General features: G+C 46.6%; 2 long non-coding RNA genes across 2 annotated transcripts; both read right to left on the reverse strand.

Annotated features, from left to right (window-relative positions):
• Positions 1-187,837: 187,837 nt before the first annotated feature.
• On the reverse strand, positions 187,838-193,555 carry LOC128938372 (uncharacterized). Its single transcript, XR_008483142.1, has 3 exons — positions 193,500-193,555; positions 189,722-189,834; positions 187,838-187,893 (listed from the first exon to the last, which is right to left on the reverse strand). It is a non-coding gene; the product is annotated as an uncharacterized LOC128938372 (long non-coding RNA).
• Positions 193,551-198,066, reverse strand: LOC128938374 (uncharacterized). Its single transcript, XR_008483143.1, has 3 exons — positions 197,974-198,066; positions 196,146-196,286; positions 193,551-193,597 (listed from the first exon to the last, which is right to left on the reverse strand). It is a non-coding gene; the product is annotated as an uncharacterized LOC128938374 (long non-coding RNA).
• Between the last annotated feature and the right edge of the window lie 90,292 nt (positions 198,067-288,358).

Here is a 288,358-nt window from a genome sequence, read left to right on the forward strand (position 1 = left end):
AGCTTTTTGCTAAGATGTAGACGAGAAGAGAGGCTAAAGACGAAGGTACGGTGCTCTGCAGAGCTAAGCACCGCTCCCGGGCCTCTTTCGGCAGAAGACGCACACCGCAGAGCACTGTGAGCGGCAGAATCGTCTTTGCGCGAAGAAGCAGCTTCTTCGTCTCCGGGAGCCGGAGAGAGCGGCAACTTCGCAAAGGTGATGAAACAAGCTGTACAACACTGCGATTGTGTGCGCAGCTTGCCAACTGAGAGAAAACAGTACCTGACCACTCTCCTGCCTTTTCTATTCACATGAACATTCGATTGCAAGCTGTTTTGGACAACTTTCTTTCTCTTCTTGCAAAACACTCGGCAGACCTCCGTGCAGCCTCTAGAACACGATGGGAGATGTTTTCTGTGCTGGCACAGTTTCTCCTTGCCAGACAGAGTGGAAAAGCTTTTTGCTAAGATGTAGACGAGAAGAGAGGCTAAAGACGAAGGTACGGTGCTCTGCAGAGCTAAGCACCGCTCCCGGATGTCTTTCGGCAGAAGGCGCACACCGCAGAGCACTGTGAGCGGCAGAATCGTCTTTGCGCGAAGAAGCAGCTTCTTCGTCTCCGGGAGCCGGAGAGAGCGGCAACTTCGCAAAGGTGATGAAACAAGCTGTACAACACTGTGATTGTGTGCGCAGCTTGCCAAGTGAGAGAAAACAGTACCTGACCACTCTCCTGCCTTTTCTATTCACATGAACATTCGATTGCAAGCTGTTTTGGACAACTTTATTTCTCTTCTTGCAAAACACTCGGCAGACCCCCGTGCAGCCTCTAGAACACGATGGGAGAGGTTTTCTGTGCTGGCACAGTTTCTCCTTGCCAGACAGAGTGGAAAAGCTTTTTGCTAAGATGTAGACGAGAAGAGAGGCTAAAGACGAAGGTACGGTGCTCTGCAGAGCTAAGCACCGCTCCCGGACCTCTTTCGGCATAAGGCGCACACCGCAGAGCACAGTGAGCGGCAGAATCGTCTTTGCGCGAAGAAGCAGCTTCTTCGTCTCCGGGAGGCGGAGAGAGCGGCAACTTCGCAAAGGTGATGAAACAAGCTGTACAACACTGTGATTGTGTGCGCAGCTTGCCAAGTGAGAGAAAACAGTACCTGACCACTCTCCTGCCTTTTCTGATCACATGAAAATTCGATTGCAAGCTGTTTTGGACAACTTTCCTTCTGTTCTTGCAAAACACTCGGCAGACCTCCGTGCAGCCTCTAGAACACGATGGGAGATGTTTTTTGTGCTGGCACAGTTTCTCCTTGCCAGACAGAGTGGAAAAGCTTTTTGCTAAGATGTAGACGAGAAGAGAGGCTAAAGACGAAGGTACGGTGCTCTGCAGAGCTAAGCACCGCTCCCGGGCCACTTTCGGTAGAAGGCGCACACCGCAGAGCACTGTGAGCGGCAGAATCGTCTTTGCGCGAAGAAGCAGCTTCTTCGTCTCCGGGAGCCGGAGAGAGCGGCAACTTGGCAAAGGTGATGAAACAAGCTGTACAAAACTGCGATTGTGTGCGCAGCTTGCCAACTGGGAGAAAACAGTACCTGACAACTCTCCTGCATTTGTAATCACATGAACATTCGATTGCAAGCTGTTTTGGACAACTTTCTTTCTCTTCTTGCAAAACACTCGGCAGACCTCCGTGCAGCCTCTAGAACACGATGGGAGATGTTTTCTGTGCTGGCACAGTTTCTCCTTGCCAGACAGAGTGGAAAAGGTTTTTGCTACGATGTAGACGAGAAGCGTGGCTAAAGAAGCATGTATGGTACTCTGCAGAGCTAAGCATCGCTCCCGGACTTCTTTCGGCAGAAGGCGCACACCGCAGAGCACAGTGAGCGGCAGATTCGTCTTTGCGCTAAGAAGCAGCTTCTTCGTCTCCGGGAGCCGGAGAGAGCGGCAATTTTGCAAAGGTGATGAAACAAGCTGTACAACACTGCGATTGTGTGAGCAGCTTGCCAAGTGAGAGAAAACAGTACCTGACCACTCTCCTGCCTTTTCTATTCACATGAACATTCGATTGCAAGCTGTTTTGGACAGCTTTCTTTCTCTTCTTGCAAAACACTCGGCAGACCTCCGTGCAGCCTCTAGAACACGATGGGAGATGTTTTCTGTGCTGGCAGAGTTTCTCCTTGCCAGACAGAGTGGAAAAGCTTTTTGCTAAGATGTAGACGAGAAGAGAGGCTAAAGAAGCAGGTATGGTGCTCTGCAGAGCTAAGCACCGCTCCCGGACGTCTTTCGGCAGAAGGCGCACACCGCAGAGCACTGTGAGCGGCAGAATCGTCTTTGCGCGAAGAAGCAGCTTCTTCGTCTCCGGGAGCCGGAGAGAGCGGCAGCTTCGCAAAGGTGATGAAACAAGCTGTACAACACTGCGATTGTGTGCGCAGCTTGCCAACTGAGAGAAAACAGTACCTGACCACTCTCCTGCTTTTTCTATTCACTTGAACATTCGATTGGAAGCTGTTTTGGACAACTTTCTTTCTCTTCTTGCAAAACACTCGGCAGACCTCCGTGCAGCCTCTAGAACACGATGGGAGATGTTTTTTGTGCTGGCACAGTTTCTCCTTGCCAGACAGAGTGGAAAAGCTTTTTGCTAAGATGTAGACGAGAAGCGAGGCTAAAGACGAAGGTACGGTGCTCTGCAGAGCTAAGCACCGCTCCCGTGCCTCTTTCGGCAGAAGGCGGACACCGCAGAGCACTGTGAGCGGCAGAATCGTCTTTGCGCGAAGAAGCAGCTTCTTCGTCTCCGGGAGCCGGAGAGAGCGGCAGCTTCGCAAACGTGATGGAACAAGTTGTACAACACTGCGATTGTGTGCGCAGCTTGCCAACTGAGAGAAAACAGTACCTGACCACTCTCCTGCCTTTTCTATTCACATGAACATTCGATTGCAAGCTGTTTTGGACAACTTTCTTTCTCTTCTTGCAAAACACTCGGCAGACCTCCGTGCAGCCTCTAGAACACGATGGGAGATGTTTTCTGTGCTGGCACAGTTTCTCCTTGCCAGACAGAGTGGAAAAGCTTTTTGCTGAGATGTAGACGAGAAGAGAGGCTAAAGACGAAGGTACGGTGCTCTGCAGAGCTAAGCACCGCTCCCGGACCTCTTTCGGCAGAAGGCGCACACCGCAGAGCACTGTGAGCGGCAGAATCGTCTTTGCGCGAAGAAGCAGCTTCTTCGTCTCCGGGAGCCGGAGAGAGCGGCAACTTCGCAAAGGTGATGAAACAAGCTGTACAACACTGCGATTGTGTGAGCAGCTTGCCAAGTGAGAGAAAACAGTACCTGACCACTCTCCTGCCTTTTCTATTCACATGAACATTCGATTGCAAGCTGTTTTGGACAACTTTCTTTCTCTTCTTGCAAAACACTCGGCAGACCTCCGTGCAGCCTCTAGAACACGATGGGAGATGTTTTCTGTGCTGGCACAGTTTCTCCTTGCCAGACAGAGTGGAAAAGCTTTTTGCTAAGATGTAGACGAGAAGAGAGGCTAAAGAAGCAGGTATGGTGCTCTGCAGAGCTAAGCACCGCTCCCGGACGTCTTTCGGCAGAAGGCGCACACCGCAGAGCACTGTGAGCGGCAGAATCGTCTTTGCGCGAAGAAGCAGCTTCTTCGTCTCCGGGAGCCGGAGAGAGCGGCAGCTTCGCAAAGGTGATGAAATAAGCTGTACAACACTGCGATTGTGTGCGCAGCTTGCCAACTGAGAGAAAACAGTACCTGACCACTCTCCTGCTTTTTCTATTCACTTGAACATTCGATTGCAAGCTGTTTTGGACAACTTTCTTTCTCTTCTTGCAAAACACTCGGCAGACCTCCGTGCAGCCTCTAGAACACGATGGGAGATGTTTTTTGTGCTGCCACAGTTTCTCCTTGCCAGACAGAGTGGAAAAGCTTTTTGCTAAGATGTAGACGAGAAGAGAGGCTAAAGACGAAGGTACGGTGCTCTGCAGAGCTAAGCACCGCTCCCGTGCCTCTTTCGGCAGAAGGCGCACACCGCAGAGCACTGTGAGCGGCAGAATCGTCTTTGCGCGAAGAAGCAGCTTCTTCGTCTCCGGCAGCCGGAGAGAGCGGCAGCTTCGCAAACGTGATGAAACAAGCTGTACAACACTGCGATTGTGTGCGCAGCTTGCCAACTGAGAGAAAACAGTACCTGACCACTCTCCTGCCTTTTCTATTCACATGAACATTCGATTGGAAGCTGTTTTGGACAACTTTCTTTCTCTTCTTGCAAAACACTCGGCAGACCTCCGTGCAGCCTCTAGAACACGATGGGAGATGTTTTCTGTGCTGGCACAGTTTCTCCTTGCCAGACAGAGTGGAAAAGGTTTTTGCTAAGATGTAGACGAGAAGCGTGGCTAAAGAAGCATGTATGGTACTCTGCAGAGCTAAGCATCGCTCCCGGACTTCCTTCGGCAGAAGGCGCACACCGCAGAGCACAGTGAGCGGCAGAATCGTCTTTGCGCGAAGAAGCAGCTTCTTCGTCTCCGGGAGCCGGAGAGAGCGGCAATTTTGCAAAGGTGATGAAACAAGCTGTACAACACTGCGATTGTGTGAGCAGCTTGCCAAGTGAGAGAAAACAGTACCTGACCACTCTCCTGCCTTTTCTATTCACATGAACATTCGATTGCAAGCTGTTTTGGACAGCTTTCTTTCTCTTCTTGCAAAACACTCGGCAGACCTCCGTGCAGCCTCTAGAACACGATGGGAGATGTTTTCTGTGCTGGCACAGTTTCTCCTTGCCAGACAGAGTGGAAAAGCTTTTTGCTAAGATGTAGACGAGAAGAGAGGCTAAAGAAGCAGGTATGGTGCTCTGCAGAGCTAAGCACCGCTCCCGGACGTCTTTCGGCAGAAGGCGCACACCGCAGAGCACTGTGAGCGGCAGAATCGTCTTTGCGCGAAGAAGCAGCTTCTTCGTCTCCGGGAGCCGGAGAGAGCGGCAGCTTCGCAAAGGTGATGAAACAAGCTGTACAACACTGCGATTGTGTGCGCAGCTTGCCAACTGAGAGAAAACAGTACCTGACCACTCTCCTGCTTTTTCTATTCACTTTAACATTCGATTGGAAGCTGTTTTGGACAACTTTCTTTCTCTTCTTGCAAAACACTCGGCAGACCTCCGTGCAGCCTCTAGAAGACGATGGGAGATGTTTTTTGTGCTGGCACAGTTTCTCCTTGCCAGACAGAGTGGAAAAGCTTTTTGCTAAGATGTAGACGAGAAGCGAGGCTAAAGACGAAGGTACGGTGCTCTGCAGAGCTAAGCACCGCTCCCGTGCCTCTTTCGGCAGAAGGCGGACACCGCAGAGCACTGTGAGCGGCAGAATCGTCTTTGCGCGAAGAAGCAGCTTCTTCGTCTCCGGCAGCCGGAGAGAGCGGCAGCTTCGCAAACGTGATGAAACAAGCTGTACAACACTGCGATTGTGTGCGCAGCTTGCCAAGTGAGAGAAAACAGTACCTGACCACTCTCCTGCCTTTTCTATTCACATGAACATTCGATTGCAAGCTGTTTTGGACAACTTTCTTTCTCTTCTTGCAAAACACTCGGCAGACCTCCGTGCAGCCTCTAGAACACGATGGGAGATGTTTTCTGTGCTGGCACAGTTTCTCCTTGCCAGACAGAGTGGAAAAGCTTTTTGCTGAGATGTAGACGAGAAGAGAGGCTAAAGACGAAGGTACGGTGCTCTGCAGAGCTAAGCACCGCTCCCGGGCCTCTTTCGGCAGAAGGCGCACACCGCAGAGCACTGTGAGCGGCAGAATCGTCTTTGCGCGAAGAAGCAGCTTCTTCGTCTCCGGGAGCCGGAGAGAGCGGCAATTTTGCAAAGGTGATGAAACAAGCTGTACAACACTGCGATTGTGTGAGCAGCTTGCCAAGTGAGAGAAAACAGTACCTGACCACTCTCCTGCCTTTTCTATTCACATGAACATTCGATTGCAAGCTGTTTTGGACAGCTTTCTTTCTCTTCTTGCAAAACACTCGGCAGACCTCCGTGCAGCCTCTAGAACACGATGGGAGATGTTTTCTGTGCTGGCACAGTTTCTCCTTGCCAGACAGAGTGGAAAAGCTTTTTGCTAAGATGTAGACGAGAAGAGAGGCTAAAGAAGCAGGTATGGTGCTCTGCAGAGCTAAGCACCGCTCCCGGACGTCTTTCGGCAGAAGGCGCACACCGCAGAGCACTGTGAGCGGCAGAATCGTCTTTGCGCGAAGAAGCAGCTTCTTCGTCTCCGGGAGCCGGAGAGAGCGGCAGCTTCGCAAAGGTGATGAAACAAGCTGTACAACACTGCGATTGTGTGCGCAGCTTGCCAACTGAGAGAAAACAGTACCTGACCACTCTCCTGCTTTTTCTATTCACTTGAACATTCGATTGGAAGCTGTTTTGGACAACTTTCTTTCTCTTCTTGCAAAACACTCGGCAGACCTCCGTGCAGCCTCTAGAAGACGATGGGAGATGTTTTTTGTGCTGGCACAGTTTCTCCTTGCCAGACAGAGTGGAAAAGATTTTTGCTAAGATGTAGACGAGAAGCGAGGCTAAAGACGAAGGTACGGTGCTCTGCAGAGCTAAGCACCGCTCCCGTGCCTCTTTCGGCAGAAGGCGGACACCGCAGAGCACTGTGAGCGGCAGAATCGTCTTTGCGCGAAGAAGCAGCTTCTTCGTCTCCGGCAGCCGGAGAGAGCGGCAGCTTCGCAAACGTGATGAAACAAGCTGTACAACACTGCGATTGTGTGCGCAGCTTGCCAAGTGAGAGAAAACAGTACCTGACCACTCTCCTGCCTTTTCTATTCACATGAACATTCGATTGCAAGCTGTTTTGGACAACTTTCTTTCTCTTCTTGCAAAACACTCGGCAGACCTCCGTGCAGCCTCTAGAACACGATGGGAGATGTTTTCTGTGCTGGCACAGTTTCTCCTTGCCAGACAGAGTGGAAAAGCTTTTTGCTAAGATGTAGACGAGAAGAGAGGCTAAAGACGAAGGTACGGTGCTCTGCAGAGCTAAGCACCGCTCCCGGGCCTCTTTCGGCAGAAGGCGCACACCGCAGAGCACTGTGAGCGGCAGAATCGTCTTTGCGCGAAGAAGCAGCTTCTTCGTCTCCGGGAGCCGGAGAGAGCGGCAATTTTGCAAAGGTGATGAAACAAGCTGTACAACACTGCGATTGTGTGAGCAGCTTGCCAAGTGAGAGAAAACAGTACCTGACCACTCTCCTGCCTTTTCTATTCACATGAACATTCGATTGCAAGCTGTTTTGGACAGCTTTCTTTCTCTTCTTGCAAAACACTCGGCAGACCTCCGTGCAGCCTCTAGAACACGATGGGAGATGTTTTCTGTGCTGGCACAGTTTCTCCTTGCCAGACAGAGTGGAAAAGCTTTTTGCTAAGATGTAGACGAGAAGAGAGGCTAAAGAAGCAGGTATGGTGCTCTGCAGAGCTAAGCACCGCTCCCGGACGTCTTTCGGCAGAAGGCGCACACCGCAGAGCACTGTGAGCGGCAGAATCGTCTTTGCGCGAAGAAGCAGCTTCTTCGTCTCCGGGAGCCGGAGAGAGCGGCAGCTTCGCAAAGGTGATGAAACAAGCTGTACAACACTGCGATTGTGTGCGCAGCTTGCCAACTGAGAGAAAACAGTACCTGACCACTCTCCTGCTTTTTCTATTCACTTGAACATTCGATTGCAAGCTGTTTTGGACAACTTTCTTTCTCTTCTTGCAAAACACTCGGCAGACCTCCGTGCAGCCTCTAGAACACGATGGGAGATGTTTTTTGTGCTGCCACAGTTTCTCCTTGCCAGACAGAGTGGAAAAGCTTTTTGCTAAGATGTAGACGAGAAGAGAGGCTAAAGACGAAGGTACGGTGCTCTGCAGAGCTAAGCACCGCTCCCGTGCCTCTTTCGGCAGAAGGCGCACACCGCAGAGCACTGTGAGCGGCAGAATCGTCTTTGCGCGAAGAAGCAGCTTCTTCGTCTCCGGCAGCCGGAGAGAGCGGCAGCTTCGCAAAGGTGATGAAACAAGCTGTACAACACTGCGATTGTGTGCGCAGCTTGCCAACTGAGAGAAAACAGTACCTGACCACTCTCCTGCCTTTTCTATTCACATGAACATTCGATTGGAAGCTGTTTTGGACAACTTTCTTTCTCTTCTTGCAAAACACTCGGCAGACCTCCGTGCAGCCTCTAGAACACGATGGGAGATGTTTTCTGTGCTGGCACAGTTTCTCCTTGCCAGACAGAGTGGAAAAGCTTTTTGCTGAGATGTAGACGAGAAGAGAGGCTAAAGACGAAGGTACGGTGCTCTGCAGAGCTAAGCACCGCTCCCGGACGTCTTTCGGCAGAAGGCGCACACCGCAGAGCACTGTGAGCGGCAGAATCGTCTTTGCGCGAAGAAGCAGCTTCTTCGTCTCCGGGAGCCGGAGAGAGCGGCAACTTCGCAAAGGTGATGAAACAAGCTGTACAACACTGCGATTGTGTGCGCAGCTTGCCAACTGAGAGAAAACAGTACCTGACCACTCTCCTGCCTTTTCTATTCACATGAATATTCGATTGCAAGCTGTTTTGGACAACTTTCTTTCTCTTCTTGCAAAACACTCGGCAGACCTCCGTGCAGCTTCTAGAACACGATGGGAGATGTTTTCTGTGCTGGCACAGTTTCTCCTTGCCAGACAGAGTGGAAAAGCTTTTTGCTAAGATGTAGACGAGAAGAGAGGCTAAAGAAGCAGGTACGGTGCTCTGCAGAGCTAAGCACCGCTCCCGGACGTCTTTCGGCAGAAGGCGCACACCGCAGAGCACTGTGAGCGGCAGAATCGTCTTTGCGCGAAGAAGCAGCTTCTTCGTCTCCGGGAGCCGGAGAGAGCGGCAACTTCGCAAAGGTGATGAAACAAGCTGTACAACACTGCGATTGTGTGCGCAGCTTGCCAACTGAGAGAAAACAGGACCTGACCACTCTCCTGCCTTTTCTATTCACATGAACATTCGATTGGAAGCTGTTTTGGACAACTTTCTTTCTCTTCTTGCAAAACACTCGGCAGACCTCCGTGCAGCCTCTAGAACACGATGGGAGATGTTTTTTGTGCTGGCACAGTTTCTCCTTGCCAGACAGAGTGGAAAAGCTTTTTGCTAAGATGTAGACGAGAAGAGAGGCTAAAGACGAAGGTACGGTGCTCTGCAGAGCTAAGCACCGCTCCCGGACCTCTTTCGGCAGAAGGCGCACACCGCAGAGCACTGTGAGCGGCAGAATCGTCTTTGCGCGAAGAAGCAGCTTCTTCGTCTCCGGGAGCCGGAGAGAGCGGCAACTTCGCAAAGGTGATAAAACAAGCTGTACAACACTGCGATTGTGTGCGCAGCTTGCCAACTGAGAGAAAACAGTACCTGACCACTCTCCTGCCTTTTCTATTCACATGAACATTCGATTGCAAGCTGTTTTTGACAACTTTCTTTCTCTTCTTGCAAAACACTCGGCAGACCTCCGTGCAGCCTCTAGAACACGATGGGAGATGTTTTCTGTGCTGGCAGAGTTTCTCCTTGCCAGACAGAGTGGAAAAGCTTTTTGCTAAGATGTAGACGAGAAGCGTGGCTAAAGAAGCACGTATGGTACTCTGCAGAGCTAAGCATCGCTCCCGGACTTCTTTCGGCAGAAGGCGCACACTGCAGAGCACAGTGAGCGGCAGAATCGTCTTTGCGCGAAGAAGCAGCTTCTTCGTCTCCGGGAGCCGGAGAGAGCGGCAACTTTGCAAAGGTGATGAAACAAGCTGTACAACACTGCGATTGTGTGAGCAGCTTGCCAAGTGAGAGAAAACAGTACCTGACCACTCTCCTGCCTTTTCTATTCACATGAACATTCGATTGCAAGCTGTTTTGGACAACTTTCCTTCTCTTCTTGCAAAACACTCGGCAGACCTCCGTGCAGCCTCTAGAACACGATGGGAGATGTTTTCTGTGCTGGCACAGTTTCTCCTTGCCAGACAGAGTGGAAAAGCTTTTTGCTAAGATGTAGACGAGAAGAGAGGCTAAAGAAGCAGGTATGGTGCTCTGCAGTGCACCGCACAGCTCCCGGACCTCTTTCGGCAGAAGGCGCACACCGCAGAGCACTGTGAGCGGCAGAATCGTCTTTGCGCGAAGAAGCAGCTTCTTCGTCTCCGGGAGCCGGAGAGAGCGGCAACTTCGCAAAGGTGATGAAACAAGCTGTACAACACTGCGATTGTGTGCGCAGCTTCCCAACTGAGAGAAAACAGTACCTGATCACTCTCCTGCCTTTTCTATTCACATGAACATTCGATTGCAAGCTGTTTTGGACAACTTTTTTCTCTTCTTGCAAAACACTCGGCAGACCTCCGTGCAGCCTCTAGAACACGATGGGAGATGTTTTCTGTGCTGGCACAGTTTCTCCTTGCCAGACAGAGTGGAAAAGCTTTTTGCTAAGATGTAGACGAGAAGAGAGGCTAAAGAAGCAGGTACGGTGCTCTGCAGAGCTAAGCACAGCTCCCGTGCCTCTTTCGGCAGAAGGCGCACACCGCAGAGCACTGTGAGCGGCAGAATCGTCTTTGCGCGAAGAAGCAGCTTCTTCGTCTCCGGGAGCCGGAGAGAGCGGCAACTTTGCAAAGGTGATGAAACAAGCTGTACAACACTGCGATTGTGTGCGCAGCTTGCCAACTGAGAGAAAACAGTACCTGACCACTCTCCTGCCTTTTCTATTCACATGAACATTCGATTGCAAGCTGTTTTGGACAACTTTCCTTCTCTTCTTGCAAAACACTCGGCAGACCTCCGTGCAGCCTCTAGAACACGATGGGAGATGTTTTCTGTGCTGGCACAGTTTCTCCTTGCCAGACAGAGTGGAAAAGCTTTTTGCTAAGATGTAGACGAGAAGAGAGGCTAAAGACGAAGGTACGGTGCTCTGCAGAGCTAAGCACCGCTCCCGGTCGTCTTTCGGCAGAAGGCGCACACCGCAGAGCACTGTGAGCGGCAGAATCGTCTTTGCGCGAAGAAGCAGCTTCTTCGTCTCCGGCAGCCGGAGAGAGCGGCAACTTCGCAAAGGTGATGAAACAAGCTGTACAACACTGCGATTGTGTGCGCAGCTTGCCAACTGAGAGAAAACAGTACCTGACCACTCTCCTGCCTTTTCTATTCACATGAACATTCGATTGCAAGCTGTTTTGGACAACTTTCTTTCTCTTCTTGCAAAACACTCGGCAGACCTCCGTGCAGCCTCTAGAACACGATGGGAGATGTTTTTTGTGCTGGCACAGTTTCTCCTTGCCAGACAGAGTGGAAAAGCTTTTTGCTAAGATGTAGACGAGAAGAGAGGCTAAAGACGAAGGTACGGTGCTCTGCAGAGCTAAGCACCGCTCCCGGGCCTCTTTCGGCAGAAGGCGCACACCGCAGAGCACTGTGAGCGGCAGAATCGTCTTTGCGCGAAGAATCAGCTTCTTCGTCTCCGGGAGCCGGAGAGAGCGGCAACTTCGCAAAGGTGATGAAACAAGCTGTACAACACTGCGATTGTGTGAGCAGCTTGCCAACTGACAGAAAACAGTACCTGACCACTCTCCTGCCTTTTCTATTCACATGAACATTCGATTGCAAGCTGTTTTGGACAACTTTCCTTCTGTTCTTGCAAAACACTCGGCAGACCTCCGTGCAGCCTCTAGAACACGATGGGAGATGTTTTTTGTGCTGGCACAGTTTCTCCTTGCCAGACAGAGTGGAAAAGCTTTTTGCTAAGATGTAGACGAGAAGAGAGGCTAAAGAAGCAGGTATGGTGCTCTGCAGAGCTAAGCACAGCTCCCAGACCTCTTTCGGCACAAGGCGCACACCGCAGAGCACAGTGATCGGCAGAATCGTCTTTGCGCGAAGAAGCAGCTTCTTCGTCTCCGGGAGCCGGAGAGAGCGGCAACTTCGCAAAGGTGATGAAACAAGCTGTACAACACTGCGATTGTGTGCGCAGCTTGCCAACTGAGAGAAAACAGTACCTGACCACTCTCCTGCCTTTTCTATTCACATGAACATTCGATTGGAAGCTGTTTTGGACAACTTTCTTTCTCTTCTTGCAAAACACTCGGCAGACCTCCGTGCAGCTTCTAGAACACGATGGGAGATGTTTTCTGTGCTGGCAAAGTTTCTCCTTGCCAGACAGAGTGGAAAAGCTTTTAGCTAAGATGTAGACGAGAAGAGAGGCTAAAGACGAAGGTACGGTGCTCTGCAGAGCTAAGCACAGCTCCCGGACCTCTTTCGGCAGAAGACGCACACCGCAGAGCACTGTGAGCGGCAGAATCGTCTTTGCGCGAAGAAGCAGCTTCTTCGTCTCCGGGAGCCGGAGAGAGCGGCAGCTTCGCAAAGGTGATGAAACAAGCTGTACAACACTGCGATTGTGTGCGCAGCTTGCCAAGTGAGAGAAAAGAGTACCTGACCACTCGCCTGCCTTTTCTATTCACTTGAACATTCGATTGCAAGCTGTTTTGGACAACTTTCTTTCTCTTCTTGCAAAACACTCGGCAGACCCCCGTGCAGCCTCTAGAACACGATGGGAGATGTTTTCTGTGCTGGCACAGTTTCTCCTTGCCAGACAGAGTGGAAAAGCTTTTTGCTAAGATGTAGACGAGAAGAGAGGCTAAAGACGAAGGTACGGTGCTCTGCAGAGCTAAGCACCCCTCCCGGACGTCTTTCGGCAGAAGGCGCACACCGCAGAGCACTGTGAGCGGCAGAATCGTCTTTGCGCGAAGAAGCAGCTTCTTCGTCTCCGGGAGCCGGAGAGAGCGGCAACTTCGCAAAGGTGATGAAACAAGCTGTACAACACTGCGATTGTGTGCGCAGCATGCCAACTGAGAGAAAACAGTACTTGACCACTCTCCTGCCTTTTCTATACACTTGAACATTCGATTGCAAGCTGTTTTGGACAACTTTCTTTCTCTTCTTGCAAAACACTCGGCAGACCTCCGTGCAGCCTCTAGAACACGATGGGAGATGTTTTTTGTGCTGGCACAGTTTCTCCTTGCCAGACAGAGTGGAAAAGATTTTGCTAAGATGTAGACGAGAAGAGAGGCTAAAGACGAAGGTACGGTGCTCTGCAGAGCTAAGCACCGCTCCCGGACGTCTTTCGGCAGAAGGCGCACACCGCAGAGCACTGTGAGCGGCAGAATCGTCTTTGCGCGAAGAAGCAGCTTCTTCGTCTCCGGGAGCCGGAGAGAGCGGCAACTTCGCAAAGGTGATGAAACAAGTTGTACAACACTGCGATTGTGTGCGCAGCTTGCCAACTGAGAGAAAACAGTACCTGACCACTCTCCTGCCTTTTGTAATCACATGAACATTCGATTGCAAGCTGTTTTGGACAACTTTCTTTCTCTTCTTGCAAAACACTCGGCAGACCTCCGTGCAGCCTCTAGAACACGATGGGAGATGTTTTCTGTGCTGGCACAGTTTCTCCTTGCCAGACAGAGTGGAAAAGCTTTTTGCTAAGATGTAGACGAGAAGCGAGGCTAAAGAAGCACGTATGGTACTCTGCAGAGCTAAGCATCGCTCCCGGACCTCTTTCGGCAGAAGGCGCACACCGCAGAGCACTGTGAGCGGCAGAATCGTCTTTGCGCGAAGAAGCAGCTTCTTCGTCTCCGGGAGCCGGAGAGAGCGGCAACTTCGCAAAGGTGATGAAACAAGCTGTACAACACTGCGATTGTGTGCGCAGCTTGCCAAGTGAGAGAAAACAGTACCTGACCACTCTCCTGCCTTTTCTATTCACTTGAACATTCGATTGGAAGCTGTTTTGGACAACTTTCTTTCTCTTCTTGCAAAACACTCGGCAGACCCCCGTGCAGCCTCTAGAAAACGATGGGAGATGTTTTCTGTGCTGGCACAGTTTCTCCTTGCCAGACAGAGTGGAAAAGCTTTTTGCTAAGATGTAGACGAGAAGAGAGGCTAAAGACGAAGGTACGGTGCTCTGCAGAGCTAAGCACCGCTCCCGGATGTCTTTCGGCAGAAGGCGCACACCGCAGAGCACTGTGAGCGGCAGAATCGTCTTTGCGCGAAGAAGCAGCTTCTTCGTCTCCGGGAGCCGGAGAGAGCGGCAACTTCGCAAAGGTGATGAAACAAGCTGTACAACACTGCGATTGTGTGCGCAGAATGCCAACTGAGAGAAAACAGTACTTGACCACTCTCCTGCCTTTTCTATACACTTGAACATTCGATTGCAAGCTGTTTTGGACAACTTTCTTTCTCTTCTTGCAAAACACTCGGCAGACCTCCGTGCAGCCTCTAGAACATGATGGGAGATGTTTTTTGTGCTGGCACAGTTTCTCCTTGCCAGACAGAGTGGAAAAGGTTTTGATAAGATGTAGACGAGAAGAGAGGCTAAAGACGAAGGTACGGTGCTCTGCAGAGCTAAGCACCGCTCCCGGACGTCTTTCGGCAGAAGGCGCACACCGCAGAGCACTGTGAGCGGCAGAATCGTCTTTGCGCGAAGAAGCAGCTTCTTCGTCTCCGGGAGCCGGAGAGAGCGGCAACTTCGCAAAGGTGATGAAACAAGTTGTACAACACTGCGATTGTGTGCGCAGCTTGCCAAGTGAGAGAAAACAGTACCTGACCACTCTCCTGCCTTTTGTAATCACATGAACATTCGATTGCAAGCTGTTTTGGACAACTTTCTTTCTCTTCTTGCAAAACACTCGGCAGACCTCCGTGCAGCCTCTAGAACACGATGGGAGATGTTTTCTGTGCTGGCACAGTTTCTCCTTGCCAGACAGAGTGGAAAAGTTTTTGCTAAGATGTAGACGAGAAGCGAGGCTAAAGAAGCACGTATGGTACTCTGCAGAGCTAAGCATCGCTCCCGGACTTCTTTCGGCAGAAGGCGCACACCGCAGAGCACTGTGAGCGGCAGAATCGTCTTTGCGCGAAGAAGCAGCTTCTTCGTCTCCGGGAGCCGGAGAGAGCGGCAACTTCGCAAAGGTGATGAAACAAGCTGTACAACACTGCGATTGTGTGCGCAGCTTGCCAACTGAGAGAAAACAGGACCTGACCACTCTCCTGCCTTTTCTATTCACATGAACATTCGATTGCAAGCTGTTTTGGACAACTTTCTTTCTCTTCTTGCAAAACACTCAGCAGACCTCCGTGCAGCCTCTAGAACACGATGGGAGATGTTTTCTGTGCTGGCACAGTTTCTCCTTGCCAGAAAGAGTGGAGAAGATTTTTGCTAAGATGTAGACGAGAAGCGAGGGTAAAGACGAAGGTACGGTGCTATGCAGAGCTAAGCACCGCTCCCGGACCTCTTTCGGCAGAAGGCGCACACCGCAGAGCACTGTGAGCGGCAGAATCGTCTTTGCGCGAAGAAGCAGCTTCCTCGTCTCCGGCAGCCGGAGAGAGCGGCAACTTCGCAAAGGTGATGAAACAAGCTGTACAACACTGCGATTGTGTGCGCAGCTTGCCAAGTGAGAGAAAACAGTACCTGACCACTCTCCTGCCTTTTCTATTCACATGAATATTCGATTGCAAGCTGTTTTGGACAACTTTCCTTCTCTTCTTGCAAAACACTCGGCAGACCTCCGTGCAGCCTCTAGAACACGATGGGAGATGTTTTCTGTGCTGGCACAGTTTCTCCTTGCCAGACAGAGTGGAAAAGCTTTTTGCTAAGATGTAGACGAGAAGAGAGGCTAAAGACGAAGGTACGGTGCTCTGCAGAGCACCGCACAGCTCCCGGGCCTCTTTCGGCAGAAGGCGCACACCGCAGAGCACTGTGAGCGGCAGAATCGTCTTTGCGCGAAGAAGCAGCTTCTTCGTCTCCGGGAGCCGGAGAGAGCGGCAACTTCGCAAAGGTGATGAAACAAGCTGTACAACACTGCGATTGTGTGAGCAGCCTGCCAAGTGAGAGAAAACAGTACCTGACTACTCTCCTGCCTTTTCTATTCACTTGAACATTCGATTGCAAGCTGTTTTGGACAACTTTCTTTCTCTTCTTGCAAAACACTCGGCAGACCTCCGTGCAGCCTCTAGAACACGATGGGAGATGTTTTTTGTGCTGGCACAGTTTCTCCTTGCAAGACAGAGTGGAAAAGCTTTTTGCTAATATGTAGACGAGAAGAGAGGCTAAAGAAGCACGTATGGTACTCTGCAGAGCTAAGCATCGCTCCCGGACCTCTTTCGGCAGAAGGCGCACACCGCAGAGCACTGTGAGCGGCAGAATCGTCTTTGCGCGAAGAAGCAGCTTCTTCGTCTCCGGGAGCCGGAGAGAGCGGCAACTTCGCAAAGGTGATGAAACAAGCTGTACAACACTGCGATTGTGTGCGCAGCTTGCCAACTGAGAGAAAACAGTACCTGACCACTCTCCTGCTTTTTCTATTCACTTGAACATTCGATTGGAAGCTGTTTTGGACAACTTTCTTTCTCTTCTTGCAAAACACTCGGCAGACCTCCGTGCAGCCTCTAGAACACGATGGGAGATGTTTTTTGTGCTGGCACAGTTTCTCCTTGCCAGACAGAGTGGAAAAGCTTTTTGCTAAGATGCAGACGAGAAGAGAGGCTAAAGACGAAGGTACGGTGCTCTGCAGAGCAAAGCACAGCTCCCGGACCTCTTTCGGCAGAAGGCGCACACCCAAGAGCACAGTGAGCGGCAGAATCGTCTTTGCGCGAAGAAGCAGCTTCTTCGTCTCCGGGAGCCGGAGAGAGCGGCAACTTTGCAAAGGTGATGAAACAAGCTGTACAACACTGCGATTGTGTGAGCAGCTTGCCAACTGAGAGAAAACAGTACCTGACCACTCTCCTACCTTTTCTATTCACATGAACATTCGATTGCAAGCTGTTTTGGACAACTTTCCTTCTCTTCTTGCAAAACACTCGGCAGACCTCCGTGCAGCCTCTAGAACACGATGGGAGATGTTTTTTGTGCTGGCACAGTTTCTCCTTGCCAGACAGAGTGGAAAAGCTTTTTGCTAAGATGTAGACGAGAAGAGAGGCTAAAGACGAAGGTACGGTGCTCTGCAGAACTAAGCACAGCTCCCGGACCTCTTTCGGCAGAAGGCGCACACCGCAGAGCACTGTGAGCGGCAGAATCGTCTTTGCGCGAAGAAGCAGCTTCTTCGTCTCCGGGAGCCGGAGAGAGCGGCAACTTCGCAAAGGTGATGAAACAAGCTGTACAACACTGCGATTGTGTGCGCAGCTTGCCAACTGAGAGAAAACAGTACCTGACCACTCTCCTGCCTTTTGTAATCACATGAACATTCGATTGCAAGCTGTTTTGGACAACTTTCTTTCTCTTCTTGCAAAACACTCGGCAGACCTCCGTGCAGCCTCTAGAACACGATGGGAGATGTTTTCTGTGCTGGCACAGTTTCTCCTTGCCAGACAGAGTGGAAAAGCTTTTTGCTAAGATGTAGACGAGAAGAGAGGCTAAAGACGAAGGTACGGTGCTCTGCAGAGCACCGCACAGCTCCCGGGGCTCTTTCGGCAGAAGGCGCACACCGCAGAGCACTGTGAGCGGCAGAATCGTCTTTGCGCGAAGAAGCAGCTTCTTCGTCTCCGGGAGCCGGAGAGAGCGGCAACTTGGCAAAGGTGATGAAACAAGCTGTACAACACTGCGATTGTGTGAGCAGCTTGCCAACTGAGAGAAAACAGTACTTGACCACTCTCCAGCCTTTTCTATACACTTGAACATTCGATTGCAAGCTGTTTTGGACAACTTTCTTTCTCTTCTTGCAAAACAATCGGCAGACCCCCGTGCAGCCTCTAGAACACGATGGGAGATGTTTTTTGTGCTGGCACAGTTTCTCCTTGCCAGACAGAGTGGAAAAGCTTTTTGCAAAGATGTAGACGAGAAGAGAGGCTAAAGACGAAGGTACGGTGCTCTGCAGAGCTAAGCACAGCTCCCGGACCTCTTTCGGCAGAAGGCGCACACCGCAGAGCACTGTGAGCGGCAGAATCGTCTTTGCACGAAGAAGCAGCTTCTTCGTCTCCGGGAGCCGGAGAGAGCGGCAACTTCGCAAAGGTGATGAAACAAGCTGTACAACACTGCGATTGTGTGCGCAGCTTGCCAAGTGAGAGAAAACAGTACCTGACCACTCTCCTGCCTTTTCTATTCACATGAACATTCGATTGCAAGCTGTTTTGGACAACTTTCTTTCTCTTCTTGCAAAACACTCGGCAGACCCCCGTGCAGCCTCTAGAACACGATGGGAGATGTTTTTTGTGCTGGCACAGTTTCTCCTTGCCAGACAGAGTGGAAAAGCTTTTTGCTAAGATGTAGACGAGAAGAGAGGCTAAAGACGAAGGTACGGTGCTCTGCAGAGCTAAGCACCCCTCCCGGACCTCTTTCGGCAGAAGGCGCACACCGCAGAGCACTGTGAGCGGCAGAATCGTCTTTGCACGAAGAAGCAGCTTCTTCGTCTCCGGGAGCCGGAGAGAGCGGCAACTTCGCAAAGGTGATGAAACAAGCTGTACAACACTGCGATTGTGTGCGCAGCTTGCCAACTGAGAGAAAACAGTACCTGACCACTCTCCTGCCTTTTCTATTCACATGAACATTCGATTGCAAGCTGTTTTGGACAACTTTCTTTCTCTTCTTGCAAAACACTCGGCAGACCCCCGTGCAGCCTCTAGAACACGATGGGAGATGTTTTCTGTGCTGGCACAGTTTCTCCTTGCCACACAGAGTTAAAAAGCTTTTTGCTAAGGTGTAGATGAGAAGAGAGGCTAAAGACGAAGGTACGGTGCTCTGCAGAGCTAAGCACCGCTCCCGGACCTCTTTCGGCAGAAGGCGCACACTGCAGAGCACTGTGAGCGGCAGAATCGTCTTTGCGCGAAGAAGCAGCTTCTTCGTCTCCGGGAGCCGGAGAGAGCGGCAACTTCGCAAAGGTGATGAAACAAGCTGTACAACACTGCGATTGTGTGCGCAGCTTGCCAACTGAGAGAAAACAGTTCCTGACCACTCTCCTGCCTTTTCTATTCACATGAACATTCGATTGCAAGCTGTTTTGGACAACTTTCCTTCTCTTCTTGCAAAACACTCGGCAGACCTCCGTGCAGCCTCTAGAACACGATGGGAGATGTTTTGTGTGCTTGCACAGTTTGTCCTTGCCAGACAGAGTGGAAAAGCTTTTTGCTAAGATGTAGACGAGAAGAGAGGCTAAAGACGAAGGTACGGTGCTCTGCAGAGCACCGCACAGCTCCCGGGCCTTTTCCGGCAGAAGGCGCACACCGCAGAGCACTGTGAGCGGCAGAATCGTCTTTGCGCGAAGAAGCAGCTTCTTCGTCTCCGGGAGCCGGAGAGAGCGGCAACTTTGCAAAGGTGATGAAACAAGCTGTACAACACTGCGATTGTGTGAGCAGCTTGCCAACTGAGAGAAAACAGTACCTGACCACTCTCCTGCCTTTTCTATTCACATGAACATTCGATTGCAAGCTGTTTTGGACAACTTTCCTTCTGTTCTTGCAAAACACTCGGCAGACCTCCGTGCAGCATCTAGAACACGATGGGAGATGTTTTTTGTGCTGGCACAGTTTCTCCTTGCCAGACAGAGTGGAAAAGCTTTTTGCTAAGATGTAGACGAGAAGAGAGGCTGAAGAAGCAGGTATGGTGCTCTGCAGAGCTAAGCACAGCTCCCAGACCTCTTTCGGCACAAGGCGCACACCGCAGAGCACAGTGATCGGCAGAATCGTCTTTGCGCGAAGAAGCAGCTTCTTCGTCTCCGGGAGCCGGAGAGAGCGGCAACTTCGCAAAGGTGATGAAACAAGCTGTACAACACTGCGATTGTGTGCGCAGCTTGCCAACTGAGAGAAAAGAGTACCTGACCACTCTCCTGCCTTTTCTATTCACATGAACATTCGATTGGAAGCTGTTTTGGACAACTTTCTTTCTCTTCTTGCAAAACACTCGGCAGACCTCCGTGCAGCCTCTAGAACACGATGGGAGATGTTTTTTGTGCTGGCACAGTTTCTCCTTGCCAGACAGAGTGGAAAAGCTTTTTGCTAAGATGTAGACGAGAAGAGAGGCTAAAAACGAGTGTACGGTGCTCTGCAGAGCTAAGCACAGCTCCCGGACCTCTTTCGGCAGAAGGCGCACACCGCAGAGCACTGTGAGCGGCAGAATCGTCTTTGCGCGAAGAAGCAGCTTCTTCGTCTCCGGGAGCCGGAGAGAGCGGCAACTTCGCAAAGGTGATGAAACAAGCTGTACAACACTGCGATTGTGTGCGCAGCTTGCCAACTGAGAGAAAACAGTACCTGACCACTCTCCTGCCTTTTCCATTCACATGAATATTCGATTGCAAGCTGTTTTGGATAACTTTCTTTCTCTTCTTGCAAAACACACGGCAGACCTCCGTGCAGCCTCTAGAAGACCATGGGAGATGTTTTTTGTGCTGGCAAAGTTTCTCCTTGCCAGACAGAGTGGAAAAGCTTTTTGCTAAGATGTAGACGAGAAGAGAGGCTAAAGACGAAGGTACGGTGCTCTGCAGAGCTAAGCACCGCTCCCGGACCTCTTTCGGCAGAAGGCGCACACCGCAGAGCACAGTGAGCGGCAGAATCGTCTTTGCGCGAAGAAGCAGCTTCTTCGTCTCCGGGAGCCGGAGAGAGCGGCAACTTGGCAAAGGTGATGAAACAAGCTGTACAACACTGCGATTGTGTGCGCAGCTTGCCAACTGAGAGAAAACAGTACCTGACCACTCTCCTGCCTTTTCTATTCGCATGAACATTCGATTGCAAGCTGTTTTGGACAACTTTCTTTCTCTTCTTGCAAAACACACGGCAGACCTCCGTGCAGCCTCTAGAACACCATGGGAGATGTTTTTTGTGCTGGCAAAGTTTCTCCTTGCCAGACAGAGTGGAAAAGCTTTTTGCTAAGATGTAGACGAGAAGAGAGGCTAAAGACGAAGGTACGGTGCTCTGCAGAGCTAAGCACCGCTCCCGGACCTCTTTCGGCAGAATGCGCACACCGCAGAGCACTGTGAGCGGCAGAATCGTCTTTGCGCGAAGAAGCAGCTTCTTCGTCTCCGGGAGCCGGAGAGAGCGGCAACTTGGCAAAGGTGATGAAACAAGCTGTACAACACTGCGATTGTGTGCGCAGCTTGCCAAGTGAGAGAAAACAGTACCTGACCACTCTCCTGCCTTTTCTATTCACATGAACATTCGATTGCAAGCTGTTTTGGACAACTTTCTTTCTCTTCTTGCAAAACACTCGGCAGACCTCCGTGCAGCCTCTAGAACACGATGGGAGATGTCTTTTGTGCTGGCACAGTTTCTCCTTGCCAGACAGAGTGGAAAAGCTTTTTGCTAAGATGTAGACGAGAAGAGAGGCTAAAGACGAAGGTACGGTGCTCTGCAGAGCTAAGCACCGCTCCCGGACCTCTTTCGGCAGAAGGCGCACACCGCAGAGCACTGTGAGCGGCAGAATCGTCTTTGCGCGAAGAAGCAGCTTCTTCGTCTCTGGGAGCCGGAGAGAGCGGCAACTTCGCAAAGGTGATGAAACAAGCTGTACAACACTGCGATTGTGTGCGCAGCTTGCCAACTGAGAGAAAACAGTACCTGACCACTCTCCTGCCTTTTCTATTCACATGAACATTCGATTGCAAGCTGTTTTGGACAACTTTCTTTCTCTTCTTGCAAAACACTCGGCAGACCTCCGTGCAGCCTCTAGAACACGATGGGAGATGTTTTGTGTGCTGGCACAGTTTCTCCTTGCCAGACAGAGTGGAAAAGCTTTTTGCTAAGATGTAGACGAGAAGAGAGGCTAAAGACGAAGGTACGGTGCTCTGCAGAGCTAAGCACCGCTCCCGGATGTCTTTCGGCAGAAGGCGCACACCGCAGAGCACTGTGAGCGGAAGAATCGTCTTTGCGCGAAGAAGCAGCTTCTTCGTCTCCGGGAGCCGGAGAGAGCGGCAGCTTCGCAAAGGTGATGAAACAAGCTGTACAACACTGCGATTGTGTGCGCAGCTTGCCAACTGAGAGAAAACAGTACCTGACCACTCTCCTGCCTTTTCTATTCACATGAACATTCGATTGCAAGCTGTTTTGGACAACTTTCTTTCTCTTCTTGCAAAACACTCGGCAGACCTCCGTGCAGCCTCTAGAAGACGATGGGAGATGTTTTCTGTGCTGGCACAGTTTGTCCTTGCCAGACAGAGTGGAAAAGCTTTTTGCTAAGATGTAGACGAGAAGCGTGGCTAAAGAAGCACGTATGGTACTCTGCAGAGCTAAGCATCGCTCCCGGACTTCTTTCGGCAGAAGGCGCACACCGCAGAGCACAGTGAGCGGCAGAATCGTCTTTGCGCGAAGAAGCAGCTTCTTCGTCTCCGGCAGCCGGAGAGAGCGGCAACTTCGCAAAGGTGATGAAACAAGCTGTACAACACTGCGATTGTGTGCGCAGCTTGCCAACTGAGAGAAAACAGTACCTGACCACTCTCCTGCCTTTTCTATTCACATGAACATTCGATTGCAAGCTGTTTTGGACAACTTTCTTTCTCTTCTTGCAAAACACTCGGCAGACCTCCGTGCAGCCTCTAGAACACGATGGGAGATGTTTTCTGTGCTGGCACAGTTTCTCCTTGCCAGACAGAGTGGAAAAGCTTTTTGCTAAGATGTAGACGAGAAGAGAGGCTAAAGACGAAGGTACGGTACTCTGCAGAGCTAAGGACCGCTCCCGTGCCTCTTTCGGCAGAAGGCGCACACCGCAGAGCACTGTGAGCGGAAGAATCGTCTTTGCGCGAAGAAGCAGCTTCTTCGTCTCCGGGAGCCGGAGAGAGCGGCAGCTTCGCAAAGGTGATGAAACAAGCTGTACAACACTGCGATTGTGTGCGCAGCTTGCCAACTGAGAGAAAACAGTACCTGACCACTCTCCTGCCTTTTCTATTCACATGAACATTCGATTGCAAGCTGTTTTGGACAACTTTCCTTCTCTTCTTGCAAAACACTCGGCAGACCTCCGTGCAGCCTCTAGAAGACGATGGGAGATGTTTTCTGTGCTGGCACAGTTTCTCCTTGCCAGACAGAGTGGAAAAGCTTTTTGCTAAGATGTAGACGAGAAGAGAGGCTAAAGACGAAGGTACGGTGCTCTGCAGAGCTAAGCACCGCTCCCGGACCTCTTTCGGCAGAAGGCGCACACCGCAGAGCACTGTGAGCGGCAGAATCGTCTTTGCGCGAAGAAGCAGCTTCTTCGTCTCCGGGAGCCGGAGAGAGCGGCAACTTCGCAAAGGTGATGAAACAAGCTGTACAACACTGCGATTGTGGGCGCAGCTTGCCAACTGAGAGAAAACAGTACCTGACCACTCTCCTGCCTTTTTTATTCACATGAACATTCGATTGCAAGCTGTTTTGGACAACTTTCTTTCTCTTCTTGCAAAACACTCGGCAGACCTCCGTGCAGCCTCTAGAAGACCATGGGAGATGTTTTCTGTGCTGGCAAAGTTTCTCCTTGCCAGACAGAGTGGAAAAGCTTTTTGCTAAGATGTAGACGAGAAGAGAGGCTAAAGACGAAGGTACGGTGCTCTGCAGAGCTAAGCACCGCTCCCGGACCTCTTTCGGCAGAAGGCGCACACCGCAGAGCACTGTGAGCGGCAGAATCGTCTTTGCGCGAAGAAGCAGCTTCTTCGTCTCCGGGAGCCGGAGAGAGCGGCAACTTCGCAAAGGTGATGAAACAAGCTGTACAACACTGCGATTGTGTGCGCAGCTTGCCAACTGAGAGAAAACATTACCTGACCACTCTCCTGCCTTTTCTATTCACATGAACATTCGATTGCAAGCTGTTTTGGACAACTTTCTTTCTCTTCTTGCAAAACACTCGGCAGACCTCCGTGCAGCCTCTAGAACACGATGGGAGATGTTTTCTGTGCTGGCACAGTTTCTCCTTGCCAGACAGAGTGGAAAAGCTTTTTGCTAAGATGTAGACGAGAAGAGAGGCTAAAGACGAAGGTACGGTGCTCTGCAGAGCTAAGGACCGCTCCCGTGCCTCTTTCGGCAGAAGGCGCACACCGCAGAGCACTGTGAGCGGAAGAATCGTCTTTGCGCGAAGAAGCAGCTTCTTCGTCTCCGGGAGCCGGAGAGAGCGGCAACTTCGCAAAGGTGATGAAACAAGCTGTACAACACTGCGATTGTGTGCGCAGCTTGCCAACTGAGAGAAAACAGTACCTGACCACTCTCCTGCCTTTTCTATTCACTTGAACATTCGATTGCAAGCTGTTTTGGACAACTTTCTTTCTCTTCTTGCAAAACACTCGGCAGACCTCCGTGCAGCCTCTAGAACACGATGGGAGATGTTTTCTGTGCTGGCACAGTTTCTCCTTGCCAGACAGAGTGGAAAAGCTTTTTGCTAAGATGTAGACGAGAAGCGTGGCTAAAGAAGCACGTATGGTACTCTGCAGAGCTAAGCATCGCTCCCGGACTTCTTTCGGCAGAAGGCGCACACCGCAGAGCACAGTGAGCGGCAGAATCGTCTTTGCGCGAAGAATCAGCTTCTTCGTCTCCGGGAGCCGGAGAGAGCGGCAACTTCGCAAAGGTGATGAAACAAGCTGTACAACACTGCGATTGTGTGCGCAGCTTGCCAACTGAGAGAAAACAGTACCTGACCACTCTCCTGCCTTTTCCATTAACATGAACATTCGATTGCAAGCTGTTGTGGACAACTTTCTTTCTCTTCTTGCAAAACACTCGGCAGACCTCCGTGCAGCCTCTAGAAGACGATGGGAGATGTTTTCTGTGCTGGCACAGTTTCTCCTTGCCAGACAGAGTGGAAAAGCTTTTGGCTAAGATGTAGACGAGAAGAGAGGCTAAAGACGAAGGTACGGTGCTCTGCAGAGCTAAGCACCGCTCCCGTGCGTCTTTCGGCAGATGGCGCACACCGCAGAGCACTGTGAGCGGCAGAATCGTCTTTGTGCGAAGAATCAGCTTCTTCGTCTCCGGGATCCGGAGAGAGCGGCAACTTTGCAAAGGTGATGAAACAAGCTGTACAACACTGCGATTGTGTGAGCAGATTGCCAACTGAGAGAAAACAGTACCTGACCACTCTCCTGCCTTTTCTATTCACATGAACATTCGATTGCAAGCTGTTGTGGACAACTTTCCTTCTCTTCTTGCAAAACACTCGGCAGACCTCCGTGCAGCCTCTAGAACACGATGGGAGATGTTTTCTGTGCTGGCACAGTTTCTCCTTGCCAGACAGAGTGGAAAAGCTTTTTGCTAAGATGTAGACGAGAAGAGAGGCTAAAAAAGCAGGTATGGTGCTCTGCAGAGCTAAGCACCGCTCCCGGACGTCTTTCGGCAGAAGGCGCACACCGCAGAGCACAGTGAGCGGCAGAATCGTCTTTGCGCGAAGAAGCAGCTTCTTCGTCTCCGGGAGCCGGAGAGAGCGGCAACTTGGCAAAGGTGATGAAACAAGTTGTACAAAACTGCGATTGTGTGCGCAGCTTCCCAAGTGAGAGAAAACAGTACCTGACCACTCTCCTGCCTTTTCTATTCATATGAGCATTCGATTGCAAGCTGTTTTGGACAACTTTCTTTCTCTTCTTGCAAAACACTCGGCAGACCTCCGTGCAGCCTCTAGAACACGATGGGAGATGTTTTGTGTGCTGGCAAAGTTTGTCCTTGCCAGAAAGAGTGGAAAAACTTTTTGCTAAGATGTAGACGAGAAGCGAGGCTAAAGAAGCACGTATGGTACTCTGCAGAGCTAAGCATCGCTCCCGGACCTCTTTCGGCAGAAGGCGCACACCGCAGAGCACAGTGAGCGGCAGAATCGTCTTTGCGCGAAGAAGCAGCTTCTTCGTCTCTGGGAGCCGGAGAGAGCGGCAACTTCGCAAAGGTGATGAAACAAGCTGTACAACACTGCGATTGTGTGCGCAGCTTGCCAACTGAGAGAAAACAGTACCTGACCACTCTCCTGCCTTTTCCATTCACATGAACATTCGATTGCAAGCTGTTTTGGACAACTTTCTTTCTCTTCTTGCAAAACACTCGGCAGACCTCCGTGCAGCCTCTAGAACACGATGGGAGATGTTTTCTGTGCTGGCACAGTTTGTCCTAGCCAGACAGAGTGGAAAAGCTTTTTGCTAAGATGTAGAAGAGAAGAGAGGCTAAAGACGAAGGTACGGTGCTCTGCAGAGCTAAGCACCGCTCCCGTGCCTCTTTCGGCAGAAGGCGCACACCGCAGAGCACTGTGAGCGGAAGAATCGTCTTTGCGCGAAGAAGCAGCTTCTTCGTCTCCGGGAGCCGGAGAGAGCGGCAGCTTCGCAAAGGTGATGAAACAAGCTGTACAACACTGCGATTGTGTGCGCAGCTTGCCAAGTGAGAGAAAACAGTACCTGACCACTCTCCTGCCTTTTCTATTCACTTGAACATTCGATTGCAAGCTGTTTTGGACAACTTTCTTTCTCTTCTTGCAAAACACTCGGCAGACCTCCGTGCAGCCTCTAGAAGACGATGGGAGATGTTTTCTGTGCTGGCACAGTTTCTCCTTGCCAGACAGAGTGGAAAAGCTTTTTGCTAAGATGTAGACGAGAAGCGTGGCTAAAGAAGCACGTATGGTACTCTGCAGAGCTAAGCATCGCTCCCGGACTTCTTTCGGCAGAAGGCGCACACCGCAGAGCACAGTGAGCGGCAGAATCGTCTTTGCGCGAAGAAGCAGCTTCTTCGTCTCCGGCAGCCGGAGAGAGCGGCAACTTGGCAAAGGTGATGAAACAAGCTGTACAACACTGCGATTGTGTGCGCAGCTTGCCAACTGAGAGAAAACAGTACCTGACCACTCTCCTGCCTTTTCTATTCACATGAACATTCGATTGCAAGCTGTTTTGGACAACTTTCTTTCTCTTCTTGCAAAACACTCGGCAGACCTCCGTGCAGCCTCTAGAACACGATGGGAGATGTTTTCTGTGCTGGCACAGTTTCTCCTTGCCAGACAGAGTGGAAAAGCTTTTTGCTAAGATGTAGACGAGAAGAGAGGCTAAAGACGAAGGTACGGTGCCCTGCAGAGCTAAGCACCGCTCCCGGATGTCTTTCGGCAGAAGGCGCACACCGCAGAGCATTGTGAGCGGCAGAATCGTCTTTGCGCGAAGAAGCAGCTTCTTCGTCTCCGGGAGCCGGAGAGAGCGGCAACTTCGCAAAGGTGATGAAACAAGCTGTACAACACTGCGATTGTGTGCGCAGCTTGCCAACTGAGAGAAAACAGTACCTGACCACTCTCCTGCCTTTTGTAATCACATGAACATTCGATTGCAAGCTGTTTTGGACAACTTTCTTTCTCTTCTTGCAAAACACTCGGCAGACCTCCGTGCAGCCTCTAGAACACGATGGGAGATGTTTTCTGTGCTGGCACAGTTTCTCCTTGCCAGACAGAGTGGAAAAGCTTTTTGCTAAGATGTAGATGAGAAGAGAGGCTAAAGACGAAGGTACGGTGCTCTGCAGAGCTAAGCACAGCTCCCGGACCTCTTTCGGCAGAAGGCGCACACCGCAGAGCACTGTGAGCGGCAGAATCGTCTTTGCGCGAAGAATCAGCTTCTTCGTCTCCGGGAGCCGGAGAGAGCGGCAACTTCGCAAAGGTGATAAAACAAGCTGTACAACACTGCGATTGTGTGCGCAGCTTGCCAACTGAGAGAAAACAGTACCTGACCACTCTCCTGCCTTTTCTATTCACATGAACATTCGATTGCAAGCTGTTTTGGACAACTTTCTTTCTCTTCTTGCAAAACACTCGGCAGACCTCCGTGCAGGCTCTAGAACACGATGGGAGATGTTTTCTGTGCTGGCAAAGTTTCTCCTTGCCAGACAGAGTGGAAAAGCTTTTTGCTAAGATGTAGACGAGAAGAGAGGCTAAAGACGAAGGTACGGTGCTCTGCAGAGCTAAGCACCGCTCCCGGACCTCTTTCGGCAGAAGGCGCACACCGCAGAGCACTGTGAGCGGCAGAATCGTCTTTGCGCGAAGAAGCAGCTTCTTCGTCTCCGGGAGCCGGAGAGAGCGGCAGCTTCGCAAAGGTGATGAAACAAGCTGTACAACACTGCGATTGTGTGCGCAGCTTGCCAAGTGAGAGAAAACATTACCTGACCACTCTCCTGCCTTTTCTATTCACATGAACATTCGATTGCAAGCTGTTTTGGACAACTTTCTTTCTCTTCTTGCAAAACACTCGGCAGACCTCCGTGCAGCCTCTAGAACACGATGGGAGATGTTTTCTGTGCTGGCACAGTTTCTCCTTGCCAGACAGAGTGGAAAAGCTTTTTGCTAAGATGTAGACGAGAAGAGAGGCTAAAGACGAAGGTACGGTGCTCTGCAGAGCTAAGCACCGCTCCCGGGCCTCTTTCGGCAGAAGGCGCACACCGCAGAGCACTGTGAGCGGCAGAATCGTCTTTGCGCGAAGAAGCAGCTTCTTCGTCTCCGGGAGCCGGAGAGAGCGGCAGCTTCGCAAAGGTGATGAAACAAGCTGTACAACACTGCGATTGTGTGCGCAGCTTGCCAACTGAGAGAAAACAGTACCTGACCACTCTTCTGCCTTTTCTATTCACATGAACATTCGATTGCAAGCTGTTTTGGACAACTTTCTTTCTCTTCTTGCAAAACACTCGGCAGACCTCCGTGCAGCCTCTAGAACACGATGGGAGATGTTTTCTGTGCTGGCACAGTTTCTCCTTGCCAGACAGAGTGGAAAAGCTTTTTGCTAAGATGTAGACGAGAAGAGAGGCTAAAGAAGCACGTATGGTACTCTGCAGAGCTAAGCATCGCTCCCGGACCTCTTTCGGCAGAAGGCGCACACCGCAGAGCACTATGAGCGGCAGAATCGTCTTTGCGCGAAGAAGAATCTTCTTCGTGTGCGGGAGCCGGAGAGAGCGGCAACTTCGCAAAGGTGATGAAACAAGCTGTACAACACTGCGATTGTGTGCGCAGCTTGCCAAGTGAGAGAAAACAGTACCTGACCACTCTCCTGCCTTTTCTATTCACATGAACATTCGATTGCAAGCTGTTTTGGACAACTTTCCTTCTCTTCTTGCAAAACACTCGGCAGACCTCCGTGCAGCCTCTAGAACACGATGGGAGATGTTTTCTGTGCTGGCACAGTTTCTCCTTGCCAGACAGAGTGGAAAAGCTTTTTGCTAAGATGTAGACGAGAAGAGAGGCTAAAGAAGCAGGTATGGTGCTCTGCAGAGCTAAGCACAGCTCCCGGGCCTCTTTCGGCAGTAGGCGCACACCGAAGAGCACTGTGAGCGGCAGAATCGTCTTTGCGCGAAGAAGCAGCTTCTTCGTCTCCGGGAGCCGGAGAGAGCGGCAACTTCGCAAAGGTGATGAAACAAGCTGTACAACACTGCGATTGTGTGCGCAGCTTGCCAACTGAGAGAAAACAGTACCTGACCACTCTCCTGCCTTTTCTATTTACATGAACATTCGATTGCAAGCTGTTTTGGACAACTTTCTTTCTCTTCTTGCAAAACACTCGGCAGACCTCCGTGCAGCCTCTAGAACACGATGGGAGATGTTTTTTGTGCTGGCACAGTTTCTCCTTGCCAGACAGAGTGGAAAAGCTTTTTGCTAAGATGTAGACGAGAAGAGAGGCTAAAGAAGCAGGTATGGTCCTCTGCAGAGCTAAGCACTGCTCCCGGACCTCTTTCGGCAGAAGACACACACTGCAGAGCACAGTGATCGGCAGAATCGTCTTTGCGCGAAGAAGCAGCTTCTTCGTCTCCGGGAGCCGGAGAGAGCGGCAACTTCGCAAAGGTGATGAAACAAGCTGTACAACACTGCGATTGTGTGCGCAGCTTGCCAACTGAGAGAAAACAGTACCTGACCACTCTCCTGCTTTTTCTATTCACTTGAACATTCGATTGGAAGCTGTTTTGGACAACTTTCTTTCTCTTCTTGCAAAACACTCGGCAGACCTCCGTGCAGCCTCTAGAACACGATGGGAGATGTTTTTTGTGCTGGCACAGTTTCTCCTTGCCAGACAGAGTGGAAAAGCTTTTTGCTAAGATGTAGACAAGAAGAGAGGCTAAAGACGAAGGTACGGTGCTCTGCAGAGCAAAGCACAGCTCCCGGACCTCTTTCGGCAGAAGGCGCACACCCAAGAGCACAGTGAGCGGCAGAATCGTCTTTGCGCGAAGAAGCAGCTTCTTCGTCTCCGGGAGCCGGAGAGAGCGGCAACTTTGCAAAGGTGATGAAACAAGCTGTACAACACTGCGATTGTGTGAGCAGCTTGCCAACTGAGAGAAAACAGTACCTGACCACTCTCCTACCTTTTCTATTCACATGAACATTCGATTGCAAGCTGTTTTGGACAACTTTCCTTCTCTTCTTGCAAAACACTCGGCAGACCTCCGTGCAGCCTCTAGAACACGATGGGAGATGTTTTTTGTGCTGGCACAGTTTCTCCTTGCCAGACAGAGTGGAAAAGCTTTTTGCTAAGATGTAGACGAGAAGAGAGGCTAAAGACGAAGGTACGGTGCTCTGCAGAGCTAAGCACAGCTCCCGGACCTCTTTCGGCAGAAGGCGCACACCGCAGAGCACTGTGAGCGGCAGAATCGTCTTTGCGCGAAGAAGCAGCTTCTTCGTCTCCGGGAGCCGGAGAGAGCGGCAACTTCGCAAAGGTGATGAAACAAGCTGTACAACACTGCGATTGTGTGCGCAGCTTGCCAACTGAGAGAAAACAGTACCTGACCACTCTCCTGCCTTTTTTAATCACATGAACATTCGATTGGAAGCTGTTTTGGACAACTTTCTTTCTCTTCTTGCAAAACACTCGGCAGACCTCCGTGCAGCCTCTAGAACACGATGGGAGATGTTTTCTGTGCTGGCACAGTTTCTCCTTGCCAGACAGAGTGGAAAAGCTTTTTGCTAAGATGTAGACGAGAAGCGAGGCTAAAGAAGCACGTATGGTACTCTGCAGAGCTAAGCATCGCTCCCGGACCTCTTTCGGCAGAAGGCGCACACCGCAGAGCACTGTGAGCGGCAGAATCGTCTTTGCGCGATGAAGCAGCTTCTTCGTCTCCGGGAGCCGGAGAGAGCGGCAACTTCGCAAAGGTGATGAAACAAGCTGTACAACACTGCGATTGTGTGCGCAGCTTGCCAAGTGAGAGAAAACAGTACCTGACCACTCTCCTGCCTTTTCTATTCACTTGAAAATTCGATTGCAAGCTGTTTTGGACAACTTTCTTTCTCTTCTTGCAAAACACTCGGCAGACCTCCGTGCAGCCTCTAGAACACGATGGGAGATGTTTTTTGTGCTGGCACAGTTTCTCCTTGCCAGACAGAGTGGAAAAGCTTTCTGCTAAGATGTAGACGAGAAGAGAGGCTAAAGACGAAGGTACGGTGCTCTGCAGAGCTAAGCACAGCTCCCGGACCTCTTTGGGCAGAAGGCGCACACCGCAGAGCACTGTGAGCGGCAGAATCGTCTTTGCGCGAAGAAGCAGCTTCTTCGTCTCCGGGAGCCGGAGAGAGCGGCAACTTCGCAAAGGTGATGAAACAAGCTGTACAACACTGCGATTGTGTGCGCAGCTTGCCAAGTGAGAGAAAACAGTACCTGACCACTCTCCTGCCTTTTCTATTCACATGAACATTCGATTGCAAGCTGTTTTGGACAACTTTATTTCTCTTCTTGCAAAACACACGGCAGACCTCCGTGCAGCCTCTAGAACACGATGGGAGATGTTTTCTGTGCTGGCACAGTTTCTCCTTGCCAGACAGAGTGGAAAAGCTTTTTGCGAAGATGTAGACGAGAAGAGAGGCTAAAGACGAAGGTACGGTGCTCTGCAGAGCTAAGCACCGCTCCCGGACGTCTTTCGGCAGAAGGCACACACCGCAGAGCACTGTGAGCGGCAGAATCGTCTTTGCGCGAAGAAGCAGCTTCTTCGTCTCCGGCAGCCGGAGAGAGCGGCAACTTCGCAAAGGTGATGAAACAAGCTGTACAACGCTGCGATTGTGTGCGCAGCTTGCCAACTGAGAGAAAACAGTACCTGACCACTCTCCTGCCTTTTCTATTCACTTGAACATACGATTGCAAGCTGTTTTGGACAACTTTCTTTCTCTTCTTGCAAAACACTCGGCAGACCTGCGTGCAGCCTCTAGAACACGATGGGAGATGTTTTCTGTGCTGGCAAAGTTTCTCCTTGCCAGACAGAGTGGAAAAGCTTTTTGCTAAGATGTAGACGAGAAGCGAGGCTAAAGAAGCACATATGGTACTCTGCAGAGCTAAGCATCGCTCCCGGGCCACTTTCGGCAGAAGGCGCACACCGCAGAGCACTGTGAGCGGCAGAATCGTCTTTGCGCGAAGAAGCAGCTTCTTCGTCTCCGGGAGCCGGAGAGAGCGACAACTTCGCAAAGGTGATGAAACAAGCTGTACAACACTGCGATTGTTTGCGCAGCTTGCAAACTGGGAGAAAACAGTACCTGACCACTCTCCTGCCTTTTCTATTCACTTGAACATTCGATTGCAAGCTGTTTTAGACAACTTTCCTTCTCTTCTTGCAAAACACTCGGCAGACCTCCGTGCAGCCTCTAGAACACGATGGGAGATGTTTTTTGTGCTGGCACAGTTTCTCCTTGCCAGACAGAGTGGAAAAGCTTTTTGCTAAGATGTGGACGAGAAGCGAGGCTAAAGACGAAGGTACGGTGCTCTGCAGAGCTAAGCACAGCTCCCGTGCCTCTTTCGGCAGAAGACACACCCTGCAGAGCACAGTGATCGGCAGAATCGTCTTTGCGCGAAGAAGCAGCTTCTTCGTCTCCGGGAGCCGGAGAGAGCGGCAACTTCGCAAAGGTGATGAAACAAGTTGTACAACACTGCGATTGTGTGCGCAGCTTGCCAACTGAGAGAAAACAGTACCTGACCACTCTCCTGCCTTTTCTATTCACATGAACATTCGATTGCAAGCTGTTTTGGACAACTTTCTTTCTCTTCTTGCAAAACACTCGGCAGACCCCCGTGCAGCCTCTAGAACACGATGGGAGATGTTTTCTGTGCTGGCACAGTTTCTCCTTGCCAGACAGAGTGGAAAAGCTTTTTGCTAAGATGTAGATGAGAAGAGAGGCTAAAGACGAAGGTACGGTGCTCTGCAGAGCTAAGCACCGCTCCCGGACCTCTTTCGGCAGAAGGCGCACACCGCAGAGCACTGTGAGCGGCAGAATCGTCTTTGCGCGAAGAAGCAGCTTCTTCGTCTCCGGGAGGCGGAGAGAGCGGCAACTTCGCAAAGGTGATGAAACAAGGTGTACAACACTGCGATTGTGTGCGCAGCTTGCCAAGTGAGAGAAAACAGTACCTGACCACTCTCCTGCCTTTTCTATTCACATGAACATTCGATTGCAAGCTGTTTTGGACAACTTTCTTTCTCTTCTTGCAAAACACTCGGCAGACCTCCGTGCATCCTCTAGAACACGATGGGAGATGTTTTCTGTGCTGGCACAGTTTCTCCTTGCCAGACAGAGTGGAAAAGCTTTTTGCTAAGATGTAGACGAGAAGCGAGGCTAAAGAAGCACGTATGGTACTCTGCAGAGCTAAGCATCGCTCCCGGACCTCTTTCGGCAGAAGGCGCACACCGCAGAGCACTGTGAGCGGCAGAATCGTCTTTGCGCGAAGAAGCAGCTTCTTCGTCTCCGGGAGCCGGAGAGAGCGGCAACTTCGCAAAGGTGATGAAACAAGCTGTACAACACTGCGATTGTGTGCGCAGCCTGCCAACTGAGAGAAAACAGTACCTGACCACTCTCCTGCCTTTTCTATTCACTTGAACATTCGATTGCAAGCTGTTTTGGACAACTTTCTTTCTCTTCTTGCAAAACACTCGGCAGACCTCCGTGCAGCCTCTAGAACACGATGGGAGATGTTTTTTGTGCTGGCACAGTTTCTCCTTGCCAGACAGAGTGGAAAAGCTTTCTGCTAAGATGTAGACGAGAAGAGGGGCTAAAGACGAAAGTACGGTGCTCTGCAGAGCTAAGCACAGCTCCCGGACCTCTTTGGGAAGAAGGAGCACACCGCAGAGCACTGTGAGCGGCAGAATCGTCTTTGCGCGAAGAAGCAGCTTCTTCGTCTCCGGGAGCCGGAGAGAGCGGCAACTTCGCAAAGGTGATGAAACAAGCTGTACAACACTGCGATTGTGTGCGCAGCTTGCCAAGTGAGAGAAAACAGTACCTGACCACTCTCCTGCCTTTTCTATTCACATGAACATTCGATTGCAAGCTGTTTTGGACAACTTTCTTTCTCTTCTTGCAAAAGACTCGGCAGACCTCCGTGCAGCCTCTAGAACACGATGGGAGATGTTTTCTGTGCTGGCACAGTTTCTCCTTGCCAGACAGAGTGGAAAAGCTTTTTGCTAAGATGTAGACGAGAAGAGAGGCTAAAGACGAAGGTACGGTGCTCTGCAGAGCTAAGCACCGCTCCCGGACGTCTTTCGGCAGAAGGCACACACCGCAGGGCACTGTGAGCGGCAGAATCGTCTTTGCGCGAAGAAGCAGCTTCTTCGTCTCCGGGAGCCGGAGAGAGCGGCAACTTCGCAAAGGTGATGAAACAAGCTGTACAACGCTGCGATTGTGTGCGCAGCTTGCCAACTGAGAGAAAACAGTACCTGACCACTCTCCTGCCTTTTCTATTCACATGAACATTCGATTGCAAGCTGTTTTGGACAACTTTCTTTCTCTTCTTGCAAAACACTCGGCAGACCTCCGTGCAGCCTCTAGAACACGATGGGAGATGTTTTCTGTGCTGGCACAGTTTCTCCTTGCCAGACAGAGTGGAAAAGCTTTTTGCTAAGATGTAGATGAGAAGAGAGGCTAAAGATGAAGGTACGGTGCTCTGCAGATCTAAGCACCGCTCCCGGACCTCTTTCGGCAGAAGGCGCACACCGCAGAGCACTGTGAGCGGCAGAATCGTCTTTGCGCGAAGAAGCAGCTTCTTCGTCTCCGGGAGGCGGAGAGAGCGGCAACTTCGCAAAGGTGATGAAACAAGCTGTACAACACTGCGATTGTGTGCGCAGCTTGCCAACTGAGAGAAAACAGTACCTGACCACTCTCCTGCCTTTTCTATTCACATGAACATTCGATTGGAAGCTGTTTTGGACAACTTACTTTCTCTTCTTGCAAAACACTCGGCAGACCTCCGTGCAGCCTCTAGAACACGATGGGAGATGTTTTCTGTGCTGGCACAGTTTCTCCTTGCCAGACAGAGTGGAAAAGCTTTTTGCTAAGCTGTAGACGAGAAGAGAGGCTAAAGACGAAGGTACGGTGCTCTGCAGAGCTAAGCACCGCTCCCGGACCTCTTTCGGCAGAAGGCGCACACCGCAGAGCACAGTGATCGGCAGAATCGTCTTTGCGCGAAGAAGCAGCTTCTTCGTCTCCGGGAGACGGAGAGAGCGGCAGCTTCGCAAAGGTGATGAAACAAGCTGTACAACACTGCGATTGTGTGCGCAGCTTGCCAACTGAGAGAAAACAGTACCTGACCACTCTCCTGCCTTTTCTATTCACATGAATATTCGATTGGAAGCTGTTTTGGACAACTTTCTTTCTCTTCTTGCAAAACACTCGGCAGACCTCCGTGCAGCCTCTAGAACACGATGGGAGATGTTTTCTGTGCTGGCACAGTTTCTCCTTGCCAGACAGAGTGGAAAAGTTTTTGCTAAGATGTAGACGAGAAGAGAGGCTAAAGACGAAGGTACGGTGCTCTGCAGAGCTAAGCACCGTTCCCGGACCTCTTTCGGCAGAAGGAGCACACCGCAGAGCACTGTGAGCGGCAGAATCGTCTTTGCGCGAAGAAGCAGCTTCTTTGTCTCCGGGAGCCGGAGAGAGCGGCAACTTGGCAAAGGTGATGAAACAAGCTGTACAACACTGCGATTGTGTGCGCAGCTTGCCAACTGAGAGAAAACAGTACCTGACCACTCTCCTGCCTTTTCTATTCACATGAACATTCGATTGCAAGCTGTTTTGGACAACTTTCTTTCTCTTCTTGCAAAACACTCGGCAGACCTCCGTGCAGCCTCTAGAACACGATGGGAAATGTTTTTTGTGCTGGCACAGTTTCTCCTTGCAAGACAGAGTGGAAAAGCTTTTTGCTAATATGTAGACGAGAAGAGAGGCTAAAGAAGCACGTATGGTACTCTGCAGAGCTAAGCATCGCTCCCGGACCTCTTTCGGCAGAAGGCGCACACCGCAGAGCACAGTGATCGGCAGAATCGTCTTTGCGCGAAGAAGCAGCTTCTTCGTCTCCGGGAGCCGGAGAGAGCGGCAACTTCGCAAAGGTGATGAAACAAGCTGTACAACACTGCGATTGTGTGCGCAGCTTGCCAACTGAGAGAAAACAGTACCTGACCACTCTCCTGCTTTTTCTATTCACTTGAACATTCAATTGCAAGCTGTTTTGGACAACTTTCTTTCTCTTCTTGCAAAACACTCGGCAGACCTCCGTGCAGCCTCTAGAACACGATGGGAGATGTTTTTTGTGCTGGCACAGTTTCTCCTTGCCAGACAGAGTGGAAAAGCTTTTTGCTAAGATGTAGACGAGAAGAGAGGCTAAAGACGAAGGTACGGTGCTCTGCAGAGCTAAGGACCGCTCCCGTGCCTCTTTCGGCAGAAGGCGCACACCGCAGAGCACTGTGAGCGGAAGAATCGTCTTTGCGCGAAGAAGCAGCTTCTTCGTCTCCGGGAGCCGGAGAGAGCGGCAACTTCGCAAAGGTGATGAAACAAGCTGTACAACACTGCGATTGTGTGCGCAGCTTGCCTACTGAGAGAAAACAGTACCTGACCACTCTCCTGCCTTTTCCATTCACATGAACATTCGATTGCAAGCTGTTTTGGACAACTTTCTTTCTCTTCTTGCAAAACACTCGGCAGACCTCCGTGCAGCCTCTAGAAGACGATGGGAGATGTTTTCTGTGCTGGCACAGTTTCTCCTTGCCAGACAGAGTGGAAAAGCTTTTTGCTAAGATGTAGACGAGAAGAGAGGCTAAAGACGAAGGTACGGTGCTCTGCAGAGCTAAGCACCGCTCCCGGGCCTCTTTCGGCAGAAGGCGCACACCGCAGAGCACTGTGAGCGGCAGAATCGTCTTTGCGCGAAGAAGCAGCTTCTTCGTCTCCGGGAGCCGGAGAGAGCGGCAACTTCGCAAAGGTGATGAAACAAGCTGTACAACACTGCGATTGTGGGCGCAGCTTGCCAACTGAGAGAAAACAGTACCTGACCACTCTCCTGCCTTTTTTATTCACATGAACATTCGATTGCAAGCTGTTTTGGACAACTTTCTTTCTCTTCTTGCAAAACACTCGGCAGACCTCCGTGCAGCCTCTAGAAGACCATGGGAGATGTTTTTTGTGCTGGCAAAGTTTCTCCTTGCCAGACAGAGTGGAAAAGCTTTTTGCTAAGATGTAGACGAGAAGAGAGGCTAAAGACGAAGGTACGGTGCTCTGCAGAGCTAAGCACCGCTCCCGGACCTCTTTCGGCAGAAGGCGCACACCGCAGAGCACTGTGAGCGGCAGAATCGTCTTTGCGCGAAGAAGCAGCTTCTTCGTCTCCGGGAGCCGGAGAGAGCGGCAACTTCGCAAAGGTGATGAAACAAGCTGTACAACACTGCGATTGTGTGCGCAGCTTGCCAACTGAGAGAAAACAGTACCTGACCACTCTCCTGCCTTTTCTATTCACATGAATATTCGATTGCAAGCTGTTTTGGACAACTTTCTTTCTCTTCTTGCAAAACACTCGGCAGACCTCCGTGCAGCCTCTAGAACACGATGGGAGATGTTTTCTGTGCTGGCACAGTTTCTCCTTGCCAGACAGAGTGGAAAAGCTTTTTGCTAAGATGTAGACGAGAAGAGAGGCTAAAGACGAAGGTACGGTGCTCTGCAGAGCTAAGCACCGTTCCCGGACCTCTTTCGGCAGAAGGAGCACACCGCAGAGCACTGTGAGCGGCAGAATCGTCTTTGCGCGAAGAAGCAGCTTCTTCGTCTCCGGGAGCCGGAGAGAGCGGCAACTTGGCAAAGGTGATGAAACAAGCTGTACAACACTGCGATTGTGTGCGCAGCTTGCCAACTGAGAGAAAACAGTACCTGACCACTCTCCTGCCTTTTCTATTCACATGAACATTCGATTGCAAGCTGTTTTGGACAACTTTCTTTCTCTTCTTGCAAAACACTCGGCAGACCTCCGTGCAGCCTCTAGAACACGATGGGAGATGTTTTTTGTGCTGGCACAGTTTCTCCTTGCAAGACAGAGTGGAAAAGCTTTTTGCTAATATGTAGACGAGAAGCGTGGCTAAAGAAGCACGTATGGTACTCTGCAGAGCTAAGCATCGCTCCCGGACTTCTTTCGGCAGAAGGCGCACACCGCAGAGCACAGTGAGCGGCAGAATCGTCTTTGCGCGAAGAAGCAGCTTCTTCGTCTCCGGGAGCCGGAGAGAGCGGCAACTTCGCAAAGGTGATGAAACAAGCTGTACAACACTGCGATTGTGTGCGCAGCTTGCCTACTGAGAGAAAACAGTACCTGACCACTCTCCTGCCTTTTCCATTCACATGAACATTCGATTGCAAGCTGTTTTGGACAACTTTCTTTCTCTTCTTGCAAAACACTCGGCAGACCTCCGTGCAGCCTCTAGAAGACGATGGGAGATGTTTTCTGTGCTGGCACCGTTTCTCCTTGCCAGACAGAGTGGAAAAGCTTTTTGCTAAGATGTAGACGAGAAGAGAGGCTAAAGACGAAGGTACGGTGCTCTGCAGAGCTAAGCACCGCTCCCGGGCCTCTTTCGGCAGAAGGCGCACACCGCAGAGCACTGTGAGCGGCAGAATCGTCTTTGCGCGAAGAAGCAGCTTCTTCGTCTCCGGGAGCCGGAGAGAGCGGCAACTTCGCAAAGGTGATGAAACAAGCTGTACAACACTGCGATTGTGGGCGCAGCTTGCCAACTGAGAGAAAACAGTACCTGACCACTCTCCTGCCTTTTTTATTCACATGAACATTCGATTGCAAGCTGTTTTGGACAACTTTCTTTCTCTTCTTGCAAAACACTCGGCAGACCTCCGTGCAGCCTCTAGAAGACCATGGGAGATGTTTTCTGTGCTGGCAAAGTTTCTCCTTGCCAGACAGAGTGGAAAAGCTTTTTGCTAAGATGTAGACGAGAAGAGAGGCTAAAGACGAAGGTACGGTGCTCTGCAGAGCTAAGCACCGCTCCCGGACCTCTTTCGGCAGAAGGCGCACACCGCAGAGCACAGTGAGCGGCAGAATCGTCTTTGCGTGAAGTAGCAGCTTCTTCGTCTCCGGGAGCCGGAGAGAGCGGCAACTTCGCAAAGGTGATGAAACAAGCTGTACAACACTGCGATTGTGTGCGCAGCTTGCCAACTGAGAGAAAACAGTACCTGACCACTCTCCTGCCTTTTCTATTCACATGAACATTCGATTGCAAGCTGTTTTGGACAACTTTCTTTCTCTTCTTGCAAAACACTCGGCAGACCTCCGTGCAGCCTCTAGAACACGATGGGAGATGTTTTCTGTGCTGGCACAGTTTCTCCTTGCCAGACAGAGTGGAAAAGCTTTTTGCTAAGATGTAGACGAGAAGAGAGGCTAAAGACGAAGGTACGGTGCTCTGCAGAGCTAAGGACCGCTCCCGTGCCTCTTTCGGCAGAAGGCGCACACCGCAGAGCACTGTGAGCGGCAGAATCGTCTTTGCGCGAAGAAGCAGCTTCTTCGTCTCCGGGAGCCGGAGAGAGCGGCAACTTCGCAAAGGTGATGAAACAAGCTGTACAACACTGCGATTGTGTGCGCAGCTTGCCAACTGAGAGAAAACAGTACCTGACCACTCTCCTGCCTTTTCTATTCACTTGAACATTCGATTGCAAGCTGTTTTGGACAACTTTCTTTCTCTTCTTGCAAAACACTCGGCAGACCTCCGTGCAGCCTCTAGAAGACGATGGGAGATGTTTTCTGTGCTGGCACAGTTTCTCCTTGCCAGACAGAGTGGAAAAGCTTTTTGCTAAGATGTAGACGAGAAGCGTGGCTAAAGAAGCACGTATGGTACTCTGCAGAGCTAAGCATCGCTCCCGGACTTCTTTCGGCAGAAGGCGCACACCGCAGAGCACAGTGAGCGGCAGAATCGTCTTTGCGCGAAGAATCAGCTTCTTCGTCTCCGGGAGCCGGAGAGAGCGGCAACTTCGCAAAGGTGATGAAACAAGCTGTACAACACTGCGATTGTGTGCGCAGCTTGCCAACTGAGAGAAAACAGTACCTGACCACTCTCCTGCCTTTTCCATTAACATGAACATTCGATTGCAAGCTGTTGTGGACAACTTTCTTTCTCTTCTTGCAAAACACTCGGCAGACCTCCGTGCAGCCTCTAGAAGACGATGGGAGATGTTTTCTGTGCTGGCACAGTTTCTCCTTGCCAGACAGAGTGGAAAAGCTTTTTGCTAAGATGTAGACGAGAAGAGAGGCTAAAGACGAAGGTACGGTGCTCTGCAGAGGTAAGCACCGCTCCCGTGCGTCTTTCGGCAGATGGCGCACACCGCAGAGCACTGTGAGCGGCAGAATCGTCTTTGCGCGAAGAAGCAGCTTCTTCGTCTCCGGGAGCCGGAGAGAGCGGCAACTTTGCAAAGGTGATGAAACAAGCTGTACAACACTGCGATTGTGTGAGCAGCTTGCCAACTGAGAGAAAACAGTACCTGACCACTCTCCTGCCTTTTCTATTCACATGAACATTCGATTGCAAGCTGTTGTAGACAACTTTCCTTCTCTTCTTGCAAAACACTCGGCAGACCTCCGTGCAGCCTCTAGAACACGATGGGAGATGTTTTGTGTGCTGGCACAGTTTCTCCTTGCCAGACAGAGTGGAAAAGCTTTTTGCTAAGATGTAGACGAGAAGAGAGGCTAAAGAAGCAGGTATGGTGCTCTGCAGAGCTAAGCACCGCTCCCGGACGTCTTTCGGCAGAAGGCGCACACCGCAGAGCACTGTGAGCGGCAGAATCGTCTTTGCGCGAAGAAGCAGCTTCTTCGTCTCCGGGAGCCGGAGAGAGCGGCAACTTGGCAAAGGTGATGAAACAAGTTGTACAAAACTGCGATTGTGTGCGCAGCTTCCCAAGTGAGAGAAAACAGTACCTGACCACTCTCCTGCCTTTTCTATTCATATGAACATTCGATTGCAAGCTGTTTTGGACAACTTTCTTTCTCTTCTTGCAAAACACTCGGCAGACCTCCGTGCAGCCTCTAGAACACGATGGGAGATGTTTTGTGTGCTGGCACAGTTTGTCCTTGCCAGACAGAGTGGAAAAGCTTTTTGCTAAGATGTAGACGAGAAGCGAGGCTAAAGAAGCACGTATGGTACTCTGCAGAGCTAAGCATCGCTCCCGGACCTCTTTCGGCAGAAGGCGCACACCGCAGAGCACAGTGAGCGGCAGAATCGTCTTTGCGCGAAGAAGCAGCTTCTTCGTCTCCGGGAGCCGGAGAGAGCGGCAACTTCGCAAAGGTGATGAAACAAGCTGTACAACACTGCGATTGTGTGCGCAGCTTGCCAACTGAGAGAAAACAGTACCTGACCACTCTCCTGCCTTTTCCATTCACATGAACATTCGATTGCAAGCTGTTTTGGACAACTTTCTTTCTCTTCTTGCAAAACACTCGGCAGACCTCCGTGCAGCCTCTAGAACACGATGGGAGATGTTTTTTGTGCTGGCACAGTTTCTCCTTGCAAGACAGAGTGGAAAAGCTTTTTGCTAATATGTAGACGAGAAGAGAGGCTAAAGAAGCACGTATGGTACTCTGCAGAGCTAAGCATCGCTCCCGGACCTCTTTCGGCAGAAGGCGCACACCGCAGAGCACAGTGATCGGCAGAATCGTCTTTGCGCGAAGAAGCAGCTTCTTCGTCTCCGGGAGGCGGAGAGAGCGGCAACTTCGCAAAGGTGATGAAACAAGCTGTACAACACTGCGATAGTGTGCGCAGCTTGCCAACTGAGAGAAAACAGTACCTGACCACTCTCCTGCTTTTTCTATTCACTTGAACATTCAATTGCAAGCTGTTTTGGACAACTTTCTTTCTCTTCTTGCAAAACACTCGGCAGACCTCCGTGCAGCCTCTAGAACACGATGGGAGATGTTTTTTGTGCTGGCACAGTTTCTCCTTGCCAGACAGAGTGGAAAAGCTTTTTGCTAAGATGTAGACGAGAAGAGAGGCTAAAGACGAAGGTACGGTGCTCTGCAGAGCTAAGGACCGCTCCCGTGCCTCTTTCGGCAGAAGGCGCACACCGCAGAGCACTGTGAGCGGAAGAATCGTCTTTGCGCGAAGAAGCAGCTTCTTCGTCTCCGGGAGCCGGAGAGAGCGGCAGCTTCGCAAAGGTGATGAAACAAGCTGTACAACACTGCGATTGTGTGCGCAGCTTGCCAACTGAGAGAAAACAGTACCTGACCACTCTCCTGCCTTTTCTATTCACTTGAACATTCGATTGCAAGCTGTTTTGGACAACTTTCCTTCTCTTCTTGCAAAACACTCGGCAGACCTCCGTGCAGCCTCTAGAAGACAATGGGAGATGTTTTCTGTGCTGGCACAGTTTCTCCTTGCCAGACAGAGTGGAAAAGCTTTTTGCTAAGATGTAGACGAGAAGCGTGGCTAAAGAAGCACGTATGGTACTCTGCAGAGCTAAGCATCGCTCCCGGACTTCTTTCGGCTGAAGGCGCACACCGCAGAGCACAGTGAGCGGCAGAATCGTCTTTGCGCGAAGAAGCAGCTTCTTCGTCTCCGGGAGCCGGAGAGAGCGGCAACTTCGCAAAGGTGATGAAACAAGCTGTACAACACTGCGATTGTGTGCGCAGCTTGCCTACTGAGAGAAAACAGTACCTGACCACTCTCCTGCCTTTTCTATTCACATGAACATTCGATTGCAAGCTGTTTTGGACAACTTTCTTTCTCTTCTTGCAAAACACTCGGCAGACCTCCGTGCAGCCTCTAGAAGACGATGGGAGATGTTTTCTGTGCTGGCACCGTTTCTCCTTGCCAGACAGAGTGGAAAAGCTTTTTGCTAAGATGTAGACGAGAAGAGAGGCTAAAGACGAAGGTACGGTGCTCTGCAGAGCTAAGCACCGCTCCCGGGCCTCTTTCGGCAGAAGGCGCACACCGCAGAGCACTGTGAGCGGCAGAATCGTCTTTGCGCGAAGAAGCAGCTTCTTCGTCTCCGGGAGCCGGAGAGAGCGGCAACTTCGCAAAGGTGATGAAACAAGCTGTACAACACTGCGATTGTGTGCGCAGCTTGCCAACTGAGAGAAAACAGTACCTGACCACTCTCCTGCCTTTTTTATTCACATGAACATTCGATTGCAAGCTGTTTTGGACAACTTTCTTTCTCTTCTTGCAAAACACTCGGCAGACCTCCGTGCAGCCTCTAGAAGACCATGGGAGATGTTTTCTGTGCTGGCAAAGTTTCTCCTTGCCAGACAGAGTGGAAAAGCTTTTTGCTAAGATGTAGACGAGAAGAGAGGCTAAAGACGAAGGTACGGTGCTCTGCAGAGCTAAGCACCGCTCCCGGACCTCTTTCGGCAGAAGGCGCACACCGCAGAGCACTGTGAGCGGCAGAATCGTCTTTGCGCGAAGAAGCAGCTTCTTCGTCTCCGGGAGCCGGAGAGAGCGGCAACTTCGCAAAGGTGATGAAACAAGCTGTACAACACTGCGATTGTGTGCGCAGCTTGCCAAGTGAGAGAAAACAGTACCTGACCACTCTCCTGCCTTTTCTATTCACATGAACATTCGATTGCAAGCTGTTTTGGACAACTTTCTTTCTCTTCTTGCAAAACACTCGGCAGACCTCCGTGCAGCCTCTAGAACACGATGGGAGATGTTTTCTGTGCTGGCACAGTTTCTCCTTGCCAGACAGAGTGGAAAAGCTTTTTGCTAAGATGTAGACGAGAAGAGAGGCTAAAGACGAAGGTACGGTGCTCTGCAGAGCTAAGGACCGCTCCCGTGCCTCTTTCGGCAGAAGGCGCACACCGCAGAGCACTGTGAGCGGAAGAATCGTCTTTGCGCGAAGAAGCAGCTTCTTCGTCTCCGGGAGCCGGAGAGAGCGGCAACTTCGCAAAGGTGATGAAACAAGCTGTACAACACTGCGATTGTGTGCGCAGCTTGCCAAGTGAGAGAAAACAGTACCTGACCACTCTCCTGCCTTTTCTATTCACTTGAACATTCGATTGCAAGCTGTTTTGGAAAACTTTCTTTCTCTTCTTGCAAAACACTCGGCAGACCTCCGTGCAGCCTCTAGAAGACGATGGGAGATGTTTTCTGTGCTGGCACAGTTTCTCCTTGCCAGACAGAGTGGAAAAGCTTTTTGCTAAGATGTAGACGAGAAGCGTGGCTAAAGAAGCACGTATGGTACTCTGCAGAGCTAAGCATCGCTCCCGGACTTCTTTCGGCAGAAGGCGCACACCGCAGAGCACAGTGAGCGGCAGAATCGTCTTTGCGCGAAGAATCAGCTTCTTCGTCTCCGGGAGCCGGAGAGAGCGGCAACTTCGCAAAGGTGATGAAACAAGCTGTACAACACTGCGATTGTGTGCGCAGCTTGCCAACTGAGAGAAAACAGTACCTGACCACTCTCCTGCCTTTTCCATTAACATGAACATTCGATTGCAAGCTGTTGTGGACAACTTTCTTTCTCTTCTTGCAAAACACTCGGCAGACCTCCGTGCAGCCTCTAGAAGACGATGGGAGATGTTTTCTGTGCTGGCACAGTTTCTCCTTGCCAGACAGAGTGGAAAAGCTTTTGGCTAAGATGTAGACAAGAAGAGAGGCTAAAGACGAAGGTACGGTGCTCTGCAGAGGTAAGCACCGCTCCCGTGCGTCTTTCGGCAGATGGCGCACACCGCAGAGCACTGTGAGCGGCAGAATCGTCTTTGTGCGAAGAATCAGCTTCTTCGTCTCCGGGAGCCGGAGAGAGCGGCAACTTCGCAAAGGTGATGAAACAAGCTGTACAACACTGCGATTGTGTGAGCAGCTTGCCAACTGAGAGAAAACAGTACCTGACCACTCTCCTGCCTTTTCTATTCATATGAACATTCGATTGCAAGCTGTTTTGGACAACTTTCTTTCTCTTCTTGCAAAACACTCGGCAGACCTCCGTGCAGCCTCTAGAACACGATGGGAGATGTTTTGTGTGCTGGCACAGTTTGTCCTTGCCAGACAGAGTGGAAAAGCTTTTTGCTAAGATGTAGACGAGAAGCGAGGCTAAAGAAGCACGTATGGTACTCTGCAGAGCTAAGCATCGCTCCCGGACCTCTTTCGGCAGAAGGCGCACTCCGCAGAGCACAGTGAGCGGCAGAATCATCTTTGCGCGAAGAAGCAGCTTCTTCGTCTCCGGGAGCCGGAGAGAGCGGCAACTTCGCAAAGGTGATGAAACAAGCTGTACAACACTGCGATTGTGTGCGCAGCTTGCCAACTGAGAGAAAACAGTACCTGACCACTCTCCTGCCTTTTCCATTCACATGAACATTCGATTGCAAGCTGTTTTGGACAACTTTCTTTCTCTTCTTGCAAAACACTCGGCAGACCTCCGTGCAGCCTCTAGAACACGATGGGAGATGTTTTCTGTGCTGGCACAGTTTGTCCTTGCCTGACAGAGTGGAAAAGCTTTTTGCTAAGATGTAGACGAGAAGAGAGGCTAAAGACGAAGGTACGGTGCTCTGCAGAGCTAAGCACCGCTCCCGGACCTCTTTCGGCAGAAGGCGCACACCGCAGAGCACTGTGAGCGGCAGAATCGTCTTTGCGCGAAGAAGCAGCTTCTTCGTCTCCGGCAGCCGGAGAGAGCGGCAACTTTGCAAAGGTGATGAAATAAGCTGTACAACACTGCGATTGTGTGCGCAGCTTGCCAACTGAGAGAAAATAGTACCTGACCACTCTCCTGCATTTTCTATTCACATGAACATTCGATTGCAAGCTGTTTTGGACAACTTTCTTTCTCTTCTTGCAAAACACTCGGCAGACCTCCGTGCAGCCTCTAGAACACGATGGGAGATGTTTTTTGTGCTGGCACAGTTTCTCCTTGCCAGACAGAGTGGAAAAGCTTTTTGCTAAGATGTGGACGAGAAGCGAGGCTAAAGACGAAGGTACGGTGCTCTGCAGAGCTAAGCACCGCTCCCGGACCTCTTTCGGCAGAAGGCGCACACCGCAGAGCACTGTGAGCGGCAGAATCGTCTTTGCGCGAAGAAGCAGCTTCTTCGTCTCTGGAAGCCGGAGAGAGCGGCAGCTTCGCAAAGGTGATGAAACAAGCTCTACAACACTGCGATTGTGTGCGCAGCTTGCCAAGTGAGAGAAAACAGTACCTGACCACTCTCCTGCCTTTTGTAATCACATGAACATTCGATTGCAAGCTGTTTTGGACAACTTTCTTTCTCTTCTTGCAAAACACTCGGCAGACCTCCGTGCAGCCTTTAGAACACGATGGGAGATGTTTTCTGTGCTGGCACAGTTTCTCCTTGCCAGACAGAGTGGAAAAGTTTTTGCTAAGATGTAGACGAGAAGCGTGGCTAAAGAAGCACTTATGGTACTCTGCAGAGATAAGCATCGCTACCGGACTTCTTTCAGCAGAAGGCGCACACCGCAGAGCACTGTGAGCGGCAGAATCGTCTTTGTGCGAAGAATCAGCTTCTTCGTCTCCGGGAGCCGGAGAGAGCGGCAACTTTGCAAAGGTGATGAAACAAGCTGTACAACACTGCGATTGTGTGAGCAGCTTGCCAACTGAGAGAAAACAGTACCTGACCACTCTCCTGCCTTTTCTATTCACATGAACATTCGATTGCAAGCTGTTTTGGACAACTTTCCTTCTCTTCTTGCAAAACACTCGGCAGACCTCCGTGCAGCCTCTAGAACACGATGGGAGATGTTTTCTGTGCTGGCAAAGTTTCTCCTTGCCAGACAGAGTGGAAAAGCTTTTTGCTAAGATGTAGATGAGAAGAGAGGCTAAAGACGAAGGTACGGTGCTCTGCAGAGCTAAGCACCGCTCCCGGACCTCTTTCGGCAGGAGGCGCACACCGCAGAGCACTGTGAGCGGCAGGCAGAATCGTCTTTGCGCGAAGAAGCAGCTTCTTCGTCTCCGGGAGCCGGAGAGAGCGGCAACTTCGCAAAGGTGATGAAACAAGCTGTACAACACTGCGATTGTGTGCGCAGCTTGCCAAGTGAGAGAAAACAGTACCTGACCACTCTCCTGCCTTTTCTATTCACATGAACATTCGATTGCAAGCTGTTTTGGACAACTTTCTTTCTCTTCTTGCAAAACACTCGGCAGACCTCCGTGAAGCTTCTAGAACACGATGGGAGATGTTTTCTGTGCTGGCAAAGTTTCTCCTTGCCAGACAGAGTGGAAAAGCTTTTTGCTAAGATGTAGACGAGAAGAGAGGCTAAAGACGAAGGTACGGTGCTCTGCAGAGCTAAGCACCGCTCCCGGGCCTCTTTCGGCAGAAGGCGCACACCGCAGAGCACTGTGAGCGGCAGAATCGTCTTTGCGCGAAGAAGCAGCTTCTTCGTCTCCGGGAGCCGGAGAGAGCGGCAACTTCGCAAAGGTGATGAAACAAGCTGTACAACACTGCGATTGTGGGCGCAGCTTGCCAACTGAGAGAAAACAGTACCTGACCACTCTCCTGCCTTTTTTATTCACATGAACATTCGATTGCAAGCTGTTTTGGACAACTTTCTTTCTCTTCTTGCAAAACACTCGGCAGACCTCCGTGCAGCCTCTAGAAGACCATGGGAGATGTTTTCTGTGCTGGCAAAGTTTCTCCTTGCCAGACAGAGTGGAAAAGCTTTTTGCTAAGATGTAGACGAGAAGAGAGGCTAAAGACGAAGGTACGGTGCTCTGCAGAGCTAAGCACCGCTCCCGGACCTCTTTCGGCAGAAGGCGCACACCGCAGAGCACAGTGAGCGGCAGAATCGTCTTTGCGTGAAGTAGCAGCTTCTTCGTCTCCGGGAGCCGGAGAGAGCGGCAACTTCGCAAAGGTGATGAAACAAGCTGTACAACACTGCGATTGTGTGCGCAGCTTGCCAACTGAGAGAAAACAGTACCTGACCACTCTCCTGCCTTTTCTATTCACATGAACATTCGATTGCAAGCTGTTTTGGACAACTTTCTTTCTCTTCTTGCAAAACACTCGGCAGACCTCCGTGCAGCCTCTAGAACACGATGGGAGATGTTTTCTGTGCTGGCACAGTTTCTCCTTGCCAGACAGAGTGGAAAAGCTTTTTGCTAAGATGTAGACGAGAAGAGAGGCTAAAGACGAAGGTACGGTGCTCTGCAGAGCTAAGGACCGCTCCCGTGCCTCTTTCGGCAGAAGGCGCACACCGCAGAGCACTGTGAGCGGCAGAATCGTCTTTGCGCGAAGAAGCAGCTTCTTCGTCTCCGGGAGCCGGAGAGAGCGGCAACTTCGCAAAGGTGATGAAACAAGCTGTACAACACTGCGATTGTGTGCGCAGCTTGCCAACTGAGAGAAAACAGTACCTGACCACTCTCCTGCCTTTTCTATTCACTTGAACATTCGATTGCAAGCTGTTTTGGACAACTTTCTTTCTCTTCTTGCAAAACACTCGGCAGACCTCCGTGCAGCCTCTAGAAGACGATGGGAGATGTTTTCTGTGCTGGCACAGTTTCTCCTTGCCAGACAGAGTGGAAAAGCTTTTTGCTAAGATGTAGACGAGAAGCGTGGCTAAAGAAGCACGTATGGTACTCTGCAGAGCTAAGCATCGCTCCCGGACTTCTTTCGGCAGAAGGCGCACACCGCAGAGCACAGTGAGCGGCAGAATCGTCTTTGCGCGAAGAATCAGCTTCTTCGTCTCCGGGAGCCGGAGAGAGCGGCAACTTCGCAAAGGTGATGAAACAAGCTGTACAACACTGCGATTGTGTGCGCAGCTTGCCAACTGAGAGAAAACAGTACCTGACCACTCTCCTGCCTTTTCCATTAACATGAACATTCGATTGCAAGCTGTTGTGGACAACTTTCTTTCTCTTCTTGCAAAACACTCGGCAGACCTCCGTGCAGCCTCTAGAAGACGATGGGAGATGTTTTCTGTGCTGGCACAGTTTCTCCTTGCCAGACAGAGTGGAAAAGCTTTTTGCTAAGATGTAGACGAGAAGAGAGGCTAAAGACGAAGGTACGGTGCTCTGCAGAGGTAAGCACCGCTCCCGTGCGTCTTTCGGCAGATGGCGCACACCGCAGAGCACTGTGAGCGGCAGAATCGTCTTTGCGCGAAGAAGCAGCTTCTTCGTCTCCGGGAGCCGGAGAGAGCGGCAACTTTGCAAAGGTGATGAAACAAGCTGTACAACACTGCGATTGTGTGAGCAGCTTGCCAACTGAGAGAAAACAGTACCTGACCACTCTCCTGCCTTTTCTATTCACATGAACATTCGATTGCAAGCTGTTGTAGACAACTTTCCTTCTCTTCTTGCAAAACACTCGGCAGACCTCCGTGCAGCCTCTAGAACACGATGGGAGATGTTTTGTGTGCTGGCACAGTTTCTCCTTGCCAGACAGAGTGGAAAAGCTTTTTGCTAAGATGTAGACGAGAAGAGAGGCTAAAGAAGCAGGTATGGTGCTCTGCAGAGCTAAGCACCGCTCCCGGACGTCTTTCGGCAGAAGGCGCACACCGCAGAGCACTGTGAGCGGCAGAATCGTCTTTGCGCGAAGAAGCAGCTTCTTCGTCTCCGGGAGCCGGAGAGAGCGGCAACTTGGCAAAGGTGATGAAACAAGTTGTACAAAACTGCGATTGTGTGCGCAGCTTCCCAAGTGAGAGAAAACAGTACCTGACCACTCTCCTGCCTTTTCTATTCATATGAACATTCGATTGCAAGCTGTTTTGGACAACTTTCTTTCTCTTCTTGCAAAACACTCGGCAGACCTCCGTGCAGCCTCTAGAACACGATGGGAGATGTTTTGTGTGCTGGCACAGTTTGTCCTTGCCAGACAGAGTGGAAAAGCTTTTTGCTAAGATGTAGACGAGAAGCGAGGCTAAAGAAGCACGTATGGTACTCTGCAGAGCTAAGCATCGCTCCCGGACCTCTTTCGGCAGAAGGCGCACACCGCAGAGCACAGTGAGCGGCAGAATCGTCTTTGCGCGAAGAAGCAGCTTCTTCGTCTCCGGGAGCCGGAGAGAGCGGCAACTTCGCAAAGGTGATGAAACAAGCTGTACAACACTGCGATTGTGTGCGCAGCTTGCCAACTGAGAGAAAACAGTACCTGACCACTCTCCTGCCTTTTCCATTCACATGAACATTCGATTGCAAGCTGTTTTGGACAACTTTCTTTCTCTTCTTGCAAAACACTCGGCAGACCTCCGTGCAGCCTCTAGAACACGATGGGAGATGTTTTTTGTGCTGGCACAGTTTCTCCTTGCAAGACAGAGTGGAAAAGCTTTTTGCTAATATGTAGACGAGAAGAGAGGCTAAAGAAGCACGTATGGTACTCTGCAGAGCTAAGCATCGCTCCCGGACCTCTTTCGGCAGAAGGCGCACACCGCAGAGCACAGTGATCGGCAGAATCGTCTTTGCGCGAAGAAGCAGCTTCTTCGTCTCCGGGAGGCGGAGAGAGCGGCAACTTCGCAAAGGTGATGAAACAAGCTGTACAACACTGCGATAGTGTGCGCAGCTTGCCAACTGAGAGAAAACAGTACCTGACCACTCTCCTGCTTTTTCTATTCACTTGAACATTCAATTGCAAGCTGTTTTGGACAACTTTCTTTCTCTTCTTGCAAAACACTCGGCAGACCTCCGTGCAGCCTCTAGAACACGATGGGAGATGTTTTTTGTGCTGGCACAGTTTCTCCTTGCCAGACAGAGTGGAAAAGCTTTTTGCTAAGATGTAGATGAGAAGAGAGGCTAAAGACGAAGGTACGGTGCTCTGCAGAGCTAAGGACCGCTCCCGTGCCTCTTTCGGCAGAAGGCGCACACCGCAGAGCACTGTGAGCGGAAGAATCGTCTTTGCGCGAAGAAGCAGCTTCTTCGTCTCCGGGAGCCGGAGAGAGCGGCAGCTTCGCAAAGGTGATGAAACAAGCTGTACAACACTGCGATTGTGTGCGCAGCTTGCCAACTGAGAGAAAACAGTACCTGACCACTCTCCTGCCTTTTCTATTCACTTGAACATTCGATTGCAAGCTGTTTTGGACAACTTTCCTTCTCTTCTTGCAAAACACTCGGCAGACCTCCGTGCAGCCTCTAGAAGACAATGGGAGATGTTTTCTGTGCTGGCACAGTTTCTCCTTGCCAGACAGAGTGGAAAAGCTTTTTGCTAAGATGTAGACGAGAAGCGTGGCTAAAGAAGCACGTATGGTACTCTGCAGAGCTAAGCATCGCTCCCGGACTTCTTTCGGCAGAAGGCGCACACCGCAGAGCACAGTGAGCGGCAGAATCGTCTTTGCGCGAAGAAGCAGCTTCTTCGTCTCCGGGAGCCGGAGAGAGCGGCAACTTCGCAAAGGTGATGAAACAAGCTGTACAACACTGCGATTGTGTGCGCAGCTTGCCTACTGAGAGAAAACAGTACCTGACCACTCTCCTGCCTTTTCCATTCACATGAACATTCGATTGCAAGCTGTTTTGGACAACTTTCTTTCTCTTCTTGCAAAACACTCGGCAGACCTCCGTGCAGCCTCTAGAAGACGATGGGAGATGTTTTCTGTGCTGGCACCGTTTCTCCTTGCCAGACAGAGTGGAAAAGCTTTTTGCTAAGATGTAGACGAGAAGAGAGGCTAAAGACGAAGGTACGGTGCTCTGCAGAGCTAAGCACCGCTCCCGGGCCTCTTTCGGCAGAAGGCGCACACCGCAGAGCACTGTGAGCGGCAGAATCGTCTTTGCGCGAAGAAGCAGCTTCTTCGTCTCCGGGAGCCGGAGAGAGCGGCAACTTCGCAAAGGTGATGAAACAAGCTGTACAACACTGCGATTGTGGGCGCAGCTTGCCAACTGAGAGAAAACAGTACCTGACCACTCTCCTGCCTTTTTTATTCACATGAACATTCGATTGCAAGCTGTTTTGGACAACTTTCTTTCTCTTCTTGCAAAACACTCGGCAGACCTCCGTGCAGCCTCTAGAAGACCATGGGAGATGTTTTCTGTGCTGGCACAGTTTCTCCTTGCCAGACAGAGTGGAAAAGCTTTTTGCTAAGATGTAGACGAGAAGAGAGGCTAAAGACGAAGGTACGGTGCTCTGCAGAGCTAAGCACCGCTCCCGGACCTCTTTCGGCAGAAGGCGCACACCGCAGAGCACTGTGAGCGGCAGAATCGTCTTTGCGCGAAGAAGCAGCTTCTTCGTCTCCGGGAGCCGGAGAGAGCGGCAACTTCGCAAAGGTGATGAAACAAGCTGTACAACACTGCGATTGTGTGCGCAGCTTGCCAAGTGAGAGAAAACAGTACCTGACCACTCTCCTGCCTTTTCTATTCACATGAACATTCGATTGCAAGCTGTTTTGGACAACTTTCTTTCTCTTCTTGCAAAACACTCGGCAGACCTCCGTGCAGCCTCTAGAACACGATGGGAGATGTTTTCTGTGCTGGCACAGTTTCTCCTTGCCAGACAGAGTGGAAAAGCTTTTTGCTAAGATGTAGACGAGAAGAGAGGCTAAAGACGAAGGTACGGTGCTCTGCAGAGCTAAGGACCGCTCCCGTGCCTCTTTCGGCAGAAGGCGCACACCGCAGAGCACTGTGAGCGGAAGAATCGTCTTTGCGCGAAGAAGCAGCTTCTTCGTCTCCGGGAGCCGGAGAGAGCGGCAACTTCGCAAAGGTGATGAAACAAGCTGTACAACACTGCGATTGTGTGCGCAGCTTGCCAAGTGAGAGAAAACAGTACCTGACCACTCTCCTGCCTTTTCTATTCACTTGAACATTCGATTGCAAGCTGTTTTGGAAAACTTTCTTTCTCTTCTTGCAAAACACTCGGCAGACCTCCGTGCAGCCTCTAGAAGACGATGGGAGATGTTTTCTGTGCTGGCACAGTTTCTCCTTGCCAGACAGAGTGGAAAAGCTTTTTGCTAAGATGTAGACGAGAAGCGTGGCTAAAGAAGCACGTATGGTACTCTGCAGAGCTAAGCATCGCTCCCGGACTTCTTTCGGCAGAAGGCGCACACCGCAGAGCACAGTGAGCGGCAGAATCGTCTTTGCGCGAAGAATCAGCTTCTTCGTCTCCGGGAGCCGGAGAGAGCGGCAACTTCGCAAAGGTGATGAAACAAGCTGTACAACACTGCGATTGTGTGCGCAGCTTGCCAACTGAGAGAAAACAGTACCTGACCACTCTCCTGCCTTTTCCATTAACATGAACATTCGATTGCAAGCTGTTGTGGACAACTTTCTTTCTCTTCTTGCAAAACACTCGGCAGACCTCCGTGCAGCCTCTAGAAGACGATGGGAGATGTTTTCTGTGCTGGCACAGTTTCTCCTTGCCAGACAGAGTGGAAAAGCTTTTGGCTAAGATGTAGACAAGAAGAGAGGCTAAAGACGAAGGTACGGTGCTCTGCAGAGGTAAGCACCGCTCCCGTGCGTCTTTCGGCAGATGGCGCACACCGCAGAGCACTGTGAGCGGCAGAATCGTCTTTGTGCGAAGAATCAGCTTCTTCGTCTCCGGGAGCCGGAGAGAGCGGCAACTTTGCAAAGGTGATGAAACAAGCTGTACAACACTGCGATTGTGTGAGCAGCTTGCCAACTGAGAGAAAACAGTACCTGACCACTCTCCTGCCTTTTCTATTCATATGAACATTCGATTGCAAGCTGTTTTGGACAACTTTCTTTCTCTTCTTGCAAAACACTCGGCAGACCTCCGTGCAGCCTCTAGAACACGATGGGAGATGTTTTGTGTGCTGGCACAGTTTGTCCTTGCCAGACAGAGTGGAAAAGCTTTTTGCTAAGATGTAGACGAGAAGCGAGGCTAAAGAAGCACGTATGGTACTCTGCAGAGCTAAGCATCGCTCCCGGACCTCTTTCGGCAGAAGGCGCACTCCGCAGAGCACTGTGAGCGGCAGAATCGTCTTTGTGCGAAGAATCAGCTTCTTCGTCTCCGGGAGCCGGAGAGAGCGGCAACTTTGCAAAGGTGATGAAACAAGCTGTACAACACTGCGATTGTGTGAGCAGCTTGCCAACTGAGAGAAAACAGTACCTGACCACTCTCCTGCCTTTTCTATTCACATGAACATTCGATTGCAAGCTGTTTTGGACAACTTTCCTTCTCTTCTTGCAAAACACTCGGCAGACCTCCGTGCAGCCTCTAGAACACGATGGGAGATGTTTTCTGTGCTGGCAAAGTTTCTCCTTGCCAGACAGAGTGGAAAAGCTTTTTGCTAAGATGTAGATGAGAAGAGAGGCTAAAGACGAAGGTACGGTGCTCTGCAGAGCTAAGCACCGCTCCCGGACCTCTTTCGGCAGGAGGCGCACACCGCAGAGCACTGTGAGCGGCAGGCAGAATCGTCTTTGCGCGAAGAAGCAGCTTCTTCGTCTCCGGGAGCTGGAGAGAGCGGCAACTTCGCAAAGGTGATGAAACAAGCTGTACAACACTGCGATTGTGTGCGCAGCTTGCCAAGTGAGAGAAAACAGTACCTGACCACTCTCCTGCCTTTTCTATTCACATGAACATTCGATTGCAAGCTGTTTTGGACAACTTTCTTTCTCTTCTTGCAAAACACTCGGCAGACCTCCGTGAAGCTTCTAGAACACGATGGGAGATGTTTTCTGTGCTGGCAAAGTTTCTCCTTGCCAGACAGAGTGGAAAAGCTTTTTGCTAAGATGTAGACGAGAAGAGAGGCTAAAGACGAAGGTACGGTGCTCTGCAGAGCTAAGCACCGCTCCCGGACCTCTTTCGGCAGAAGGCGCACACCGCAGAGCACTGTGAGCGGCAGAATCGTCTTTGCGCGAAGAAGCAGCTTCTTCGTCTCCGGGAGCCGGAGAGAGCGGCAGCTTCGCAAAGGTGATGAAACAAGCTGTACAACACTGCGATTGTGTGCGCAGCTTGCCAACTGAGAGAAAACAGTACCTGACCACTCTCCTGCCTTTTCTATTCACTTGAACATTCGATTGCAAGCTGTTTTGGACAACTTTCTTTCTCTTCTTGCAAAACACTCGGCAGACCTCCGTGCAGCCTCTAGAACACGATGGGAGATGTTTTCTGTGCTGGCACAGTTTCTCCTTGCCAGACAGAGTGGAAAAGCTTTTTGCTAAGATGTAGACGAGAAGAGAGGCTAAAGACGAAGGTACGGTGCCCTGCAGAGCTAAGCACCGCTCCCGGATGTCTTTCGGCAGAAGGCGCACACCGCAGAGCATTGTGAGCGGCAGAATCGTCTTTGCGCGAAGAAGCAGCTTCTTCGTCTCCGGGAGCCGGAGAGAGCGGCAACTTCGCAAAGGTGATGAAACAAGCTGTACAACACTGCGATTGTGTGCGCAGCTTGCCAACTGAGAGAAAACAGTACCTGACCACTCTCCTGCCTTTTCTATTCACATGAACATTCGATTGCAAGCTGTTTTGGACAACTTTCTTTCTCTTCTTGCAAAACACTCGGCAGACCTCCGTGCAGCCTCTAGAACACGATGGGAGATGTTTTCTGTGCTGGCACAGTTTCTCCTTGCCAGACAGAGTGGAAAAGCTTTTTGCTAAGATGTAGATGAGAAGAGAGGCTAAAGACGAAGGTACGGTGCTCTGCAGAGCTAAGCACAGCTCCCGGACCTCTTTCGGCAGAAGGCGCACACCGCAGAGCACTGTGAGCGGCAGAATCGTCTTTGCGCGAAGAAGCAGCTTCTTCGTCTCCGGGAGCCGGAGAGAGCGGCAACTTCGCAAAGGTGATGAAACAAGCTGTACAACACTGCGATTGTGTGCGCAGCTTGCCAACTGAGAGAAAACAGTACCTGACCACTCTCCTGCCTTTTCTATTCACATGAACATTCGATTGCAAGCTGTTTTGGACAACTTTCTTTCTCTTCTTGCAAAACACTCGGCAGACCTCCGTGCAGCCTCTAGAACACGATGGGAGATGTTTTCTGTGCTGGCACAGTTTCTCCTTGCCAGACAGAGTGGAAAAGCTTTTTGCTAAGATGTAGACGAGAAGAGAGGCTAAAGACGAAGGTACGGTGCTCTGCAGAGCTAAGCACCGCTCCCGGGCCTCTTTCGGCAGAAGGCGCACACCGCAGAGCACTGTGAGCGGCAGAATCGTCTTTGCGCGAAGAAGCAGCTTCTTCGTCTCCGGGAGCCGGAGAGAGCGGCAACTTCGCAAAGGTGATGAAACAAGCTGTACAACACTGCGATTGTGTGCGCAGCTTGCCAACTGAGAGAAAACAGTACCTGACCACTCTTCTGCCTTTTCTATTCACATGAACATTCGATTGCAAGCTGTTTTGGACAACTTTCTTTCTCTTCTTGCAAAACACTCGGCAGACCTCCGTGCAGCCTCTAGAACACGATGGGAGATGTTTTCTGTGCTGGCACAGTTTCTCCTTGCCAGACAGAGTGGAAAAGCTTTTTGCTAAGATGTAGACGAGAAGAGAGGCTAAAGACGAAGGTACGGTGCTCTGCAGAGCTAAGCACCGCTCCCGGATGTCTTTCGGCAGAAGGCGCACACCGCAGAGCACTGTGAGCGGCAGAATCGTCTTTGCGCGAAGAAGCAGCTTCTTCGTCTCCGGGAGCCGGAGAGAGCGGCAACTTCGCAAAGGTGATGAAACAAGCTGTACAACACTGCGATTGTGTGCGCAGCTTGCCAACTGAGAGAAAACAGTACCTGACCACTCTCCTGCCTTTTCTATTCACATGAACATTCGATTGCAAGCTGTTTTGGACAACTTTCTTTCTCTTCTTGCAAAAGAATCGGCAGACCTCCGTGCAGCCTCTAGAACACGATGGGAGATGTTTTTTGTGCTGGCACAGTTTCTCCTTGCCAGACAGAGTGGAAAAGCTTTTTGCTAAGATGTAGACGAGAAGAGAGGCTAAAGACGAAGGTACGGTGCTCTGCAGAGCTAAGCACCGCTCCCGGACCTCTTTCGGCAGAAGGCGCACACCGCAGAGCACTGTGAGCGGCAGAATCGTCTTTGCGCGAAGAAGCAGCTTCCTCGTCTCCGGGAGCCGGAGAGAGCGGCAACTTGGCAAAGGTGATGAAACAAGTTGTACAACACTGCGATTGTGTGCGCAGCTTGCCAAGTGAGAGAAAACAGTACCTGAACACTCTCCTGCCTTTTCTATTCACATGAACATTCGATTGCAAGCTGTTTTGGACAACTTTCTTTCTCTTCTTGCAAAACACTCGGCAGACCTCCGTGCAGCCTCTAGAACACGATGGGAGATGTTTTTTGTGCTGGCACAGTTTCTCCTTGCCAGACAGAGTGGAAAAGCTTTTTGCTAAGATGTGGACGAGAAGCGAGGCTAAAGAAGCACGTATGGTACTCTGCAGAGCTAAGCATCGCTCCCGGACCTCTTTCGGCAGAAGGCGCACACCGAAGAGCACTGTGAGCGGCAGAATCTTCTTTGCGCGAAGAAGCAGCTTCTTCGTCTCCGGCAGCCGGTGAGAGCGGCAACTTCGCAAAGGTGATGAAACAAGCTGTACAACACTGCGATTGTGTGCGCAGCTTGCCAACTGAGAGAAAAGAGTACCTGACCACTCTCCTGCCTTTTCTATTTACATGAACATTCGATTGCAAGCTGTTTTGGACAACTTTCTTTCTCTTCTTGCAAAACACTCGGCAGACCTCCGTGCAGCCTCTAGAACACGATGGGAGATGTTTTCTGTGCTGGCACAGTTTCTCCTTGCCAGACAGAGTGGAAAAGCTTTTTGCTAAGATGTAGACGAGAAGAGAGTCTAAAGAAGCAGGTATGGTGCTCTGCAGAGCTAAGCACTGCTCCCGGACCTCTTTCGGCAGAAGACACACACTGCAGAGCACAGTGATCGGCAGAATCGTCTTTGCGCGAAGAAGCAGCTTCTTCGTCTCCGGGAGCCGGAGAGAGCGGCAACTTCGCAAAGGTGATGAAACAAGCTGTACAACAGTGCGATTGTGTGCGCAGCTTGCCAACTGAGAGAAAACAGTACCTGACCACTCTCCTGCCTTTTCTATTCACATGAACATTCGATTGCAAGCTGTTTTGGACAACTTTCTTTCTCTTCTTGCAAAAGACTCGGCAGACCTCCGTGCAGCCTCTAGAACACGATGGGAGATGTTTTTTGTGCTGGCACAGTTTCTCCTTGCCAGACAGAGTGGAAAAGCTTTTTGCTAAGATGTAGACGAGAAGAGAGGCTAAAGACGAAGGTACGGTGCTCTGCAGAGCTAAGCACCGTTCCCGGACCTCTTTCGGCAGAAGGAGCACACCGCAGAGCACTGTGAGCGGCAGAATCGTCTTTGCGCGAAGAAGCAGCTTCTTCGTCTCCGGGAGCCGGAGAGAGCGGCAACTTGGCAAAGGTGATGAAACAAGCTGTACAACACTGCGATTGTGTGCGCAGCTTGCCAACTGAGAGAAAATAGTACCTGACCACTCTCCTGCCTTTTCTATTCACATGAACATTCGATGGCAAGCTGTTTTGGACAACTTTCTTTCTCTTCTTGCAAAACACTCGGCAGACCTCCGTGCAGCCTCTAGAACACGATGGGAGATGTTTTTTGTGCTGGCACAGTTTCTCCTTGCAAGACAGAGTGGAAAAGCTTTTTGCTAATATGTAGACGAGAAGAGAGGCTAAAGAAGCACGTATGGTACTCTGCAGAGCTAAGCATCGCTCCCGGACTCTTTCGGCAGAAGGCGCACACCGCAGAGCACTGTGAGCGGCAGAATGGTCTTTGCGCGAAGAAGCAGCTTCTTCGTCTCCGGGGGCCGGAGAGAGCGGCAGCTTCGCAAAGGTGATGAAACAAGCTGTACAACACTGCGATTGTGTGCGCAGCTTGCCAACTGAGAGAAAACAGTACCTGACCACTCTCCTGCTTTTTCTATTCACTTGAACATTCGATTGGAAGCTGTTTTGGACAACTTTCTTTCTCTTCTTGCAAAACACTCGGCAGACCTCCGTGCAGCCTCTAGAACACGATGGGAGATGTTTTTTGTGCTGGCACAGTTTCTCCTTGCCAGACAGAGTGGAAAAGCTTTTTGCTAAGATGTAGACGAGAAGAGAGGGTAAAGACGAAGGTACGGTGCTCTGCAGAGCAAAGCACAGCTCCCGGACCTCTTTCGGCAGAAGGCGCACACCGCAGAGCACAGTGAGCGGCAGAATCGTCTTTGCGCGAAGAAGCAGCTTCTTCGTCTCCGGGAGCCGCAGAGAGCGGCAACTTTGCAAAGGTGATGAAACAAGCTGTACAACACTGCGATTGTGTGAGCAGCTTGCCAACTGAGAGAAAACAGTACCTGACCACTCTCCTGCCTTTTTTAATCACATGAACATTCGATTGGAAGCTGTTTTGGACAACTTTCTTTCTCTTCTTGCAAAACACTCGGCAGACCTCCGTGCAGCCTCTAGAACACGATGGGAGATGTTTTCTGTGCTGGCACAGTTTCTCCTTGCCAGACAGAGTGGAAAAGCTTTTTGCTAATATGTAGACGAGAAGCGAGGCTAAAGAAGCACGTATGGTACTCTGCAGAGCTAAGCATCGCTCCCGGACCTCTTTCGGCAGAAGGCGCACACCGCAGAGCACTGTGAGCGGCAGAATCGTCTTTGCACGAAGAAGCAGCTTCTTCGTCTCCGGGAGCCGGAGAGAGCGGCAACTTCGCAAAGGTGATGAAACAAGCTGTACAACACTGCGATTGTGTGCGCAGCTTGCCAAGTGAGAGAAAACAGTACCTGACCACTCTCCTGCCTTTTCTATTCACTTGAACATTCGATTGCAAGCTGTTTTGGACAACTTTCTTTCTCTTCTTGCAAAACACTCGGCAGACCTCCGTGCAGCCTCTAGAACACGATGGGAGATGTTTTTTGTGCTGGCACAGTTTCTCCTTGCCAGACAGAGTGGAAAAGCTTTCTGCTAAGATGTAGACGAGAAGAGAGGCTAAAGACGAAGGTACGGTGCTCTGCAGAGCTAAGCACAGCTCCCGGACCTCTTTGGGCAGAAGGCGCACACCGCAGAGCACTGTGAGCGGCAGAATCGTCTTTGCGCGAAGAAGCAGCTTCTTCGTCTCCGGGAGCCGGAGAGAGCGGCAACTTCGCAAAGGTGATGAAACAAGCTGTACAACACTGCGATTGTGTGTGCAGCTTGCCAAGTGAGAGAAAACAGTACCTGACCACTCTCCTGCCTTTTCTATTCACATGAACATTCGATTGCAAGCTGTTTTGGACAACTTTCTTTCTCTTCTTGCAAAACACACGGCAGACCTCCGTGCAGCCTCTAGAACATGATGGGAGATGTTTTCTGTGCTGGCACAGTTTCTCCTTGCCAGACAGAGTGGAAAAGCTTTTTGCTAAGATGTAGACGAGAAGAGAGGCTAAAGACGAAGGTACGGTGCTCTGCAGAGCTAAGCACCGCTCCCGGACGTCTTTCGGCAGAAGGCACACACCGCAGAGCACTGTGAGCGGCAGAATCGTCTTTGCGCGAAGAAGCAGCTTCTTCGTCTCCGGCAGCCGGAGAGAGCGGCAACTTCGCAAAGGTGATGAAACAAGCTGTACAACGCTGCGATTGTGTGCGCAGCTTGCCAACTGAGAGAAAACAGTACCTGACCACTCTCCTGCCTTTTCTATTCACTTGAACATACGATTGCAAGCTGTTTTGGACAACTTTCTTTCTCTTCTTGCAAAACACTCGGCAGACCTCCGTGCAGCCTCTAGAACACGATGGGAGATGTTTTCTGTGCTGGCAAAGTTTCTCCTTGCCAGACAGAGTGGAAAAGCTTTTTGCTAAGATGTAGACGAGAAGCGAGGCTAAAGAAGCACATATGGTACTCTGCAGAGCTAAGCATCGCTCCCGGACCTCTTTCGGCAGAAGGCGCACACCGCAGAGCACTGTGAGCGGCAGAATCGTCTTTGCGCGAAGAAGCAGCTTCTTCGGCTCCGGCAGCCGGAGAGAGCGGCAACTTCGCAAAGGTGATGAAACAAGTTGTACAACACTGCGATTGTGTGCGCAGCTTGCCAACTGAGAGAAAACAGTACCTGACAACTCTCCTGCCTTTTGTAATCACATGAACATTCGATTGCAAGCTGTTTTGGACAACTTTCTTTCTCTTCTTGCAAAACACTCGGCAGACCTCCGTGCAGCCTCTAGAACACGATGGGAGATGTTTTCTGTGCTGGCACAGTTTCTCCTTGCCAGACAGAGTGGAAAAGCTTTTTGCTAAGATGTAGACGAGAAGCGTGGCTAAAGAAGCACGTATGGTACTCTGCAGAGCTAAGCATCGCTCCCGGACTTCTTTCGGCAGAAGGCGCACACCGCAGAGCACAGTGAGCGGCAGAATCGTCTTTGCGCGAAGAATCAGCTTCTTCGTCTCCGGGAGCCGGAGAGAGCGGCAACTTTGCAAAGGTGATGAAACAAGCTGTACAACACTGCGATTGTGTGAGCAGCTTGCCAACTGAGAGAAAACAGTACCTGACCACTCTCCTGCCTTTTCTATTCACATGAACATTCGATTGCAAGCTGTTTTGGTCAACTTTCCTTCTCTTCTTGCAAAACACTCGGCAGACCTCCGTGCAGCCTCTAGAACACGATGGGAGATGTTTTCTGTGCTGGCAAACTTTCTCCTTGCCAGACAGAGTGGAAAAGCTTTTTGCTAAGATGTAGATGAGAAGAGAGGCTAAAGACGAAGGTACGGTGCTCTGCAGAGCTAAGCACCGCTCCCGGACGTCTTTTGGCAGAAGGCGCACACCGCAGAGCACTGTGAGCGGCAGAATCGTCTTTGCGCGAAGAAGCAGCTTCTTCGTCTCCGGGAGCCGGAGAGAGCGGCAACTTCGCAAAGGTGATGAAACAAGCTGTACAACACTGCGATTGTGTGCGCAGCTTGCCAAGTGAGAGAAAAGAGTACCTGACCACTCTCCTGCCTTTTCTATTCACATGAACATTCGATTGCAAGCTGTTTTGGACAACTTTCTTTCTCTTCTTGCAAAACACTCGGCAGACCTCCGTGAAGCTTCTAGAACACGATGGGAGATGTTTTCTGTGCTGGCACAGTTTCTCCTTGCCAGACAGAGTGGAAAAGCTTTTTGCTAAGATGTAGACGAGAAGAGAGGCTAAAGACGAAGGTACGGTGCTCTGCAGAGCTAAGCACCGCTCCCGGACCTCTTTCGGCAGAAGGCGCACACCGCAGAGCACTGTGAGCGGCAGAATCGTCTTTGCGCGAAGAAGCAGCTTCTTCGTCTCCGGGAGACGGAGAGAGCGGCAGCTTCGCAAAGGTGATGAAACAAGCTGTACAACACTGCGATTGTGTGCGCAGCTTGCCAACTGAGAGAAAACAGTACCTGACCACTCTCCTGCCTTTTCTATTCACATGAACATTCGATTGCAAGCTGTTTTGGACAACTTTCTTTCTCTTCTTGCAAAACACTCGGCAGACCTCCGTGCAGCCTCTAGAACACGATGGGAGATGTTTTTTGTGCTGGCACAGTTTCTCCTTGCCAGACAGAGTGGAAAAGCTTTTTGCTAAGATGTAGACGAGAAGAGAGGCTAAAGAAGCAGGTATGGTGCTCTGCAGAGCTAAGCACTGCTCCCGGGCCTCTTTCGGCAGAAGACACACACTGCAGAGCACAGTGATCGGCAGAATCGTCTTTGCGCGAAGAAGCAGCTTCTTCGTCTCCGGGAGCCGGAGAGAGCGGCAACTTCGCAAAGGTGATGAAACAAGCTGTACAACACTGCGATTGTGTGCGCAGCTTGCCAACTGAGAGAAAACAGTACCTGACCACTCTCCTGCCTTTTCTATTCACATGAACATTCGATTGCAAGCTGTTTTGGACAACTTTCTTTCTCTTCTTGCAAAACACTCGGCAGACCTCCGTGCAGCCTCTAGAACACGATGGGAGATGTTTTCTGTGCTGGCACAGTTTCTCCTTGCCAGACAGAGTGGAAAAGCTTTTTGCTAAGATGTAGACGAGAAGCGAGGCTAAAGAAGCACGTATGGTACTCTGCAGAGCTAAGCATCGCTCCCGGACCTCTTTCGGCAGAAGGCGCACACCGCAGAGCACAGTGAGCGGCAGAATCGTCTTTGCGCGAAGAAGCAGCTTCTTCGTCTCCGGGAGCCGGAGAGAGCGGCAACTTCGCAAAGGTGATGAAACAAGCTGTACAACACTGCGATTGTGTGCGCAGCTTGCCAAGTGAGAGAAAACAGTACCTGACCACTCTCCTGCCTTTTCTATTCACTTGAACATTCGATTGCAAGCTGTTTTGGACAACTTTCTTTCTCTTCTTGCAAAACACTCGGCAGACCTCCGTGCAGCCTCTAGAACACGATGGGAGATGTTTTTTGTGCTGGCACAGTTTCTCCTTGCCAGACAGAGTGGAAAAGCTTTCTGCTAAGATGTAGACGAGAAGAGAGGCTAAAGACGAAGGTACGGTGCTCTGCAGAGCTAAGCACAGCTCCCGGACCTCTTTGGGCAGAAGGCGCACACCGCAGAGCACTGTGAGCGGCAGAATCGTCTTTGCGCGAAGAAGCAGCTTCTTCGTCTCCGGGAGCCGGAGAGAGCGGACACTTCGCAAAGGTGATGAAACAAGCTGTACAACACTGCGATTGTGTGCGCAGCTTGCCAAGTGAGAGAAAACAGTACCTGACCACTCTCCTGCCTTTTGTAATCACATGAACATTCGATTGCAAGCTGTTTTGGACAACTTTCTTTCTCTTCTTGCAAAACACTCGGCAGACCTCCGTGCAGCCTCTAGAACACGATGGGAGATGTTTTCTGTGCTGGCACAGTTTCTCCTTGCCAGACAGAGTGGAAAAGCTTTTTGCTAAGATGTAGACGAGAAGCGAGGCTAAAGAAGCACGTATGGTACTCTGCAGAGCTAAGCATCGCTCCCGGACCTCTTTCGGCAGAAGGCGCACACCGCAGAGCACTGTGAGCGGCAGAATCGTCTTTGCGCGAAGAAGCAGCTTCTTCGTCTCCGGGAGCCGGAGAGAGCGGCAACTTCGCAAAGGTGATGAAACAAGCTGTACAACACTGCGATTGTGTGCGCAGCTTGCCAAGTGAGAGAAAACAGTACCTGACCACTCTCCTGCCTTTTCTATTCACTTGAACATTCGATTGCAAGCTGTTTTGGACAACTTTCTTTCTCTTCTTGCAAAACACTCGGCAGACCTCCGTGCAGCCTCTAGAACACGATGGGAGATGTTTTTTGTGCTGGCACAGTTTCTCCTTGCCAGACAGAGTGGAAAAGCTTTTTGCTAAGATGTAGACGAGAAGAGAGGCTAAAGACGAAGGTACGGTGCTCTGCAGAGCTAAGCACCGCTCCCGGACGTCTTTCGGCAGAAGGCACACACCGCAGAGCACTGTGAGCGGCAGAATCGTCTTTGCGCGAAGAAGCAGCTTCTTCGTCTCCGGGAGCCGGAGAGAGCGGCAACTTCGCAAAGGTGATGAAACAAGCTGTACAACACTGCGATTGTGTGCGCAGCTTGCCAACTGAGAGAAAACAGTACCTGACCACTCTCCTGCCTTTTCCATTCACATGAACATTCGATTGCAAGCTGTTTTGGACAACTTTTTTCTCTTCTTGAAAAACACTCGGCAGACCTCCGTGCAGCCTCTAGAACACGATGGGAGATGTTTTCTGTGCTGGCACAGTTTCTCCTTGCCAAACAGAGTGGAAAAGCTTTTTGCTAAGATGTAGACGAGAAGCGAGGCTAAAGAAGCACGTATGGTACTCTGCAGAGCTAAGCATCGCTCCCGGACCTCTTTCGGCAGAAGGCGCACACCGCAGAGCACTGTGAGCGGAAGAATCGTCTTTGCGCGAAGAAGCAGCTTCTTCGTCTCCGGGAGCCGGAGAGAGCGGCAACTTCGCAAAGGTGATGAAACAAGCTGTACAACACTGCGATTGTTTGCGCAGCTTGCAAACTGGGAGAAAACAGTACCTGACCACTCTCCTGCCTTTTCTATTCACTTGAACACTCGATTGCAAGCTGTTTTGGACAACTTTCCTTCTCTTCTTGCAAAACACTCGGCAGACCTCCGTGCAGCCTCTAGAACATGATGGGAGATGTTTTTTGTGCTGGCACAGTTTCTCCTTGCCAGACAGAGTGGAAAAGATTTTTGCTAACATGTAGACGAGAAGAGAGGCTAAAGACGAAGGTACGGTGCTCTGCAGAGCAAAGCACAGCTCCCGTGCCTCTTTCGGCAGAAGGCGCACACCGCAGAGCACTGTGAGCGGCAGAATCGTCTTTGCACGAAGAAGCAGCTTCTTCGTCTCCGGGAGCCGGAGAGAGCGGCAACTTCGCAAAGGTGATGAAACAAGCTGTACAACACTGCGATTGTGTGCGCAGCTTGCCAAGTGAGAGAAAACAGTACCTGACCACTCTCCTGCCTTTTCTATTCACATGAACATTCGATTGCGAGCTGTTTTGGACAACTTTCTTTCTCTTCTTGCAAAACACTCGGCAGACCTCCGTGCAGCCTCTAGAACACGATGGGAGATGTTTTCTGTGCTGGCACAGTTTCTCCTTGCCAGACAGAGTGGAAAAGCTTTTTGCTAAGATGTAGACGAGAAGAGAGGCTAAAGACGAAGGTACGGTGCTCTGCAGAGCTAAGCACCGCTCCCGGACGTCTTTCGGCAGAAGGCGCACACCGCAGAGCACTGTGAGCGGCAGAATCGTCTTTGCGCGAAGAAGCAGCTTCTTCGTCTCCGGGAGCCGGAGAGAGCGGCAACTTCGCAAAGGTGATGAAACAAGCTGTACAACACTGCGATTGTGTGCGCAGCTTGCCAACTGAGAGAAAACAGTACCTGACCACTCTCCTGCCTTTTCTATTCACATGAACATTCGATTGCGAGCTGTTTTGGACAACTTTCTTTCTCTTCTTGCAAAACACACGGCAGACCTCCGTGCAGCCTCTAGAACACGATGGGAGATGTTTTCTGTGCTGGCACAGTTTCTCCTTGCCAGACAGAGTGGAAAAGCTTTTTGCTAAGATGTAGACGAGAAGAGAGGCTAAAGACGAAGGTACGGTGCTCTGCAGAGCTAAGCACAGCTCCCGTGCCTCTTTCGGCAGAAGGCACACACCGCAGAGCACTGTGAGCGGCAGAATCGTCTTTCCGCGAAGAAGCAGCTTCTTCGTCTCCGGGAGCCGGAGAGAGCGGCAACTTCGCAAAGGTGATGAAACAAGCTGTACAACACTGCGATTGTGTGCGCAGCTTGCCAACTGAGAGAAAACAGTACCTGACCACTCTCCTGCCTTTTCTATTCACATGAACATTCGATTGCAAGCTGTTTTGGACAACTTTCTTTCTCTTCTTGCAAAACACTCGGCAGACCTCCGTGCAGCCTCTAGAACACGATGGGAGATGTTTTCTGTGCTGGCAGAGTTTCTCCTTGCCAGACAGAGTGGAAAAGCTTTTTGCTAAGATGTAGACGAGAAGAGAGGCTAAAGACGAAGGTACGGTGCTCTGCAGAGCTAAGCACCGCTCCCGGATGTCTTTCGGCAGAAGGCGCACACCGCAGAGCACTGTGAGCGGCAGAATCGTCTTTGCGCGAAGAAGCAGCTTCTTCGTCTCCGGGAGCCGGAGAGAGCGGCAACTTCGCAAAGGTGATGAAACAAGCTGTACAACACTGCGATTGTGTGCGCAGCTTGCCAACTGAGAGAAAAGAGTACCTGACCACTCTCCTGCCTTTTCTATTCACATGAACATTCGATTGGAAGCTGTTTTGGACAACTTTCTTTCTCTTCTTGCAAAAGACTCGGCAGACCTCCGTGCAGCCTCTAGAACACGATGGGAGATGTTTTTTGTGCTGGCACAGTTTCTCCTTGCCAGACAGAGTGGAAAAGCTTTTTGCTAAGATGTAGACGAGAAGAGAGGCTAAAGACGAAGGTACGGTGCTCTGCAGAGCTAAGCACCGCTCCCGGACGTCTTTCGGCAGAAGGCACACACCGCAGAGCACTGTGAGCGGCAGAATCGTCTTTGCGCGAAGAAGCAGCTTCCTCGTCTCCGGGAGCCGGAGAGAGCGGCAGCTTCGCAAAGGTGATGAAACAATCTGTACAACACTGCGATTGTGTGCGCAGCTTGCCAACTGAGAGAAAACAGTACCTGACCACTGTCCTGCCTTTTCTATTCACATGAACATTCGATTGCAAGCTGTTTTGGAGAACTTTCCTTCTCTTCTTGCAAAACACTCGGCAGAACCCCGTGCAGCCTCTAGAACACGATGGGAGATGTTTTCTGTGCTGGCACAGTTTCTCCTTGCCAGACAGAGTGGAAAAGCTTTTTGCTAAGATGTAGAAGAGAAGAGAGGCTAAAGAAGCAGGTATGGTGCTCTGCAGAGCTAAGCACTGCTCCCGGACCTCTTTCGGCAGAAGACACACACTGCAGAGCACAGTGATCGGCAGAATCGTCTTTGCGCGAAGAAGCAGCTTCTTCGTCTCCGGGAGCCGGAGAGAGCGGCAACTTCGCAAAGGTGATGAAACAAGCTGTACAACACTGCGATTGTGTGCGCAGCTTGCCAACTGAGAGAAAACAGTACCTGACCACTCTCCTGCCTTTTCTATTCACATGAACATTCGATTGCAAGCTGTTTTGGACAACTTTCTTTCTCTTCTTGCAAAAGACTCGGCAGACCTCCGTGCAGCCTCTAGAACACGATGGGAGATGTTTTTTGTGCTGGCACAGTTTCTCCTTGCCAGACAGAGTGGAAAAGCTTTTTGCTAAGATGTAGACGAGAAGAGAGGCTAAAGACGAAGGTACGGTGCTCTGCAGAGCTAAGCATCGCTCCCGGACCTCTTTCGGCAGAAGGCGCACACCGCAGAGCACTGTGAGCGGCAGAATCGTCTTTGCGCGAAGAAGCAGCTTCTTCGTCTCCGGGAGCCGGAGAGAGCGGCAACTTCGCAAAGGTGATGAAACAAGCTGTACAACACTGCGATTGTGTGCGCAGCTTGCCAACTGAGAGAAAACAGTACCTGACCACTCTCCTGCTTTTTCTATTCACATGAACATTCGATTGCAAGCTGTTTTGGACAGCTTTCCTTCTCTTCTTGCAAAACACTCGGCAGACCTCCGTGCAGCCTCTAGAACACGATGGGAGATGTTTTTTGTGCTGGCACAGTTTCTCCTTGCCAGACAGAGTGGAAAAGCTTTTTGCTAAGATGTAGACGAGAAGAGAGGCTAAAGACGAAGGTACGGTGCTCTGCAGAGCTAAGCACAGCTCCCGGACCTCTTTCGACAGAAGGCGCACACCGCAGAGCACTGTGAGCGGCAGAATCGTCTTTGCGCGAAGAAGCAGCTTCTTCGTCTCCGGGAGCCGGAGAGAGCGGCAGCTTCGCAAAGGTGATGAAATAAGCTGTACAACACTGCGATTGTGTGCGCAGCTTGCCAACTGAGAGAAAACAGTACCTGACCACTCTCCTGCCTTTTGTAATCACATGAACATTCGATTGCAAGCTGTTTTGGACAACTTTCTTTCTCTTCTTGCAAAACACTCGGCAGACCTCCGTGCAGCCTCTAGAACACGATGGGAGATGTTTTCTGTGCTGGCACAGTTTCTCCTTGCCAGACAGAGTGGAAAAGCTTTTTGCTAAGATGTAGACGAGAAGAGAGGCTAAAGACGAAGGTACGGTGCTCTGCAAAGATAAGCACCGCTCCCGGGCCTCTTTCGGCAGAAGGCGCACACCGCAGAGCACTGTGAGCGGCAGAATAGTCTTTGCGCGAAGAAGCAGCTTCTTCGTCTCCGGGAGCCGGAGAGAGCGGCAACTTCGCAAAGGTGATGAAACAAGCTGTACAACAGTGCGATTGTGTGCGCAGCTTGCCAAGTGAGAGAAAACAGTACCTGACCACTCTCCTGCCTTTTCTATTCACTTGAGCATTCGATTGCAAGCTGTTTTGGACAACTTTCTTTCTCTTCTTTCAAAACACTCGGCAGACCTCCGTGCAGCCTCTAGAACACGATGGGAGATGTTTTTTGTGCTGGCACAGTTTCTCCTTGCCAGACAGATTGGAAAAGCTTTCCGCTAAGATGTAGACGAGAAGAGAGGCTAAAGACGAAGGTACGGTGCTCTGCAGAGCTAAGCACAGCTCCCGGACCTCTTTGGGCAGAAGGCGCACACCGCAGAGCACTGTGAGCGGCAGAATCGTCTTTGCGCGAAGAAGCAGCTTCTTCGTCTCCGGGAGCCGGAGAGAGCGGCAACTTCGCAAAGGTGATGAAACAAGCCGTACAACACTGCGATTGTGTGCGCAGCTTGCCAAGTGAGAGAAAACAGTACCTGACCACTCTCCTGCCTTTTCTATTCACATGAATATTCGATTGCAAGCTGTTTTGAACAACTTTCTTTCTCTTCTTGCAAAACACACGGCAGACCTCCGTGCAGCCTCTAGAACACGATGGGAGATGTTTTCTGTGCTGGCACAGTTTCTCCTTGCCAGAAAGAGGGGAAAAGCTTTTTGCTAAGATGTAGACGAGAAGAGAGGCTAAAGACGAAGGTACGGTGCTCTGCAGAGCTAAGCACCGCTCCCGTGCCTCTTTCGGCAGAAGGCACACACCGCAGAGCACTGTGAGCGGCAGAATCGTCTTTGCGCGAAGAAGCAGCTTCTTCGTCTCCGGGAGCCGGAGAGAGCGGCAACTTCGCAAAGGTGATGAAACAAGCTGTACAACGCTGCGATTGTCTGCGCAGCTTGCCAACTGAGAGAAAACAGTACTTGACCACTCTCCTGCCTTTTCTATACACTTGAACATTCGATTGCAAGCTGTTTTGGACAACTTTCTTTCTCTTCTTGCAAAAGACTCGGCAGACCTCCGTGCAGCCTCTAGAACACGATGGGAGATGTTTTCTGTGCTGGCACAGTTTCTCCTTGCCAGACAGAGTGGAAAAGCTTTTTGCTAAGATGTAGACGAGAAGAGAGGCTAAAGACGAAGGTACGGTGCTCTGCAGAGCTAAGCACCGCTCCCGGACCTCTTTCGGCAGAAGGCGCACACCGAAGAGCACTGTGAGCGGCAGAATCGTCTTTGCGCGAAGAAGCAGCTTCTTCGTCTCCGGGAGCCGGAGAGAGCGGCAGCTTCGCAAAGGTGATGAAACAAGCTGTACCACACTGCGATTGTGTGCGCAGCTTGCCAAGTGAGAGAAAACAGTACCTGACCACTCTCCTGCCTTTTCTATTCACATGAACATTCGATTGCAAGCTGTTTTGGACAACTTTCTTTCTCTTCTTGCAAAAGACTCGGCAGACCTCCGTGCAGCCTCTAGAACACGATGGGAGATGTTTTTTGTGCTGGCACAGTTTCTCCTTGCCAGACAGAGTGGAAAAGCTTTTTGCTAAGATGTAGACGAGAAGAGAGGCTAAAGACGAAGGTACGGTGCTCTGCAGAGCTAAGCACCGCTCCCGGACCGTATTCGGCAGAAGGCGCACACCGCAGAGCACTGTGAGCGGCAGAATCGTCTTTGCGCGAAGAAGCAGCTTCCTCGCCTCCGGGAGCCGGAGAGAGCGGCAACTTCGCAAAGGTGATGAAACAAGCTGTACAACACTGCGATTGTGTGCGCAGCTTGCCAAGTGAGAGAAAACAGTACCTGACCACTGTCCTGCCTTTTCTATTCACATGAACATTCGATTGCAAGCTGTTTTGGAGAACTTTCCTTCTCTTCTTGCAAAACACTCGGCAGACCTCCGTGCAGCCTCTAGAACACGATGGGAGATGTTTTCTGTGCTGGCACAGTTTCTCCTTGCCAGACAGAGTGGAAAAGCTTTTTGCTAAGATGTAGAAGAGAAGAGAGGCTAAAGAAGCAGGTATGGTGCTCTGCAGAGCTAAGCACTGCTCCCGGACCTCTTTCGGCAGAAGACACACACTGCAGAGCACAGTGATCGGCAGAATCGTCTTTGCGCGAAGAAGCAGCTTCTTCGTCTCCGGGAGCCGGAGAGAGCGGCAACTTCGCAAAGGTGATGAAACAAGCTGTACAACACTGCGATTGTGTGCGCAGCTTGCCAACTGAGAGAAAACAGTACCTGACCACTCTCCTGCCTTTTCTATTCACATGAACATTCGATTGCAAGCTGTTTTGGACAACTTTCTTTCTCTTCTTGCAAAAGACTCGGCAGACCTCCGTGCAGCCTCTAGAACACGATGGGAGATGTTTTTTGTGCTGGCACAGTTTCTCCTTGCCAGACAGAGTGGAAAAGCTTTTTGCTAAGATGTAGACGAGAAGAGAGGCTAAAGACGAAGGTACGGTGCTCTGCAGAGCTAAGCACCGTTCCCGGACCTCTTTCGGCAGAAGGCGCACACCGCAGAGCACTGTGAGCGGCAGAATCGTCTTTGCGCGAAGAAGCAGCTTCTTCGTCTCCGGGAGCCGGAGAGAGCGGCAACTTCGCAAAGGTGATGAAACAAGCTGTACAACACTGCGATTGTGTGCGCAGCTTGCCAACTGAGAGAAAATAGTACCTGACCACTCTCCTGCCTTTTCTATTCACATGAACATTCGATTGGAAGCTGTTTTGGACAACTTTCTTTCTCTTCTTGCAAAACACTCGGCAGACCTCCGTGCAGCCTCTAGAACACGATGGGAGATGTTTTTTGTGCTGGCACAGTTTCTCCTTGCCAGACAGAGTGGAAAAGCTTTTTGCTAATATGTAGACGAGAAGAGAGGCTAAAGAAGCACGTATGGTACTCTGCAGAGCTAAGCATCGCTCCCGGACCTCTTTCGGCAGAAGGCGCACACCGCAGAGCACTGTGAGCGGCAGAATCGTCTTTGCGCGAAGAAGCAGCTTCTTCGTCTCCGGGAGCCGGAGAGAGCGGCAACTTCGCAAAGGTGATGAAACAAGCTGTACAACACTGCGATTGTGTGCGCAGCTTGCCAACTGAGAGAAAACAGTACCTGACCACTCTCCTGCTTTTTCTATTCACTTGAACATTCGATTGGAAGCTGTTTTGGACAACTTTCTTTCTCTTCTTGCAAAACACTCGGCAGACCTCCGTGCAGCCTCTAGAACACGATGGGAGATGTTTTTTGTGCTGGCACAGTTTCTCTTTGCCAGACAGAGTGGAAAAGCTTTTTGCTAAGATGTAGACGAGAAGAGAGGCTAAAGACGAAGGTACGGTGCTCTGCAGAGCAAAGCACAGCTCCCGGACCTTTTTCGGCAGAAGGCGCACACCGCAGAGCACTGTGAGCGGCAGAATCGTCTTTGCGCGAAGAAGCAGCTTCTTCGTCTCCGGGAGCCGGAGAGAGCGGCAACTTTGCAAAGGTGATGAAAGAAGCTGTACAACACTGCGATTGTGTGAGCAGCTTGCCAACTGAGAGAAAACAGTACCTGACCACTCTCCTGCCTTTTCTATTCACATGAACATTCGATTGCAAGCTGTTTTGGACAACTTTCCTTCTCTTCTTGCAAAACACTCGGCAGACCACCGTGCAGCCTCTAGAACACGATGGGAGATGTTTTTTGTGCTGGCACAGTTTCTCCTTGCCAGACAGAGTGGAAAAGCTTTTTGCTAAGATGTAGACGAGAAGAGAGGCTAAAGACGAAGGTACGGTGCTCTGCAGAGCTAAGCACAGCTCCCGGACCTCTTTCGGCAGAAGGCGCACACCGCAGAGCACTGTGAGCGGCAGAATCGTCTTTGCGCGAAGAAGCAGCTTCTTCGTCTCCGGGAGCCGGAGAGAGCGGCAGCTTCGCAAAGGTGATGAAACAAGCTGTACAACACTGCGATTGTGTGCGCAGCTTGCCAACTGAGAGAAAACAGTACCTGACCACTCTCCTGCCTTTTCTATTCACATGAACATTCGATTGCAAGCTGTTTTGGACAACTTTCTTTCTCTTCTTGCAAAACACTCGGCAGACCTCCGTGCAGCCTCTAGAACACGATGGGAGATGTTTTCTGTGCTGGCACAGTTTCTCCTAGCCAGACAGAGTGGAAAAGATTTTTGCTAAGATGTAGACGAGAAGAGAGGCTAAAGACGAAGGTACGGTGCTCTGCAAAGATAAGCACCGCTCCCGGGCCTCTTTCGGCAGAAGGCGCACACCGCAGAGCACTGTGAGCGGCAGAATCGTCTTTGCGCGAAGAAGCAGCTTCTTCGTCTCCGGGAGCCGGAGAGAGCGGCACCTTCGCAAAGGTGATGAAACAAGCTGTACAACACTGCGATTGTGTGCGCAGCTTGCCAACTGAGAGAAAACAGTACCTGACCACTCTCCTGCCTTTTCTATTCACTTGAACATTCGATTGCAAGCTGTTTTGGACAACTTTCTTTCTCTTCTTGCAAAACACTCGGCAGACCTCCGTGCAGCCTCTAGAACACGATGGGAGATGTTTTTTGTGCTGGCACAGTTTCTCCTTGCCAGACAGAGTGGAAAAGCTTTCTGCTAAGATGTAGACGAGAAGAGAGGCTAAAGACGAAGGTACGGTGCTCTGCAGAGCTAAGCACAGCTCCCGGACCTCTTTGGGCAGAAGGCGCACACCGCAGAGCACTGTGAGCGGCAGAATCGTCTTTGCGCGAAGAAGCAGCTTCTTCGTCTCCGGGAGCCGGAGAGAGCGGCAACTTCGCAAAGGTGATGAAACAAGCTGTACAACACTGCGATTGTGTGCGCAGCTTGCCAACTGAGAGAAAACAGTACCTGACCACTCTCCTGCCTTTTCTATTCACATGAACATTCGATTGCAAGCTGTTTTGGACAACTTTCTTTCTCTTCTTGCAAAACACACGGCAGACCTCCGTGCAGCCTCTAGAACACGATGGGAGATGTTTTCTGTGCTGGCACAGTTTCTCCGTGCCAGAAAGAGGGGAAAAGCTTTTTGCTAAGATGTAGACGAGAAGAGAGGCTAAAGACGAAGGTACGGTGCTCTGCAGAGCTAAGCACCGCTCCCGGACGTCTTTCGGCAGAAGGCACACACCGCAGAGCACTGTGAGCGGCAGAATCGTCTTTGCGCGAAGAAGCAGCTTCTTCGTCTCCGGGAGCCGGAGAGAGCGGCAACTTCGCAAAGGTGATGAAACAAGCTGTACAACACTGCGATTGTGTGCGCAGCTTGCCAACTGAGAGAAAACAGTACCTGACCACTCTCCTGCCTTTTCTATTCACTTGAACATTCGATTGCAAGCTGTTTTGGACAACTTTCTTTCTCTTCTTGCAAAACACTCGGCAGACCTCCGTGCAGCCTCTAGAACACGATGGGAGATGTTTTCTGTGCTGGCACAGTTTCTCCTTGCCAGACAGAGTGGAAAAGCTTTTTGCTAAGATGTAGACGAGAACAGAGGCTAAAGACGAAGGTACGGTGCTCTGCAGAGCTAAGCACCGCTCCCGGGCCTCTTTCGGCAGAAGGCGCACACCGCAGAGCACTGTGAGCGGCAGAATTGTCTTTGCGCGAAGAAGCAGCTTCTTCGTCTCCGGGAGCCGGAGAGAGCGGCAACTTCGCAAAGGTGATGAAACAAGCTTTACAACACTGCGATTGTGTGCGCAGCTTGCCAAGTGAGAGAAAACAGTACCTGACCACTGTCCTGCCTTTTCTATTCACATGAACATTCGATTGCAAGCTGTTTTGGAGAACTTTCCTTCTCTTCTTGCAAAACACTCGGCAGACCTCCGTGCAGCCTCTAGAACACGATGGGAGATGTTTTCTGTGCTGGCACAGTTTCTCCTTGCCAGACAGAGTGGAAAAGCTTTTTGCTAAGATGTAGAAGAGAAGAGAGGCTAAAGAAGCAGGTATGGTGCTCTGCAGAGCTAAGCACTGCTCCCGGACCTCTTTCGGCAGAAGACACACACTGCAGAGCACAGTGATCGGCAGAATCGTCTTTGCGCGAAGAAGCAGCTTCTTCGTCTCCGGGAGCCGGAGAGAGCGGCAACTTCGCAAAGGTGATGAAACAAGCTGTACAACACTGCGATTGTGTGCGCAGCTTGCCAACTGAGAGAAAACAGTACCTGACCACTCTCCTGCCTTTTCTATTCACATGAACATTCGATTGCAAGCTGTTTTGGACAACTTTCTTTCTCTTCTTGCAAAAGACTCGGCAGACCTCCGTGCAGCCTCTAGAACACGATGGGAGATGTTTTTTGTGCTGGCACAGTTTCTCCTTGCCAGACAGAGTGGAAAAGCTTTTTGCTAAGATGTAGACGAGAAGAGAGGCTAAAGACGAAGGTACGGTGCTCTGCAGAGCTAAGCACCGTTCCCGGACCTCTTTCGGCAGAAGGCGCACACCGCAGAGCACTGTGAGCGGCAGAATCGTCTTTGCGCGAAGAAGCAGCTTCTTCGTCTCCGGGAGCCGGAGAGAGCGGCAACTTCGCAAAGGTGATGAAACAAGCTGTACAACACTGCGATTGTGTGCGCAGCTTGCCAACTGAGAGAAAATAGTACCTGACCACTCTCCTGCCTTTTCTATTCACATGAACATTCGATTGGAAGCTGTTTTGGACAACTTTCTTTCTCTTCTTGCAAAACACTCGGCAGACCTCCGTGCAGCCTCTAGAACACGATGGGAGATGTTTTTTGTGCTGGCACAGTTTCTCCTTGCCAGACAGAGTGGAAAAGCTTTTTGCTAATATGTAGACGAGAAGAGAGGCTAAAGAAGCACGTATGGTACTCTGCAGAGCTAAGCATCGCTCCCGGACCTCTTTCGGCAGAAGGCGCACACCGCAGAGCACTGTGAGCGGCAGAATCGTCTTTGCGCGAAGAAGCAGCTTCTTCGTCTCCGGGAGCCGGAGAGAGCGGCAACTTCGCAAAGGTGATGAAACAAGCTGTACAACACTGCGATTGTGTGCGCAGCTTGCCAACTGAGAGAAAACAGTACCTGACCACTCTCCTGCTTTTTCTATTCACTTGAACATTCGATTGGAAGCTGTTTTGGACAACTTTCTTTCTCTTCTTGCAAAACACTCGGCAGACCTCCGTGCAGCCTCTAGAACACGATGGGAGATGTTTTTTGTGCTGGCACAGTTTCTCTTTGCCAGACAGAGTGGAAAAGCTTTTTGCTAAGATGTAGACGAGAAGAGAGGCTAAAGACGAAGGTACGGTGCTCTGCAGAGCAAAGCACAGCTCCCGGACCTTTTTCGGCAGAAGGCGCACACCGCAGAGCACTGTGAGCGGCAGAATCGTCTTTGCGCGAAGAAGCAGCTTCTTCGTCTCCGGGAGCCGGAGAGAGCGGCAACTTTGCAAAGGTGATGAAAGAAGCTGTACAACACTGCGATTGTGTGAGCAGCTTGCCAACTGAGAGAAAACAGTACCTGACCACTCTCCTGCCTTTTCTATTCACATGAACATTCGATTGCAAGCTGTTTTGGACAACTTTCCTTCTCTTCTTGCAAAACACTCGGCAGACCACCGTGCAGCCTCTAGAACACGATGGGAGATGTTTTTTGTGCTGGCACAGTTTCTCCTTGCCAGACAGAGTGGAAAAGCTTTTTGCTAAGATGTAGACGAGAAGAGAGGCTAAAGACGAAGGTACGGTGCTCTGCAGAGCTAAGCACAGCTCCCGGACCTCTTTCGGCAGAAGGCGCACACCGCAGAGCACTGTGAGCGGCAGAATCGTCTTTGCGCGAAGAAGCAGCTTCTTCGTCTCCGGGAGCCGGAGAGAGCGGCAGCTTCGCAAAGGTGATGAAACAAGCTGTACAACACTGCGATTGTGTGCGCAGCTTGCCAACTGAGAGAAAACAGTACCTGACCACTCTCCTGCCTTTTCTATTCACATGAACATTCGATTGCAAGCTGTTTTGGACAACTTTCTTTCTCTTCTTGCAAAACACTCGGCAGACCTCCGTGCAGCCTCTAGAACACGATGGGAGATGTTTTCTGTGCTGGCACAGTTTCTCCTAGCCAGACAGAGTGGAAAAGATTTTTGCTAAGATGTAGACGAGAAGAGAGGCTAAAGACGAAGGTACGGTGCTCTGCAAAGATAAGCACCGCTCCCGGGCCTCTTTCGGCAGAAGGCGCACACCGCAGAGCACTGTGAGCGGCAGAATCGTCTTTGCGCGAAGAAGCAGCTTCTTCGTCTCCGGGAGCCGGAGAGAGCGGCACCTTCGCAAAGGTGATGAAACAAGCTGTACAACACTGCGATTGTGTGCGCAGCTTGCCAACTGAGAGAAAACAGTACCTGACCACTCTCCTGCCTTTTCTATTCACTTGAACATTCGATTGCAAGCTGTTTTGGACAACTTTCTTTCTCTTCTTGCAAAACACTCGGCAGACCTCCGTGCAGCCTCTAGAACACGATGGGAGATGTTTTTTGTGCTGGCACAGTTTCTCCTTGCCAGACAGAGTGGAAAAGCTTTCTGCTAAGATGTAGACGAGAAGAGAGGCTAAAGACGAAGGTACGGTGCTCTGCAGAGCTAAGCACAGCTCCCGGACCTCTTTGGGCAGAAGGCGCACACCGCAGAGCACTGTGAGCGGCAGAATCGTCTTTGCGCGAAGAAGCAGCTTCTTCGTCTCCGGGAGCCGGAGAGAGCGGCAACTTCGCAAAGGTGATGAAACAAGCTGTACAACACTGCGATTGTGTGCGCAGCTTGCCAAGTGAGAGAAAACAGTACCTGACCACTCTCCTGCCTTTTCTATTCACATGAACATTCGATTGCAAGCTGTTTTGGACAACTTTCTTTCTCTTCTTGCAAAACACACGGCAGACCTCCGTGCAGCCTCTAGAACACGATGGGAGATGTTTTCTGTGCTGGCACAGTTTCTCCGTGCCAGAAAGAGGGGAAAAGCTTTTTGCTAAGATGTAGACGAGAAGAGAGGCTAAAGACGAAGGTACGGTGCTCTGCAGAGCTAAGCACCGCTCCCGGACGTCTTTCGGCAGAAGGCACACACCGCAGAGCACTGTGAGCGGCAGAATCGTCTTTGCGCGAAGAAGCAGCTTCTTCGTCTCCGGGAGCCGGAGAGAGCGGCAACTTCGCAAAGGTGATGAAACAAGCTGTACAACACTGCGATTGTGTGCGCAGCTTGCCAACTGAGAGAAAACAGTACCTGACCACTCTCCTGCCTTTTCTATTCACTTGAACATTCGATTGCAAGCTGTTTTGGACAACTTTCTTTCTCTTCTTGCAAAACACTCGGCAGACCTCCGTGCAGCCTCTAGAACACGATGGGAGATGTTTTCTGTGCTGGCACAGTTTCTCCTTGCCAGACAGAGTGGAAAAGCTTTTTGCTAAGATGTAGACGAGAAGAGAGGCTAAAGACGAAGGTACGGTGCTCTGCAGAGCTAAGCACCGCTCCCGGGCCTCTTTCGGCAGAAGGCGCACACCGCAGAGCACTGTGAGCGGCAGAATTGTCTTTGCGCGAAGAAGCAGCTTCTTCGTCTCCGGGAGCCGGAGAGAGCGGCAACTTCGCAAAGGTGATGAAACAAGCTTTACAACACTGCGATTGTGTGCGCAGCTTGCCAACTGAGAGAAAACAGTACCTGACCACTCTCCTGCCTTTTCTATTCACATGAACATTCGATTGCAAGCTGTTTTGGACAACTTTCTTTCTCTTCTTGCAAAACACTCGGCAGACCTCCGTGCAGCCTCTAGAACACGATGGGAGATGTTTTCTGTGCTGGCAGAGTTTCTCCTTGCCAGACAGAGTGGAAAAGCTTTTTGCTAAGATGTAGACGAGAAGCGAGGCTAAAGAAGCACGTATGGTACTCTGCAGAGCTAAGCATCGCTCCCGGACCTCTTTCGGCAGAAGGCGCACACCGCAGAGCACTGTGAGCGGCAGAATCGTCTTTGCGCGAAGAAGCAGCTTCTTCGTCTCCGGGAGCCGGAGAGAGCGGCAACTTCGCAAAGGTGATGAAACAAGCTGTACAACACTGCGATTGTGTGCGCAGCTTGCCAAGTGAGAGAAAACAGTACCTGACCACTCTCCTGCCTTTTCTATTCACATGAACATTCGATTGCGAGCTGTTTTGGACAACTTTCTTTCTCTTCTTGCAAAACACTCGGCAGACCTCCGTGCAGCCTCTAGAACACGATGGGAGATGTTTTCTGTGCTGGCACAGTTTCTCCTTGCCAGACAGAGTGGAAAAGCTTTTTGCTAAGATGTAGACGAGAAGAGAGGCTAAAGACGAAGGTACGGTGCTCTGCAGAGCTAAGCACCGCTCCCGGACGTCTTTCGGCAGAAGGCGCACACCGCAGAGCACAGTGAGCGGCAGAATCGTCTTTGCGCGAAGAAGCAGCTTCTTCGTCTCCGGGAGCCGGAGAGAGCGGCAACTTCGCAAAGGTGATGAAACAAGCTGTACAACACTGCGATTGTATGCGCAGCTTGCCAACTGAGAGAAAACAGTACCTGACCACTCTCCTGCCTTTTCTATTCACTTGAACATTCGATTGCAAGCTGTTTTGGACAACTTTCTTTCTCTTCTTGCAAAACACTCGGCAGACCTCCGTGCAGCCTCTAGAACACGATGGGAGATGTTTTCTGTGCTGGCAAAGTTTCTCCTTGCCAGACAGAGTGGAAAAGCTTTTTGCTAAGATGTAGACGAGAAGAGAGGCTAAAGACGAAGGTACGGTGCTCTGCAGAGCTAAGCACCGTTCCCGGACCTCTTTCGGCAGAAGGCGCACACCGCAGAGCACTGTGAGCGGCAGAATCGTCTTTGCGCGAAGAAGCAGCTTCTTCGTCTCCGGGAGCCGGAGAGAGCGGCAACTTCGCAAAGGTGATGAAACAAGCTGTACAACACTGCGATTGTGTGCGCAGCTTGCCAACTGAGAGAAAATAGTACCTGACCACTCTCCTGCCTTTTCTATTCACATGAACATTCGATTGGAAGCTGTTTTGGACAACTTTCTTTCTCTTCTTGCAAAACACTCGGCAGACCTCCGTGCAGCCTCTAGAACACGATGGGAGATGTTTTTTGTGCTGGCACAGTTTCTCCTTGCCAGACAGAGTGGAAAAGCTTTTTGCTAAGATGTAGACGAGAAGAGAGGCTAAAGAAGCACGTATGGTACTCTGCAGAGCTAAGCATCGATCCCGGACCTCTTTCGGCAGAAGGCGCACACCGCAGAGCACTGTGAGCGGCAGAATCGTCTTTGCGCGAAGAAGCAGCTTCTTCGTCTCCGGGAGCCGGAGAGAGCGGCAACTTCGCAAAGGTGATGAAACAAGCTGTACAACACTGCGATTGTGTGCGCAGCTTGCCAACTGAGAGAAAACAGTACCTGACCACTCTCCTGCTTTTTCTATTCACTTGAACATTCGATTGGAAGCTGTTTTGGACAACTTTCTTTCTCTTCTTGCAAAACACTCGGCAGACCTCCGTGCAGCCTCTAGAACACGATGGGAGATGTTTTTTGTGCTGGCACAGTTTCTCTTTGCCAGACAGAGTGGAAAAGGTTTTTGCTAAGATGTAGACGAGAAGAGAGGCTAAAGACGAATGTACGGTGCTCTGCAGAGCAAAGCACAGCTCCCGGACCTTTTTCGGCAGAAGGCGCACACCGCAGAGCACTGTGAGCGGCAGAATTGTCTTTGCGCGAAGAAGCAGCTTCTTCGTCTCCGGGAGCCGGAGAGAGCGGCAACTTCGCAAAGGTGATGAAACAAGCTTTACAACACTGCGATTGTGTGCGCAGCTTGCCAACTGAGAGAAAACTGTACCTGACCACTCTCCTGCCTTTTCTATTCACATGAACATTCGATTGCAAGCTGTTTTGGACAACTTTCTTTCTCTTCTTGCAAAACACTCGGCAGACCTCCGTGCAGCCTCTAGAACACGATGGGAGATGTTTTCTGTGCTGGCACAGTTTCTCCTTGCCAGACAGAGTGGAAAAGCTTTTTGCTAAGATGTAGACGAGAAGCGAGGCTAAAGAAGCACGTATGGTACTCTGCAGAGCTAAGCATCGCTCCCGGACCTCTTTCGGCAGAAGGCGCACACCGCAGAGCACTGTGAGCGGCAGAATCGTCTTTGCGCGAAGAAGCAGCTTCTTCGTCTCCGGGAGCCGGAGAGAGCGGCAACTTCGCAAAGGTGATGAAACAAGCTGTACAACACTGCGATTGTGTGCGCAGCTTGCCAAGTGAGAGAAAACAGTACCTGACCACTCTCCTGCCTTTTCTATTCACATGAACATTCGATTGCGAGCTGTTTTGGACAACTTTCTTTCTCTTCTTGCAAAACACTCGGCAGACCTCCGTGCAGCCTCTAGAACACGATGGGAGATGTTTTCTGTGCTGGCACAGTTTCTCCTTGCCAGACAGAGTGGAAAAGCTTTTTGCTAAGATGTAGACGAGAAGAGAGGCTAAAGACGAAGGTACGGTGCTCTGCAGAGCTAAGCACCGCTCCCGGACGTCTTTCGGCAGAAGGCGCACACCGCAGGGCACTGTGAGCGGCAGAATCGTCTTTGCGCGAAGAAGCAGCTTCTTCGTGTGCGGGAGCCGGAGAGAGCGGCAACTTCGCAAAGGTGATGAAACAAGCTGTACAACACTGCGATTGTGTGCGCAGCTTGCCAACTGAGAGAAAACAGTACCTGACCACTCTCCTGCCTTTTCTATTCACATGAACATTCGATTGCAAGCTGTTTTGGACAACTTTCTTTCTCTTCTTGCAAAACACTCGGCAGACCTCCGTGCAGCCTCTAGAAGACGATGGGAGATGTTTTCTGTGCTGGCACAGTTTCTCCTTGCCAGACAGAGTGGAAAAGCTTTTTGCTAAGATGTAGACGAGAAGAGAGGCTAAAGACGAAGGTACGGTGCTCTGCAGAGCTAAGCACCGCTCCCGGATGTCTTTCGGCAGAAGGCGCACACCGCAGAGCACAGTGAGCGGCAGAATCGTCTTTGCGCGAAGAAGCAGCTTCTTCGTCTCCGGGAGCCGGAGAGAGCGGCAACTTCGCAAAGGTGATGAAACAAGCTGTACAACACTGCGATTGTATGCGCAGCTTGCCAACTGAGAGAAAACAGTACCTGACCACTCTCCTGCCTTTTCTATTCACTTGAACATTCGATTGCAAGCTGTTTTGGACAACTTTCTTTCTCTTCTTGCAAAACACTCGGCAGACCTCCGTGCAGCCTCTAGAACACGATGGGAGATGTTTTCTGTGCTGGCAAAGTTTCTCCTTGCCAGACAGAGTGGAAAAGCTTTTTGCTAAGATGTAGACGAGAAGAGAGGCTAAAGACGAAGGTACGGTGCTCTGCAGAGCTAAGCACCGTTCCCGGACCTCTTTCGGCAGAAGGCGCACACCGCAGAGCACTGTGAGCGGCAGAATCGTCTTTGCGCGAAGAAGCAGCTTCTTCGTCTCCGGGAGCCGGAGAGAGCGGCAACTTCGCAAAGGTGATGAAACAAGCTGTACAACACTGCGATTGTGTGCGCAGCTTGCCAACTGAGAGAAAATAGTACCTGACCACTCTCCTGCCTTTTCTATTCACATGAACATTCGATTGGAAGCTGTTTTGGACAACTTTCTTTCTCTTCTTGCAAAACACTCGGCAGACCTCCGTGCAGCCTCTAGAACACGATGGGAGATGTTTTTTGTGCTGGCACAGTTTCTCCTTGCCAGACAGAGTGGAAAAGCTTTTTGCTAAGATGTAGACGAGAAGAGAGGCTAAAGAAGCACGTATGGTACTCTGCAGAGCTAAGCATCGCTCCCGGACCTCTTTCGGCAGAAGGCGCACACCGCAGAGCACTGTGAGCGGCAGAATCGTCTTTGCGCGAAGAAGCAGCTTCTTCGTCTCCGGGAGCCGGAGAGAGCGGCAACTTCGCAAAGGTGATGAAACAAGCTGTACAACACTGCGATTGTGTGCGCAGCTTGCCAACTGAGAGAAAACAGTACCTGACCACTCTCCTGCTTTTTCTATTCACTTGAACATTCGATTGGAAGCTGTTTTGGACAACTTTCTTTCTCTTCTTGCAAAACACTCGGCAGACCTCCGTGCAGCCTCTAGAACACGATGGGAGATGTTTTTTGTGCTGGCACAGTTTCTCTTTGCCAGACAGAGTGGAAAAGGTTTTTGCTAAGATGTAGACGAGAAGAGAGGCTAAAGACGAAGGTACGGTGCTCTGCAGAGCAAAGCACAGCTCCCGGACCTTTTTCGGCAGAAGGCGCACACCGCAGAGCACTGTGAGCGGCAGAATCGTCTTTGCGCGAAGAAGCAGCTTCTTCGTCTCCGGGAGCCGGAGAGAGCGGCAACTTTGCAAAGGTGATGAAAGAAGCTGTACAACACTGCGATTGTGTGAGCAGCTTGCCAACTGAGAGAAAACAGTACCTGACCACTCTCCTGCCTTTTCTATTCACATGAACATTCGATTGCAAGCTGTTTTGGACAACTTTCCTTCTCTTCTTGCAAAACACTCGGCAGACCACCGTGCAGCCTCTAGAACACGATGGGAGATGTTTTTTGTGCTGGCACAGTTTCTCCTTGCCAGACAGAGTGGAAAAGCTTTTTGCTAAGATGTAGACGAGAAGAGAGGCTAAAGACGAAGGTACGGTGCTCTGCAGAGCTAAGCACAGCTCCCGGACCTCTTTCGGCAGAAGGCGCACACCGCAGAGCACTGTGAGCGGCAGAATCGTCTTTGCGCGAAGAAGCAGCTTCTTCGTCTCCGGGAGCCGGAGAGAGCGGCAGCTTCGCAAAGGTGATGAAACAAGCTGTACAACACTGCGATTGTGTGCGCAGCTTGCCAACTGAGAGAAAACAGTACCTGACCACTCTCCTGCCTTTTGTAATCACATGAACATTCGATTGCAAGCTGTTTTGGACAACTTTCTTTCTCTTCTTGCAAAACACTCGGCAGACCTCCGTGCAGCCTCTAGAACACGATGGGAGATGTTTTTTGTGCTGGCACAGTTTCTCCTTGCCAGACAGAGTGGAAAAGCTTTCTGCTAAGATGTAGACGAGAAGAGAGGCTAAAGACGAAGGTACGGTGCTCTGCAGAGCTAAGCACAGCTCCCGGACCTCTTTGGGCAGAAGGCGCACACCGCAGAGCACTGTGAGCGGCAGAATCGTCTTTGCGCGAAGAAGCAGCTTCTTCGTCTCCGGGAGCCGGAGAGAGCGGCAACTTCGCAAAGGTGATGAAACAAGCTGTACAACACTGCGATTGTGTGCGCAGCTTGCCAAGTGAGAGAAAACAGTACCTGACCACTCTCCTGACTTTTCTATTCACATGAACATTCGATTGCAAGCTGTTTTGGACAACTTTCTTTCTCTTCTTGCAAAACACACGGCAGACCTCCGTGCAGCCTCTAGAACACGATGGGAGATGTTTTCTGTGCTGGCACAGTTTCTCCGTGCCAGAAAGAGGGGAAAAGCTTTTTGCTAAGATGTAGACGAGAAGAGAGGCTAAAGACGAAGGTACGGTGCTCTGCAGAGCTAAGCACCGCTCCCGGACGTCTTTCGGCAGAAGGCACACACCGCAGAGCACTGTGAGCGGCAGAATCGTCTTTGCGCGAAGAAGCAGCTTCTTCGTCTCCGGGAGCCGGAGAGAGCGGCAACTTCGCAAAGGTGATGAAACAAGCTGTACAACGCTGCGATTGTGTGCGCAGCTTGCCAACTGAGAGAAAACAGTACCTGACCACTCTCCTGCCTTTTCTATTCACTTGAACATTCGATTGCAAGCTGTTTTGGACAACTTTCTTTCTCTTCTTGCAAAACACTCGGCAGACCTCCGTGCAGCCTCTAGAACACGATGGGAGATGTTTTCTGTGCTGGCAAAGTTTCTCCTTGCCAGACAGAGTGGAAAAGCTTTTTGCTAAGATGTAGACGAGAAGCGAGGCTAAAGAAGCACGTATGGTACTCTGCAGAGCTAAGCATCGCTCCCGGACCTCTTTCGGCAGAAGGCGCACACCGCAGAGCACTGTGAGCGGCAGAATCATCTTTGCGCGAAGAAGCAGCTTCTTCGTCTCCGGGAGCCGGAGAGAGCGGCAACTTCGCAAAGGTGATGAAACAAGCTGTACAACACTGCGATTGTGTGCGCAGCTTGCCAACTGAGAGAAAACAGTACCTGACCACTCTCCTGCCTTTTCTATTCACTTGAACATTCGATTGCAAGCTGTTTTGGACAACTTTCTTTCTCTTCTTGCAAAACACTCGGCAGACCTCCGTGCAGCCTCTAGAACACGATGGGAGATGTTTTTTGTGCTGGCACAGTTTCTCCTTGCCAGACAGAGTGGAAAAGCTTTTTGCTAAGATGTAGACGAGAAGAGAGGCTAAAGACGAAGGTACGGTGCTCTGCAGAGCTAAGCACCGCTCCCGGACCTCTTTCGGCAGAAGGCGCACACCGCAGAGCACTGTGAGCGGCAGAATCGTCTTTGCGCGAAGAAGCAGCTTCTTCGTCTCCGGGAGCCGGAGAGAGCGGCAACTTCGCAAAGGTGATGAAACAAGCTGTACAACACTGCGATTGTGTGCGCAGCTTGCCAAGTGAGAGAAAACAGTACCTGACCACTCTCCTGCCTTTTCTATTCACTTGAACATTCGATTGCAAGCTGTTTTGGACAACTTTCTTTCTCTTCTTGCAAAACACTCGGCAGACCTCCGTGCAGCCTCTAGAACACGATGGGAGATGTTTTCTGTGCTGGCACAGTTTCTCCTTGCCAGACAGAGTGGAAAAGCTTTTTGCTAAAATGTGGACGAGAAGCGAGGCTAAAGAAGCACGTATGGTACTCTGCAGAGCTAAGCATCGCTCCCGGACCTCTTTCGGAAGAAGGCGCACACCGCAGAGCACTGTGAGCGGCAGAATCGTCTTTGCGCGAAGAAGCAGCTTCTTCGTCTCTGGGAGCCGGAGAGAGCGGCAACTTGGCAAAGGAGATAAAACAAGCTGTACAACACTGCGATTGTGTGCGCAGCTTGCCAACTGAGAGAAAACAGTACCTGACCACTCTCCTGCCTTTTCCATTCACATGAACATTCGATTGCAAGCTGTTTTGGACAACTTTCTTTCTCTTCTTGCAAAACACTCGGCAGACCTCCGTGCAGCCTCTAGAACACGATGGGAGATGTTTTCTGTGCTGGCAAAGTTTCTAATTGCCAGAGAGAGGGAAAAGCTTTTTGCTAAGATGTAGACGAGAAAAGAGGCTAAAGACGAAGGTACGGTACTCTGCAGAGCTAAGCATCGCTCCCGGACATCTTTCGGCAGAAGGCGCACACCGCAGAGCACTGTGAGCGGCAGAATCGTCTTTGCGCGAAGAAGCAGCTTCTTCGTCTCCGGGAGCCGGAGAGAGCGTCAACTTGGCAAAGGAGATAAAACAAGCTGTACAACACTGCGATTGTGTGCGCAGCTTGCCAACTGAGAGAAAACAGTACCTGACCACTCTCCTGCCTTATTTATTCACATGAACATTCGGTTGCAAGCTGTTTTGGACAACTTTCTTTCTCTTCTTGCAAAACACTCGGCAGACCTCCGTGCAGCCTCTAGAACACGATGGGAGATGTTTTCTGCGCTGGCAAAGTTTCTAATTGCCAGAGAGAGGGAAAAGCTTTTTGCTAAGATGTAGACGAGAAAAGAGGCTAAAGACGAAGGTACGGTGCTCTGCAGAGCTAAGCACCGCTCCCGGATGTCTTTCGGCAGAAGGCGCACACCGCAGAGCACTGTGAGCGGCAGAATCGTCTTATCGCGAAGAAGCAGCTTCTTCGTCTCCGGGAGCCGGAGAGAGCGGCAACTTCGCAAAGGTGATGAAACAAGCTGTACAACACTGCGATTGTGTGCGCAGCTTGCCAAGTGAGAGAAAACAGTACCTGACCACTCTCCTGCCTTATTTATTCACATGAACATTCGGTTGAGAGCTGTTTTGGACAACTTTCTTTCTCTTCTTGCAAAACACTCGGCAGACCTCCGTGCAGCCTCTAGAACACGATGGGAGATGTTTTCTGTGCTGGCACAGTTTCTCCTTGCCAGACAGAGTGGAAAAGCTTTTTGCTAAGATGTAGACGAGAAGAGAGGCTAAAGACGAAGGTACGGTGCTCTGCAGAGTTAAGCACCGCTCCCGGACGTCTTTCGGCAGAAGGCGCACACCGCAGGGCACTGTGAGCGGCAGAATCGTCTTTGCGCGAAGAAGCAGCTTCTTCGTGTGCGGGAGCCGGAGAGAGCGGCAACTTCGCAAAGGTGATGAAACAAGCTGTACAACACTGCGATTGTGTGCGCAGCTTGCCAACTGAGAGAAAACAGTACCTGACCACTCTCCTGCCTTTTCTATTCACATGAACATTCGATTGCAAGCTGTTTTGGACAACTTTCTTTCTCTTCTTGCAAAACACTCGGCAGACCTCCGTGCAGCCTCTAGAACACGATGGGAGATGTTTTCTGTGCTGGCACAGTTTCTCCTTGCCAGACAGAGTGGAAAAGCTTTTTGCTAAGATGTAGACGAGAAGAGAGGCTAAAGACGAAGGTACGGTGCTCTGCAGAGCTAAGCACCGCTCCCGGATGTCTTTCGGCAGAAGGCGCACACCGCAGAGCACTGTGAGCGGCAGAATCGTCTTTGCGCGAAGAAGCAGCTTCTTCGTCTCAGGGAGCCGGAGAGAGCGGCAACTTCGCAAAGGTGATGAAACAAGCTGTACAACACTGCGATTGTATGCGCAGCTTGCCAACTGAGAGAAAACAGTACCTGACCACTCTCCTGCCTTTTCTATTCACATGAACATTCGATTGCAAGCTGTTTTGGACAACTTTCCTTCTCTTCTTGCAAAACACTCGGCAGACCACCGTGCAGCCTCTAGAACACGATGGGAGATGTTTTTTGTGCTGGCACAGTTTCTCCATGCCAGACAGAGTGGAAAAGCTTTTTGCTAAGATGTAGACGAGAAGAGAGGCTAAAGACGAAGGTACGGTGCTCTGCAGAGCTAAGCACAGCTCCCGGACCTCTTTCGGCAGAAGGCGCACACCGCAGAGCACTGTGAGCGGCAGAATCGTCTTTGCGCGAAGAAGCAGCTTCTTCGTCTCCGGGAGCCGGAGAGAGCGGCAGCTTCGCAAAGGTGATGAAACAAGCTGTACAACACTGCGATTGTGTGCGCAGCTTGCCAACTGAGAGAAAACAGTACCTGACCACTCTCCTGCCTTTTGTAATCACATGAACATTCGATTGCAAGCTGTTTTGGACAACTTTCTTTCTCTTCTTGCAAAACACTCGGCAGACCTCCGTGCAGCCTCTAGAACACGATGGGAGATGTTTTTTGTGCTGGCACAGTTTCTCCTTGCCAGACAGAGTGGAAAAGCTTTCTGCTAAGATGTAGACGAGAAGAGAGGCTAAAGACGAAGGTACGGTGCTCTGCAGAGCTAAGCACAGCTCCCGGACCTCTTTGGGCAGAAGGCGCACACCGCAGAGCACTGTGAGCGGCAGAATCGTCTTTGCGCGAAGAAGCAGCTTCTTCGTCTCCGGGAGCCGGAGAGAGCGGCAACTTCGCAAAGGTGATGAAACAAGCTGTACAACACTGCGATTGTGTGCGCAGCTTGCCAAGTGAGAGAAAACAGTACCTGACCACTCTCCTGCCTTTTCTATTCACATGAACATTCGATTGCAAGCTGTTTTGGACAACTTTCTTTCTCTTCTTGCAAAACACACGGCAGACCTCCGTGCAGCCTCTAGAACACGATGGGAGATGTTTTCTGTGCTGGCACAGTTTCTCCGTGCCAGAAAGAGGGGAAAAGCTTTTTGCTAAGATGTAGACGAGAAGAGAGGCTAAAGACGAAGGTACGGTGCTCTGCAGAGCTAAGCACCGCTCCCGGACGTCTTTCGGCAGAAGGCACACACCGCAGAGCACTGTGAGCGGCAGAATCGTCTTTGCGCGAAGAAGCAGCTTCTTCGTCTCCGGGAGCCGGAGAGAGCGGCAACTTCGCAAAGGTGATGAAACAAGCTGTACAACGCTGCGATTGTGTGCGCAGCTTGCCAACTGAGAGAAAACAGTACCTGACCACTCTCCTGCCTTTTCTATTCACTTGAACATTCGATTGCAAGCTGTTTTGGACAACTTTCTTTCTCTTCTTGCAAAACACTCGGCAGACCTCCGTGCAGCCTCTAGAACACGATGGGAGATGTTTTCTGTGCTGGCAAAGTTTCTCCTTGCCAGACAGAGTGGAAAAGCTTTTTGCTAAGATGTAGACGAGAAGCGAGGCTAAAGAAGCACGTATGGTACTCTGCAGAGCTAAGCATCGCTCCCGGACCTCTTTCGGCAGAAGGCGCACACCGCAGAGCACTGTGAGCGGCAGAATCATCTTTGCGCGAAGAAGCAGCTTCTTCGTCTCCGGGAGCCGGAGAGAGCGGCAACTTCGCAAAGGTGATGAAACAAGCTGTACAACACTGCGATTGTGTGCGCAGCTTGCCAACTGAGAGAAAACAGTACCTGACCACTCTCCTGCCTTTTCTATTCACTTGAACATTCGATTGCAAGCTGTTTTGGACAACTTTCTTTCTCTTCTTGCAAAACACTCGGCAGACCTCCGTGCAGCCTCTAGAACACGATGGGAGATGTTTTTTGTGCTGGCACAGTTTCTCCTTGCCAGACAGAGTGGAAAAGCTTTTTGCTAAGATGTAGACGAGAAGAGAGGCTAAAGACGAAGGTACGGTGCTCTGCAGAGCTAAGCACCGCTCCCGGACCTCTTTCGGCAGAAGGCGCACACCGCAGAGCACTGTGAGCGGCAGAATCGTCTTTGCGCGAAGAAGCAGCTTCTTCGTCTCCGGGAGCCGGAGAGAGCGGCAACTTCGCAAAGGTGATGAAACAAGCTGTACAACACTGCGATTGTGTGCGCAGCTTGCCAAGTGAGAGAAAACAGTACCTGACCACTCTCCTGCCTTTTCTATTCACTTGAACATTCGATTGCAAGCTGTTTTGGACAACTTTCTTTCTCTTCTTGCAAAACACTCGGCAGACCTCCGTGCAGCCTCTAGAACACGATGGGAGATGTTTTCTGTGCTGGCACAGTTTCTCCTTGCCAGACAGAGTGGAAAAGCTTTTTGCTAAAATGTGGACGAGAAGCGAGGCTAAAGAAGCACGTATGGTACTCTGCAGAGCTAAGCATCGCTCCCGGACCTCTTTCGGAAGAAGGCGCACACCGCAGAGCACTGTGAGCGGCAGAATCGTCTTTGCGCGAAGAAGCAGCTTCTTCGTCTCTGGGAGCCGGAGAGAGCGGCAACTTGGCAAAGGAGATAAAACAAGCTGTACAACACTGCGATTGTGTGCGCAGCTTGCCAACTGAGAGAAAACAGTACCTGACCACTCTCCTGCCTTTTCCATTCACATGAACATTCGATTGCAAGCTGTTTTGGACAACTTTCTTTCTCTTCTTGCAAAACACTCGGCAGACCTCCCTGCAGCCTCTAGAACACGATGGGAGATGTTTTCTGTGCTGGCAAAGTTTCTAATTGCCAGAGAGAGGGAAAAGCTTTTTGCTAAGATGTAGACGAGAAAAGAGGCTAAAGACGAAGGTACGGTACTCTGCAGAGCTAAGCATCGCTCCCGGACATCTTTCGGCAGAAGGCGCACACCGCAGAGCACTGTGAGCGGCAGAATCGTCTTTGCGCGAAGAAGCAGCTTCTTCGTCTCCGGGAGCCGGAGAGAGCGTCAACTTGGCAAAGGAGATAAAACAAGCTGTACAACACTGCGATTGTGTGCGCAGCTTGCCAACTGAGAGAAAACAGTACCTGACCACTCTCCTGCCTTATTTATTCACATGAACATTCGGTTGCAAGCTGTTTTGGACAACTTTCTTTCTCTTCTTGCAAAACACTCGGCAGACCTCCGTGCAGCCTCTAGAACACGATGGGAGATGTTTTCTGCGCTGGCAAAGTTTCTAATTGCCAGAGAGAGGGAAAAGCTTTTTGCTAAGATGTAGACGAGAAAAGAGGCTAAAGACGAAGGTACGGTGCTCTGCAGAGCTAAGCACCGCTCCCGGATGTCTTTCGGCAGAAGGCGCACACCGCAGAGCACTGTGAGCGGCAGAATCGTCTTATCGCGAAGAAGCAGCTTCTTCGTCTCCGGGAGCCGGAGAGAGCGGCAACTTCGCAAAGGTGATGAAACAAGCTGTACAACACTGCGATTGTGTGCGCAGCTTGCCAAGTGAGAGAAAACAGTACCTGACCACTCTCCTGCCTTATTTATTCACATGAACATTCGGTTGAGAGCTGTTTTGGACAACTTTCTTTCTCTTCTTGCAAAACACTCGGCAGACCTCCGTGCAGCCTCTAGAACACGATGGGAGATGTTTTCTGTGCTGGCACAGTTTCTCCTTGCCAGACAGAGTGGAAAAGCTTTTTGCTAAGATGTAGACGAGAAGAGAGGCTAAAGACGAAGGTACGGTGCTCTGCAGAGTTAAGCACCGCTCCCGGACGTCTTTCGGCAGAAGGCGCACACCGCAGGGCACTGTGAGCGGCAGAATCGTCTTTGCGCGAAGAAGCAGCTTCTTCGTGTGCGGGAGCCGGAGAGAGCGGCAACTTCGCAAAGGTGATGAAACAAGCTGTACAACACTGCGATTGTGTGCGCAGCTTGCCAACTGAGAGAAAACAGTACCTGACCACTCTCCTGCCTTTTCTATTCACATGAACATTCGATTGCAAGCTGTTTTGGACAACTTTCTTTCTCTTCTTGCAAAACACTCGGCAGACCTCCGTGCAGCCTCTAGAACACGATGGGAGATGTTTTCTGTGCTGGCACAGTTTCTCCTTGCCAGACAGAGTGGAAAAGCTTTTTGCTAAGATGTAGACGAGAAGAGAGGCTAAAGACGAAGGTACGGTGCTCTGCAGAGCTAAGCACCGCTCCCGGATGTCTTTCGGCAGAAGGCGCACACCGCAGAGCACTGTGAGCGGCAGAATCGTCTTTGCGCGAAGAAGCAGCTTCTTCGTCTCAGGGAGCCGGAGAGAGCGGCAACTTCGCAAAGGTGATGAAACAAGCTGTACAACACTGCGATTGTATGCGCAGCTTGCCAACTGAGAGAAAACAGTACCTGACCACTCTCCTGCCTTTTCTATTCACTTGAACATTCGATTGCAAGCTGTTTTGGACAACTTTCTTTCTCTTCTTGCAAAACACTCGGCAGACCTCCGTGCAGCCTCTAGAACACGATGGGAGATGTTTTCTGTGCTGGCAAAGTTTCTCCTTGCCAGACAGAGTGGAAAAGCTTTTTGCTAAGATGTAGACGAGAAGAGACGCTAAAGACGAAGGTACGGTGCTCTGCAGAGCTAAGCACCGCTCCCGGACCTCTTTCAGCAGAAGGCGCACACCGCAGAGCACTGTGAGCGGCAGAATCGTCTTTGCGCGACGAAGCAGCTTCTTCGTCTCCGGGAGGCGGAGAGAGCGGCAACTTCGCAAAGGTGATGAAACAAGCTGTACAAAACTGCGATTGTGTGCGCAGCTTGCCAAGTGAGAGAAAACAGTACCTGACCACTCTCCTGCCTTTTCTATTCACATGAACATTCGATTGCAAGCTGTTTTGGACAACTTTCTTTCTCTTCTTGCAAAACACTCGGCAGACCTCCGTGCAGCCTCTAGAACACGATGGGAGATGTTTTGTGTGCTGGCACAGTTTGTCCTTGCCAGACAGATTGGAAAAGCTTTTTGATAAGATGTAGACGAGAAGCGAGGCTAAAGAAGCACGAATGGTACTCTGCAGAGCTAAGCATCGCTCCCGGACCTCTTTCGGCAGAAGGCGCACACCGCAGAGCACAGTGAGCGGCAGAATCGTCTTTGCGCGAAGAAGCAGCTTCTTCGTCTCCGGGAGCCGGAGAGAGCGGCAACTTCGCAAAGGTGATGAAATAAGCTGTACAACACTGCGATTGTGTGCGCAGCTTGCCAAGTGAGAGAAAATAGTACCTGACCACTCTCCTGCCTTTTCTATTCACTTGAACATTCGATTGCAAGCTGTTTTGGACAACTTTCTTTCTCTTCTTGCAAAACACTCGGCAGACCTCCGTGCAGCCTGTAGAACACGATGGGAGATGTTTTCTGTGCTGGCAAAGTTTCTAATTGCCAGAGAGAGGGAAAAGCTTTTTGCTAAGATGTAGACGAGAAAAGAGGCTAAAGACGAAGGTACGGTGCTCTGCAGAGCTAAGCACCGCTCCCGGATGTCTTTCGGCAGAAGGCGCACACCGCAGAGCACTGTGAGCGGCAGAATCGTCTTTGCGCGAAGAAGCAGCTTCTTCGTCTCCGGGAGCCGGAGAGAGCGGCAACTTCGCAAAGGTGATGAAACAAGCTGTACAACACTGCGATTGTGTGCGCAGCTTGCCAACTGAGAGAAAACAGTACCTGACCACTCTCCTGCCTTTTCTATTCACATGAACATTCGATTGCAAGCTGTTTTGGACAACTTTCTTTCTCTTCTTGCAAAACACTCGGCAGACCTCCGTGCAGCCTCTAGAACACGATGGGAGATGTTTTCTGTGCTGGCACAGTTTCTCCTTGCCAGACAGAGTGGAAAAGCTTTTTGCTAAGATGTAGACGAGAAGCGAGGCTAAAGAAGCACGTATGGTACTCTGCAGAGCTAAGCATCGCTCCCGGACTTCTTTCGGCAGAAGGCGCACACCGCAGAGCACTGTGAGCGGCAGAATCGTCTTTGCGCGAAGAAGCAGCTTCTTCGTCTCCGGGAGCCGGAGAGAGCGGCAACTTCGCAAAGGTGATGAAACAAGCTGTACAACACTGCGATTGTGTGCGCAGCTTGCCAACTGAGAGAAAACAGTACCTGACCACTCTCCTGCCTTTTCTATTCACATGAACATTCGATTGCGAGCTGTTTTGGACAACTTTCTTTCTCTTCTTGCAAAACACTCGGCAGACCTCCGTGCAGCCTCTAGAACACGATGGGAGATGTTTTGTGTGCTGGCACAGTTTGTCCTTGCCAGACAGATTGGAAAAGCTTTTTGATAAGATGTAGACGAGAAGCGAGGCTAAAGAAGCACGAATGGTACTCTGCAGAGCTAAGCATCGCTCCCGGACCTCTTTCGGCAGAAGGCGCACACCGCAGAGCACAGTGAGCGGCAGAATCGTCTTTGCGCGAAGAAGCAGCTTCTTCGTCTCCGGGAGCCGGAGAGAGCGGCAACTTTGCAAAGGTGATGAAACAAGCTGTACAACACTGCGATTATGTGAGCAGCTTGCCAACTGAGAGAAAACAGTACCTGACCACTCTCCTGCCTTTTCTATTCACATGAACATTCGATTGCAAGCTGTTTTGGACAACTTTCTTTCTCTTCTTGCAAAACACTCGGCAGACCTCCGTGCAGCCTCTAGAACACGATGGGAGATGTTTTCTGTGCTGGCACAGTTTCTCCTTGCCAGACAGAGTGGAAAAGCTTTTTGCTAAGATGTAGACGAGAAGAGAGGCTAAAGACGAAGGTACGGTGCTCTGCAGAGCTAAGCACCGCTCCCGGACCTCTTTCGGCAGAAGACACACACTGCAGAGCACAGTGAGCGGCAGAATCGTCTTTGCGCGAAGAAGCAGCTTCTTCGTCTCCGGGAGCCGGAGAGAGCGGCAACTTCGCAAAGGTGATGAAACAAGTTGTACAACACTGCGATTGTGTGCGCAGCTTGCCAAGTGAGAGAAAACAGTACCTGACCACTCTCCTGCCTTTCTATTCACATGAACATTCGATTGGAAGCTGTTTTGGACAACTTTCTTTCTCTTCTTGCAAAACACTCGGCAGACCTCCGTGCAGCCTCTAGAACACGATGGGAGATGTTTTTTGTGCAGGCACAGTTTCTCCTTGCCAGACAGAGTGGAAAAGCTTTTTGCTAAGGTGTAGACGAGAAGAGAGGCTAAAGACGAAGGTACGGTGCTCTGCAAAGCTAAGCACCGCTCCCGGACCACTTTCGGCAGAAGGCGCACACCGCAGAGCACTGTGAGCGGCAGAATCGTCTTTGCGCGAAGAAGCAGCTTCTTCGTCTCCGGGAGCCGGAGAGAGCGGCAACCTCGCAAAGGTGATGAAACAAGCTGTACAACACTGCGATTGTGTGCGCAGCTTGCCAACTGAGAGAAAACAGTACCTGACCACTCTCCTGCCTTTTCTATTCACATGAACATTCGATTGCAAGCTGTTTTGGACAACTTTCCTTCTATTCTTGCAAAACACTCGGCAGACCTCCGTGCAGCCTCTAGAACACGATGGGAGATGTTTTCTGTGCTGGCACAGTTTCTCCTTGCCAGACAGAGTGGAAAAGCTTTTTGCTAAGATGTAGACGAGAAGAGAGGCTAAAGAAGCAGGTATGGTGCTCTGCAGAGCTAAGCACCGCTCCCGGACGTCTTTCGGCAGAAGGCGCACACCGCAGAGCACTGTGAGGGGCAGAATCGTCTTTGCGCGAAGAAGCAGCTTCTTCGTCTCCGGGAGCCGGAGAGAGCGGCAACTTCGCAAAGGTGATGAAACAAGCTGTACAACACTGCGATTGTGTGCGCAGCTTGCCAACTGAGAGAAAACAGTACCTGACCACTCTCCTGCCTTTTCTATTCACATGAACATTCGATTGCAAGCTGTTTTGGACAACTTTCTTTCTCTTCTTGCAAAACACTCGGCAGACCTCCGTGCAGCCTCTAGAACACGATGGGAGATGTTTTCTGTGCTGGCACAGTTTCTCCTTGCCAGACAGAGTGGAAAAGCTTTTTGCTAAGATGTAGACGAGAAGAGAGGCTAAAGACGAAGGTACGGTGCTCTGCAGAGCTAAGCACCGCTCCCAGATGTCTTTCGGCAGAAGGCGCACACCGCAGAGCACTGTGAGCGGCAGAATCGTCTTTGCGCGAAGAAGCAGCTTCTTCGTCTCCGGGAGCCGGAGAGAGCGGCAACTTCGCAAAGGTGATGAAACAAGCTGTACAAGACTGCGATTGTGTGCGCAGCTTGCCAACTGAGAGAAAACAGTACCTGACCACTCTCCTGCCTTTTCTATTCACATGAACATTCGATTGCAAGCTGTTTTGGAAAACTTTCTTTCTCTTCTTGCAAAACACTCGGCAGACCTCCGTGCAGCCTCTAGAACACGATGGGAGATGTTTTCTGTGCTGGCACAGTTTCTCCTTGCCAGACAGAGTGGAAAAGCTTTTTGCTAAGATGTAGACGAGAAGAGAGGCTAAAGAAGCAGGTACGGTGCTCTGCAGAGCTAAGCACAGCTCCCGTGCCTATTTCGGCAGAAGGCGCACACCGAAGAGCACTGTGAGCGGCAGAATCGTCTTTGCGCGAAGAAGCAGCTTCTTCGTCTCCGGGAGCCGGAGAGAGCGGCAGCTTCGCAAAGGTGATGAAACAAGCTGTACAACACTGCGATTGTGTGCGCAGCTTGCCAAGTGAGAGAAAACAGTACCTGACCACTCTCCTGCCTTTTGTAATCACATGAACATTCGATTGCAAGCTGTTTTGGACAACTTTCTTTCTCTTCTTGCAAAACACTCGGCAGACCTCCGTGCATCTTCTAGAACACGATGGGAGATGTTTTCTGTGCTGGCACAGTTTCTCCTTCCCAGACAGAGTGGAAAAGCTTTTTGCTAAGATGTAGACGAGAAGAGAGGCTAAAGACGAAGGTACGGTGCTCTGCAGAGCTAAGCACCGCTCCCGGACGTCTTTCGGCAGAAGGCGCACACCGCAGAGCACTGTGAGCGGCAGAATCGTCTTTGCGCGAAGAAGCAGCTTCTTCGTCTCCGGGAGCCGGAGAGAGCGGCAGCTTCGCATAGGTGATGAAACAATCTGTACAACACTGCGATTGTGTGCGAAGCTTGCCAAGTGAGAGAAAACAGTACCTGACCACTCTCCTGCCTTTTCTATTCACATGAACATTCGATTGCAAGCTGTTTTGGACAACTTTCCTTCTATTCTTGCAAAACACTCGGCAGACCTCCGTGCAGCCTCTAGAACACGATGGGAGATGTTTTCTGTGCTGGCACAGTTTCTCCTTGCCAGACAGAGTGGAAAAGCTTTTTGCTAAGATGTAGACGAGAAGAGAGGCTAAAGAAGCAGGTATGGTGCTCTGCAGAGCTAAGCACCGCTCCCGGACGTCTTTCGGCAGAAGGCGCACACCGCAGAGCACTGTGAGGGGCAGAATCGTCTTTGCGCGAAGAAGCAGCTTCTTCGTCTCCGGGAGCCGGAGAGAGCGGCAACTTCGCAAAGGTGATGAAACAAGCTGTACAACACTGCGATTGTGTGCGCAGCTTGCCAAGTGAGAGAAAACAGTACCTGACCACTCTCCTGCCTTTTCTATTCACATGAACATTCGATTGCAAGCTGTTTTGGACAACTTTCTTTCTCTTCTTGCAAAACACTCGGCAGACCTCCGTGCAGCCTCTAGAACACGATGGGAGATGTTTTCTGTGCTGGCACAGTTTCTCCTTGCCAGACAGAGTGGAAAAGCTTTTTGCTAAGATGTAGACGAGAAGAGAGGCTAAAGACGAAGGTACGGTGCTCTGCAGAGCTAAGCACCGCTCCCAGATGTCTTTCGGCAGAAGGCGCACACCGCAGAGCACTGTGAGCGGCAGAATCGTCTTTGCGCGAAGAAGCAGCTTCTTCGTCTCCGGGAGCCGGAGAGAGCGGCAACTTCGCAAAGGTGATGAAACAAGCTGTACAAGACTGCGATTGTGTGCGCAGCTTGCCAACTGAGAGAAAACAGTACCTGACCACTCTCCTGCCTTTTCTATTCACATGAACATTCGATTGCAAGCTGTTTTGGAAAACTTTCTTTCTCTTCTTGCAAAACACTCGGCAGACCTCCGTGCAGCCTCTAGAACACGATGGGAGATGTTTTCTGTGCTGGCACAGTTTCTCCTTGCCAGACAGAGTGGAAAAGCTTTTTGCTAAGATGTAGACGAGAAGAGAGGCTAAAGAAGCAGGTACGGTGCTCTGCAGAGCTAAGCACAGCTCCCGTGCCTATTTCGGCAGAAGGCGCACACCGAAGAGCACTGTGAGCGGCAGAATCGTCTTTGCGCGAAGAAGCAGCTTCTTCGTCTCCGGGAGCCGGAGAGAGCGGCAGCTTCGCAAAGGTGATGAAACAAGCTGTACAACACTGCGATTGTGTGCGCAGCTTGCCAAGTGAGAGAAAACAGTACCTGACCACTCTCCTGCCTTTTGTAATCACATGAACATTCGATTGCAAGCTGTTTTGGACAACTTTCTTTCTCTTCTTGCAAAACACTCGGCAGACCTCCGTGCATCTTCTAGAACACGATGGGAGATGTTTTCTGTGCTGGCACAGTTTCTCCTTGCCAGACAGAGTGGAAAAGCTTTTTGCTAAGATGTAGACGAGAAGAGAGGCTAAAGACGAAGGTACGGTGCTCTGCAGAGCTAAGCACCGCTCCCGGACGTCTTTCGGCAGAAGGCGCACACCGCAGAGCACTGTGAGCGGCAGAATCGTCTTTGCGCGAAGAAGCAGCTTCTTCGTCTCCGGGAGCCGGAGAGAGCGGCAGCTTCGCATAGGTGATGAAACAATCTGTACAACACTGCGATTGTGTGCGAAGCTTGCCAAGTGAGAGAAAACAGTACCTGACCACTCTCCTGCCTTTTCTATTCACATGAACATTCGATTGCAAGCTGTTTTGGACAACTTTCTTTCTCTTCTTGCAAAACACTCGGCAGACCTCCGTGCAGCCTCTAGAACACGATGGGAGATTTTTTTTGTGCTGGCACAGTTTCTCCTTGCCAGACAGAGTGGAAAAGCTTTTTGCTAAGATGTAGACGAGAAGAGAGGCTAAAGACGAAGGTACGGTGCTCTGCAGAGCTAAGCACCGCCTCCGGGCCACTTTCGGCAGAAGGCGCACACCGCAGAGCACTGTGAGCGGCAGAATCGTCTTTGCGCGAAGAAGCAGCTTCTTCGTCTCCGGGAGCCGGAGAGAGCGGCAACTTTGCAAAGGTGATGAAACAAGCTGTACAACACTGCGATTGTGTGCGCAGCTTGCCAACTGAGAGAAAACAGTACCTGACCACTCTCCTGCCTTTTTTATTCACATGAACATTCGGTTGCAAGCTGTTTTGGACAACTTTCTTTCTCTTCTTGCAAAACACTCGGCAGACCTCCGTGCAGCCTCTAGAACACGATGGGAGATGTTTTCTGTGCTGGCACAGTTTCTCCTTGCCAGACAGAGTGGAAAAGCTTTTTGCTAAGATGTAGACGAGAAGAGAGGCTAAAGAAGCAGGTACGGTGCTCTGCAGAGCTAAGCACAGCTCCCGTGCCTCTTTCGGCAGAAGGCGCACACCGCAGAGCACTGTGAGCGGCAGAATCGTCTTTGCGCGAAGAAGCAGCTTCTTCGTCTCCGGGAGCCGCAGAGAGCGGCAAGTTCGCAAAGGTGATGAAACAAGCTGTACAACACTGCGATTGTGTGCGCAGCTTGCCAAGTGAGAGAAAACAGTACCTGACCACTCTCCTGCCTTTTCTATTCACATGAACATTCGATTGCAAGCTGTTTTGGACAACTTTCTTTCTCTTCTTGCAAAACACTCGGCAGACCTCCGTGCAGCCTCTAGAACACGATGGGAGATATTTTTTGCGCTGGCACAGTTTCTCCTTGCCAGACAGAGTGGAAAAGCTTTTTGCTAAGATGTAGACGAGAAGAGAGGCTAATGAAGCAGGTATGGTGCTCTGCAGAGCTAAGCACCGCTCCCGGACGTCTGTCGGCAGAAGGCGCATACCGCAGAGCACTGTGAGCGGCAGAATCGTCTTTGCGCGAAGAAGCAGCTTCTTCGTCTCCGGGAGCCGGAAAGAGCGGCAAGTTCGCAAAGGTGATGAAACAAGCTGTACAACACTGCGATTGTGTGCGCAGCTTGCCAACTGAGAGAAAACAGTACCTGACCACTCTCCTGCCTTTTGTAATCACATGAACATTCGATTGCAAGCTGTTTTGGACAACTTTCTTTCTCTTCTTGCAAAACACTCGGCAGACCTCCGTGCATCTTCTAGAACACGATGGGAGATGTTTTCTGTGCTGGCACAGTTTCTCCTTGCCAGACAGAGTGGAAAAGCTTTTTGCTAAGATGTAGACGAGAAGAGAGGCTAAAGACGAAGGTACGGTGCTCTGCAGAGCTAAGCACCGCTCCCGGACGTCTTTCGGCAGAAGGCGCACACCGCAGAGCACTGTGAGCGGCAGAATCATCTTTGCGCGAAGAAGCAGCTTCTTCGTCTCCGGGAGCCGGAGAGAGCGGCAACTTCGCATAGGTGATGAAACAATCTGTACAACACTGCGATTGTGTGCGAAGCTTGCCAAGTGAGAGAAAACAGTACCTGACCACTCTCCTGACTTTTCTATTCACATGAACATTCGATTGCAAGCTGTTTTGGACAACTTTCTTTCTCTTCTTGCAAAACACTCGGCAGACCTCCGTGCAGCCTCTAGAACACGATGGGAGATGTTTTTTGTGCTGGCACAGTTTCTCCTTGCCAGACAGAGTGGAAAAGCTTTTTGCTAAGATGTAGACGAGAAGAGAGGCTAAAGACGAACGTACGGTGCTCTGCAGAGCTTAGCACAGCTCCCGGACCTCTTTCGGCAGAAGGCGCACACCGCAGAGCACTGTGAGCGGCAGAATCGTCTTTGCGCGAAGAAGCAGCTTCTTCGTCTCCGGGAGCCGGAGAGAGCGGCAACTTCGCAAAGCTGATAAAACAAGCTGTACAACACTGCGATTGTGTGCGCAGCTTGCCAACTGAGAGAAAACAGTACCTGACCACTCTCCTGCCTTTTCTATTCACATGAACATTCGATTGCAAGCTGTTTTGGACAACTTTCTTTTTCTTCTTGCAAAACACTCGGCAGACCTCCGTGCAGCCTCTAGAACACGATGGGAGATGTTTTCTGTGCTGGCAAAGTTTCTCCTTGCCAGACAGAGTGGAAAAGCTTTTTGCTAAGATGTAGACGAGAAGAGAGGCTAAAGACGAAGGTACGGTGCTCTGCAGAGCTAAGCACCGCTCCCGGACGTCTTTCGTCAGAAGGCGTACACCGCAGAGCACTGTGAGCGGCAGAATCGTCTTTGCGCGAAGAAGCAGCTTCTTCGTCTCCGGGAGCCGGAGAGAGCGGCAACTTTGCAAAGGTGATGAAACAAGCTGTACAACACTGCGATTATGTGAGCAGCTTGCCAACTGAGAGAAAACAGTACCTGACCACTCTCCTGCCTTTTCTATTCACATGAACATTCGATTGCAAGCTGTTTTGGACAACTTTCTTTCTCTTCTTGCAAAACACTCGGCAGACCTCCGTGCAGCCTCTAGAACACGATGGGAGATGTTTTCTGTGCTGGCACAGTTTCTCCTTGCCAGACAGAGTGGAAAAGCTTTTTGCTAAGATGTAGACGAGAAGAGAGGCTAAAGACGAAGGTACGGTGCTCTGCAGAGCTAAGCACCGCTCCCGGACCTCTTTCAGCAGAAGACACGCACTGCAGAGCACAGTGAGCGGCAGAATCGTCTTTGCGCGAAGAAGCAGCTTCTTCGTCTCCGGGAGCCGGAGAGAGCGGCAACTTCGCAAAGGTGATGAAACAAGTTGTACAACACTGCGATTGTGTGCGCAGCTTGCCAAGTGAGAGAAAACAGTACCTGACCACTCTCCTGCCTTTCTATTCACATGAACATTCGATTGGAAGCTGTTTTGGACAACTTTCTTTCTCTTCTTGCAAAACACTCGGCAGACCTCCGTGCAGCCTCTAGAACACGATGGGAGATTTTTTTTGTGCAGGCACAGTTTCTCCTTGCCAGACAGAGTGGAAAAGCTTTTTGCTAAGATGTAGACGAGAAGAGAGGCTAAAGACGAAGGTACGGTACTCTGCAAAGCTAAGCACCGCTCCCGGACCACTTTCGGCAGAAGGCGCACACCGCAGAGCACTGTGAGCGGCAGAATCGTCTTTGCGCGAAGAAGCAGCTTCTTCGTCTCCGGGAGCCGGAGAGAGCGGCAACCTTGCAAAGGTGATGAAACAAGCTGTACAACACTGCGATTGTGTGCGCAGCTTGCCAACTGAGAGAAAACAGTACCTGACCACTCTCCTGCCTTTTCTATTCACATGAAGATTCGATTGCAAGCTGTTTTGGACAACTTTCCTTCTCTTCTTGCAAAACACTCGGCAGACCTCCGTGCAGCCTCTAGAACACGATGGGAGATGTTTTCTGTGCTGGCACAGTTTCTCCTTGCCAGACAGAGTGGAAAAGCTTTTTGCTAAGATGTAGACGAGAAGAGAGGCTAAAGAAGCAGGTATGGTGCTCTGCAGAGCTAAGCACCGCTCCCGGACGTCTTTCGGCAGAAGGCGCACACCGCAGAGCACTGTGAGGGGCAGAATCGTCTTTGCGCGAAGAAGCAGCTTCTTCGTCTCCGGGAGCCGGAGAGAGCGGCAACTTCGCAAAGGTGATGAAACAAGCTGTACAACAATGCGATTGTGTGCGCAGCTTGCCAACTGAGAGAAAACAGTACCTGACCACTCTCCTGCCTTTTCTATTCACATGAACATTCGATTGCAAGCTGTTTTGGACAACTTTCTTTCTCTTCTTGCAAAACACTCGGCAGACCTCCGTGCAGCCTCTAGAACACGATGGGAGATGTTTTCTGTGCTGGCACAGTTTCTCCTTGCCAGACAGAGTGGAAAAGCTTTTTGCTAAGATGTAGACGAGAAGAGAGGCTAAAGACGAAGGTACGGTGCTCTGCAGAGCTAAGCACCGCTCCCGGATGTCTTTCGGCAGAAGGCGCACACCGCAGAGCACTGTGAGCGGCAGAATCGTCTTTGCGCGAAGAAGCAGCTTCTTCGTCTCCGGGAGCCGGAGAGAGCGGCAACTTCGCAAAGGTGATGAAACAAGCTGTACAAGACTGCGATTGTGTGCGCAGCTTGCCAACTGAGAGAAAACAGTACCTGACCACTCTCCTGCCTTTTCTATTCACATGAACATTCGATTGCAAGCTGTTTTGGAAAACTTTCTTTCTCTTCTTGCAAAACACTCGGCAGACCTCCGTGCAGCCTCTAGAACACGATGGGAGATGTTTTCTGTGCTGGCACAGTTTCTCCTTGCCAGACAGAGTGGAAAAGCTTTTTGCTAAGATGTAGACGAGAAGAGAGGCTAAAGAAGCAGGTACGGTGCTCTGCAGAGCTAAGCACAGCTCCCGTGCCTATTTCGGCAGAAGGCGCACACCGAAGAGAACTGTGAGCGGCAGAATCGTCTTTGCGCGAAGAAGCAGCTTCTTCGTCTCCGGGAGCCGGAGAGAGCGGCAACTTCGCAAAGGTGATGAAACAAGCTGTACAACACTGCGATTGTGTGCGCAGCTTGCCAACTGAGAGAAAACAGTACCTGACCACTCTCCTGCCTTTTGTAATCACATGAACATTCGATTGCAAGCTGTTTTGGACAACTTTCTTTCTCTTCTTGCAAAACACTCGGCAGACCTCCGTGCATCTTCTAGAACACGATGGGAGATGTTTTCTGTGCTGGCACAGTTTCTCCTTGCCAGACAGAGTGGAAAAGCTTTTTGCTAAGATGTAGACGAGAAGAGAGGCTAAAGACGAAGGTACGGTGCTCTGCAGAGCTAAGCACAGCTCCCGGACCTCTTTGGGCAGAAGGCGCACACCGCAGAGCACTGTGAGCGGCAGAATCGTCTTTGCGCGAAGAAGCAGCTTCTTCGTCTCCGGGAGCCGGAGAGAGCGGCAACTTCGCATAGGTGATGAAACAATCTGTACAACACTGCGATTGTGTGCGAAGCTTACCAAGTGAGAGAAAACAGTACCTGACCACTCTCCTGCCTTTTCTATTCACATGAACATTCGATTGCAAGCTGTTTTGGACAACTTTCTTTCTCTTCTTGCAAAAGACTCGGCAGACCTCCGTGCAGCCTCTAGAACACGATGGGAGATGTTTTTTGTGCTGGCACAGTTTCTCCTTGCCAGACAGAGTGGAAAAGCTTTTTGCTAAGATGTAGACGAGAAGAGACGCTAAAGACGAAGGTACGGTGCTCTGCAGAGCTAAGCACCGCCTCCGGGCCACTTTCGGCAGAAGGCGCACACCGCAGAGCACTGTGAGCGGCAGAATCGTCTTTGCGCGAAGAAGCAGCTTATTCGTCTCCGGGAGCCGGAGAGAGCGGCAACTTCGCAAAGGTGATGAAACAAGCTGTACAACACTGCGATTGTGTGCGCAGCTTGCCAACTGAGAGAAAACAGTACCTGACCACTCTCCTGCCTTTTTTATTCACATGAACATTCGGTTGCAAGCTGTTTTGGACAACTTTCTTTCTCTTCTTGCAAAACACTCGGCAGACCTCCGTGCAGCCTCTAGAACACGATGGGAGATGTTTTCTGTGCTGGCACAGTTTCTCCTTGCCAGACAGAGTGGAAAAGCTTTTTGCTAAGATGTAGACGAGAAGAGAGGCTAAAGAAGCAGGTACGGTGCTCTGCAGAGCTAAGCACAGCTCCCGTGCCTCTTTCGGCAGAAGGCGCACACCGCAGAGCACTGTGAGCGGCAGAATCGTCTTTGCGCGAAGAAGCAGCTTCTTCGTCTCCGGGAGCCGGAGAGAGCGGCAACTTCGCAAAGGTGATGAAACAAGCTGTACAAGACTGCGATTGTGTGCGCAGCTTGCCAAGTGAGAGAAAACAGTACCTGACCACTCTCCTGCCTTTTCTATTCACATGAACATTCGATTGCAAGCTGTTTTGGACAACTTTCTTTCTCTTCTTGCAAAACACTCGGCAGACCTCCGTGCAGCCTCTAGAACACGATGGGAGATATTTTTTGCGCTGGCACAGTTTCTCCTTGCCAGACAGAGTGGAAAAGCTTTTAGCTAAGATGTAGACGAGAAGCGTGGCTAAAGAAGCACGTATGGTACTCTGCAGAGCTAAGCATCGCTCCCGGACTTCTTTCGGCAGAAGGCGCACACCGCAGAGCACAGTGAGCGGCAGAATCGTCTTTGCGCGAAGAATCAGCTTATTCGTCTCCGGGAGCCGGAGAGAGCGGCAGCTTCGCAAAGGTGATGAAACAAGCTGTACAACACTGCGATTGTGTGAGCAGCTTGCCAAGTGAGAGAAAACAGTACCTGACCACTCTCCTGCCTTTTCTATTCACATGAACATTCGATTGCAGGCTGTTTTGGACAACTTTCCTTCTCTTCCTGCAAAACACTCGGCAGACCTCCGTGCAGCCTCTAGAACACGATGGGAGATGTTTTCTGTGCTGGCACAGTTTCTCCTTGCCAGACAGAGTGGAAAAGCTTTTTGCTAAGATGTAGACGAGAAGAGAGGCTAATGAAGCAGGTATGGTGCTCTGCAGAGCTAAGCACTGCTCCCGGACGTCTGTCGGCAGAAGGCGCATACCGCAGAGCACTGTGAGCGGCAGAATCGTCTTTGCGCGAAGAAGCAGCTTCTTCGTCTCCGGGAGCCGGAGAGAGCGGCAACTTCGCAAAGGTGATGAAACAAGCTGTACAACACTGCGATTGTGTGCGCAGCTTGCCAAGTGAGAGAAAACAGTACCTGACCACTCTCCTGCCTTTTTTATTCACATGAACATTCGATAGGAAGCTGTTTTGGACAACTTTCTTTCTCTTCTTGCAAAACACTCGGCAGACCTCCGTGCAGCCTCTAGAACACGATGGGAGATGTTTTCTGTGCTGGCACAGTTCCTCCTTGCCAGACAGAGTGGAAAAGCTTTTTGCTAAGATGTAGACGAGAAGAGAGGCTAAAGAAGCCGGTACGGTGCTCTGCAGAGCTAAGCACCGCTCCCGGATGTCTTTCGGCAGAAGGCGTACACCGCAGAGCACTGTGAGCGGCAGAATCGTCTTTGCGCGAAGAAGCAGCTTCTTCGTCTCCGGGAGCCGGAGAGAGCGGCAACTTTGCAAAGGTGATGAAACAAGCTGTACAACACTGCGATTATGTGAGCAGCTTGCCAACTGAGAGAAAACAGTACCTGACCACTCTCCTGCCTTTTCTATTCACATGAACATTCGATTGCAAGCTGTTTTGGACAACTTTCTTTCTCTTCTTGCAAAACACTCGGCAGAACTCCGTGCAGCCTCTAGAACACGATGGGAGATGTTTTCTGTGCTGGCACAGTTTCTCCTTGCCAGACAGAGTGGAAAAGCTTTTTGCTAAGATGTAGACGAGAAGAGAGGCTAAAGACGAAGGTACGGTGCTCTGCAGAGCTAAGCACCGCTCCCGGACCTCTTTGGGCAGAAGACACACACTGCAGAGCACAGTGAGCGGCAGAATCGTCTTTGCGCGAAGAAGCAGCTTCTTCGTCTCCGGGAGCCGGAGAGAGCGGCAACTTCGCAAAGGTGATGAAACAAGTTGTACAACACTGCGATTGTGTGCGCAGCTTGCCAACTGAGAGAAAACAGTACCTGACCACTCTCCTGCCTTTTCTATTCACATGAACATTCGATTGCAAGCTGTTTTGGACAGCTTTCTTTCTCTTCTTGCAAAACACTCGGCAGACCTCCGTGCAGCCTCTAGAACACAATGGGAGATGTTTTTTGTGCTGGCACAGTTTCTCTTTGCCAGACAGAGTGGAAAAGCTTTTTGCTAAGATGTAGACGAGAAGAGAGGCTAAAGACGAAGGTACGGTGCTCTGCAGAGCTAAGCACAGCTCCCGGTCGTCTTTCGGCAGAAGGCGCACACCGCAGAGCACTGTGAGTGGCAGAATCGTCTTTGCGCGAAGAAGCAGCTTATTCGTCTCCGGGAGCCGGAGAGAGCGGCAGCTTCGCAAAGGTGATGAAACAAGCTGTACAACACTGCGATTGTGTGCGCAGCTTGCCAACTGAGAGAAAACAGTACCTGACCACTCTTCTGCCTTTTCTATTCACTTGAACATTCGATTGGAAGCTGTTTTGGACAACTTTCTTTCTCTTCTTGCAAAACACTCGGCAGTCCTCCGTTCAGCCTCTAGAAGACGATGGGAGGTGTTTTCTGTGCTGGCACAGTTTCTCCTTGCCAGACAGAGTGGAAAAGCTTTTTGCTAAGATGTAGACGAGAAGCGAGGCTAAAGAAGCACGTATGGTACTCTGCAGAGCTAAGCATCGCTCCCGGACCTCTTTCGGCAGAAGGCGCACACCGCAGAGCACTGTGAGCGGCAGAATCGTCTTTGCGCGAAGAAGCAGCTTATTCGTCTCCGGGAGCCGGAGAGAGCGGCAGCTTCGCAAAGGTGATGAAACAAGCTGTACAACACTGCGATTGTGTGCGCAGCTTGCCAACTGAGAGAAAACAGTACCTGACCACTCTCCTGCCTTTTTTATTCACATGAACATTCGATAGGAAACTGTTTTGGACAACTTTCTTTCTCTTCTTGCAAAACACTCGGCAGACCTCCGTGCAGCCTCTAGAACACGATGGGAGATGTTTTCTGTGCTGGCACAGTTTCTCCTTGCCAGACAGAGTGGAAAAGCTTTTTGCTAAGATGTAGACGAGAAGAGAGGCTAAAGACGAAGGTACGGTGCTCTGCAGAGCTAAGCACCGCTCCCGGATGTCTTTCGGCAGAAGGCGCACACCGCAGAGCACTGTGAGCGGCAGAATCGTCTTTGCGCGAAGAAGCAGCTTCTTCGTCTCCGGGAGCCGGAGAGAGCGGCAACTTCGCAAAGGTGATGAAACAAGCTGTACAACACTGCGATTATGTGAGCAGCTTTCCAACTGAGAGAAAACAGTACCTGACCACTCTCCTGCCTTTTCTATTCACATGAACATTCGATTGCAGGCTGTTTTGGACAACTTTCTTTCTCTTCTTGCAAAACACACGGCAGACCTCCGTGCAGCCTCTAGAACACGATGGGAGATGTTTTCTGTGCTGGCAAAGTTTCTCCTTGCCAGACAGAGTGGAAAAGCTTTTTGCTAAGATGTAGACGAGAAGAGAGGCTAAAGACGAAGGTACGGTGCTCTGCAGAGCTAAGCACCGCTCCCGGACCTCTTTCAGCAGAAGACACACACTGCAGAGCAAAGTGAGCGGCAGAATCGTCTTTGCGCGAAGAAGCAGCTTCTTCGTCTCCGGGAGCCGGAGAGAGCGGCAACTTCGCAAAGGTGATGAAACAAGTTGTACAACACTGCGATTGTGTGCGCAGCTTGCCAAGTGAGAGAAAACAGTACCTGACCACTCTCCTGACTTTTCTATTCACATGAACATTCGATTGCAAGCTGTTTTGGACAGCTTTCTTTCTCTTCTTGCAAAACACTCGGCAGACCTCCGTGCAGCCTCTAGAACACGATGGGAGATGTTTTCTGTGCTGGCACAGTTTCTCCTTGCCAGACAGAGTGGAAAAGTTTTTGCTAAGATGTAGACGAGAAGAGAGGCTAAAGACGAAGGTACGGTGCTCTGCAGAGCTAAGCACCGCTCCCGGACGTCTTTCGGCAGAAGGCGCACACCGCAGAGCACTGTGAGCGGCAGAATCGTCTTTGCGCGAAGAAGCAGCTTATTCGTCTCCGGGAGCCGGAGAGAGCGGCAGCTTCGCAAAGGTGATGAAACAAGCTGTACAACACTGCGATTGTGTGCGCAGCTTGCCAAGTGAGAGAAAACAGTACCTGACCACTCTTCTGCCTTTTCTATTCACTTGAACATTCGATTGGAAGCTGTTTTGGACAACTTTCTTTCTCTTCTTGCAAAACACTCGGCAGTCCTCCGTTCAGCCTCTAGAAGACGATGGGAGGTGTTTTCTGTGCTGGCACAGTTTCTCCTTGCCAGACAGAGTGGAAAAGCTTTTTGCAAAGATGTAGACGAGAAGCGAGGCTAAAGAAGCACGTATGGTACTCTGCAGAGCTAAGCATCGCTCCCGGACCTTTTTCGGCAGAAGGCGCACACCGCAGAGCACTGTGAGCGGCAGAATCGTCTTTGCGCGAAGAAGCAGCTTCCTCGTCTCCGGGAGCCGGAGAGAGCGGCAACTTCGCAAAGGTGATGAAACAAGCTGTACAACACTGCGATTGTGTGCGCAGCTTGCCAAGTGAGAGAAAACAGTACCTGACCACTCTCCTGCCTTTTTTATTCACATGAACATTCGATAGGAAACTGTTTTGGACAACTTTCTTTCTCTTCTTGCAAAACACTCGGCAGACCTCCGTGCAGCCTCTAGAACACGATGGGAGATGTTTTCTGTGCTGGCACAGTTTCTCCTTTTCCAGACAGAGTGGAAAAGCTTTTTGCTAAGATGTAGACGAGAAGAGAGGCTAAAGACGAAGGTACGGTGCTCTGCAGAGCTAAGCACCGCTCCCGGATGTCTTTCGGCAGAAGGCGCACACCGCAGAGCACTGTGAGCGGCAGAATCGTCTTTGCGCGAAGAAGCAGCTTCTTCGTCTCCGGGAGCCGGAGAGAGCGGCAACTTTGCAAAGGTGATGAAACAAGCTGTACAACACTGCGATTATGTGAGCAGCTTTCCAACTGAGAGAAAACAGTACCTGACCACTCTCCTGCCTTTTCTATTCACATGAACATTCGATTGCAAGCTGTTTTGGACAACTTTCTTTCTCTTCTTGCAAAACACACGGCAGACCTCCGTGCAGCCTCTAGAACACGATGGGAGATGTTTTCTGTGCTGGCACAGTTTCTCCTTGCCAGACAGAGTGGAAAAGCTTTTTGCTAAGATGTAGACGAGAAGAGAGGCTAAAGACGAAGGTACGGTGCTCTGCAGAGCTAAGCACCGCTCCCGGACCTCTTTCAGCAGAAGACACACACTGCAGAGCACAGTGAGAGGCAGAATCGTCTTTGCGCGAAGAAGCAGCTTCTTCGTCTCCGGGAGCCGGAGAGAGCGGCAACTTCGCAAAGGTGATGAAACAAGTTGTACAACATTGCGATTGTGTGCGCAGCTTGCCAAGTGAGAGAAAACAGTACCTGACCACTCTCCTGACTTTTCTATTCACATGAACATTCGATTGCAAGCTGTTTTGGACAGCTTTCTTTCTCTTCTTGCAAAACACTCGGCAGACCTCCGTGCAGCCTCTAGAACACGATGGGAGATGTTTTCTGTGCTGGCAGAGTTTCTCCTTGCCAGACAGAGTGGAAAAGCTTTTTGCTAAGATGTAGACGAGAAGAGAGGCTAAAGACGAAGGTACGGTGCTCTGCAGAGCTAAGCACCGCTCCCGGACCTCTTTCAGCAGAAGACACACACTGCAGAGACCAGTGAGCGGCAGAATCGTCTTTGCGCGAAGAAGCAGCTTCTTCGTCTCCGGGAGCCGGAGAGAGCGGCAACTTCGCAAAGGTGATGAAACAAGTTGTACAACACTGCGATTGTGTGCGCAGCTTGCCAAGTGAGAGAAAACAGTACCTGACCACTCTCCTGCCTTTTCTATTCACATGAACATTCGATTGCAAGCTGTTTTGGACAGCTTTCTTTCTCTTCTTGCAAAACACTCGGCAGACATCCGTGCAGCCTCTAGAACACGATGGGAGATCTTTTCTGTGCTGGCACAGTTTCTCCTTGCCAGACAGAGTGGAAAAGCTTTTTGCTAAGATGTAGACGAGAAGAGAGGCTAAAGACGAAGGTACGGTGCTCTGCAGAGCTAAGCACCGCTCCCGGACCTTTTTCAGCAGAAGACACACACTGCAGAGCACTGTGATCGGCAGAATCGTCTTTGCGCGAAGAAGCAGCTTCTTCGTCTGCGGGAGCCGGAGAGAGCGGCAACTTCGCAAAGGTGATGAAACAAGTTGTACAACACTGCGATTGTGTGCGCAGCTTGCCAAGTGTGAGAAAACAGTACCTGACCACTCTCCTGCCTTTTCTATTCACATGAACATTCGATTGCAAGCTGTTTTGGACAACTTTCTTTCTCTTCTTCAAAACACTCGGCAGACCTCCGTGCAGCCTCTAGAACACGATGGGAGATGTTTTCTGTGCTGGCACAGTTTCTCCTTGCCAGACAGAGTGGAAAAGCTTTTTGCTAAGATGTAGACGAGTAGAGAGGCTAAAGACGAAGGTACGGTGCTCTGCAGAGCTAAGCACCGCTCCCGGACGTCTTTCGTCAGAAGGCGCACACCGCAGAGCACTGTGAGCGGCAGAATCGTCTTTGCGCGAAGAAGCAGCTTCTTCGTCTCCGGGAGCCGGAGAGAGCGGCAACTTTGCAAAGGTGATGAAACAAGCTGTACAACACTGCGATTATGTGAGCAGCTTGCCAAGTGAGAGAAAACAGTACCTGACCACTCTCCTGCCTTTTCTATTCACATGAACATTCGATTGCAAGCTGTTTTGGACAACTTTCCTTCTCTTCTTGCAAAACACTCGGCAGACCTCCGTGCATCTTCTAGAACACGATGGGAGATGTTTTCTGTGCTGGCACAGTTTCTCCTTGCCAGACAGAGTGGAAAAGCTTTTTGCTAAGATGTAGACGAGAAGAGAGGCTAAAGAAGCAGGTATGGTGCTCTGCAGAGCTAAGCACCGCTCCCGGACGTCTTTCGGCAGAAGGCGCACACCGCAGAGCACTGTGAGCGGCAGAATCGTCTTTGCGCGAAGAAGCAGCTTCTTCGTCTCCGGGAGCCGGAGAGAGCGGCAACTTCGCAAAGGTGATGAAACAAGCTGTACAACACTGCGATTGTGTGCGCAGCTTGCCAAGTGAGAGAAAACAGTACCTGACCACTCTCCTGCCTTTTTTATTCACATGAACATTCGATAGGATGCTGTTTTGGACAACTTTCTTTCTCTTCTTGCAAAACACTCGGCAGACCTCCGTGCAGCCTCTAGAAGACGATGGGAGATGTTTTCTGTGCTGGCACAGTTTCTCCTTGCCAGACAGAGTGGAAAAGCTTTTTGCTAAGATGTAGACGAGAAGAGAGGCTAAAGACGAAGGTACGGTGCTCTGCAGAGCTAAGCACCGCTCCCGGATGTCTTTCGGCAGAAGGCGTACACCGCAGAGCACTGTGAGCGGCAGAATCGTCTTTGCGCGAAGAAGCAGCTTCTTCGTCTCTGGGAGCCGGAGAGAGCGGCAACTTTGCAAAGGTGATGAAACAAGCTGTACAACACTGCGATTATGTGAGCAGCTTGCCAACTGAGAGAAAACAGTACCTGACCACTCTCCTGCCTTTTCTATTCACTTGAAAATTCGATTGCAAGCTGTTTTGGACAACTTTCCTTCTCTTATTGCAAAACACTTGGCAGACCTCCGTGCAGCCTCTAGAACACGATGGGAGATGTTTTCTGTGCTGGCAAAGTTTCTCCTTGCCAGACAGAGTGGAAAAGCTTTTTGCTAAGATGTAGACGAGAAGAGAGGCTAAAGACGAAGGTACGGTGCTCTGCAGAGCTAAGCACCGCTCCCGGGCCTCTTTCGGCAGAAGGCGCACACCGCAGAGCACTGTGAGCGGCAGAATCGTCTTTGCGCGAAGAAGCAGCTTCTTCGTCTCCGGGAGCCGGAGAGAGCGGCAACTTCGCAAAGGTGATGAAACAAGCTGTACAACACTGCGATTGTGTGCGCAGCTTGCCAACTGAGAGAAAACAGTACCTGACCACTCTCCTGCCTTTTTTATTCACATGAATATTCGGTTGCAAGCTGTTTTGGACAACTTTCTTTCTCTTCTTGCAAAACACTCGGCAGACCTCCGTGCAGCCTCTAGAAGACGATGGGAGATGTTTTCTGTGCTGGCACAGTTTCTCCTTGCCAGACAGAGTGGAAAAGCTTTTTGCTAAGATGTAGACGAGAAGAGAGGCTAAAGACGAAGGTACGGTGCTCTGCAGAGCTAAGCACAGCTCCCGGACGTCTTTCGGCAGAAGGCGCAAACCGCAGAGCACTGTGAGCGGCAGAATCGTCTTTGCGCGAAGAAGCAGCTTATTCATCTCCGGGAGCCGGAGAGAGCGGCAGCTTCGCAAAGGTGATGAAACAAGCTGTACAACACTGCGATTGTGTGCGCAGCTTGCCAACTGAGAGAAAACAGTACCTGACCACTCTTCTGCCTTTTCTATTCACTTGAACATTCGATTGGAAGCTGTTTTGGACAACTTTCTTTCTCTTCTTGCAAAACACTCGGCAGTCCTCCGTTCAGCCTCTAGAAGACGATGGGAGGTGTTTTCTGTGCTGGCACAGTTTCTCCTTGCCAGACAGAGTGGAAAAGCTTTTTGCTAAGATGTAGACGAGAAGCGAGGCTAAAGAAGCACGTATGGTACTCTGCAGAGCTAAGCATCGCTCCCGGACCTCTTTCGGCAGAAGGCGCACACCGCAGAGCACAGTGAGCGGCAGAATCGTCTTTGCGCGAAGAAGCAGCTTCCTCGTCTCCGGGAGCCGGAGAGAGCGGCAACTTCGCAAAGGTGATGAAACAAGCTGTACAACACTGCGATTGTGTGCGCAGCTTGCCAAGTGAGAGAAAACAGTACCTGACCACTCTCCTGCCTTTTTTATTCACATGAACATTCGATAGGAAACTGTTTTGGACAACTTTCTTTCTCTTCTTGCAAAACAATCGGCAGACCTCCGTGCAGCCTCTAGAACACGATGGGAGATGTTTTCTGTGCTGGCACAGTTTCTCCTTGCCAGACAGAGTGGAAAAGCTTTTTGCTAAGATGTAGACGAGAAGAGAGGCTAAAGACGAAGGTACGGTGCTCTGCAGAGCTAAGCACCGCTCCCGGATGTCTTTCGGCAGAAGGCGCACACCGCAGAGCACTGTGAGCGGCAGAATCGTCTTTGCGCGAAGAAGCAGCTTCTTCGTCTCCGGGAGCCGGAGAGAGCGGCAACTTTGCAAAGGTGATGAAACAAGCTGTACAACACTGCGATTATGTGAGCAGCTTGCCAAGTGAGAGAAAACAGTACCTGACCACTCTCCTGCCTTTTCTATTCACATGAACATTCGATTGCAATCTGTTTTGGACAACTTTCTTTCTCTTCTTGCAAAACACACGGCAGACCTCCGTGCAGCCTCTAGAACACGATGGGAGATGTTTTCTGTGCTGGCACAGTTTCTCCTTGCCAGACAGAGTGGAAAAGCTTTTTGCTAAGATGTAGACGAGAAGAGAGGCTAAAGACGAAGGTACGGTGCTCTGCAGAGCTAAGCACCGCTCCCGGACCTCTTTCAGCAGAAGACACACACTGCAGAGCACAGTGAGCGGCAGAATCGTCTTTGCGCGAAGAAGCAGCTTCTTCGTCTCCGGGAACCGGAGAGAGCGGCAACTTCGCAAAGGTGATGAAACAAGTTGTACAACACTGCGATTGTGTGCGCAGCTTGCCAAGTGAGAGAAAACAGTACCTGACCACTCTCCTGCCTTTTCTATTCACATGAACATTCGATTGCAAGCTGTTTTGGACAGCTTTCTTTCTCTTCTTGCAAAACACTCGGCAGACCTCCGTGCAGCCTCTAGAACACGATGGGAGATGTTTTCTGTGCTGGCACAGTTTCTCCTTGCCAGACAGAGTGGAAAAGCTTTTTGCTAAGATGTAGACGAGAAGAGAGGCTAAAGACGAAGGTACGGTGCTCTGCAGAGCTAAGCACCGCTCCCGGACCTCTTTCAGCAGAAGACACACACTGCAGAGACCAGTGAGCGGCAGAATCGTCTTTGCGCGAAGAAGCAGCTTCTTCGTCTCCGGGAGCCGGAGAGAGCGGCAACTTTGCAAAGGTGATGAAACAAGCTGTACAACACTGCGATTATGTGAGCAGCTTGCCAAGTGAGACAAAACAGTACCTGACCACTCTCCTGCCTTTTCTATTCACATGAACATTCGATTGCAAGCTGTTTTGGACAACTTTCCTTCTCTTCTTGCAAAACACTCGGCAGACCTCAGTGCAGCCTCTAGAACACGATGGGAGATGTTTTCTGTGCTGGCACAGTTTCTCCTTGCCAGACAGAGTGGAAAAGCTTTTTGCTAAGATGTAGACGAGAAGAGAGGCTAAAGAAGCAGGTATGGTGCTCTGCAGAGCTAAGCACCGCTCCCGGACGTCTTTCGGCAGAAGGCGCACACCGCAGAGCACTGTGAGCGGCAGAATCGTCTTTGCGCGAAGAAGCAGCTTCTTCGTCTCCGGGAGCCGGAGAGAGCGGCAACTTCGCAAAGGTGATGAAACAAGCTGTACAACACTGCGATTGTGTGCGCAGCTTGCCAAGTGAGAGAAAACAGTACCTGACCACTCTCCTGCCTTTTTTATTCACATGAACATTCGATAGGAAGCTGTTTTGGACAACTTTCTTTCTCTTCTTGCAAAACACTCGGCAGACCTCCGTGCAGCCTCTAGAAGACGATGGGAGATGTTTTCTGTGCTGGCACAGTTTCTCCTTGCCAGACAGAGTGGAAAAGCTTTTTGCTAAGATGTAGACGAGAAGAGAGGCTAAAGACGAAGGTACGGTGCTCTGCAGAGCTAAGCACCGCTCCCGGATGTCTTTCGGCAGAAGGCGTGCACCGCAGAGCACTGTGAGCGGCAGAATCGTCTTTGCGCGAAGAAGCAGCTTCTTCGTCTCCGGGAGCCGGAGAGAGCGGCAACTTTGCAAAGGTGATGAAACAAGCTGTACAACGCTGCGATTTTGTGAGCAGCTTGCCAACTGAGAGAAAACAGTACCTGACCACTCTCCTGCCTTTTCTATTCACATGAACATTCGATTGCAAGCTGTTTTGGACAACTTTCCTTCTCTTCTTGCAAAACACTTGGCAGACCTCCGTGCAGCCTCTAGAACACGATGGGAGGTGTTTTCTGTGCTGGCACAGTTTCTCCTTGCCAGACAGAGTGGAAAAGCTTTTTGCTAAGATGTAGACGAGAAGAGAGGCTAAAGACGAAGGTACGGTGCTCTGCAGAGCTAAGCACCGCTCCCGTGCCTCTTTCGGCAGAAGGCGCACACCGCAGAGCACTGTGAGTGGCAGAATCGTCTTTGCGCGAAGAAGCAGCTTCTTCGTCTCCGGGAGCCGGAGAGAGCGGCAACTTCGCAAAGGTGATGAAACAAGCTGTACAACACTGCGATTGTGTGCGCAGCTTGCCAACTGAGAGAAAACAGTACCTGACCACTCTCCTGCCTTTTCTATTCACATGAACATTCGATTGCAAGCTGTTTTGGACAACTTTCTTTCTCTTCTTGCAAAACACTCGGCAGACCTCCGTGCAGCCTCTAGAACACGATGGGAGATGTTTTCTGTGCTGGCACAGTTTCTCCTTGCCAGAGAGATTGGAAAAGTTTTTGCTAAGATGTAGACGAGAAGCGAGGCTAAAGACGAAGGTACGGTGCTCTGCAGAGCTAAGCACCGCTCCCGGGCCTCTTTCGGCAGAAGGCGCACACCGCAGATCACGGTGAGCGGCAGAATCGTCTTTGCGCGAAGAAGCAGCTTCTTCGTCTCCGGGAGCCGGAGAGAGCGGCAACTTTGCAAAGGTGATGAAACAAGCTGTACAACACTGCGATTATGTGAGCAGCTTGCCAAGTGAGAGAAAACAGTACCTGACCACTCTCCTGCCTTTTCTATTCACATGAACATTCGATTGCAAGCTGTTTTGGACAACTTTCCTTCTCTTCTTGCAAAACACGCGGCAGACCTCCGTGCAGCCTCTAGAACACGATGGGAGATGTTTTCTGTGCTGGCACAGTTTCTCCTTGCCAGACAGAGTGGAAAAGCTTTTTGCTAAGATGTAGACGAGAAGAGAGGCTAAAGAAGCAGGTATGGTGCTCTGCAGAGCTAAGCACCGCTCCCGGACGTCTTTCGGCAGAAGGCGCACACCGCAGAGCACTGTGAGCGGCAGAATCGTCTTTGCGCGAAGAAGCAGCTTCTTCGTCTCCGGGAGCCGGAGAGAGCGGCAACTTCGCAAAGGTGATGAAACAAGCTGTACAACACTGCGATTGTGTGCGCAGCTTGCCAACTGAGAGAAAACAGTACCTTACCACTCTCCTGCCTTTTTTATTCACATGAACATTCGATAGGAAGCTGTTTTGGACAACTTTCTTTCTCTTCTTGCAAAACACACGGCAGACCTCCGTGCAGCCTCTAGAACACGATGGGAGATGTTTTCTGTGCTGGCACAGTTTCTCCTTGCCAGACAGAGTGGAAAAGCTTTTTGCTAAGATGTAGACGAGAAGCGAGGCTAAAGACGAAGGTACGGTGCTCTGCAGAGCTAAGCACCGCTCCCGTGCCTCTTTCGGCAGAAGGCGCACACCGCAGAGCACTGTGAGTGGCAGAATCGTCTTTGCGCGAAGAAGCAGCTTCTTCGTCTCCGGGAGCCGGAGAGAGCGGCAACTTCGCAAAGGTGATGAAACAAGCTGTACAACACTGCGATTGTGTGCGCAGCTTGACAACTGAGAGAAAACAGTACCTGACCACTCTCCTGCCTTTTCTATTCACATGAACATTCGATTGCAAGCTGTTTTGGACAACTTTCTTTCTCTTCTTGCAAAACACTCGGCAGACCTCCGTGCAGCCTCTAGAACACGATGGGAGATGTTTTCTGTGCTGGCACAGTTTCTCCTTGCCAGAGAGATTGGAAAAGTTTTTGCTAAGATGTAGACGAGAAGCGAGGCTAAAGAAGCACGTATGGTACTCTGCAGAGCTAAGCATCGCTCCCGGACCTCTTTCGGCAGAAGGCGCACACCGCAGAGCACAGTGAGCGGCAGAATCGTCTTTGCGCGAAGAAGCAGCTTCCTCGTCTCCGGGAGCCGGAGAGAGCGGCAACTTCGCAAAGGTGATGAAACAAGCTGTACAACACTGCGATTGTGTGCGCAGCTTGCCAACTGAGAGAAAACAGTACCTGACCACTCTCCTGCCTTTTTTATTCACATGAACATTCGATAGGAAACTGTTTTGGACAACTTTCTTTCTCTTCTTGCAAAACACTCGGCAGACCTCCGTGCAGCCTCTAGAACACGATGGGAGATGTTTTCTGTGCTGGCACAGTTTCTCCTTGCCAGACAGAGTGGAAAAGCTTTTTGCTAAGATGTAGACGAGAAGAGAGGCTAAAGACGAAGGTACGGTGCTCTGCAGAGCTAAGCACCGCTCCCGGATGTCTTTCGGCAGAAGGCGCACACCGCAGAGCACTGTGAGCGGCAGAATCGTCTTTGCGCGAAGAAGCAGCTTCTTCGTCTCCGGGAGCCGGAGAGAGCGGCAACTTTGCAAAGGTGATGAAACAAGCTGTACAACACTGCGATTATGTGAGCAGCTTGCCAAGTGAGAGAAAACAGTACCTGACCACTCTCCTGCCTTTTCTATTCACATGAACATTCGATTGCAAGCTGTTTTGGACAACTTTCTTTCTCTTCTTGCAAAACACACGGCAGACATCCGTGCAGCCTCTAGAACACGATGGGAGATGTTTTCTGTGCTGGCACAGTTTCTCCTTGCCAGACAGAGTGGAAAAGCTTTTTGCTAAGATGTAGACGAGAAGAGAGGCTAAAGACGAAGGTACGGTGCTCTGCAGAGCTAAGCACCGCTCCCGGACCTCTTTCAGCAGAAGACACACACTGCAGAGCACAGTGAGCGGCAGAATCGTCTTTGCGCGAAGAAGCAGCTTCTTCGTCTCCGGGAGCCGGAGAGAGCGGCAACTTCGCAAAGGTGATGAAACAAGTTGTACAACACTGCGATTGTGTGCGCAGCTTGCCAAGTGAGAGAAAACAGTACCTGACCACTCTCCTGCCTTTTCTATTCACATGAACATTCGATTGCAAGCTGTTTTGGACAGCTTTCTTTCTCTTCTTGCAAAACACTCGGCAGACCTCCGTGCAGCCTCTAGAACACGATGGGAGATGTTTTCTGTGCTGGCACAGTTTCTCCTTGCCAGACAGAGTGGAAAAGCTTTTTGCTAAGATGTAGACGAGAAGAGAGGCTAAAGACGAAGGTACGGTGCTCTGCAGAGCTAAGCACCGCTCCCGGACCTCTTTCAGCAGAAGACACACACTGCAGAGACCAGTGAGCGGCAGAATCGTCTTTGCGCGAAGAAGCAGCTTCTTCGTCTCCGGGAGCCGGAGAGAGCGGCAACTTCGCAAAGGTGATGAAACAAGCTGTACAACACTGCGATTGTGTGCGCAGCTTGCCAACTGAGAGAAAACAGTACCTGACCACTCTCCTGCCTTTTCTATTCACATGAACATTCGATTGCAAGCTGTTTTGGACAACTTTCCTTCTCTTCTTGCAAAACACTCGGCAGACCTCCGTGCAGCCTCTAGAACACGATGGGAGATGTTTTCTGTGCTGGCACAGTTTCTCCTTGCCAGACAGAGTGGAAAAGCTTTTTGCTAAGATGTAGACGAGAAGAGAGGCCAAAGACGAAGGTACGGTGCTCTGCAGAGCTAAGCACAGCTCCCGGACGTCTTTCGGCAGAAGGCGCACACCGCAGAGCACTGTGAGCGGCAGAATCGTCTTTGCGCGAAGAAGCAGCTTATTCGTCTCCGGGAGCCGGAGAGAGCGGCAGCTTCGCAAAGGTGATGAAACAAGCTGTACAACACTGCGATTGTGTGCGCAGCTTGCCAAGTGAGAGAAAACAGTACCTGACCACTCTCCTGCCTTTTTTATTCACATGAACATTCGATAGGAAGCTGTTTTGGACAACTTTCTTTCTCTTCTTGCAAAACACTCGGCAGACCTCCGTGCAGCCTCTAGAACACGATGGGAGGTGTTTTCTGTGCTGGCACAGTTCCTCCTTGCCAGACAGAGTGGAAAAGCTTTTTGCTAAGATGTAGACGAGAAGAGAGGCTAAAGACGAAGTTACGGTGCTCTGCAGAGCTAAGCACCGCTCCCGGATGTCTTTCGGCAGAAGGCGCACACCGCAGAGCACTGTGAGCGGCAGAATCGTCTTTGCGCGAAGAAGCAGCTTCTTCGTCTCCGGGAGCCGGAGAGAGCGGCAACTTTGCAAAGGTGATGAAACAAGCTGTACAAGACTGCGATTGTGTGCGCAGCTTGCCAAGTGAGAGAAAACAGTACCTGACCACTCTCCTGCCTTTTCTATTCACATGAACATTCGATTGCAAGCTGTTTTGGACAACTTTCTTTCTCTTCTTGCAAAACACTCGGCAGACCTCCGTGCAGCCTCTAGAACACGATGGGAGATGTTTTCTGTGCTGGCACAGTTTCTCCTTGCCAGACAGAGTGGAAAAGCTTTTTGCTAAGATGTAGACGAGAAGAGAGGCTAAAGACGAAGGTACGGTGCTCTGCAGAGCTAAGCACCGCTCCCGGACCTCTTTCAGCAGAAGACACACACTGCAGAGCACTGTGAGCGGCAGAATCGTCTTTGCGCGAAGAAGCAGCTTCTTCGTCTCCGGGAGCCGGAGAGAGCGGCAACTTCGCAAAGGTGATGAAACAAGTTGTACAACACTGCGATTGTGTGCGCAGCTTGCCAAGTGAGAGAAAACAGTACCTGACCACTCTCCTGCCTTTTCTATTCACATGAACATTCGATTGCAAGCTGTTTTGGACAGCTTTCTTTCTCTTCTTGCAAAACACTCGGCAGACCTCCGTGCAGCCTCTAGAAGACATTGGGAGATGTTTTCTGTGCTGGCACTGTTTCTCCTTGCCAGACAGAGTGGAAAAGCTTTTTGCTAAGATGTAGACGAGAAGAGAGGCTAAAGACGAAGGTACGGTGCTCTGCAGACCTAAGCACCGCTCCCGGATGTCTTTCGGCAGAAGGCGCACACCGCAGAGCACTGTGAGCGGCAGAATCGTCTTTGCGCGAAGAAGCAGCTTCTTCGTCTCCGGGAGCCGGAGAGAGCGGCAACTTTGCAAAGGTGATGAAACAAGCTGTACAACACTGCGATTATGTGAGCAGCTTGCCAAGTGAGAGAAAACAGTACCTGACCACTCTCCTGCCTTTTCTATTCACATGAACATTCGATTGCAAGCTGTTTTGGACAACTTTCCTTCTCTTCTTGCAAAACACTCGGCAGACCTCCGTGCAGCCTCTAGAACACGATGGGAGATGTTTTCTGTGCTGGCACAGTTTCTCCTTGCCAGACAGAGTGGAAAAGCTTTTTGCTAAGATGTAGACGAGAAGAGAGGCTAAAGACGAAGGTACGGTGCTCTGCAGAGCTAAGCACCGCTCCCGGACCTCTTTCGGCAGAAGGCGCACACCGCAGAGCACTGTGAGCGGCAGAATCGTCTTTGCGCGAAGAAGCAGCTTCTTCGTCTCCGGGAGCCGGAGAGAGCGGCAACTTCGCAAAGGTGATGAAACAAGTTGTACAACACTGCGATTGTGTGCGCAGCTTGCCAACTGAGAGTAAACAGTACCTGACCACTCTCCTGCCTTTTCTATTCACATGAACATTCGATTGCAAGCTGTTTTGGACAACTTTCTTTCTCTTCTTGCAAAACACTCGGCAGACCTCCGTGTAGCCTCTAGAACACGATGGGAGATGTTTTCTGTGCTGGCACAGTTCCTCCTTGCCAGACAGAGTGGAAAAGCTTTTTGCTAAGATGTAGACGAGAAGAGAGGCTAAAGACGAAGGTACGGTGCTCTGCAGAGCTAAGCACCGCTCCCGATGTCTTTCGGCAGAAGGCGCACACTGCAGAGCACTGTGAGCGGCAGAATCGTCTTTGCGCGAAGAAGCAGCTTCTTCGTCTCCGGGAGCCGGAGAGAGCGGCAACTTTGCAAAGGTGATGAAACAAGCTGTACAACACTGCGATTGTGTGCGCAGCTTGCCAAGTGAGAGAAAACAGTACCTGACCACTCTCCTGCCTTTTCTATTCACATGAACATTCGATTGCAAGCTGTTTTGGACAGCTTTCTTTCTCTTCTTGCAAAACACTCGGCAGACCTCCGTGCAGCCTCTAGAACACGATGGGAGATGTTTTTTGTGCTGGCACAGTTTCTCCTTGCCAGACAGAGTGGAAAAGCTTTTTGCTAAGATGTAGACGAGAAGAGAGGCTAAAAACGAAGGTACGGTGCTCTGCAGAGCTAAGCACCGCTCCCGGACCTCTTTCGGCAGAAGGCGCACACCCAAGAGCACAGTGAGCGGCAGAATCGTCTTTGCGCGAAGAAGCAGCTTCTTCGTCTCCGGGAGCCGGAGAGAGCGGCAACTTTGCAAAGGTGATGAAACAAGCTGTACAAGACTTCGATTATGTGAGCAGCTTGCCAACTGAGAGAAAACAGTACCTGACCACTCTCCTGCCTTTTCTATTCACATGAACATTCGATTGCAAGCTGTTTTGGACAACTTTCTTTCTCTTCTTGCAAAACACTCGGCAGACCTCCGTGCAGCCTCTAGAACACGATGGGAGATGTTTTCTGTGCTGGCACAGTTTCTCCTTGCCAGACAGAGTGGAAAAGCTTTTTGCTAAGATGTAGACGAGAAGAGAGGCTAAAGACGAAGGTACGGTGCTCTGCAGAGCTAAGCACCGCTCCCGGACCTCTTTAAGCAGAAGACACACACTGCAGAGCACTGTGAGCGGCAGAATCGTCTTTGCGCGAAGAAGCAGCTTCTTCGTCTCCGGGAGCCGGAGAGAGCGGCAACTTCGCAAAGGTGATGAAACAAGTTGTACAACACTGCGATTGTGTGCGCAGCTTGCCAAGTGAGAGAAAACAGTACCTGACCACTCTCCTGCCTTTTCTATTCACATGAACATTCGATTGCAAGCTGTTTTGGACAGCTTTCTTTCTCTTCTTGCAAAACACTCGGCAGACCTCCGTGCAGCCTCTAGAAGACGATGGGAGATGTTTTCTGTGCTGGCACAGTTTCTCCTTGCCAGACAGAGTGGAAAAGCTTTTTGCTAAGATGTAGACGAGAAGAGAGGCTAAAGACGAAGGTACGGTGCTCTGCAGACCTAAGCACCGCTCCCGGATGTCTTTCGTCAGAAGGCGCACACCGCAGAGCACTGTGAGCGGCAGAATCGTCTTTGCGCGAAGAAGCAGCTTCTTCGTCTCCGGGAGCCGGAGAGAGCGGCAACTTCGCAAAGGTGATGAAACAAGCTGTACAACACTGCGATTATGTGAGCAGCTTGCCAAGTGAGAGAAAACAGTACCTGACCACTCTCCTGCCTTTTCTATTCACATGAACATTCGATTGCAAGCTGTTTTGGACAACTTTCCTTCTCTTCTTGCAAAACACTCGGCAGACCTCCGTGCAGCCTCTAGAACACGATGGGAGATGTTTTCTGTGCTGGCACAGTTTCTCCTTGCCAGACAGAGTGGAAAAGCTTTTTGCTAAGATGTAGACGAGAAGAGAGGCTAAAGACGAAGGTACGGTGCTCTGCAGAGCTAAGCACCGCTCCCGGACCTCTTTCAGCAGAAGACACACACTGCAGAGCACTGTGAGCGGCAGAATCGTCTTTGCGCGAAGAAGCAGCTTCTTCGTCTCCGGGAGCCGGAGAGAGCGGCAACTTCGCAAAGGTGATGAAACAAGTTGTACAACACTGCGATTGTGTGCGCAGCTTACCAAGTGAGAGAAAACAGTACCTGACCACTCTCCTGCCTTTTCCATTCACATGAACATTCGATTGCAAGCTGTTTTGGACAGCTTTCTTTCTCTTCTTGCAAAACACTCGGCAGACCTCCGTGCAGCCTCTAGAACACGATGGGAGATGTTTTCTGTGCTGGCACTGTTTCTCCTTGCCAGACAGAGTGGAAAAGATTTTTGCTAAGATGTAGACGAGAAGAGAGGCTAAAGACGAAGGTACGGTGCTCTGCAGAGCTAAGCACCGCTCCCGGACGTCTTTCGGCAGAAGGCGCACACCGCAGAGCACTGTGAGCGGCAGAATCGTCTTTGCGCGAAGAAGCAGCTTCTTCGTCTCCGGGAGCCGGAGAGAGCGGCAACTTTGCAAAGGTGATGAAACAAGCTGTACAACACTGCGATTATGTGAGCAGCTTGCCAAGTGAGAGAAAACAGTACCTGACCACTCTCCTGCCTTTTCTATTCACATGAACATTCGATTGCAAGCTGTTTTGGACAACTTTCCTTCTCTTCTTGCAAAACACTCGGCAGACCTCCGTGCAGCCTCTAGAACACGATGGGAGATGTTTTCTGTGCTGGCACAGTTTCTCCTTGCCAGACAGAGTGGAAAAGCTTTTTGCTAAGATGTAGACGAGAAGAGAGGCTAAAGACGAAGGTACGGTGCTCTGCAGAGCTAAGAACCGCTCCCGGACCTCTTTCGGCAGAAGACACACACTGCAGAGCACAGTGAGCGGCAGAATCGTCTTTGCGCGAAGAAGCAGCTTCTTCGTCTCCGGGAGCCGGAGAGAGCGGCAACTTCGCAAAGGTGATGAAACAAGTTGTACAACACTGCGATTGTGTGCGCAGCTTGCCAAGTGAGAGTAAACAGTACCTGACCACTCTCCTGCCTTTTCTATTCACATGAACATTCGATAGGAAGCTGTTTTGGACAACTTTCTTTCTCTTCTTGCAGAACACTCGGCAGACCTCCGTGTAGCCTCTAGAACACGATGGGAGATGTTTTCTGTGCTGGCACAGTTCCTCCTTGCCAGACAGAGTGGAAAAGCTTTTTGCTAAGATGTAGACGAGAAGAGAGGCTAAAGACGAAGGTACGGTGCTCTGCAGAGCTAAGCACCGCTCCCGGATGTCTTTCGGCAGAAGGCGCACACTGCAGAGCACTGTGAGCGGCAGAATCGTCTTTGCGCGAAGAAGCAGCTTCTTCGTCTCCGGGAGCCGGAGAGAGCGGCAACTTTGCAAAGGTGATGAAACAAGCTGTACAACACTGCGATTTTGTGCGCAGCTTGCCAAGTGAGAGAAAACAGTACCTGACCACTCTCCTGACTTTTCTATTCACATGAACATTCGATTGCAAGCTGTTTTGGACAGCTTTCTTTCTCTTCTTGCAAAACACTCGGCAGACCTCCGTGCAGCCTCTAGAACACGATGGGAGATGTTTTTTGTGCTGGCACAGTTTCTCTTTTCCAGACAGAGTGGAAAAGCTTTTTGCTAAGATGTAGACGAGAAGAGAGGCTAAAGACGAAGGTACGGTGCTCTGCAGAGCTAAGCACCGCTCCCGGACGTCTTTCGGCAGAAGGCGCACACCGCAGAGCACTGTGAGCGGCAGAATCGTCTTTGCGCGAAGAAGCAGCTTCTTCGTCTCCGGGAGCCGGAGAGAGCGGCAACTTCGCAAAGGTGATGAAACAAGCTGTACAACACTGCGATTGTGTGCGCAGCTTGCCAAGTGAGAGAAAACAGTACCTGACCACTCTCCTGCCTTTTCTATTCACATGAACATTCGATTGCAAGCTGTTTTGGACAACTTTCTTTCTCTTCTTGCAAAAGACTCGGCAGACCTCCGTGCAGCCTCTAGAACACGATGGGAGATGTTTTTTGTGCTGGCACAGTTTCTCCTTGCCAGACAGAGTGGAAAAGCTTTTTGCTAAGATGTAGACGAGAAGAGAGGCTAAAGACGAAGGTACGGTGCTCTGCAGAGCTAAGCACCGCTCCCGGACCTCTTTCGGCAGAAGGCGCACACCCAAGAGCACAGTGAGCGGCAGAATCGTCGTTGCGCGAAGAAGCAGCTTCTTCGTCTCCGGGAGCCGGAGAGAGCGGCAACTTCGCAAAGGTGATGAAACAAGCTGTACAACACTGCGATTGTGTGAGCAGCTTGCCAACTGAGAGAAAACAGTACCTGACCACTCTCCTGCCTTTTCTATTCACATGAACATTCGATTGCAAGCTGTTTTGGACAACTTTCTTTCTCTTCTTGCAAAACACTCGGCAGACCTCCGTGCAGCCTCTAGAACACGATGGGAGATGTTTTTTGTGCTGGCACAGTTTCTCTTTGCCAGAGAGAGTGGAAAAGCTTTTTGCTAAGATGTAGACGAGAAGAGAGGCTAAAGACGAAGGTACGGTGCTCTGCAGAGCTAAGCACCGCTCCCGGCCCTCTTTCGGCAGAAGGCGCACACCCAAGAGCACAGTGAGCGGCAGAATCGTCTTTGCGCGAAGAAGCAGCTTCTTCGTCTCCGGGAGCCGGAGAGAGCGGCAACTTCGCAAAGGTGATGAAACAAGTTGTACAACACTGCGATTGTGTGCGCAGCTTGCCAAGTGAGAGAAAACAGTACCTGACCACTCTCCTGCCTTTTCTATTCACATGAACATTCGATTGCAAGCTGTTTTGGACAACTTTCCTTCTCTTCTTGCAAAACACTCGGCAGACTTCCGTGCAGCCTCTAGAACACGATGGGAGGTGTTTTCTGTGCTGGCACAGTTCCTCCTTGCCAGACAGAGTGGAAAAGCTTTTTGCTAAGATGTAGACGAGAAGAGAGGCTAAAGACGAAGGTACGGTGCTCTGCAGAGCTAAGCACCGCTCCCGGACGTCTTTCGGCAGAAGGCGCACACCGCAGAGCACTGTGAGCGGCAGAATCGTCTTTGCGCGAAGAAGCAGCTTCTTCGTCTCCGGGAGCCGGAGAGAGCGGCAACTTCGCAAAGGTGATGAAACAAGCTGTACAACACTGCGATTGTGTGAGCAGCTTGCCAACTGAGAGAAAACAGTACCTGACCACTCTCCTGCCTTTTCTATTCACATGAACATTCGATTGCAAGCTGTTTTGGACAACTTTCTTTCTCTTCTTGCAAAACACTCGGCAGACCTCCGTGCAGCCTCTAGAACACGATGGGAGATGTTTTTTGTGATGGCAGAGTTTCTCTTTGCCAGACAGAGTGGAAAAGCTTTTTGCTAAGATGTAGACGAGAAGAGAGGCTAAAGACGAAGGTACGGTGCTCTGCAGAGCTAAGCACCGCTCCCGGACCTCTTTCGGCAGAAGGCGCACACTGCAGAGCACAGTGAGCGGCAGAATCGTCTTTGCGCGAAGAAGCAGCTTCTTCGTCTCCGGGAGCCGGAGAGAGCGGCAACTTCGCAAAGGTGATGAAACAAGTTGTACAACACTGCGATTGTGTGCGCAGCTTGCCAAGTGAGAGAAAACAGTACCTGACCACTCTCCTGCCTTTTCTATTCACATGAACATTCGATTGCAAGCTGTTTTGGACAACCTTGCTTCTCTTCTTGCAAAACACTCGGCAGACCTCCGTGCAGCCTCTAGAACACGATGGGAGGTGTTTTCTGTGCTGGCACAGTTCCTCCTTGCCAGACAGAGTGGAAAAGCTTTTTGCTAAGATGTAGACGAGAAGAGAGGCTAAAGACAAAGTTACGGTGCTCTGCAGAGCTAAGCACCGCTCCCGGATGTCTTTCGGCAGAAGGCGCACACCGCAGAGCAGTGTGAGCGGCAGAATCGTCTTTGCGCGAAGAAGCAGCTTATTCGTCTCCGGGAGCCAGAGAGAGCGGCAACTTTGCAAAGGTGATGAAACAAGCTGTACAACACTGCGATTATGTGAGCAGATTGCCAACTGAGAGAAAACAGTACCTGACCACTCTCCTGCCTTTTCTATTCACATGAACATTCGATTGCAAGCTGTTTTGGACAACTTTCTTTCTCTTCTTGCAAAACACTCGGCAGACCTCCGTGCAGCCTCTAGAACACGATGGGAGATGTTTTCTGTGCTGGCACAGTTTCTCCTTGCCAGACAGAGTGGAAAAGCTTTTTGCTAAGATGTAGACGAGAAGAGAGGCTAAAGACGAAGGTACGGTGCTCTGCAGAGCTAAGCACCGCTCCCGGACCTCTTTCAGCAGAAGACACACACTGCAGAGCACTGTGAGCGGCAGAATCGTCTTTGCGCGAAGAAGCAGCTTCTTCGTCTCCGGGAGCCGGAGAGAGCGGCAACTTCGCAAAGGTGATGAAACAAGTTGTACAACACTGCGATTGTGTGCGCAGCTTGCCAAGTGAGAGAAAACAGTACCTGACCACTCTCCTGCCTTTTCTATTCACATGAACATTCGATTGCAAGCTGTTTTGGACAGCTTTCTTTCTCTTCTTGCAAAACACTCGGCAGACCTCCGTGCAGCCTCTAGAACACGATGGGAGATGTTTTCTGTGCTGGCACAGTTTCTCCTTGCCAGACAGAGTGGAAAAGCTTTTTGCTAAGATGTAGACGAGAAGAGAGGCTAAAGACGAAGGTACGGTGCTCTGCAGACCTAAGCACCGCTCCCGGATGTCTTTCGTCAGAAGGCGCACACCGCAGAGCACTGTGAGCGGCAGAATCGTCTTTGCGCGAAGAAGCAGCTTCCTCGTCTCCGGGAGCCGGAGAGAGCGGCAACTTTGCAAAGGTGATGAAACAAGCTGTACAACACTGCGATTATGTGAGCAGCTTGCCAAGTGAGAGAAAACAGTACCTGACCACTCTCCTGCCTTTTCTATTCACATGAACATTCGATTGCAAGCTGTTTTGGACAACTTTCCTTCTCTTCTTGCAAAACACTCGGCAGACCTCCGTGCAGCCTCTAGAACACGATGGGAGATGTTTTCTGTGCTGGCACAGTTTCTCCTTGCCAGACAGAGTGAAAAAGCTTTTTGCTAAGATGTAGACGAAAAGAGAGGCTAAAGACGAAGGTACGGTGCTCTGCAGAGCTAAGCACCGCTCCCGGACCTCTTTCAGCAGAAGACACACACTGCAGAGCACTGTGAGCGGCAGAATCGTCTTTGCGCGAAGAAGCAGCTTCTTCGTCTCAGGGAGCCGGAGAGAGCGGCAACTTCGCAAAGGTGATGAAACAGGTTGTACAACACTGCGATTGTGTGCTCAGCTTGCCAAGTGAGAGAAAACAGTACCTGACCACTCTCCTGCCTTTTCTATTCACATGAACATTCGATTGCAAGCTGTTTTGGACAGCTTTCTTTCTCTTCTTGCAAAACACTCGGCAGACCTCCGTGCAGCCTCTAGAAGACGATGGGAGATGTTTTCTGTGCTGGCACTGTTTCTCCTTGCCAGACAGAGTGGAAAAGATTTTTGCTAAGATGTAGACGAGAAGAGAGGCTAAAGACGAAGGTACGGTGCTCTGCAGACCTAAGCACCGCTCCCGGATGTCTTTCGTCAGAAGGCGCACACCGCAGAGCACTGTGAGCGGCAGAATCGTCTTTGCGCGAAGAAGCAGCTTCTTCGTCTCCGGGAGCCGGAGAGAGCGGCAACTTTGCAAAGGTGATGAAACAAGCTGTACAACACTGCGATTATGTGAGCAGCTTGCCAAGTGAGAGAAAACAGTACCTGACCACTCTCCTGCCTTTTCTATTCACATGAACATTCGATTGCAAGCTGTTTTGGACAACTTTCCTTCTCTTCTTGCAAAACACTCGGCAGACCTCCGTGAAGCCTCTAGAACACGATGGGAGATGTTTTCTGTGCTGGCACAGTTTCTCCTTGCCAGACAGAGTGGAAAAGCTTTTTGCTAAGATGTAGACGAGAAGAGAGGCTAAAGACGAAGGTACGGTGCTCTGCAGAGCTAAGCACCGCTCCCGGACCTCTTTCGGCAGAAGGCGCACACCGCAGAGCACTGTGAGCGGCAGAATCGTCTTTGCGCGAAGAAGCAGCTTCTTCGTCTCCGGGAGCCGGAGAGAGCGGCAACTTTGCAAAGGTGATGAAACAAGCTGTACAACACTGCGATTATGTGAGCAGCTTGCCAAGTGAGAAAAAACAGTACCTGACCACTCTCCTGCCTTTTCTATTCACATGAACATTCGATTGCAAGCTGTTTTGGACAACTTTCCTTCTCTTCTTGCAAAACACTCGGCAGACCTCCGTGCAGCCTCTAGAACACGATGGGAGATGTTTTCTGTGCTGGCACAGTTTCTCCTTGCCAGACAGAGTGGAAAAGCTTTTTGCTAAGATGTAGACGAGAAGAGAGGCTAAAGACGAAGGTACGGTGCTCTGCAGAGCTAAGCACCGCTCCCGGACCTCTTTCGGCAGAAGGCGCACACCCAAGAGCACAGTGAGCGGCAGAATCGTCGTTGCGCGAAGAAGCAGCTTCTTCGTCTCCGGGAGCCGGAGAGAGCGGCAACTTCGCAAAGGTGATGAAACAAGCTGTACAACACTGCGATTGTGTGAGCAGCTTGCCAACTGAGAGAAAACAGTACCTGACCACTCTCCTGCCTTTTCTATTCACATGAACATTCGATTGCAAGCTGTTTTGGACAACTTTCTTTCTCTTCTTGCAAAACACTCGGCAGACCTCCGTGCAGCCTCTAGAACACGATGGGAGATGTTTTTTGTGCTGGCACAGTTTCTCTTTGCCAGACAGAGTGGAAAAGCTTTTTGCTAAGATGTAGACGAGAAGAGAGGCTAAAGACGAAGGTACGGTGCTCTGCAGAGCTAAGCACCGCTCCCGGACCTCTTTCGGCAGAAGGCGCACACTGCAGAGCACAGTGAGCGGCAGAATCGTCTTTGCGCGAAGAAGCAGCTTCTTCGTCTCCGGGAGCCGGAGAGAGCGGCAACTTCGCAAAGGTGATGAAACAAGTTGTACAACACTGCGATTGTGTGCGCAGCTTGCCAAGTGAGAGAAAACAGTACCTGACCACTCTCCTGCCTTTTCTATTCACATGAACATTCGATTGCAAGCTGTTTTGGACAACTTTCCTTCTCTTCTTGCAAAACACTCGGCAGACCTCCGTGCAGCCTCTAGAACACGATGGGAGATGTTTTCTGTGCTGGCACAGTTCCTCCTTGCCAGACAGAGTGGAAAAGCTTTTTGCTAAGATGTAGACGAGAAGAGAGGCTAAAGACGAAGGTACGGTGCTCTGCAGAGCTAAGCACCGCTCCCGGATGTCTTTCGGCAGAAGGCGCACACTGCAGAGCACTGTGAGCGGCAGAATCGTCTTTGCGCGAAGAAGCAGCTTCTTCGTCTCCGGGAGCCGGAGAGAGCGGCAACTTCGCAAAGGTGATGAAACAAGCTGTACAACACTGCGATTGTGTGCGCAGCTTGCCAAGTGAGAGAAAACAGTACCTGACCACTCTCCTGCCTTTTCTATTCACATGAACATTCGATTGCAAGCTGTTTTGGACAGCTTTCTTTCTCTTCTTGCAAAACACTCGGCAGACCTCCGTGCAGCCTCTAGAACACGATGGGAGATGTTTTTTGTGCTGGCACAGTTTCTCTTTTCCAGACAGAGTGGAAAAGCTTTTTGCTAAGATGTAGACGAGAAGAGAGGCTAAAGACGAAGGTACGGTGCTCTGCAGAGCTAAGCACCGCTCCCGGACGTCTTTCGGCAGAAGGCGCACACCGCAGAGCACTGTGAGCGGCAGAATCGTCTTTGCGCGAAGAAGCAGCTTCTTCGTCTCCGGGAGCCGGAGAGAGCGGCAACTTCGCAAAGGTGATGAAACAAGCTGTACAACACTGCGATTGTGTGCGCAGCTTGCCAAGTGAGAGAAAACAGTACCTGACCACTCTCCTGCCTTTTCTATTCACTTGAACATTCGATTGCAAGCTGTTTTGGACAACTTTCTTTCTCTTCTTGCAAAAGACTCGGCAGACCTCCGTGCAGCCTCTAGAACACGATGGGAGATGTTTTTTGTGCTGGCACAGTTTCTCCTTGCCAGACAGAGTGGAAAAGCTTTTTGCTAAGATGTAGACGAGAAGAGAGGCTAAAGACGAAGGTACGGTGCTCTGCAGAGCTAAGCACCGCTCCCGGACCTCTTTCGGCAGAAGGCGCACACCCAAGAGCACAGTGAGCGGCAGAATCGTCGTTGCGCGAAGAAGCAGCTTCTTCGTCTCCGGGAGCCGGAGAGAGCGGCAACCTCGCAAAGGTTATGAAACAAGCTGTACAACACTGCGATTGTGTGAGCAGCTTGCCAACTGAGAGAAAACAGTACCTGACCACTCTCCTGCCTTTTCTATTCACATGAACATTCGATTGCAAGCTGTTTTGGACAACTTTTTTCTCTTCTTGCAAAACACTCGGCAGACCTCCGTGCAGCCTCTAGAACACGATGGGAGATGTTTTTTGTACTGGCACAGTTTCTCTTTGCCAGACAGAGTGGAAAAGCTTTTTGCTAAGATGTAGACGAGAAGAGAGGCTAAAGACGAAGGTACGGTGCTCTGCAGAGCTAAGCACCGCTCCCGGACCTCTTTCGGCAGAAGGCGCACACTGCAGAGCACAGTGAGCGGCAGAATCGTCTTTGCGCGAAGAAGCAGCTTCTTCGTCTCCGGGAGCCGGAGAGAGCGGCAACTTCGCAAAGGTGATGAAACAAGTTGTACAACACTGCGATTGTGTGCGCAGCTTGCCAAGTGAGAGAAAACAGTACCTGACCACTCTCCTGCCTTTTCTATTCACATGAACATTCGATTGCAAGCTGTTTTGGACAACTTTCCTTCTCTTCTTGCAAAACACTCGGCAGACCTCCGTGCAGCCTCTAGAACACATTGGGAGGTGTTTTCTGTGCTGGCACAGTTCCTCCTTGCCAGACAGAGTGGAAAAGCTTTTTGCTAAGATGTAGACGAGAAGAGAGGCTAAAGACGAAGTTACGGTGCTCTGCAGAGCTAAGCACCGCTCCCGGATGTCTTTCGGCAGAAGGCGCACACCGCAGAGCACTGTGAGCGGCAGAATCGTCTTTGCGCGAAGAAGCAGCTTCTTCGTCTCCGGGAGCCGGAGAGAGCGGCAACTTTGCAAAGGTGATGAAACAAGCTGCACAAGACTGCGATTATGTGAGCAGCTTGCCAACTGAGAGAAAACAGTACCTGACCACTCTCCTGCCTTTTCTATTCACATGAACATTCGATTGCAAGCTGTTTTGGACAACTTTCTTTCTCTTCTTGCAAAACACTCGGCAGACCTCCGTGCAGCCTCTAGAACACGATGGGAGATGTTTTCTGTGCTGGCACAGTTTCTCCTTGCCAGACAGAGTGGAAAAGCTTTTTGCTAAGATGTAGACGAGAAGAGAGGCTAAAGACGAAGGTACGGTGCTCTGCAGAGCTAAGCACCGCTCCCGGACCTCTTTCAGCAGAAGACACACACTGCAGAGCACTGTGAGCGGCAGAATCGTCTTTGCGCGAAGAAGCAGCTTATTCGTCTCCGGGAGCCGGAGAGAGCGGCAACTTCGCAAAGGTGATGAAACAAGTTGTACAACACTGCGATTGTGTGCGCAGCTTGCCAAGTGAGAGAAAACAGTACCTGAACACTCTCCTGCCTTTTCTATTCACATGAACATTCGATTGCAAGCTGTTTTGGACAACTTTCCTTCTCTTCTTGCAAAACACTCGGCAGACCTCCGTGCAGCCTCTAGAACACATTGGGAGGTGTTTTCTGTGCTGGCACAGTTTCTCCTTGCCAGACAGAGTGGAAAAGCTTTTTGCTAAGATGTAGACGAGAAGAGAGGCTAAAGACGAAGGTACGGTGCTCTGCAGACCTAAGCACCGCTCCCGGATGTCTTTCGTCAGAAGGCGCACACCGCAGAGCACTGTGAGCGGCAGAATCGTCTTTGCGCGAAGAAGCAGCTTCTTCGTCTCCGGGAGCCGGAGAGAGCGGCAACTTTGCAAAGGTGATGAAACAAGCTGTACAACACTGCGATTATGTGAGCAGCTTGCCAAGTGAGAGAAAACAGTACCTGACCACTCTCCTGCCTTTTCTATTCACATGAACATTCGATTGCAAGCTGTTTTGGACAACTTTCCTTCTCTTCTTGCAAAACACTCGGCAGACCTCCGTGCAGCCTCTAGAACACGATGGGAGATGTTTTCTGTGCTGGCACAGTTTCTCCTTGCCAGACAGAGTGGAAAAGCTTTTTGCTAAGATGTAGACGAGAAGAGAGGCTAAAGACGAAGGTACGGTGCTCTGCAGAGCTAAGCACCGCTCCCGGACCTCTTTCGGCAGAAGACGCACACTGCAGAGCACAGTGAGCGGCAGAATCGTCTTTGCGCGAAGAAGCAGCTTCTTCGTGTCCGGGAGCCGGAGAGAGCGGCAACTTCGCAAAGGTGATGAAACAAGTTGTACAACACTGCGATTGTGTGCGCAGCTTGCCAAGTGAGAGAAAACAGTACCTGACCACTCTCCTGCCTTTTCTATTCACATGAACATTCGATAGGAAGCTGTTTTGGACAACTTTCTTTCTCTTCTTGCAAAACACTCGGCAGACCTCCGTGCAGCCTCTAGAACACGATGGGAGATGTTTTCTGTGCTGGCACAGTTCCTCCTTGCCAGACAGAGTGGAAAAGCTTTTTGCTAAGATGTAGACGAGAAGAGAGGCTAAAGACGAAGGTACGGTGCTCTGCAGAGCTAAGCACCGCTCCCGGATGTCTTTCGGCAGAAGGCGCACACTGCAGAGCACTGTGAGCGGCAGAATCGTCTTTGCGCGAAGAAGCAGCTTCTTCGTCTCCGGGAGCCGGAGAGAGCGGCAACTTGGCAAAGGTGATGAAACAAGCTGTACAACACTGCGATTGTGTGCGCAGCTTGCCAAGTGAGAGAAAACAGTACCTGACCACTCTCCTGCCTTTTCTATTCACATGAACATTCGATTGCAAGCTGTTTTGGACAGCTTTCTTTCTCTTCTTGCAAAACACTCGGCAGACCTCCGTGCAGCCTCTAGAACACGATGGGAGATGTTTTTTGTACTGGCACAGTTTCTCTTTGCCAGACAGAGTGGAAAAGCTTTTTGCTAAGATGTAGACGAGAAGAGAGGCTAAAGACGAAGGTACGGTGCTCTGCAGAGCTAAGCACCGCTCCCGGACGTCTTTCGGCAGAAGGCGCACACCGCAGAGCACTGTGAGCGGCAGAATCGTCTTTGCGCGAAGAAGCAGCTTCTTCGTCTCCGGGAGCCGGAGAGAGCGGCAACTTCGCAAAGGTGATGAAACAAGCTGTACAACACTGCGATTGTGTGCGCAGCTTGCCAAGTGAGAGAAAACAGTACCTGACCACTCTCCTGCCTTTTCTATTCACTTGAACATTCGATTGCAAGCTGTTTTGGACAACTTTCTTTCTCTTCTTGCAAAAGACTCGGCAGACCTCCGTGCAGCCTCTAGAACACGATGGGAGATGTTTTTTGTGCTGGCACAGTTTCTCCTTGCCAGACAGAGTGGAAAAGCTTTTTGCTAAGATGTAGACGAGAAGAGAGGCTAAAGACGAAGGTACGGTGCTCTGCAGAGCTAAGCACCGCTCCCGGACCTCTTTCGGCAGAAGGCGCACACCCAAGAGCACAGTGAGCGGCAGAATCGTCGTTGCGCGAAGAAGCAGCTTCTTCGTCTCCGGGAGCCGGAGAGAGCGGCAACTTCGCAAAGGTGATGAAACAAGCTGTACAACACTGCGATTGTGTGAGCAGCTTGCCAACTGAGAGAAAACAGTACCTGACCACTCTCCTGCCTTTTCTATTCACATGAACATTCGATTGCAAGCTGCTTTGGACAACTTTCTTTCTCTTCTTGCAAAAAACTCGGCAGACCTCCGTGCAGCCTCTAGAACACGATGGGAGATGTATTTTGTGCTGGCACAGTTTCTCTTTGCCAGACAGAGTGGAAAAGCTTTTTGCTAAGATGTAGACGAGAAGAGAGGCTAAAGACGAAGGTACGGTGCTCTGCAGAGCTAAGCACCGCTCCCGGACCTCTTTCGGCAGAAGGCGCACACTGCAGAGCACAGTGAGCGGCAGAATCGTCTTTGCGCGAAGAAGCAGCTTCTTCGTCTCCGGGAGCCGGAGAGAGCGGCAACTTCGCAAAGGTGATGAAACAAGTTGTACAACACTGCGATTGTGTGCGCAGCTTGCCAAGTGAGAGAAAACAGTACCTGACCACTCTCCTGCCTTTTCTATTCACATGAACATTCGATTGCAAGCTGTTTTGGACAGCTTTCTTTCTCTTCTTGCAAAACACTCGGCAGACCTCCGTGCAGCCTCTAGAACACGATGGGAGGTGTTTTCTGTGCTGGCAAAGTTTCTCCTTGCCAGACAGAGTGGAAAAGCTTTTTGCTAAGATGTAGACGAGAAGCGAGGCTAAAGAAGCACGTATGGTACTCTGCAGAGCTAAGCATCGCTCCCGGACTTCTTTCGGCAGAAGGCGCACACCGAAGAGCACTGTGAGCGGCAGAATCGTCTTTGCGCGAAGAAGCAGCTTCTTCGTCTCCGGGAGCCGGAAAGAGCGGCAACTTCGCAAAGGTGATGAAACAAGCTGTACAACACTGCGATTGTGTGCGCAGCTTGCCAAGTGAGAGAAAACAGTACCTGACCACTCTCCTGCCTTTTCTATTCACTTGAACATTCGATTGCAAGCTGTTTTGGACAACTTTCTTTCTCTTCTTCGAAAACACTCGGCAGACCTCCGTGCAGCGTCTAGAACACGATGGGAGATGTTTTTTGTGCTGGCACAGTTTCTCCTTGCCAGACAGAGTGGAAATGATTTTTGCTAAGATGTAGACGAGAAGAGAGGCTAAAGACGAAGGTACGGTGCTCTGCAGAGCTAAGCACCGCTCCCGGACCTCTTTCGGCAGAAGGCGCACACCGCAGAGCACTGTGAGCGGCAGAATCGTCTTTGCGTGAAGAATCAGCTTCTTCGTCTCCGGGAGCCGGAGAGAGCGGCAGCTTCGCAAAGGTGATGAAACAAGCTGTACAACACTGCGATTGTGTGCGCAGCTTGCCAACTGAGAGAAAACAGTACCTGACCACTCTCCTGCCTTTTCTATACACTTGAACATTCGATTGCAAGCTGTTTTGGACAACTTTCTTTCTCTTCTTGCAAAACACTCGGCAGACCTCCGTGCAGCCTCTAGAACACGATGGGAGATGTTTTCTGTGCTGGCACAGTTCCTCCTTGCCAGACAGAGTTGAAAAGCTTTTTGCTAAGATGTAGACGAGAAGAGAGGCTAAAGACGAAGGTACGGTGCTCTGCAGAGCTAAGCACCGCTCCCGGATGTCTTTCGGCAGAAGGCGCACACTGCAGAGCACTGTGAGCGGCAGAATCGTCTTTGCGCGAAGAAGCAGCTTCTTCGTCTCCGGGAGCCGGAGAGAGCGGCAACTTCGCAAAGGTGATGAAACAAGCTGTACAACACTGCGATTGTGTGCGCAGCTTGCCAACTGAGAGAAAACAGTACCTGACCACTCTCCTGCCTTTTCTATTCACATGAACATTCGATTGCAAGCTGTTTTGGACAGCTTTCTTTCTCTTCTTGCAAAACACTCGGCAGACCTCCGTGCAGCCTCTAGAACACGATGGGAGATGTTTTTTGTGCTGGCACAGTTTCTCTTTGCCAGACAGAGTGGAAAAGCTTTTTGCTAAGATGTAGACGAGAAGAGAGGCTAAAGACGAAGGTACGGTGCTCTGCAGAGCTAAGCACCGCTCCCGGACCTCTTTCGGCAGAAGGCGCACACTGCAGAGCACAGTGATCGGCAGAATCGTCTTTGCGCGAAGAAGCAGCTTCTTCGTCTCCGGGAGCCGGAGAGAGCGGCAACTTCGCAAAGGTGATGAAACAAGCTGTACAACACTGCGATTGTGTGCGCAGCTTGCCAAGTGAGAGAAAACAGTACCTGACCACTCTCCTGCCTTTTCTATTCACATGAACATTCGATTGCAAGCTGTTTTGGACAGCTTTCTTTCTCTTCTTGGAAAACACTCGGCAGACCTCCGTGCAGCCTCTAGAACACGATGGGAGGTGTTTTCTGTGCTGGCACAGTTTCTCCTTGCCAGACAGAGTGGAAAAGCTTTTTGCTAAGATGTAGACGAGAAGCGAGGCTAAAGAAGCACGCATGGTACTCTGCAGAGCTAAGCATCGCTCCCGGACCTCTTTCGGCAGAATGCGCACACCGCAGAGCACAGTGAGCGGCAGAATCGTCTTTGCGCGAAGAAGCAGCTTCCTCGTCTCCGGGAGCCGGAGAGAGCGGCAACTTCGCAAAGGTGATGAAACAAGCTGTACAACACTGCGATTGTGTGCGCAGCTTGCCAAGTGAGAGAAAACAGTACCTGACCACTCTCCTGCCTTTTCTATTCACATGAACATTCAATTGCAAGCTGTTTTGGACAGCTTTCTTTCTCTTCTTGCAAAACACTCGGCAGACCTCCGTGCAGCCTCTAGAACACGATGGGAGATGTTTTTTGTGCTGGCACAGTTTCTCCTTGCCAGACAGAGTGGAAAAGCTTTTTGCTAAGATGTAGACGAGAAGAGAGGCTAAAGACGAAGGTACGGTGCTCTGCAGAGTTAAGCACAGCTCCCGTGCCTCTTTCGGCAGAAGGCGCACACCGCAGAGCACTGTGAGCGGCAGAATCGTCTTTGCGCGAAGAAGCAGCTTCTTCGTCTCCGGGAGCCGGAGAGAGCGGCAACTTCGCAAAGGTGATGAAACAAGCTGTACAACACTGCGATTGTGTGCGCAGCTTGCCAAGTGAGAGAAAACAGTACCTGACCACTCTCCTGCCTTTTCTATTCACATGAACATTCGATTGCAAGCTGTTTTGGACAACTTTCTTTCTCTTCTTGCAAAACACTCGGCAGACCTCCGTGCAGCCTCTAGAACACGATGGGAGATGTTTTCTGTGCTGGCACAGTTTCTCCTTGCCAGACAGAGTGGAAAAGCTTTTTGCTAAGATGTAGACGAGAAGAGAGGCTAAAGACGAAGGTACGGTGCTCTGCAGAGCTAAGCACCGCTCCCGGACGTCTTTCGGCAGAAGGCGCACACCGCAGAGCACTGTGAGCGGCAGAATCGTCTTTTCGCGAAGAAGCAGCTTCTTCGTCTCCGGGAGCCGGAGAGAGCGGCAACTTGGCAAAGGTGATGAAACAAGCTGTACAACACTGCGATTGTGTGCGCAGCTTGCCAACTGAGAGAAAACAGTACCTGACCACTCTCCTGCCTTTTCTATTCACATGAACATTCGATTGCAAGCTGTTTTGGACAACTTTCTTTCTCTTCTTGCAAAACACTCGGCAGACCTCCGTGCAGCTTCTAGAACACGATGGGAGATGTTTTCTGTGCTGGCACAGTTTCTCCTTGCCAGACAGAGTGGAAAAGCTTTTTACTAAGATGTAGACGAGAAGAGAGGCTAAAGACGAAGGTACGGTGCTCTGCAGAGCTAAGCACCGCTCCCGGACCTCTTTCGGCAGAAGGCGCACACCGCAGAGCACTGTGAGCGGCAGAATCGTCTTTGCGCGAAGAAGCAGCTTCTTCGTCTCCGGGAGCCGGAGAGATCGGCAGCTTCGCAAAGGTGATGAAACAAGCTGTACAACACTGCGATTGTGTGCGCAGCTTGCCAACTGAGAGAAAACAGTACCTGACCACTCTCCTGCCTTTTCTATACACTTGAACATTCGATTGCAAGCTGTTTTGGACAACTTTCTTTCTCTTCTTGCAAAACACTCGGCAGACCTCCGTGCAGCCTCTAGAACACGATGGGAGATGTTTTTTGTGCTGGCACAGTTTCTCCTTGCCAGACAGAGTGAAAAAGCTTTTTGCTAAGATGTAGACGAGAAGAGAGGCTAAAGACGAAGTTACGGTGCTCTGCAGAGCTAAGCACCGCTCCCGGACCTCTTTCGGCAGAAGGCGCACACCGCAGAGCACAGTGAGCGGCAGAATCGTCTTTGCGCGAAGAAGCAGCTTCTTCGTCTCCGGGAGCCGGAGAGAGCGGCAACTTCGCAAAGGTGATGAAACAAGCTGTACAACACTGCGATTGTGTGCGCAGCTTGCCAACTGAGAGAAAACAGTACCTGACCACTCTCCTGCCTTTTCTATTCACATGAACATCCGATTGCAAGCTGTTTTGGACAACTTTCTTTCTCTTCTTGCAAAACACTCGGCAGACCTCCGTGCAGCCTCTAGAACACGATGGGAGATGTTTTCTGTGCTGGCACAGTTTCTCCTTGCCAGACAGAGTGGAAAAGTTTTTGCTAAGATGTAGACGAGAAGCGAGGCTAAAGAAGCACGTATGGTACTCTGCAGAGCTAAGCATCGCTCCCGGACCTCTTTCGGCAGAAGGCGCACACCGCAGAGCACTGTGAGCGGCAGAATCGTCTTTGCGCGAAGAAGCAGCTTCCTCGTCTCCGGGAGCCGGAGAGAGCGGCAACTTCGCAAAGGTGATGAAACAAGCTGTACAACACTGCGATTATGTGAGCAGCTTGCCAACTGAGAGAAAACAGTACCTGACCACTCTCCTGCCTTTTCTATTCACATGAACATTCGATTGCAAGCTGTTTTGGACAACTTTCCTTCTCTTCTTGCAAAACACTCGGCAGACCTCCGTGCAGCCTCTAGAACACGATGGGAGATGTTTTCTGTGCTGGCACAGTTTCTCCTTGCCAGACAGAGTGGAAAAGCTTTTTGCTAAGATGTAGACGAGAAGAGAGGCTAAATACGAAGGTACGGTGCTCTGCAGAGCTAAGCACCGCTCCCGGACCTCTTTCAGCAGAGGACACACACTGCAGAGCACAGTGAGCGGCAGAATCGTCTTTGCGCGAAGAAGCAGCTTCTTCGTCTCCGGGAGCCGGAGAGAGCGGCAACTTCGCAAAGGTGATGAAACAAGTTGTACAACACTGCGATTGTGTGCGCAGCTTGCCAACTGAGAGAAAACAGTACCTGACCACTCTCCTGCCTTTTCTATTCACATGAACATTCGATTGCAAGCTGTTTTGGACAGCTTTCTTTCTCTTCTTGCAAAACACTCGGGAGTCCTCCGTGCAGCCTCTAGAACACGATGGGAGATGTTTTCTGTGCTGGCACAGTTTCTCCTTGCCAGACAGAGTGGAAAAGCTTTTTGCTAAGATGTAGACGAGAAGAGAGGCTAAAGACGAAGGTACGGTGCTCTGCAGAGCTAACCACCGCTCCCGGACCTCTTTCGGCAGAAGGCGCACACCGCAGAGCACTGTGAGCGGCAGAATCGTCTTTGCGCGAAGAAGCAGCTTCCTCGTCTCCGGGAGCCGGAGAGAGCGGCAACTTCGCAAAGGTGATGAAACAAGCAATACAACACTGCGATTGTGTGTGCAGCTTGCCAACTGAGAGAAAACAGTACCTGACCACTCTCCTGCCTTTTTTATTCACATGAACATCCGATTGCAAGCTGTTTTGGACAACTTTCGTTCTCTTCTTGCAAAACACTCGGCAGACCTCCGTGCAGCCTCTAGAACACGATGGGAGATGTTTTCTGTGCTGGCACAGTTTCTCCTTGCCAGACAGAGTGGAAAAGCTTTTTGCTAAGATGTAGACGAGAAGAGAGGCTAAAGACAAAGGTACGGTGCTCTGCAGAGCTAAGCACAGCTCCCGTGCCTCTTTCGGCAGAAGGCGCACACCGCAGAGCACTGTGAGCGGCAGAATCGTCTTTGCGCGAAGAAGCAGCTTCTTCGTCTCCGGGAGCCGGAGAGAGCGGCAGCTTCGCAAAGGTGATGAAACAAGCTGTACAACACTGCGATTGTGTGCGCAGCTTGCCAACTGAGAGAAAACAGTACCTGACCACTCTCCTGCCTTTTCTATTCACATGAACATTCGATTGCAAGCTGTTTTGGACAACTTTCTTTCTCTTCTTGCAAAACACTCGGCAGACCTCCGTGCAGCCTCTAGAACATGATGGGAGATGTTTTCTGTGCTGGCACAGTTTCTCCTTGCCAGACAGAGTGGAAAAGCTTTTTGCTAAGATGTAGACGAGAAGAGAGGCTAAAGACGAAGGTACGGTGCTCTGCAGAGCTAAGCACCGCTCCCGGACCTCTTTCGGCAGAAGGCGCACACCGCAGAGCACTGTGAGCGGCAGAATCGTCTTTTCGCGAAGAAGCAGCTTCTTCGTCTCCGGGAGCCGGAGAGAGCGGCAACTTCGCAAAGGTGATGAAACAAGCTGTACAACACTGCGATTGTGTGCGCAGCTTGCCAAGTGAGAGAAAACAGTACCTGACCACTCTCCTGCCTTTTCTATTCACATGAACATTCGATTGCAAGCTGTTTTGGACAACTTTCTTTCTCTTCTTGCAAAACACTCGGCAGACCTCCGTGCAGCTTCTAGAACACGATGGGAGATGTTTTCTGTGCTGGCACAGTTTCTCCTTGCCAGACAGAGTGGAAAAGCTTTTTGCTAAGATGTAGACGAGAAGAGAGGCTAAAGACGAAGGTACGGTGCTCTGCAGAGCTAAGCACCGCTCCCGGACCTCTTTCGGCAGAAGGCGCACACCGCAGAGCACTGTGAGCGGCAGAATCGTCTTTGCGCGACGAAGCAGCTTCTTCGTCTCCGGGAGCCGGAGAGAGCGGCAGCTTCGCAAAGGTGATGAAACAAGCTGTACAACACTGCGATTGTGTGCGCAGCTTGCCAACTGAGAGAAAACAGTACCTGACCACTCTCCTGCCTTTTCTATACACTTGAACATTCGATTGCAAGCTGTTTTGGACAACTTTCTTTCTCTTCTTGCAAAACACTCGGCAGACCTCCGTGCAGCCTCTAGAACACGATGGGAGATGTTTTTTGTGCTGGCACAGTTTCTCCTTGCCAGACAGAGTGAAAAAGCTTTTTGCTAAGATGTAGACGAGAAGAGAGGCTAAAGACGAAGGTACGGTGCTCTGCAGAGCTAAGCACCGCTCCCGGACCTCTTTCGGCAGAAGGCGCACACCGCAGAGCACAGTGAGCGGCAGAATCGTCTTTGCGCGAAGAAGCAGCTTCTTCGTCTCCGGGAGCCGGAGAGAGCGGCAACTTTGCAAAGGTGATGAAACAAGCTGTACAACACTGCGATTGTGTGAGCAGCTTGCCAACTGAGAGAAAACAGTACCTGACCACTCTCCTGCCTTTTCTATTCACATGAACATTCGATTGCAAGCTGTTTTGGACAACTTTCTTTCTCTTCTTGCAAAACACTCGGCAGACCTCCGTGCAGCCTCTAGAACACGATGGGAGATGTTTTCTGTGCTGGCACAGTTTCTCCTTGCCAGACAGAGTGGAAAAGTTTTTGCTAAGATGTAGACGAGAAGCGAGGCTAAAGAAGCACGTATGGTACTCTGCAGAGCTAAGCATCGCTCCCGGACCTCTTTCGGCAGAAGGCGCACACCGCAGAGCACTGTGAGCGGCAGAATCGTCTTTGCGCGAAGAAGCAGCTTCCTCGTCTCCGGGAGCCGGAGAGAGCGGCAACTTCGCAAAGGTGATGAAACAAGCTGTACAACACTGCGATTATGTGAGCAGCTTGCCAAGTGAGAGAAAACAGTACCTGACCACTCTCCTGCCTTTTCTATTCACATGAACATTCGATTGCAAGCTGTTTTGGACAACTTTCCTTCTCTTCTTGCAAAACACTCAGCAGACCTCCGTGCAGCCTCTAGAACACGATGGGAGATGTTTTCTGTGCTGGCACAGTTTCTCCTTGCCAGACAGAGTGGAAAAGCTTTTTGCTAAGATGTAGACGAGAAGAGAGGCTAAATACGAAGGTACGGTGCTCTGCAGAGCTAAGCACCGCTCCCGGACCTCTTTCAGCAGAGGACACACACTGCAGAGCACAGTGAGCGGCAGAATCGTCTTTGCGCGAAGAAGCAGCTTCTCCGTCTCCGGGAGCCGGAGAGAGCGGCAACTTCGCAAAGGTGATGAAACAAGTTGTACAACACTGCGATTGTGTGCGCAGCTTGCCAACTGAGAGAAAACAGTACCTGACCACTCTCCTGCCTTTTCTATTCACATGAACATTCGATTGCAAGCTGTTTTGGACAGCTTTCTTTCTCTTCTTGCAAAACACTCGGCAGTCCTCCGTGCAGCCTCTAGAACACGATGGGAGATGTTTTCTGTGCTGGCACAGTTTCTCTTTGCCAGACAGAGTGGAAAAGCTTTTTGCTAAGATGTAGACGAGAAGAGAGGCTAAAGACGAAGGTACGGTGCTCTGCAGAGCTAAGCACCGCTCCCGGACCTCTTTCGGCAGAAGGCGCACACCGCAGAGCACTGTGAGCGGCAGAATCGTCTTTGCGCGAAGAAGCAGCTTCCTCGTCTCCGGGAGCCGGAGAGAGCGGCAACTTCGCAAAGGTGATGAAACAAGCTATACAACACTGCGATTGTGTGTGCAGCTTGCCAACTGAGAGAAAACAGTACCTGACCACTCTCCTGACTTTTTTATTCACATGAACATCCGATTGCAAGCTGTTTTGGACAACTATCTTTCTCTTCTTGCAAAACACTCGGCAGACCTCCGTGCAGCCTCTAGAACACGATGGGAGATGTTTTCTGTGCTGGCACAGTTTCTCCTTGCCAGACAGAGTGGAAAAGCTTTTTGCTAAGATGTAGACGAGAAGCGAGGCTAAAGAAGCACGTATGGTACTCTGCAGAGGTAAGCATCGCTCCCGGACTTCTTTCGGCAGAAGGCGCACACCGCAGAGCACTGTGAGCGGCAGAATCGTCTTTGCGCGAAGAAGCAGCTTCTTCGTCTCCGGGAGCCGGAGAGAGCGGCAACTTCGCAAAGGTGATGAAACAATCTGTACAACACTGCGATTGTGTGCGCAGCTTGCCAAGTGAGAGAAAACAGTACCTGACCACTCTCCTGCCTTTTCTCTTCACTTGAACATTCGATTGCAAGCTGTTTTGGACAACTTTCCTTCTCTTCTTGCAAAACACTCGGCAGACCTCCGTGCAGCCTCTAGAACACGATGGGAGATGTTTTTTGTGCTGGCACAGTTTCTCCTTGCCAGACAGAGTGGAAAAGCTTTTTGCTAAGATGTAGACGAGAAGAGAGGCTAAAGACGAAGGTACGGTGCTCTGCAGAGCTAAGCACAGCTCCCGGACCTCTTTCGGCAGAAGGCGCACACCGCAGAGCACTGTGAGCGGCAGAATCGTCTTTGCACGAAGAAGCAGCTTCTTCGTCTCTGGGAGCCGGAGAGAGCGGCAACTTCGCAAAGGTGATAAAACAAGCTGTACAACACTGCGATTGTGTGCGCAGCTTGCCAACTGAGAGAAAACAGTACCTGACTACTCTCCTGCCTTTTCTATTCACATGAACATTCGATTGCAAGCTGTTTTGGACAACTTTCTTTCTCTTCTTGCAAAACACTCGGCAGACCTCCGTGCAGCCTCTAGAACACGATGGGAGATGTTTTCTGTGCTGGCACAGTTTCTCCTTGCCAGACAGTGTGGAAAAGCTTTTTGCTAAGATGTAGACGAGAAGAGAGGCTAAAGACGAAGGTACGGTGCTCTGCAGAGCTAAGGACAGGTCCCGGACCTCTTTCGGCAGAAGGCGCACACCGCAGAGCACTGTGAGCGGCAGAATCGTCTTTGCGCGAAGAAGCAGCTTCTTCGTCTCCGGGAGCCGGAGAGAGCGGCAGCTTCGCGAAGGTGATGAAACACGCTGTACAACACTGCGATTGTGTGCGCAGCTTGCCAACTGAGAGAAAACAGTACCTGACCACTCTCCTGCCTTTTCTATTCACATGAACATTCGATTGGAAGCTGTTTTGGACAACTTTCTTTCTCTTCTTGCAAAAGACTCGGCAGACTTCCGTGCAGCCTCTAGAACACGATGGGAGATGTTTTCTGTGCTGGCACAGTTTCTCCTTGCCAGACAGAGTGGAAAAGTTTTTGCTAAGATGTAGACGAGAAGCGAGGCTAAAGAAGCACGTATGGTACTCTGCAGAGCTAAGCATCGCTCCCGGACCTCTTTCGGCAGAAGGCGCACACCGCAGAGCACAGTGAGCGGCAGAATCGTCTTTGCGCGAAGAAGCAGCTTCCTCGTCTCCGGGAGCCGGAGAGAGCGGCAACTTCGCAAAGGTGATGAAACAAGCTGTACAACACTGCGATTGTGTGCGCAGCTTGCCAACTGAGAGAAAACAGTACCTGACCACTCTCCTGCCTTTTCTATTCACTTGAACATTCGATTGCAAGCTGTTTTGGACAGCTTTTTTTCTCTTCTTGCAAAACACTCGGCAGACCTCCGTGCAGCCTCTAGAACACGATGGGAAATGTTTTTTGTGCTGGCACAGTTTCTCTTTGCCAGACAGAGTGGAAAAGCTTTTTGCTAAGATGTAGACGAGAAGAGAGGCTAAAGACGAAGGTACGGTGCTCTGCAGAGCTAAGCACCGCTCCCGGACCTCTTTCGGCAGAAGGCCCACACCGCAGAGCACTGTGAGCGGCAGAATCGTCTTTGCGCGAAGAAGCAGCTTCCTCGTCTCCGGGAGCCGGAGAGAGCGGCAACTTCGCAAAGGTGATGAAACAAGCTATACAACACTGCGATTGTGTGTGCAGCTTGCCAAGTGAGAGAAAACAGTACCTGACCACTCTCCTGCCTTTTTTATTCACATGAACATCCGATTGCAAGCTGTTTTGGACAACTTTCTTTCTCTTCTTGCAAAACACTCGGCAGACTTCCGTGCAGCCTCTAGAACACGATGGGAGATGTTTTCTGTGCTGGCACAGTTTCTCCTTGCCAGACAGAGTGGAAAAGCTTTTTGCTAAGATGTAGACGAGAAGAGAGGCTAAAGACGAAGCTACGGTGCTCTGCAGAGCTAAGCACCGCTCCCGGAAGTCTTTTGGCAGAAGGCGTACACCGCAGAGCACTGTGAGCGGCAGAATCGTCTTTGCGCGAAGAAGCAGCTTCTTCGTCTCCGGGAGCCGGAGAGAGCGGCAACTTTGCAAAGGTGATGAAACAAGCTGTACAACACTGCGATTATGTGAGCAGCTTGCCAACTGAGAGAAAACAGTACCTGACCACTCTCCTGCCTTTTCTATTCACATGAACATTCGATTGCAAGCTGTTTTGGACAACTTTCCTTCTCTTCTTGCAAAACACTCGGCAGACCTCCGTGCAGCCTCTAGAACACGATGGGAGATGTTTTCTGTGCTGGCACAGTTTCTCCTTGCCAGACAGAGTGGAAAAGCTTTTTGCTAAGATGTAGACGAGAAGAGAGGCTAAAGACGAAGGTACGGTGCTCTGCAGAGCTAAGCACCGCTCCCGGACCTCTTTCAGCAGAAGACACACACTGCAGAGCACAGTTAGCGGCAGAATCGTCTTTGCGCGAAGAAGCAGCTTCTTCGTCTCCGGGAGCCGGAGAGAGCGGCAACTTCGCAAAGGCGATGAAACAAGTTGTACAACACTGCGATTGTGTGCGCATCTTGCCAAGTGAGAGAAAACAGTACCTGACCACTCTCCTGCCTTTTCTATTCACATGAACATTCGATTGCAAGCTGTTTTGGACAACTTTCTTTCTCTTCTTGCAAAACACTCGGCAGACCTCCGTGCAGCCTCTAAAACACAATGGGAGATGTTTTTTGTGCTGGCACAGTTTCTCTTTGCCAGACAGAGTGGAAAAGCTTTTTGCTAAGATGTAGACGAGAAGAGAGGCTAAAGACGAAGGTACGGTGCTCTGCAGAGCTAAGCACCGCTCCCGGACGTCTTTCGGCAGAAGGCGCACACCGCAGAGCACTGTGAGCGGCAGAATCGTCTTTACGCGAAGAAGCAGCTTATTCGTCTCCGGGAGCCGGAGAGAGCGGCAACTTCGCAAAGGTGATGAAACAAGCTGTACAACACTGCGATTGTGTGCGCAGCTTGCCAACTGAGAGAAAACAGTACCTGACCACTCTCCTGCCTTTTCTATTCACATGAACATTCGATTGGAAGCTGTTTTGGACAACTTTCTTTCTCTTCTTGCAAAACACTCGGCAGTCCTCCGTTCAGCCTCTAGAAGACGATGGGAGGTGTTTTCTGTGCTGGCACAGTTTCTCCTTGCCAGACAGAGTGGAAAAGCTTTTTGCTAAGATGTAGACGAGAAGAGAGGCTAAAGACGAAGATACGGTGCTCTGCAGAGCTAAGCACCGCTCCCGGACGTCTTTCGGCAGAAGGCGCACACCGCAGAGCACTGTGAGCGGCAGAATCGTCTTTGCGCGAAGAAGCAGCTTCTTCGTCTCCGGGAGCCGGAGAGAGCGTCAACTTCGCAAAGGTGATGAAACAAGCTGTACAACACTGCGATTGTGTGCGCAGCTTGCCAAGTGAGAGAAAACAGTACCTGACCACTCTCCTGCCTTTTCTATCCACATGAACATTCGGTTGGAAGCTGTTTTGGACAACTTTCTTTCTCTTCTTGCAAAACACTCGGCAGACCTATGTGCAGCCTCTAGAACACGATGGGAGATGTTTTCTGTGCTGGCACAGTTTCTCCTTGCCAGACAGAGTGGAAAAGCTTTTTGCTAAGATGTAGACGAGAAGAGAGGCTAAAGACGAAGGTACGGTGCTCTGCAGAGCTAAGCACCGCTCCCGGACCTCTTTCAGCAGAAGACACACACTGCAGAGCACAGTGAGCGGCAGAATCGTCTTTGCGCGAAGAAGCAGCTTCCTCGTCTCCGGGAGCCGGAGAGAGCGGCAACTTCGCAAAGGTGATGAAACAAGTTGTACAACACTGCGATTGTGTGCGCAGCTTGCCAAGTGAGAGAAAACAGTACCTGACCACTCTCCTGCCTTTTCTATTCACATGAACATTCGATTGCAAGCTGTTTTGGACAACTTTCTTTCTCTTCTTGCAAAACACTCGGCAGACCTCCGTGCAGCCTCTAGAACACGATGGGAGATGTTTTTTGTGCTGGCACAGTTTCTCCTTGCCAGACAGAGTGAAAAAGCTTTTTGCTAAGATGTAGACGAGAAGAGAGGCTAAAGACGAAGGTACGGTGCTCTGCAGAGCTAAGCACCGCTCCCGGACCTCTTTCGGCAGAAGGCGCACACCGCAGAGCACAGTGAGCGGCAGAATCGTCTTTGCGCGAAGAAGCAGCTTCTTCGTCTCCGGGAGCCGGAGAGAGCGGCAACTTTGCAAAGGTGATGAAACAAGCTGTACAACACTGCGATTGTGTGAGCAGCTTGCCAACTGAGAGAAAACAGTACCTGACCACTCTCCTGCCTTTTCTATTCACATGAACATTCGATTGCAAGCTGTTTTGGACAACTTTCTTTCTCTTCTTGCAAAACACTCGGCAGACCTCCGTGCAGCCTCTAGAACACGATGGGAGATGTTTTCTGTGCTGGCACAGTTTCTCCTTGCCAGACAGAGTGGAAAAGTTTTTGCTAAGATGTAGACGAGAAGCGAGGCTAAAGAAGCACGTATGGTACTCTGCAGAGCTAAGCATCGCTCCCGGACCTCTTTCGGCAGAAGGCGCACACCGCAGAGCACTGTGAGCGGCAGAATCGTCTTTGCGCGAAGAAGCAGCTTCTTCGTCTCCGGGAGCCGGAGAGAGCGGCAACTTCGCAAAGGTGATGAAACAAGCTGTACAACACTGCGATTATGTGAGCAGCTTGCCAAGTGAGAGAAAACAGTACCTGACCACTCTCCTGCCTTTTCTATTCACATGAACATTCGATTGCAAGCTGTTTTGGACAACTTTATTTCTCTTCTTGCAAAACACTCAGCAGACCTCCGTGCAGCCTCTAGAACACGATGGGAGATGTTTTCTGTGCTGGCACAGTTTCTCCTTGCCAGACAGAGTGGAAAAGCTTTTTGCTAAGATGTAGACGAGAAGAGAGGCTAAATACGAAGGTACGGTGCTCTGCAGAGCTAAGCACCGCTCCCGGACTTCTTTCAGCAGAGGACACACACTGCAGAGCACAGTGAGCGGCAGAATCGTCTTTGCGCGAAGAAGCAGCTTCTTCGTCTCCGGGAGCCGGAGAGAGCGGCAACTTCGCAAAGGTGATGAAACAAGTTGTACAACACTGCGATTGTGTGCGCAGCTTGCCAACTGAGAGAAAACAGTACCTGACCACTCTCCTGCCTTTTCTATTCACATGAACATTCGATTGCAAGCTGTTTTGGACAGCTTTCTTTCTCTTCTTGCAAAAAACTCGGCAGTCCTCCGTGCAGCCTCTAGAACACGATGGGAGATGTTTTCTGTGCTGGCACAGTTTCTCTTTGCCAGACAGAGTGGAAAAGCTTTTTGCTAAGATGTAGACGAGAAGAGAGGCTAAAGACGAAGGTACGGTGCTCTGCAGAGCTAAGCACCGCTCCCGGACCTCTTTCGGCAGAAGGCGCACACCGCAGAGCACTGTGAGCGGCAGAATCGTCTTTGCGCGAAGAAGCAGCTTCCTCGTCTCCGGGAGCCGGAGAGAGCGGCAACTTCGCAAAGGTGATGAAACAAGCTATACAACACTGCGATTGTGTGTGCAGCTTGCCAACTGAGAGAAAACAGTACCTGACCACTCTCCTGACTTTTTTATTCACATGAACATCCGATTGCAAGCTGTTTTGGACAACTATCTTTCTCTTCTTGCAAAACACTCGGCAGACCTCCGTGCAGCCTCTAGAACACGATGGGAGATGTTTTCTGTGCTGGCACAGTTTCTCCTTGCCAGACAGAGTGGAAAAGCTTTTTGCTAAGATGTAGACGAGAAGCGAGGCTAAAGAAGCACGTATGGTACTCTGCAGAGGTAAGCATCGCTCCCGGACTTCTTTCGGCAGAAGGCGCACACCGCAGAGCACTGTGAGCGGCAGAATCGTCTTTGCGCGAAGAAGCAGCTTCTTCGTCTACAGGAGCCGGAGAGAGCGGCAACTTCGCAAAGGTGATGAAACAATCTGTACAACACTGCGATTGTGTGCGCAGCTTGCCAAGTGAGAGAAAACAGTACCTGACCACTCTCCTGCCTTTTCTCTTCACTTGAACATTCGATTGCAAGCTGTTTTGGACAACTTTCCTTCTCTTCTTGCAAAACACTCGGCAGACCTCCGTGCAGCCTCTAGAACACGATGGGAGATGTTTTTTGTGCTGGCACAGTTTCTCCTTGCCAGACAGAGTGGAAAAGCTTTTTGCTAAGATGTAGACGAGAAGAGAGGCTAAAGATGAAGGTACGGTGCTCTGCAGAGCTAAGCACAGCTCCCGGACCTCTTTCGGCAGAAGGCGCACACCGCAGAGCACTGTGAGCGGCAGAATCGTCTTTGCACGAAGAAGCAGCTTCTTCGTCTCTGGGAGCCGGAGAGAGCGGCAACTTCGCAAAGGTGATAAAACAAGCTGTACAACACTGCGATTGTGTGCGCAGCTTGCCAACTGAGAGAAAACAGTACCTGACTACTCTCCTGCTTTTTCTATTCACATGAACATTCGATTGCAAGCTGTTTTGGACAACTTTCTTTCTCTTCTTGCAAAACACTCGGCAGACCTCCGTGCAGCCTCTAGAACACGATGGGAGATGTTTTCTGTGCTGGCAAAGTTTCTCCTTGCCAGACAGAGTGGAAAAGCTTTTTGCTAAGATGTAGACGAGAAGAGAGGCTAAAGACGAAGGTACGGTGCTCTGCAGAGCTAAGCACAGGTCCCGGACCTCTTTCGGCAGAAGGCGCACACCGCAGAGCACTGTGAGCGGCAGAATCGTCTTTGCGCGAAGAAGCAGCTTCTTCGTCTCCGGGAGCCGGAGAGAGCGGCAGCTTCGCAAAGGTGATGAAACAAGCTGTACAACACTGCGATTGTGTGCGCAGCTTGCCAACTGAGAGAAAACAGTACCTGACCACTCTCCTGCCTTTTCTATTCACATGAACATTCGATTGGAAGCTGTTTTGGACAACTTTCTTTCTCTTCTTGCAAAAGACTCGGCAGACTTCCGTGCAGCCTCTAGAACACGATGGGAGATGTTTTCTGTGCTGGCACAGTTTCTCCTTGCCAGACAGAGTGGAAAAGTTTTTGCTAAGATGTAGACGAGAAGCGAGGCTAAAGAAGCACGTATGGTACTCTGCAGAGCTAAGCATCGCTCCCGGACCTCTTTCGGCAGAAGGCGCACACCGCAGAGCACAGTGAGCGGCAGAATCGTCTTTGCGCGAAGAAGCAGCTTCCTCGTCTCCGGGAGCCGGAGAGAGCGGCAACTTCGCAAAGGTGATGAAACACGCTGTACAACACTGCGATTGTGTGCGCAGCTTGCCAAGTGAGAGAAAACAGTACCTGACCACTCTCCTGCCTTTTCTATTCACATGAACATTCGATTGCAAGCTGTTTTGGACAGCTTTTTTTCTCTTCTTGCAAAACACTCGGCAGACCTCCGTGCAGCCTCTAGAACACGATGGGAAATGTTTTTTGTGCTGGCACAGTTTCTCTTTGCCAGACAGAGTGGAAAAGCTTTTTGCTAAGATGTAGACGAGAAGAGAGGCTAAAGACGAAGGTACGGTGCTCTGCAGAGCTAAGCACCGCTCCCGGACCTCTTTCGGCAGAAGGCCCACACCGCAGAGCACTGTGAGCGGCAGAATCGTCTTTGCGCGAAGAAGCAGCTTCCTCGTCTCCGGGAGCCGGAGAGAGCGGCAACTTCGCAAAGGTGATGAAACAAGCTATACAACACTGCGATTGTGTGTGCAGCTTGCCAACTGAGAGAAAACAGTACCTGACCACTCTCCTGCCTTTTTTATTCACATGAACATCCGATTGCAAGCTGTTTTGGACAACTTTCTTTCTCTTCTTGCAAAACACTCGGCAGACCTCCGTGCAGCCTCTAGAACACGATGGGAGATGTTTTCTGTGCTGGCACAGTTTCTCCTTGCCAGACAGAGTGGAAAAGCTTTTTGCTAAGATGTAGACGAGAAGAGAGGCTAAAGACGAAGCTACGGTGCTCTGCAGAGCTAAGCACCGCTCCCGGAAGTCTTTCGGCAGAAGGCGTACACCGCAGAGCACTGTGAGCGGCAGAATCGTCTTTGCGCGAAGAAGCAGCTTCTTCGTCTCCGGGAGCCGGAGAGAGCGGCAACTTTGCAAAGGTGATGAAACAAGCTGTACAACACTGCGATTATGTGAGCAGCTTGCCAACTGAGAGAAAACAGTACCTGACCACTCTCCTGCCTTTTCTATTCACATGAACATTCGATTGCAAGCTGTTTTGTACAACTTTCCTTCTCTTCTTGCAAAACACTCGGCAGACCTCCGTGCAGCCTCTAGAACACGATGGGAGATGTTTTCTGTGCTGGCACAGTTTCTCCTTGCCAGACAGAGTGGAAAAGCTTTTTGCTAAGATGTAGACGAGAAGAGAGGCTAAAGACGAAGGTACGGTGCTCTGCAGAGCTAAGCACCGCTCCCGGACCTCTTTCAGCAGAAGACACACACTGCAGAGCACAGTTAGCGGCAGAATCGTCTTTGCGCGAAGAAGCAGCTTCTTCGTCTCCGGGAGCCGGAGAGAGCGGCAACTTCGCAAAGGCGATGAAACAAGTTGTACAACACTGCGATTGTGTGCGCAGCTTGCCAAGTGAGAGAAAACAGTACCTGACCACTCTCCTGCCTTTTCTATTCACATGAACATTCGATTGCAAGCTGTTTTGGACAACTTTCTTTCTCTTCTTGCAAAACACTCGGCAGACCTCCGTGCAGCCTCTAAAACACAATGGGAGATGTTTTTTGTGCTGGCACAGTTTCTCTTTGCCAGACAGAGTGGAAAAGCTTTTTGCTAAGATGTAGACGAGAAGAGAGGCTAAAGACGAAGGTACGGTGCTCTGCAGAGCTAAGCACCGCTCCCGGACGTCTTTCGGCAGAAGGCGCACACCGCAGAGCACTGTGAGCGGCAGAATCGTCTTTACGCGAAGAAGCAGCTTATTCGTCTCCGGGAGCCGGAGAGAGCGGCAACTTCGCAAAGGTGATGAAACAAGCTGTACAACACTGCGATTGTGTGCGCAGCTTGCCAACTGAGAGAAAACAGTACCTGACCACTCTCCTGCCTTTTCTATTCACATGAACATTCGATTGGAAGCTGTTTTGGACAACTTTCTTTCTCTTCTTGCAAAACACTCGGCAGTCCTCCGTTCAGCCTCTAGAAGACGATGGGAGGTGTTTTCTGTGCTGGCACAGTTTCTCCTTGCCAGACAGAGTGGAAAAGCTTTTTGCTAAGATGTAGACGAGAAGAGAGGCTAAAGACGAAGGTACGGTGCTCTGCAGAGCTAAGCACCGCTCCCGGACGTCTTTCGGCAGAAGGCGCACACCGCAGAGCACTGTGAGCGGCAGAATCGTCTTTGCGCGAAGAAGCAGCTTCTTCGTCTCCGGGAGCCGGAGAGAGCGTCAACTTCGCAAAGGTGATGAAACAAGCTGTACAACACTGCGATTGTGTGCGCAGCTTGCCAAGTGAGAGAAAACAGTACCTGACCACTCTCCTGCCTTTTCTATCCACATGAACATTCGGTTGGAAGCTGTTTTGGACAACTTTCTTTCTCTTCTTGCAAAACACTCGGCAGACCTATGTGCAGCCTCTAGAACACGATGGGAGATGTTTTCTGTGCTGGCACAGTTTCTCCTTGCCAGACAGAGTGGAAAAGCTTTTTGCTAAGATGTAGACGAGAAGAGAGGCTAAAGACGAAGGTACGGTGCTCTGCAGAGCTAAGCACCGCTCCCGGACCTCTTTCAGCAGAAGACACACACTGCAGAGCACAGTGAGCGGCAGAATCGTCTTTGCGCGAAGAAGCAGCTTCCTCGTCTCCGGGAGCCGGAGAGAGCGGCAACTTCGCAAAGGTGATGAAACAAGTTGTACAACACTGCGATTGTGTGCGCAGCTTGCCAAGTGAGAGAAAACAGTACCTGACCACTCTCCTGCCTTTTCTATTCACATGAACATTCGATTGCAAGCTGTTTTGGACAGCTTTCTTTCTCTTCTTGCAAAACACTCGGCAGACCTCCGTGCAGCCTCTAGAACACGATGGGAGATGTTTTTTGTGCTGGCACAGTTTCTCCTTGCCAGACAGAGTGGAAAAGCTTTTTGCTAAGATGTAGACGAGAAGAGAGGCTAAAGACGAAGGTACGGTGCTCTGCAGAGCTAAGCACCGCTCCCGGACCTCTTTCGGCAGAAGGCGCACACGGCAGAGCACAGTGATCGGCAGAATCGTCTTTGCGCGAAGAAGCAGCTTCTTCGTCTCCGGGAGCCGGAGAGAGCGGCAACTTCGCAAAGGTGATGAAACAAGTTGTACAACACTGCGATTGTGTGCGCAGCTTGCCAACTGAGAGAAAACAGTACCTGACCACTCTCCTGCCTTTTCTATTCACATGAACATTCGATTGCAAGCTTTTTTGGACAGCTTTCTTTCTCTTCTTGCAAAACACTCGGCAGACCTCCGTGCAGCCTCTAGAACACGATGGGAGGTGTTTTCTGTGCTGGCACAGTTTCTCCTTGCCAGACAGAGTGGAAAAGCTTTTTGCTAAGATGTAGACGAGAAGCGAGGCTAAAGAAGCACGTATGGTACTCTGCAGAGCTAAGCATCGCTCCCGGACTTCTTTCGGCAGAAGGCGCACACCGCAGAGCACTGTGAGCGGCAGAATCGTCTTTGCGCGAAGAAGCAGCTTCTTCGTCTCCGGGAGCCGGAGAGAGCGGCAACTTCGCAAAGGTGATGAAACAAGCTGTACAACACTGCGATTGTGTGCGCAGCTTGCCAAGTGAGAGAAAACAGTACCTGACCACTCTCCTGCCTTTTTTATTCACATGAACATTCGGTTGCAAGCTGTTTTGGACAGCTTTCTTTCTCTTCTTGCAAAACACTCGGCAGACCTCCGTGCAGCCTCTAGAACACGATGGGAGATGTTTTCTGTGCTGGCACAGTTTCTCCTTGCCAGACAGAGTGGAAAAGTTTTTGCTAAGATGTAGACGAGAAGCGAGGCTAAAGAAGCACGTATGGTACTCTGCAGAGCTAAGCATCGCTCCCGGACCTCTTTCGGCAGAATGCGCACACCGCAGAGCACAGTGAGCGGCAGAATCGTCTTTGCGCGAAGAAGCAGCTTCCTCGTCTCCGGGAGCCGGAGAGAGCGGCAACTTCGCAAAGGTGATGAAACAAGCTGTACAACACTGCGATTGTGTGCACAGCTTGCCAAGTGAGAGAAAACAGTACCTGACCACTCTCCTGCCTTTTCTATTCACATGAACATTCGATTGCAAGCTGTTTTGGACAGCTTTCTTTCTCTTCTTGCAAAACACTCGGCAGACCTCCGTGCAGCCTCTAGAACACGATGGGAGATGTTTTTTGTGCTGGCACAGTTTCTCCTTGCCAGACAGAGTGGAAAAGCTTTTTGCTAAGATGTAGACGAGAAGAGAGGCTAAAGACGAATGTACGGTGCTCTGCAGAGCTAAGCACAGCTCCCGTGCCTCTTTCGGCAGAAGGCGCACACCGCAGATCACTGTGAGCGGCAGAATCGTCTTTGCGCGAAGAAGCAGCTTCTTCGTCTCCGGGAGCCGGAGAGAGCGGCAGATTCGCAAAGGTGATGAAACAAGCTGTACAACACTGCGATTGTGTGAGCAGCTTGCCAAGTGAGAGAAAACAGTACCTGACCACTCTCCTGCCTTTTCTATTCACATGAACATTCGATTGCAAGCTGTTTTGGACAACTTTCTTTCTCTTCTTGCAAAACACTCGGCAGACCTCCGTGCAGCCTCTAGAACACGATGGGAGATGTTTTCTGTGCTGGCACAGTTTCTCCTTGCCAGACAGAGTGGAAAAGCTTTTTGCTAAGATGTAGACGAGAAGAGAGGCTAAAGACGAAGGTACGGTGCTCTGCAGAGCTAAGCACCGCTCCCGGACCTCTTTCGGCAGAAGGCGCACACCGCAGAGCACTGTGAGCGGCAGAATCGTCTTTTCGCGAAGAAGCAGCTTCTTCGTCTCCGGGAGCCGGAGAGAGCGGCAACTTCGCAAAGGTGATGAAACAAGCTGTACAACACTGCGATTGTGTGCGCAGCTTGCCAACTGAGAGAAAACAGTACCTGACCACTCTCCTGCCTTTTCTATTCACATGAACATTCGATTGCAAGCTGTTTTGGACAACTTTCTTTCTCTTCTTGCAAAACACTCGGCAGACCTCCGTGCAGCTTCTAGAACACCATGGGAGATGTTTTCTGTGCTGGCAAAGTTTCTCCTTGCCAGACAGAGTGGAAAAGCTTTTTGCTAAGATGTAGACGAGAAGAGAGGCTAAAGACGAAGGTACGGTGCTCTGCAGAGCTAAGCACCGCTCCCGGACCTCTTTCGGCAGAAGGCGCACACCGCAGAGCACTGTGAGCGGCAGAATCGTCTTTGTGCGAAGAAGCAGCTTCTTCGTCTCCGGGAGCCGGAGAGAGCGGCAGCTTCGCAAAGGTGATGAAACAAGCTGTACAACACTGCGATTGTGTGCGCAGCTTGCCAAGTGAGAGAAAACAGTACCTGACCACTCTCCTGCCTTTTCTATTCACATGAACATTCGATTGCAAGCTGTTTTGGACAGCTTTCTTTCTCTTCTTGCAAAACACTCGGCAGACCTCCGTGCAGCCTCTAGAACACGATGGGAGATGTTTTTTGTGCTGGCACAGTTTCTCCTTGCCAGACAGAGTGGAAAAGCTTTTTGCTAAGATGTAGACGAGAAGAGAGGCTAAAGACGAATGTACGGTGCTCTGCAGAGCTAAGCACAGCTCCCGTGCCTCTTTCGGCAGAAGGCGCACACCGCAGATCACTGTGAGCGGCAGAATCGTCTTTGCGCGAAGAAGCAGCTTCTTCGTCTCCGGGAGCCGGAGAGAGCGGCAGCTTCGCAAAGGTGATGAAACAAGCTGTACAACACTGCGATTGTGTGAGCAGCTTGCCAAGTGAGAGAAAACAGTACCTGACCACTCTCCTGCCTTTTCTATTCACATGAACATTCGATTGCAAGCTGTTTTGGACAACTTTCTTTCTCTTCTTGCAAAACACTCGGCAGACCTCCGTGCAGCCTCTAGAACACGATGGGAGATGTTTTCTGTGCTGGCACAGTTTCTCCTTGCCAGACAGAGTGGAAAAGCTTTTTGCTAAGATGTAGACGAGAAGAGAGGCTAAAGACGAAGGTACGGTGCTCTGCAGAGCTAAGCACCGCTCCCGGACCTCTTTCGGCAGAAGGCGCACACCGCAGAGCACTGTGAGCGGCAGAGTCGTCTTTTCGCGAAGAAGCAGCTTCTTCGTCTCCGGGAGCCGGAGAGAGCGGCAACTTCGCAAAGGTGATGAAACAAGCTGTACAACACTGCGATTGTGTGCGCAGCTTGCCAACTGAGAGAAAACAGTACCTGACCACTCTCCTGCCTTTTCTATTCACATGAACATTCGATTGCAAGCTGTTTTGGACAACTTTCTTTCTCTTCTTGCAAAACACTCGGCAGACCTCCGTGCAGCTTCTAGAACACCATGGGAGATGTTTTCTGTGCTGGCAAAGTTTCTCCTTGCCAGACAGAGTGGAAAAGCTTTTTGCTAAGATGTAGACGAGAAGAGAGGCTAAAGACGAAGGTACGGTGCTCTGCAGAGCTAAGCACCGCTCCCGGACCTCTTTCGGCAGAAGGCGCACACCGCAGAGCACTGTGAGCGGCAGAATCGTCTTTGTGCGAAGAAGCAGCTTCTTCGTCTCCGGGAGCCGGAGAGAGCGGCAGCTTCGCAAAGGTGATGAAACAAGCTGTACAACACTGCGATTGTGTGCGCAGCTTGCCAAGTGAGAGAAAACAGTACCTGACCACTCTCCTGCCTTTTCTATTCACATGAACATTCGATTGCAAGCTGTTTTGGACAGCTTTCTTTCTCTTCTTGCAAAACACTCGGCAGACCTCCGTGCAGCCTCTAGAACACGATGGGAGATGTTTTCTGTGCTGGCAAAGTTTCTCCTTGCCAGACAGAGTGGAAAAGCTTTTTGCTAAGATGTAGACGAGAAGAGAGGCTAAAGACGAAGGTACGGTGCTCTGCAGAGCTAAGCACAGGTCCCGGACCTCTTTCGGCAGAAGGCGCACACCGCAGAGCACAGTGAGCGGCAGAATCGTCTTTGCGCGAAGAAGCAGCTTCTTCGTCTCCGGGAGCCGGAGAGAGCGGCAACTTTGCAAAGGTGATGAAACAAGCTGTACAACACTGCGATTGTGTGAGCAGCTTGCCAACTGAGAGAAAACAGTACCTGACCACTCTCCTGCCTTTTCTATTCACATGAACATTCGATTGCAAGCTGTTTTGGACAACTTTCTTTCTCTTCTTGCAAAACACTCGGCAGACCTCCGTGCAGCCTCTAGAACACGATGGGAGATGTTTTCTGTGCTGGCACAGTTTCTCCTTGCCAGACAGAGTGGAAAAGTTTTTGCTAAGATGTAGACGAGAAGCGAGGCTAAAGAAGCACGTATGGTACTCTGCAGAGCTAAGCATCGCTCCCGGACCTCTTTCGGCAGAAGGCGCACACCGCAGAGCACTGTGAGCGGCAGAATCGTCTTTGCGCGAAGAAGCAGCTTCCTCGTCTCCGGGAGCCGGAGAGAGCGGCAACTTCGCAAAGGTGATGAAACAAGCTGTACAACACTGCGATTATGTGAGCAGCTTGCCAAGTGAGAGAAAACAGTACCTGACCACTCTCCTGCCTTTTCTATTCACATGAACATTCGATTGCAAGCTGTTTTGGACAACTTTCCTTCTCTTCTTGCAAAACACTCGGCAGACCTCCGTGCAGCCTCTAGAACACGATGGGAGATGTTTTCTGTGCTGGCACAGTTTCTCCTTGCCAGACAGAGTGGAAAAGCTTTTTGCTAAGATGTAGACGAGAAGAGAGGCTAAAGACGAAGGTACGGTGCTCTGCAGAGCTAAGCACCGCTCCCGGACCTCTTTCAGCAGAGGACACACACTGCAGAGCACAGTGAGCGGCAGAATCGTCTTTGCGCGAAGAAGCAGCTTCTTCGTCTCCGGGAGCCGGAGAGAGCGGCAACTTCGCAAAGGTGATGAAACAAGTTGTACAACACTGCGATTGTGTGCGCAGCTTGCCAAGTTGTGGGATTTCTGGGCTGTTCAGATGGTCTGGGGAAAAGCCCAAAGATGGCCTTGGGCCCCCGGGTTCGAAAGGACGAGAGGAAGCTTCAGATTTGTTCTTGGTCTTGGTGTTTATTAATTGCTTATCTAAAAGATTTTCTCTTGGCCTGACAGAGTTCTGCTCAGCAGTCAGCCATGGGCACACACTGAAAGCCCCTGGGGCGGTCACCTATCTTTATACCCGGAGTTACGTATACAATATTTATCATTTTTCTCCAATACCCTCTACCCTTATTAACCAGTGTTCCCCTAGTAAGGTCCAATCCCGGAGTGCCAACATCACCACAGAAGATGGAGGTCTAGAGGAAGAAGAAGAAGGAGAAGGGCACGCCCCAATTCCTCCATCTTACTTCTCTAGACCCCCCTGTACAGAAATCTTAAGCCCTGTATCTCACACCCCAATTAACTTGTCCCTTCACCATTCACCCCAGTGAAATCCTCCCGTCCTCATACTGATGTCATCTCCCATGTGGGATCAAAGTCCAGCCACCAGACATCTCTGGCAGCATTCCAGGACTCCCGAGCCCCCCAGGGGGGGGTCTTGTTCACCCTGCACCCCAGTTCTGAGAGACTGAGATCCCACATCTCCCCCTTCTGTTTGCACCAAAAGACTTTTTTTTTTTTTGCTTTTATGTGAAAACCCCCCAAAGTCCTTAGTTTCTTTTCATTTCTCTTCTGGGTCGTTTTTCGCAGCCCGAGTCTCGACTTCTGTCTGAGTACTCGTCTCTCTGCTTCTTGGATCAGCATTCTCGTGTTCTCGCGTTCGGAATGGTTTCACGTGCCGCGCTGACACCCACTTCAGACCTCGATCTGTGGAGATACAAGCAAAACCCTTTCCCCAAGTGATTAGTCTGAAAGGACCCTCTATTTGTCCGGTCTCTGGGTTCCTGATCAAAACTAAAGGATTTTCCCTTAGCTTTGCCTGTGTGTTGTTTAGAAAATGTCTCACGATCGGTGGATCAGGTTCCGAGGATGAGCTATTTAGGAAATTCAGCACATACAATGCCTTATTTAATTTCATGTGAGGTGTTGCCTCTGGCTCACCCCTTCTCTGTCTGTCCAGAAGGGATTTTAGGGTGTGATGTGTTCTCTCAATGATTGCCTGACCTGTGGGTGAATGCGGAATACCAAACGTGTGTCTGACACCCCATCTTTTTAGGAATCTGTCAAGCACCCTGCCTGTGTATGTTGGACCATTATCTGTTTTTATCTCCTGAGGCACACCTAATGCTGCAAATGCCTGCAGAAAGTGTCGGCAAGCATGGTCTGCTGTTTCCCCAGCATGTGCTGAAGCAAAGACTGCACCTGAGAATGTATCTACAGAAACGTGAACATTTTTGAGCTTCCCAAAAGATGGGTATTTTGTGACATCAGCTTGCCACAACTGAAGACTTTGCAGCCCCCGCGGATTGATGGCCCCGGTAGAAGAAGGTGGCTGCACAAGCTGACAGTCTGGACAAGCACTAATGATCTCCCTCGCCTGACTCTTTGTGAGACGAAAGGACTCCATCAGTGCTTGCGCATTCTGATGAAAGAACGCATGACTTAACCTTGCCTGCTCAAAAATGTCCGGCAGCGTTTGCAAAATGGGCATTGTCAACCTGTCCGCCCGAGCATTCCCTTCCGCTAAAAACCCTGGAAGTGTTGTGTGCGCTCTAATGTGTGTGATAAAATACTCCCTTTCCCTGCTCTCTAGCAGTGTTTTCAAGCTTGTCAGGTATGAGTATAAAACCTCATTACTGACTTCTTTCAAGAGCGAACCCTCCAATCTCTTGACCACACCCGCAACATATGCGGAATCTGTCACCAGATTGAGAGGCTGTTTGAACAACTGAAATGCTCGGACAACGGCTGCCAACTCCACAATTTGTGGAGAGCCCTGAACCATCCTCACGTCTGATTCCCAATCCCCTGTCGTTGAGTCTCTCCACGTGATCACTGACTTGTGTGTCTTCCCCGAGCCATCCGTGAACACGGTGATCCCGTCCAAAGGTTCTTCACTTATCTGTGGTTTTGCTCTATAGCATATTTGCGATTGCAGTATTCTGTGTTGGGGAAAGTGGATTGTGCAAGCTCCTGGGAACGCTAACAATGCGATTAACAGGTCTTTCGATTGTTGCATTGCCCAATCGAAGTAGTCTCGTTTCAGAGGTAACCTGATGACTGAGAATTCTCTTCCTGCCATTGTCAGCAGCCTTGTTCTCGCCTTTATGATGATTTGTGCTGCCATCTCCAGATCTGTGAGAATCGTTTTCGCGGGCCTGTGCGGTAGGAAAATCCACTCTATGATTATCAAAGAGTCCTTTTGTGATTCATCCCATTGGAAGATCAAACCATGGAACTGCGTTTTCTTCCCCAGCACTGCCAACTGAAAAGGCAACGATGGAACAAATCGATGTGCCTGCCTTTTCTGTATCGCATCCGAGATTTTCTCCAACTCTTTTCTTGCTTCTGGTGTGAGTGTCCTGGGAGAACGAATGTCTGTGTCTCCTCTCAAGAGATCAAGCAGTGCTGGAATGTCACTATTTGTGATTCCCAAAACTGGTCTCATCCAGTTGATTTCTCCCAAAAGCTGTTGCAAATCATGCAAATTGTTGACCTTTGTGCTGATCTCCACCTTTTGAGGCTTTATTGTTTTCTCTGAGATTTTCCACCCTAGATATTTCCAAGGTGCAACCTCTTGAATCTTTGAAATGCTGATTTCCAGACCTGCCTTTTGCACCTCTGCGATCACACAGTCACGAGCTTCTTGCAGCTCCTGTCGTGTTGATGCTGCGATGAGCAAATCATCCATGTAATGAATGATCTTCGCCTTCGGAAATTTCTTTCGTGCTGGTGCCAAAGCTCGCGCCACGTACCATTGACAGATCGTCGGAGAATTTTTCAGGCCTTGTGGAAGGCAGACCCAATGGTACCGCTGCAGAGGCGTTTCCCTGTTGATACTCGGGACTGAAAAGGCAAATCTCGGAGCATCATCTGGATGGAGTGGGATACTGAAAAAGCAATCCTTGAGGTCAATGACCACAAGCTGCCAATCTCTGGGAATCATTGAGACAGATGGAAGTCCCAACTGAAGTGGCCCCATGTCCTCTATGACTTCGTTGATCTTCCTGAGGTCGTGTAACAACCTCCATTTGCCCGACAGCTTTTTCTTGATGACAAACACCGGAGAATTCCAAGGGCTGTCTGTTGGCTTGATGTGTCCCTTCTGCAATTGTTCTTGGACCAGGTCTTTCAGGGCACTCAATTTTTTCCGCTCAAGGGGCCACTGATCCACCCAAACTGGATCATCTGTTTTCCATGTCAGCTTCAGTGTGGCGAGTGCTGCAGTGACCCCTATTAAAAATCCATTTCGATCTTCGCGCCCCATTGTGCCAAAAGGTCCCGACCCCAGACTGTGATCGGCTTTTGAACGACAAAAGGACGAATGATCGCCGTCTTATCTCCTGGTCCCGTGACAACGACGGAATTCTCACTTTGCAGACACAGAGATGCTCCCCCGATGCCAGAGAGAGAGCCCAATGGCGCGACCAAGCTCCAATTGCGTGGCCAAAAGATGTACGATATTACTGTTACATCCGCCCCTGTGTCGAGCATACCTCTGATCGATATTGTCCTGTCCCCACATGTCAATTGGCACGTGAGCGTGGGTCGGTCTCGACCTATGTGCTTCACCCATGTTGTATGTACTTCAACATGCTCTTTCATAGGGAGACCTTCTTCGTCGAAGATTGACATGACCTCTCCAACTGCATGTGGCGGCAATGCAAAGGCTCTCGCAACCACAGTATTTTCTGGTACAGTCAATGGTGGACGAAGCGCTCTTGCCAAAACTGTTAACTCTGTATTTTTGTCTGCTGAGACAACTGTTGGATAGACAATGAGCCCAAGAATACTGCACTTATCTTGCCCAACTATCAAAAAATCTTGTTTCTTGTATGAGTCCCCGCGGATACCTGTTGGTATCTCCGCATGACTTTCATCTAGAAAGCATACTAGTTTTGAAGCTGCCAATGCACACTGTGCCCCTGGTGGGAGGAGGTCTGGGTCACTGTGGAATCGACTGAGGGTTTTGCTGAGGGCATCTGCTTGTCGCTCACTGATGACTGCCCTGTCTGTTCTTGTGACACCGCCAGTATTTGTGTCGGAGCGCGCCGGGGATTTCCCGCGCTCAATTTCCCGTTTCCCGGATGCGGCAACGGATTTCCTTCCACATCTGTCCGGGAATAACATTCTTTCACGGAGTGTCTTCCTCTTCCGCACCGTGCGCAAATTGGTCTTTCCGCTCTCTGGACTGGCGTTGGTATATGTGTCCGTGGGCAATTCCTTTTCATGTGCCCAGATTCCCCACATCCGTAACACTGTCCTCCTTGGGGTCTGTTTCTTTTCTGCATTGCCGCAAGAACTTTGTTGATATTTTCGTCCTGTTGATGAAGTAGTTTCTCAAACATCTTCTCCAATGTCTTGTCCTCTGATTGCCCTTCTGAGCGTCCCTTTAGCTGTTTCTCCCATTCCTCTTTTAGTTCATCCTTTACAATCGCTGCGACGTGCTGAGGCGTCCCCACCTTGCTGCATGCCTCCACCATCTCTGCCAAGGATGGCCGTCCTGGCATGGTGCTAATCACCCGTTGACAATCCGGGTTGGCATTGCCGAAAGCTAAATTCTCCAAGAGAGGCCTCTTCACTTCTTCTGTTGTCACCTGTCGATCCACGGCTTGCGTGAGTCGGTCGATGAATGACATGAATGGCTCTGTGGGACCTTGCCTGATGCAAGAGAACGGGACATCCGGAGCTCCTGTCGGCGTAATTTGCATGATTGCCAATCGCGCTGCTTCTTTGATGTCGCTTAACACTCTCCGTGGAAGCCGCGCTGCTTGTTCCCCTGGATTGTCATCTGGAGGATCCCCTGCTAATTGCCCTTCTGTGAGGTTCGCATTCGGCCCACCTTGGTATCTGTTCCGCAACTCAGCAAGATATTTTCTCCACCTTTTTTCCCAGACCAGACTCTGTGTGTCAGTGAGGATCATTGCCACAATACTTCGAATGTCATATGGTGTGAGATCATACATAGAGAATGTCCCTCTTAATAGCTGTTTGAAGTATTGTGAGTTCAGCCCAAAAGTCTGAGCTGCCTTCCCTAGGTCTTTGAGTGTCTCATGACCCATCCTTTCCCACCTTGGATTCTGTCCCTGGGCATCATATGTCACTGGCATTGTCAAATCCCCTGATCCCGGGAATAAATGCTTTTCCTTTTCCAATGCTTTTCTGATTTGCCTCCAATCCATTGTCTTCACCGGCTCTTGAAACCCCTCTTCATCAGATTCCATTGGGATTTGCATGAATAATGGTGTTGTAGATGTCATCGGTGATTCATAGTGTCTCATTTTTTGCCTTGAGGTTTTTGGCCTTGCTCCTAAATCCGAAAAGGAAACTCGAGGATCCTGTTGATATTTCTTCTTTACTGCATCGAATGAATGCAAGAAGCTTTTTGCTGCTTCTGCTGCTGATAGCATCCATGTTGGGACACCTTCCGATGCTGTGATCCTTATGACATCTTCCCCTTGTAGCTGTTCTTCATCTGAGCTTTCATCATCTTCATGAAATCCCGAAGTGGATGGATAATCCCTTTGTCGTGTTAACATTGTTTTCTTCGAGGTGCTTTTCTTTTTATATATTGTTGGAAAAAATTGCTGCATTGTTGCAGTCTCGCCACGAGATGGCGCTGTGGCTCCGCCGAGCCGACCCGGCATGTCGTGCACTTCTGCCCTCCTGCCACTAGATGGCGCTGTCACCGGCCTCCCTGGCTCGGATGACGAAGCAAGCTCGACTACCCTACTTCCTCTTCCGGCTCGGCGTCTCCCGTGAGGGGAAGGAACTGAAACTCCGAGGCTCGAGACTAAAGGCACCAGATCTGGAGACGGTGTGGAGCCGCGGGACGTAGAATCCCTAACACGGCCCCTCCTCACCCGCGACGTCGCAGGGGACCGGGCTCGGGCCCGCCCGCGTCTTACTCTCTGCGCGTGCGTGCTCTCTGAGCTACTTCCGGTGTCCCCCAGGGTGACGTCATCATCGTCTCCCCCCTGTTTCACCTCCGAAGTTCCCGCCCCTCGGTCTGTCCCAGAATCCGACCCCTCCTCCTCTGACGTTGTGTTCGCCTCCCCCGCCGGCACCCCGGCTCTACCCGCGATTCGCGCTGACCGTCGCACCGGCTGTGACGTCACACCCGCGCGCCTCCCGCGTCCCGCCGCGGCGGCCCTCCGGGGCTGCGCGTTTTCCCTCAGCCCGCCTTGCGCGCTCGCCGCCCCCGCGCTGGTATGTGAGTCTATCCCCCGGTTTTTGCGAGTTTCGCCCTCCGCGGGCGTGTCCTCATCCTCACCGGCGCTGCTCGCGCCCGCCGCCGCCGCCGCGTCGCCGCTTTCGCCGCGAGCAGGCCCCCCCCCCGATCCCTTATCTTCCTGCTCCCCCCCTTCTGCTCCTGACTCCTCCACACTCTCTGGAGTTTCAGGACGCCCTTGGGGTTTGTTGCATTTTTTGATCGGGGGTTTTAATATTTTTTCCTGCTCTCTTTTTTCGAGAGCCCTTTCCCCCTGGCCTTTTAAAGCCAGAGCTAATTTTTTCCCGGAGCTCTGCCGCTCCGCCCCTTTCTCTGAGGGTACCGCAGCTTCTCGCTGCTTTTCCAGCCTTTTAGACTGCACTAAAATACCTTGTAACATGATTCTTGCCGGCGAAAGTAGCTTTAACGCTGTCTCATCTTTTTTTGTTGCTAAAATATATAAATGCCTATTAATCTCTTGCCAAAACCCGACTTCGAACAACAGACAAGTCTCTGCAAGTGGGTAATTGAGCCTTGCCCATAATAACAGCTGTTTTAATTCTTTCTTTGGGATCCCTTCTGTATATAATTCTGCTACACTTTGTAAGGTGGATAAGATTTCCCGTTGTTCTTGGGAGAGTGTTGCCCCCATAATATTATTTTGGCCTTCTTACCGAATCTGTCGCCAGCGTGGTCTGGAGGCCCTTGTTCTCCGTCCAGCAGATTACGAGGGATGGATCAGAGGCGCCTTTCTGGTCCCAATCCAGGCCGCTCTGCTACGAGCTGTCTTCAGCAGAAGCTGAGAGATGGGATTTCTCAGTGACTGCTGATTTTTGCAGCTTCTCCCGGCCGGTTTTTTCTTTTTCTTCTTTCTTTCTTCAGGCTTCCCTCCTCTGGAGTTATCAGTGCTGTTCTCTTGGCTCTTCAGCTCTTCAGGGCTTTCCCCCCCCCCGAAAGGTTTGGTGGGAGATTGCCCGCACAGCGAACGCCAGTTGTGGGATTTCTGGGCTGTTCAGATGGTCTGGGGAAAAGCCCAAAGATGGCCTTGGGCCCCCGGGTTCGAAAGGACGAGAGGAAGCTTCAGATTTGTTCTTGGTCTTGGTGTTTATTAATTGCTTATCTAAAAGATTTTCTCTTGGCCTGACAGAGTTCTGCTCAGCAGTCAGCCATGGGCACACACTGAAAGCCCCTGGGGCGGTCACCTATCTTTATACCCGGAGTTACGTATACAATATTTATCATTTTTCTCCAATACCCTCTACCCTTATTAACCAGTGTTCCCCTAGTAAGGTCCAATCCCGGAGTGCCAACATCACCACAGAAGATGGAGGTCTAGAGGAAGAAGAAGAAGGAGAAGGGCACGCCCCAATTCCTCCATCTTACTTCTCTAGACCCCCCTGTACAGAAATCTTAAGCCCTGTATCTCACACCCCAATTAACTTGTCCCTTCACCATTCACCCCAGTGAAATCCTCCCGTCCTCATACTGATGTCATCTCCCATGTGGGATCAAAGTCCAGCCACCAGACATCTCTGGCAGCATTCCAGGACTCCCGAGCCCCCCAGGGGGGGGTCTTGTTCACCCTGCACCCCAGTTCTGAGAGACTGAGATCCCACACCAAGTGAGAGAAAACAGTACCTGACCACTCTCCTGCATTTTCTATTCACATGAACATTCGATTGCAAGCTGTTTTGGACAGCTTTCTTTCTCTTCTTGCAAAACACTCGGCAGACCTCCGTGCAGCCTCTAGAACACGATGGGAGATGTTTTCTGTGCTGGCAAAGTTTCTCCTTGCCAGACAGAGTGGAAAAGCTTTTTGCTAAGATGTAGACGAGAAGAGAGGCTAAAGACGAAGGTACGGTGCTCTGCAGAGCTAAGCACAGCTCCCGGACCTCTTTCGGCAGAAGGCGCACACCGCAGAGCACTGTGAGCGGCAGAATCGTCTTTGCGCGAAGAAGCAGCTTCTTCGTCTCCGGGAGCCGGAGAGAGCGGCAACTTCGCAAAGGTGATAAAACAAGCTGTACAACACTGCGATTGTGTGCGCAGCTTGCCAACTGAGAGAAAACAGTACCTGACCACTCTCCTGCCTTTTCTATTCACATGAACATTCGATTGCAAGCTGTTTTGGACAACTTTCTTTCTCTTCTTGCAAAACACTCGGCAGACCTGCGTGCAGCCTCTAGAACACGATGGGAGATGTTTTCTGTGCTGGCAAAGTTTCTCCTTGCCAGACAGAGTGGAAAAGCTTTTTGCTAAGATGTAGACGAGAAGAGAGGCTAAAGACGAAGGTACGGTGCTCTGCAGAGCTAAGCACAGCTCCCGGACCTCTTTCGGCAGAAGGCGCACACCGCAGAGCACTGTGAGCGGCAGAATCGTCTTTGCGCGAAGAAGCAGCTTCTTCGTCTCCGGCAGCCGGAGAGAGCGGCAACTTCGCAAAGGTGATGAAACAAGCTGTACAACACTGCGATTGTGTGCGCAGCTTGCCAACTGAGAGAAAACAGTACCTGACCACTCTCCTGCCTTTTCTATTCACATGAACATTCGATTGCAAGCTGTTTTGGACAACTTTCTTTCTCTTCTTGAAAAACACTCGGCAGACCTCCGTGCAGCCTCTAGAACACGATGGGAGATGTTTTCTGTGCTGGCACAGTTTCTCCTTGCCAGACAGAGTGGAAAAGCTTTTTGCTAAGATGTAGACGAGAAGCGAGGCTAAAGAAGCACGTATGGTACTCTGCAGAGCTAAGCACAGCTCCCGGACCTCTTTCGGCAGAAGGCGCACACCGCAGAGCACTGTGAGCGGCAGAATCGTCTTTGCGCGAAGAAGCAGCTTCCTCGTCTCCGGGAGCCGGAGAGAGCGGCAACTTCGCAAAGGTGATGAAACAAGCTGTACAACACTGCGATTGTGTGCGCAGCTTGCCAAGTGAGAGAAAACAGTACCTGACCACTCTCCTGCCTTTTCTATTCACATGAACATTCGATTGCAAGCTGTTTTGGACAACTTTCTTTCTCTTCTTGCAAAACACTCGGCAGGCCTCCGTGCAGCTTCTAGAACACGATGGGAGATGTTTTCTGTGCTGGTATAGTTTCTCCTTTCCAGACAGAGTGGAAAAGCTTTTTGCTAAGATGTAGACGAGAAGAGAGGCTAAAGACGAAGGTACGGTGCTCTGCAAAGCTAAGCACCGCTCCCGGACGTCTTTCGGCAGAAGGCGCACACCGCAGAGCTCTGTGAGCGGCAGAATCGTCTTTGCGCGAAGAAGCAGCTTCTTCGTCTCCGGGAGCCGGAGAGAGCGGCAACTTCGCAAAGGTGATGAAACAAGCTGTACAACACTGCGATTGTGTGCGCAGCTTGCCAACTGAGAGAAAACAGTACCTGACCACTCTTCTGCCTTTTCTATTCACATGAACATTCGATTGCAAGCTGTTTTGGACAACTTTCTTTCTCTTCTTGCAAAACACTCGGCAGACCTCCGTGCAGCTTCTAGAACACGATGGGAGATGTTTTCTGTGCTGGCAAAGTTTCTCCTTGCCAGACAGAGTGGAAAAGCTTTTTGCTAAGATGTAGACGAGAAGAGAGGCTAAAGACGAAGGTACGGTGCTCTGCAGAGCTAAGCACCGCTCCCGGACCTCTTTCGGCAGAAGACACACACCGCAGAGCACAGTGAGCGGCAGAATTGTCTTTGCGCGAAGAAGCAGCTTCTTCGTCTCCGGGAGCCGGAGAGAGCGGCAACTTCGCAAAGGTGATGAAACAAGTTGTACAACACTGCGATTGTGTGCGCAGCTTGCCAAGTGAGAGAAAACAGTACCTGACCACTCTCCTGCCTTTTCTATTCACATGAACATTCGATTGCAAGCTGTTTTGGACAACTTTCTTTCTCTTCTTGCAAAACACTCGGCAGACCTCCGTGCAGCCTCTAGAACACGATGGGAGATGTTTTCTGTGCTGGCACAGTTTCTCCTTGCCAGACAGAGTGGAAAAGCTTTTTGCTAAGATGTAGACGAGAAGAGAGGCTAAAGACGAAGGTACTGTGCTCTGCAGAGCTAAGCACAGCTCCCGGACCTCTTTCGGCAGAAGGCGCACACCGCAGAGCACTATGAGCGGCAGAATCGTCTTTGCGCGAAGAAGCAGCTTCTTCGTCTCCGGGAGCCGGAGAGAGCGGCAACTTCGCAAAGGTGATGAAACAAGCTGTACAACACTGCGATTGTGAGCGCAGCTTGCCAACTGAGAGAAAACAGTACCTGACCACTCTCCTGTCTTTTCTAATCACATGAACATTCGATTGGAAGCTGTTTTGGACAACTTTCTTTCTCTTCTTGCAAAACACTCGGTAGACCTCCGTGCAGCCTCTAGAACACGATGGGAGATGTTTTTTGTGCTGGCACAGTTTCTCCTTGCCAGACAGAGTGGAAAAGCTTTTTGCTAAGATGTAGACGAGAAGAAATGCTAAAGACGAAGGTACGGTGCTCTGCAGAGCTAAGCACAGCTCCCGGGCCTCTTTCGGCAGAAGACACACACTGCAGAGCACTGTGAGCGGCAGAATCGTCTTTGCGCGAAGAAGCAGCTTCTTCGTCTCCGGGAGCCGGAGAGAGCGGCAACTTCGCAAAGGTGATGAAACAAGCTGTACAACACTGCGATTGTGTGCGCAGCTTGCCAACTGAGAGAAAACAGTACCTGACCACTCTCCTGCCTTTTCTATTCACATGAACATCCGATTGCAAGCTGTTTTGGACAACTTTCTTTCTCTTCTTGCAAAACACTCGGCAGACCTCCGTGCAGCCTCTAGAACACGATGGGAGATGTTTTCTGTGCTGGCACAGTTTCTCCTTGCCAGACAGAGTGGAAAAGCTTTTTCCTAACATGTAGACTAGAAGAGAGTGTTGCCTTCCGATGCAAGGCAGGCGACCTGGTTCAGACGAACAGCACGGCAGCCCTCTCACTAGGGCCACTCGGGCCAATGACACGCGCAGACATCAATGTGATGGATGGTCAAAAGGCGTTTATTATGTCGTCTCTTGGGTTTTTATAGTCTAAGGGGTCTCTACGTCAGCATGGGTCTGTCTTTACCTTCTATGGTTAGTAAGAGGTGGACTGTTACTGGGTAGGGGATGGAAAGTTACTGGAATTTAGTTAGGCGGGTTACATTCCTATGTAAGTTTCTTATCTATGGGAGGCAGATGGTCTTATCTAAGGGGATCTGAGGGTCCTTGCTTTCCGTGACATCGCGAGATCTTCCGCAGCGCCTTTCCCTGTCTACCACATCTCCCCCCCCCTTTTCACAAATGGATGAGGTAGTCATGCCTATAGGTACTTAAGTGAGGTGTAAGGTCGTAGCTTGACAAGGGAAAAGGGTCTTGGGAGTCCTGAGTAAGCTTTTGTCAGACAAGCTCGGAGGATCTTGTGACTGACGGTGTTCCCTGGTTGAATTCCCTGGTTGAATTCTCTGGTTGATTTCACAGCAATTGTCGTCGGCCTAAGAACAGGATGTTGGTCCGTTCCAGGCGGGTCTGAACGAACGAGACCAGTTTGTTCAGCAGGCATGGTCCGAAGGTGACTGTTAGAAACAGCATGGCCAATGGACCTATCAGGACAGAAATCAGAGTGGTTAGCCAAGGTGATTGATTGAACCAGGACTCGTACCAGCCCTGTTGGGCCTCCCTGTCTTTCTGTCTCTGAGCCAGTCGGTTCCGGAGTTCTGCCATGGAGTCCCTCACGACTCCCGTGTGATCTGCGTAGAAACAGCACTCCTCCTTCAAGGCGGCGCACAGGCCCCCTTGCTGCATGAACAGGAGGTCTAGGCCTCGCCTGTTCTGCAAGACCACTTCTGAGAGTGAGGAGACCGACTTCTCTAGAAAGGAGATGGATTTCTCGATCCTTTGCAGGTCCTCGTCAATTGTTGCTTGCAGCTGTGACAGTCCTTGGTGCTGGGTCGCTAGGGCTGAGACTCCTGTGGCCGTTCCGGCTGCTCCCAGGCCGAGCAGCATCGCGATAGTTATACCTGTCAATATTTCTCTTTTGTGGATCCGGCCGGGTCCCTCAAGAAGATGGTACATTTCTTCGTCTGAGTGGTACAGGATCCTAGGAACAATCAGAACTTGGACACAGAAGTCGTTAGAGTCATTGAATTTGGGAAGGAACACACAAGGACTCACTCCGGATCGCTGGCAAACCCACATCCCAGATGCGGCTGGGACTGCCCATTTATTGTTTTTCCTGTTAGGCTTGACGATTTTGGTGCAGACGTTGCCTTTCCGCCTAGCTAGGGTTGCATTGCCAAAGCATCTGCCTCGGCCTGTGACTTGACTCAGGGTGATTCCCTTGCGAGGGGTGTCCCATCTGCACTGGTGAGGGGCGTCGGCTGAGGAGTAACTGAAGGGAGTGTTTAGAGCGACTCCTTCGAAAAAGGGGGGTTTGACATCGTAACAAAGCCAGCAGGATTCGGTTAGGTTAGGGTTGGATTCGTTCAGGGATACAAAGGTAGCTTCTAACATGCGAAGGATTGGGTCTGCGTCTGACTCGGTTAAGCGGCTCATCTGAAAGGTCTCCGCTTGACTGGTCGGGACTTTGCTGACCCCTGTGGGTAAGGTTTTGGGGTAGGTTACGTTTCTCCCTTTCGGCACGCTTTTAATCGCTTTGTTGGGTCCGACTGCTCGGGGTGCTGACGGTTGAAGCCTGATAATTTGCACATTCGCCCTCTCTTTTGACCCTTGAAGGACTACTGTCCACGTTCTGCCTGTGGCCCGGCTAGGGTGATCTGGCTGCAAGACCGTCATGTTGTACTCAGTGCATGCCCGAAATCTAGGGATTTTATGTTGGTTTCGATGGAAGTTCCCGTGAAAGAAGAGGGGTATTTTGCAACCGATGGGTGCCGAGGTGAACTGTAGGAATTTGTCTGGCTCTTGTGGATCCCACCCAGGCCCCGATGGCCTGGCATCTGTAACTATAGTTTCGCAACCCCAGTGCCCACAGTATCCCCACCCTGGGTGATTGCAGTATCTTTTCCCAGGGTTTGAAGCTGGGCACCAGTAGGATAGGTACGAGTGTGTGACGTGTGGGGAATAGGGGTGTACCTTTAGCTGTCCTGGAAACAGGTCGGTGATGCGGAGCACGAAGGATGGGGTGTTCGGTGTGGTGATTTGTCTGAGCGCTTTGCCCCTACTAAGGTGTCGCATTACCCACCTGAAGGGCTGATGGGGGTAGTGGTCTGGGCTGGCTTGCCCCCTGGCAACAAGCCCCAACAGCAAAATCGCACAGAAACACCCTTGGTGCTTGGGTCTCACCCGTGCGGGTCTCTCGGGTGCTGCTTGGCGGCTTGGTGGTCTGTCGCTTTCGTCCGGAACTGGAAAGTACGCGTCACGAGGACGTCCCACGAGCAGGTCCTGTAAACAGATACTCGCAATTCTCGTCAGTCTCATTCTGCTCGCCCTGAAGGTCCGGTTAATCGACTTAAGTGGACACCACCTGATTTTGCCGTCCTTTTTGACCGCTGCGTACCCTCGCCCTGTGAGCACCAGCCTCCAACCCTGTTCCCACTCGCCTAGCTCATTTCTGATTACCACCTGCGGGCCCTCTTCTAGCGTTCGAGTAACCCAGTGTTTTTGAACGGGACTGTTTGTTTCATCTCCCCTAGGGAATTGATTCAGTGCCAGCAAGGCGGTTGCCAGCATACGTGCCTGATCTCCTGGGGGAATGGCGTTGGCAAAGCCCTCTGCTTTTGCCAACACTTTTATCTTGGTTTTCAGGGTCTGGTTTGCTCTCTGTACTATGGCCTGTCCGGTACTGTTATGTGGGATGCCGTGCACTAGCGTGATACCCCATTTCGAGGCGAATTCCTGTACTTGTTTGGATTTGAAGTTGGAGCCGTTGTCCGTTTTGATCTGCTTGGGGATGCCAAGCCAGGCCATGGCTGTCAGCCAGTGCTGAATTGTGGCTTTGGAATTGGTTTTGGGGTGCTGTGTAGCTACGATCGCTCCGCTATAAGTGTCTACTGTCACTGCAAGCCAAGCTCGGGGCCTTAGTATTTCGCACCAGGTGAAGTCCGACTGCCAGATTTCTGAGGGCTTGAGGCCTCTCGGGTTGACTCCGTAGGACCAAAGGGGTGACTTCTGGCAATGAGGGCAAGTGGCTACCACATGTTTGGCGTCCGCCGTCGAGATTCCGCATCTCTTCGCCAGTGCTTTGACTCCGATGTGGAGCGACTCGTGCAGTTGACGAGCTCTTTGCAAGGTCCAAACGCCTTTCGCTGCGGCGTCTGCTTTGTCGTTGCCGATCTGAAAGTAACCTTTGACTGGGTCATGGCTGTTGATGTGGATGACTGACACGGTGCCCTGTCGCGAGGAGAGTGCTTCTTCCAGCATTAGGGCTGCTGCTGATGTTGACACTTCGATGAAGTCGAGGGAGCTCTTTGCTTGCTGTGTCAGCTCCTTGGGTTCCCAGGGGTGCTTTCCTTTCAGGAGGTCGTACAGAGGGTCCATGATCTCGGGAGGAATCAGGACGATGTTGCGAAGCCACTGCAGCGATCCCACCAGGCGTTGCACGTCGTGGAGCGTCTCGATGTCTCGGTTGATCTTCATCTCGGGGGGTGTCACGTAGGAGCTTGTGATGCCTACTCCCAGGAAGGTCACGCAGGGTCCTCTCTTGATCTTTGCGCTCGCGATCTCGAAGCCGTTGGCTTGAAGGGTTTCCGTGACTGTGGACACCAGGTGATCCACTTGGCTTGTCGATGGTGCTGCGACCAGGATGTCGTCCATGTACTGGATGATGGTTGCGGTGGGGTATGAGTGTCGGACTGGCGTCAGTGCTTTGTCCACGGTGATTTGGCATATGGTGGGACTGTCGACCAGGCCTTGCGGAAGTACTCTCCATTGGAAGCGAAGGTTGGGCCTCTCGCCGTTCCGAAATGCCACGGAAAAGGCGAATCGTTCTCTGTCCTCAGGGTGCAGGGGTATTGAAAAGAAGCAGTCCTTGATGTCCAGTACTGCACACGGCTGCCCTGTGGGGACGGCTGAGTTCGTGGGAAGCAGTGTCTGGACTGGACCCATGGGTCGAATCGTCTTGTTCACTTCTCTCAGGTCGTGGACGAGACGATAGCCTTGTCCGGACCTTTTGGGGACTATGAATACCGGGGTGTTCCATGGGCTGGTGGAGGGTTCTATGTGACCCTTTTCCAGTTCTCGATCGACCAGTTCCAGCAAGGCTGCCTGTCGGAGGAAGGAGACCCAGACACCAATTGGTTCATCCAAGTCCAATTTATTGATCGAATACGGCGGGTTAAATATGGTTCTTAATAAGCTTCATACATATTGCAAAAGTTGAGCTCAGGATTGGTTAGTTACATATCAGCAACTACACCTACTTCTACATTCTTGTGCTTATTCTTCTGTTACATTCTGCAGATATTCAGGACTAATCTCACCTCCCTTTCCTCATGTTGCAGCAAGGCCATCCGGCATTCTTGCCTGTCAGCAGTCACTGAATCAGAGACTGCTGACCTCCCTTTCAAGCTTAACCAGCGGCATTAAATCAGTATGGCCTTTCTCAATTAACCAACTCTTAATAAAATCCTCCACATTTCCCCCGCTTTCTTCTTGAGCAAGGAGATTAGTTTGCCAGGTTTTTGCTATCATACGGCTAACCATGTTTTGAATACAAGTAAAAATACAAGGCAAAATAAGCAAAAACATTAAGATCACACCCAGTAAGCCGATAGCATATGTCACAATGTTCCTTAGCCATGGTCCAAGCCCTAAGCCTTTAAGCCATTCGTCAATTCCTAAACCTTCTTCTTCTTTGAGATTGTGAAGTCCCTGTTGTAGTTCTTTTATCTTAGTATGAATGGACACCGAATGATCAGACAAATTCATACAACACATTCCCTCAAATTCTTCACATCCATGCCCTTGTGCTAAGAGCAAAAAATCTACAGCAGCTCTATTTTGTAAAACAGCATTGTTAACACTTTGCACATCTGCAGTCATCATGTCCAGAATTTGGGATGTCTGGTTCAGCTCATTTCTTGTCCAGCACCCTAATTGTTTTGCTAAATTCATAGCCTTATTGGCAGATCCTCCTGGTAAGATAGTTGAAACTACTACTTGTCTGAATGTACCCCAAAACTTTGGATCTCCAATCTGGCTGCAGTCCAAGTCATGTATACTACGCCTTTTCCTGTTTGATGTTTGACTGAGCTGCATTAGCAAGGATACATTAGGGTGAAACAAGGACAATTTTCCCAAATAACAGGGTCCACCCTGTGGCTTAGCTGGTACACCATTCCACGCCCTGTCTCCACAAATTAGAAATATTCCTGTAGGTAATTTCATTGGTGCCGTAATGTTTGTGCCGTTACATTGACTGTAATGCTGTGGAGAGAATTCACTCAAATTCAGGGATGAATCCAAGGTGGCCCATGTGTCTTTAGGTTGATTTAAATTCTGGACATCCAAGGGTTTGAAACTAAACCATCCGCCAGCTGTGGTGTTAGACATACTGGCATTTGCACTTCCAAAAAGATCTAATTCTTCAGGAGGAGAACGCAAGGAAGTGTTAAGTGATTGGATTAGTAAACATTGGCGATAGCCATCACTCTGACCTGCAGTATATCCTTGCTGTGCTGGCAATGTGATGTTAGACATGTTACGCATGCATAAGGTTCGATTATTTATTAAACTGCAAAATTCTCCAGGAGACCACACTGGAAGTCCTACCAAGCATGTTCGAAATGGATTAGTAACCCCTCCAAGACTAAGACAAAGTGATGATTGATTAGTTTGATTAGCAAGTGTTACCCATAGATTTTCTCTTGGCTGACTGAAGTGTGTTATTCCTACTGCTTTAACTGCTACAGCGTTAAGCAGTATAATAAAAACAAACTTCATTTTTCTTTCCTTTTTGCCTGTTTTTTCTTCCTCTGCTGTCTTTTACTTGACTTGTTAGGCTGATTAAAATGGACCTGAGTCAGTCTTTGAATACACTGATCTAACCCCAAATCAGCATCCTTGCTCACAGGTATAGCATATGGCAAGTTTAAAGGCAAATCAGCTTTACAGCGAGCTGCTATAATGCGTGAGGCACTAGTAACTTCAAGCTCTCTAAGTGCTTGCTGCAACTTCCATCTAATATATGCTATAACCACTTGTTCTGCACTCTCAAAAAGCTCCAATCCTGCCCTTCCTGGCAGACCAGTATTTTGTTCAAGAGCTCTAACCCAGACAAAATCTTGAATCCACTTCCCGAAACAAGGTCCACACCATAAATTTGCTATTGTCTTTTGTGAGTACCAATAAATCTTATTACAACCTGCACAAAGCAAAGCTATCCATGCATAGCACTTATCAGCATCCCTTTTGCAAACATAACAAGGAAGTGAATGTAAGTAGGGACCAGTATAAAAATCTGTCTCTTCGACCCAATGCAACCAATTTAATGGTGGTGATTGCAAAGCCTCTTCACCTTTCTTACTATATAAGGCTAATAGTTCAAGCTCTTTCTTTAGCGCAAGGCGTATTTTATTTCGTAATCGTTGTTCCTGCTCGTTATCTTCTTCAATAACTGTATCCTCCCGAGGGTCCCACAAATGTAAAATTGTCCTAATCATAGAAAACTAATTAGCCTTATTTAGAAGAGGTTGCTCCCTTTCTAGCCTTCTTTTTCTTATCAGTTTTCAGTTTTGCTGCTCCTAATTTCACTGGTCCCGTCACTTTCAAACTTAATTTTTGTAATTTTTCAATGCAATGATCTAATGCTCTTTCAGGATTCCCCCTGAAGGGCCCTACAATAGAACGTTGTGTTAAAGGTACTAATTTTCTACACCTTACAGAGATTATACGTGATTTACTTTGAACCTTAATTCTACTTACAACACATTGTACTTCCCAACGATAATAAGCAAGAATTTTTTGTTCAGGAGACTCATAAAGATTTAAAGCGACATACGCATTTAGTCCCGTTTGTCTCCTTAATTCATCTTGCCAGTTTTTACCCCACGTGTGCTCGTGCTCGCAAGTATGACACCATAAATCCCGTAATAATGATTGTTCTATCCAAAAAGTATTATCACAGCCCCCACAACGTAGAGCTATCCAGGCAGCACAATGTGGATCATAACAGTCAAGGCAATGTTCCTTTGCTGGATTTGTTAAACGAAAAGTTGATAATGAGTCAGTAAAACCAATCAACTCCTGGGCCGTCCGATAGTGACATGTCAGTGCTCTGTCCAACACTTTCGAGTGTCCCTTCAGCTGTAGCAGCAGCGGTTGTAGGACTAGAGGCAGTTTCTCCCTCAGTCGCTCCCTGTCCTCCTCTGTGAGGCGATCCACTAGAGGCTGCATCAAAAACAGGTTTAGTCCACTTAGCAGGCACCCACAAAGGTCCTGTAGGTGAAGAAACACAAAGATACCCCCGACCCCAATATAATACTTTCGCAGGTTTTTCCCATAATCCTGTACTCGGGTTCTTATACCTAACCCAGACCTCTGTCTCCTCAGTATTTTTCTGACCTGACCTTGGATGATGTTTAATCGCAGGAGGGGTATCATCTTCTCCAAAAATACATAAATGATTGATCACATACAGAACCTTGGCCAAACATGATTGTGGGTCTGTTAAGTCTTGATGCTTCTCAATATACCGTTTAAGGGTACCGTTTGCTCTTTCCACTATTGCCTGTCCAGTAGAAGAGTGTGGAATACCTGTCACATGCTTAATGGACCACCGATTTAAGAATTTCTGGACCCTAGCACACACATAAGCTCGACCATTATCTGTTTTGATGCTTCTTGGAACTCCCATAACAGCAAAGCAACTTAACAGGTGCCTAATAACATGTGTAGCTTTTTGTCCTGCCTGAGCCGTAGCCCATATGTAGTGACTATATGTATCTACAGTGACATGCACGTACTTAACTTTACCAAATCTAGGTACCTGTGTAACATCCATTTGCCATTTTTCATTTATTTCCAAACCTCGAGGATTAACTCCCACGCCTAAACCTATTCCTTCATTATGATAACTACATATTGGACATGCTCTAACAATGGCTTTAGCTTCTGATAAACTCAGTTCAAAATGTTTTGCAAGCCCTCTTGCATTTTGATGATATCTGCTATGTGCTTCTCTGGCCAATGTATGCTTGTCAATAGGACAAGAGTTATCAATGGGTAAAGTAACCAATTTGTCTGCACGTTCATTCCCTTCTCCTAAACCTTCAGACCATTTATGGCTCCTAATATGAATCACAGAATACGCTGCACTTCTTTCTCGTAAAGCTTTCCTTAATTGTATCAATAGTTCATACAATCGTTTATTATTCACTTCCTTAATTGCTGCTTCCTCTATTCGTCTGGCTACTCCGGCAACATACATAGAGTCTGTGACCACATTTAAAGGCTCCTGTAAATTAGACACTGCCCATACTACTGCCAACAATTCCAAAGTTTGTAAACTATCTGCAGGATCTGCTGTAAGAAGTTGATGCTTCCATTGTCCTTTTTCTTGCCAGGTGACAGCAGCACGCCTTGATTTCTTTCCCGCATCTGTAAAAGCTGTAATAGCTCCTTCTATAGGGCGTTCTTCCCTCAATGGTCGAGTAATCCAGTTCCATTCTGTCATCCATTGCAAAACTTTAGGCACTAATTTGCTGGTTTCTACTTTAGCAGGTGATGCTAATAATGCTTCCTGCAAGTTCTTTGAATTAATCAAGTACCAGTCTAAAGTCTCTTTCTCCATAGGCAATCTAATGGTAGCAGGTTCTCGACCATCCACTTCAATAATTCTGAGACGCCCTTTTTTGACTAACACAGCCAATTGTTCAATTTTTGAGAATATTGTTCTCTTATGTTGTAGTGATGGTGACAACCATTCCAGAACTCGTATCTCCCCCGTTTTCTCCTGTTGTTGAGAGAGAGCACCAAGCAAATGGCAAGGACTATTCCAAATAGTAAGGTCAATAGGGCAGTCGAGTTGTCGACGAGACACATATCCCTGTTGTACACAATTACTAATTTGTTGCAAGGCAAGATAGTGCTCCTTTGTCAGGTGTACAGGAGTAGTAGGATCAATACCCTTTAACAAAGGCCGCAGGGTTTCTAATAAATGATTTGGTATTCCCACAATAGGTTTTAACCACTGTAAATCTCCCAGCAACTTCTGTGCATCATGCAAAGTTTTAATGTCCAATTGTAATTCCAATTTTTGAGGTATTACTTTTTGATCTGTTAAAGTCCATCCCAGATATTTCCACGGTGTGGTGGTCTGAATTTTCTCAGCAGCAATAACAAGCGAATATGCTGAAAGAGTATCTCTAATACTGTCAATCTGCAGAGAGGAGAATGGTTGTTGCTGGGCAAACAAAATGTCGTCCATGTAATGATATATTATAGTTGCTGGCCACTTACGACGTAGTGGCTGTAATGCAGCATCAACATAAAGCTGACACAACATCGGGGAATTACGCATGCCTTGCGGAAGAGTCGTCCATTCAAATCTTTTATCTGGCTCTCCACGATTTATTGCCGGTAAAGTAAAAGCAAATCTCTTCATATCATCAGGATGCAGCCCAATAGTGAAAAAACAATCCTTTAGATCAATAATTAAAAGTGGCCAGTGTTCTGGGATCATAGCTGGATTTGGAAGACCAGGCTGTAAGGCCCCCATTGATTCCATCTGTTCATTTACAGCCCGTAAATCATGTATCAAACGATATTTCCCTGATTTCTTCTTGATAACAAAAATAGGTGTATTCCAAGGGCTCGTAGAAAGTCGTAAGTGTCCCTGTGAATATTGTTCCTTTACCAATTCATGGGCATGCATAAGACTCTCCCCTTTTAATGGCCATTGCTTAACCATCACCGGTGTATCCGTTTTCCAGGTGAGTGGAATGGGGAAAGTCCAAGCAATGGCAATTACCCCAAAGGGTGATGATTAGTTAACACCACTCCCAATTGTGTTAAAATATCCCTTCCAATTAAACAAGAAACTGTAGGTGGTAATTGAACAACTGAAAACACAGCAGATACTTGTTGATCATCAATACACACTAACAAAAGTGGTGATCTACTTGCTAATGTAAATCCTCCTACTCCGGTGAGCATATTTGATGATGGGAACAGAGGCCAATGTTGTGGCCATGCTTCTGGAGAGATAGTGCTGGTATCTGCTCCTGTATCCAATAATCCATAAAGGGTTATGCTTTGATGTCCATGGGTAATTTCCACCTTTTGTTTTGGTCTATTTTGTAAATCCACAGTTAAAAGTGTAACACCAGTAGAGCCAAAACCCTTTTCATCCCGCGTTTGTCCAGTAAATGATGGTATACCAGATGTCATTTGACATAGTGGTATTAATTGTGCAATGCGTTGTCCTTTTGTTATTTTAATAGGAGGATAAAGGGTGTAAACCATAATTTGTATTTCCCCTGTATAATCCGCATCGATAACACCAGGCAATACAAATAATCCCAGCATAGTTATTGAAGAACGTCCTAATAACAATGCTCCACATTTTTGTTCATTCAAAATGAGAGGACCCTTTACTCCAGTTGGTATCCTCTCAGGCCGATTCGTCATTAATGTGACGTCTACTGCTGCTGATAAGTCCAAGCCGAGGCTGCCTTCTGTGGCTGGTTGCAGACAGGGGGTGGCAGCGATGTTGCGTCGGCAGCTGGTGTTTCCGATGTCACGGCGGCTACTTGTGTCTGGGCGCGGCTCGCCTGCTGCGCGCTCCTGGGATAGTTTCCCGACCGGCGCCTACAAGCTGTAGAGTTGTGGGAACTGGATCGGCAGTTGTGACACCATATCCCGGTTGCTTGACATGTTCGTCGCGTGTGTCCCTCACTGCCGCATCTGTAGCACTTGAGGAATGGTCTCGAGCTCTGCGTGACCGCCAGTGAGCCATTTCGGAGAGGAGCAAGAGCAGCTAACACCTGACTTTGAGTAGACTCTGCTTGCTTTTGTAATCCTAACCCTAGCTCCTTTATTGCATCTACTATAAATGCCTGTGAAGCTGTTGGCATTAATGCCATTCGCTCTAATGCTTCCTCAATGGTCCAATTTGCCCCCAAAGTAGCTAACACTCTTTGTGTTGCTGGATTGCTATTTTGAAGAGCACACTGCTTCAATAGCGCCCCCTTCATGTAGTCTGCGACACCAGCCCGATCTATAGCAGTAGCTGCCCTGTCTATAAAATTCCCAAATGATTCTTCTCTACCTTGTTTAATGCCCATATAAGCCGGTAACCCTCCTGGTTCTTTAACCATATCTATTGCAGCACGCACTAACCGCATAGACTCTCTAAGCTTATCTGCTCCCGATATCATCTGTGCCTCTGTACGCAAAAATGCCCCTAAGCCCATAAGCTCAGCTACTGTCACTCCATGTAATGGATCTCCTTGAGCTCGCTGTACAGCAACTGACTCATTTACCAAAGCGTGCCAATGTGCATTAAACAGTAACTGCTGATGCTGAGTAAATATCAACCGAACTATTCCTCTTAAATCATTTGGGCATAAAATCTGAGTATTAAAAAGATAATCTAACATTTGCCTAACAGGTTCACTTTTTACTCCAAACTGACTAACTGTAGAACGTAACTGAGCTAGCAGCTTCCAGTCTAAGGGCTCATAGGCTGCTATATTATGCGTAAGGTTCCCCTGTGCATCATATTGTGGTGTATATGTAACCGGACATGCAAGACTAGAGACTACTTCCATCGCCTCGCCATCCCCCATTTGCATTACTTCTTTTGCCACAGCAGCCCAAGCTTCCCTCCTCTGCTTAGCCATCTCCCCCCATAGGTCACTGTGTGCCCCCGGGATAGGATCTGACTCTTTAAGGGTGCTATGCTGCTGGCATTTCGGTACCGAGACCGAGGTTTCCGGCGGGGGATTCAGCCCCCCCGCCGGAGCTGACTCATACTGGGGAAGCGGCGGAGGCAAAGCCGGTGAAACTGGAGCTGGCTCGCGCGGGGGAAGCGGCCCCCCCCCTACCGAAGTCGAGGGTGAAACTGGAGCCGGCTCACGCGGGGGAAGCGGCCCCCCCCCCCACCGAAGCTGAGGGTGAAGCCGGAGCTGGCTCGCGCGGGGGAAGCGGCCCCCCCCCCACCGAAGCCGACTCTCGCGGGGGAAGTGGCGGAGGCAAAGCTGGAGACGGAGGTGAAGCTGGCTTGCTCCCACCCCCACCATCCAACCTGCCTGAAGCTGGCGGCGGAGGCGAGCTCTTACCTCCACCATCCAGCCTGCCCTCCTCCCCCAACAGTAAAGGTGCAGACGGTTCCACACTATTTATAGGAAAATCCTGCACACCACTCTGCTGGGGACTCTTAGGCATAAGTATCTGAGTTACAGAAGGTGCCAGGGGATCATCCTCACGACCATACCCTATATTCTTCTTATAAGCTTCTGTTGCCCTTTCTGCTGCCTTTCTCTCAGAAACCTGCTGAAGCAACGTATTATACACCACCCGCCATAACTTGCCAAATTTCTTTGCTGACTTATCATCATCTAACACTGCATCCCACAGGATATCCCCAAACTTTTTCCACTCTGCTATCTCATGAACTGTATGTGGGTTAGCAAAAATCCCTTTAGAATGACCATAAGCTAATAACCCTGGTAACTCCTTTTTTAAATCTACCCCTTTTACTCCTCGCTTTTCTAAATATGAGGAGAATAGGTCGTATGTCGCTTGCCTATCCATACCTATATATCAGCGCGCGCTGTTGCAGCTCTTCCAGGCTCCTGCGACATGTAGAGACTTGAGATACCATTGTAATCCTCAAGGGTGCTATTAAAATCCGGCACCGTCCCGGCTGCAAGGACTCTCACCCAACTTCCTCGACCGTGGCGAATTTATAATCCAAAAGAGCGAACGTTCAGAATGCTGCCTTTGCCCGCATTCTCCACCATTTGTCGGAGGAAGGAGACCCAGACACCAATTGGTTCATCCAAGTCCGATTTATTGATCGAATACGGCGGGTTAAATATGGTTCTTAATAAGCTTCATACATATTGCAAAAGTTGAGCTCAGGATTGGTTAGTTACATATCAGCAACTACACCTACTTCTACATTCTTATGCTTATTCTTCTGTTACATTCTGCAGATATTCAGGACTAATCTCACCTCCCTTTCCTCATGTTGCAGCAAGGCCATCCGGCATTCTTGCCTGTCAGCAGTCACTGAATCGGAGACTGCTGACCTCCCTTTCAAGCTTAACCAGCGGCATTAAGTCAGTATGGCCTTTCTCAGCTAACCAACTCTTAATAAAATCCTCCACAGAACTCAGGTAAACCAGTTTTGTGCCTCTCTGTCTCTTGGAATAGACTTAACACTGAATGATAGGAAACATTCAGGTATGGGTGAAGGGAAAAATAAGAATATTGATGCCTGCAAAAAGAGACTTGGAAGTGGCAGAGACATTATAAACAGGGTTTTAATACGATGTGAATTACAAGCACTTGATACAGAGGGGATGATATATTGATTTTCCTCATTCTGAACTATGCCTGTCACTAAGATCAATGGAAGTCACAAACCTATATCAAGGAAATTATAATATGTGGAATTATTTATAGAATGGCTGCTCCAGGTACACATCAATTGCAGCATCATAATGGCCCGACTTATGACTGAGGACAAAGCCATCTATTACATATTGTAAATGAGAAAGTGTGCATTGCCATCATTGCTTCATTTTCCACATTTTTCATAAGTGAAAGGAAGAACTAATAGAAGCATTCTTGTACAGCCTTTTTTTATAAAGAAGCAACAAACATTGTAGAGTTTATCACTAAACGACAACAATTCCACTTACAAACTAAGTCATTAAAAGAACAGCTACAGGCAGTATTTTCCAAAACAGAGTTATGCAATGTACACCAAGGCAAATACGCTGAAACTTTGGGAATCACTTCTGGATTGCTCAAAATTCTGGGCACCCTGAAGAAGCTGAAAAGCAGCAGCACACAGGAGGGCAGCATCTCCAAGCTGCTGGTGGCAAGGAAGCATGAACCTGTAAACGCATGCTTCCCTTTTCCACTGCAAAAGCTCTGTCACCACTGGCAGACAAAGAAAAAGTCTAATGGCTACACAGGCAGGCACCTTTATAATTTTCATATCTCAAAATTATGGCATTTCCAATAAAGTCTGCTTTTGAATCACCATTTACTTCTACAGTTCACTTAGTTTCACAGCAGTCTCTACCTCCCACTGTTAACTCTTAAAAGAAGCCTTTCAAAGGTCAACCCAAACTGTTAGGATTCTAGATGGTAAAACTGAATTTTTCATGTCTACTTGTTCTTCTGAAAGGCTTAAAAGCAATTTGTGGCAATCAGCACAAAGGGATTTGATTGACAAACTTTAACAAAGTGATCTAGAGAAGATTCATTGGGAAAAAAACTGCTAAAATTGTCAATTAAATGGCAAATAGTTTTTCTCTGTCTGCCCTTGAAGGAAAATAGGTTCTCTTCTTAGACGTGAAAATTTTGAATTCGGGAGGGAAAAAGAGGAATTTGGCTGGGTTTTTTTTGTATTTTATTTTTAAACCTCTAGTATTGTGTTAGACTGATAGCAACCAGCATAGTTAGAAGATTTATTTCTTTACTATCCTGATGGTGCAAATTATTTTGTATGCTACTGCCACTACTGCAAAGCCTTTGCTTTAGTCCTCAGACAATCCTATTACCCAAGTCAAAGTAACTCATTTTTCACCTACTTTAAGTCAGTTCTGAAATTCATATACAGGGCAAGAGCAGGATAAAGCTTTTGTCTGTTTGAAAGTACAGCATAACTGATAGATTTTACATTTTTGTAATGGTGCTTCAACCTCATATACCCATTTGCTTGTTTAATTTTTAAGTATTATTCTGATTTTTTTGCCTTTACAACATTCTTCTGTGACTTCAAATTACTGTTGCCTGCAAATATAACTAATGTGTTAATCTTCTCAACTTTCAAATCACTCACATGACATAAACCCACTCAAAACCATTTATATTTTGATCTACAAAAACCTACTACATTTTTTTACTAACAAGTTCAGGTTTTTTAAAATTATATTTATGTCTGTGAAAATTTTCCAATCTCCTACTCTACTCAAAGCTATTCTAACATTATGGCGATTTTATGTAATTAAATTATTTTCCTGTCTGGTAACTTACTGTAGTTTACATACTTTTGTATTTATTGGAGACATACCAGAAAAAAAAAAAAAAAGCATTTGAAATGCCAACAAACAAAATTTAACACAGAAAACTCAGAATTCATTAATGATAAAATATGTAGTTATGAAAGACTGCACAAAACTCATTCACTCACTGAATCACTACAGAGACTGAGGGATTTATGCAAGGTGCAATACATCCAAAACAATACAGCTCAGTTCAACACACCACATCTCACTGCATTAGTAGCACTTGTAAACTAAACCTACAGCTAAGCCATCTCAGCTCATTTACTCTTTATAAAATTACCTTTTCTCTTCAGAGCAGCTATCTTTGCCAAAGGACAAAGGGTTTATGTGGGCAAACCTACAGTATTAATCTACACATTAAGCACCTATTCTGGCAATAATAAATATGAAGGTCCAGAATTACCCATTACAGACCGTAAACATGCTTGTTTACTTATTAGGATCTTTATAAAGCCACCATACAAACAATTTGTGTTTAAGAAAAGTCCAAGATATGATTCAGTTACTTCTTTGCAGGCTGACCAAAATATTTTCTATTAGTTTTGCAGTGACCTTTGTTATATGTTATTCTAGTGTCGGGGATACACATTTTAAAACTCCTCTTGACAATGTGATTAGAACTGTTACTATATGATTAAAACTATATGATTAAGCTCATTAAAACCAATGATGAAAGTTTCTTTAGATAATCTAGCATGTGGATTAATTTTATGATTGACATTTGTTTGCTCAAGAAGGTTTTTTTATTCATCAAAGACTCAGGTAATGAAAAATCTTTACATCTTTTAATTACACATTCCTGATAATATCAGCCTCAATTTCTGCATAGTTGCAATTTAGAATAAAACATGTTTTAATTCACTTCTTCTAAAGCGCAGTAAAGATTTCATCAGGTATTAGTGGCAAACACCACCAGTCCAAACCTACTTGGATGTTTCTTTTCAATAACGTGACTAGTAAGAATTGCCATGCGTAACAAATTTTTCTTTTGCTTTCTCAGTGTTTGTGTAGATGTCGAACAAAAAATTTAATGACTGCGCAAATGGTTTTTAAAATACCCTCAAAATTGAAAGATAACTTTTTTTAAAAGCAACTGCTGCTCAGACTACTGCTCATATTCTACACTCGGTGAGCTGACCCTTGCAAGATTTCACATATCTGTCTCACAAACTGTTAATGACAGATAAAACACACCGCTGCAAAGAGCCTGCCCTGAGGTGACCCAGCAGCAGTCAGGCTGCTGCTCAGGCAGGCCTGGGCTCTGCTGGGCACTCAGAACCAGCCTCAGACCCTGTGCAGGCAGGCCTGGGCTCTGCTGGGCACTCAGAACCAGCCTCAGACCCTGTGCAGGCAGGCCTGGGCTCTGCTGGGCACTCAGAACCAGCCTGGGCTCTGCTGGGCACTCAGAACCAGCCTCAGACCCTGTGCAGGCAGGCCTGGGCTCTGCTGGGCACTCAGAACCAGCCTCAGATCCTGTGCAGGCAGGCCTGGGCTCTGCTGGGCACTCAGAACCAGCCTGGGCTCTGCTGGGCACTCAGAACCAGCCTCAGACCCTGTGCAGGCAGGCCTGGGCTCTGCTGGGCCCTCAGAACCAGCCTCAGACCCTGTGTGCCCGTGGCCCTGGGCTCTGCTGGGCACTCAGCACCAGTCTGGGCTCTGCTGGGCACTCAGAACCAGCCTCAGACCCTGTGTGCCCGTGGCCCTGGGCACTCAGAACCAGCCTGGGCTCTGCTGGGCACTCAGCACCAGCCTGGGCTCTGCTGGGCCCTCAGAACCAGCCTCAGACCCTGTGTGCCCGTGGCCCTGGGCTCTGCTGGGCACTCAGCACCAGCCTGGGCTCTGCTGGGCACTCAGAACCAGCCTCAGACCCTGTGTGCCCGTGGCCCTGGGCACTCAGAACCAGCCTGGGCTCTGCTGGGCACTCAGCACCAGCCTGGGCTCTGCTGGGCACTCAGAACCAGCCTCAGACCCTGTGTGCCCGTGGCCCTGGGCTCTGCTGGGCACTCAGCACCAGTCTGGGCTCTGCTGGGCACTCAGAACCAGCCTCAGACCCTGTGTGCCCGTGGCCCTGGGCACTCAGAACCAGCCTGGGCTCTGCTGGGCACTCAGCACCAGCCTGGGCTCTGCTGGGCCCTCAGAACCAGCCTCAGACCCTGTGTGCCCGTGGCCCTGGGCTCTGCTGGGCACTCAGCACCAGCCTGGGCTCTGCTGGGCACTCAGAACCAGCCTCAGACCCTGTGCAGGCAGGCCTGGGCTCTGCTGGGCCCTCAGAACCAGCCTCAGACCCTGTGTGCCCGTGGCCCTGGGCTCTGCTGGGCACTCAGAACCAGCCTCAGGCTCTGCTGGGCACTCAGAACCAGCCTCAGACCCTGTGTGCCCGTGGCCCTGGGCTCTGCTGGGCACTCAGAACCAGCCTCAGGCTCTGCTGGGCCCTCAGAACCAGCCTCAGGCCCTGTTCGCTGGCAGCCCTGGCCTGGCTCAGAGTTCCATGGAGCCCCACGTACCTCCTCATGCAATCCAGCGCCCGGATGAAGAAGTCTTTGTGCAGCTGGTGCCTGTCCCTCAGGATGGAGCACTGCTCCAGCGTCACTGACATGGATGTCCTGTCTTTGGCACTCTTGCAGCAGGTGAAGCGCACTCCGTTCAGCTTGCGGCAAATCTGAAACACGGGCAGGCCCCACAGGTCAGCCCTTCCTTCCTACCAGGCTGCGCAGCCCTACAGCTCTGCAAGCCCAGCGAGGGCTTCCAGACAGCTACAGCACTTCTCAAGAAGAAAACACCTTCTGGAAGTTAGTACCAGTACACTGAATTCCTGAATTTGACATGGGACTTTCATAACTATAAAAGAAACAGTTCCTTCACCGTTTCCTCACTGAATGCAGCAGCTGCCCTGTTCAATGAAAGCTAAATTGTCTGAATATCTGATGAATGAAGATATGGTGAGTCTTAACTCACAAACATGAATGTAGCAGACTAACTTCTTGTGAAGGTATGGAGTCAGACACATCTAACTTACATAGTTTTTATTTTCAACAGGTGAACTGTTCAATGTATGGCTCACAATTAATAAAGTTTAACAAATTGCTGCCATGGATTGTCTACTTTCACTTATACTTTGAAAAAGTTATAACACATAAAGGAAACATGACATTTTGGAGGATGATTCTTCCTCTTATCATACCACAATCTGTGGTTGTATCATTCCATTAGTTTATACTATGGTTTCAAATGATATTTTACTAGAAAAAGAAAAATTGAAGGAGAGCTTCTGTGCCCAAATCTACCATTTCCCAGATATAACCTGTCCTGAGAAAAGGTAATACTTTGCTTACACCTATCCCTGGGGAATCACAGGTGTAATGGTACAAAACCTCAAAATGTTTGTGAGAATGCAGCAAGGCAATAAACTACAGCAGGAATCACAAAAAGAAACTTCCCGCATTGGCTATCATGGGAGAGCTCGCAGGATGAACTGGAACATGAACTGAAACATGACCAGTGTCAGTCCAGCAAATAAGTGTTTCTTCATCTAATGCTAATTGCATTCTTAGAAATTCTATTAAACAATAAATACTATTAAATTCTATAAAAATCAAAAAATACTTAGAGCCTTTAAGTTCTTTGTGATACCATGGTGAGGACAATCTCAAAAGTTTAATTTAGGGAACCAATTAAGGGAATCTTACTTAGAATCCAAAGAGGTACAGGATAGTGAAGGAGAACCTATGAGTGTTTCTTCCATCATATAATTGAAAATTTTAAAAGTTAAATCTGTTTAAAAATTTGAACAGTTGCACTGGGATTTAAAACAAGTACTATATGATAATCTGCTTAAATAATTATGTGAAAGAACTGTTTCATTGAAGAGATTAATTCTCTTTGCACTAGTATCTTTGGAAGCCCCCGATTCATTGGGGCTATTCGATGTGAATGAGTCCTAAAAAAATTTTAAAATATTAAAAAATCATTTATAAAATAAAGTAAAAAAATCCCAGGTAATTATTCTGGATGAGTGATGGGCTCATATGTGGAATCTTGTACTTCCACTGCAATAAAAAAGTGATATTGCACAGCTACTGCACTGACAAAGTTTTCTTCTTACATCTTTTTCAATAAATAAATGGAATATAGAATAACAGTGTGTAGATCACTAGGACCAGAAATACACATTTCAGAAAGTTAAAGTAAGGGAACCAAGCAATCATGTCCCACATCATACCTCAAGGACACTAAAAAATTATTTTGAGTAATTTTATATTATCAAAGAATGGATATCAAACAAATCACTCAAATTCTAGCAGGTTCTACCAGTTTAAAAAGTGAGAAAAAGAAATTATCTGCAAAAAACTATTACAGCACATCTGCCTCCTTTAACCAGTGAGTTTTCCAGTCATTTCCTTAAAATCCATTGCAGTTACAAAGTCAGCAAGCTTATGAAAATGAGTTTATGGTTAGTTCATCAATTTCTTTGAAACAAGAGAGCTCACCGTTGCAGCCAGCCACATGATTTCTACATTCTTTCTCTTTTTGGCCTGGATATTTTGATGAAGACTTTCTAGCAATCCCTTTAAATCATTTTGTTCTTGAAAATGTGGTAAACCTGGGAAAAAAGGACGAAAAAAGTTGCTCATTTTGATAAGGTTGGTCATATGATTGTCCCGACTAAAGAATGCTCATGGTAAAGAACAGGTCTATTATTTACAGCCTTGTTTTGGAACACAGGATAGAAATTACCAGCTAAATATTTAAGGAATAAGCAAACCTTATGTCTTTTGAGTATTGCCTTGTCCTCCCTAAGATCTTCACGTGGAAATTTGAAGTATCTTCAACCTTTATCTTATAAATGGATGGTGAAAAACAAAACCAAATCTCTGCTGTAGTTCTGTTCATCAGCTATTACAGACATTCAAAAGAAATCAGAAAAATAAAAAAAAAACTGAGTGTATTACAACCTGCTTTGATGGGATGATTATTTTTTAAAATTAAAGTAAAAAATTAGGGTTTTGTTTTCAAATTGAAACATCTAGTTTTTGTTTTAAAATATGCCTTAGATTTTTCTATAATGTAAGATAAGGGTTAAACAGCACTTAGTATCCCCTCTAAAAAGTAACAAAGTATATTTCTCCTGAAATTAAGTGGGGCTTTATTTTGAAGTAGAAAATAATTTCAAGTTTTCTTAAAATCCAAAAATTTACCTGCTTGTTCTGGGTATGGAATTTAAGTTGAAGTTTAATTTATCCTACATCTCCAGCAAAAATTCAAGAGTAGGCAATTTAATTTCCCCCTCTGTTTCATATGTATATAGAGGAGGGATTTTTCTAATGTTGCATTTATCCTTGCTAGTTCTGAAAATCAATAAAAACATGCAGAATCTGTTTTTAGAAATTATTTCTTCTCATGGTGGCAAAGTAAAAAGAATTTAAATCATAGTTATCACCAAATAAAGGGGCCAGAATCAAGTGGAACAAAGTGAAACTAAATTGATCAATGGATTTCTTCAAGCAGAGAAAGTAAATTATCCATCCAGTGAGGGGAAAAAACCCCACAACCCAAGCCCCAAACCCAAGCCCAAAAACTTATACTCAATTGGAAGAAAAAAAATGAGGGAAGTATTAATGAAGGTCAATATCCATTCTCCTAACGTGATCCAAGTTGGAATGATCCCTCTCATCAACAGGCTTTTACCTTTTACATCTAATAAATTCTGTAGTTTCCCTTATCCATGATTCATAGTAAGAAGTACTTTAAATCTATTCAAGAAGAACTTAGTTGCTCCAGTCATACTGTGCTGTCTAAAAAAACTCACAAACAAACAAGAAAAAAAGAAAAAGGGAGGAAAACATACATCCAGAATCTGTTTTGCAATAATTTTAATGTGGATTGTTTTACCTCTGTATCACAAGCTCTGATTGTACATTAGATAATGTAGAGCACATAAAACCACATCACACTCTGCTAGACTATTACACTTATGGGTGTGCATCTGTTTCTTTAAAACAGAGAGCACAAAATGGCAAAGATGCTTTGAGATGATGCAAATGTATCACTAAACATTCTATTGCTCCCAGTAGCTTTCCTTTGGGTCACAGCAGAAAACGTGACATCTCAGAGGGATGACTTCAGCACAGGTACAGCAAGAGTCTCCTAATTCACAGTACTGCCAAAGGGGTTGCACCTTGACTGGAAATGATCAATGGCCTAAACTCCTTGGGTCCCCCACAGTACCAAACCACCAAATCAGGCTGATAAGGGGGAGAAGCCTGGAAATACCAAACAGCCTTTTTGTTTTCAGGTACTTACGTACTACTAAACAACTATCTTACGTTTTTGGACCCTTACTGTCTTAGTATTTCTATAAAAGCAGTACCATTTTGAGCTATATTTGGTCAGCATTTTTGGTAGGAACCTTGCTGGAAACATGCTCTTATTTTCAGTTTCTGCTAAAAGAATTTAAGAAGTTAACAAATGGGTAAATGACAAAGTGTATGTTCATCCTAAAGACAGAAAGTCAGTGGATGCTTAGTTACAAGCAAGACTATTATTGCCAAGGAGAAATACAGACACAAGAGGAAAACTAACAGCGAAGGTGGCAATACCTTTCAGGGAGTGGGAAATTGAATTCTTTGAAAGGGAATATATGAATGAGGCAGCAGGCCAGGGAGGCTGCCAAGGGTGGATCCAACAGCCTGGCAAATAGGGCTGCAAATGCTCAAATTCTGTTGGGCTTTTTGAGCACTGTTTGGAACTGACAGCTTTGGGAACACAGTCCTGCATTGATTTTGTAGCACAGATTTGGCATTATAGGAAATTATCTGGATAGGTGGGACAAAACCATCAAAAAGCCATCAATATTGAATGCCTCTCACGTGGCCCCAGCACCAGGGTTGCTGCCAGCCTTGTATGGAGGTTTGTCTTCCAGACGAGGGGGAACAGGAGTGGGATTAAGTCCTGCCACAAATGAACAAGTTTGAGAGCTTCCCTTTTTTCCCAGGGGGCTGGTTTAAAAGGCACATTTCTCCAAGGCAAAAGACTGACTCTGTATACTGGCAGGGAGCTACTGGGAAGGGCAGTGGAACCAAAAGATGCTTTATGTTCCACAAAAAATTGTATAAAGAAGAGACTGAGTTCTTAAAGGTAAAGAAAAAAAGCAAGAAAGTTATAATAACCAGAAAATACACGATGAACTAGACACAATTAGTTCTCAAAAGCCTTCACAGTCTGAAAGAAGTCCAGGAACTGTGTGGCTCACTAATAATCCTTCAGGAAGGCAGTACAAGTTTAAATTGTGTTAATGAAAAGTAGCCAATACTGTCTGCATGCAAATTTTTGCTTTTATAAAATAAAATCCATTTATGAGGTAGCAGATCTACCTTAGTCCTAACCTGCATGAGGTTAGTTTTTCGAGGATGTTTTCTTAGCAAGATTCCCCTCAATTAATCACCCAACTTATTGTATGAGTTTCTCTGTAGACATCCTGGAAATAAATACTAGGTCTGTGGGGGGATGGATGGGCATCCTGCCCATCATTTAGGAAGGGCTTTTGTTTCTGTCAAAATGATTAACAAATTAAAATCATCCTGATATAAGAGATAAACATGTATACATACGCATGTGATGTATTAAAGTTTTACATAGCATTTAAACATCAGGCAGTTAAATCTCCCACATTTGGGACTATAGTTTGGGCATTAAAACTAACAGGATTCGATTGATGCAGATGTTTTCTTCAGTCCTTGCTTCTGGCAATCAGAGTAACAGCATAGTAATGCTTATGTTTATAATACAGAAGTTCTATAGAAGTGGAATACAGGGCCTATTCCAATGAAACCTTGTCGTTCATATAATGATGATGTGGCTCATTGCTTGTATTTGATCTGCAGATTTCTCCATGGTTCACCAAACCTCAACATATTTTCAGAATAAGAACAGAGGGTATGACTGAAGCTGATGAAATTGCCCACCAAGTATTTATGTAAAAATACAGTAGGTACAGACTGTCCTCTACATGAAATATTAACAAACTTATTATTTTAATAACTTAAAATAGCTGTTCAGTTCATCATTCCTCTGTTTCATTTTCTCTGTAGTTTCTGCTGTGGCACAAGGCCTGAAATCACTCCTGAGACCAGCAGGGTCATGTACAGGTACAAAATGTTTAAATTTATGGAACAAGTTATGGGATTCTGCTAATATTACTGTCTTATAACCTTCTACCTACTCAAAGCTTTTCAAACCGATTTGGACATTGCATTATTTTGTACTCACAATCAGGAGGCATTTTTTCTGTAAATAACTTGTAATATTCTTTGAGAAGCTCTAAGTTTTCCTGGTTAATGTTTTCCTGCAAAGTGGTATCTCCAAACCTATGAAAATACACAATAAATTATGAAAAAAACCCAAAACCCACAAACAACAACAAAAGATAAATTATCCTTCATAGTTATTTCTTTGCATAAAGAAATAACTTTGGTGCTAAATGCATTAGATTTTGTCAAACATGCAGTAGTTAAGTTCTTGTATGCTTTGGAATTAATTTTTGGAAATGAGATCATCGCTGATGCATACTTCTTCCAAAACTTTATTAACAAAGCAATCTATTTACAAACATGCAATAAGGCACTTATTCTTTTCCCCTCACAAATCGTGAATAAATGGAAAGGCACTTTGGGGGAATTCCAATTCCAAAAATTGGGTACCACAGGCAGAGAACACCAACTCTCCATCTCTTAGTGCTGCTACTGCTTAAGCATACCAATTTCTGTAAGAGCTGGATAATATGGAAGTGACACAAGATGGAAGAGAAGCTTATCTACAAAATAACTGTAGCTATAAAAACAAATATCTTTCTCTCTGAGACCAAGATTTCTACAACAGCCACATTTCACATGCCAAGAAACTAAATCTCACGGTACTACAGGAGATATGATTGTAAAGACACGAATGTCCCCATGACAATTAGGGCCAAAGTTTTGAAATTCATCTTCAGAATAGATTTGAAAAGGGAATGGAGGAGTACAGGAAGAGAGGCATGGGCAGATAAGTGAGAAACTCAGAGAGAAGGGGACACAGATCAGAAGATACCAAATATGCTGCTAAATTGGGAACAAGGGAAGCAAATATTTCAACAGGCCACAGGGAGAAGATGTAACTACTTCCTTAGTAGCCATTGCTGCACTGTCACATGAGAACATTTCTTTTAAATCGGAAACATTCTCAAGTGTATTCTATCAAAAAACAAATTAAAAGATTTTTTTTCTAATACAGTAACATTTCCTAGAAATTTGCCACGAAAGTGTTTTTATATTCTCAGGTTCTTTATCCCACAAACCCCTCCATGTTTTTAGCCATAAATCGTGTGTGGTGTTTTCAGTCTCAAAAACAAATGTACAACTTTAGGAGTTAAGCAGCATTTTGAATTAAGACAAAAGCAGACTGTAACTGCATGCATTAAAGCTGCTTCTGCATTGAACTTATTTTCTTGGCAGATATTAGTACATATCCATATTTATAAATATGCAGTTATTTTGTTTTCTCCTATGGCTTTCTTTGCACACAATGTAAAATGACCACTGGGAACAACACTTCCTGCCACTTCACTTGCAAGCCAGGCATCTTTTCATACCAACTCCTCTACAAGCCCCCAGGTAATCAGGCTATTTCTAAATGTTGTCAAATTTTTCCTCAGACTATTCATAACTCAGTCCTTCCTGCCTATCTCACTCGTGTAAGCTCCCACCAGCCTGCTTCTTGCTTACCACATCATGTCTTACCTCTTATTTTTTGAGTGTCCCACTCAGAACTGTCATGACTGATTTTGTTGGTTTTGCACATTATGAGTTTGGCCACGTCACTCCTCTCAGCACTTTTCTCTTTATGTCATCAGAATAACCTATTTTCATTTTCAAGAAGTTTCCAAGTTCTCTAACCAGCTATCCAGCTCTTTCACAGTAAAATGCCAGATTTTACTGTCTTTAGATTCAGTCTATGTCTCCCATTTCAACTTTCTGCCTAAATTTTCTCACATACCACCACTCAACTTGGAGAAGTGTCCCATAAACATTCACAAAGCTACCTGATGACATTCTTTAGTAGACTTCTTTAAAAGACTGGGTTTACTTGGCTGTCTACAGTGAACAGGAGATAAAATCCTGTGGTGTTTAACTTCTTGCCTATTACCCAGGTTAAGGATTTTCACTGTCTCCCTCCATTACTCCAGCTACAGCTTTGCTATAAGCTTTTGGCTTAGAGCAAATGCAACCTCAAGATAAGCATTAGGTATTTTGGACGCTCTGTTAATAAAAGCAGCTAAAAGAAAAGAAGTTTTAACAAAGTAGCTGTCTGTATTGACATCTTGACTTCTACTTTGCAGTTTTAGCCCTGCACAAATGTGGTAATTTAACATGACTGACAGATACCCTTCTCTTGGAAGAGAAAATTAATACGTTGGTGAATCCATGACTATTATTATACTAATTAATTAGTTTCCAGCAATCTGTTGCAGAGGAGTACTAATTTCTCTAGCTTATCACTTGTTTGGTCTCTTCAAACCCATCTTCAAGATGTAAGAATTTTGAATTTTCAAACTTGTGTGAGAATTTCAGAGTACTGCATACAACCAAAATTCTGCATCTGAAATAGAAATCCATTTTGCACCTGTATCCAAGAGAAACATGGCACCAACTCTGTGAAACGGAGCCCTGCTTATGATCTTATCTTCATCTGGACTTTTTCACTGTTCTACATTGCTTCATAGCTTGTGTTTATTTCCTTTAATACCTTTGAAAATACACACTGAGTCAATGTGAGATTGTCTAAGAGCAAATAACAAAGAAGATTTGTTTCTAATCCTGAGAGATAGCCTGTACCAGCATGGAGTACTTGGACAGAAAATGCAACGTGACTTTTCCTTACCTCTCTGCCAGTGTTTGCTGCTCATTGATTCCAACATTAAAGAGCACTGGATACATGCGAAGCAGCTTTCCCTCTTTAATCTCTTGTGGCAGCAGCTCAAACATCTTTGCTGGGAGCTGGACCTCTATAATGTAATGTTCACTAGGAACAATGAAAACAAGAGTGAGGATGGGGTTCTTGAATGTCAGGAAAAGTTTCTTCAGCCAGAGAATGGTTGAGCAGGTTGAACTGGCTCCCCTGGGAAGTGTCACAGCACCAAGCCTCACAGAGTTCAAGAAGCATCTGAACTCTCAGGCACGGGGTGTGATTCTTGGGAAGCCCTGTGCAAGGCCAGGAGTTGCACTTGATGATGCATATGGGTCCCTTCTAACTCAAAATATTCTGTGATTCTGTAAAGAATGTTCCAAAAGCGCCTCTAATAAAAGAATGGCCTCTAATAAAAGCATGTGAGCTCCTGAACAGAATTTCACCTCCCCTGGGTGGCTGGTGTCTACCACCCACACCAGATGATCAGTGCACTGCTAGACAGTGCCACACACTTTGGATTGATTTGTTTGTGCACACAGAATGTCAGGTTTAAGCACTTTCCTAGAAAAAACAATTACAAGTAAATATGCTGACTCTTCAAGATAAGAATTTGTAGTTTGATTTTTCTGTCTTGCATTTCTACAGTCTTTCACTCTCATTTATTGAGCCATACCATATAACAACCAAAATAAAAATGGAGGGTTTCTAAAAAAATTATTAGAAAATAACTAGATTTTCACCTTTTCATCTTTTCTTTTTACGGTTCACTTCCAATGCTGTTTGATAGGAGCAGTCTTATCACAGCTCTAAGAGGAATGGCACTCCTCCACATAAACCTTGTAGATTTTATTTTTAAAATTTTTTTAATTTTAATTATTCCCATTGTATTGCCTATCATATTCCAGCCTTCCTGTTATTTATTCAATCCCTTCTCAGAAAGCCCATATGATGAGAGTGAATCATCCAGATTAATTAAGTAAATCAGTGGTGAAAGCCCCCTTCAGAGGAAACATATATTTTCTAAAAGTTCCTGCTTTTAGCTGAATTTAATTTACAGTCATCTTAAGAGCAATGATACTATTAAGGAAGTGATTTTTGCAAAATAAAACTATTTGGAGCTTCAGACTAGAATAATAATAAAGATGAAAAATCCATTCCAATCTTGTTAACCCTCAAATAGCCAAAATAAACGGAGTATTGCAGTTTATGTCCTGACATTCAGCAGTACTCACGTGAGATTCATAAAGGATAAGTGATTTTGTGCAAGGATTTCTGAGACTGCCTATGTCCTGTGTGATTTTCAGCAGCTAAAAAAGGCTTCCATTTTTAAAAGTGACTACTAAGTTTTTAATACTAAGTGGCATCGGAGTTTTTTGGTTTCCATCTTAAAAACAATCAAGGCCTAACTCTTGGAACTGCAGTTTCATTTCTCATGCTGAAATACAAATTCAGGACATTCAAAAGCAAAGTTTCTCAGTTAGAGACCACATTTGTAAACAATGGCCTTGTCACTTGTCCAGGGTTCAGTATCCATGTGTGAATAATGCACCAGCAGCTCTGCACAACACAGACGCTGCTCAGATTAATCTGTATTAGTAACTGGAACTTCAGCTTTTTATCAGGAGAGTAAACCAGAGCCTACTGGCTTTTAGAATCCCTACTAACTCACCTTCTAAAAAGTAAAACAGTGCACTTTCAATAAAACAGAACTCAGCAACAAGAAAACCATTAGACGGGTTTCATGGGCTACAGATTAAAACTGCAGCTCAGTTTCCTGGGCTCCAAGAAACAAAGTTCTTACCGCCTTCCACTTATAATAGGCAAAAAATCTTCTGACTTGGCTTCAATTACTCTAAACATTACTTTCTGCAAATCTGAAATGCCCACAGCCATGTCTTCGAGCATCCCTGCTTCTTCACCTACATGAAAAGATTAAAGAGACTATTAACAGAGTTGGCAGATCAGTCACTGTATAGGTCAGGGCAAAGCAATATATTTTCCAGTCTGTGCATCTAAAAATCACAGTTCTAAATCCACATTACAGTAACCTACATAAAACCAGACTCATTTCTTGAACTGCTGACAATTCTGTGCCCTAAATGGTAACCATGAGTATTAAGCAATTCTGAAAATCAGCCTGCTCTATATAGACATAAAATAACCTCAGAAAAGCCATTTTTGTCTATTCTGAAAGTTTTCAAAAGGCTTTCCTGCTGATGGAGGACAAAGGTTTTGAGAATAAAAACAAGCATCATGTAAAATGGAGAAGACAGCTATCTCCAAATGAGCAACTGCATAATAAAGCTGCACAAATGCTAAATTCCTCTACTTTAGTCAAAATCTCTGATTCAGGGAATGATTCCAATAGATCTAGTTCAAAGTTTGAAACATAAGGCAATTTCTCCCTCCAAATTTCCTTTTTAATGCATATCAAATAATGGCATGTGTAACAAACTATGAAACTGTTTTCAGGCTATCTTCACATTATCAGCACTGGGGATCAGGGCCGAGGCTGATAAAAGCAGTAAGTGTTTAAATCTTCCGTTTGCATTAGTTTTATAAACCTGCTATTTTGGGTCAGGTCTGCATGGAACAATAAGCAGGCCGTGTTCTCTGAGGAACTCAGAATGAAACAGATTAATAACTTTTGCTGCAGAATTAACAACACAGTGTCAATGACTTCAGCTGTGCTATTATGTGCAAGTCTACTGTCTTGTAAGGACAAGATTTGATTCAGCAAGCCAAATAAGAGGCTTGCTGAGGTTAAAATAAGAACTTCCTGGGTAACTTCTGGGCAGGGAACATAAGGAACTTTGTCCAAGAGCAATACTTACTGTATGTGCTAAGGAGTCCTTCATACTGCACCAGCAATCCAACAGTGTGAAGCTGTTGTAAAAATCCTTGATCATGTAAACCTGTGTGCAATTTGATTGCAAAACCACAGACCAATCCAGCGAGTTGTAAAGATAATTAAAACATGTGCAAGAGTGTTACAAGACAAACAGATACAAGACATTTCAACTGTTACAAGACAAACAGTTAAAATGAGGCTTGCCATCATTATACACAACAGAGGTAGCACCTACATATTTGAGAAATCAGCATAGGTATTTCTGTTTAGTGACTAAGTACATGATTTCATAATAATGTATTTTGATGGGTTTTTTGGGGGTGTATAAAGTAGTGAAATATTCTGTTAAGGTATATTAGATAAGCTTAATTTGTTTTGTATCATTGTGTGTTATTTACACTGACATAAATAAGACCAGAACCTCACTTGTCAGGCTTCAAACATGCAAGACTGTGAATTAAACATGTGAATTATGATGGATTTGAAAGTGGTTCAACATCTAATGTAACTGAATCTCCTAGGCAGCTGCCAACTTAAGAGAGAAATTAAGTGAAATGTTTAGAAAAAAATCTATCTGAAAAAAACATGATATACAGGAGAAGACATAAAGAGCTTCAGTTATTTGCCAAGAAAAGACAGTTCTAAGGAAAGACATGCTAATAGTATTTAAACACTTAAAACACTGCCACAAACTGAAAACAAATTATCTTCTCCCTATTTCCAAGGTGACCAGGAGAAAAAAATCTCCCTGGCTTGGATGCTGCCTAGCCAGTACCATGGATTTCTACTTCCTATTTAATTTCTTACCACATTATAAATTATTTAGGTGAATATAATGGAAAATAAATGAAAAAGCTGTATCAAATTGTAAGGGAAAAAAAAAAAAAACAATGAGAAAGAAACCCACAAACACTGGCATGAAGAGTATGCTTATAATTAGAGCAAGAGAAGGAAGTGAGCGACACAAGACAACCTACTGCTTGGCTGAAGACGATGTCTCTCCTCAGGGTCAGCATCAGGCACTGGGGCAAGCCACAGGCAAGTTCCTGGAGCAGGACAAAGGCCATGGACTGCTTGGCCCTGGTCACCACCTCTGCCATGCAGGCCTTCAGCGTGACCACCTGCGGGTACAGCTGCTCGTACCAGTCACCTACAACACGACAGGTCATCTGCTCCAGACTGGAAAACTCGCAGTGAAAAACCCTTCTTCACTAGGAAGGATGGCAGGAGCAGCTGTGCACATCACCCTTCCCTTTAAAACAACCCCTGCAGCTCTCCCCAGACCACTGTGGGACCACAAATGCCACTGGAGAACATACTTATAAGCAGGATTCCATCTTACCACTGGGAATGGGGTTAAATCCCTGGCCTGAATCCAACTGCACTCTGAAACAATGGCCTTTTCCAACAGTCCCAGCATCCCTGTAAAACTGGTATTCAAGTGTCACAAACAGAGTACACAGGGAAACACATAAAACCTCATTTAGCACACAGAGATTAATACAGTGGCGATGGAGTCTCCTTTCAGGACTCAGAACTGGCTATGTAAGACATGAAATAGCATCAAAAATGCAAAACCAGAGAGAATAACCAAATATTTAAGAAAAGGTGGGTGCTGGAGGGTAAAACACAATAACAAATAGGTATCTGGAAGGGTATCACCTACTTAATCTACAGGCTGGAAATATAAAAAGCTTCAGACCATATTCCTTTTTTTTTAGATTCTATGTTGTTCTCTTTAAACATTTAGACATTTTGAACTCATTTTAGCTATTTCTATCAGAGAGATGCAGAGTATTTTGAAACATGTTTTTCTCTATGAAAATACACGCTAGGCATATTAAAAAAAACACTCATGAAATGATTGAAAAATGTGATTCCTTAATACATTACAAATGAAACAGTGATAACTAGGAATGGAGGAGAATTGGAACACCTTACACAAACTTGCCCAATAATCCCAGCTACTCCTGAATTTTATATGATTTAATAAAATCAGACCTGCCTGGTAGTTGCATATGGCTTTGCCTACCCCTAAGTTGAGCAAATAATAAAAACAAATAAATAAATCCCCCTCCTTCAGAATCTACATCTCAGTTTGATTGTACAGTTTGAAATGAGGGAAATCAACACTCTAGAAGAATCTATATAAAAGTTGGGAATGCAACTGACAATGCAACAGTCTATAATTGGCTCATATTTTCTGTAGGTCAGTGTAATTAAGAATCAATGATAATTAAAATCTGTTGTAATTAGGTGCAAGACAGCAGCGTGTTGTTTCAGGTAACATTCTGAGTCAGGCCAGTAAAACCTCATTAGAACTGAGGAAGTTCTTGAGGCAGAAGACAGCTGCCTGTTGCCAGTCAATTTGGCTGAGCTCCAGAAAAACACACAAATTAATAAAACTGCAGCCAAGAAGACTGCAGAGAGCTTTGAAAGCTGGGAGAAATTAGAGAAAGCAAGGAGCAGGAAAGGGGAACAAGGACAGAGCATGCACAGAGAATCGGATGAGCTCTTTGTTAACTTTGTGGTCAGACAACATGAGTTTTACCACAGTCATACATATTTAACCATGAGTAAGTAACACAGACTGAGGAAGCATTCCCTGGAAAAAAGCAGTTCTGAAGCGAGTGTCATCCTGACAAAACAGACCATGAGCCACCCCCAGGCACAAGCTCCAGGTGATTTTATACATGTCATTGGCTAACAGAGTGATGACACGCTGTGTGCCAAACGCTGGTGTACACGTTTTAGAGAGGCTGCTGGAAAAATGGAGAGCTTGCAGCGCAGAGCTACCAAGATTTAATCTCCTTAAGCTGATGAAAAAGACTGAGCAGCAACTTGATTTCCCCTCTTCCTGAGGAGAAAATAACAAGAACTAACTGTGGTGTTTATTCCAGGGAATAAAAGCAAAAGAACAACCAGAGGCTGCTGCAAAACACAGACGAGTTTAGAAATAAGGTAGACAAAAAAGTGTAATGTACTGGAAGCCAGTGTAGACAGATCAGGCAATCTAAAGTCTCAGTCAAATTACAATCCTTTATTAATTTAAGCAATATACATATGCCAATAAAAGCATCAGCAGCAAAGTAAGCTCAAAGTCTAAAGTCTAAGAGTTCTCTTAGAGTGACTCAGTAAATCATATTGTATACATTTTAGAATAAGATATTTTTCAGAATACCTTTGTAGAATCACTTCAGGAAAGGAATAATACAAATTATTGCTTTTAACACATTCATGGACTCACACACATTGAGCCTTCGGATCTCAACTTTCTTTTAAATTAAAATCACAGCGGAAAATTGTTTGAAGAAGGGGTGAAGAATTAACTGAATGAGTGACCATCTAAAAAAAGGAGATTAGAAGCAAGAACAGAAGCGACAAGGAGACTCCGGGATGACTGTCAGGTTGCTAAAATGACATGGGCAGCCTGTCAGTTTGGAACACTTAGCATCCAGAAGAACTGTCAGAGTCTCCGGATAAAGCAAAGAAACTCAGCACAAAAATAGAGCTAGTCAGCCACGGGAAACTAAAACAAGGCATGAAAACCAAACATATTAAATTAAAAAATTAAAGGATGAAACTAAAAGGACAGTACCACCGCTATGCAGTTAGAATGAGATTAAAACAAAAGTGCATGTTCCACAAAGCACTGAGTAAATATTCCATGTTCATTGCCAAGAGAGTGATGGCAGCTCAGTCTGTGACAGGATTTGCCCTTTGGTTACTGGAAAACGCCCTTCAGCCCCATGTTCCTGTAATCAACAGGCTGTGCAGGCAAATGACCTGCTTAGCACCCAGCTAGTCAGTTCTGCGTGCTCATATCCAAGTTGCAATATGTCAAACCACATGTTAAATTTTATAAACTTTGGCAGAAAAGCAAGCTTCTGGTCTTTTCAAAGTCAGGCCCACTGAAATGCTCATTAAAATATGCTGGTAACCAAAAAGGATGCTTCAGCATAGTACTCCTATCTCCTTTAGCCCTAGCAACAGATTAAAAAAGCCAATTTTGTCACTGCTATTTGTGCCACCTAAAATCCATAAATTGCTTTAAGTCACTTCAAAACTTGAATGGTATGAAGTTAAAAAACCAAACCTTAAAGAAAAAGCAGAAGAATGCATAATGTTGTGCCCTTAAAGCAAAGGGGGGCACTACAGCCACACAAATGTAAGAAACACAAATATAAATGTGATGTATAAATGTAACAGCAGATACCCACGAGGTAACGTTTCACTTAAATTAATCACTCGCTACCTGATCATAAAAATATTCCATGACAGAATTGAAATAATTAGAGGTAAAAAAACATAAATGAGTTGTCTTTATATCACAAAGTGATCATTAGACAAACTCTGTTTTAATGAAAAAGGCAGGCAAATCAAACCAACCAACCAACACAGCAGCAGTAAATCCCTAAAATCAGCATGAAATAATTAACCCAGAATTTGATTTTACTGACTTAGGAAAGGAACAGTCTTTGAATTAATGTTTTTTTTTTTAAAGGGAGGTTTAAAAAGACAGAAGATTGCACATATTCAACTTTGCACCATAAAAAGGTCAGTGCCTTATTTCTTTATTTTGCCACGCAGCTCTTGGAGCTCAGCTGAACTGCAGCTGAGGGCTAAGCTCTTTGAAAAAGGAGGAGGCTTTGTACTCATAATGCTGCAGCAGTTCTTGCAGGAACAATAAAAACCTGAATAAGATTTCCTGGTGTTCCTGCACTTGAAGGTAGCAGTTTGCTTTGCACAGTTTGGGTGTCCAGAAATTTGGAATTCTTGGGATTTATTATTCCACTGCAACCATCCAAGATTTTCTCCACTGTCACATGGATTAATAGCTAAACCCAAAACCATCCAATAATACCTACATGAGCATCTCAGCATGCTTAGTCAGAGTGAAAACAGAAAGAGAGGACAAAGGTAATAAAAGACAAAGCTAAGAAAATCTAATACACTTTAAGCATAGGAAGGTTCTGTGAATGCTGTGCAACTAAATATTCTTATATCTTGTTTTAGTTTGTTGATTCAGTTAAACAGTCTTTCCCTTACATATTTTTCAGCTTCTGTTTTTAGCCAAAGTACTTAGAGAAAGTACTGCTGAAGGGGATTGTCTTGTATTCCTGGGCTACATTCAGCCCAGATAAGGATCCTATCAAAAAGAAAAGGATGACACAGAAGAGAGGGGAAAAGGGGAAAAAAAAGCATAAGTAAAACTTTTGTAAATACAAGCTTCAAAGAAAAGGAAGGAAAAATGTGAGGAAGAGGAAGGAAAGAGAAAGCTTTTCACATGTGACTGCTCTAAATAAATTATGTCTGCTGCTCAAGGACACAGACCACAGAAAAATTTTTCATCTTCATGACTAAACAATATTTTATAATAAAAGCTTTTCTGAAGATTCCAATAAAACTAGAGCACGGCTTTATTTCCCACAGAACATAGCTTTATTTCCCACTTCTACCAGCCTGCATTGGAAGGGATGCAACGAAAGATGTAGTCCCCATCCCCAGGGCAATGAAAGTCCGAAATTTTGAATCTAAACTTATATAGTCCCCAACAGGTATGAGATAATACAAGAAAAATAAACCCACATATGTCTGTAGCAATGTGAGTATGAACAGAGGTCTCCTGTAATTCCAGCTAGGAAATGTGGCAATGTTCCCCAGGTGCTCTTTGCAAACCTATGCTGAAGGTTATCAAGGGCCAGTTCACGGAGCTCATGATTCCATAATTCACTTAAAGGCAAAATCCAGGTGCAATCACACTGGCAACTCAAATTGTTTGTGATGCTAGGTGGATCCTGTGTGTATCAAATGGGGGAGTCCTCACGCAGAGGCAGCGAGGGAACGGCTGGGTGGGAGCTCTGACAGGAGGCACGAGCAGCAGACAGAAACAGCAGCCACATGCAGCAGCCAAGCACAGACATCTGTCGGGGCTGTGCCAGCACCAGAGCCAACGCTGTGTTCCACTGGCACCTCTAATGCTGCAGGACAGGCTTTCACATCACAACTCTCACGGAAAACGAAAAGGCAAAAGTGAAAAGAATTTAATGTTGTCACATATTTCTCCAAGGCAAACCAGACTAGAGTCAGAAGAACAACAAAAAAGCCCTCTCCTTAAAAATCCTTCTACTCTTCCTGATTTATCCTGCAGAGGATTCATAATCCTGCGACTGATGAAACCATAGCATGTTACCTTGGTAACTGTAACTCAAATTCAGTCTTTAGAATACACTCAAAGGTCAGACTGCATGAAAAGTTAAGGCTAAGGAAGGTATAATTCACATTGAAAGGCAGAGTACAGCAAAAAAAAGTGCTCCAGTATCTCCAATTACAAAGATTCCAAACAACAAATATAAACATGTTTGAAAAAAGAGAGTAAGACCACACAATGCCATAGTCACTGAGACTGCAAATATCAACCTACTTTAGGAAACTCTGAATATATGTTACAACAATATCTAAATTTATATGAAAATGCTATTGCATCAAAATATTGTCATAATATTTTCTATCATCTAAAATGAACAGATGTGCATTTTTTGAAAGGTCTTTCATTGCTATATGCTACAAAAAACCAGTCAGGTTCACTAAATAAGCAAAAATTTAATCTCATACTTCAAGGCTTATTTGTTATTATTTTGTTCAAAACTCTGCATTCTTTTTCTTACAAAAGCAGCCCAATTTCTCTGAGTATCAACTAAAGCAGTTTCAGACTTAAAGATCAACCTGTGCCATATATTTGCAGTATTAATGAAATACATTATGCTCAAATATGCTCAAATTATGTATAATATATAAGCAAGATGTGGCAAGCTTTTCATTTATGTCACGTTTGTGAATTTTAAGTAGTGCAAAAGTCTGTTATTTTAGAAATGTATCTATGGGCGTACACAGTGTGATTTTGTATCTAGGAAAATGCTGTGAACTCATAATCAGGCTTCAAGTTTAAAATGAAGCAGAATTAAAGCCAAATTTGTAACTGTAAACTTGGAATCTCAACCTCTGTGTAGTTGCTTCACAGTGCAGCCTTAGGGTTTCACGTTAAATTTCAGAGAGGGAGATGCAGAGAAAAACAAACATCTACACCCACACTCTCATAGAGAAGTCAAGCATGAAAAATTCTGGCCCCAAAGTTTTGAAAATCATTAGGGAACCAACTTTGGCACACACCTGGAAAGCTCTTCGGAAAGCTCCATCTTTCAAGTTAGTCCTATAAAAGAAAGCAATTTTAAAACGTCTCCATCTCTATGTGACCTTGAAAGTCCTATAAACTGTCCAAGGCATTCCTAAAACGATGTCTTACTCAAAAAGGACATGAAAACACAGCAGTTTGCCCCACAGATCTCTGCAGCTCTCATGCGAGGGAGTGTTAGAGAACTTTCAGGACAGCTCAACAAAAGCACTGCTCTCACTGAAGGACACCTGTACTTATTCAAGAGAAATAGGGATGGCTCTGAAATGAAGAAAAAAGCAAGGATTTATTCCAGCATCATAGCAGTTGGATATTTTTTGTGTCTTTGGCCCACCAGCTCCAGAAGACAACCTCTCAGCTGGATGAAGCTCATCTAAAATTTTCTAACCATCACTATTATCATTATTGCTAAGCAAGAGCTACCTTTCATTCTACTTGATGACTTGATGGCTGCCTTATTACAGTACTTTAAATGATGCAACTTTGCTTTTTCCTTTTTTGTTTTTGGCTTGTGACCTAAAAGTTGTAACCAATATTTCATTTGCCTGTGCTGGTTAAATCCATAACACGGCGTATAGCAGAGGAGATACTCAGGGGGTTGAAGAGAGTGAAGGAAATTAGGGAAAAGTCTGTAAAAGTCTGTAAAAGGCCCACCATCTAAGGATTCTCCCAAGTTCAAAACTACACCTACCTAGTTGTTGAATATTTGTACTTTCTCTGAGGAAGGCGGGAAAGGTGTAGAAAGCTGTGTTGATATTTTTCACCTGCAAGCCTTCACTAGAGAGCAGAGATTATATCACCCTCCTGTCTAACATTACATGCCTGGTAGACAGAAACTTAGAGAACCAAACAGATAAGGAATAAGCTGCTCTCTGAACAAATCACACAAAATCAAGTCCAACACATCTTGCACTGAAAACAAGGATGCCAGGACTCCAGCATAAACCTCTCACACTGGTAAAATGCAGATGTTACAGCTGCATTAAAAATCAATACTACAACCAGAATTCACAGATCTCACCAGTACTACACAAATGACATAAAACTTTAAAAGTGATTTTAATTCTTGTTGTGTAAGAAATAAATTACAAGTGAGTACTGATAACTTTAAAAGTCTTTATATAAAATGATGTAATTAAATTCCGTGGAGAACATGTAAGGGAAGACACAGGATAAAATGCACAATGAAAAAAAAGAAAATTGAAACTATACAAAACTGTACAAAATAAAGCAGTTGTGTTGGTTTGTTGTTTTGTATGGGGAGTTGATTTATTTAGCCAAAGAGTGGCACAAAGGTTGGCTCTGATGTCCTTCCATTAGGACTACTACCACCATCACTAAGGATCTGTTTCATTTATTGCAACACACTTTCAGACTAGAAAATCCCATTAGACTTATTAAGCAGATATAATCTATGCATCAAGAATGCAAACATGAATCATAGGAGAAGATCAGAAGAAGATCAGAAGATGAGAAGGAGAAGATCAGAAGGTGACAAGGACCCTTGTCACAAAATTTTCTTTACATCATCCCACTGAATTATTCCATTTGACCTTTTGACACAGGCTGACAGGTATATCCAGGTAAACATGAATTTTATCAAATCAGAAAATAAAAATCAGTATATCACCTCAGAAAAGCAGAAGCATTTGCAGGAGAATGACACTGATTCAGAATGTTCACCTTTCCTTACAAATTTTCTATGGGGTAAGACACAGTCCAATTTTTTTTTTCCTCAAAATACTACACGCAAGTAAAATCTAGAGTAAATTAAATTACATCAGCCTACAAAAAGAAAAGACTGTAGTTTCAAAAGGTTTACACTCTAGCACAAACAACTGCACATGGCAAGCAGTCTGAGCACACATTAAAGCTGTACTTTGATAAATAACCTCCCACAAATGTGTAAACCTTGCCATTAGCACTCTCATCAAAGATACTATGGAGTCTTCTCTAGATGACTTTTCTGTAGCTGTGCAAATTTTTCTTTACTCTTGTCAATGACTAAAAAAAAAAAAATTAGGGGAGGTTGCTTACCGCCTGTATGCAACACCTTGCAATCTTCTGCTGAAGGCTCATTTTCACCCTCTTTGATGTTGCTGATGTTGTCCTTTTCAAGCAGCCTGTCCACTATGGCAATAAGGCACTTCAAACTCTTTGCCACGTTGGCCCAGACCCTGTCCTGAAAAGACCAGAATTATCACTGCATGTTACTGCAGAAAAAAAACCAAAAAGGGACAATAGTAAGTTATTCATGATGTTAGCATACGACTGCTCCTCTCATCCTTCAGCCTATTACCAACCTGAGCCTTTTTCATGGAGATTCTCTTGCAGCGTAAATGAACCCAAACTTTTATGGTTTTAGACACTGTGCACAAGCGCTTCAAACTTGACATAATGCAGACAAAGTTTCAGGTCTAATAGCAAGGAACTGAGCAGCTTGTCTATTTAAATGATACCTTAAGAGTACAGACACACTCAAAGCTTGACAAATGAAACCTTGTGTGGGCCAGTTTTGTCACAGTGTTTAATAACCTCTTTTTGATAATTTAACATATCCTGTATTTTATCACATCAGTTACTCTGCTGAAGAAAATGGTAATTCAAGGACTAAAATGAGAAACTTGCTGTCATGGCATATTTATTAGCTAACACAATTTCAGTTTTGTTCCTCACCTCTCGCACAAACTGCAACCGTCACACTTAACTGAGTTTACAATAGGAGAATTAGGGAAGTAATAGAGAGGTACAAAAAGTTCTGTACAAGCAGAGAGGAAAAGAAATCATGTGGAGCATAAGAAAGAGCTGTTATGGATCAGAGATATAGGGAGGGTCCTTCAGGTGCTGGATGCTGCAGAAATCAAAGCTTTTGCACCTACTTTTGCAGCACTGAATAAGAAGGAAGAAACCAAGCCATACAAGTAATGAGGCTGTTCACAAGACAAGCAATCAGACTAAAACCAAACCATAACAAACCCACAGAAACCACCCTTCCCTCTCCAAGTATATGTTTCAATGCTGAGTCATTCTGAAAGTATTGCAGAGCAACCAGAGTTTGCTTGAGGGTTAAAAATGGGAATTTAACATCACTGCTTTGTTTTGTATTTTACAGAGCCAGAAGCATTATGTATTTGTCAGGTCTTCAGGCAGAAAAATGAAGTTGCAAAAATACCAAGAGAGAAGGTTAAAGAAAACTGAGAACTCAGAGAAATAGCATAGTTCCATTTAAATGGCAACCCTTGGATTTTGAGTGGAGGCAAATCTAGAGCCACTGCTAAGGCAAACATTTAAATCTAATGTCGCTTTTCAACTATATGCCTCGCTTCAGCCTGACTAGAGGGATCTTATCTTATGCCCTGCTCCCTCCTCCTGAGGACACAAAAGACTGAGGGCAGGTATAGATTCCTTCAAAAGTTTCCTCCTCTATGCACTTCAAGCAATCCTGAAAAAACATTTACAATATGTGTGAAACTACTGATTTTTACCGCCCACAAGCATAATTCTGGGGAGAAGGATTCTATGAAGAATCCTCCAGAGTATAAGGGAGCTTCAGAGCTTTCAGTCACTGAAGTTGCTGAGGAATATGCAAGTGAGGTTGCTCAGAGAAGTTGGAGCAATCTAATTTCCCTTTTCTTTTGTGTGATGGGGGAACTTAATTCCTGCACAAAAAAAGCATTAAGCTCTTAAAGAGCATCTGGAGTTATTGCACAAGCAACACAAATATGAGCCCTTGTTTCACATTGGAAAGAGCACTTTTTTCAAACCAACTATTAACCCAGCATTGAGATGATTTCTATACAATATTCCCACAAACGTTCCCTGAGGGTTTAGAAGCGAAATTCATAAACATCTGTTGACAGAAAGCTCACTCTTATTATCATGTATCTGGCTTTTTTATATACAAGCAACTGAGAGGGAGCAAGGGCCTGTTTCACAGCCCCTTTTCTCCACACAGGAGGCTCCTGGGATTGCGGGCAGATAGAAAATGTAGAGGCATCTATTTATGATTCATTGAGATGTTATTCTGTCTGCACCAAAGGCAGTCACATTTATCTAAGAAGGCTGTTGAAATTCTGCAGTTTGGCAGGAACAATTTTCAAGTAAAACTGCAGTTTCCCATCACTGAAAATCAAGTGGCTTCTATGATTCTCCATGAGAAGAAATTAATCCGTTTCTTTGTTGGAGAATTTTGCTCAGACATGGCTTGAAGGAAAAAAGGCCATGAAAATATACAGCTGATTGAAAAGTAAAAGGCAGCTGTAAACAGCAAAGTTCTCAGGCTTGTTTTTAATAACAAGTAAATACCTTGTCCTTGGGTAGTGATGGGAAAGCAGTGACAAACATGGAGGCCTTGAGAACAGTTAATAACAGGATGAGAAACACAAGTTTTGGTCTCAATAACAAACCACAGGTATTGAAAACAAGAGGAGGGGTTGCTGTGTAATCTGTAGCCAATGATGAGCTCGGGTTTTGCAATATGTATGAACTTAATTAACACGGTTATAAAAATGTGCATGTTGGATCAATAAATTGGAGTTCGATGCTGATCAATTAAGATGGGCCGTCTCCCTTCACTTCGTCACTTCTTATTGTCATCTTTTACTACTTCCAGAATATTTTCCTGTAGCCTAGCACTGACCTTTCATCTTCTTAAGCAGATGAAAAGATGGAAAGGCAGGCCTTGGCATCAGTGAAAGCTGGGCACCTCTCCTAGGACAATTAAAAATGAGCCTGTAAAATAATTCTCTTTCATTCATCCAACTGAAAAAATTGTAATTAAGTTCCATCTGATCAGAAAGTATCATTAAAAACTAAGACACCTTCCTCATTTCAGAGAGCAGGAATGGACACTCCTTTCTGTCACTGCACCTGACTGGATGTCTTCCTTCTAAACACTGCCAGCCAGTGGAGTCCCAGAGGCTGTTTCTGTTTTTAAAGGATTCTCAGCCTTTCCGAATTCACCACAGAGCTCCTCAGTCACTTCTTGTCCCTCCATACACACCACTTCAGCTGTGTGCTTTGCTTGTGCCATGTATGGCACAGCATCTGCACGTCCAAGCACTCTGAAGATGCTGTGTCGCCTTCATTTCAGTGGATATTCAGATAATTCCTTAAGGCCTTTTTGAGCTCTGCTCAGAGATTAACACCCTCGTGGGCTGCTTCAAGGGTCAGCTTAAAGAGTTGTTTAAGGATGTAGATTTCAGGCAAAACTAAAGTTCCAACTGCAAAATGTAACACTAGTACTTATAATAGTACTTATAACACTTAGTACTGATAATAGTGAGGAAAAAACCTACAACAGCAAAGGAGGATAGAGCATTGTGCATACAAAGCAACATATATTAAAGTTTTTCCCTTTATAGTTGTGTTTCACAGTGGATTAAGTGTTTTTTCAAATTTTACATGCCTTTATTCTTTCTCTTTCCATCGTGCTAATCACAATTTGATTATTAAAACTCATATCACCTCTACTGACAGAAATAACTGAAAAGTTTAACCATTCAAATCCAGAAAAAATCACAAAATTTCTCCAAAATTTATACTGTCTCAAGTTTGACAATGACTCTGACTCAGCTCAATTCAGAAAACAGTGAAAGATACATTTAATTTGAATCAAGATTACTAATTCAGCAGAAAAAAATGAATGCTGTTTAAAATGACCCACTTATGCAGTTTAATAGGTGAGGACCAAGCACCTGGCGGCTTTTAGTTATGAATTACAGCAAAGCTATCTTCTCTTCAGAGATGCTGAACTGCAGTACTAAATTAAAATGCAGCTTTCACAAATGCCACTTTTTCCAGTGCAAAATTTATCTCTTTTACAAAAACTATTGTGTTATTTATATCTCTAAATGTTTCAACAGCTAAAAACAAACATTTTGGCTTTAGTTCAAGCAAAGAGCACCATTCCAGCCCCTCAGGTTGTTGAGAAAACAAGAAAAAGTGAATTAAAGGCTCTAAAACTGGAGGACAAATGAAATAATGAGTTATTTATTGTTTAAATCTCACGAATACTTAATGCATGGGGCTGGAAATAATTGCCTTTCTTCTAGAAGAAATATATTCTTCTTCCTTTATTTTTGGTGTGGAAAAAATTACAGGTTAGGTGGAATACCATAGCTCACACAAGTTATTAATTATTTACAATAGAGATGAATATGCTGACATCCTTTACGTCTATGAGAATACAGTGATGAACTCAAAGCATGAGCCTGGACTGAATAAAAATAGCTTGAGTACGTATGAAATAAAGTAACAGACCTATTAAAGAAGACATCCACCAAAATAATTGATTTATAACATTTCAGCCATATAAATAATACATGTCTTTGAAAGATATGCTAAGAATGTTAAAATCCAAACACTGTATTTAATTCTTTTACAGAACCTCAGACAGTTTCTAAGAACAGAGTCTAGGGGCAATGGGCTGAGGGTTAATTCAGTGTATTTAAAATGATTACAGCCTGAGGGCTGGAGAGGGGTGTTGCAGGGGGTGGGGAACAAAAAAACCATTTCCCTGTGAACAGCATATACTGTTCCAGTCCTTAAATCTGCCCAACTAGCAAAACCAACCCAAGTAAGAACAAAGACTATTCTTGTGTCTGGGCAAGAATACACTCAACACCTTCACTGTTCTATGCACAACTAGGCAGTCTCAGAGCAGCACACTGTACTTAGGCAAAGCCTTGCAATTTAGCTTCAAAATCTGCATATCTGCGATGCATCTGAGAAGCACAATTTTACAGTTTTGCACCCCTTTGCCCCCTGCAACAGCATGTGACAAGGACACTGAGGGCTTGAGGTGGCTTATGCTAATTTGTAGGGTTTCACTGGCCAAGGGTTTCTGTCCACTTACCCACTCCTCCTCATCATACTCAGAATGATGGGGTATGGAGTCCTGCCTTTTGACGTGAGCAGGATGGTCCTGGTGCTGTGCATCAGCCCCTTCCTCTGCACTGCTCCTGGGCACAGCTGGTTTCTTGAGCACACAGCCAGGCCGGGCCGTGTACAGCGCTAGAAGGGCACTTCTCACCAGCTGGTCCTTGAACGTGTGCACAAATAACTCCGTCTAGGGAAAAAACCAAACCAATGGAAAGGTTAGAGCAAAGAATGTGGTATGGCAGCAAAGCTGTGTAACACTGAATTATCCTTAGGCAGAGCGGCTATTTGTTTCAGGCCTGCCTGGGAGGCAGAAAACAAAGTAGGCCAACAAATAATGAGGAAAATTTCAAGAGTTTTAGAGATCACATTCTACAATCCCAGTGTTCTAAGCATTAACACAGGAGCACATTATCTGTCAGAGATCACAATCTTTTCACATTTTATTTGAATTCCAAATTTCACCTCAGAGGCAAGCCTCAACAAGAACCACTTCCAAGAGTAACCAACCACAGCACAATGATTTCTGAATAAGTGTAAGATAAAACACAATTAACCAGTTCAATAATCTCTCTAAATAAAACCCACCACTCTACAATGCTGAAATAGCAGTATCTGCAAAAGCAGTATTTCCACAGATAAATTTTACTACTGGTAGGTGTCAACCCAGATATCATGGTAGGTGACACCTGATTTCAAGCTTGATTTTTTTGTATATTTTAAAGAAAGGAAACTCTGAAGTTGTCTTCTCGGGTCTTCTGAAGATGCTATTCAATCTCTGCATCATTTTTCTATGTTGACTGTTACAGCTGGCATTTTACCGTATTTTTTAAATCCTTCAACCTCCCTGCATTATTCATCTCCCTTCCACCTCAACAAGGAAAGTATGCCTTTGTGCAGACAATCTTAATTAAACAGGGATGTGGGAAGGTATGTAGATAAGAGTCAGAGGATCCAGCCTCAACCAGCAGGAAATGCCAAAAATGAGGGCTGCCCAGCCAAGCTCTCTTCAGCCCTTATGTGCTGCTTATGCAAAAACTGGAGGGAAAAGTAGCCAAAAAAACCCCAAAACAAACAAGTGCCAAGTGCCAGCACCTCCCTGGAACTCCTGAGAAGATTCCTGGAAGTCTTTTCTCCCAGTTTCTGCATTTCTTATCCTATCCCTTTCTTCATACTACCTGTTCCTCTTTTGCACCCACTCCTACTCAACTTCTTTTTCTTGCCTTCCTGTCTCAAGACCCTCTCAAAAGTTTACAGATATTTAAGACAGAAAGGCTCTAAAAAATTAATGGTTTTCTTAAGGCTCCAGCTGCTAGGTGAGGTACTTAAATGACAAGTTTCTGCCTTTCCCATTTTCATTATGTTTACCAAAAAAATGCTTTCTGAATTGTTTCACATGGACGGGCTGAAAATTTTACTCCAAATAAATCTCTACAGTTCTAAAAATAAGAACTGCAGGCACATCTAAGAAAAATTATTGATTTTTTAAAACCAAAATCAGACCTGACTTGGGATTCTTTAGACTTGGCAACGCTACTCATCTCCCTGGCGATATTACCAGACCCATTCCTTCTCCTCATTACCAACTTGGTGCCTGAGGGAAAGGCCATTTTTTAACAGTTTTCTCAGGACTGTCTCCTCGTTGTCCTGAATTGCTCTGCAGGACAATTGCAGTTTTCTACATTTCCAACCCAGATGGTGCATGCCTGGAGAATGACTTAGTCTCTGGGGAATAGTGCTATCACACCCCACCATTCTTTGCCTTACCATGGCACAATGAGATTTGAGGGGTTGTGTGGTAACAGCAAAGCTCCTCTTCAACACTTCTACAGTTCCATAGCAAGAGAGTTGAAACTCCATTACTTGTCTACCCTTAAAAACAGCAATATCATGGTTTTGCTGAGGTTTAATATCTACCTTCCCCACAATGTCTGTTTGAGAAAATTTCACGTTTCTGGTTCAGAATAACGCTCAAAAAAACTTTACATTTCAAAAAATTAGGAGAATTGGATAGCTTGATGTAAATAATGCCCACTAGGACTGCAAAGTTTAAGTAATATAATTGAATAGAAATATTTTATAGGGAAATTTAGTTTTTAAAAGAAAATCAGTACAGAAGTGCGACTCCATTTTTCATGCAGCAACTCAAATAATTCTGTAATTAAATTCCATTCAGAGATCCCATTGGTTTTACAGCAGTCTATGTTTTAACTTCACTTTCTAACAGCTCAGTACAGCTAAATTTGCAGAACATCACTATTTATGAAACTGCACTGAAATCACAAAACCAGTCTATACAAAGAAATAAAAACTCTGCAAATTCTTTCAGATACTCTACTAAAGAGTATTTCTGCAAACAAAGATAGGCATAGCTGGAAAATTAATTTATCAAGCCTGCTGCAAGCTGCAAATGCTGATACACTTGTCGATAGCTAAAGGCTTCCTTAATCAACTAACAAAAAGGGATGATAAAAGGTTAGTCTCAGGAAAACACTACAGGAAACTGTAAATTATATATGGAGATGCTTAACAGGAGAAAATAAGCTCCTTTTAAGAAGCAGCAGTGGAATTATTTGATTTAATTTTCCACTTTCAATCCATGCAGCCAGTCCTTCCATTTCCAACATGAACACTTTAATGTAATTCACATTATTGATAATTCAGATTTACTCACTGCTACCTAATAATTATAGAAAGAATTCTTATATATACCAAGTGATATGTTTTTTAATAAACTTGCAGAATTTAATCACCAGGCAAATAATTTTTATGGCTTCAAACAGATGTTTACTTTCTAAATATCTATCCAGTTAAAACATCAGAGCATTTATTTTTTACATACAAAAAGTGCAGGAAAGATGGAATAGCAAAGCACTACATATGCCTCAGGAGCACAAGCAGATATCATGTCATTATACTCAGCAGAGCATGTGCTACTCTGTGTTAAATGCAAGCAGGAACACTCTGGTAGTCTTGGTTCTCCAGTACTGTACCAGACTATACAGACAGAATATTTCAAGACAGCAATATAAGGCTTTGAATTAACCATGAGGGATCTAATTTCAGTATTGTGTGGGTTCACTGAGTTTAGGGCTTTGAAATTGTATTTCTCTTTCCTGAAGCTGTTTCTTGGTCTCTCTTCCCCATCTCTCCTCCCCTCTTTACAAGCAGCTGTCCCAGCACACTTGCTTCCTCAGCAATCCACCCTATTTCTCTATTGTCCACCTTTTCCTAGGAGTGCATTTGGTAATAGACAGGGAAGCAGGTATTGAACCACTCCTGCTGCAGTTGTTCAGACAACTGGATTTGTCTCTTCCAAGCAAAAGGTGGAGGCTAGACAGACATCCAAGGAGTACATGGGGTGAGACTCCTTCTTCTGGGAACCTGAGCTCATGCACTAACAGCAATTTAATCCTGGTCCTGAAAAGCTGATATGAACACACTCAACTAAGCCACCAGCTATAAATGTAAAATACCTAAGGCTTTAGCAAACTGAATGAATTGTCTTTTTTGTCCCCTTTTTATAGCCAGAGTCTCTAGCGAGCCATGGTTCAAGCAGTACTTTAGTACCATGGCTCCTGCCTCTGAAATCATCCCCTCCTCCTGTCCAGAGGCCAATGGCAGAGAAAATGCACATTGCTCAGCAACCACCCCTTGGATCTTCAGAACAAACCCTTCTTTGCCTGATTGGCTTTGCCTGTGCATACAGATTTCTTTGAACTAACCTCTAACAGAGCAGCTTCACTCTTCTATGCACAGCTAAAAATGCCCTCCTGCATCCAGAGGTACACCATAATCACTACAGTCCCCCTCCTTAAATTCCTCTGTTTCATTTCCAGGCTGAATTCTGCCTTCTTCCATCACCCCTGACGCTCAGAGCGACTCCACATTCTCAGAGCGAGTGTGGATTCACACATCTGCCACTGAGAGCGATGTTCCTCTCCCTAGTGCTCTTCTGGAATGCCTTCCCAGCAAGTGGCCAAGCTCAATATCAATATTTGAAACCCTCCTATGGCACGAGGAGCTGCTGGGGTAATGGTGCTCAACAGACCAACAGGGCTGTCACTTCCCAATAGCTGAAGATGCATGGAAATGGTTACTGATCGTGTTATTGAGCCATACTGGGATCATACTGCTGAAGGGATGGCCCGTGGAGAAATGGGAAACTCTTCACAAGCTCTCGGGTCACAGGGTTCATATTGTTATTCATATAAGGGCTCATATTTTTATAGGGTAACATATGCTGGGAAGCACTACAGGCTTCAGCTAATCTCCATTATCAGTCTGTGAGACCAGCGGCGAACATTATCTTCTCTAATTTAGAACTAAAGGAACTAAAATGAGGAAGAGGTTACAGCTACAGACAGATATAATAGGAAAAAGAGAAATAAACTTTGAGATCTCCTAGAGCAAATTTCCCAGCTTCTCCTTCCAGGCTGCATCACCATTTCTGATCATGCTGTTATTCTAAACCTTATACACCAACCTGGCTTGAACTACCTCCCATAACCAGCAGCTTGAAATATAATAGAAAGAGAATGAAAAAAAAAGACTTCTCATACTACAAAATTATTTATAATTGTTGATATTTTCATAAACTCCAGTATGTAGCCACTAGAGGATGAAGAAGCTACATGAAATTAAATTAATTACACTTTTTAATAAAGCAATCTTTATAGATTTCATTAATTTTCTATACGGAAGGCCTACAGAAATGCTAAATAACATTATTTTTCTAATAACAACATTTTGATGCTTATTTTAGCTGAGTTTATTTAACATTTCCTGATGCTGTGAAAGTCAAATGATGCAGAAACCCCCCCCCCCCCCCCCTTCCTCCCCAGCAGTTAGAGAGACTTGGTTACTCCATTTTCCATTGCAGTGAGGATTTGAATCTTACTTTTTCTGAAAGCATCTTTAAAGAGTTCTTCAAGCTGTCTGGAGAACGCTGGCTTGCAGAACTGAGCAGCAGGTCTGCATGGCTTGATATGAGAGGCTGCAGATGACTGATGTTGCTGAGAACTTCTTTTGCCTTGGCTGTGTTTTCAGGTGAATAGTAAATACACTGGTATCCAGTGCTGTGATAACAGAGAGTCACATCATGTCAAATTCATTTCTGCCATTAACAGCAATGCTTATGGTGCTAAAAATCTTACCACTACTTTTGCAAAAAAAAAAAAAGCCAGATGCCTGAACTTCACAGACACCACTGATCCTGCATTTAAGGGTAAAAACAAACCTTTCCTTGAACAGTAAAAGCATAAACGGCATGAAACAGCCCACCACCACATGCTCCAAGTAATACAGTGCAAAATTCCTTTGAGTGGGTGATCTGAACATAAACCCCCATGTTTTCATGTGTTTCTTTTAAACACTGTAATTCTAGAGACAGAAAATATTTGACAAAGTCAGGTAATAATATCAAAGAGCATAAGGCTCCTTATTCTTCCAACTGAGCTCCCCAAAAGAGAATTGACTGCCTCACCGAGTCTTTCCAAGTGGGCCATTAATGTTGAATTGATCAGTGGCCCACACTGTGTTTTGATTGGCCTCAATGATGTCCAGGAAGAGACGATAAACAGAGTTATCTCCAATAAAGAACAGGCATCTGATTTGCAAGAAGAGACCCAGCAATGGGTGCGGAAGTGAATTACTTCAAAACCACACAAATGCACACTGCAAACTTCCTACTGTCCACTGTTCAAACTACTGCAATTATTTTGCAGGACTTCTCCTATCCCTCTTTCTTCTTTTCCTCCCTACAAATTATGCAATATCCTCTTACACCACTGTTCTCAAACACCACTTCAGACAGCATGCACACACCCACTGGCTCTTGCCTGCAGCCCACAGCTCCTCACCTGAACCTCTGGTACGTAACCCTTCCTTTTATAAAGCCCTGGTTTAGTCTTTCAGAGAAACTAACCAAAATCTTCTGCAGCTTCAGATTAAAACAGGAAAAAAAGAACCCAAGCCCCTCCTGGCACATCACCAATGCCAGAGGAATGTACATGCTACTCCCAGCTGGTACTGTTTGTATCTCCCTTCTCTCCTTTTTGTCTGAAGTATTTCAGTCCCTTCAGCCATTTCACCACTTTCTTTCTTTCTTAATTTGGCATACCAAGACCAAATACTGACACTTGTTCAATCCTCTGAACTTTATGCATTCGCTTTCATTTCAGTCTTTGTCCAGATCTCTTCCCTACCCCCAGTTCCCCTTTGTGCCTTTTATTGAGTGAATTCTAGTTCCTTCTCTTTAGTTTTCTACAAATTAGAAACTAAATCTTGATCAGTCCCTTCCAATTCAGCATTTTCTATGATTCTGGCAAATAAGGATAGCTTCAAGCAGTTTTAAAATGAAGGCTCTTGCTTACATATTTTGCTGAGGTATACTCTCAGTACCCAATTCTAATTTTCTATTCCCCAATATCCATTCTATTTTTCTGTCTTTCACCAATGTCTTCATTCCTAGATACAATTCTTTGTAGAAGCAATCAGGATTAATGGCATATAGCTGCCATTACTACCAGCCACATCTAAATTGCGACGCATCTCCAACTTACATGAGCTACTCATGTCTACTAGACCCATGTCTAGTAGAAGTCATAATTCTGAGTATTTCAGCAAAGTGAATAATATAAACTGTCCCTCCTAATGAATTAGGAAAAACAAGCAAACCTCTGTCCCTCTGAGTAATCAAGAAACTGCCACAGTTCTGCCTTTGAGGTGGAGAGCCTGTTAGTGAGATGACTTCCAGAGTCAGATCTGGCACTACATCCACTGGAACCCTCAAGCAGCAGGCTCAGTGGATAGGGCAGGGACAAAGAGCAATAGTCTATGTTAATTGCAGTGAAGACATAGTCTTAAAAGTCTTGACACTTCTCTAATTCCCCATCAGGCTTTTCCCTCCCTTTATCAAAAAGTCCTTTTTGCAGGCTGAATCTGGCTAATGCTGTTATCAAGTTCACTCCTTTCTGGGATTTCCCTCAGTCTTTAAATCCTAGATAGTTTTCACTGATCTCCCACAGCTCTAGGCTTCACTGAATATTGCAGCAGAAAAGCTACAGACACCACTTGTAAGAAAGAGGGCAGTGACACCAAAGGTGTGGGCAGTTCTCATTGCAATTAAGTAAATCATAGCTTTTAAGTAAAGGAATTAGTGAAGAGAGAATGACTCTTCAGAATGAAGTGCACTACCAGACTGGTAATTATTTGGACAATTTAAACATTTTCAGAACCCTAGAAAGCACGACACAACTTCAAATATTTAGTTCCTCTCATAATTTGAGAGCAACTTTCTCAATCCCCCTAGAAGAATGTGTAATTATTTTTCAGAAACAACACGTTTGAAGTTTCTAACTGTTGTGTTCACACTGCTGCATGTATGACTAGCTGAGGTTTTCTCTGGCCTTAGCCTTCACAAACAGATATTCCCACTCACAAGCGACATTCCCTCCTCTGCAGCTACTTTTAAAGCTTAGTGCTGCATGCAGCTCTGGTATGTAAGCACTGTTAGGCAGAAGAGAAACTTTTCACAGGTGTCCTAAGGCACAAACTGCATGAAACTTCTGCATTAGGGTAAAGGCCGCATGGGTAGGTCCAGTGCAGAATAGCAGCAGCATAATGAAAACATACCTCTCATATGTAAATTATGACTCAGGTACCTTTTGAAAACTGTATTATAATGCTTTCTGGGAAAAGTTTGAAAGCTTTCACTAAGCATATAAAACCACACTTGACCATTTCCATATATTGGCGCCATCATTAACCATAACCACATGACTGTCAGCGGTCATTTCAGTCCTAAACTTGCTTTATGGACATTCTTCAGATCACATACCAGAAACTTTTCACTTAAAAGAAAAGCCTTTCTTGCTCTCATTTCAGGTCCTATTTTTTTTTATAATGTGCCTTTTATAAAAATTGGATATGACATTCCTGATGGTAATAAATGAGAGAAGAATTGCAAAGCCACTGCATTTTTGTAAATATTATTATACAGGACTTTCCCTTTGTGTCTGCACAAAGATTGATATTCTGTGTAATAGAAAAGACGCCAGAACTATCTTCACATACACATTTTCCACATTCTTCTGCTTGATAAACTTTCACAAAACATATGTCTCAGTCTTGTTTTTGTTTTGCAACTGCAAATGCTACCAGATAACTGTTTCTCTTTGTCTGCAAATTCCACAAGTCTAAGACTGCGCAAGAAATATATTGCAATATGCTGACACTGTTGAATATTTTGATAAACTGCTCTAATAATCAGACTGAAGGTCAAAAACACGCAAGGCAATTCTCTCACATCTTGACAGCTGCTAGGATTGGCTGAGAACTAGTCTCTTCCCACGTCCTGCATTAGGTCTTCAGCTCAGTTAGCCTAGAGAAAACGGCTGCTGAATCTGCATTTTTCCTGTTCGTTCTGTATTCTGACTGATATCGCAAGGTGTCACTTCTTCCTTCAACAAAATCTTCAGAAAATCTAGCCCCATCATAAAACAGGAAATTCAAATTGCAGAAGGTGCCCCGGGGGACACAAGGTGTCCTCAAAACACCTTTATCCAGCAAAATAAACAGGTGCATGCAAAGTAGCACTGTTGTCGCCAGAGTGAAATAAATTTGTCCATTATAAGATTGAGAATGTAGTAAGAAATGGTTCATTTTCTGAAAGGTGAGCACTGTGAGAACTGTAATGCTACTTTATATCATATAACTTTAAAGGATTATGTCTGTTATATTATTTATATCTAGCGGCTTCAGTTATAAATTTTTATGATAAAAACCCACAAATCACTATTGCAACTGCATTAATCAGATAGTAAAGGAGAAGATACTTTAAGAAGTGTCGTCAGACATTTTCTTCAACAGAAAACATGTACTTTGTAGGCCCTCATATGATGGGGATGAGGCTGCCCATACCAGTTTGCTGACAGCAGAATATTAACACTGAGTTTCTCGATGCGTCTTATGTGATCAACATGATGTACGTGTTTCATTGGCAGGTTTCAGCATCAGAGGTGGTCAGGGAAATGAAAGCTTTTTGAAGATTTAACAGGGTTTTTATACTGTGTAGGGCAAGCAAGACCCCCTCAATAATACAGCTTTCAAAGCAACTAGATCTGCTGGGTTTTGTTTGATGTTAATATTAATGCCAGCTCCTATTCAACCTAGAAGTCAACAGAAGAATTGAATAATTTCCCTTTTATTCTCTATGATATTTTATCCATGAAACTTTTTTGAGCATTGACTATAATGGAATTAATTTGCTGTGGACTGTCATGGTAATTTAGATCAGAGCACTCCCTCCCTGCTTTCCCTTTGGAATGCTGTAACACTGCAGTTGGCACCATCAGCTGGAGCACTGAGCAGTCACAACTACTGAAAAAATCTGAACAGCCACAGCAACAAACACAAATACATCCAATTCTTAGGAAAAGATGTGACTAACACTTTGGCGCATGTTCAACAGTGAACAAAGCATTTGAGCTCCACAATAAACTGAAACCTTTATTTTTGATTAGTCTTATTTTGGCTTTCTGAAGAATAAGAGTAGTTTGTTTTTTCACAGCGTACTAAAAATACTTCTACCTTAGCATACACCCAGGCCTGTCAGAAATAAAGCTGCTACCTTAAGTTACAATTTCTGTATTTAAAAATTGTCTACAGATACATTCCTCTTAGCACAAGAATTGCCAAAGAGATCGCTCATTCTGAACAGCAGGTTTTCAAGTACTGATATACCTCCAGCTTCCTAAAATACAAGGAAAAAAAATCATAATTTTGAACCATTAAGGTTGCAGAGGACCTCCAAGATCATCGAGTCCAACCTTTGACAGAACAACCCCCATATCAACTAAACCGCAGCACCGAGTGCCGAGTCCTGCCTTTTCTTGAGCACTTCCAGGGATGATGACTCCACCACAAGTCCCAATGCACAAAAACCCTTTACATGAAGAAATCCTCCCAACCTGAACACCCTGCAGCACAACTTGAGGTAATTTCCTGTGTTTACTCAAAATTGGTCTTAACACAAGAAGTAGAGCGTGTTTCAATTTTCATCAAAGCAGGGGAAAAAAGGGGAATATTTTATGAATGCAGTGTTCAATCCTACCAGATTTTAATCTTCCATTCATTCAGCAGGATAAACTGTTTTGTTATTCAGTGAGCTTATAGCATTTTAATGCAACCTTAATGGTATTTTCCCAGCTGCTGGAAAGAATACTTACTTTCGTCTTTCAGCCTCAAATTTACTCAGCAGTTTCCGGAGACCACCATTCTTAAATCCTTGGAAATGTGCTGCTGGGGCTCCCACAGTGATAACATCATACAGAGCATCTGGAATGGGAACAGAGGAACACAGACATCTGAATGCTTCTATCCCTAAATCATGGAAACACTATGACATCTATTCCACAAAAAGTAAGGACAAGTCTATATAATTTCCAGGGAATAATTGATAATCCATGTCCCAAGAAGGCCCAAGAGCTAATCAATCTTTCTATACAGCCACTGCACACTTTAAAAAGTTCATTTGATTTATGGCTATATGTAAATTATGTGCCACTGAGTAGAAGAATATTCCAGCTCTGCAGTTTACAAAGCTGACAAGTAAATTGGCCCATTGCGTATTCCACTCTATTGCCCCTTTCATTATTTAACTTGTAGTCATGTTCAAGCATTTTAGAGTCAAAAGAGACCATTTTGATGGAATAGTCTGACTGAATAATAGAGACTACTGAATCACAGCTAATAATTCCTGCATCAAGCTTGTCTCTTGGTTGAGTGAAGGCATCTCTTTGTTTAGGCATCTAATCTTGATTAAAAGATTTCAAATGACAACAAACTCACTGCATTCCCAGAGAAGTCAATTAGGCTAGTAAAAATCCCTATTCCTTTTCTAGCTTGAATTTGTTCGGATGTAATGCTACTGTACTTTCAGATATAATGGTGTTTAATGCTGAATTGGTGAGCCCTGCTCTAGGATATACACTTCTTATATATGTTTATAAACACAAAGTCAGTTGAGAAGCTACCAGAATAGGAAATAAATCATACTAATGAAACGCTTGCTGAGAAAACAATCTGTTGTCTCTTTCTGTATATACCTGGTGCCTTATGACATAGGGGATGAATTCTTTTTGTGGATATATGCTTACAGAACTGGAGGTGAAACATCATTTTTCAAAGAGCTCGTGATTGATTCTCAGGGTGGAGATGAAGATTTAATTACATCCCACACCACATAACTATTTTTTTCTAAGTTTAAAAATTTACATTTACAGTAAGTACCTGTTTTGTACCTGAACTTACTGGAGGTACAAAAGTGCAGTTCCGAATGCCTCATCTTTAAAATGCATTTCTAAAGGAAACGTTACAGGATGTTTTTTGAGAACTGTTTTATTCCTCAAAGAAGTTTCCCATGTAAATTAAAATCTAGACCTCTCCTAAAATAGAACTTGCATTGTGATGATAAATATGCCCAGAAGCATGAGCACTGTACAAATGATTCACAGTTAATGAACTATGCCTTACTTCCTGAGCTGAATCTCAGAACACATTTGCTCAAATTGATTTGAGCTCTAATGAGTTGGTGACTCTTCAATATCCACTTAAAAGGAGAAGTGACATAATTTCATTTGCCTAAGGTGAGCCTCAAGGTTCTTAAATAGCCCATTCTTTTAGGTCTTTATACAGATTATCACTAATACATATTCTTCAGCTATTAGGACTCCACTGATACTTGACAATAAGGAGGAGGAGGAGGCAGTCAGTGTCTTAAACTGGCCAGATGCAAAACAAAAACCACTTCAGTTCACCAAATCTATTTAAAACAAGCACATATTGCAAACAGAAACAAAAGCAAAGCTATGTCAATATACAGATTTAAGTTCTCTAGTATGATGAACAGAGCACAATGTGGGGTTTATCAAATGGATAAGGATACCATTGACCCATAGGAAAACAGTATTTTTCCTCAAAGCTACTCCTACTGAAAGCTTAAGCACACTTTCTCTTCCATTTCAGTACTCAATGACAACCCAAACAAAAGTTCAGGAAAAGCGAACCTATTATTATACATGTCAAACACAAAAAAACCCACATACCAATGTGTATATACAATAGATGGGATAAAAACCTATCTTGCATTCCCAAAATTAAGATATCTGATAGTGTAAGGGCTAATGACACCTCCATGGATCATTAGCTTGTTTAAATGCCACCTCCATGAATTTTTATTCTTCCCCTTCCAGTATCATTCTCCTGGTTATATTCCAGGTGTCCTTTGATATATGCCAAGCAAAGCATGAGCTGAGAAAGACCAACTTCATATCGAAGTGCTGCCTATTCCAGATCAATTAGCAATTGCTGCAAACTGCTTAGCCTGCATATATCTAATACAAGACACAGGGAAGAACATCAGTTAACTAACAGAGGCAGAGTTTTATAATTTGAAGATCCAAATTTGGAAGACAACTAGAACAATTCTAACATTTATCTCTTCCTGTACTCTTTTTGATTATCAATTAATGATGTGTGCAAAGCAAAATGGTTTTGGAGAAGAAGGGAGAAAATTCATTAAAAAGCAAAACAAAACTCCAGTACTGTAAAAGTTGTGGGTGCTTAAGTAAGTCACAGATTTCACTCAAATTCTCTTTTTATTTAGCAAATAGAACAGTGTCCTGTTCACAAAGAGGTTTTGTTGAAAAGACAACGTTAAGCTTCTGGCCCCCATTACAAACCTAAAAATCCTTTTCAGTTAATTAATTAACTTGAAAACATTAAATTAAAATCTGTGTTATCACATTATGTCACTATAAATCCCCATCTTGTTGAAATATTTGGAGGCACAGTTTTTTAGTAAAACAAATAACAAAATATTGAACCAACAAGTATCTAACAGATAATTGGAAGCCCCTGTGTCCCAATTTAGAAGTGGATGTATACTCACACAGTACAAAACAGGAAATTTACCACTGTTTTTATTTCCTGTTTTACAATCTTAGATGCAGAGTGTATTAATAAGGCAAAAACCATATCAGAATGTAATTTCTGTGTTTGTAGTTACAGCAAATTTATCAGATCTCAATTGATCAACAAATTATTCACTGTGCCATTTGGTCATATATATGTATCAATATGATCTTTGATCTGTAAAGGAAGCTGCTAAAATCATATGCAAGTGGCAACAACAGAATTCTGTGTTAAAAAGAACCACAGACCATGTTAGAGAAAGTTATCCCCCTTTCCAGGAGATGTTGGAAGTTTGCAGTATTTTCACTCAACACTGAGCCAAAATAGCACATATTCTCCATTTACTTATTTGCTTGAAGTGTCATAGGAACAACATGAGCACATTCTTGGAATCTGTTTTTAGAAAAGAACTTGGAAGAAATTTAGTTAACCAGCCCCTAGTTTTCCAAGATGTGCAGTAATTGTCCACAACTTGTGGCATCAGAAGACAAGGCAGGGAAATTCCTTGCAGAGCTTTGACTTTGGATGTGATTTCTAGATTTCAGTGAAACTGTGTTTCAAAGCACACTTAGTCATACTTGGGGAATTTCTTTACCTTTCAATCGAGGACTATGCACATGCATTCTTTGCAGATGAAGATTTATTGGGATGAATTCTAGTGTTTTTTCTCCTTTGCTACAGCTTGATTTAAAGGAAGAACCTGAAAAACAAAAGTTTAAAGAATCATTGTCTTAACTACCCAGATGTTTTTGTATTCCTTTTAAAGGGAGACAATACTTGTATGTGAGGAGTTGTCTTTAATTTACCTTCAATGGATAATTATATATTAGGAGATGAAATGTTCACTGAGTCTCAGCATGTATCCATACTGGAAGCAGCAAAGCAGCATTTAATTCACAGAGCAATCTAACTGTTTTATTCTGGGAGACAGATACTCCTCCCTGCTGTCTGAAATCAGTCTGTAGTCTGCTGGAGACAACGCAGCAGTTAATGTGCATTGTGTATATTCTGTGCTAAAACTGCGAGGTTACAGAGCTATGACGGCACTGCATTTTTCCAAGTAAGATTATTTTCTTTGAAGAAAAGTATTGTATTGAATAGGCTATGCGTTCTTCCTAGAAAGGTCAAATAAAGAAACACAAACTATCTTAAGAAAAGCTATATATTTGTTCAGAGGAGGCATGATGCCTTGGAAAAACAAAACAAAACAAATTAATATGGCTGTATATTTCCAAAACATTAGAATTTGAGTAGTTTTTTGGTAGCGTAAAGAAAAATAATTAAAGTCCGACAGCATGAAAATATAATTTACCTGAACACATTTAATACAGAATCTGTATAAAATAAAAGGGTGTAGATTAGGAAAGAGAGGTGGCCTTGTCTTCTAACTCAGGCAGCCCAACGTTCACCTAGGCCACTTTTCCAACATTCTATCATTTTGCCAACTATTAATTACTAGAACTAAAATTCCTCTCACTCAGATGGAATTTTTAAATAAGTTTTGCCAAGGTTCAGCCTTTTTTTGAAGCAAACACATAAAAAGATAAAGAAAATATTTTAAATTGTTTTTTGCTTGCCCAATCAAGACTTGCTAGTGTTTATCTGTTGAAACTGCCACAGGACTGAGCACTGAGCCTCCCAATATAAACCACTCTGCCAGAGGGCACCAACGATGCTCCAGACCAGCCAAGCATGCTCAGGCTGCTCCCTAAGTTAGGAACTTTAAATTATAATTTAATACAGATGAAGAGCACAGCCAGGAGTCAAAATTTTAGATTAGACAGGAAATCCCATGATGCAGATTGAAACAAACAAATAATTTTCAAAGTTCCACTCCCTCCCAATATCACCAAATCTGTGCTTTAGAGTTACCTGAAATTACTGGGCTTTTTGTTTCCTAACACTTATATCTTCCTGGTATATTTCCTTACAATAAAATGCTTTACATTCTCTCAAATTCTCCCATAACTGAGGATAAAAGTGTTTGCCAAAACAACTCAAATCTGAAATAGTTTTAACTTTCTTAAACATCCATTTTCAATAAATATGCTGGTAAACCAAAATTGCTGTCTAACACTAATGTGGCTTCCTCATACTTCCACAGCAATCTCTCAACTTCAAAAAGAAATTAGGTGGTCTCCTAACAGCCTTCTCCACTAAATTCCCAAATAGTTTGGTTGAGTTCAAGTGGGTATCACTCAAAAAGCCCAACGTGAGATTATTGTGCTGGGGAAGCATGAGCATATTTTGGAGAAATTTTATTTGCAGGTGCCATCTGCCCTTCTGAACAATTCAACACAAACTCAGGCGATGTTTTAGGATGAAGAAAGACACCTGCACTGGCTACACTGAACAGCAAAATGGTTTTTGGCATGCCTTGAAATATGTTGACCTGAAAAGTCTGAATTAAAATTGTACTCACATCCCTAATCTTAGCAATTTCTACTTCAGAAGTACTTGAATTTCAACGTGCTCCCAACGTAGCTATTTGTTCAACTACAGTATTAAATCAAATCTATGTCTGGCTCGCTTTTCTGATCTTGTATACAATCTTGTATTAGACTGCTTTGTTTTCTGATTAATGTCCCTTTCTCTTTTACATGTGCTGATTTGCTCCTCCCGGATGACCTCAGTTTCCCAGGACCACATTATTTCTCTCAAGACCCAATTAAGATGGGTCCTTTAACATTATAAACCCTTTAGAAAGCCACTTTGCACAACACAGGTCTTGCAGGGTTTATGTTTAAGAGATTATATTGTCTGTTTTTTAAAATCTCAAAATGTCCCCTCAATATCTTCCTGAATGTTATAATTATTACATTGGATCTGTCATTATCTGTATTTATTGGCTTGTTTACGACACTTTATGGAGCGCTTTCAAGATTAATTAGGCAAAGATTGAAAATACATATAGATACTATTTAAAACAGAATCAGGAAGTGCCATACTGGGCTAGACAGTAGATGCCAAAATTGGAACTGGGATATTCTGATGATGACAAACAATCATAAATACAAGAAACGTCACTTCTGCCAACAAAATGGAAATAATTATACAACATTTAGTGCAACACAAGAGCTTTTTCCCCCACCAAATATTTAAGCAGCTGACCGACTGCTTTCAAAAAGGTGACTTTCAGTTAGAGACTGGTTTTTTTTAATACACTCAAATCGGATTTCTCCTTTTCTGTGACCAAGATCTCTGCATCCAGCTCTGGGCTCCCAGCGCAGGAGGGACACAGACCTGCTGGAGTGAGTCCAGAGGAGGCCACAGAGATGCTGATTGGAACAGTTCAGCTTGGGAAAGAGATTTCAGGCTGATGCAATTGCAACCTTACTGCCTCAGTACCTGGAGGGAGCTTACAATAAAAGCTGGAGCGGGACTTTCTACAAGATCATGTGATGACAGGACAAGGGGATTCAAACTTAAATGAGGAGATCTGGATTAGACATAAGGAAGAAATTCTTTAATGTGGAGGGAGGTGAGACACTGGAACAGGCTGCCCAGAGGAGCTGGGGATGCCCCATTGCTGGAAGTATTCAAGGCCAGGCTGGATGGGAGTTTGAGTAACCTGGTCCAGGTGGGCTAGAACTTGATAATCTTTAAGGTCCCTTCCAATCCAAACCATCCTTTGATTCTAAGATTTTTATGTATTTTATTCCCACTGAATATGCCAGTATTTTATAGCTAACAATCTAGTAAGCTCTGAAAGGTTCCAGATAAAATCACAGATTCCCACCTGTATGCTTCCCAAGCTCTGCCAGAGTGTCCTGGTACATGCTCAGCAACTGATCACAGTGAGCAATTACACTTTTGCGCATGTTGTCCCAGTGAGGAGCAAGCTCTCCCAGGTCTTTAAGCTCCTGATTCCTGTACCAAAAAGCAAAAAGGGAAGGCGCTAATTAACTCATTAATCTATCAAGGTTCATCCAAATTAATCTAAAACAAGTTTGCTACAAAACATCAGAAAGATTTCTAATTGAAATAAAATCCGTTTTCGGACTGCTTGTGAGATCTGCTTTTCATCTCTCTTTTACAAGTAAACAATAAATTATGTCAGTAGATAATGCAGTAACTTTTATGCTCAAAACTCATCTGGTATAAATGCAGTAACCTTCAAAATGAAATACCACTTCTTTCATGAAGGAAAGAAGGCTTCCAGGCTCCAGAGAGTTGTGCTCAGAGCAAGTAACTTTATGTCAAGAGATATTAAACAACATTGGAAAGAATATAAAGTTTCTTTTTCCTGCAAAACTTTCAGTATGGTTGTTTTGATGCACTACTCTTTGTATACTTTCATAAACATTTCATAAACACATATTTCTAGCAGTGTTTCTACAAATTCAGTTCAATCAACACATCAGCTCTCACCACATTTCTTCAGGATTCAAAACAAAATATACACAAAAAATCCCAACACCTGCTCCCTAAAATGTCATGTCCAGTGTTCATCAGGTCAAAAAAGTACTGCTGTGGTAACCAAACAGGTCACTGGAAATCCAAAAGGAAATCCTTTAGTAAATTATCAGTTTTCCTGTACACTCCTGAGAGCTGACCTGAGTGAAATAGAGATCATCTGAATTTCCTGCACAAACAAGCTTAGTATTTTGGGCTTTCTGTTTGGTTTTTCCTCTTGCAGAAGAAGTTTCTCCTGTATCTCTCCCAAAGCCATTTTGTGGGACCTGCTTTTAAGGAAAATAAAAGATCTTCAGTCAGTCTTCAAACATCTGGAATTTAACAGGAGAAAATGTTTGCAACACAACCAGTTTTCATTATTTTCCTTGGAGCATCAAGAAGAGTGTTCCACTGTAATTCTTGGAAGTCTCCAAAAAGTCTTCCAGAAGACAGTTCTTGCATACAGAAAAATTATGTAAGAAAAAGCAAAAATAGGGTAGAAGAGGTGGAAAGAGGGAGGAAAGGACCAGTGAGCTTGCAGCGCAGGAACACAGAGCTCACTTATGTGAGCAGCAGATCTGACCATTAGTCAAAAAAGCCTTAAAATGACTTCTTAAATGGAACAGCAACACACTGGTGGTGCTTTCCCCATCATTATTAGCTTTGCATTAGTGTGAGCAGTGCAGTCAGAACAAGCTCCATAGGCAGACCTCTGCTCCTGGTGTAGGTGACAATCAAAACCAGAGAGACTGCACTGGAAGCGGAATTAAAGCATTGCATTTGTACATGTTCTTGAAAATATCAACATGGAAACAAAGACACAACACGTGGACTTGCTGACAGTCTATGTTAACGATATTATTACTTTCTGCCATTTAATTGCTCCTGAAGCTGAACCAATTAAACTTTCCTCCAGCAATACAAACTGGTAATGCTGTAGCATAAGAACAATCTGTCACGAAGGGATTTGAGAGGATAAACCAAACATTCTCAGGGACCATTTTCTTTGCCAGTTTTTAGCAGTATAACATGAGGTTCCCTTTCAATTAAAATCTTAGGGCTTCCTTCTCAGCAAAGTGTGTAAAATTTGTCAGGGTATGCAACTTTGTTTATGTGCAGCGATAATGTTTTGGCCCTTAATATTTATGGTGTCTGATTTAATAGTTTTAGCAACAATGTTTGGACCTGGCTGGCTTCCAAAACTTTACTACTCCTTCTGTATAGGAATAGAGTATTCTATCCAAGAACTACATCCCTGCCTCCATCTAAGCTCATGCCTGGAGCTGCTGGTCTCAAACTGAAGTTTGAGAGTTAACTCCACTGACATCAATAGCAATGGGAATATTAATTTTAATAGGTCTTCAAGAAATATCAAATCCTGTCCCCATTACTGGTGACAAGGTTGGTATTTGTTTCTCCTCAGAAACATGTACAAATCAATGAAGTAAAAATTCAGTCTTCAATATGTGGCAAAAAAAGACACATCAACAATGCTTAAAGTGAGAGTACAGCGCTATAGCAATCTAGAGCATACACAGCGTGGAAATTTTAAAGACGATTTCTGAATTTATTTGCATTTTAAACTCCAGCAAAATCAAAACCATTAGAAAACAGGATTATATGGCAGACACTTCCATAGAAAACAGTCTCATAGCCTCACTTTATATCTATTTCTTTTTCTAATGAAATTATAGAAGACAGAGCATTTAAATTGGATTTATGTCTCGTGGTCTTTTTACAGTTTATCACTGCTGTTGTTGACTCCATAAAATTCTGAGTTATGAATGAAAAAAGAGTTGTCTTTTCTATATCTAAACTCCATCAACAATACTCCACAGTACCAAGCTTTATTATTATTACATGAAAGGCCTTTTCTAAAAGTACACAGAGTGGAAAAACCATAATATTTTCCATTTTTGAAAAAGTTTACAGTTCACACTAATACAATTGTTGAAATTTTTAATAATATTTTAATACTTTAATGTTAACTTATTTCATTGAATAACTTTAAAAATCCACTTCAACCAGTAACTGTGTCAAACAACAATTGTGCTATTAAAAAGCACATAAGCTGAAAATGCTGTATGAAGGCCAAGTAGCAATTTTTTATACATACAGCTTCAAAAATCTAATTATGTGTTTCCTAGGAAAGCAAACATGACAAATTCAAAACCTAGAAGACTAAGTGATTTTGGCCTCCGCTAAGCAAAATGAGCTTCTGAAATCTACTTTTGCAAAACATCAGTGCGCGAGGGCGTACACGGCCCTAAGTCCGGCTAGCTGAAGGGGTAAAGCGGCCGACGCCCCTGCGCATCTGAGGCCAGCCCCCCTTGGCGTCCTGGCCTCGGGCTGGGCTGGATTGCGGACTTGGGTTCGCGCTGGACGAGACGAGAGAGGAGGCGACCACTTGCTGGGGGTAAAACGTCGGTTTATTGAAGAGCCCACAGGCAGCACAGGGCAAACCAACAGGTGGAAAAACCCACAGCAAAAATGGCCCCGAACACGGGGGGAGACAGAGTTTTACAGGGAAGGGGTGGAGACGGGAGGGGAAGCCCAGCTAACCAATAGGGGAACATGTGGGGAGGTACATAAGAAAACTGACACAAGAACTTATCCAATAAGGAGGGGCCCTGGGACGCCAGCCAACTATGACCCCCAGAGAGAAGAATGTTCTCGAAAGCAGGGAGGAGTGGGGGGTGATTGACTGGGCCCAGGGAGGAGGAAAACTTTACTTATATGGTGGGATAAGGGAGGAGCAGTTATGTAACTTGAGAGATTGACAAATAAGGGGGACAGGGGTAACCGTGGTAACATAACTGCCAAAGACTCTGTGGCGGGAAGACTGGAGGGGGAAGAACCATCTTACAAAGAACAGGGAGAGAATAATACCTAAAATGGGGGAACAAAACAAGAAACTTAAAAACACACTACAACATCTCCCCGTTTCTTAACAAATAAAATAAAAAGAACGGGAAGTCCACAGAAACTTAAAATTCAGGATCTCGCGGCTGGTCCGGCCAGGCCTCGCTTTCTTCGAGCTGGAATCCGCCCGCCCCTGGGTGGTCGAAGGACGGTGCGGTCGCCCCTTCCTCATCTGTAGCTTCTTCGGCCTCCGAGGAGAGGTCTTCCAGCTCGATGGGCTTGTCCGACGGGACTGCGGCATGGTTGACAGATGCTGAGGTATCTCTGACCATTAGTCTCTGGACCAAACCGCGGATCAAAATAATGAAAACTAAAAGTACTAATTAACTCAGAACAACCTTGCAAACAGATTCTATTATGGAACCGGCCCACCCGCTGAGGCCCCAACCCTTGAAAATGTCCCCCAGCCAGTCAGAGGTTTCTTGCTTGACCTGATGGACAAGGTCTTGCAGCCTCTTGATGGAATGTCTGGCGTCCTCGGCTCGAGAGGATAGGTTCAGGCAGCAGAGGCCCTCAAACTCCTCACAGTGATGATGATGGAGCAGCAATAGAAAATCTATTGCTGCTCTGTTTTGGAGTGTCGCCTTCCTTGTTATTTCCTCGTCTGTGAGGAGGTCGTAGAGCGCGGCCGAAGTAAAATTTGCTTGTTTAGCCACCCAACACTCTAGACAGCCCAATTCACCTAGAGCCTTCGCCACCGATACCCAAGGCAACAAGATGGTAAAGGCGACGGATTTTGAGTGTGACCAATGAGTAATTTCATCATCACAATCCTCAATGAGATCCTTGAGATCTCTTTTAGGTCTAGCCAATTTAGATGTGATGTTTGTCTTCTTCCAATTGATAATTTGAGTGACGTTGGGGGTAAACAGTGTCAGCCGGCCAAAAGTGCACGGCCCTTCCGACCAGGCCAGAGGGGATGCCTGCCCACGCCCGGTCGCCACAATTAAAAACACGCCTCGGGGAAGGGAGTAAGGGGTCCGTCTGGTAGTGGTGGGGCCGAGGATCTTTAGGACAGCCTTACACCACTGCTTAGCTTGGTATTCTAACTTGGACTGTAGCACTACCTCACTACCCCTCTCGACGGGGGTGATTGTATAATCAAACTGAAAGCAAATTGATGCATTGGTCGAACCGAGGAAATGTAACTCTGTGGGCTCGGAGGGTGCAGGATCTAGCCTGCTCACTCCGTCTCTCCAGGCGTTGGAGGAATCACAACTGGGGAGGATAGTGAGGCTCTGGGCTAGGATAGCATTAAAGGCACTTTAGAAGGCAGGGAGAAACTCGCCTGGAGAGAAAGGGATCCCCACAAGGCGACATCGGGTCCTCTGCTGCGCCGGTGTCTAGGCATATACTGTCCTGTCCTAACGATTGAGCCAAGGCACGCCAGACGTTGACTTTCCGCTGGGGGATGACCCACGGCTCCGAAGGTGGCAAAAGGAGTCCGCAGGTCGTCATGATCGCCATTAGCAGGCTAGGGTTGGGAGTCAGCGATGTTGAAACGGGGGCCATGGGGGAGATGTAACTGAAATGAGATAAGATAGTAAAAGTATGACGAATTCACAAAAATGGTTCTTCTCCAAACAACCAGTTTAAGTAAAACATACAGGGGGTAAGAGCTGGAGCAGGGGGTGAATGGGAGGAAACATGACATAGGAGGTCAAGGGGTGGAGGAGAAGCTAGAGGAGAGGGCTCTTCTGTAACTGGGGGAAGATCCGGAAAGAAAGACAAAGATTGATGGTGTGGTTTCCTCCGCCAACGCCAACAAGCTTGCCGGACTTATGGTACTGCCTCCTTCTTAGTCCTCTGTTTCGGGACGAAGGGCCTGACCCACTTAGATGGAATCCACCTGGGGCCTGAGGGAGTGGACACGCAGGCATATCCCCTCCCCCAGGTCACCAGGTCAAAGGGGCCCTCCGTCCGCCAGGTCTCCGGATCTTTTACAAGAACCGGTGGCCTGGCTTTAGGCTGCAGCTGCTGGTGACTGCCAAAGTACCGGACCACTGGAGGATTTTGGCTGTCAAAAGAGCAATTTAGAAAGTTAAGCGTGTACAATGCCCTTGACAGCCGGACGTGGGGGGTCTCCACCTTCATCGCCGGTTGTTGCCGGGATAAGATCTTCTTAAAGCTCTGGTGGGCCCTCTCCACCATGGCTTGGCCTGTTGGGGAATAGGGGATGCCAGTCGTATGGACTACTCCCCATTGCTGCAGGAAGCTCTGCAGCTCCTTGGAGGTATACGCAGGGCCATTATCTGTTTTTAGGGCCCTAAGGATGCCCAAGACAGCGAATGCCTGAAGCAGATGTTTCTGCACATCCGCTGCCTTTTCACCTGTGTGGGCAGAAGCATAGATAGCCCCAGAGAAGGTATCAACTGAGACATGGACGTAACACAATCGACCAAAAGATGGGACATGCGTCACGTCCATCTGCCACACTTCGCAGCTCGCCAAACCTCGGGGATTGGCCCCTGAGGCCACAGTAGGCATCTGATCTTGTTGGCATTGGGGACATGTGGCCACTATCGCCTTGGCCTGATCCTGTGTCAGATTGAACTGCCGGACCAGGCCAGGCGCATTCTGATGGAAAAGTTGGTGACTGATCTTAGCCTGGCCGAACACGTCTGGGAGAGGGGCCTGCGTAACAGCAGCCGCGGCCAGAGAGTCGGCACAACGGTTGCCTTCCGCAATAAACCCGGGCAGATCAGTATGTGATCTCACATGCATAACATAAAAAGGGTGCTCGCGGTGGGAGACTAGCTCGACGAGCCTGTTAAGCAACTCAAATAATCTTTTGCTGGTGACCTCTTGAAGAACCGCAGACTCAGCTTGAGACACTACACCTGCGACATTTGCAGAATCTGTAACCAAATTAGAAGGCCCAGGGAACCTCTGGAATGCCCTGACGACTGCGTCCAACTCAGCAACTTGTGGAGAGCCCTCCACAACAACAACATCAGTCTCCCACTGCTGAGTCTGAGGATCTTTCCAAGTCATTACTGACTTGTGGGATGCTCCAGACGCGTCTGTGAAAACTGTCAAGGCATCCAGCAGCTTCCTGCTCTGAACCTTTTTCAGCGATAATTTAAACTCCGAATTGAATAATTTGTGGGCCGGCCGATCTACTGCGATGCGCCCAGTGTAGCTGTCGAGTGCAAACTGAAGATATTCATTAGTTTGCAGCAGTTCTTCAAAGGTCTTTAATTTGAGTTGTCCTGATTCTAATTTAATTGGGATATGTATGCATGCGAAATCACACCCCGCCAGCTCCCTGATCCTCGATCTTGCTTTGAGGATCAGTTCGGCTACCAACTCCTGTGGCCGTGTCATTCTTTTGGACCGATGGTGGCTGAGAAACACCCACTCTATAATTAAGAGGGGGTCACCCAGCCCCTGGTCCTTTACACTGGTGTCCCACTGGTGTATCACGCCATGGAGATGTGGCAATTTTCTCAGTATAATAAATTTGAAGGGCAGGCCCGGATGGTAACGGTGGGCCTGCCTGACCAAAATAACTTTCTGTATCTTCTCCAAAGCCACCCCTGCCTCTGGGGTGAGAGCCCTAGGGGAACTCAGCCCCTCTCCCCCTTTCAACAAATTGAAAAGGGGGGCTAGGTCTTCAGTTGAAATGCCTAGCCAGGGTCTCACCCAATTTAAAGACCCACACAGCTGATGGACATTCGCTAGGGTCTGGACTTTTGTCCTAATAGCCAATTTCTGCGGAACAATGGTCCGCTTTGTGATTTCGAGGCCCAGGTATTTCCAAGGTGGCATCCGCTGAATTTTGTCCTGCTGGAGCTCGAACCCTGCAGCAACCAACGCATTGGTTGTCAGGTCAAGCGCATGGGCAAGCAGACTGGTCGGGTGCACACACGAGGATGTCGTCCATGTAATGGTGAATGATGACGGCATCCCCGAGGGCTGTACGTATGGGTGACAGCAGCAAAGCGACATACCATTGGCAGATCACAGGGCTGTTCTTTAGGCCTTGCGGAAGCATTCGCCAATGATAGCGCTTGGCTGGGGACTCACGATTGATGGATGGAACCGTGAACGCAAAGCGCGGGGCATCGTCTGGGTGCAGGGGAATCTGGAAAAAACCATCTTTTATATCTATAACTGCCAAATTCCAGTTTTGGGGGAGCATTGCTGGGGAAGGCATCCCTGGCTGAAGAGGACCCATGTCCATTATTTGTTCGTTAATTTGGCGGAGGTCGGTCAGGAGCCCCCACTTGTCCTTATTAGGCTTCTTAATGACAAACACTGGGGAGTTCCAAGGTGACATTGTCTCCACCAGGTGGCCTTTCAGTAACTGCTCCTGAATGAGCTCATTGAGCGCTTTTAATTTTTGCTTGTTGAGTGGCCACTGCAAGACCTGTACTGGTTTATCTGACAGCCAATTCAGCTTCCAGGTCTGGCGCTCCTCAGTGGCCACTGCCCGAAAAACCTGGGGAGCCTTTGGGAGGTCAATTCTGGCTCCCCACTGGGCTAGTAGGTCCCTTCCCCAGAGAGGCTCGGTATAATCTAAAACGAACGGGCGTATAGAGGCCAATTGCCCATCGGGCCCCTTAATTTGCACAATGCTCTTAGATTGATTGGCCAATTGAAGGCCCCCAACACCTGAGATTGTGCCCGCAGCGCTTTGCAAGTCCCAATGTGACGGCCACTCCCGAGAGGGAATGATCGTCACATCCGCACCTGTGTCCAAAAGACCCCTCACGATCTTTCTGTCCCCTCCCAACGAGAGCTGACAAGTCAGGCGGGGCTTCTCCCTCCCCACCAGCTGTGCCCAGGCTACTGTCGGAGGCGATGTCCTCTCCACAGAGTTCTTCCAATTATCTTTATCTGAAACCGGAATAGCCTGGGCAATGATCTGTCCCTTAGGGAGGAAGAGTGGGGGTCGGACACAGTACAGCCCTACCGCGAAACGGTCCCGGTCGGTAGTTACTAGACCAGGGACGATGTGAATGTCTCGCGGTGTGTGCTTTGTGTCCCCGACGACTGTCCACCTGCAACGTCCAAGTTTCCTCCAGCGACCCGGGTGTTGCAGGTCGACAGACACCAGCTGGATGTCACTACTAGGGAGATAGAAGTCGCTAGTTAGCTGCAGCCTGTAGGGACAGAGGACATGGTGTCAAGCGCAGGTGTAGGCTGAATACCACAGGTATGTGTCAAGTCTGGTACTAAGTAAGACAAATCCGGCAGTGTGTACGGCAGCTCTCTGTCGTCTCCTCCCTCCCCGCTTGTTGTTAAGTGGCCTGCCGCATTTTTGTCTTCGCGCAGGGAGGGGCTGCGCTCCAGGCCTAGTTTTTTGTGCCCTTACTCTCCTCCTTTTCCCGCTTCCTTCTATACTCCAAATAATCTAATCGCATCTGGCATTGAGGCATCCAATGCCCTGTCTTGCCACAGAGGTGGCAGGGGTGGGTGGCTGTTGATCTTCTGCCGGACCCGGGTGTTGGGGGCCCGGCAACGGGGGCAGCTTCTATATCAAAGAAGTCCGGTTCGGGGTCCTCCGCAAAAGCCACTGAGGCTCTTTTAGGCCGCGATGGTAAGGATACCTGGCCTACCACGGCCTCTATCATGGCCTCCACCGTGGGCCGGGGACTTCGAGGGAGCCTCCTGATGGCCTTCCGACACTCTAGGTTGGCGTTGCTATACGCCATCCTCCAGAGCATCTTCTCCCTGTCGTCGTCCCCGGTCGCCTGCGCCTCCACGTATCTGTAGAGGCGCTCGATAAAAACCATGTAAGGCTCTTGCGGCCCCTGCCGGACTTCATCGTCCTCCCATTGGGAGGTCATCACCTCTAGCTTATAAAAGGCCCGCTCTGCTGCCTTAGCGGTCTCTACAAGCTGAGACGAGAACAAGGCCTTTGCTTGAGCTATCCCCTCTGCCCACTGTCCCTCGCCTAAAAGATATTCTTGGGAAATTGCCAAACCGTCCGCGTCATGAGACACTGAAGGATTCCCCCAAAGAATCGGGAGAACCTCCACTATCTCCCTCCTCCATTCCCCCACCCAGACCCTAAACTCCATGGGTCTTGTTAAACTAGAGAAAAGGGCCCTCAGGTCCGCCGGCACCAGATCTCCCTGTGCAAGGGCATTCCGGAGCAGACCCCGGAAGTATTCAGACCCGCGGGAGTAGTCCTTCTGCGCCTTGCACAGTTTCTTAATCCGGGCCTGTGCTAAAGGCACCCACTGGGCCTGAGAGCTCCCCTCCCCGCTGAGGTGGTACGTAACCGGAGCGGCTTCCAATAAAGGCGCCTGCCCCGGCTTCCAGTCATCCATCCCCCCCCACCCCAAACACAAGGCGTGAGAACCGGAAGGGGGAGCGTGGGAACCGGAGTTGGAGGAGGTTGAGGCGGAGTCTGGCAATGGGGCAGGGCGAGGGAGTGGGCGCGGCACACCGCCCCTCTCCGCCCCCTGGGTGGAGTTCGGAGGCGGAGCAGAGTATGAAGGTGGAGCAGGGGAGGAGTAAACAGGGGGCTGAACTGGGGGAGGAACCTGGGGAGGAGCCGACGGAGGATCGGAGGGCGGAGAAATGGAAGGAGCAGAGGAATGAGATGGGGGAGGGACAACCGAAAAAGAGGTTCGGTCCAGGGGAAGGAAAGGGTTAGCATTAGGGAGGAAAGGGTTAGGAGGAGAAGAAAGAGCCCTGGCGGGAGCGGCCGCGTGGCCGCCGCCATCTCGGGCACCAAGGGACCCCTTTTGAGGGTCGTCGCAAAACCGAACAACTTTGGGGTTTGGAACCGGGGACTTGGGGACCGGGGTAGAGGGTAAGGGAAGAGAAGGAGCCTGGCCAGGGCTCCTCGAAGGGGGAGGCCGAGCCGGTCGAGGGGGAGCAGGGGCAGGATGGACCCCCTGCCTCTGGTCGGCCCTCAAAATCCCCCTCGAGGGCTCATGCCTACGGGACGAGGGAAAGGTTTGGGGGACAAGGGCAACTGAACGAGGAGAACGAGGGGACAAACCAGAAACCACGGGACATTTCTTAGGCTCCACAGGCGCGCCGAGTGTCGCATGAACTCTGCGCGCGCAATACGCCACGGTGGCTAGTTTTGTCTCCCCGGAATTTATGGCCTCTTCTAATTTTGCCACAACGGCTGCCCAAAACCGCGGCTCTTTTACGCGTTCCGGGGAGACCTCGGGAAACCTAGAAAATACCCACTTAACTAAACATTTTAACTCCTGCTTGCGGGCTTTCTGACCACCCCCAAGCAACAAACCCTTCACAACATAATAAACCTCCTTCTGGGATTTTCCCAAGCCGGCACCCATTGCGCCTTTCTAGAGCAGAAACTGCTACCGCTAGAAAGGGGGAAAATCCTCTGATGACGCAACCGCACGCCCGGGAAACAACGAGAACTTAAACAATGAGCCGCCTGCCGCCGGCCCCTGCCCCCCCCACTGCCCCAAAGTCTGGGTAAACAGCCGGAGGGAAAAAGAGATTGGGTGATGGGTGCGGCCCCACGTCTGGGGAAATCCGGCACCCAAAGGGAAGAGAAAACAAAAACGGCGCGGGGGCGAGGAAAAACCTCAAGGAGAGAAGGCGGGGGGGTAGGTCCCCAACGCAGGGCATATACCCCTAGGGAAAGTTAAAAAGGCAGAGGGGAAGCCGGAGAGTCCCCAGGACGGGGCCCGAACTCACCAATCCTGCTGCGGCGACAAAGAAAAAACCAGGCGAAGGTCACTTGTCTCAGGGAGTCGTCCTCTGAGGGTGCGAGGAGTCCCGACTCCCTTCCGCCGGGGAGCGCTGCTTCTAAAACGAAGCCTGCTACTACCCGGGGTAGTCTGGCGTCCAGAGGGTAAGTAAATCCCAACTCCGCAGGGTCCAGTCCGTGGTCAAAAGTCCACTTCGTCGGCCCCCACGTTGGACGGCAAACTGCGCGAGGGCGTACACGGCCCTAAGTCCGGCTAGCTGAAGGGGTAAAGCGGCCGACGCCCCTGCGCATCTGAGGCCAGCCCCCCTTGGCGTCCTGGCCTCGGGCTGGGCTGGATTGCGGACTTGGGTTCGCGCTGGACGAGACGAGAGAGGAGGCGACCACTTGCTGGGGGTAAAACGTCGGTTTATTGAAGAGCCCACAGGCAGCACAGGGCAAACCAACAGGTGGAAAAACCCACAGCAAAATGGCCCCGAACACAGGGGGAGACAGAGTTTTACAGGGAAGGGGTGGAGACGGGAGGGGAAGCCCAGCTAACCAATAGGGGAACATGGGGGGAGGTACATAAGAAAACTGACACAAGAACTTATCCAATAAACATAGAACAAAGGAGGGGCCCTGGGACGCCAGCCAACTATGACCCCCAGAGAGAAGAATGTTCTCGAAAGCAGGGAGGAGTGGGGGGTGATTGACTGGGCCCAGGGAGGAGGAAAACTTTACTTATATGGTGGGATAAGGGAGGAGCAGTTATGTAACTTGGGAGATTGACAAATAAGGGGGGCAGGGGTAACCGTGGTAACATAACTGCCAAAGACTCTGTGGCGGGAAAACTGGAGGGGGAAGAACCATCTTACAAAGAACAGGGGGAGAATAATACCTAAAATGGGGGAACAAAACAAGAAACTTAAAAACACACTACGACACATCAGAAGCAAAGAGCTTAGCAGGATTCAAAACAAGAGGGGACATTTCTGCAGATTATATTTGCAAAACTTCTGTAATATTGTAACAGCTTAAAAATTCTGAATATTTATCAAACAGGAGCTTTGGAGTAAATATAAACTATAGCTTTGGGATATGACTCAATCATTCATACATAATGGAAGTTTAGAAGCTTCTAAGGAAAGGAGCACAGGAATTATTCTTCCTAACAAAGTTCACTTTAAAATGTATGGATAACCACTTCAATTTTTTTTTTTTTTTTTTAAAGAACAGAATCAGATAAAATTACTCTCATTTTTCTTTGCTACAAGATATGCTTCTGTGATATATAGGCAATAAACTCCAGACAAACAATATAACATTCCCTCCAGAAATAAAATACTCATAGCTTTTTCACTCTGTTGTTTCCAAACCAGGCAAATAATTATTACGGAGGAGTCAATAAGGGAAAAAAAAGAAAAAAAAGAAAAAAAAAAAGGCATGTTTTTCTTTCTCTACTAATAATCTCATTTTAGACTCTCTTGAAAACAGTTGCAATTTTTGTCTCCTTACAGAATTTCCCAAAATTATTTCAAGTTTTGGTGAGCCTGACCCGACAGGCAACTAAAAACTTCAATGTGGGTTGTGCTTACCTTTGCATGCCCTGAACAGTTGTTTAGAAACAGAAAAAGAGAAAACAAAGCAGAAAAAAGAGACAAAAGAAACCCCACCAGAACCCCATGAGCAAACTACCCACCCCAAAAATGGCAACAAATACATTTAAAATTATTTTAAAGCCTCTTTTCCTATGCATGTGAGGAGAATAGACTGGGGTTTGCAAAGCCATGATACGATTTTATATGGTTCCTAAGAGATGAAAACTTTAAGTTCCTTTTAAATTTCTATCCACTACACTTTTTATTATACAAAAGTGTAGACAATTATAAGCTAAATTTAACTTGTTTCTCCCTTCCTACTTTAAGATCATTTTGCTTCCATTCCTGCTTTAAATTCTTTCCCTTAAAGTTAAAATAAAGTCAAATACTGTTAGAAGTTACAAATTTCAAAGCATCATGTCAATAAATGAAAGGGTTTGGTTAACAATGAACACTGAAGTTTTATCAAGAGACAATCAATCTCAAGATGGCGAGAAAAGGGAATTTAAACTACAATTTTTAATGAATACTGAATAGCATTAACACTTACTGGCACATTTTTATAGGTAATTGCTTCAGGCCTGACTATATTGAAGCCACAATAAAAAAAATGAAACAGGCTGAGTATGATAAGTGGCTTCTGAGACAGAAATATTTATCCTTTTATACTAACAGAGGGGAAAAGACACAGAGAAGAATACTTGAGCCCACACCGAATATAGCAGCATCCTACTCACACGTTCTACTAGACTACAAGTGTAAGGACTCCACAAGAACACACATCTCCACAATTGCTTTTCTTGAAAAAGAAAGGCCAGACAAAGCAGAAGCTCCAACCCACACTCTTATATGATGGTAGATGACACAGATGCTCCTGTTCCCACCATCTGCTGGTATTCTACATAGTGTTGCTCATTTTGGTTAGTCTTATCTCCTCCTCCAGACTGCATCAATCACTTGGTCTCTTTCTTTCACACCCACACTTTCAACTAGGCTTGAACAGCTCAACCACACCGGCAGTCAGGAAAATCAGAGGCACTTATCTCAATCTTTGTGCCACTGTTACTTCTGTTTCTTTTTCAAATCTTTATTTTGGTGAAGAGAAAACCCCACCATGGTGAATTCTTACTAGGAGTTTGTCCAGGGAGGTGAATTCTATAATATGATACAACAACAAGGGCTATTACTTGTATTATGCCTTTGGAGAGAATAATGCAGAAGTAGTAAAAGTGGTTCAAGTAATCCTCTAACATTTAAAAGGCACTTACCCATGAGGCAAATGAAAATATGGGAAGTGCATGAACTGTGAGACTCAGTATAATCTATTTTTATTGCTTACTGCAAAAACCTTGCCCATAAGTATTCTCAAACAAGATGAGGCCATAAATGCCTAAACACAGTACTAAATGAATAAAATAAACTATTATAACAATTCATAGGAATTTTATAACCCATCATCACCATGCATAAGGATGTATCAGTCCAGTGACTTTATTAAAATCAAGATTCCAGCCTCCCACATGCTGTTCTATTGGCATATAAACATCACAGGGAAGCAACAGATGGGGTAAATAAAAAAAGGAAAAGAAGCTTGATACTGCAGAACAAACAGCCACAACAGGTTGTTTTGGGATGTGACACAACAGGAAGGAATTGCCTCAAAGCGCACAGGATGGCTTTGGAATGCAGCACTGGGTCCCAGCATCACTCTTACACATGAGACCAGCTGCCCATCTATGTGTTAAGTAACTTGCATGAGGAAGGAGGCAATATCTTCTACATCATCCATTATCGCTGGAAGAAGAAGGAGGCACTGTCTTCAGGGTAGCCCTGGGTTACTTAAAAAGATGTTTCCCCAAATTTTATCAGCACAGCTTACAAGGGTTCAAGGACAGGCTCCATTTTAATCACTGCAATGGCAAATTGGACATTCAAAGGCTTTTGGGACACCTGTGTTCTCTATTCTCCTTTTTCTCCAGGCCATACACATTGTTATGATTCTCAGATATCTCTCTGGGTTATGAGGCCAAACGTTAGGGTTTCAAACAAACATTACTTTGGAATCCTTTTCTTATGCCAACTAATTTAGATTAGCTAAAGGAATGTCCATTTTATCCTCATTGCTCCTTTATTCACTATAAACTTGTCATTTTTCATGGCATAATGTTTGTCTATGTTATTAACTCTACCCAGACACATAGCCAAACACAGCACAATGTTGCTCAGCCCCCTGTCATTTTCTGATCCTTTATAAAATGCTAATGTTCCAGAATATTTAAATTGTTAATCAAACGGTGGTGCTAACAGGTTTAAAGCCATGACTGCACTTTAGCACAGTTCATTGCTCAGAACTTATGAGGTCACTGGAGTCCTATTGAGCAATCAATTCTGTTCAGTTACAGCTGTAAATTCTTAGCAGCTATAAAAGTGCCCATTTCATACTACAAATAAATATATTTTAGCTCCTCGTCTGCATGATTCAAAGTCAGAAAAATATAATTTATATTGCTGCCTCTTCCTTACCTTCTCATGTCCTCCTTTATGTGCAGATTTATTAGTTCTTTAGGAACGTGGAAGGAGAGGGTGGTCTCAGCCATCTGCTCCCGGATCCGCATCCACTTGTTGTCAGAAGTAGGGAATCTATACAACTTACAAACAGGGTTTCTCAACACTGCAAAGAGCAAAAATAATATCATTGCTTTCATGTGCTTATATGAGTCCAAACATTTATGACAATAACCTGCATAATTATTATATTATTTCCCCCTAGCTTACAAAATTAATTTTAGTATCATTAAAATTCCACTAAAAACATTTAATATCTATTTCATTTTTATACCAGCATGTGGAGGGCAAAGTATTACTAGTACATCAATAAATCGCATTTTACCAGCAGAGTAGCTAACTTTTGAATTTAGGTCTTCAAAGTAGTGAGAATGTCAATCAGACTCTCTTTTCTTGCATTTCAGCTGAAGTTAGGAAAACCAGAGAGCACAAATGAACAATGAACTCAGTACAGCCACCACCACAGCTTGCCAGCACCACTCACAATTCCAATAAATTGCACAGGACTCAGGGTTCACCTGCATCTTCCCCTGGACATGCACACACAAATCATTAATGCAAATTGGAGGTGTGCTTCTGCATTAAAGGAAACTTGAACATATTAGAGTTACCTGGAACTTTGATGGGGTCAAGACACTGCCACTACATAGAAATAAATATAACAGCCCTGTCGATATGTTACACACACAGTTTTCAGATCACTATTGCAATGTGACATAAGAAAATCACATTTCTTTGTATTTTGGAAGATTATGCTTAAAACCCATCACATTTTTTATTTTACAGTTTTCACGTGTTGGCTACATTTCCATTCAGATCTTAAAACGATGCCATACAATCTACTCTCTCCTTTCCATCTTTTTATTTTCTTTTTTTACCCCGCTCTTATTTTCCAGAAAGATCAAAAAGGGGAAAAGCTGAGGAAGAAAAAGTTCTGTTTCACTAGTTTGGTAAGTTTACTTGGAGACAAATGATTGCCATTTAACACACACATCCACAATATCTTGACTTGGAATGAGTGACAGCTACTAACAGTGACAGCTACTAACAGACATTTCACAGACACCATTAATGTTTATGTAGTCTGATTTATAGAGAATTAAAAATAAAAGGTACCCAAACTGCCTTGTCTATCTAAGCAATCAGGATTTTTAACAAATATCCTTTAGGAAAGGCCTAAAAGAAGACCAGAGATTTAAATACACTGATAATAAACCCATTGCTTGCAACCCGAAGAAAGGAGCAATGTTTAAGTGGTCGCACTGCTCTATATTCCCATCACTCCACTGAGATGTCTTTCATCAGCAATCTTGGATGAAAAACTGTTGTTGGATTATGCCCTTTTCTGATCCAGAGATGGAGCAACCGAGTCTTAAAAAACTTTTATTCTATTTTCAATCTCTTGGGAAGGGTGAGACGATACAGATGTTATAATTTACACCATTACAATCAGAAGCCAACTATTTCTTAATTACAGTACATTATAAGCACTTCTTGCCATTTTATTGTCATTTTATGAACCTTTTTAGAGTAATTTTGCCTTTAGTTCTTAGTGATTTTACTTTCAAAAACTAAATTTTCACTCAGTATTGTGAAATAAGCGAAAGAGATGCTTAATTTCTCTGACATATTAAAAAGAGCAATTTTTCTTTACTATCAATACCCAAAATATCTCAATGTTCAAACCTCAGGAAACTAAGGGCTAATTCAAGGGCTAATTCAAGTCTGGCCTTAAACAGAAAACTGCCAAAACAGATGATAATTTTGAGTTGGTACTGTTTTTTCTGTTGTGCCCCCCGATCAGCATATTACCTGGACATTTTAAATGATGATGCCCCTGACACAAAAGATTCTTTATTTTACCTTTTTATATCTACTTCCTAAGGAGTTTATCAAGGGATTTTTTCCAAGAGCAGCCCTTAAATTCACACTCAGAATCGACTACACTGAAAAATGCACATTAATCTGTGAGAACCTAATGCAAATATGTATCTGAAAAATCTCTTTCCTCCCATCTCCCCAATGTTGCCACCATCACAAAGTAAAACAAAGCCCAGAAAACCCATCACAACTGCACCAAGGGACAAAGAACACTAAAAATATGGATTCAAAGTTGTGACTTTTATTGTGGCTAGAATTATTAAACTCCTCTCCCGGTACTGGCTTCATCTTCAGGTCTTTGATTCAGGTCTGAATTTTCAGATGGGGATAATCTCAAGTGTGTTGTAAGTTTTTTAAATGGTCAAATCCATGGGTTTAAGAAGAAAATTTCATTTACAAAGTCAAAAAAAGCCTGGGCATTTTTCCCAAATAATCCCAATATGCAGTATTGCTAAAGCTTAAGATTTAAGGCCAATAAAAGCTGCATAAGTACTTGATGTTTTTTCCTTATAAACAGAACTACTGAAGGCATGCAACTCCATAAAAATCTCAGAAGTATCTTCCCCTCCAACTGCAACAATAATTAATTTCTACCTGTAACAAGTTGTCTAGAACCAAATTCTAGAGGGCATGTACAATAAGAAGGGTGAGACTAGAATTGGTTTTCATAAAAAGTAGTGATTAAAATGAGTGGAAGTTTCATAAAGATAATCCTTGCTGTACTCAGACAGTGATCATGAGAGGCATTGAAGAAAACCCAAAATCCACATGAACTGCAGTGGTTAAAAAAAAGAAAACTCTGTTTTAAAAGCTTTTCTCCACAGCATCAAGCCTGAAAGCCAATGCCATATATTTACCCATGAATATTTTTGGACATTGTCATTTTTAATATGAAGAACCTCTGTGCTTTTTATTCCATGCAATATCCTTCACATTGCTTCCCCTGAAAGTACAATAAAAATAATAAAAGATTGAATACTCTGGTTTTATTTTCATTCCCTATTGAACACAGATCAAAGCATATCTTTGCCATATATTAATTTGCTAACAGTGTTCCTATTTATATCTTTCTTTGTAGCATAGGAATATGATGTGTATTACCTCAGGAATAATAATTAAAGCTTTCCTAATTTTGCTAAATTTCAATTACTTTTCTTATCTTTCTTTTTTAATTTAGAATGCAATTTGTTTACATGTAAACAACTGGCAAACTCTCCAGCATTATAAATAAGTAACTGAATTTTGAGACGTAAATTCAGTCTCTGGAGGTATAGAAGCAATAGTGATAAGGCTCTGAAACACACTGCTTATTCCCACTCGCTCAACAAGCATCTCATAACTCACTGGAGGGCTGAGAGTTCCCTATCCTAGGATTTAAATTTCACAAGAATGCCAGCATGCTTCTATGCCTACAAGCTTAAGGATTCACAGAGGCAGCTTTTTTTTTCAGTTTCATCATTTTGAAGGCCTGATAAACAACAAGAAAATACCAGAAAGCTTTACAGCAGCATACACGTGAACTAAATATGAATGTATATGGAAAACATACTGTTCTGGGGGCAGTTCTGTATGAGCACAACATGTCAGCAGGAAAGTGGAGGTGATGCTGCACGAGAAGAGAAAGTCACAAATACAGGAAACAGACTGAAGACTAATTATTTATCTGAGAAAAACTTCCTGTGAGTGCAAACTCTTCCCAATAGCCTGCATGCTGTCATTTCTTGCATATGCACCTCTTTCCCCTCAGTTCTTTAAAAAAAGCCTGACAACCCAAAAAATGACAAAAAAAAAAAAAAAAAAAGCTCTTCAAGGTGTGTTTGACTTTATAACTTTATAAACCTGAGTAGTGTTGGGTGGGCTTTGGTTTTATATTGTGTTTGTATATGACAATAACAAATGTGAAAACGCTGCCTAGATACACTGTAGAATCACATGGAAATATTCTTGACAAATTGATCGAGACTTCAATATTCCTAAAACTGACATCTACCTTGGAAGTTCCAACAAAACATATTCACAACCTACAGCATTTTCCTATACAAAAGAAGTCAACAAAAAACCCCAATCAGACCTATACAAGGGAGGCAACAAACAGAAAACAATCTGTTGTGAATCAGCATCGTTCTCTGGCAGAAATGTCATTTCTTCAAGTCTCACTAATCTGGATGACATACAGAATCACAACCAAAGAACTGCACTGGGCTAGATGAAATCCTTCACCTGGCCTCTGTATCTTGTGCCCAAGAAAAGCCATAAATACACACCTGGAGACACAGGATACCCTCCATGCCTCCAGCTATTTCCAGTTCAGGAATTTCTGGAGCCGGATGTAGCTCCGGCACATTCAGAAATTCTCAATTAACATCTTTCTCACTTTGAATTGATGAAAATAAATGGTATTTCTCTAGAACATATTTTTTCTGATTCTGATCTAATCTCAACAACTCACAGAAAAAAAATGCAATATTCACACACATATGGAAGAACTTAATTTTTGGCAGTTTTTAGGGCTTCCTTCAGACTGCAAAGCAGATTCAGAAAGTCTGCCCTATCAGAGAAATCAGATTAAAAAGTTTCAAGAAAGATTTTAAAAAGTTGTAAAAGTTTGGTAACATTCCTCCTCAACGGTATGTAGCAAACACAGAATTCTTGACAGTGCTGTGGTTTTAGATGACCCATATAACTTATTTGTGACATTGTTATTGCCGAGTAATGGAGATTCATAAACTCGGGCTAATAAAGGTTTTATGGCACAGCACATCAGCATGTAATACTCCTCAGATAATGAAAGAAAAACAGATCTAGTTTAACACCATGCACTCAAGCCCAAGCTGGCCTAGAATTGAGAATGCCTTGCCAACAGCTCCCTTCATTCTAGGACAGACAGTTTCCAGATCAATCTGAAACTGCCACTTCACCAGTTATGAATGAGAGAGATTGATTGTCCTGGGTATTCACTTACAAATAATGCAGAATTATTTTACAGAATGCCGTGCAATGACACAACAGAAACTAATGATGGTAATTCCATGCCCATGGAAGTCACTGACAGTGATTTTTAGTCACTGAAAATCACTGAACAGTAAAGATGCAGGAGATGGAGATTTCAGCACTGCTTCAGAAAGCGCAATTGACACACACTTATTCAAACTTCTCCGTGAAATGATAATGCCAAACATGTATAAAACACTAAAATATTGAACTTGAACATCTGTGCAGCATTTGAAGAGACATTGATGAGCTCTGCCACGAATCTGTGTGATTTCTACAGGACCAGAGGTGGAGTTGCAAGAGCTGTCTCTTACAGATATTGGAATTCTTACCTGCATTTAAGGAAGGCAGGTTGTCCTTCCCACTTATGCCCTCAGTGGCTGTACACTCACGAACCAATGCACACTGCAAAAAAATACAATACAGATGTGACACATTCAGGGGGTCTGAGATAAATCCATGGCAGTTTATAAAAGGTAGGCTGAAAACCATGAGTGATAATAATACAAACTTCCAAAGTCTTACTTAGAATTTACATTTTTCTTTATATTTCTGTTCCAAGATACTGAAACACAATCAGAATTATAGCCAAGAAAATGAAAAAAATATGATCAGCCGTTCCATAACAAAACAGAAATGTTTCCTACCAGTATTATGGCAGAAATGTTGAGAGATAGTAATAGTTTAGCTTAATACGTTTTACTATAAAAATAAGGCACTTTAGTTTAAAACCATTTTTGACAAGTTCCATACTTTCGAAGAGGTTTCTTTAGACAAAGCAGTTTTCACATGCACAGTGCAAGAAAACCCTTCATTAATTTTTAAACAAGGGAAAAGCAGGAAGCACAAAAAAGTCCTTAAAATGTGCTCAGATTTTGTGATTCACCAGTTCAAAACTTATTTATTTTTTATTAATTCAATGACTCACCATTCTCACAATTGCATCCTCACTATCAACATATAATCCAAGACTGTGTTGCCACTGATTTGTACAAACCAAGGACTCCTTTAAAGACCATACATTGGTCATGAGTCTGGTCTCTCTTTACAAGTATTAGAAACCCCTAGAAAGCTACTATTAAAGCCTTCTGTGTCCCCCAGGCCCAACAGAGCTCAGTAACTACATCTCCAATAACTGCAAGGAGTCTCATTCCACATTCTGCAGTGGAAGAAAAGCCAAATAAAAGAGAAGGCTGAAAAAAACAGCTCATGTTGCCTATATTGTGCAAGTTTTACGGGTCAAAGTCAGGAAGATTTCACAGCATTTGTTGCTTTTTTGGAACTGGTCACACTCATCTAAGGCATTGAAGTTCTCTGAGATAAGCAGTGAAAAAAAAGTGTGAAATTTACCCTCAGACTGATTTTGCTATGCAGAAAAGATACTGAAAATAATGTCCTCTGCTCAAAAAATAGTTTTATATGTAACTTCCAAACAAAAAAATCCTGCATTCCCTGTAGCAATATTTCCTTTTATTCAGGAAGAACAGGATACACCACAGTGTTAAGCAGTGAACTGTTGTATTCGGGCTGCAAAAATTGTGTGCTCCCATTTAATGCAGATGAACCTGCCCCTTTGCAAGGGAATTTACCTCTTCTTTGCTTTGCCTGTCTGTCATTCTTCCAGCTTTTCAGTATTGTGGGCACAGATTGCACATAAAAATCAACATAAACAGGACTTCAAGGGCAGAAACCAGACCAGCTGTCCAAGGAAAAAAGAAGCTGTATTTATGGCATCTCTCTGGACAGTTTTTATCAGAAGTGATCAAATATATTCAGTTGAGATAAAAATAAGCTATTTTTTTCTTCAAGAAGGAAAGGGCCTAGGAAACTCAGGTTAGGATATTACTCTGTACATCTTCATGAATTTGGTTTTTTTGGATGAGGGAGATAAGTTTACACAGCACTTGCGCCACAAATTTTGTTTTAAGTTCTTAACCCAATTTGGTAATTAGTATTTTAGACATCTGGTACAACAGATCATTCTAATTAACTTTGTGCAATAAACTGAGTTTCTACCTTTTGATCCTGAGCATCTGCTGTGATGTGGTCTGTTTCCCCCTCATCCAGCTCTCCCATCTTCATAAGATTGACTTCAATGGTACCAACTGTCTTTCCACCATCAGATGTCCTGGGAAAAAAACCAACCCATGACACCGGGTCACTTGCAGCATCAAATCCTTTCAATTAGAATAACATCAGTAAATATTTAGTGCCCTCTCCATTCTGTAAAGTGCAGCCACCGCTACTGAGCTGGCTATTTACCATCACAAACCAAATGTTAACAACAATGAGGCAACTTCTTCAGGACAATGAAAGCTCTCATCACAACACTGAGGACAGGTAAGTGCTATGAATGGTGCATGAATCCATGAACACTGCCAGGTTCTCATTCTAGACCTTATCCTCTTTGTGGACCATTGGATAAAGGGCTGTAACACTGCACCAATATTCCACTTAGGATCTGCAATCCCAATGCAGAGTACATGGCTTTGTTTCCTAACAATCTGCAAAGAAAGGACAGAGTGTATTAACAGAATCCCTGCAAAACCAAAACAGTGAAGCTAATCTGAATATCACGTTTCCCTTTGTAATCCCTCCACAGAGAAATTATTCAGAATCCATCCCATTTCTTGAACTATATGGGAATGGTAGTATAGTTACAGGTGAATTCCTTCATTATCATCCCCATAAATAGTTTACTTTCAATTAATCAAAAACAAATAATTTAGATGTACATCACCGAGAGAAGAGCATTGCTGACTTCCTTTAGGAAGAAACAAGGATTTAAACTCCTGAAAGATACCAAATGCTTTTTCAGCTTTCACTGGCAGCACAGCACCAAGTTTATCTCCCTGGCTTCTTCTGAACAGCTAGATTTTTTTTTTTTAAAGGACGGAAAGAAGAGTAACTGATAGTTTCATAATAATGAGGAAAGGGTAACAAAAGGCACCAAGCAAAAATAGGCAAAAAGGAAATGACGAGAATAAGTTCAGCACAATTACAAAAACACAGCGAGGAAGGAGAATCAAAACAAATACGTGTGGGGCAATACTGTGTCTTTTCTGAGCAGTGGAAATGAAGAGTGATGAATCAAGAAAAAAGAATACATAGAAAACTTCAATGTCATAAAATCATTAAACCACAGAATTATTGAATATGCTGAGTTGGAAGGGACCCATTAAACAAGTTCAGCTCGTACAGTAAAGTCTCAAAAAATAGTTACCCCCAAGCTTTCAAATTAAATAATTATCTTCCTTGAAAACCATTAGGCTTTACTATGCACTCAGTAGAATACACTCATCTTGCAACTACACAAATCTGGTCTTCTATAAAACCTTGCAAAATAAACATAATTCTTCATATTTTACATGTGTAAAACTTCATCTGCTCTAAGCCAAATTAATTACTGACAATAAAGAGACTATTAAAAATGAACCAGTTCCAGATATTTTTGCAATTGAAGAAGCCTGTATTAATTTAAGAAGTATCCAGAAGAAAAGCAGTAAGGGTTCAGTGTCCAAATTACGAGCAGAAATACATAATAATATTGAAAGGGCCTTCTGAATGAAGAACTTTCCCTGGAGTTGCTACAGCCGTGTGGCTTGACTGCTCCTTCTTGTGTCAAACCAGCACCCAAACTAGGCTCTGTCAACAAATGCACTGCAGCATCCCCAGCAGAAAGGGAATACAGCAGATGTCAGCAAATCACATATCTTTAGAAGCCAAAGTGTGTGGTTATGAGACTGACAATTTTTCAGGAGCTTAAGGTGTTCCGATCAAAGTGCCAAGCAAATGAACTGATCCAAACCAACAGGGCCTGTTGCTCCAGTAAAATGGAAATGCTAACTACACTTTCTCATCCTTGTCTCCTGTTCTTTAGAATCCTAAATATTTCCCTTGGTGCTATTATTAAAAGCTTGGCCTCAGTATGATAGCGAGCATTGCACTGTTTGCCTGCACAAGGAGCAATATGTATTTTGTATGGGTTTAAAAACAGTGATTGATATAATTCCACTTTTATATATTTTTTTATTATTATTTTCTTCTCAAAATCACTCCTGTTCTGGTCTAATACATATTTAATACTACAATCTGTTACAGGTGTTACCTGTAAGAGAAGGTAATGCAACACAATAAAACTAAACAGTGGGACTTGTTGCACTGTAGTTGCACTCCTTTCTCCAGTTCTTATCTTCCCACACAGAAATACGAAGACACATTTTAACGAAAAAGGCAACAACAACAAAATCAACAAATCCCAAACCCAAAGTTTCTTTTGAATGCTACAGGCATACAAATCAACAAAGAGCTCTGTAAATGCCCAGGGTAAAACTGTCAGACTGATTTTAAAACACCAGCAGTGCTTGAGAGTCTTCAGCTACTTGAAAACACGCATTTCAAACTTTCCAGCAACACCATGAGATTAAAATTTCATTTGAAAGAAAATTTAAAAAGAGAAACAGAAGTGACGGAGTGGGAAAAAAAAAAAAGCTTAGTGATCATACCTTAGTAGGATAAAACCCTGCATAATTTTACTTTGCACTAACAGTATTGAGCACACACACACATTATGTATACACCTCATGTCCTTTGCTTGTAGAGATGTAAAAAGTCTCACACAGACACACTGTTCAACACAGCACCAGATAAGGAATCAATTGGTTTTAGGATACTTCACAATGCATTAGAATGAGATCAGCTTATTTGCTGTAGTTTAATAAAGCTGAGAAGGGCACTCTGCACTCACACGGTGCAGTGAAGACGGTCCCTGCACCAAATTGCTTTCAGTCATGAGTGAGGAGACACATCCCCACAAAACAAAGGACTGCACCTTGACAACCTGCTTAGGGCGAGTTGGGATGGGGAATCTGGCCAAGAGAATAAACTCAGCATCAACATAAGAAGCCCATACACGGGACAAAACCCACCTGGCTTATGGAGATGGAAAATTGCTGATATTTTTTGGCACCCTGGGACAAGGATCAGCACTCATCTGATACCTGTCAGCAGAGCACCTGCATTTGAAACAGATTTCTCTACTATCCCAGGTCCTTAAGGATCCCCAGGTCAGTATTAGTTCCCCCAAATGTGAGGGAAGGAGATAGCCAGTAACACCACGAGCAGCAGGAATCTGTGCCCACCTTACTCCTTCTGGCCATAAAATGCTGACCAAGGCATCCAGGGAGAAAAAAGGTAACAAGCTAGTGATGGAAAAGTAAGTGAACAAGATGGACTGAGAACAGCAGGCATTTGCCTCCAACCTTCTAAAAAAAAAATAAATAAAAAAAATCAGCTTTTATTGCTAAATTAGCAACCAGTATACCTAGCTCTTATTTAGAAAGGAAAAAAAAAAGTGTGATTTTATTTTTTTCATCAGACACACTGTATCATACACTCAATATTAAGAAACATTCTCCTACTGAAAAATACTTCTGTTGCATTCAACAGCCCATTTTTTGCCATTCATCATCACAACTGTATGAGAAAGCTGGAAGCAAGTGACATTGCGTTATCACTGCAAAATGAAACATGCAAGTCTATAGAAAACCTCTCTCTTCTTATAAATTCCATATTGAAAACTGCAATCCCAAATCTCTAATAACTAAATTCCTCTCCCAACACCTGTTGTGTACACTGAAGTAATTCTGCAAATCAATCTTTTTGTGTTTTGATGATTACTGCATAGATCTACCAGAAACACTCAGCCACCAGTTTAGGACACCTTTATGGAGAAGAAAGGACAATCAAAATAAAAACTTCTTTTGCAGAGGTTTTGTAACTTGTGTCCCTAATCACTATTAGGGCACAATGGTAGGAAAACAGAGAAGTAGAGCACTGTGTGTCAGCAGTAAGAATTTGTAGACACAAGCCAGCTCTCCACAAAATAACAGAAAAACACAAGAATGCTCCTTTGAAAACACTTTTATATTGTTCCATTGTACCTCAGAAAGATAAAGGAAAAACATAACTAAAAAAAAGGAAAAGAAAAAGAAAACTCAGTTAAAAATTAAGCAGATTCTATAATTACACCAATCTTTACAGGGCACACCACAGAGCTATTTCTGGGTCCTTAAATCTCTACTTTAAATCTAACAAAGGAGTATCTCAATCACAGGCATGCCCTGATAAACTCCTATCCAAAGAATATCAACAAGAATTAAATAGAATTTATTGCTCTGACAAGTCCCTTGATATATCCTCTATCCTCCTGAGAGGTACTAATATTGCAGGGTAATTAGAGGAAAGCAAGCTTAAATAAGTAGACTGCTCTGGTTAAATTGCCATCAAAGAAATGTGGATCATTTCTACTGACATTCTGCTGCCCAATAGTCATAACCAGAAAACAAACCCACTTTTGAAAGGTTAGGATGTTTTTCTTAAAAAATATCCAACTGACTAAACCCTACCATTTAATGTGTCTGCAAATTAAATTTCATTGGTACATTTGTATTTTAGTGTTAGCTGAACAAAGAGGGCAACCAAGACTAAAAATATTAATGAAAACCAATTTTTTCATCTATTTCTTATGAGTTTTCCATCTTAACTTTTTGCTTACAAATTGGATGGCTGAGATACAAAATATTTACTCTGAAACCGAAGATTTCCGTTCTGTCAATTACTGTGCCACCTGTTGGAGACAATCTTCCAGATCAAATTTTCAATATGTCAGTTAGGGAAACCAAATTTATCCCAAAGAGCTGAAGACAACTTGAATTCCTGTAAGAACAGATTCTTACGATCACTAAGCTGGAGTTCATCAACCTAGGTCTGTACCCTGTCACTGATTAGAGTTCTGTATCACACCCCCTGCAGTCTCAGTGTAGCTGCATACAACGAGTTCAGGAGACCACAAGCATTTTCATGTGGGAGACACCTTCAATAATTAGGACCACCTTCTTTAAACGTGCCTAAAAAAACCTGTACACTGCTAATTCTTTAAACCACACACACCAAACAAAACTGACAATTTTATGCTCCTTTCTAAAGGAAACTTTGAATGAATATTCCCTATGCCAAGTTCTCTACAATTCTTCCATAGGTTATCATGGTATAAAATGACCTTTTCTAATCTGGCACATGGGAAGCTCACTTGCTACCTCTTGGGAGAAGAGACCAACCTGCATTTCTCAACATGGCCTTTCAGTTAACTGTGGAGGGTGACAGGGTCTGGCTGAGCCTCCTTTTCTGCAGGATGAACATGCCAGCTCCCTCAGCCATTCCTTGTTCGACTCGTGCTGCAGACCCTTCCCTATCTCTGCTGCCATTCTTTGGATGAGAAATGCCAAAGGTTAGTACTTAGAAAAACCCTGATTTACAACACTTACCTGAGGGTGAGGGTCAACTGCTGCTCCTTTGACTTTACCAGATCACCCACTCTAAAAGTTGCATAGCCCAGGAAGCTTCGCTACAAATCAAAGCAGAAAGAAAAGATAACATATTCGTTCATTTTTGTTATTTCTTTTGCTCACACACTTGAAAATCTTTCTTTGCTACAAAGAAAAATATTGCATTTCAATATAACAGTTTGATACTTAATCCTCTAGAATTTTTTTTGTGCAGCATGATTATCAGTAAACTGTTAAAAACTTTGGTTTTATGGGCAGGAACCTTTCTCATTTCCATTAAGAACAGTCTAACAACCTGACAAAATAACAGGTTGTAAGATGTACAGCCACAGGAAGATTTTCATTCAGTACCAGTATTTGCATTTTGCATCTGTTCCTTCCTATTTTTCTAATTTCTGGATTACAAGAAGTGCTAAGTTTTCAGTGTTATACCAAAGTTGTTCTTGTTATGGTTTTTCCTCAAGCCATTGGCACTACCATCCACGTATTCAAAATATGAATGTATGTGCTAGGAAGGCATTCTTAAATTGAGTTCAGCACAAGTTTATTAATAGAAATGTTTTATTTCTCTAGTTCTTGGCAATGTTTTAAGTAGTGTTTTCCTCTATTTCCATTGTAAGGTGAACTTATTTACTGCATTAAAATTGCAGAGAAATGTGGTAATGTAACTAGAATGCCTAAAGTTAAATTAGGCTACACCACTGTATCTTTTTCTTCTATAAAAATCACTCTTCACGCATAACAAAGTACAAAGAGGAAAAAGGGTTAAATCTTCTCTTGCACTTGGGCTATTTTTTAACCTCTGCTCATATCCTGCTGAGATCCCATTTTGTCAATTTGGCCAGCAGTAGTATTCTTGCCTTGGGAACAATGGGCAAGAAACTAACAGCCATCTTCTACCAATTTATCTTTCAAATGTACAACACAACATCACTTGCTCTAAATAAATTGTAAGAAGATCATGACATTATGTTTAATTTTTAGCAAAAAAACAATAAGAAGGGCACAAAGTTTGGTTTTTCTTACATAACACTAAGTTTACTGTTGGAATGGCAAATTAGAATTCCAGGCTAAATTATATACATTCTTGGCTATACAAATGAAAGAAGAATCAAGTTGCTCTGAGTCAACAGAGGCTGCCTACAGAGAGCAATGTTCTCTTCAAGGGAAACAGAAAAGAATTTGTCACTGCTGAGAAGAGTTACTTCTCTGGTAAAAAAAAAAACAAACCTTCAGCCTGCTTTCTTTCAGGAAAGCCAGCAGGATGTTGTGTGCTTGAATGCAAACAATAAAGCTTTACACTAAGATAAGTTTTCTTCCATACACAACGTACAGTTCAAACACCAACTCTGAAATTGGGCAAGCACCCACAGTGCAGTTAGTAAACTGCAAACTGCATGTCTGCAGTTCAATAAACTGAGTCATGAGGTAAGGCTTGTTCCCATAAATGGCACAGCCTTAGATTTCCTAAGCAGCATGTAAGCAGCAATGGAACAAGGACACGAGTGTCTAGGGCAGGCTGGAAAAACATTGAATTTGGGAAGCGATGAACAGGAAGAAAGGAAGAAAAATAACACAGCCACACAAGCAAAGAGCACAGTTAGTTTTCAATGCCAAAATTAAAGGCACTTCTACAAAAAAAGACATCCAGGTGCAACACATGGTGATGCACAGCCTTGCTGGAGTGAACACACAGGTGGTTCTGTCTTCCTTTGGATGAGTCAGTGTGAGAGTGTTTCCGCACTAAAACTCTGTGGTCACACACACTTAGCCCAGATTATTCATCTTCTTCCAAGAGCATATCCTTCTCCATGCTGCAAGAACGCATTCCACAGCACTGTCTCTCCACAGCAGCCTTTATTCTGGCATTTCATGACATTTGAGTGTTTGTATTTGAAACCTGACCGCTTGGAAAGGGGAAGAGGGCTATTTGGAATGAAACTGATATAAGGTTTGGTCACCTGGGGCTTCTTTCTGCAGCAAAATAGAACCATAAATATATTTAAGAATCCTAAGTCAGAATCCTCAAGTGACCAGGGCCAAGAGACAACTACACTGCTCTCTCATAAAGCCAAAGAGCTTTGGTCATTGTACCCACTAAACATGTCTGAGCATCAGATCTACTTCTTCTGTGTCATGAAATTAAAGGTGAATGATTTTATCGGCTTAAAATGTTCTACTTAGTTCTCTGTTTCATATTCATATGCTTATTTAGAAAAAAAGAAATTCTTTGCTTGACAGCACAGAGCTATGTGCAAAATCAAATAAAATTTCAAATGATCCCATGACCCAAATTAAGAGAGTTATGCTAATGTTCAAGGGGTCTAATATCAAACTGGAGAATACTTTTTCTATACTGATTCAGATACCAATAGTCCACCCTGGGGCCTGAACTGGCAGTCTACAAACCAATTTAACTTTGCCCACATGACTTGGAAAGGCTTGAAAAGTAGGCTTTAGAACAAAATTTGTGCTGTAATCCTAATCACAGAGTAATGCTCCTTCGGAATTTTGCTAGTGTTCCAGACACAAATCTAAAGACACTCGCCTTGAGTAGTTTGATGAATAATCTCAACTAGCCAAAGAGAAAAGTCTCTATAATAGCTATATGGAAAGCTAAAACACACTGATTATTTCACTAAGATTGAACTTGCTGCCAAGCTACAGGTTTTTCAAACACTAGCTGAAGTCTTGAAAACCATGCCAAGGAAGCCCTTGTAAGGCAGAAAAGTCAAACCCTTAGGCTAAAAAATTGAAGCCTCCAGGCATTTTCCATATTTGCAGACAGATCTGACACCTGCACCAGGTGAGCTTTGTTCTTCTACTCAGCTCGAGCAGGACCAACCTTTCCCACTCCCACCAGGGGCCCATATTATCCATGAGGTTTTAGCCCTCTCAGAAAATGACTTCCCATCCAGACTGCTTGCTTGATATTAGCAAGGACTTTACAGGGTTATGCTGGTCTCAGGATAGCTTCAGTTGAAAGAGGTTTTCAAAAAGATGTGAATGGGATTACATCAATCCATGAGACTGCCACTCCTGCCTTGATTATTTTATTCATTCCACCAAAAACTTTCGCTATTAAAAAAGCTTTTCAGCTCCTGTTGAGCACTGAGTGTTAGTGCCTTCCAATGAGATGGAAAAAAAAAAAATCAATTACTGAAAATGATTTCTTACCCCAACATCTGCTCTTGGTTCCTTGTGGTCAGGTAGGACACTGGTGTGGACCTGAGAGAAGGGAGGGGAAAAAAAGGCAAGAAATAATCAAACTCCTTCTGTAAATCTCTCTGCAAAAGACTAATTTTTTTTCCCATGCCCTCAAAAGTGACCCTCAATTCTTCTATTCTAGCTGCAACTTAGTGCACAAAAAGAAACACTCCTTTAATGTAAAGATAATTTAATTGTCTGTTTGTTATTCTAAATACATGTTGTTATAAAGCACCAATATAAAGGCTACCACAAAGACTTGACAAAGCAGAACCACAGCTTTTCTCAGCCAGCTCTTATCCCTTGATTTCCTACAGTGAGAACTTTGATTTTTCCACAAAAGCCTGGAGATAGTAAAAAAAATGCTATAATTAATTTATTAAGGGACAGCATACTTTAGAAATCTATGGGAGTCCTCATATGGATGCAATTTTACATTTCGATTTTCCACACTAATACATTAGCAACTCCAAAGCATTTGGAAATCTACAGAAAGCTAGTATAAAATGTTCAATCATGATATTTTTATCTAAAATTAACCTTTAAATGCTTCACGCCCTGAATGAAAATGAAATTACTGGCATTTTCTTGTTGGTGATACCCATCTTTCCCTTTTGAAGCTGAGGAAATAACTTAGAGCAATCTGTTTCTTAAAAGAAAGATGGAGTATCAACACCAAACCAAAAATGCTGTGTCATTTTAAGATGCTAAAAAGCTGCTCTATGTGCCAGCCTCAAAGAAGTGACATCTGGCCCAACAACTGAGGTATTTATATTTTCTAATTATTATTATGGCTATTTATTCAAGAGAAATAAACTAATAATGTAAGAATTAACACTCCTTTTCATAATTTACTTACGTATTTGTAACCCAACAGCAGTTCATATTTTTAACAGTGTATGCGTTTTTATATGATACTACGTTGTATTTCACAGCAAGAGAAAGCTAATGTTTCTTTTACACATACTGAAATCAAGGAAATTCAACCTTAATTTAGAATCAAAGAATATTAATTCCTTCTTTTGCTGGATAAAATATCAATTCAGGAGAACATATTTCAGCTTTTCTGACCCAACACAGGAGCAGAAAGGGATGTCAACACCTGACTAACCTAGAGTCTTCCATATAATAAAAGCATATTCCTGAATTTCAAATGGACTTAAAATACAGAAAAAACTTCTGCTGCATTTTGCAATACTTTTTGGTTCAGCTATGTTTATTTGTTTTCATTGGGTTTTAACCCCTTTAAATTAGACTGTACATTAGACCGTACCTCTCTTCTTCCCAAAGTATATTTTGTTTGAAATTAAATCTAGTGCCTTGATCCAAGTGTGTGCAAATATCTGCAATTTCAGAAGCAGTTTTACTATTTGACATTTATCAAAAGAGAAGCCACATATGTGTATGTAAATACATACATGGGTGGTACAGGCTGAACACTATCAGGCTGTCTGTTGGTTGAGTTCCCGAACAAACTCTCTGAATGCTGCAATTACTGGGGTATCATTATGGAGTGTTCACACAGGCCTCATTATAAACATCAGGTCAGCTCATAAAAACTTATAAAACATAAGAAACGAGTCAGTTTTAGTCCCAGTCCACAAAATGGAAGAGAAAAAATGGGAGATAAATACAGAGGATTTGACAGGTCAAATATCCTCCCAGCGCATTTCTTGATTAAACAAACTGCCACACTTTTTAAAACCACGTCATAAATCAACTTTTCCCCTCTGGCCCCATCCAGAACAACTATAAAATCTAAAAGCAAACAGAAAGTCAGATTTTATTCCCAAACCTCCACTACTCTGTTAGAATTTCAGTTTTCCCATTACTCTCTCTAGGTTTTCCTGTGCAAAATGCAAACCTCTGAGTGGGGAGGTCATTCACAACCGGGGTAAGCCCATGCCTGCAGGGAATAGCACCACTACTGCTTTACCTTTGTGACACAAAGAGATCACAAAGGCACACAAGAAACACAGCTTGTGACCTGGACTAAATGCAGCAAAGGTTTTGGCATCTATCCATTCCTGTAATTTTGTGTGTAGAACAACACAGTTACCTTTTTACACCACAGTGGAGGCCTGTGAACCCACTGGGAAAAGGGCAGTGTGATGAAGGTTCGTGCAAGTGAAAGATGCACAAGAGTAGAGTTAGTTTTCAATGCCAAACACATCAGAGTCCAGGAGTTACGACTCCCTGGAATTTCCCAGTCAAACAAATTGCAGCTTCGTGTGTTTGTGCTGGGTGAGCCTAAAATGCCAAAACTGTTATGGGGTTCTGCCACAAAACCAATCAGTTTTTCCTACAGTCCATATAAAACAAAAGAGAAAATCTTTTCAAAATGGACATGCACGTGGTATTGCGGGATTCTACAGTTCCAATGGAAAACCTGATAGGCAGCGAAACTAATAAATGTTAAAACTTCATTAAAGATGAAAACTAATAAAGGGAATATAAGATTTATCAAATTACTGCAACATTGCATAATAACTGCATGATTTTTATTATATATTAATTAGTTTAAACTTACAAAATATTTATATATATATATATATATATATATGTGCCTGTGTGTGTATATATATATATATATATATATTTCCTACTACAGATAGTAGGGAAAATATGTATGCCCCTATCACTTGCTGTATAGCAACTGATATGGCACGAGAGAAGAATCACGAGATCCCCCAAGCAAAGACTGAGTTTAACATAAATCTAAATAATTTTAATATGTTTTTAGTGTATGCAACAAAAAAAATGGAAGGAAGGAAGAGTTTATTTACCTTCTTAACACAGCACACAGCGTGAGACTGGATTCAATTTTTTTAACCAATTTGAAACAGCATTTTTTCTGCAGAGAAAGCTTTGTCACGTAAGGTTATGCCACAGATAAAAAGTGACAAAGAAAAACGTGTATAACTGTGACAGGGACACTCAGACATCCCAGTGCCCCACAGTGATGAGTGCTGACTGGCACAGACCCACTGGGGTTTTTTTAAGCAGTTGAATTTTTGCAATCCATGACCACTGGTAGCAAGCTAATGAGCCACAGGCTTTTTCTGCCATTTTTCAGGCTTTTTTGAACAAAGCCCAATGATGCAAAGTAGCCTTCTAAAGTCTTAATAGCTACTGAATATTCTAAGCATTTGGTCAGTTATAATTTTAATGAAATAGAGCAGAAAATCACATTTAAGTCTGTAGCTGTTACAATCAGCCAGTTAGCCTTGCCTCCTCCCCATAATAATTCCCAGGAATGAACCTGTTGAAGTCTGTTTTATGCTGGGAACAATCTGCAAAATTTGAAGAGTAAAAATACCCTTCAAAGTGCTTGCGGTGCCTCCTCTTTCCAGCTTTCTTCCACTGTGAAATAAAATTCACAAAAAGAAAATTCTGGCTTCTGTCAGCAAGCTACAGCTGGAGCATTCCTAAGCTCTTCTGGCTCTTCATTTACATGGAGCAGGCAATGGGGACCTGTGTTCCCAGATCCAAACACCTCAGCCTAGTCACTGCAATGGCACTATTCAAAAATCCCCGAGACAGACTCCACAGTCCAAACAAGGCAGCAGCTAATGGCAGCCAAAGAAATCCAGATGTTCTGACAAATTATATCCCAAAAAATACTCACTCTAGTGCGATGAAGGAAATAGGAAACTTGAGAGGATGCAAGCCCAAGCTGGTAAAAAGCTCCTACAGTTGTCTGATGAACACTCAGGTCAGCTCCACCTCGCTTCAGTGTATGGCAGACAACATGAATTAAAGCAAGTATTACTGGAGTGATCAGATGAGCTCAATGGCATAACAAAATTTCCAGAACATGATCTTCTGCCTAAAAACTTCAGCAAAATTTAAAATTTGACTGTGAATATCTGACAAAATAAACTGAAATCCTATATTTTGATTTACTGAATAAACAGCCTTTTTTGAATATGCTAAAGTCCACGTTTCATAATTTGCATCTATTACCATAGAAGCTGCAGTAAGAAATCTTAGTATAAATTAAGCATGATGCCATTTCCACTGACGAACCAGTTACAAGAAACAAGATTGATTTTATTCATTTTTTAGAGGTATATCCAAGTGTTCCAGTTCCTTACCAGATTGCAACATCTACTCAAGTGACAAAAGATTATTCACATATTAAACACAGAAAAAAAGTCTTGCTGCCTTAAACAAGTCCAGACCCTTCAAGACTCCACACAAAATACCCCTGTCTTCTGACTCATGGCAGAAGCTGAAATGAAGAACTCAGAATTTAACTTGCTGGAGCAGTCCATGAACCTCCAAAGTTCCCTTGAGGAGTTTGTATTATCCCTCTGCCAAGAAGACCTAAGTGCATTTCCAGCTGGGGGCCTTGAGTTCAATATTTTGAAAGAGTTATTTTCATGTGAAGTACCAAACTAACCAAATATAGAAGCAAACAGTGGTTTTAAGATCACCCCCAAAAAACAGTGAAGATTTTATCCCCCACTCCATGTTTTATGGTAACTTTTTAACATAAATTTTTAGATTCTAAAGTGAACACTTTCTAACTACACATTGAAATTATTTTAATTTCCTATTTCCTCTGCCTCTCTTCTGACTGGAAGGTCATTCAAAACACAGGATTGCAATGATAGCTCAGAGTCCTTTCCTAATCTACAGCCCATCATTATTCATGGCAAGTTTATACTCCTTTGCTCTTCTGCCAACATGGTGTCTTAGATAAGTAATTCTTTTCTGTTCCTCATACTGGTCTCCTGATGAATCAATGAGAAAGGAATCATATGCCCTCTTGTACTTCATTTTGTTAGGATAATAAGCCAATCTTTTCCAGTACACTGTCATACCATAAGCTCTGCATTCCCCAAATCACATCATCTGCTCCAGTCCTATGTCACACTTTGAACAACTAATTTACCTTTTTTTTTCCTTCACACCATTTGTTTCTGATGTATTAAGTCTTTGTTCACCCAAAAAACTTCATGTTATTAGAAAAGCACAGAGGCATGTACTGAGAGTCTACTTTATTTCATCCTGTTTGCATTGTTCCAGCTGGCAAACGCTTTTTTTTTAGGAGAACTAAGGGAAATTTCTGCACACACCAAACTTTTCTCTAACACATAGAAGCTGAAGGACTCTCGCACAAACATCCACAAAAGCAAAGAAAATTATATTTGCCAAGAAGGATTTTTCTTTTCTTCTCCTGACAGTTTGTGATAATGTTTAAAAAACAGCTGAGGCTGAGGTCTGGTGCTAGCATTACCTAATGGATAGGATTTCACTTCTCCTTTACAGAATTAGGGGTAAAATTGCTCATCAGATTTACTGTGGCAGAAGGTGTATTTTAGACAGATGAGAGGGAGTAGGAAAATATTCGGGGCTTCCTACAAGCTCTGGTTTTTTTTGCCTTCATAGACAGGATCTATTTATTCACAAAAGTCCGTTCTAGCAAGATTATAGCTGCACTTCCATAGTGAATGTCCCTTCCAGCCTGTGGAACTGCAGCATGAGAATTCATGAGAATTACTGCTCTGTCCAGGGCTCCCACATGCTCCGTCCACATTTCTAACAATCCGCGCTCGAGGGGAGCAAGGAATTTTCTCTAAAGAGCCTCCAGAAGATCCTGGGAAAATAAATGTTGCCAGCTATCCAAATATAAACACTCCCAACTACCCAAATATAAACATTTCTAAAGCTATCTAAAAAGAAAAAATGTACAATTTTTTTTTTTCATTTGAGAAAGCATTTTTTCTTGGGTTAAAACAGTTAAACCTGCATAGCAAGAATTAAATTCTTAAGTACACAAACACTAAAACCCATAACCTCCTGATCAGCTATCTTTAAATAGTTTTTGCTAGTGCTCTGCCCTTTGCTCCCTGTCTTCTGAGATGAGAAACTGAAAGGAGTTTTATTTATTTATTTATCAAATAAATTCACTGCTGGCTTTGGAAGAAGTTTCCAGACAAATGTGTCATCTGTCCCACAATCTAAATTAGTTTCTGTTTTAAAGGAAGGAGGAGGTATCACTGGGAACAAGTATCTCTGTGGGACTATTTCACTATGCAGCAACCCAAAAGAAACTTTGTGCCTACAAGCGAAGGTAAAAAGCAGTTTTCACACAGCACCTTCTCTCTCCTGTACCAGACACAGGTTTGTGTGAAGAGAAGTTCATTTTCCCATCAGTGATACTGTATTCATGGCTACATCCCCATTAAACACACATGATTTTGCTCTCCAAACCATTTCACAGGAAGAACAGCTTTCCTCACCAGAGTGTGCGTCATTGTGCCTGACTGCCACACAAAGATAAACCCTTTCCCTCCTCTACAGCGTCAATTCTACTTTTTTTAAAGCACAACTGCAATCTGCAAGACATGGTAATCCTCTTCTGCAAGCATGATCAAGCTCTTGCAGAGATGTTACTTAAAACCAGGTAAGAAATGAGCTCCCTACTTTCAGACTGATAAGCAGGCTCAGGAAAGTTCATAGTCACAGCTGCCTGAGATAAGTAATTAAACTCTGATTCTTACGAAGCACAAGGTGTGAATAAAGACATTAGGTGTATGTTTTTAAGCAATCATTTTGCCTCTTTCAGAATTAATGCAGAAAGATGCTAAGGCTCAGAGAGCCAAATATATTTCAATATTTTCACTGCTTAGAAAAAACAAAATAAGAGTTTTTTCAGAACCTGAAAAGTGGCCTTTTTTTGGGGAACTGTTTCAGTGATGCTTTTTCTGCAAATAAAAGGATCTATTAGGAACAATATTGTTGGCAAAGCTGCTTAGGTCTGAAATTTGACCACCACACTTCTATTTCTAGAAATTACTTACAGATTCTTTCTTCCTTTTTATATTGCATCTTCTTATTTGGAAATTCAGCATGACATTGTTTTCTGGGAAAGATAGGATCTGTTATCAGACAAGCTGATGTAAGATGGAAACAGGCACTTTTTTCTTGGCCCAAGGTTCCTTCAGGAACTAAAGAAAGCTCGTGCTTCTGAAAATTTCTGTGTTTTCTCCATCATACCGCAAGAATAGGGGTTGAAAAAAGCACGTGCACATTTCCACAGCAAGGATTTTATGTAATCTAAATTAGATGACAGAGTTGATTTCTCTCTAAATAAAGTGAAAGGAACAGATACATTTTGCCGTAGACAAATCTAAATTTACATAACTTGAAATGGGTCACTACAGATAATGCAACATCTTGAGGAGGGACTTCTGAAAAACAGTGAGAGATTCTATCCGTTTAATAAACCACATAGTCTGTGCTTCCAAAAATGTGTTGGTGGCCTCATGTATCATAAGGCCACAGGCCACAAGTTGTAGGTATCATAATTCAGCCAAGTACAGAGCAGCTTCACTCCTTCCACATGGAGCAGAACCTCCTTCCCTGACAAAGGGAGTCATTATTTGTAAAAGAAAACCATTTTAACACATGATGGATGATATGAACAGTAACTTTACATGTGAAAATATGGTAACCTCCTCAGCCTGAGGACAGCTGGTGATATAGCATCCCCAATAGCACAGCATCCCATGTGCTGGCAGGATAATGGTAGTTCTGGAAAATTAATGTTTAAAGGCTTCCCCTTCCACAACTCAACTAAAAGGGAAAAAGATATATGCAACAAGGAAGAGCTTATATGTGAAATAATGTTGTATTCACAGAACATCGCACAACTCATGCCATAAATTCTCCGTAAATTATTGCAGACCCACATTGCATCCAATATTACTATTATGGTGGAATCATAGAATCATCAGTGTTGGAAAAGCCCTCCAAAAGGAGTCCTCCAACTCAACCATCTTACAGATGGGTCCTTCTGACAAAAATCAAAAGCAAGACAAAACTCCATTAGATAAAAATGCATTCATTTTTATCTAATTAATTCCAGGAAACATTTCAAGATATTAACTAAGCTAGCATGAATGCCAAGGGTCCCGTGCCCAGTTTTCTAATAAAACCCATTCAATTTCCAATGTTAAAAAAGCCATATCCAGCAGCTGAATTGTCCAAGTTAATTCAGAATCAAACCCCAAAAATACAACCCCAAAAACACAACCCAAAACACCTCCTACACACAGATTTATGACTTTTATTTGTCATACCACAAATAAAGAGTCCAAGTCCTCATCCACAACAGCAACAGCCACACTGAAAAATGACAAACAAAACATGAGGATGTAATGAGGTCAATGAACACTGGAGATGAGTAGAGAGTCTAACCTTAAAGGGAGACAGACAGTGTCTGTTTCACACACATCATTTGAAACACCCCATATAAAAGTTTATCACATCTTTCTGAAGACAGAAAAATCCCATTCTCACATATATGCCCCAACTTAGTCATTATTTTGTACAGTACCAGTATCATCAGAATTATTTTGAAATTAATCCTGAGTCTTCTCTCCATCTTTAAAACTTCCATAAAGTTGGCCAAAATTAATTTTGTCACTTCTAGCTTATTTCACAAAGGAAAGAATAAAAAGGCTCAAAATGCTTTTCAATATTTTGGCTAGCAAATCAAAAAAATATTTTTAAAATCTAAGAAGCTAATAATTTAACTTTAAAAAGAACCAAACACCAGCAAAATCACAATAAGTATTTCCATACACATCTCCTAGAATTCGCTACAATTTCCTCTATTTGCACATAAATATTAGCACCATTAAAAACCATCTTTATTCAGATGTACAAGAACGAAAATGGGCAGTTAAACCAAAGTATACCAATTGTTTATTTATGCACCTTCAATAGACATGGCCTAAACGAGAATAATTTCTTTTTGTTGCAGTCTGTGATTTCATTAAGTCACTCTGCTCAGCTTTAAGCACTAAAGATCTTGAAATAATACCTAATTTAATACTGCTGCAAGAACCTTAACTCCAAAGCTATCAGCACAGACCTCATCAGAGAGCCATTAATAAAATGCTCTTTATTGAAGTCTATCTTTTGGTTTTGAAAAGATCAGAGTGGAATAAAACCCACATTAATGATCTTCAGTAATCATTCCCTGCAAAAACTAAAACATGCTTGGACTTGAAAGCACACATTTAAAAATAATAGCTGAGCATTCTTTTAAAAGGAAGGCCCAGCACTGATCTAAATTTCATGTGAGGCTTCAGCTCAAGATTATGTTAGGATTAACAAAGTGTGCATGACAGGTGTGATTTAAAGACTGCAGCTTAAAATTCTCCTCCTTCCACACAAATCTCATGGCACAGAAAGGCAGTGATTTATGTACCACTTTCTACCACAAACCTTTGAGCAATCCACAATTGCAAATACCTTGAGAGGGACAGTTTCAGGGCATGTGAAGGTCCTCAAAAACGCCAAGAATTCTCAAGGTTGGTCTGAGTTAACAATACTTCCCTTTTTCCTTGTGCATGTAAGAATAAACCAAGAGCCCTTGAATGAAGCCCATGAAGAACGTTTTGCAAACACAAGAGTGACAGACTTGCAGACCTCTGCAGGAAGGTTGATTGTGTGAAATAGCAAGCTCAAAAGCTAGACATTTATGGAAGCTGTTTTCTGGTCAATATTCATCTCATAAAAGCCATCCATGTCTATGTAAAACTAAATGCCTTTGTCCTGCAGAATGGAGGACCTAAGATGCTGGAGCCAGGACATCAATTCTCTGCTCCACCTGTCCTCTCGTTTCTGTCATGGTAGTTTTTGTTTCCCCTACCCCAATTTAATTCAACTGTTAATTTATTTTCTACCTAGCATCTTTGTCCTTAGCACACAGCAATTCCTTCCATGCTGCCACAGTGAAACACGTCCTTCCTGAGGCAGCGCTTCCCTTAATTCCTCACCATGACTCACAACAGGACAAAGAATGACATTTTCAGCCTCTGTCAGAGGGAAGTCAGACTGCACAGCACTCAGCACCCAGACCCTTCTTTTCTTCAAAAGCCATGTGCCAACCCAGGCGTATTTTCTCCTGAGATATTTCTCTCCTGGAAGAGAGAATTGCTTTTCCTGCCTAACAGTGAGCTGAACACAGTGATCTACAAAGCCCTGCTGAGGAAAGCTGGTATTTAACACCTCAACCTGGACAGCACCAGGATGGATCACATGTCATAAGCATCCTTCCAGGATTCCTGGACTCCCATGATCAGAAACTTCTCTTTGCTGGTAGGCCAAACTTCTACTCTTTTCCATTCTTCACTACCAAGAATTTGATAATAAAGTTTGCTGCAGAAGTTTCCTTTTCATGTAAGTCATTATGACGTTTTACCACTGGCATATGAAACAAAAGTTAAGTTGGTTACTCTTTTTTATTTTATGGACATAAAAAGGAAACTCATGCAAATAAATGCCTTCATTTAAAAAAATTACCATTCCCTCTTTTTAAGTTTTATTTGTGAACACAACTGGTAGAAGCCTTGGGAAAAGGCACACAGCTGCTGAAGGACTACTTTTTGGCACATGTCTCTTCCAAGTTCTTCCAAATGACAGAACCCATTTTACTCCTAACTTCAGTTTCTACTTAAAAATACCATACCAGTTATCCATAACATATAATCACAGAAACTTGGTTCTTCCAAAGACAACATTAAGAAGCAGCAGCTGGAAATGTCAGCATCATGAGAAGTATTATTAGTCTCACGGCCAAAAAATTCCTGTTGGTTCTTCTGGTTTGCCATGTATTGATGATCATTTTACAATCATGCACTTCACCTGCCTACACACAAGAGAGCTCCTGCCAGTACTATAGCTACCATAACCCCACAAATCCAAGTGAAGTCTGGAAGATATTTTTTTTCCCCTGCTAAAAAGTGATCTTCAAATGACAAAGAATTATTCAAGGTTTAACCTTTTTGTTCATCTACTGTGTTGTGGATGCTAAAGATCTCTCAAGGGCAGAGCTACTGTTCTTGTTCCATTTCACCAAAGACATAAGCACAGTGTCATCCCAGCAAACTACACTTTCCAGGAAAGAACGTCTGTAGGCTGGCTTCCATTTTGTCTTGCATATTTCTCTGTAAAGATAAGCACCAGTGCCTGGTGAACATCGTTTAAGAACACCAAACTTCCTGAGCAGATGCTCAGTTTGCTTCCAGCACTGCCTCCATATAGCAAAGCAACGACAAAAGCCACTTCCAGTTATGCAGCTCAATTGTATTAACAGCAGTATTTTTTCCTCTCCCTTTTTTTCTCCCCTAAATTTCCCACATCCTGTACTGATAATAAACAGCTCCAATGCATTCTGTATAAATCCTGCTCTGTTGGCAACCCATGAATCATGTGGCAGTATAATTCCTCGTGCCTGCAGGGCACAGATAAAGGCTGCCCCGTGGCACGGGGCCAGTGCAGCACATTCACTGGTTCCAGACACCAGGAGTCGGCATGGTCACGCTGAACCCAGAAAAGGGTTTTACTCTTTTCTCTGTATATCTTATTCTTTTGTTAGTAACCACAAATCAAACTATGCTCTGTGCTTGACTCGGAGCAACCAGCTCACTGGCCACCAAGTTTGCATCACAAAGGAAAGTCATCTCTGCTTTTCTAAACTCCCACATTCACAGCCTTTTTATATTAAGGCCTTAACAAACTCCATCTGCAAAGTTTCAAATTCAAAATTATCAAAGTTCGCATACATGTCTTTTAACTTTCACTTACATGTCTTTTAACTTTCTTTTAATCCTTACCGTAACATTGGCAAATATATTCCTGGGTGTGATCTACTAGCATTTATAATAGGATTTCACAGAAATTTTTTCTTGTACAAATATTTTAATATACACCACTTTCCATGAGGAGACACACACACATTAGACTGCACTAAACAACTGTTCGGTTATCTACTCCTGACTTTCCTGCTCTTTATTTTCTGAGAATAAGATTTGCTCTCTCCATATATGAAAGAAAATTATTCATAAACGGTCTCATGCTCCTGCAAACTTCAGTAATTTCTGTACAACAGTAGATCAGTAGATCAGAAAAACCTGACATCCACATTTCAAATTTTAAAGAAACAAACAAAAAACCTCTCCACTTGTTTGCATATTAAAACAAGCAACACCACCATACTCAAAATAAGTGAAAACAAGCTGCAGTGAATAGTCAGGGTGAAGCCCCCAGAGGCTGACTGGCAGCCAAGCAGGACAACACAAAATATTTCAGCAAAGGTTACACACAGTAACATTTAAGTTAAAGGCAGCTCAGTCGGGTAACTAAACGAAATGCCAGCTCAAATCACATTCCTGACCATCACACACAGTAATATTCCATGGAACTCACTCCAGTGTATCTGCAGCTGCAAAAAAGGGTTAATAAACCAAGAAGCTATGGAAAAGCTTTGGATCCCTATTCATTTCAGGTAGACAGATGAACTCTAGCTACAAAAGCATTAAAAGAAAAAAATCTGTTTCTATTACCTTGATTGCTGTGTATTTATATACCTTTGTGAAAGAAAAAGAAGGAAAAAAGAAACACACTATAGGTTTTTTACTTGGTTTAGCTGTTCAGAAACTGTTTTAAATTATGGCACTCTTCCTCCATTCTGGTCAGAATTCACCACACAAAAGAGTTTGGGCTGAAATGAGTAACTTTGCCTTCTCCCACAGCCCAAGACCCCCAGAGATAAAATGAATTACTTATGAGGAATTTACCTGCAGAAAACTAAAACCATTCCTCTCCACGAGTGATACTTTCACAAGGGGCATGAATAATACTGCTTCAGAACTCCTCACTGGAGTCAGGAACTGCCTTTGGCAGTGGAATGCACGCTGGTTTGGGGAAGAGGTGAAAAAATTATGCGCAAACAAGTTGTTGCACCAGGATGGAAAATAAATTCTAAAGCCGCTGGTAGCCCCCTGGCATCCCAAGGAAGAAACTCAACTTTTCTACTTAGTTAGAATGCAGATGGCTAATATCAGTAGAGTCTAAAAGCTGGGGTAGTCTTTAACCAAAAGCAAAGAACTGAAGCTTTTGGAACATCCCAAACACTATGCCACAGCACGTGGGGACACCCAAACCAGACAGATAGCAGTGTATTAAAGACTCCAAGCAGGTCTAAGTTTCTCAGCATCCCTCTATTTAGAACTAGTGACAAGAAAAGTGGCAGAACCTTACTAGAAAAAGTGAACTTCCTTGCATCCAAATGCAAATAGATAAAAATAGATACAAGTCACTGTTTAAAGACTGAATAATACCAAAATAATTTAAACAAGAGATCCCCTTGTGACTCAGCATAATTATTTTTCTTTCAGAAAAGATTCGTTTTCAACCTAACTGAATCCTATCTTCCAAATGACCATATCTTCAAATGTAATTGAAAAATTGCAAATTCCCTTTGGGCTGTACTCCTCTTGAATTCTTTTGGGCACTCCATGACTGCTGCTATGCTTGCACTGCCCTGGGGACCATGACTGCTATTCTGGGCCACAGCAGACACACTCAGCTATGAATCTGGCACAGTTTTAACCACCTGGCCTGGATTCAGTGGCACAGGCTCAAAGCACCCAAAATTCCTGTTTTGTCCTGAGGTGTGTAAAAGAGTAAGAGCATTGCCTTGCTTAAAATAGTGACAGTATTGTTGTGCTAATTACATACATCCACATAAGCACAGGATCGGTACTGTAGCCCCCAACACAACCTTCCTCATTCCTCCTTACCCTATTCTCGCTAATTACTTAAAATGAACAATAAAAAAACCCAAATAACAAAACCCCCCACAAAACTAACCCAGCCGAAGAACCTCTTCCAAACCAAACCATCACACTCAAGCACCTCAAACCAATTACTTTTAAAATTAATTTTAAAAATAATAAGCATTACATATATTCACACTGTCAGAATAAGAGGTGCCTGTATCAAAATCTTCTTTGACAAAAAACCCTGCAAGAGAATAGGAATTTCAGAAAGGACTTGCTGACAGAGCTGAAATTTCCTAAATGCATTCTTGTTGCTGTTCTAAACACTTACTTTCCTTTCCAGTGGTCCTTTATAACAAAGATTTAGAAGCAAAAGGCATCACAGCCTTCATGGACCTTCCTGTGACTGTAAGAACAGGAGTAATGAACACACGTTCATATTTCAGTTTAAGAGTTTTATTGCTAAGTTTTTTCACTAAAAAAGGATGGAGAGGGAAGAAAAATGTGTTTGTTTTTTGACTCCCAGGAATGTGTTTCATCCAGACCCCTGATTAATGAATTCTTGGAAAGGTGCTTGGTCTTCCTCTCTGAAGTAAATGGAGCATACTGCTTTGTGTAGGTAGGCTGAACTCTGCATTCTAATAGAGATGCTCTGTTGGGCACCACTCTGGAGAAGTCAGGGTCACATTTTTCAAATGCACACGGAGTCTGAAAATGGTGCTGACACATTTCTTCAAGCAGTTTTAAAAGTGCCTGAGGAGATACATGGGGCTAAAAAAAAAAAAAAAAAAGTATCTCAAATACCTAAAAAAAATGGGAAATTGGATGTCTAATTTGATTCAAATCCATTGAGCAGCCCATTGACATCTCCAGGTGTATAAGTATCTCCCATCAGAATACCTTTATAAAATCTACCCATAAGAGTTAACATACTCTTCAGCTACAGCAGAAGTTCTAACATGAAGGAAAAAAATGAAAAAACATTAAAAACTCATGTTTCCTTCTTAAAAAGCACCTTAGACAATCCAGTCCCATTCCAGACCTTTCAGTCTTTTTCCAGCCCAGTGTATAAGCTATGATTTCCCCAAAGGCTATACAGCACATAAATAGTAACATCTACAGTCTTAGTAGGTTACGTGCAAACTCTGTGTGTTAGGGGAGTAACTTTGTCATGCAGGATAAACTGCCTCTTTTCTTTGCACTGCTGTGGTAAATCCATGCTAAAAGGTAAAAAAGTAACAAATAGTGACATGCAGCAGAGCCTATCACAAATTACATAAATCTAATTCTACAGGTGAATGAAAATTATATAAGAATCAACTGCCTTTGCAGCAGCCAACTGAATGAAAAATATTCAGTGAAATTTATGTCAGAAATCTCCCTTTTGTTCAAGGATATGATGTGTTGTGCTTTAAAAGACAAACAAGGTAGGACCGTGAAACAGAGGATGCCACAAATCATAAAGCCATTGAAAAGAAACTGTTATTTTTTAGGGCACTTTTCAGAAATCTGTAAGTTTGTCAGCAGAACTGGTTTCATTTACTACTGACCTGACTCTTCAACTTTCTGAAATTAACAGAAGGGAACTACAGCAGCAAGCACCATGAGCAACATAAAAAGTTCATGGCAAATTTAACAATTTCCATGAAGATCAGTGAGGAATCTACTCTTCCCTTTTTCTCTTTGCTTTTTTCAACAAATTTCCTTTCAGTTCCAAATAAGGACAGACTGATTAAGAATCCCATTATATCTGAAAAGACTGGATTCAAATACAAGTTCTGGAGCTGAAAGTAGGTAAATTTTCATGTACATTTACTGCAAAGAAAATTTTCATTAGCAAGAAATTTTCAGAGTTATGTGAACAGTAACACTTTTAACAGAACCCTCAGAAGAAAGACGTGGGAGCACTCAGTACATGTTGCAAATAACTCTGTGTTTGAAGTGATATCACCAGGGAAATCCTGCAGTCACACATCACTTCAACTTCCAGAGAGACACTAGAGAAAAGGATTTATTAACAGAACTCGTACATTTCCAGCTCTGGATCTGAAGCTAACCAAATGTAGCAACACAAGCACTACTTCAGCTCCCTTCCCTAAAAACTGAAAGGTTAAGGAAAGACAGTGAACTTGATCAGCAGTAACAAGGACTATCTAGATTTAGAAAGAGGAAAACACAAACAAACAAACAAAAAATGTAAATAAAGATACCTGATACCGTAGCCTACATTCCAGCCTTTTCCTTTAAACATCTTGAAGAAACTATACCTCAAAAAGTAGCATCTTTTCTAAGACTGCATGTCTCTAAATACAGGTATACAAATTCCTCCTGCATGAATAGGAACTGCTCTATTAACATGCAGCAGACCTTCAATGCTATTCATTGTTTTATCATAGACTGTTTTCATTTTTCATAGGACTTTGTTAATATTGACTCTAGAAGCAGCACACAGGAAAAAGAGCACTAAGCAGCACACTCTGCTCTTGGGTACAAACTCCAGTCTTTACACCTAGCTTAGAAAATAATCCACCTATATGTGACCTCCTTACTGCTCTGAAAACCAGGAGGAGGAGTAAGAGATTAAAGGAAACAACTTAAGCTGCCTTCCAGAAATGAATGTAGAAACCTTCATGTAAGGACATGCACCTTTTAGAATCCTAGCCCTGTCTCCTGCAAATGCCACTGTGGCTGAGACACTAACCTACATTCCAGGCTGCAAGCAGCACCCTGCCCGCAAACTCCGAGCCAGCTCAAGCTCCAGCAGTTACACCACGTGGAAATTCTGACTCATCCAGCCAGCTAGGCCTACGAGGTTTAAAGCACTATCAGGCCAAGGATCTTGACAGAAACAGTCCCTTTCCCCCCTAAAAGTATCTCCCAATCAAACCAAACAAAACCTAATTCAAGGGAAATCAAACACACCAGGTGAACATTCTTGGAATTTTATTTCAAACATTTAAAGGGTACTTTGTCTAATATCAGCTTTTAGAACAGTTTAAATTTCATAGAGGACAAGAAAATGAAAGCATTTTAGAAATATGAGCCAAACCAAACGTCCCCATTAACCACTGTGTTCTTCAGGAAGGTGAGGTGTTATTAGAAGTGAATGGCCTCACAGTTACAGGAGAGGCTAATTTAAGATAAAGTGATGATCTGCTTAAAATAACTGCTAATAATAATGCAATATTATTACATTAGTTTAATGGTAATGACAACGTTTCCTTCTTTGGAAAAGCCAACTTACATATTTCATTGAAAAATTAAATTATTTTAATAAAGTATTGAAGGCTTTTTCTCATATGTTGCAGGGCTAATCCTGAACAAGACATGAATACATCACATAAATGAGCAACCACAATAAAATGAAATAAAGTACTTGAATCACTATTTTGGTATAGGCAAGCACACTAGACAATTCGATATTCTCTGAACATGTTTTTAAGATATTAAGAAAAATACTTGCAAAATTCATCACATATAGACACCTGTAGTCAATGGTTACATCCAATTTGTCTTAAAATAAAAGTGAAAAAAAATCAGGTAACTCTAAAAGCAGCTTCATCTAGGAGTTTCAGAAACATCAAATAAACAGCGTGGTCCATGCTGAGCATACAGAACAGGCTGCACACCTAGCAGGGAAACCAAACTGCAAATCTGGAAAAAAAAATGAACTGGCAGGAAAAGGGGGGAAACAAACCAAACCCAGGGCAAATAATGCTTTGCTTTTTCAAACTGCATAACACCCCTTCACTTCTTGTTACCGTCTCTTCAACTCCTTCAAAAGATAGCTCATGGATTATGAGGAACAATAGTTCAGATGTTAAGAATGCCAGTGTCCTATTCCTGTGGAGTTTATGCCACTGGAGTCAACAGGCTTTTTGTCTTCATACTGAATACCCTGCTCATTATGAGTTTCGCCTGCCTGAGAACAGACATGAACACTTCAGGCCCTGTGGTCCCTCCGAGAGGAGCCTTTTCCAGGGGCCACTGAGATGCTGCCTAAGGAACTTCAGAAAGCAGTAGAGAAAAGGAATACATCTCTGCCCTACTATCAAATACTCTGTACAGGGCTAATTCTAAGTCCAGACAGAGTTATTCACCACGAGAGGACTGCAGGCTGATAATGCCAAGGTCGTCTTAATGGGCAATGAAACTTTGGACATGACTATTTTGGGTCAGAGAGAAAAGTCTCTCGGGAAGCCTCTCAATGAAATTGGGTCTATGTGCCTATACTTTAATTTATACTGCAAAGACAGTCTTCTGTCATACCCAAGCCTGAAAGCCATTTGGACCCAGCTAATTATTCAGAACCTTCCTTGTCTCACAGGGATGACGTTATTTCAAAACAGGGTAGCAATAATTGGGCAGTAACCATCCAGAGCTTCCACGTTCAGAGATAATTTCTTTAGCAAGAGTCTAGCAATTACTTCTTTTTGAAAAGCTGCCAAGTTATTCAGCAGGAACAGAGGCAATGAGAATCTACAGCTATAACAATCAAAGACCTCAGTGTTCGATTTCGCTGAGGCAGCTGTGTGCCAAAATCCAAGCCTTCCAAGGATCTCAAAAACATACTAACCGCTGCCTTCTACAGGCAAAAAATCACATTTGTCCCTCATGACACAGACCTTCTGTTCAGAAGCAAACAAACCTGTCTGAAGGGTTCTCAACAGAGAAATTATTTTTCCAACACAAACTCATGGATCTGCATTTTAAGACAAAACACACCTACACACAACTATTCACAGTGTAGATGCTGTTGCAATGAAAGGAAATAGCTTGTAACTCTGGATGCACTTCTAATACACCCAGTAAAACTTCTGTAAAGTAGGGAAAAAAACCCTGAAGCGCTGTGATACAATGCTGCTCCAACTGCTGCTGCCAGATTTTGATGGAAATAGTAGAGACAAATTTCTAAGACACTTACACCTGCACAATTTGTTTTTGCTAAAAGACCCAGACTTCTACTCCACGGAGAGATCTAGAAATTTTCTTTCTTTCACTAAAAATACAGTAACAAATGCCCACGGTCTTGCCTTAGAACCAAAAAGCTGAGCAATGTAGACAACCATAGGCAACAGTGAGATACATGAAGTAAAATGATTTCAGATTCCACCAGAAAGGGTTGTCAAGGCAGATATCAAGTCAGACTAACATATAACATAGACACACTCAAAACCTTCATTTTATCTCACAAGAATACATATGCTAGAAATGTTCTGCTTACTTACTATTCCTGATGTGTGTGACAACATGTCTGCTTAGCAACTTGCAGACGAAATACATTCCTCTACTTCCTCTCCAGTGAGAGACCTCTGAATTTCGTTGACGTTAGTGAGACTGTGTATACAGCAAGGGATTTAAGGATGATAAGCCTGCAAGAATAAAGATCAACAGCTGCATGGTACTCTAAAAGTATTCAACTATTCTTGCTTTAAAAATACCATGATTGCAATGAGAAGAACTCAGGAGGGTGGTGGAGGGTGAGGTGGGAAGGGAGGACAGAAGGGAGGGGGAACAAAATGCACTGAATTCTCATCACTGAAGAATGGTGAAAAAAACCACCAAAAAAAGAATAAATAGAAACATAACCAATGTCCCTGTGTCAGTGAATCCTTGGTTATAACCCAAGATCTCACCTAAAAGTAATAAATTCAAGGTGAAAGGACATCTCAGACACCACAAATTGCCAGAACACTACAAAGCAGCTGATGCTCTGCTGAATGCAGTAACTGCTTTGCACACTGAAACCTTGGGCCCACAATTGTTGCTGTTGATAGTGCTCATTCACATTTATGCTGCTGAGATTTTGACAGGACCACATGCACTAAATTCTGACCATGCTACAAGACTGCATTTTTTTCGTTTGTTCTCCTGGCTTTCTGGTCATCACTACGCAAGCTGCATTGTTTAAAAACGATGCATGTTAGAAGGCAGGGATTCTTGCCCTCTCTTTGAGATCACACAATCTGTGACGAACAGGACAAAACAAAGAACAGATCAAAACAAAATCCTCATTTTTGGCATGAAGAAAGACAAGCATGGAGAATTTCAGCCACATGGGAATTTAGCTCTGTAAAATACTGCATAATGATTACATCAAGAGGCTTTGATTACTGTAAAATACAATGATACGTGCACTTCTAACAGCATTGGAAATCCTAAATGATTACACAAGCCTTTCATGTTTATTCATCAAATATTTAAAATACAGCATAGTACAAAACGTTGAACTAGTTTGCTTTGAGAGCAATTTACTGTGCTCTTCCAGCAAAAATTTGCTCAAGAAGATAAAGTCTCACGTTACGTCCAGTGCATATGTTTCTAATGTTATTTTTTAATGGAATTATTTCCTCAGCTTTAGTTTTTAGGTACAAATTTTCAAATGTAAACATTTACTGGTACAAGCATGGCTGTAACTGTAAAAGACACTTTTATGAGGCACACGGCAGAGGAAGAAAAATCTGTTCTAACAGATTGAATTTGCTGCTTTCAATTTCACAGAGCACACACTCCAAAACCTCCAAAGAAAAATCTGTTTCCAACCTCTGAGTACCTGCTCTCATAGCACAGAAGCAAGGGCAGACTTACCACTGCTCCATACACCTTTCTTTTCATCTTTTCAATCCTGATGGGATACTTTGCTCTGTTTGACATCAATCTCTACAAAGGGTGCAATGTCTACAAACCCTTCAGAAGGGGTAAGCAAGGAAGGAGATAGGAGGTGGGGTAGCCCCACATGTTAGGAAGGGCTCTGATTGTCTAGAGCTGGGACTCAAGGAGAAAAAGAGAGTTTGTGGCCCTTGGAAGAAAGGGAAAGCAATGCAGGAGGACTACAAGGATTCCATTCGCTTATACAGGGAGAAAATTAGAAAGACCAAAGGCTAGTTGACATTTCATTTGGCGTCTGCCATCAAAGACAGTAACAAATGTTTCTATAAATACGTTAGCTACAAAAGGAGGGCTAAGGAGAACCTCATCTTTAATGGATGCAGAGACACACAGAGACAAAAGACGAGGGAAAGGCTGAGGTACTTCAAATGCCTTCTTTGCTCCAGACTTTAATAGCAAGGCCAGCTGTTGTCTGGCTACCCGTGCATCTGAGCTGGAAGAACTGATCAAGAAATGAAAAACTGACAACAAATAAAAAATGACCAATGAGAACAAACAAATCTCATCCTTGAAGTGACTCTAACATTTCCATGTTGCTGCATTTAGCTCAAGGAAATCTTTCACCCCTGTGGTGCCTGGGCTCCCTAGGAGGGCTTCAGTATCCAGCACCAGCCATCCCTCCTGAGGGATGAGCAGCTCCTCCAGTGCCTTGTCCAGTAAAATTTACAGGAAAATGCAATCATTTACTAATTCGTTCTTTTCTTCCTAAGCAATTTTCAAGGCAACCCTTTAAACTCTCAGAGAATACCATTAGTCTCATTGCTAGGTACTTGTACAAACCTTTGCCCAAATGTCAGCTCTTAGAACAAACCTTTGCCTGATGTGAGGCAGCAAATAACATTTGATTGGCAGAGCAGGTGGAAAAGGAAAAGAAAATAGAAAATTAACAAACAGTAGGTTACAATTTTCCCTGAAGATACAGGAAGAGGGAGGAGTTTTCCTCAATAAGAAAAGAAAAAAAAGTAATAAAAGGGTAGGAGAAAAAGTAGTAGATAGTTTCAAAGGGAGAAAGATTTTTGCAAAACCAAATCCTCCCACTAAATTTTCAAAGGTGAGGTGCAAAGAGCAGTAAGGCTACAAATGGACTTTAAGCCTATAACTGTAACTTGACCAGTCTTGACACTTCTCCTCAATTCTCTTACAGATAGACTAAGATATATGAAACCTATTTGTAGCTCAGCCACTTCAAAGAAAGAATTTATATCAATATAAACCCAAAGAAAAGTCAGTAGTTTGACTTTCCCTTTTTGCATCCAAGACTTTTAAAAAATACGGAAACAACTGACAATACTTTAGAGGGATTCAACATGCAGGTGCCTCGAAGAATCAAAAGACGTTCCTCTCCTCCTCCTAATAATGATGTTTAGTAAGAACATCCAGCCTGATGCAAAAGGAAAACTAAATCTATCATCAAATATATATTTATGAAAAAAATAGATGATTTTGCAGAGAAAGATGAACATCTAAAGCTTTAATGCAAGTACTTCTGTGGGTAGGACTGTAGCAGACTACAGTACTGCTCTATTACGGAGAATGAGATAATAGGAGTTTCTAGTTTAAGGCAATATTTCTCTGCAAATCCTGCAGAGACAGCAGGGAACACAACTGATAAAGGGAAGACTTAGGTGTTTTTGTCTTTAAACAAAGTATACCACTTTGCTTCAGCTTTTGAAGATAAACTGTTTCGGTATTTTTAGCATTCGCAGGAATGAGGGACTGTGTGCACTGTGGTGCAGGCAGAGAACGGGAAGGCGAGGTAGAGATTTCACATTGATCTCTGCCAATGCATTTTACACGCTGCCCTGCAGCACTCCTGGTGCTCCAGTGTCCCCTCAGCAGAGATGGCAAAGGCACAAGGACCAAACTGCATGGTGGTGGTGGTGTAACAGGGATCAGTGCCCACAAGGGAACACAGAACGTTGTCACTTCAGATTTGGCTTAACTCAAAACGCCTCTGTCGTGATGGACAGGCCTCATTTTCCAGCTCACCCCAGCAGGATTCAATTTTAACAGGGGCACTTGCAAAATCAAGAAACACACAAAGCAAAGCCTTTTGCAAAATATCATTCCCAGTGAACAGGTTTAATAGAAAATTTAAACCCCAAGAGTTAGAAGACAAGTTATTTAAAGCCTGAGTAATCTTAAATTGCCACTTTACAAGATATATTCCCATATCAAAAACAGAACTTCTAGCCCCACTACTTCTAAGATTATCAAATGAGTAGAATTTTATTCTGAGTGATTAAGATGAAATTTGGGGAGTAAAAAAAGGGAGACCGGACTGTCAAATGCAATATTTTAACAGCATTTTATACATCCAGTTTCTCCTTGCCCTCAGGAGATAACACTGGAGTGGCTGTGTGTAACTTTCAGTACAGCACATGAATTCCAATAGTAATATCCATCCAAAGGAGATTATCTTTGAAGGGATGACGCAAAGATCAGATATAGAAAGTTCCCAGCAGGTTCAGAAAGTTGCTCCTGCCTCTGTTCCCAGCACTTGTCCATGTGTGGATGAAAAAGAAGTGGCCAACTCACTGGGTATGAGGTTAATTCTTGCTGCAGGATAGACATATTCCAAACAAAGAACAACACCCACTGCCTCCCAGATGAGGAGCAGAGGAGGAGCAGGAGTCCACACTGAGTAGACTTCTCTCAGTGGAACACAAAACCATCAGCTTTGTATTCTCTGTGGCTCTGCCATGCAGCAGTGGTACCTGACTCGTGCTATGCAGTATTGTCCCAGAGAATGAGCCCAGCTTCAGCTCTAAATCTTGCCAGACCAAACTGGGCTAACCTACATGCCTATAAGAAAGGTAAGAACAGCATGCCTGTGCAAAAGTGGGACAGAGGTAATTTTTCAACGATTTATAAGCCTATAATTCTGATCTTATTTGACAATGACATAGAACAGGTACAGCCCCAGCATTACAACAAAACCCAACTTTATAAAATCCTAAAGACAGTGTAGCTCAAGCCAGCAAAACATAAATTTGCCCACAGCAATATGAGAAGAAAAATCTTTGTGATGTAGAAACAGATGTCACTATGCATTTCTCACAATATGGCATTACCCACCGATCTGTATGCGTGGCTTCGCTGGAAATATTTAAAGGATATTTCATAAGCGTTTCAGCTACGTTGTTCTGAGTATATCTAAGTGAACTGGGAATACCATAGTCTTTCTTAAAAGTTTCTATTTACGTGAAAACTTACAGTAACGAATCACTTAGAAAGACTAGTCAAAACAAACAAAAACCCCCCTTTCATCAACCTAAAAAGCCGCAATAACAGAAAATCTGACACAGCCAAGATATAATTATGATCAACATCAGACAGAGAAGCATAAAAAGTGAGAAGTGCAGTCTGAACATTCCGGGTGTCAAGCAGAGTGAATGTGATCCCAGCTGCACAGTATTTCAATATAATTAAACCATACTTCTTACATAATGGAAGTGAAGTGACAGTCAAGAGTGAAGCAACTAAAAGCTTCCTGGTACAGGAATACTAGCATTGAAAGGTAATTTTCAAGATTTTTTTTTTTTTTAAAGAGCAGGCCAAAAATAAATTCTGGTTGTTTCTCAATGAGGAGCATCTTCTTTCACTTTAATGTTATCACTTGTGTGCACAACTCAAGAAGTATTTAGTTAGTTTTCTATTATAGTAAAATTCCAGCAGATTTGAAAATGAGAGCAAATTCTCTTGTATAGTCAGAGCCAGGTTTAACAAAACCCAAGTGTCATGGTTTGACCCGGAAACAGGATTTCTGGGATGTTGTGTGGATGGGGCCAATGAGTGCTCAGATTTGAATATTGCCATCTGGCCTAACCACTGGGCACTGGGATCCACCTCTGAGAACACAGGGTAAAAGCAGGGCTCTCCCCCGGCAGCTTCTCTTTGGATTTCCGGCGGCGAAGGAGTTGGGTCTCTTCCCCCGGCCCAGTTGCTGGCTGGGCGGGGGGAGGGGAAAAGCCATGCGGCCTGGCCCGGGAGAGGTAGGCCTGGCCCCCCCCAAGGGTGGAAGGAAGAAGTAAAGAAATGCCAGGAAGCAATGGGCAGCCTGTTCCCCCCCCTTGGAGACAGACAGAGAGAGAGAGAGGGCAGCCTGTGTTTGTGTGCCGTTACCTTGAAAGCAGTAAACATGTGCTGGCAGCAGGCAGCCCGGCTGAGGAGATGGGGGGGGTGCAGCCAGGAGTCCAGCCGCTTGGAGGAGTTTTTCACCCTTTTTTTTTGGACAATGAAAACTTCACAGAACATTACCCCTTCCTAGACGAGAGATAAGAGTGGAGGAGGACGAAGGAAATGAGCGAGTGATGAAGGTCTGGACCAGAGAGAGAGAGAAAGTGAGAGATGTTGGAAAGATGGAGAAGAGGGAGTGGCATTTTATGCTGGACTCTTTTGTGTAGCCATGGACAGAGCTATGTTTCCGTGTAATACAGAGACTGAGTCCAGGGGGAGAAATGTCCCAGAGCCAAAGAAGATTCAGTGTGGGCACCCCTCGGCCCCAGGGGGTATATAAAATATGGGGGGGACAGATGTTCCAGAGGTGAGAGATTGAGCTTTTCTGGAACTGGACACAGCCTCCTTAAAAGGACAACCCTGGAAGCAGCCCTGATTCTGGTCCGGTGGTGAGAGCACCGGAACAAGGACGGAAAAGGCCACCATGACACATGGAAGGACTCCCTCTCCTCTTGAGGAACTGAAGTCGAGTATTCTAAAGGGTGGTGCTGGACCCAGAATTGATTTTGGATTGTATTGTATTGGGAATTTGGGGGGGGGAGGAGAAGGAGGAGAGTGTTTTTGTGAGGTTTTCATTTTCCTTGTGGTTTTTTTTTTTCCCTTTCTTTTGTGTGTAGTTTGGTAATTGTTTTTGTAGTTTAGTTAATAAATTTTTCTTCTTTTTCAAGTGAGAGCCTGCTTTGTTTATTCCTGGTCAAAATCTCACAGCAGACACCAGAGAAGGTGTATTTTCATGGGGGCATTTGGCCTTGTGCCAATGTCAAACCTTTGACACCAAGAAAATGCTTTACCCGTGATGTACTCACTGCCCTTTTCCCGCCTTCTCTACAGTCTTCTATTTGTGATAGTAAAATCCTGCTGAGTTTAATTCATGCACAGAATTCACTTCCTATAGTTGCATCAAAATAAATAAGAAAAGTTAAAGTATTTATTTGTGACAAGAGATATTAACTACTTTGAGCTCATTAACTGAGGCAAGCAGTAGCACAGCCCTGATGCTGTGGGAATTATTGCTGTAACACGATTTCTGCAGAACAGCTCACAGTCCAATCCAAGGTTTATTTCTGCTACAAATGCCCAATGATTTGAGCTCACATCTGCTCTGGAGCACAGCCTGGAAGAGCAGGGCATGCCTAGCAGGCCTGGATTCCCCCCCACCCAAAACTGGATTACCTGTCCGTTTGGAGGAATGGTGGGACTACATTTGGCAGCTGTAATACGTGGCAGCACTTTTTGAAGAACAGGAAAGCCAGCTCTGCTGCAGACTGGAGAATCAGAGCTGTGACACCACAGCCCTGGGAGCAGTTTCACTGCCAAAGGGACATATCCAGTTTGTTTGGTTTGATCTCCAAGCACGGAGATCCGTGCTGTTGCAGCTATGCTGGTAATGATATCAAATTATAGCTCGTTTTAACCTGACTCTTATGAGCCTACATAAACATCCAGACTTGAAAAAAAATCACCCAAACTAATAGAAAGCATGATGGTTTCTAATTAATTACAGGTAAGAAAGTCAAGTGATAGCATGACTGAGATTCTGGGATGTAAACAGAAGTGGAAATATTGCCACAGACGAAGTTGCAACTAGGGTAGCCTGGGGTCATTCACATATGCTGCAGCTCATCTTGATTTAAATCTTGCATCTTATTTAATTTTTTATTGCCTACATCCAGCTTAAAATGGTTGAGTAGTAAAAAATGCTAAATGTATGTAAATCAGAGATGAGATCAATACTTGCCCCCACAAAAAGGTCCTACAGCACAGATCTAGAATGTTTCACATAGGAACAATACAAATGCTACGACAAAAGAGAAAGGTATTATCTCGTGATTTACAAGCTACATCAGTGGGATTCCCTGGGAGAGACTCTAGTCCTGAACTACAATTGTAAGGAACAGTTACAGAAAGTCCTTACATGTTTGCAAAAAGCTTATCAAGTTCTATTAGTTCTCTAGGGTAGATCTTCTCTTTCATAAGTGGCAGTAGAGGAGCCTGGAGCTAGAAAAGCAGTAACACAGGTAAAAAGTACTACCAACCCAGTTCACTTTTATCACTTACTGATAGGATATTATTTTCCAGCATCTGTCAGTCAAAATGAAACTGGAAGGGAAGGACAAAGTCCAACTCCATTAACTCAATGCCTGTTACCTGTCCACAGGTGACAACTCTATTGAAGAAACAGCAGATCCCATTTTAAGTCCCTGTAGTCTAATCCAACACCAAATTTAAAATATATACATTATAAAATGCATATACATGTCCCTTCCCTTCTTAAACAGAGAAGAAATTCAGATTTGATGCTTAAGACACTCCACATATTCCCATGAAAGAGCACAGTGAGGGGACAGAAGCAACCTGCTGGCTCACAAAGGTTGACAATTTAAACAAATAGACCAATAATTTTCTACCTGAAAAAATTACAAGTTCTCAAAACATAGAACTTTACTTTTGTAAGCAGCTCAAAGACAGTCCCAAGCTTCAAATCATGTCCTCGATTACCTTCTTCTAGATAATGAACATATATACAGCCAGGACAGAAGCTTGCACTTGCTTTCATCATGCTGGGTGCCAACTACAGAGCAATTCAGTAAATTCAACACAGGTGTCAACGTGACCATTCTTGATGGCTGAGAGCAAACTAATCAGCTGGACTCCAGCCTGCTGCAGAAGAAAAATACACATCTCCCACAGGTCCTGTTATGACATCTAGCTCTGTCCTAGGCTAAGACAAAGGCTTAGCCCTTGTCTAAGGCTGTCTTGGATTATCTGGAACACATCAAATAGTACTCAAGCTCTTTATTTGGCAGTTTAACCACTCAGATTGTTCCTCTGATCTCCATGTATCAGCCCAAGTGAGTAACTCCCAAGAATAAAAAGCTGACTCTGTACTCAAGAGTGTACAACACTGGAACCCCAAATGATTCACCTTTAGCTGTAGAGTTTGGACTGCTACAAATCAAGAACAAAAGCAGCAACAGAAAGCTGCAGGTATCACCACCCAAGAGATTAAATAGGAGTAGCTCTCTCCCAAGTTACAGGCTCTACTGTCATTCTGGTTTATGCAGAGAAGTAAAATATTATCAGAAATATATTTCTGAAAAGTTATTCACAGCAGTGCTATCAGAGTCTATTCCATGTGTTCTCTGCTCTCAAAAAGCACAAGAGAGCAGTCTTTTCTTTGCCAGGAATACCTGTGCTGACTCATGTAACCAGTTAAAAAGCCAATAGCAAAAAGCCCACCTTAAGTGCATGGTTCTCTT

This window comes from Melozone crissalis, unplaced genomic scaffold (genome assembly GCF_028551555.1).
Source record: "Melozone crissalis strain CALT ecotype California unplaced genomic scaffold, PUWL_Pcris_2 ptg000025l_1, whole genome shotgun sequence".
NCBI lineage: Eukaryota > Metazoa > Chordata > Aves > Passeriformes > Passerellidae > Melozone > Melozone crissalis.